Source organism: Lepus europaeus, chromosome 16 (genome assembly GCF_033115175.1).
Source record: "Lepus europaeus isolate LE1 chromosome 16, mLepTim1.pri, whole genome shotgun sequence".
NCBI lineage: Eukaryota > Metazoa > Chordata > Mammalia > Lagomorpha > Leporidae > Lepus > Lepus europaeus.
The window spans coordinates 60,518,430-60,806,787 of NC_084842.1; the positions used below are offsets into that span (position 1 = coordinate 60,518,430).

General features: G+C 39.9%; 1 protein-coding gene across 2 annotated transcripts; it reads right to left on the reverse strand.

Moving 5' to 3' along the window:
- Positions 1–2,533: 2,533 nt before the first annotated feature.
- On the reverse strand, positions 2,534–165,568 carry NWD2 (NACHT and WD repeat domain containing 2). 2 transcript variants are annotated; one of them, XM_062213546.1, is made up of 7 exons: positions 165,418–165,568; positions 101,993–102,081; positions 70,796–70,912; positions 21,420–21,623; positions 18,748–18,892; positions 12,509–13,098; positions 2,534–8,561 (listed from the first exon to the last, which is right to left on the reverse strand). In XM_062213546.1, exons 1-7 carry the CDS (start codon positions 165,566–165,568, stop codon positions 4,629–4,631), a joined length of 5,229 nt encoding a protein of 1,742 aa, XP_062069530.1. In that variant the 3' UTR covers positions 2,534–4,628. The 2 variants fall into 2 exon arrangements, with proteins under 2 accessions (XP_062069530.1, XP_062069532.1); XM_062213548.1 differs by lacking the exons at positions 101,993–102,081; positions 165,418–165,568 and having other exon boundaries at positions 70,810–70,863.
- Between the last annotated feature and the right edge of the window lie 122,790 nt (positions 165,569–288,358).

Consider the following 288,358-nt stretch of genomic DNA (forward strand, 5'->3'; position numbering starts at 1 on the left):
ACAGTTTCAAATGTGTGAAATTGTTCTACAAAGAATAAAAGTTAAGTTTATGGTAATGGCTTACATGATATCCAAAGAGAATTCCACACCACATTAGGCCTTGTGATTAAGGGCTCCTGAAAGAGATAGCTTTTTGGATTCTTTATCATATTCCTCTATGGGATCGAGAGCATAATTCCAGTTGCCTGCATGGATATCTTGCCTTTAAACTCTTTAGGTCAGAGTTTGTCATGGTTTCTGACACCTTGACCTTCTATTCACTTGACGTTTGTGACTCTGCCATCTACCCAATTTTAACGGGAACTGGATTTGGGTTTTCCTTCTCCTTCATCTGCCTCCACCAGTAAGCCCTGAACGCCCCTCTCCTCCAGTGTCTTTCCTCTTCCATTCTCATTGTTAACGTCCCAACATCAAGTTCAAATACTTCTGCCTCTGATCACTGCAATAATGTGTAGTGGTCTCCCAGCTTCAGGTCTCTTCCATGTCGAATCTATTTGATAAAGTACTGCCTGAGCCATTCTAAAATGCCATTCCAACCAGACCATTTCCCTTCCCAAAACTCTTTTCATAGCTCCTATTGACTTCTTAATAAAGCCCAAATTCCCAACATAGCATTATGTCATCTAAAATGTGCTTCAACTCTCCATTTCTGCTCATGTGGCTGCTTTTACCTGAAATGCCTTTCTGACATTGATGCCTGTTCCCACTTATTCTTCAAGCTCTCTTACTCTTGTTCTTTTTGATGCCCACGTGGAGTAAATTGCTCCTCAGCAGTGTATCCTCGGCTTCTGGCTTCTGCTTTTACTAACAGCCTTTTATCAATCTTCGAATTGGCTTAGTGTGTCTCCTTTAGACTGTAGGATTCTAGACAGGAGTCACGTGTGACTGATTTTCAAATCACCTTAGGGCATAACAAAACACCTTGATACACAATCATGCCTTGTGTGCTTGACCCTAGGAGAGAAGGCATTTAAATAGTAAACTGCACATACATGAAATACTGTTTTGCAAAAACGGATCAGCAATTTGTTTTTTAGTCTGAGGTGGAAAGGAGATTTAATCTTTATGCTATAGGGCATAAATTTCTGAGAAAGAATTCTCTGACGTGAATTACTAGGTTTTCATGGAGGTAAATCTTGAACACACAGTCTCAGCCATATGAAGACAAGGGTGAGAAACCTGGCAGATGATTTATTCAAGTTTTTCTTAACCTCTTGATTCTAAATTTCCCTCAGGATGACTGTTTCATGTCAGCTGGATACTAGGTATCATCTGGTTATTTCCTACTGAAGCTCTCCAATGCTGCCCTACTTACAGTGTGTGTGTTTGTGTGTGTGTGTTTATTTTTGGTCTACGTGTGTGTTCCCAGGTCCAAGGTTAAAGGGGCGGGGGGCATTTGGGAAGAGTTTTCTTCATCCTGCTCTCACTAGAGATATTCATGAGTAGGCCTGCTACTACCTGGCCATCATCCTCTCCTTTTGCATTCACAACCCCAGAGGGAAGCACAATGCCTTGCACTTGCAAAAAGCTTGTTTCCTGTTTTCCTATTAAGATTGAGATCCTAAAAGGCATGAGCTATTTTGTTTACCTTTTTATTCCTGGCAAAATGCATGACCAAATAAATATTTGTTGAATGAACCTGTCAGCCATTCCTGAAAAGCCTCAGAGTTTGCAGTAATCTCTAGTGATCTTCAAGAGACCCACCAGGTTTCATTTGCAAGGTGGAAAATGGCTTATGGGTCATTACTTGTGAGTACCTACTAGATACTCGATGTACTATATATTAATATCTACATGTAACACACTAATATATATATGTATTATTTTGAGAGGGAAAGAGAGTGAGAGAGATTTTCTATTGCTGATTCACTCTTCAAATGCCCACAACAGCCAGGGCTGGGCCAAAAAAAACCAAATCTGGGAGTTTGGAACTCAATTCGGGCCTCCCACATGGTGGTGGGGACAAACAACTTGAACCATTACCTTCTGCGTCTTAGGGTCTGCATTAGCAGGAAGCTGGAACTGGGAGAGGAGTCAGGACTTCAACCCGGGCATTCTAATATGGGATACAAGTGCCTTGACTTGAATTTTGGGCAAACAAATCTCTAGGCCTAATACCTCCAGGCTCAACACCTATTCCTGAATGCCATATTTTGATGTACTTTGAGAAGGCTAGCAAAAAAGACATTGATTATGAATGGAAGTCTTGTTTAGCCATTTTTTCCCTAGACCTGTCTCCAGGTTTCCATGTCTAGAAATCAAGAATACTAACAGTATTCACCTAATAAGGCTGTTGTGAAGACTACATGACTTATCCCATGAAAATCTCCAATAACGTGCCTAGTGCACCATGACCACTCAGTAAGCACAAGCAATTATTATTATTACTCCAAGTCTCTATCTACATCTGCCAAAGAGAAAAACAAAGAGTACCCAAATCTAAGTGGTTTGTCTTTTATTCATACAAACAATACATACACAAGACTGTATATTGTTTAAAGACTGAAAGGATTTTCTAGTGTAACAACTCTGTAACAAAATTTAACTAAATGTAACATTTATGAAAAATATAAATCTCTGAGTGGGTTGTTCTCCCCAACAATACAAAGTTTACATAAAAACATTCAATATGAGCTATCAGTTGCAAACATGTTAGGAAAAAAATCATTCAAGTCACTTGTTATACTCTATTGGCTTTTACACTGAACATTCACACACTACATTAATCCATTTAGGGGTTTAATTGTTAGAAATGTATAGCATGGAGGTCTAGCTGATAATGACAGGACTAAGAATGTGTTGTCTGAAGAGTTAAACAGCACTGATTCACCCAGTCAACTCCAGGTGATCTATACGTGGCTCTGAGCCTTCTCTGGGTTGCTACCTATGTCTGGAAGCTAAATTGGGAGAGGGAGGATCTTAATAAAAGTCTTTCATTATGGTGTGGCGTGTTTATATCTGAATTACATGTTTGAATGCTTAAGTGTCAAAGTGATTTCCAAAGTGAATCATAATAGACTTGGGTTTTCTAGTGGGCAGAACACTTGGTTTTCTCATTTACATCAGCTCTCAAGATGTTGCTGTATTTTTTTTCTCACATGACTTACCAACACTCTCTGAGGGCCATAGCAGAAGCTTCCAGTAACTTTACCTATGGTTAAGAAAAAATAATACACTGGGGAGGTTAAACATCTGGCTAGGGATACAATGAGTTCATGGCAAAGTTGGACCACTCTGTTCTTTGTTCATTATTCTGCTTACTAAAGTCATTGCCACTTTCAAAGAAAACCAAACCAACCATCATGACTGACATGCCCTGTGGTGGATAGGAAAGGTAGAAAATCACTTTACTCTTTCGAGATGTGATATTTTCTTTTCAGTAAGTGTAGCTGCTGCTGTTTTAAAAACACTGAAGACCATTGCACAGCTTCTACTTTGAAATGGTTAAGACAATAAGAGGTCCAAGAGCATCATCCATCAGGAAGTATAACAGGTAAAGAAGCATACATGTGGTGTGCAGCAGTAAGGAAGTCATTACAAATAAGGACAAGAAAGAACCTTTGGACACTCCTAAGATATAAGGGATATTTTAGCACACAGACGGGCATATTCAATTTGTCCCAGAGTAGTTTGTCATCTATCTGCATTTTAAATAGAGAGGGGGAATAAGAATAAGGCAAATGTCATCAGTGTTTCAGAGATGGTCTATTGAGAACACTTGCTTTCTATTGATATACTGCAGGGATGTAGGAAAAAACTGATACCTCCGTACAATGGACTGAATAGTACGGACTTGCTAGTACGATGATAGAACTGATCACATGTGTAATGCCCTTTCTGTGGTTCCTTACATACAGCACAAATATATGTTTCAAAAAGATGTGAAAAGATTGTGTTTTCTTATTAAATGTGTTCTTTTGTAACCAAGGAAGTAAATAGTTTAAAAATCATATACTCCATACAGAAACCCTTGCATGCAGTTGCTGCAATTGTATTGTAATGAAGACCAACTCGCCATGTTGAGTAGCCCTATGGTAGCGACGGTTAGTTCTCGTCCCAGTCCAGTTCATGGTCACATAGATCATGTCGTGTCTCTTGGGAGACTGGGAATGCATCTGGGCATGTTTGTTACATGATTTTGCACCTTTAGACCTTTCATCTGCAGACTAGGTTTACACAGTTTTCAGGACTGTAAAATGGAAAGGAGATTAAGGCTGTGTTTACTTATCACACAATCATTTGAAGTCAAACAGCTCTTTGTCTTTAGGATTTCAACTGAATTTTTAGAACTAATTCCTTTCCAAATGGTTTATTGGTAACTCTAGCCTCTCTGATCTGAACCAATGGCATGAATTATGCTACTTCTTACAACACAACTAATTGTAAGTACTACTTCTAGACACTTTCTGTCATTCCTTCATTCCTGGATACACTTTGACAAAAGGACTTCACCTCAGACCAGTCTCACATCTCCATACATTTCATGAGCACAACAGCACAACACTGGGATTTCAGATCTCTCCTGTCTTTTAAGAAACGAGTGGTTGATCATTTGGGATACAGAAGACACATTGTTTTTGGTGTCTTTTGTACATGGATCATGTATGTTGAACAAGATAAACATTTTTTCAGTTATCAGGGGCATAGCTATGTCCTCTGGACTCTAGGGCAGAGCACACCCGGTCATAACAAGAGTTGTGTTTCTTGGATGGCGTGGCTTCATTGGACTCAGAAGAGTCGCTCACTGTGATGGGGCTGTCTCTTGCAAAGACCTCGGTAGACTCTCTCCATAAGCAATCCACAGATACTTTAAAACAGTAACTGTTAGACTTTGGCCTTGATACCTGTGTTGCATTGTTGAAAATTTGTCTGCTATTTGAAGTAGCAATTTTAATTTTTAGTGCAGCATCTACACGGTCCACTACCGTGTATATCCCTATACTCCCATCATCAAAGCCCACAATGATGTGCAGGTGCCGCTGAGAGAGTGCGAGAAAAGTGGGCGTTTTGTAAAGAGAACAAGCACCGATATTTTTGCCATCAGCCAGCCTCATTACGATTAGACTGGATATTGCACCATTTTCATCCTCCTCCTCCCCATTCCGGAAACAAATGTATACCAGGTAGCGACCATCTCGTGACAACCTCTGGCGCCAGATGACCCCAGAGGCGTGAACCACCCGTAATTTACCACTGTGTAAATCCAATACATTGATATTTTCATCTCCCCTAGATATAATGCCTAGCTTTCCATTGGGAGAAATTTCAAAATCCTCTAGATTTTTCAGGAAGTTGTTTGGCAGCTGCACGCGTCGACAGATCACTTCATCTGCCAGACTCCAAATGTTCACAGTCTCAGCTGATGTGATGAACACAATGATGTCAGGACAGTCAGGGATCAGTTTAAAATTCACAATGCTGGTCCCATCTTCACAGCAAAATTTCTTGGTGATACTTCCCGTCCAAAGACTGACAGCCAGCACTTTGCTTTTCGTCATCCCCACCACGAAGGTGTTTGCAGAAGTAATAAAGGCATTCTGCAAGGTGGTCAGAATGTTGCAGACCCTGTGGCCTGTGGCCAGTCTCCACACCCTGGAGGCATTTTCTTCACACAGTGAGACCACAAACTGGTCATTGTGTGTAATCAGCAGCTGAGATATTCTCTGCCCATTAATTCGGAAGAGGTTTTCCCCACTGCTGGTGTGCCAAACATACTGGCTGCTTTTGTCATCTGATGTCACCATGATGTCCCCAGCGGATGTTAACACACAGTGCTCAACTGTTCCTTCATGCTTGAATACTGCCTCAATGAACCCGTTGCTGAAATTCCATTTATGAACACAGTCAGAGCCATCCAGGGAGTAAATGATTTCCCCTCTCGCAGGCAACACCAGACTTTGGATTGGTTTCCCAGTCTTATCAATATTGGACATAGCTGTGATTATATCTATATCCCAAATAGATAGAATGCCGCTGGTTGATAAAGAGAGCAGCATGTTGTGGTGACTGGATTTTACCAACTTCACTATGGTACCTGAGATCTCCTGTAAGCTTGCCATGCATTGTCCCGTGTCCCGCCTCCAAAAGAACACGGCTGAGGTATTTTCCATGGTTGCAATGATGCAGTCTCCGTTTTTGGACAGCACAGCTGATATAAAGCGCTCATTGTGCTTGGCTCTGAACTTCTCAGCCACCTTCCACACGCCAGTGTCTAAGAGCTCAATGCTGAGAGCTTTACAGATCAGAATGGCACTCTGGTCCTCCGAAAGTTCAATGCTGACCACCTCGCTGTCTTCTCTACGGCAGTCAAAGTCATCAGTCAGCTGGGGGTTGGAAATATCCTCAGTATTCCAAACAGAAAGACTTCCTTCACTATCTACCATTACCATCTCTTGAGCTGTGTCCAAGATAAGAAGAAACTTCACAAAACCTCCTGAAAATTCAGAGGTCACCGTACATAACTTTTCTCCACTCCCTAAGTGAAATATGGTGGTCGTGTTCAGGTACTGTCCACAGAAAGCATACACCCCGTCCAGAGAGCACTGGACACACGTTACTTCATACCAGCAGTGGAACTGGTAAAGGGGCCATCCGTAGAGCAGATCAATGACAGTGACATCTTTACTGGCTTCAAGCCATGCAAGGGCATGGTTGACTGACAGTGTAAATCCATTGATGTAGGTGGAGCTGCTTCCATGCTTGGTCCCTTTGATTTCCACTTCAGACAGGAGACAAGAGTTGACGTTGTCATAAACCAACAAGGTGTTATTTGTCGTAGCCACCACAAGGTACTTTTCATCAGTAGTGAGTTTCATGCCCAGGATGACAGACTGGGCTGTCGTGATTTGCCTGAGTAGCTGGCGGCTCTCTACATCCCAGGTGCTGATGGAACCATTTTCTAAAGCTGTGAGGACAGTGCTGGGGTTACAGGTAGGCAGAATCTCTGTGACATGCAGGTGACTGGATGATAAAGGGAGACGCTCTGGGCTGTATGTCACATCCATGGATGAATGCAAGGGCACAATGGAGCAGTACTTGGGCCCATCTTTGTCACACTCTAAAAGAAGGTGTCTTAATTTAGGCAGGGAACTCACAACAGGCAGAAGCCTTTGCTGCAGCTCAGCTGAAAGGGAGCCAGGAAACGCAACGACCTTGTTTCTGATGCTGCGGAGGGTGCTAGCCAGGAACTTCAGCTCCTTCTCTTGTGAGTAGTTGTACGCCAGCTCGATGTCTGAAAGCACTTTATCAAACTGGCCAATTTTGATCATGGTATAAAGCCAGCTGAAGTTCATGATGATACCATAAAGCAGGTCATCGGTTTTTCCACATCTTGTCAGGTGGTGCAGAAGCTCAGTCATCTTCCGATGGTTGACGAAGAAAATGTCAGGCTCCAGGGGATTGCACTGGAAAACCCAGGGCTGGTCTGGGGCCTGTCTGTCAAAGGAAGCCTGTTCCATGAAGTGTTTTTCTTCCTCAAGCAGGCTTCTGCTGTCCAAGTCAAGGCAGCCATTAAGGTAGGGGTCTTCCAGGCAGAACGCTTTCCTCCTTCCCCCCGACCAGACCCCTAGAAAATAATCTGCCAGGATGGTGTGCATTTCACGCAGGTCCCTGTCATCCTGCAGATACAGCTTCTGGGCTATGAGATGTAGGTGTCTGTTGGCCCAGACCAGGAGTGTGACATTCTTCACATGTCTTTCTATTAAGTATCCGCTGAGCCCTTCCTTGAGCCTTGCAATGTACAAATAAGGTACTCTCAGGGGATTGTTGGGCCTGGCATTCTCGTTGAGCTCATTCATAACACTGTTGTCCAGGGCTAATACGTCCTCCAGTTCCATCTCACTCAGACCCATCTTGGCCATGGTGATGTAACCAAGAGCCCTGGAGACCAGTTTCTGACCACACATCTTCTCCAAGGACCAGAATAACTGCTCTATACTCTCATGAACATTGATGCAGAGGGAGGTTTCATCGACGTCTTTGTGAGATCTCCAGTGTCTCACCTCCCTGAAGGTCAGGTTCACAAACATTGGCAGCGTGCACTTGGAGAAGGCATTGTTCACATAAATCTGCTGGCCGGACGTGACCTTCCTTTTAACTCGTAGCAGCTGGTGTTTGAGTACCTGGCTGCACATCTTCCTGTCCCGGGGAATCAGCTCAATGTAGTTGTCGTCTTCGTGGATAAGGCACCGTAGTTTCTGCAGGATCCCGTGTTTATTGGGCAGTGTGGAGAGGACTATCCGTACGAAGCGGGGAAGGTGAGCTGGGAGCCACCAGAGCTTTCTGGCATCGTCATTCTCCGAGAGCTGCTCTAGGGCATCGAATATTATTACTAGAGGCCTCTGCAAGGAAGATTCATTCAAGAGGTTTATAAATAAGTCACGGAGGTCATGGATCTTCTTAGGGTAGCTTTGAACCAGACACTGGTAGTTAATTGCCAATTGTTCACAAATACTTAGGAGGAGAGTCCTTAGGTCAGTGCTCATGTCTGTTGTTCCCAGAAACCTCACAACGATGACAGGGTCAGAGTCTGGTCCTGTGTCATCATGAAGCCAGGCATAGGCCTGAAATACAAAAGTGCTTGAGTTTAGAAGGATAACATGGGTTCACATGGTCATAGGCAACAATACTTCCTCCCTGTAGAGCTCTGACTTCCAGGAACCCCCACCATGTGGAAAGCGGCCGAGAACCAAGAAATGGACAAACCTTCTGGAAAGACCAAAGAACTGTCACAAAGATCATGCATGGAAATCTACACATAAGACCCCTCAGGGTCTCAAGATTACCCTTGCCAAAGGCAGGAAAACAGTGAAAATAGTATTATTCAATTATAGGGCAACATGTAAGTATTTCAAAAGTTGGTAAATCTGGTATACAGCGTGGCCAGCTTTCATCACTGAAGCTGCATTTTCCTGGTATAGCTGCTGGCTCACGGTAGGTGCTTAGTGAGTGTTTGTTTAATGAATGGCTTATGTAATGATTTATACATTATATTAATCAGAGGCCTACCAAATTTCTAATTACAATGTAATAAAATATTCAGCAACCACATTATATTGGATATAATCTTTAATGATTGAGAGACATTTTTGTGGTGCTATAGGGTCATTATTGTGATTATTTATCTTTGTCATAAAGGCTACATAATGCTGTGAGAATTTTATTAAATGTTGAGCTTTATAATAGATGGTTCATATATAAACATGCAGACATGGCACTCATTTTTCTCTGGCGAGCAGATGGGATTACAGCATCATTTAGTAGAAGAGGAAACAGAGGCCCAGGCTGTATACATGACAAGCTCAGAGTTAATCAGTCACTGAGAGATGCAGTCAGAGTAAAAGTCAATATGACTTTCATTTTAGCGCCTTTCAAAGAAAACTATAGAGCTAAAGAGAGAAAATATGTGACGATACTACTGAGTTTGTTATTTTTCTGTTTGATTATATCCGTTCTCATTCTTTGCTTTTTCAAAGTATTAAATAACTAAAAGAGTATGTTTAGGGGCTTGCGCTGTGGTGTAGAGGGTGGAGCTGCTTCTTGTAGTGCCAGCATCCCTAAATACCAGTTTAGGTCCCGGCTGCTCCACTTCTGATCCAGCTCTGCTGTGGCCTGGGAAAGCAGTAAATGGCCCAGGTGCTTGGGTCCCTGCACCCATGTGGGAGACCCGGAAGAAGCTCCTGGCTCCTGGCTTTGGATCAGCACACCTCTGGCTGCTGCCGACAACTGGGGAGTGAACCAGCGGATGGAAGCCCCCATCCCCTGCCTCTCCTTCTCTCTCTGTGTAACTCTTTCAAATAAAATTAAATCTTGGCCGGCGCCCCGGCTCAATAGGCTAATCCTCCGCCTAGTGGCGCCGGCACACCGGGTTCTAGTCCCGGTCAGGGCACCGATCCTGTCCCGGTTGACCCTCTTCCAGGCCAGCTCTCTGCTGTGGCCAGGGAGTGCAGTGGAGGATGGCCCAAGTGCTTGGGCCCTGCACCCCATGGGAGACCAGGATAAACACCTGGCTCCTGCCATCGGATCAGCGCGGTGCGCCGGCCGCAGCGCGCTACCGCGGCGGCCATTGGAGGGTGAACCAATGGCAAAAGGAAGACCTTTCTCTCTGTCTCTGTCTCTCACTGTCCACTCTGCCTGTCAAAAAAAAAAAAATTTTTTAAAAAAAAGAAGAGTATGTTTAGTGCGATGAATTCCTTTAGTAATACCAAGGACACTTCTTAGAAAGGGAGGTGCTAATTTATACTTGAGACAGCAATTTTATAGAACTTGGTTCCTCAAGAGAGAGAGTTCAGATTCGGGCCTGAATAAGATGAGAAAAGGTTTATGGATGTCAGTTTCGTAATGAGCCCTTAAGATAAGTAAACATTACATTGTTGTTTAGCCCCGACCTTTGAAGCTGGATTCAAGAAGGAGAATCTGGCCACTCTACAACTGCCTCTCAGTGGCCAATCAGAGCCAAAACACAGTTCGTTGGCTCCCACATGGATGCTTACGATAATCATGGACAACTTCAACCCTGCTGCCACATGTGGCTGAATGTGTGATGTCAGTAGATGGTGTCCCTACAGTCACGAGCTTGTGTCTGCGACAGCAGTGGGAGGTCAACAAAAGATGTCTGTCTGCATTCTCATGAGACGTGAGGTCACAGGGAAGGGAGTGCGGGTGGTGAAGGGAGTGCGGATCAGCCGTTCCCCAGGAGACAGGGAAGTGGAGAGTGCATAGGACAGACCACAGGGATGTTCAGGCAATTAAGGCAAGTTCTGTTTTTGATACAGCAACCACAGGAAGACCAACATAGGGATTCTGAATCAACACTAAGTGAACAGGCGGTTAAATGGAACTAGTTTGGTGCAGCTTAGGTGAGGATGCAAGACAACAGATGGCACATTCCAGAGAAACGTCCTGTATCCTCATGCAAGATACGAAGTGTACGTTCTGAAAACCAGTTTTGATACCTTAGTGGGTTACCCACATCCTGCTTGGAAATAAAGACTGGAGGGGGTGAGAACAACATTGGAGATGAGGGTGCCATGGGTCTTATCTCTTATTGTCTCATCCCCAAAAGGCAGGTCAGAGAGCTGCTAACTCTACCTTTAGTCACAGGGCAGGGGCTTCCGTGGACTGCTTACTGAGTGCCCCTTAAATCTTGGGCCACATTGTCATGTAGAGTCTGAAGACATCTGAGAGATGGGGGGGTTGAGTGACCAAGGCTGACCTGCTGCTCCAGTGGAGGAGTGGTGGACAGCTACTGTCCTGGAGGACCCCTGAGTGCATCCATATACCAGATGTTGGCCACCAGCAAGTGGGAGCTGACAAGCTTTCTGTTTGCTTTTCCCAGGTTCTGTGCACAGCATCTTGGCAGAAAGATCCTCAAGTGTGCCTGGATATTAGGAGCTGAGGAAGTAGCATTCCCTGTGTGTCCAGCAGCGTGCAAGTGAGAGACGCTCAGTGAGGACAGGGTGGGAGGGGCATAGGGGAAGGAAATCATGGAAAGGCCTCCGGTGACAGGAGAGGCAGCTTTTTTGAAAAAAAATATTAAAAGTCAGAGAAAGGAGATACATACACACACACACACACACAGAGAGAGAGAGAGAGAGAAAGAGAGAGAGAGAGTTCTTCCATCCGCTGGTTCACTCCCCAGATGGCCACAATAGCCAGTGCTGGACTAGACCAAAGCCAGGAGCCTGGCGCTCCATCCAGGTTTCCCACATGGGTGGCAGGGGCCTAAAAGCTTGGGTGATCTTCCACTGTTTTCCACACCATTAGCAGGGAGCGGGATGAGAGCAGCAAGGACTCGAGCCTGCACCAAATGTAATGCTGGTGTCACAGGTGACAACCCCACCCACTATGGCCACTTCAGCCCTGAGAAGTGGCTTTTAACACTTGCTAAGAACAGGGAGTTTAGAGCCTGGTTCTGAACAGCACTGGTCACGTAGGAACTTTCTGTCCTACATGTGCACCTCACCTTTCCTATGTCCTCTAAACCACAACCCCATGGGGGTCACAGGTGTCGTTGGAATGAAGAAAATATGGACAATGCTGCATGGAGAGAGAGAAAGAAGATGGCCCATTTCCTACTGTAGATGCCTTCTCTACCGTGGGCTTCAGCCGGGGGACACAAAGGTAACTGAAGTCTGTATTAGTACCTTGGTTTAGACATACTAATTCTGAACTGAGACTGACTTAGTGACCAGAAGTGACTTGAAGGACTTTTTTTTGAGAGGAATGAGAAAAATTGTTGAGATCTGTCCTAGTTTTTATCCAAATGGGATGGAGAGGACTAACCCCACAACATGAGTTTGAACAGCAAGAAAAAAAGTTTTGTAGTCATATCCTATGAGTCTTGTTCTCTCAAGATAACACAAGCAAAAAAAAAAAAAAATATCCATTCCAAAAGGATTGATTACAATTCAGATAGTCAAAACTGGAAATGAAAATGAATTTGACCAGTTTAGCTTTTTCTGAAACTCAAAGTTTTCATTACTAGGCAGAGGCAAGAATAGGCTTTTACCTTCTTTGCTACTTCAGCTAGCAGAAGGGTCTTCCCAGTGCATGGTCCACCGTATACAATGAGAGGGCTGATGTGCCCAGTTTTGCTTGGGAGAAGGTATTTATGCACGATGTTTAGAGATTCACATTTGTACTCGTAGAAGGAGGCATATGTTTTACACAGGGAGGAATGCTGAAGGATTTCATCATACAGTGTATCTGTTTCAGTGTCAAAATTCTGTTGCACTGTGGCCTGGATTATGTCAATCATGTCCTCGTAAAATTGTTTACCAAGGCCTTCTATGTAGTGATTTTCTATTTCTTGGGAATAGCCTAGTTTCATGTCACAATGAGTAACAGACGTGTATACTCTCAGATTAGATGATGCAACAATAGTTGGAATAAATTCATCCCTGAGTTTTATCAGCTTCTCTTGAGCTTCTGGGTCGCGAATAATCCTGGGATCTGTTCCAGTGATATCCATGTATTTTCCCATCTCTGGGATTTTCACAAAGCGCTCGATGTTAGCAATTTTCCTAATGTAGCAAACACACTTCTTTAGGAATGCTGGAGTTTGCTTTCCTAGAGCGAAGTCAAATTCATCCTCAATGGCTGAAAGAAAATAACACCAGGAATTTATTGCCTAGAATAAACGAGCCAAGTGCCCACATGCCAATACTCAACGCTTAGTTACTAGTGATAAGTTGTGCTTATAATTTGTAGTGCAGTAGTCTACAGAAAAATCACTTATTTTCCTATTGGTCTTTTACTAAGCATCCTGGGACTCATATAAATGAATTTTAAATAAAATTATTTAACTTCTTCCCCAGTGTCAGGGAGAGGTTGGACATAAGCATGATAAAAAAAGCACATTAAGTTTAGAGTTGATTCTTCTACTGTTGTTCAGTGTCTCTGTATGATTTTAGCTGTTGGTAAGACTAAAGTAAGGGCAGGGACCAGTTTGGGCCAGGTTCTTTATCAGTATGTCCTTTACAATGTGGCTTGACCATTTTGCATACAGAATATTGTACTCCAGACAGATATGCTCAATACAAACACAAAAGTTTTTAAAACAAAATACAATCATGTTCTGATTACTGAAGAATCTGAATTATCTGTGTCACTGTGAAATTTCATTGTATCTATCAGAAAGGTACCAAGAAGTGATTTTGTATTCTTCTAAGTTAAAGCAAATTATGGCTTATAATTTACACATTTATATACAACTCAGTCTGCATTATTTAATCATTTTAGTCTCTAAAAGCACATTTAAAACTGGATCAATTGTAATAAAAATAAAAGTGTTCATAGAAGAAATTAAAAATATATAAAATAATTAAAGCAGGGGAAATGAATTTTAAGGCAAGGCTTTACTCCTTCTTGCCTTCCCTCCCTTCCTGCCTTTCTTTTTTCCTCTTCCCTCCCTTCATCTAATTCATCTTTACTGAGCTGTACTATGTTCTGTGCATGTTACTAGTTACAAAGAATATAATGTGGAGAGAAAACATAACACGGAGAGAAAAGGCCATTTTGGAGTGTTATAGACTGAATGTTTGTGTCTCTTCAAAACTCCGATGTGGAAAGCTGAACTCCAATGCGAATGCATTTAGAGACTGGAGGCCCCTGGGGGCTGATGAGGTCATGAGGGTGGAGCCCTCATGAATGAGATTAGTGCCCTTATAAAGAGGCCCAGAGAAGTCTCTTGGCCATCCCACTGCAGGAAGACACAGTGGAGATGCCATCAGTGAACCTGGAAGCAGCTCTCACTGGACACCAAATCTGGACGCACCTTGATGTTGAACATTCCCAGCCTCCCAAACTGTGAGGAATAAATTTCTGTGGCTGATACCTAGTCTATGGCATTCTGTTAGAGCAGCCAAACAGACTGAGACATGGAGCTAACACTCCAGTAGAAGATAACAGAAATTAATTCTGGAGTCTCTAAAATAAACGTGTTATGATTATTTCAGTCCTGTTACTGGAGAGCATGACCCAGTGAGAAGAGTCAGGGATCAGGTCCACTTGGAGAAATCATGGAAGGCTTTCCTAAGCAGGTGACTACTTTATTGGGCTGGCACCTGACAGAAGTGTGGTGGAGGGAGGGCTGGTCTGGCCATAATTGAGCACATTTAAATGTGCTGGGCACAACTTGAACATCAACTGAAGTCTAGTGCACGTGCACACATATGCACGCACACACGCACATGCACACACACACACACTTTCTCTCTCTCTCTCTGTAAAGTATTATGGAAGATAGGATTTTGTTTTTAAAAGTCATCCTTTTAGTATAACTTTTTAACACTGCAAGCATCAGTAGTTCATTGTTTTGGTTTAGCCCAAAACACATTCAACATGGAAACTCAAAGAATATTCTTCACCTGAAACAAACTAGATTCTATAGCATATAATGCTTAAATATTGCAGCAATAAAGATGGTAATCCCCTGTCTTCTATACCTACTAAAGCCAAGATGGTTTTTCTTAGTAATGATAGCAATTGGCCAAAATTTTTATTCAAGAGAAAAAGATATTTTATAGTCATCGGTGTTCAACAAGCTGTGCCATTACCAACAGTCTGTTTTACAGAGGGTTATACTTGGCAAGTTGGGTAAGGAGGCCAGTTAAAAGGGTTTACAGGGCATATGGATGTCATATAACAAGAAAGCACATTTTATAATGGAGGTAGGGGGAGATGTGAGAAATCTCAGCTTCATGAGCTACTATAGTAAGCAGCCCCAGTTTGTTTCTTTTCAAGCCGCCTGAGTAAAATGACAGAGCACATACTGGATAAGCAGGGTGCTGATTCTGACAGCATCACAAAGAGACAGGAAGTGGTCCAGCTGTGGCATGTAGACACAATACCTGATCATCAGATACATGCTGCCACTCTCCCTCCTAGGTAACGACTCCACTGACATTGCTATCACATCTATGGAAAGAAGACTGTGCCAATCAGGAGTGTTGAACATAAATGGGATATGAAAAGAGATGCAGATAAACCAAGGTGGTAAAGTCTAGCAAAGCTTCAGTCTATGTGCAGGGTTCCTGATAGGGTAGGGTACAGACTTCAGAAATGAATCTGGGTCAGTGCTCCAGCTCACTAGGCTAATCCTCCACCTGTGGCGCCGGCACCCCGGGTTCTAGTCCCGGTCGAGGCGCCAGTTGCTCCTGTTCTAGTCCAGCTCTCTGCTGTGGCCTGGGAGTGCAGTGGAGGATGGCCCAAGTGCTTGGGCCCTGCACCTGCATGGGAGACCAGGAGGAAGCACGTGGCTTTGGATTGGCGCAGTGCGCTGGCTGCAACACGCTGGCCATAGCGGCCACTTGGGGGGTGAACCAATGGAAAAAGGAAGACCTGTCTCTCTGTTTCTCTCTCTCTCACTGTCTAACTGCCTGTCAAAAAAAAAAAAAAAAAAGAAATGAATGAGTAAATGAGTGATGTGATCAGAGACCAGCTGTGTAAAGTTATTGCCAGAGGTAAAACACAACCCCATGATTTTTGGAGACTTAATTATAATTTCTGATACTTTCTGTAAATATTATAAGCTTTCTCTTACTTTACTAGAACACTGTAATTACTTTTATGTCTTTGTATTTTCCTTAATATCTTAAGTTTGTCAAGTCTCAGTGCCCAATGAAGGTAATATGAGGATTGGATTCTCAGACCTGGTAACTGTCACCCATGAGATCATTAATCTCTTTACTATCCCTGGGGGCACTCAGTTTTGATGTTCACAAAAAGGTATCATTTTGAGTACTCTCCCTCTTTTGTTTAAAAAGGTGGAGCCAAAGCTATAAAACATTACACCCAAATGCAAATACATACACCTTTAGAAGCTTAAATTCTTGAATTATTACTTTCAAGATTTCTGAAAATACTAACATAGTGTACTATCTGCACTGAAAGAGGTGGCTCTTTTGCAGCAATTTTGACAGTGCACATGTGATCTTAAAATGAGTTTGAAAGGCCAAGTAAATAAAATTTCACAAGCAGGTTTATCTTCAGGAGATGCAACCTGAAGCAGAAAACAGTCCCCTTGTGGCACTTCATATGAAATGAATCACGTCACCATGGCTGTTCATGTAACAGAGTTCCGAAGGACAGAGAAAATTAGGAGGAAGTGTTTGCCAATAGAATATCTGAACACTCGAGCTCTATCAGTATAAGTAAAAGGATGCCAAACTGGTGTCTTTTACATAAAGTATAGAAAAGCCTTGCTCTGGGAATTTTCTCTTCTACAGTGCATTTTTATGAACAGAATTGTTATGTTCTTGTTAAAGATGGAGATTTAGAGCCTCAAAAATGGATCAAAAAGTCCCAGAGGAAGAAGGATAAGTGTTAATCTGTGTTTTTTAAAAACAGTGCTTATTCTTGACAATTTTATTGTTTTTAAGAGGACTTAAAATAAAACCGATTTTTTGATTCCTTCTTTATGGGATTTTTCAAAATGATTTATAACTTTTCTAAGTTTCAAAGACATGCATCTAGTGAGAATGGTATCAAGAGTATGATTTTGGTTTTTGCAAATGCTTGGACACACCACTCAAAAAATATAAAACCACTACTATTGCTTCCTTCTCAATTGTTCTTTTTTAAAGAACATTGTAGTTTTGGCTGGCGCCGTGGCTCACTAGGCTAATCCTCCGCCTTGTGGCGCCGGCACACCAGGTTCTAGTCCCAGCTGGGGCACCAGATACTGTCCCAGTTGCCCCTCTTCCAGGCCAGCTCTCTGCTGTGGCCCGGGAAGGCAGTGGAGGATGGCCCAACTCCTTGGGCCCTGCACCTGCATGGGAGACCAGGAGAAGCACCTGGCTCCTGGCTTTGGATCAGCATGGTGCGCCGGCCGCAGCGGCCATTGGAGGGTGAACCAACGGCAAAGGAAGACCTTTGTCTCTGTCTCTCTCTCTCTCTCCACTCTGCCTGTCAAAAATAAAAAAAAAATTGTATTTTTTATTTAATTTTTACTTATTTTATTTAATTGAAAAGCAGAAGGAAAAAGAGACAGACAGCTACAGATAGATCTCCCATCCACTGATTCACTCCTCCAAATGCCTGTAATAGTTGGGGCCAGGTCAGCCTGAAGCCAGGAGTCAACAACTCCATCCAGGTCTCCCATGTGGGTAGCAGACACCCAAGTATTTGAGTCATTACCTGCTGCCTGCCAGGGTGCACATTAGTAGGAATCTGGAGTTGGGAATGGAGTCAGGACGCAGACTCAGGCACCCTGATATGTGATGTGGGCATCCCAGCAGCATCTTAACCATTGTGCCAAACACTCCCTCCTCAATGATTCATCACTATGACTTTTCTAAACAAATGCTGTACTGTGTGTGTGTGTACCCTAGACTGACATTCCTATAGATCTGTAGTTTGCTGTATAGCAGCCTTCCCACCACTGAGAAAGACTGACGTGTGCGCCGCTGCTCAGCAGCTGGGGAGCTTGCGATACCAATTCTACCTTAAGTCCTGACACTCTTGTTTCACACCTCCCATGGCTTCCCACCACTGCCAGGATGAAACACTGGGTTCTTCCTACAGCTTGGGCTCACCCTGTGACCTTGTCTCTTCCTCCCGGAGCCTGACTACCTTTACTTTCTGCCTCTCTTGGAATTTACTAAAGCCCATTCCTGTCTCAAGGATCTTGAGCCTGTTAATCCTCCTCCTGGAATTCGCTACCTCAGACACAGGTGGCACTCCTGGTTTGTTCTGATTTCTTGTCATTCAGCTCACAGGTCATCTCCTCATGGTCAACTCTATCTAACAAAGCTGACCTCACCCTTCATCAACCATACTGTTATCTTGTCACTGGGCAGTATCCCATTCATACTACCTAAATCAGAGATGATCCTGTTTGTCAGACTCCTTTCTCATATTTCCCCCACTCAAAAATAAACACCAGGATAGAGCCCTTGCCTCCTGATTCACTGGTGTTTGCCTAGTGCTTGCCACAAAAGAGGCCAACAGGTCAAGAAGTGCTGGCTGGATGACTGATCCAGAGAATGAATGAACAGCTCAACTGATGGGAGTGTCTGGTCTGTTACATCCACCTGACTTCTTTTAAAATCACATTTTCTAGAGAAGCCCTCAAGTTAAGTAGAGAATCAACACAAAAGAACTCTTGCCTTTCCAGGTCACTGAAACATTCAGAACAATTAAATTTTACTATGCCTTAAACTAGATTCAATGCACAGGACCACAGAAGGGAGGCAGTGGATGCATCTTTACTTATAATTGAGCTTACTGAGGATAGAGGGGAATTACCTGAGAACAGGTACCTCTTAGCTTGGCTGTGTTTCATTTTACCCTTCTCGTGTAACAGTTTTACAGCAGCCTTAAATATCTTCTTGATCTCATCTGATATCTCTTTCCAGGTCATCTCATTGTCCGCAGGGGTAGCAGGCTGCATCTGTGGAAATGCACAAGTGAAAAGTTCAAGTCATCAAAGGAAAACCATTATTTAAGAGCAAGGCAACTGGTGTTATCTGAAGGCCTGCTCTGTGACAAGGTTATGACAGGTGTTTTACACACAGTGTCTAGTTTAATCAGTTAAGAAACGGGCAAAGGACACGAACAGGTGTTTTTCAAAGGATGAAATACAAATGGCCAGCATTCTGATATGATTTCATACTGCATGATAAAATGCTTTATGCTGAATATTAGGACAACACATACAAAAAGTCCTGAAATGTGGTTCTCTTCCTGTAGCTGCCTGACTGCTGACCATACCACAGAGGTTCTCATTGGAAGAGGGATGCATATCCACACCTGGTTTTGAATCTGTCTAAATGCTACATGCAATGAATAGGCTCATCCTTCCCCCCAACCTGTGTTATACAGTTTTAGAATATACACAGTGTATATACTTGGGACAATGATGATGTTCTTGTTATACTCAAGGATGAATTAACGTCACACCATGAGTCTACATAAGATACAATAGTACAAACTGAAGTGTTAAAGGGAAAACGTAAATGAAAAAAGACAGTAAAAACAGGCAGACAGATTTGAAGAAGGACCTTCTCACTGAAACAAAATCACACATGCTAATCCTTCAGAAAATAAATATCAACTATTGAACTTGAAATTTCAATGTATAGAGAGAATAGATACAGTTTAAGAAAAACTCAAAGACAAAAGAGTCTTAAAGTAATATTCTGGAAAACATCACAGATAAGGAAGTTGATAATGTGAAAGAGAATTAAGAAACATGGAGGACAGAATGTGATGTTCTAATGGCCAACTATGCATGACATAATGACATTTTGGTCAATGATGCACTGTATATATAGTCCCTTTCCTTTTAATCACATGTACCAGTATGCAATTAAAAGGAAAAAGGAAAGAACATAGGGAAAAGAAGAGAGATATCATTTAATGAGATGATGGCTGAGAATTTTATATAGAACCGAAAAATATATGAATTCACAGATATAGATATTCTCCAATTAAAATCAATGTTATAGAAAGTGGGAACAATAATAATTTTTTCAGGTAAACATACACTAATAAGATTCATCACTAGTGGACTTTTGGTATGGAAATTTCAAAAGTTACTTTAGGAAGAAAGAAAATGACACAGGAAGAAAGGTCAGAGATGCTAAAAGGAAAGGAGAGATTTGAAAGTTTAGTAGTTTTGGATTTAGGCTTTCTTTTATTAAGGTCCACATATTAATGCTTGTTCATTTTGAAAGGCAGACACGCAGACAGACACACACACACACATCTTCATTAGTTCACTCCCCCTAAATACCCACAAGAGTCAGGGCTGGACCAGGCAAAAGCCAGAAGCCAGGAGCTCCAAACAGGTTTATCATATGGTTATCAGGAACCCAATTATGTGAGCCATCTCCTGCTGCATGTCAGGGTGCACTTTAACAGGAAGTTAGAATTGAAAGTGGAGCTTCCAGGTGTACTTGAACCAAGGCAGTTAGATACGGGATGCAGATATTCCAACAGGGATCTCAACTGCTGTGCCAAATTCCTACTCTGCAATGTTTTGATAAAGGCATTCACTGAGTAATGATTACCACAATCAATCTAACATACTCACCCCCTCCATTTGTATTTGTGATGAAAGCACTTGAAGTCCACTCTTAGTAAATTTCAACCATACAATACATTATCATTCAATATAGCTATAATGTTCATAGGTTTCCAGAATTTATTCACCTTGGAACTGAAAGTTTGCATCCTTTGATCAACATCTTCCACATTCTAACCCACGGTAAACTTCCTTATACTGTTACCCTGAGTTCAACTTCAGCTTCCTCATATGAGTGACATTACACAGTATTGTCTTTCTGTGTGCTTCTTTCCCTTAGCATGACATTCTCTAGGTTTGTTCCTGTTGTTGTAAATGGAGGGAATTCCTTCTTTTTGAAGGCTGAATAATATTTCTCCCCCCACCCTATATATATGTATAAATAATAAGTAGCACATTTTAAATCTACTCAACAAGTGATGGACATTTAGGTTGTTCCTGTGTCTTGGCCATTGTGAATAATGTGATAAACATAGGAGTGCAATGACTTTATTTCCTTTGGATATATACCCAGAAGTAGGTTTGCTAGATCATAGGGGAGTTCTGTTTTACACGTTTTGAGGGCATGCCATACTGTTATCTATAGTGGCTGCACTAATTCCCAGTCCTACCAACTCTATACCAGGGCTCCCTTTTCTCCACATCCAACAGTTATCTTTTGGCTTTTTGATAATGGCCATCCTCACAGGTGTGAGGCGATCTCTCATTGTGGTTTTGATTTGTATTCCCCTAAGGATTAGTGTGAATTTACTTGGACAAAGGAAATTTAGGACATAGGGCAGTATGTCTGTCTGTCTGCTGTGCTTTTTCCATGGAGAAACCTACTCCTGGATGTCATGAACAATTATAAAGCAATGGGAAGATAAACACATTGCAGAGGAGGGCAACTTACTGCATTTTTGTTGCTCCTCAGCACTTCTGACTTGGGTCTGAGGTAATAAGCTGCGGGCACAGAGTTCTCATCTCGACAATACCACTCTTCCATTAACTTGGTCTCCAACTTGGCCTCCACAGCAGCATCCAGGATCATTTCAAACTCTGAGGCTTCAACTTCTCCAGGGATTCGGATGTTCCCATATTTTTCACCTAACAGTCCCTGTGTATCAACAGGAACGTTCAGTTTAGTGGATCACCAAGAAACACATTTGAGCATTCACGTCATAGGATCACTTAAGAAATATTAAAAAGTAGACAATATGACATTTGTTTTGTTACTTTCTCTTTTAATGACAAAGGTTTGATTTCATAAATACAATTCAATTGATCATATTATAATAAATCATCAAACTTGCTGAGAAATCAGATTGCCTATCATATCAGGCAAATTGAAAATACAGAATTTTGCTACAAATTTACTTTCTCAAACTTTACATAAAAAAAGCTGTTCTATTTTGATTATTTTTTACAAACAAAAATGACATGAGGGACCTTAGAAATGTCAAATATGTAAAGCCTCAAACAAGAGAGTTGTTTTATCAAGTGTTGATACCTGATTCCATAGCAAGGTCATTAGTGGTTGTCTCTGAGTGGGTGCTATTAAACTTAAAAGTTTTGTGAATTTACTGCTTTTTTGATTTTATTATTTTATTTTTTAATATTACATATTTTTAAAGGCCTTCCATAACAAATAGAAATTGAAAGAATTTGTCGCCAATCATTCAGTCTTACAAAAGATGTTCAGAAACACAGAAAGATAGCCTTCACTGTGAAAGAATGAGAAGGCAGAAAACCCCCCAGTAGAAGTACAAACGAAATCCAAAGTAAACAAAAGAAATATTTACGGAAAAATGGCAGGGCCAAATCATTACTTATTAATATTAACCTTGAATATAAATGGCCTCAACTCTCCAGCTAAAAGATGCAGACTGACTATATGGATTTATAAGCAAGACACATCTATTTGCTGTTTACAAGAAACACATCTCACCAAAAAAGATACATGCAGACTGAAAGTGAAAGGATGGAAAAAGATATTCCATGCTAACATAAACCAAAAAGGAGCTGGTGTTACCATTCTAATATTGGACAACACAAAAACTGTTAAAAGAGACAAAGAAAGGCACTATGTAATGGTTAAAGGATCATTTCAACAGGAAGATATAACTATAATAAATGTATATGCACCCAATTATAGGGCACCTGGCTATTTAAAAGAAATGTTAATGGACCTAAAAGGAGACACAGACTCCAATACAATAGTAATGGGGGACTTCAATACCCCACTCTCAGCAATGGACAGATCAACCAGACAGAAAATTAGCAAGGAAACTGCAGAGTTAATCGACGCGATAGACCAAATGAACCTAATGAATATTTAGAGAGCTTTTCATTCTACAGCTGCAGAATGCCCATTCTCCCCAGTGCATGGAACTTTCTCAAGGATAGACCATAATCTCAGCAAATTAAAAAAAATCAAAATCATACCATGCATCTTCTCTGGCTACAATGGAATAAAGCTGGAAATAAACAACTCATGAATATCTAGATCATATACAAATATATGGAGAACAAAAAACATACTCCTGAACAGTGGGTCATAGAAGAAATAAAAAAGAGAAGTAAAAAAATTTCTGGAAACAAATGATGGTGACAATACATCATATCAAAACTTATGGAATACAGCAAAAGCAGTATTAAAAGGGAAGTTTATAGCATTTGGTGCCTTCATGAAGAAATTGGAAAGGTACCAAATAAATGAGCTATCAGGGCATCTCAAGGACCTAGAAAAACAACAACAACAAAAACAAAATTAGTAGGAGGAAAGAAATAATTAAAATTAGAGAAGAAATAAACAAAGTTGAAACAAAATACAAAAAAAATCAGTGAAATGTAGAGCTTTTTTTGGAAAGCTAAGCAAAATTGATATACCACTGGTACAAATAACCAAGAAAAGAAAAAGATCAAAATCAGAGATGAAAAAGGAAATGTCACAACAGATAATACTCAGAAATAAAAAGAATCATCAGAAATTACTTAAAAGAACTGTATGCCAAAAAATTGGGAAATCTAGAAGAAAGATTCCTAGAAACATACAGTCTACCAAAGTTGAGTCATGAAGATATAGAAAACCTGAACAGACCAATAACCAAGACAGAAATTGAATCAGTAATAAAGACTCTCCCAACAAAGAAAAGCCTAGAAGCAGATGGCTTCACCGCTAAATTCTAGCAGATATTTAAAGGAAAACTAATTCCAATTCTTCTCAAGCTGTTCAAAACTACTGAAAGGGAGGGAATCCTCCCAAACTCCTTCTACCAAGCCTGCATCACCCCTTGTTCACTGCAGCACAATTCTAAATAGCAAAGATATGGAGTCAGCCCAGTTTTCCATCAACTGTTGACTGGATAAAGAAATTATGGTATATATATACACACACACTATGGAGCGCTATTCAGCTGTAAAAAAAAAAGAAAAAAAGAAAAAGAAATCCTGTCTTTTGCAACAAGACGGTCACAACTGTAAACCATTTTACTTAGTGAAATAAGCCAGTCCCAAAAAGACAGAATCATATGTTTTCCCTGATCTGATGTAACTAATACCTGAAATGTAACAGAGTGAAACAGATATTTTGAGACTAGATGATTGTTTATAGCCCTTGCCTCTTCCATTGAGGAATGGTGTTTTTTGTTTTCTTTCTCTTCATACTATTTGTTGAACTCCTTTACTTAGAGTAGGGCTAACTACATGATAATTAAGTATATTGAAAATAGATTATTGTAAAAATTAAGAATAGGAATCTGCGAAGGAAGGGGGAGGAAGAGTTGGAGCATGGGTGGGAGGGAGGATATGGGGGGAATCCCACTATGTTCCTAAATCTGTATATATGAAATACATGAAACTTGTCTAACAAATAAAATTTTAAAAAACTATATATTTTAAATTTAGTTTCTAGTCAAAGGCTTAACAGTGCACTAAATAAAGAGCTCAACAGCAGGTAAAAAGACCATAGTTTATCAGGAAAATAGGCAGGGGCTATGCATAACAGTCAAATGAAAAGATGGTCAACTTCACTCAGGCAAATTTTAAAATAGTCACAAAATGTTAAAACTTATTCAGCTATAAAAAATGAAATGCTATCATTTGCCTCAAGATGCTTGGAAGTAGAAGACATTACATTGAGTGAAATAAGCCTGACACAGCAAGACAAATACTGCAGTTCTCCTTTACATTTGGAAGATAAAATAAAAAAAAAAAATCAAAAAAGCCAAAGCAAGAAAAGCTGCCTGTCTCAGTTTTGTTGTAAATACAGTGTTTTGTTGAAATTTATTTTTAAATTTATTGTTTTAATTAAAAAGATTTTTGAAGTACAAACATATTACTTTGTAATGAGGAAAAGGAGGAATCTGAAGACTTTTCTTTTTCATTATTTTGGTTTTTCTTTGAAAAGTTTTATTTATTTGACAGAGAGACAGAAAGCAAGCTCCTATCCACTGGTCCACTCCCCAAATGCCTGCAACCACAGGGGCTGGGTGGGACTGGGTTGATGCTGGGAACCAGGAACTAAATCAAGGTCTCCAACATGGGTGGCAGAAATCCAGTTACTTGAGCTATCACCTATCTGGAAGCACTGAATCTGAATCAGGCACCAGCCTGAGCCAAGTGCTGGAACTGGGAATTGAACCCTGACACTCTGATATGGGATGTGGGTGTCTTAAACATTAGGCCAAATGCCTGCCTCTTTTAATCATTGTAAGTGTACATATTTACGGGGTACAGTGTGATAAATCAACAAATACATGCAATTTGTACTGATCAGATCAGGGTGATTACTAGCATTTCTCTTTGTCATTACTTTATGATTAGAGCCTTTGAGCTCCTTCTGTTTTCTCAGAAAATACGCAATCACTTATTGTGAACTACAGTCACCCTACTGTGCTGTTACTCTGGGAACTTACTCCTTCCAGATGACTGATTTTGTAACTTGGTCCTGCCTCCCCCATCCTTCACGCATCTCTACCCTTCCCAGACTCTAGTAATTGCTACTCTGCATACAGATGCCTTTAAAAAAAAAATCTTCCACATATGAAGGGAAATGTGGTTTTTGACTTTCTTGTTTGAAAGCAAGTGATGCTGTCTGTACTTCCTTGTGAAGCAACACTTTTAAAGGTGCTCTAAATGGCTGTTTAAGCCACTGATTCTCAAAGTGTGGTCCAGGAGACCAGCATCATCATCCTCTACACTTCAGCATTGCTAGACTTGCAAATTCTCAGGCCCCATCCCAAATCTGGTAAGTCAGAAATTGTGCTTACAAAGCTCAGCATTCCTACGGTTCATCAAACCCCTCAGATGACTGAACTTCTGGCTTAAACTAATAAAATCTTTAGCTTATATAGAAACTAGTCTTTCAATTAATTTTCAGTATCTTATATACTAGAAACCAGGAGGGGACACAAGTGAATTCTTACACAAATTGGTAGCATCAAAGGCAATTTTGTCTGCGTTATAGTACATATGGGAAGCTTTCTATTGAATCCATAGGCATCTACACTCATTATTCCTTTTGAAAATTTATTCTAGAGCAAGAGAAAAAGAGAGGACACTGGGATAGCTAAAGCCAGGAGTCAGGAACTCAATCCAGGTCTCCCTTGTAGGTGACAGGGACTGAACTACTTGAGCCATCTAAGGTCTGCAGTAGCAGAAAGCTGGGCTCAAACCCAAGTACTGCGTTATGGGACATGCACATCTTAATGCCTAGGCCAATTACCCACTGCCATTCTTCTCTCTTTTTTTAAAAATTTGACAGGTAGAGTTATAGACAGTGAGAGAGAGTGACAGAGAGAAAGGACTTCCTTCCGTTGGTTCACTCCCCAAATGGCTGCCACGGCCGGCACTGCGCTGATCCGAAGCCAGGAGCCAGGCGCTTCCTCCTGGTCTCCCATGCGGGTGCAGGGCCCAAGCACCCGGGCCATCCTCCACTGCACTCTTGGGCCACAGCAGAGAACTGGACTGGAAGAGGAGCAACTAGGACTAGAACCCAGTGCCCATATGGGATGCCAGTGCCGCAGGCAGAGGATTAACCTAGTGCACCACAGTGCCGGCCCCATCTTTCTTCTCTTTGTCTAGCATCTTTAACATAAACATCAAGTCTTATTTATCTAATGAAACTGGAATTCCCTAGGGGTCCTTTTTCCTACTTCTACTGCCCATAACTACAATTTCAGTGTTCTTTTCATCTGATATTGGGCAAGTGGGGGAATAAGAAAAATCCTTGGTAAATCTCTGTCTAGAGCTGTTTACTCCTAGCACATAGAAACCATTAATAAATCTATTTGTTGAATAAATAAATGAACCAAGACAGAGAAAGACACCATTAAGGTATGTTTGAAGCTTCTTTTTGCATTCAAAGGTAATAGCTCAGATGTCAAAGGGCGGAGGAACGATTGGAAAGGTATCATTTTGTCAGCAACATTCATTTCAGCCTGTGTTCTTTAAGCAGGCACTATACAAACATAACTCTGGCCAGACTCTGCCCTCTATCTCCTCAGAACACAATCCATCTAGTACAACTGGTTAACTGAAGGGGACTGTGGTTAACAGGATTCCGTTTCAATATCAGTTCTCAGCAGTAGCCTCAGTGACTAGACAGGAAGGGGACATGACTTATCTGTTCTATTTGGCTGCAAAAGTCCCTTTCGAAGGGACTTATTTAGGAACTCCACAATATTGGTATCCATTATTACAGCATGGTATACAAGGTATTTTTAAAAGCTTGTTTATTTTTATTTATTTGAAAGGCAAAGTGATAGAGATCCTCCATCTGCTGGTTCACTCCCTAAACACCTGTAACAGCTAGATCAAGCAAAAGCCAGGAGCCAGGAACGCCATCTAGGTTTCCCACATGGGTAGCAGGGATTCAAGTCCTTGAGTCATGATCTGCTGCCTCCCAGGCAGATTAGTAGGAATGTGAATTGGCAGTAGAGTGGAACATGATTCCAGTCACTCTGATATGAAATACAGGCATCCCAAGTGCTAGTTTAATCCACTACACTACAGTGCCTGCCCCATGCAAGGGTTTTTAGTACCTTCTTTTGAGATAAGTTGTTCTGATCCCAACTGTATCTATCATAAGGCCAGTTAAGCGCACTTTTATTTTAATGTGTATTGGTTTGGGACCATCCTTAATAATATACTGTATGTAAGAAAAATCGTGTACTTCAAGTTGTTTCTCAACTTCTAATGGTCCAATTCCTATTTTAAAATCTCTTGCACTGCACAAGAATGCATGATCTCATTCTTTAAAAAAATATTTATCTACTTGAAAGGTAGAGTTACAGACAGAGGGAGAAACAGAGAGACATCTTCCATGTGCTGGTTCACTCTTCAAGTGGCCGCAATGGTTGGAGCTGGACTGATCTGAAGCCAGGAGTCAAGACCTTTCTTTGGGCCTCCCATGTGGGTGCAGGCACCCAAGCACTTGGGCCAGCTTCTACTGATTTCCCAGACCATCTGCAGGGAGCTGGTTTGAAAGCAGAGCAGCCAGGATTTGATCTGGTGCCCATATGGGATGCTAGCACTGCAGGTGGATGCTTAACCTACTACCCACAGCGCCGGCCCTAGCATGATCTCATTTTATCAGACATAGAAGGTGATGATATCTTTAGGGAAGGCAGCCTAATGCTTATCTTACTTATCTCGGTTAATTCTAAGTCAGGCTGTATGTCATGAAGAGTGAGGTTTTAGTGATGATGTGAGATCCAGCAATCCCATAATAGGATGTATAAATGGCAGGCATGAGAAGAATCCAAAGAGGGCATAGAGGTGGGGTTTGGTCATGAGTGGAGGACCAGGTAGACAATCAGAACTTTAAATGTGGGATTTAGTAATTTCAAAGCATCCATAGATCAGTCATGAAATCCAGAAACAACATGGATCTAACTGCCACAATCTAAGGCAAGACCAGTTGGATTTGAGGCACGAAGCTGAGAAGAGAGGACAAAGTGATGACTGGTGAAATGAGATCTGATCCTGGAGCAAGGCCATAAATGCACTAGCAACACTAACACTTCGTTCTTCATCTTCTTTCTGCTGTAATAAAGGGTGGTCCTAGAGTTGATGGGAGGGTCAAGTCTACGGATCAATTTATAAAATGTGCTCTGTGGATGACCTGCACTTGGATCATACACTGTGCTTGTTAAAATTCAGGTTCTTTGGCCGGTGCCATGGCTCACTAGGGTAATCCTCCGCCTGCGGCGCCGGTACTCTGGGTTCTAGCCCCAGTTGGGGCGCCAGTTCTGTCCTGGTTGCTCCTCTTCCAGTCCAGCTCTCTGCTGTGGCCCGGGAGGGCAGTGCAGGATGGCCCAAGTGCTTGGGCCCTGCACCTGCATGGGAGACCAGGAGGAAGCACCTGGCTCCTGGCTTTGGATCAGCACAGTGCGCTGGCCATAGGGGCCATTTGGGGGTAGGGAATCAACGGAAGGAAGACCTTTCTCTCTGTCTTTCTCTCTCACTGTCTAACTCTGCCTGTCAAAAAAATAAAATAAAAAATCAGGTTCTTAGGTTGCTTCTGAGATCTCAAGAATATTGTGGGTGGGGAGGAACCTATATTTAAAAATGAGGCCCAAAATGAATCTAGAATTTGAGAACCACTGCAATAGGCAAAGCTTACATGGTTTCACGAATAATGGTTAGCAAGCACTGAAAGGGCAGAATTGGGGACACAGCAGGTCATTATAAAAATCGAAAGCTATTTACAAGTAATTATTTCACTGAGTACCTGGCACCAAATACTATAATTATTTGATCAATGTAGTAAGGCAAAATGTTTCTTAAAGATTACTAAAGAAGAAAAATATTCTCCTTCAATTCAAATATTGAGCACATACTATATATAAAGTGGTAATATAGAACTTCAAAAAATAATAATGTGCTCTATAGACTTCAAGTTACTTATTGGATTGTTCTTCCCCAGCATTTTTCTTCCTTCTATTGATTCTTCTGTTAGGTGGAATACTCATAAATCATGAATCAGTTATTTTTCGGGAGCCCAAGACAGACTAATACTTTAGTGTTATGCTGCTATTTGAGAAACGGCTCAAGAGAAATTTGCTACCACATTTTTCAGGAAGACATTTTGGAATTCTTTATGTAACAGCACTAAGGTAACACACCAATTGTTGGTAATACAGTTATTTATAAATAAGATAATCTACATATATCTACCAGGGATGTGGACAGTCAAATTAAACAGTCAGTCAACTCAGTCGCCAAGCCCAGGCTACAAGTTCAGTGCCTCTGAGCAGGGTAGGGATGTGAGATCTAGTCCAAGACACAGCAGGAAGACAACCAGGTGGTGAGAAAGAGCCCTCTGTTCTATTTCCTATTTAGATCATTCCTGAGCTCTACATTCTGTTCATGAGCAGAACGAGGACTACTCACAAGTGGCCTTAGTGCAGTTACCCAGGAGCAGGAAGGCATCTGTCTGTGTTCACTGGCAATAGAATTCACTCCCACCACCATTTTCCACTTCTTCCTCAACACGTAAGAGCCCAAGAAGCTCTTATTCTGTACTTATACTTTGCTGGTTGGTAGGAGGTAGGAGAAAATTTGGTGGGGATTTGAGGGGCTTCACTCAGTTTTTCATTGATGTCCTTTTTTTTATTTTTAACTTTTTTTTATTTTTTTGACAGGCAGAGTGGACAGTGAGAGAGAGAGAGAGAAAGGTCTTCCTTTGTCCGTTGGTTCACTCCCCAATGGCCGCTGTGGCCAGCGCACCACGCTGATCTGAAGCCAGGAGCCAGGTGCTTCTCCTGGTCTCCCATGCAGGTGCAGGGCCCAAGGAGTTGGGCCATCCTCTACTGCCTTCCCGGGCCATAGCCGAGAGCTGGCCTAGGAGAGGGGCAACCAGGACAGAATCCGGCACCCTGACCGGGACTAGAACCCAATGTGCCGGCACCGCAGGTGGAGGATTAGCCTATTGAGCCTCGGCACCGGCCTCATTGATGTCCTTTTTTCTTAGTTACTTCACTGATAATTCTACCTATGACCTCAGACAGAAGAAATTCATGTAACTGAAATACTTTGCAATTTCTTACTGAATTGTTTAGACACTGTTAATACATATATGACTATATACATCTGGGCTTTTACCTGCCTACAGAAATCCATGATCACTTCTCCCACTTCCTTTATCAAAGTAGAAATATATTTAAATTGGGCCATTCTCAAATACTAAAGATACATAATGTCAGTTAGTCAGGAAGCAATAATCCAACTAAGTGCTCAAATACAATATGGGGAGTTAAACCCAAAAGGCCAAAAAGTCTAAACAATTCTAGCATAAGAAATACCACCTGTTAGGTTGGAACTAGATAGAAGTAGTGGCTCACAACATTGAAAATGTACTAACTGCCACTAAATTGTTCACTCTAAAAATGGTTAATTTTACATTAATTTGAATGTAATTTAAAAAAAGAAAAGCAGTACTTTCTGACCAAATGAGCTCTTTATAACTAGGAACTTCAATATAAAAGACTACTTCTTCCATCTCCCTTTGCTTCATTATCTGCAAATACAGACACATCTAAGCTATAGTTTCAAAGGCTGGGAGCTAACATTTCGCTTCTGCTCAATTGCGTTTTCTTTTCCATTGAGCAAATATTGATTTTTTTCTTCTTCTGGTTTTCATGTGCAGTCAGCTCTGCCTGGACTTGCCATTGAGAGTCTTTGGGATCTGAGTCTGATGGTATGCAAGCAGTTTTTCTGGTAGCCAACAGAACAGAGCAATTGAACTGTTCTCGAATGTATGTGTGAGCACAGTACGCCCTTGCTTTTACTCTGTTGTGAGACGCTAGGAAATCTATGTGGGGATACCAGACTTTGTAGGGAGGTGGGCAGATGCTCCCTGGGCTGCTATTAATGGGCTATCACTCATAGGAGCAGCTGAAAGGGAAAAGACAGATCTCTACTCCACCCCCAAGTGGTATTGTAACAAGTGGAAGCACATACCCTGTAAATGCCTTTATTATCCCAACACACCCACCTGAGTAAGGCAGGTAGGACTGTTTGTCCCTTCTCTTTCATTTATTAAAATTGAGTCCCCATTATATACATATACATATATATATATATAAAAATACACACACATACACATAATGTTTTATATATACATATATATATATAAAACATATCATTTTTTTCTTACTTATACATGATCTCACCTGAAACTTAAGAGTATGTGAGGTAGAGAGAGTCGATGAGGAGGACCCTAGGACCACAGAATACAACTGACTGGGCCAAGACCATTTCTCTATGAAGATATGATAGTCCTCCCAGCACTTGGATATGGGACTTGTAATGCAATAGCCTTGTTCTCTCTGCTTAATCAAGTTATTGTGCTGTTATTCAGACTTGGGCTGGAATTTATGCCAACAGTTTCTACGGTTTCCAGTTCCAAGATGGTAGATCATGAGACTTAGCCTCCAAAATTATGGCAGCCAATTTCCTACAATCAATTACATACCACAAACATACACACGTGCATTTGTGGAAAATGGAACCAAAAGACGTTTATTTTGGTGCAAAAAATTTTGAAATCCATGTATACAAGATATTCTCAAAAGGTTTATAGATAATATTATGGAAAACCTATGCATGGATATCTATCCACCTACCTATCTACCTACCTATGGTTCTATACCTATAGGTCAGTAGGTACTGACCTATCCTATTGGTTCTGTTACTCTGGAGAATTCTTATTATACAGGGGTGATGAGAAAAATAATAACTTGAGAAATATTGATGACAAGTATCTAAAACATTATATCTTGGAACTAAATAATGTCTACATTAAAAATGATCTAGATAAGATCTTTAGAAAAGGTGCTTTTTTGGGAAATAACAGATGTAATGGTAATAGAATTAGAAAATTGCTTATCTCTCAATTATTAGTTATTATTTATGTTAACTCATACATTTAGTACATACAGTTAAGTATTTTTCATTTGAAAGCTTTCAGTCAACCAAATACCCTTTATGGACTTGACATCCTATAATGATTAGGTATCGACTGGCATCTGTCTATGGGAAAAAATATCCATTTCCACAATTAGCACATATATAACCTGTGTTTCACACACCAAAAAAATGAGTCTCTGAAACAGGAGATATAAACCAAGAGATACTCTCATGTACAAAATACTTAACCTACAGTGTTCAGAATATTATGAGGTCAGGAGGAGGCAAAGCATTAGCAGCAGCCTTAGGCGTCTGCTCCACTTCTGAGTCTCAGCTTTCATCTTGGTTAATGGGGATAAAACCACCTTTGTATACTTATCTGGCCACACATCTGTTCTGTTTATTGTGCGAAGCAAACAGTTACCATGGATGAAAGCACTCTGTGAAACATAGACCTGGAAATATAGATGGTACCAGTACTTAAACATACTTTATAGAGAAACAGACATACTTGGTCTACTCAAATATACACCTGCAGAGTGTGGAAATAAATACTGAGAAGTACAGTTGGATGGACAGAGAAAGGAATGAAATATTTCTTGATTAAAAAGACAAAGAAGATAGGAGGAACATGGAAGATGGCTCATTGTTCACAGGTGGTAGTAAGCAAGGAAATGTGTGGTCTGAGAGAGTCATGTATTCTCCAGGGGTGGAGAAAAAGAGGCTTAAAAGAATTGTACCAGGCTAACCATGCTAGCTAGTTGGAACCAAAACAGATTACAGTATCACCTTTACAGAGAACGCAGGCAGAACTTTAGGGACGGCTGATGGTGGACATAAAAAAACAGAAACTTACAAAATGAAGAATTTACACTATCGCTGGTGTGATAACAACTATGTCTATAAGAATTGTAAATTCAACTCCTCTAGGAAGGAAGACCAGTCTTACTATGGACTGAATTGTGTCCCCCCCATCGAAATTCGTATGTTAAAGCCCTACGCCCCCATGTGACTGAACTGGAAGGTAGGCCCTTTAAAGAGATGACTGAGGTTAAAGAGGTAATAAGAGTACAGCCTTGATCTGACCTAGTGCCCTTACAAGCAAAGGAAGAGGAAGAGACACTATAGCTCTCTCTCCATGTGAGGTCACAGTGAAAAGTTGGCCACCTGCCAGCCAGGAGGACAGCACTCACCAGAACCCAATCATGCTCCCAGTAGAAGGCAGCACTATAATAAAAAAAATGTCTCAAATGAGTACACGGTGGTGCGTGTCATTGTTTTGAAATGGAACAGAGGGGAAGGTTTCACAACAAGGACAAGCATTTCAGAACGCACAGATAAAACTCTGCAGAGAGGGAACTGGCCAAGGTAGAATGCAGAGGTCTCAAGGGGAGCACAGATGCCCAAGGAGCCAAAGAGGATCACACAGATGGTCAGTCAGGGAACAAAAGAAGATGGTCTAAGGGTAGATGGTGAAGGATCTTGAATTTCATATTCAGAATTTTTTTTCTAACTCTGTTTGGATACCACCGAAGTTTTGGAGAAGGGGACTAACATCATCAGATTTTAACATGTAATTCTGGCATAAAATTCTGGGAAAAAAGCAGCTGCAGTTGGAGCGACCAGTGAAGAGTCCATTGAGAGGAAGGTGAGGATGTGATACATAAAAGAGGCTGCATGAGTTTAGAAACCACATGGAGACATCAGTAGCCAGGGGGCATAGAAAGTACAAGAGATGTGTAGATAACTGGAAGACGAGACCTTGGGGTGCTGGGGTCAGAGGTGGAATATTTGGAGAGTTTTCCTTGCTGTGACAGGTGACAACCTGGGCCGGATGGAGGGGAGGGTTCTTCTGAAACAGTGAAGAGGAGGAACAGTCAGGTTTAACAGAGAGAAGTAATTTCTGATTGCTATGGACTCAACATGATCTGTCCCCACCAAAACGCCTGCTGAGGCTTTGCCCTCAGGAGAATGGTGTTGACAGGTGGCGGGGCCTTTAAGGGCAATTAGGGTCATGAGAGTGTCAACCTTGAAAGGGATTAATGCTTGACTCTAGAGTCTAGGTGAGATCTCACAGAACTGGATCAGTTATGACAGTAGGTTGTTACAAAGCAAGGTGACCCCGTGTGCCTCTGCATATGCTGGCTTGTGAAGCAGCCAGGAGGCCTTTCCAGAGGCTGGTTCCATGCTGTTTGGACTCCTCAGCTACTTGGAATGTGAGCCACATAAATCTAGTTTCTTTATACACTACCCAGCATCAGGTACTCTGTTATACCAACACAAAATGGAATAAAACACTGGCCAAGGATTACAGAGGGAACAGCTAAGTTTAGGGATTGGATAAGATAAAATAATGCTGTACAAAATAAACATTATGACCAGGTCCAGGAGACACGGCTTCTATTTAATGAATAGTTTATTGACATTCACATTACCTGTGTCCTTTTTTTTAAAAAAATGAGTGCTATTCCCATTTGTTCTACTTCACAAATATCAGTGCTTTGTATGAAATGACTAGACAACAACAATTAATGATAGCATAAGTTGCTGAATCCTTTGTGGTCCTCTTGGCCAAGCAGAACCTGGTTAAAGCAATGTTAAGCAGAACTGTAGAAACTTTAACAACTGAGTGTGTGTGTGTATGTGTGTGTTTGTGTGTATAAGTAAGTATTGTTCTTTAGGGAAAAGCTACCTAGTTCTTCCAATTCTCATTTCAAGAAATACAGATTGATTGAGATTAAAATGTATGCATTTCCCATTTTGCTTATAATGCATTAAGACTTACAATCAAAGCAGAACACTCCATCATGGCTTCCATAAAATGCCCATTTGTCAGCTGCTTGTCAAGAGCAGGTACACAAAGGCATCAGTCACAAAGCTGAGTCCTTTAACTGGCTTTCTAAATCTTGGCAAGAATCAAGAATATTTTTATTTTAAAAATGGTCCATCAAAGTGAATGGATAAAGACTAGGAACTGTGTACCATCTGAGGGAGAAAATATATGCCACCACTTTAATTTTTTAACTACAGATGACAATTCCTCCCTATGGCAGTGTGGTTAACAGCCATAGGCAAATGGAAAAATCTGTGCTGAATGAGCCTGATGTCCCCAAACACAACTTAGGAAAACAATTTCTCTTTATTTTCCCACCAGAAGGACTGCTGGGGAAATCAAGCTGTTAGCTCTGGACTTCTTCATTACTTAGGATATATGGGACAGCTATCAGCACATTTGGAGACTAATACCAGGGATATTAGGGTGGATGGGAAGGTAAACTAACGATAAGGGATGGGTATCTGCTTAGATTCCATTAATTTTCAAGACTGCTGAGGCTTCACATTTTGAGATGGTAGATGGTACAGTCTGCACCCTGGTTTAGCTCCAGCTGGTTGGTACTTCCTGACTATAGGAGACAGAAAAGAAGTGCCCAGACACTCCAGAAAGCAAAATCTGGTGCAGTGGCGCTCACACTTGAGCAGGCAGTAGAGTCACTTGTAGAGCTTGTTGAAGCGCAGAACCCTGGGCCCAGCCCAGAGTCTGTGATTCTTTATTCCTGGAGTGGGGCCAGGGAATATGTGTTTCTAAGCAGGTCAAGCTACAATCCTAAGTAAAAGCTTGGCGTCTGGGCCTTAAGAAAAGACTAAAGGAACTAAGTTTATTCTAGAGGGGGAGGATGGAGAGGCAATCCTTGCTCCTACCCTGAAGGACAAGCTTAGACACAATTTCCTATCAACAGACATCAAAGGGAATAAGTGATCTCAAGTGGCAAGGAGAGCCATTTCCAGGTTAAGTATTGGGGGAAATATTTGGCCAACGGAGTTTTTAAATGATGGATCTATAAGGAAAATCCTCTGTCAATTTAACTCAAAACTATACAATGAATGTAAGATTTGTAGTTAATAAGTGCCTTTGAAGGAAACAGTAACCACTAAACCAATAGTTCAAAAAATACTTATGTTAACCAAGACATTTGGCATTAAAACAACTGGAAGATGGCACGAAGGAGTTTATTCTATCCAAATCCAGCTCTCTTCCTACTGCCTTCCTGAAGGCAGAGCATGGCGGAGAAGGCCTAAGCAATGGTCCCTGGCCATAGTCGCCCATGTGATAACCATGTGACTGGCCCTGCTTGTGTGACAAGCTCTTTGAAGTTTCCTTGGAAGGGTTGGGTCGGAAAATTACACAGACATAAGCTTCTCATTGACCTTCCTATGTGGAGTCCATCTGAACCGATTCTAAAAGAGTCATTGTTTTTAAATAACAGGAAAAACTTCTTTCACAATCCCACATTACTGAATTTGCAACTTTCTTGATGAATGGCCATGCTTCCTTCTTATCACATGCTGTAAACTTCACTATGCTCTTTTTGTCATGGCTTCCAGGGAATCCCAAGTTCAATTTTCTGTTTAAATGTGGCAACTTCCCATGAATGCGTTTCTGGTATAACTGCTACCTCTAGCTCCTTATTTCTTAGCCTATAATTTTTTGTTTCTTTCAATGTAAAAACAAAACAAATCTTACTGTTGTTTTTAATAATCATGTAAGTTCCTGTCAAATGCTTTTTGTAGATATATAGATATTACTGCATATAAAGAATGAAAAATACATAATCCTATTTATGTCTGATTTTTAGGATAAGGCTAACTGGGGCCGTTGCTGTGGCGTAGCGGGTGGGGCCACTGCCTGCAACACTGGCATCCCATGTGGGTGCGAGTTCGAGTCCTGGCTGTTCCGCTTCCGATCCAGCTCTCTGCTGTGGCCTGGGAAAGCAGTGGAAGATGGCCCAAGTCTTTGGGGCCCTGCACCCGCGTGGGAGACCCAAAGGAAGCTCCTGGCTCCTGGCTTCAGATTGGCACAGCTATGGTCATTGTGGCCAATTGGAGAATGAACCAGCAGATGAAAGACCTCTCTCTCTCTCTGCCTCTCCTTCTCTCTCTGTGTAACTTTGACTTTCAAATAAATAAATAAATCTTTTTATTTATTTTTATTTTTTTGAAAGGCAGAGTGGACAGTGAGAGAGACAGACAGAAAGGTCTTCCTTTACCGTTGGTTCACCCTCCAATGGCTGCTGCGGCCGGTGCGCTACGGCCGGAGCACTGTGCTGATCCGAAGCCAGGAGCCAGGTGCTTCTCCTGGTCTCCCACGTGGGTGCAGGGCCCAAGGACTTGGGCCATGCTCCACTGCACTCCTGGGCCACAGCAGAGAGCTGGACTGGAAGAGGAGCAGCCGGGACAGAATCTGGCGCCCCGCCTGGGACTAGAACCCAATGTGCTGGCGCCGCAGGCAGAGGATTAGCCTATTGAACCACGGCGCTGGCCTAAATAAATAAATCTTAAAAAAAGATAAAGCTAACCTTCAAGCAGATTATTCTTTTTGTTGTTTGTTTTTGTTATTTGAAACACAGAATCACACACATACACACTCACACAGACACACACACACACACAGAGAGAGACCCTGCATCTGTTGGTTCACTCCTCAAATGGCTGAAACAGCCAGCACTTGGCCAGGCTGAAGCAAAAATTCTGTTCTATCACCAAGGTCTCCCACATGGGTGGCAGGGGTCCACCCAGGTATATTAGTAGGGAGCTGGATCAGAAGCAGAGCAGCCAGGAGTTGAACTGATACTTCCATATAGGATGCGCACATTGCAAGTGGCAACTTAGCTCTCTGTGCTGCAATGCTGGCCACAGGAAATTCTTTCTAGAGAAAGAAAGGTTGTGGTAAAGAATATGAGCTTTCATATCTGTCCCTGCCCTATTGTGTGTGTGATCCTGGATAAGTTATTTAAACTCTCTGGACTTCTGGTCCCATCTGTAAAATGGCCTTAAATATAGTACCAACTTACCAAGATTCTCATGAGGATTATTTATTGCTTTGAGTGGAGTGTTGCAATATCTGGCCCATGCTAAGTAGTAATGTTAGCTATTTTAATTAGAAACACTGGTCATGGAATAATTTGACTCATTGAACTGTGAAGTTACAAGGTGCCTCTTTAATCCCAGGTGTGTTTCTGGGCAAGAGGAGATCTGTTTCCAATTTGGGATTACCTTGGAAGATACATTTTCACCAAATGAGAGTTTGGGATGAGACCTTTACATAGCCATCATTTGCCCTATACAGTGAACAGAGAGCAACAGGACAGGTGCTGTGCTACAGCAAGTTAAGCTGTCACTAAGGATGCTGCACCCCACATGAGTGCCTAGTTCAAGTTCTTGCTATTCCACTTCCAATTCAGCTTCCTGCTAACCTAGCTGGGAGGCAGCAGGTGACAGCTCAAGTGCTTGAGTCCCTGCCACCCATGTAGGAGACCTGCATGGAATTCCTGGCTTCTGGGTGGCCCAGCCCTGGCTATTATGGACATTGAGTAGTGAATCATTGAATAGAAGATTTCTCTGTTACTACATTTTTTTAAAAAAAAATTTAACGGAGAGAGAGAAGCAGAGAGAGAACAAGCAGACTGTTCCCAGGGTAACCGGTTGTTAGTGGCAGGCATTTAGCAAAGGGTGCCAGAGAAACTCAATGTCCTAAGAACCTCTAACGGAAACGCTCTGTACTTCAAACTTCAATCAAAGGTGAAAAGAATCTGAAAATTTTAGGGAATTAGTAATAAGGGACCTGAAATTGCCCTCACTATAGCATAGGCTACTTTATGGTAAGAACAGTGTGGGCACGCAAGAGAAGCCAGAGAAGCCTGGATGACCCAAGAGGAAACCTTGATAGGCGAGTGTTTAACCTAATGGTTGACACTGCCGTGTCCCTCACTGGAGTACCTGGGCTTGGTACCCTGCTCCAGCTCCAGCTTCTGGCCCCAGTTTCCTGCCAGTGCAGACCCTGGGAGGCAGCAGTGATAGCTCAAGTTATCCAGGTTCCTGTCACTGTTGTGGACAGACTGTGTTCCTGACTCCTAACCTGGGCCATAGTCCAAGCTCCGGCTGTCACAGTACTTGGGGAGTGAGTCAGTGATGGGATCTCTCTCTTTCAAATAAGTTTGGAATTTTTTTAAAAAAAGGAAATCTTGAGGATAAATTTGTTATTTTGGGAAGGAAAATTTGGAAACTTACAACACAATCAGTACATGTGGCTGTGTATAATTGTGCCCCAGATAATTATATACAGTTCTCATTTCATTATATGTGTAATTCTCAGATTTATTCATAAAGTTCTGGGGTAAAGAACAGTTCCAGGTACTGATAAACTATCAATGGAATCCACTGATTACTGGACGTAAAGCAAACAGAGCAAACAAGGCTACACATGGATTTTTGTAGAGATGATGTAAATATTACATAGGACTATATTAGGGTCTCCATAGAAACAAACAAACAGAACGTGGGTATTTGTGCATTTTTTCTGACTTTTCATTTCTATGAAAGGAATTGGCTTGTGTGATCATTGGGTTGTGGAGCCTGACAAGCCCAAGTCCAAAGGGCAGGTGGGGAGCTGTAAGTTCAGGAAGAGCTGATGTTGCAGCTGGAGTCTGACGGCATCTTCAGACAAATATCCACCAATCAGAACAGCTCCCACCTCTTCTAGTCCTGAGCATTTCAGACAAGAGTCATCCTGTGACACCAGTGCTATGGCTTAGATGCAGCCTCTCATGCTGTATCCTAACTTGGGAGTATGACCGATAAGTATTCAAATGCCCATTTCTGGGAATCCCTGTCATTTGTTGTGCTCGACACTGTACAAATCATTGGTTGACTTCTCAGTTTTGTGAATCAGTAACTCCATTATTATATCTAACATCTCTTTTGAGCCATCCTAATGTGAACTAGTCTTACTGTCTTCTCCTTGCAAAATCTTGGCTTCACCTGTTGCGACTTGTTTAAATATGTGAATATAACACAGAGGAATATGTAAAGGAAAAATTGATAAGGAAGGATTTCACAATGAAAGCAGGTGCTAAACAGGTAACAATGATGTAAGGTTATACATTTATTTAAGTGCTTACTGAGGTTATGTGAAGAGTTGGAAAATCTTAGGCATATCAGAACTGCACAGGGTTCTGCATTCACATCACACATTCTTCTTTCCCATTTCTCTTCTTTTCTGGGATGTTTGAAATGAATAACTTTTGTGTTCATAGGACTGTTCTTTGCCATCAGTGGGCTTTCTTTTCCCAATTCTTTACCAAACAATGACTTACTTTTGCTCTCAGCCTAGAGACTAAAGGTATCAGAACAACTCAAGTGGCCCAAGACATAGAACTGAATCATAGGAAATGGAGATTCTGAGGAAAGGGCTGTTGATGAAGAGGAAAAATCACAGGAGAAGGCACTGGTAAAGTCCATGTTACACCAGAAGCTGTGAAAAGCGTAGGCAGAGGGAAGTTAGGAAGCCAGTGACCCCAAATTCAAGTCAGCAGATGCTGAAGATAATTCAGCTTTCTAATGCATTTTGCAAGAAAGCCTAAAATAGTGGTCTCTACTAAGTGATGCAAGCATTGGCTAAGGGTCTGTGATGCTGTTTCTATCCATTCTGCATTTTTTATAAGTGGAGACTGTCTTTTCTGGAAATCTTCAAGTTATATCAAGTAATTTTGGATTTTCTCTACTCTTATCACATGTTCAGACATTTCTTCTCATGATAACACAGAGGCCAGAAAATAATGAAAGGCATTGATTAAAACAAAATAAAATTCACTAAAATTCCCAGGGGAACCTCTTCCAAAAATTTGCTTTGAGGATCCATCATTTCTCTTGTACAATTTCTGACGCAGAAAAACAATAAAAAGGCCAACAGAACGATCATTCATAGCAGGAAAGACAGTTTTCTCTGAATCCAATCTATTATTTGATCATAAGAAAGGTCAACGTTTTTTTCCAGATGCTTCCTGCCAGCCTAAAGTACATCCTTTGTTTTCTTAGAAAAGGGCCTGGCATTCTTGGCTTGGCCTTACCGCTCCACTCCTTCTTACTTCCTAAAGCTCAGTGGATCACAGCCAATGCATTCAGAGAGGAGAATCAAGTGACAGCTTGCTCCCATCTGCTATTCACTTGGGAGGATGGCTGAACATGATTTTATGCCGGGCTAAGATTGGGGTCAAGAGAATTCTGAAGTATTCACAGGGTTTGCAGACTTCCCAGAGTGAATGACAGATTTCCCTGGTACTCAGAAATTCTCATTCTCCAAAGAGGGAGGCCAGCTCATCTTGTTAAGATGATTCTGGAAGGTTCTGACCATTCCTGCTGTGGAGACAATGTAAGGTGAATCCATTGCCAATGGCCAAGTCTGTCTTTATTCAGAGACATTCCCCAAGTGCTCTGCTGACTGCAGAGCTCTGAGACAGCAATTGTGAAGGCTGAGTTCTAGCTGCACAAATCTCAGATCATGGCTCAGGAGGTCCACTGCTGGCTAGGTCCTGCCCACTTCTGATCATCTCAGCCTGGCTCATCTTACTGTATTCCAAACACACTTATGCCATCTTCAACCGTGACTCACAATGGGTTGGTGGAATTCTACTCCCCAGGAGAAAAGTTTGGCTGCCACAACCTAGGGGAGGGAAGGCCTCAGCACCATGTATCCCAACCTGCTGTCCCTTCGGGTTCTCCATTTTTGATGTTTGTGCTTTCAAAAAGCCACCTCACCTCTCCAAGTCTGTGGGGGACAAGTGCTCAAACACTTGGGCCATCTTCTGCTGCTTTCCCAGGTGCATCATCAGAGAGATGGATAGGAAATGGAGCAGTCAGGACTGGAACTGGTACTCATATGGGATGCAAGCAGGTGAGGGGTTGCTACTGGTGTCTACTGGTAGAGACCCAGGGATGCTGCAAACAACCAACAGTCTGCACAACAAAGGCTTACCCAGCCAGGGTATCAGCAGAGCTGAGACTGGGAATCCCTGACCCCAGTGATCTGGTTTAAGCTAATATTTAATGATCATGTTTTCTCATCCATACTACAGACCTTAGTTTTTTATGGGAGATTATTATTAGGCTCATATGTAAATAATGGATTCTCAGACCTATGGATTTAAAGACTGCTTGTGCTTTATATTTATTAACATTTTAATTATCAAATTAAAAATCTTTGAGGGGCTGGCATTGTAGCACAGCAGGTTAAGCCACCACTTGTGATGTTGGCATCCCATATTGGAGCAACCTGTTCTAGCCCCAGCTCCTCTGCACCTGATGCAGCTTTCTGAGAATGCAACTGGAAGACAGCAGAAGACTGGGTTCCTCGTTACCTATGTGAGAGACAGGCATGGACTTTTTGGCTCCTGGCTTTTGCCTGGTCCAGCTGGGGATGGTGTGGCCATTTGGGGGAGTGAACCACTGGGTGGAAGGTCCCTTTCTCTGTTAAGCTGATGAAGGTATGCACAGAATATGGTGATTCTTAATTATCTGAAAGATAATCACAAGCAGCAGAAAATGTGAACTCACGGGGATAACGGATTGGGAGACATGGTGCTGAGACCTCTCTGCCTCTTCTTCCTTGTCAGATGATGTCTTCCATGTGGGTGGCAGGGGCCCAAACACTTGGGTCATCTTTGGATGCTTTCCCCAGGCTGTTAGCAGGCAGCTGGATCGGAAGTGGAGCAGCTGGGACTCGAACAGGCACCGATATGGTCAGCATTGCAGGTGGTGATCTTTACCTGCTCTGCCACTGCATTGGCCCCTTGTCATAAACTTTCTGAAGCCCCCTCTTATTTATGTATTTTAATTTCACTACTCAAGGATGGACAGACAGTGCTTTAGCCATTGGCCACATTCTACAACATGGCCACTAGATGGAACCCTCGCATTTCAAGAATAGAAGCCTTAAGTTCAGATTCTGAACTCTCCAGAGGAAAGTAAAACTAAATATGCATAGGATTTAATTTTAATTTTTCCTCCAGACAAAAGTTATTTTATAAGAAAAGGAGCATGAGAGTTGGGAAAATGAAAGTTAAGTGAACGGTGTCCACAGTGTTTGTGGGGGGTGTCATTTCTGCCCCTCCCTGACCACGTGAGGAGGTGGCCATTCTGTCCTTTTTTTTTTTTTTTAAGATTTGATTTATTTGACAGAGTTACAGACAGCGGGAGAGAGACAGAGAGAAAGGTCTTCCTTCCGTTGGTTCACTCCCCGAATGGCCACAATGGCCAGAACTGCGCCAATCCGAAGATAGGAGCCAGGTGCTTCCTCCTGGTTTCCCATGTGGGTGCAGGGCCCAAGCACTTAGGCCATCCTCCACTGCCCTACTGGGCCACAGCAGAGAGCTGGACTGGAAGAGGAGCAACCGGGACTAGAACCCGGCGCCCACATGAGATCCTGGCGCCGCAGGCGGATGATTAACCTAGTGCACCAGGGCTCCGGCCCCCTGTCCCTTTCTTAACCAAGGAAACAAATCCAGGCTCAGAAAGATGAAGCACCACAAAAAGCACTCAGGAAATGCAGCCATTGTCACTGTGGATCCACCAGAGGGGAGAGTGGGTTTGAAATCTGTTACAAAGAGGCTGAGGCAGAACTAAAGTTCAAATGTATTTGGCCCTTGCTTCCAGCTATGATAAAATAGAACAGATTTTGTAATATTAATACCCATTAAATCCAGAGAAAGAGAAGCACATTGGATTTCTTTTTTTTTTCTCCATGAAGCTAAGGCTTCAAAGCACTTACATTTAAGGAAAAAACAGAATCAACAGCACTGTAGGGAGAAACAGGGCAGCCTAAGGCAGGGGCTCTGATGAGAGGCCTCTTGGGCCAAGGAATGAGTTTTGGTTTCACTCAAAGTGATGGGGCTCCCATGGAGGGGGTTTTCAACACAGAACCGACCTGGTGGGGTTGTTGCGTGGCTCCCTCCCTCACTTAATTCATCTCTTTGGGTGGAGGAGTTTCCTTCCGAGAGACAGAAGGGTGTCTTTCTTGGTCATCTGTAATAATTCTCCTGCCCTCTCCTCCTTATGTGGTTTTATTTTTCCAGTGAAAATAGCAGACATTGTGTTAAATACTTCCATATTTATTGTGTAGATGCAGACACTGTAATTAACCAGAAAACATCAGTAACCTGTGTCCAGGGCTGGATGAGGGGCAAACAGGAAGTTACTGCTTACTGAGTACCTGGCTTCTGCTTGGGGTGAGGACAAACTCAAATTGTCAAGGTAATGAATTGGACAATAATTAAAATGATAAATTTTATGATTTTATATATATATATCTACAATAAAGAAGCCAAAAGCAATAAAAAAGTCAGTAACCTAAAATGAAAACCCACAGAGTGATTTAAAAATACAGCTCTCATTTACCAAGTGCTTATTGTATAGCAAGCACTTCACATCTACTAAGTAAATCCTCATGGCCAAACCTATAAGGCAGATACTGTTATTGTTATCATTTTAGAGAGGGAAACTAAAGCATAAATCGGTTTAGCAACTTGCCCAAGTTCATTCTATTAAGCAGCAGAGGCAAGATTTGAACATAGCATATAATCACTTAATAACTACTGATAGCCCCAACTAAGATGGTCAAGTTAAGATACTCTTGACTGTTCATCGATGGAAAGTGATATGCATTCATGAGAAACCATACTTGAAATCTGAACTTTGGTCTCTTCCTGGGTGGGTGATGTGCATGATGCTCCCCTCCCCTGATGCTGGGCAGCTGTAGGAGCCATGGCTCGCAGTCAGTCCTGTGGTCACCAGGGAGGGATGATCCACACTCTGCAGCGTGCTGTGTAGCTAAGCTATGGTATTCATTAGGTTAGGTGTATTCAATGCACTTTCTTTTTTTGACAGGCAGAGTGGACAGTGAGAGAGAGAGAGAGAGACAGAGAGAAAGGTCTTCCTTTGCCATTGGTTCACCCTCCAATGGCCGCCGCGGCCGGTGTGCTGCAGCCGGCGCGCTGTGGCCGGCGCACTGCGCTGATCCGAAGCCAGGAGCCAGGTGCTTCTCCTGGTCTCCCATGGGGTGCAGGGCCAAGCACTTAGGCCATCCTCCACTGCACTCTTGGGCCGCAGCAGAGAGCTGGCCTGGAAGAGGGGCAACCGGGACAGAATCTGGCGCTCCAACCAAAACTAGAACCCGGTGTGCCGGTGCCGCAAGGCAGAGGATTAGCCTATTGAGCCGCGGCGCCAGCCACCAATGCACTTTCACTTTATATTTTCAACTCGTGATGGGTTTACTGAGATGTAAGCCCACTGGAAGTTGAGGGACATCTGTATGCATTACGGTAAATATTTCAAAATGGGTACTCAGGCTTCTGGGTGGAGCATTAACCAGAGGGGTTGAGAAGAGCTTTGGGGTCAGCAAGAAGGGCTGAAGCAGAGATAAGAGCAGACAGAGGCAGTGGAGGTGCAGGCAAGCAGGAGGTTTACACACACTTCAGAGGCAGACACAACAGGCCATGCTGAGTGGAGGAAAGAGATAAAGCTTAGATAGAAGACTGCACTGGCCAACATGGTGGCCCTCTGTCCCACATGACTGCTGAGCACTTGAATCGTGGCTACTAAGAAATAAGTTTGTTCTGCTGAGTGTAAAATACATTCCAGATTTCAGAGATTTATTATACACAAAAGCAAAATATATTTATTTTTATGTTGATGTAGCACTATTTGGGGTATACTGGGTTAAACACAGTATGCAGTCACTCCTCTGTAACCTTGGGTTCTGCATCTGTGGATTCAAGCAGTCGGGGATAAAAAATATTTGGAAAAAAACTCTTCTGCTCTACTGAACTTGTAGACTTTCTCCCATGGCACCATCCCCTAAAAATATAATAAAATGACTATTTGTATAGAATTTTTATTGTGTTAGGTATCATAGGTACTCTAAAGGTATCTTTGGGCACCCATGGGGAATCCTGAAACCAGCCCCCAGTGGGTATCTAGAGATGACTGTAAGCTTCAAAGTATTCACGGAAACTGTGTATTATGAAAACCGTGAGGACTTCAAATAGGCTGAGAAGAAACAGGAGGCCACATGACATTCCTGTGCTTAATTTTCTAGCTGAGAGAACACCTACAGGTTCATGATGACTTCCTGTCAACATTTTTGCTCGAAATTCATTTTTTTGTGAACTGCAGCTTATTTCAATCCACACTTGGGATTGCCTTTTTATTCTTCTAGACAACACTAGCCCAGTTAAAGCTGCAGAAATCTCTGGAAAGCTTTCTTTATACAGAAATAACAAAACTCGGTACGATGAACAAGTGCTGTAGATAAATCTCACAAAACCCTACATATCCAACATCAAGGGAAGAAATAAACTCTGAGACCTCATGTGACAACAACTGTGGCAACTGCCTTGGTAGGGCAGTGAGCTAAGAGAGGTGCAGGTTTTTCAGGGCTTTTAAAATTTCATTTAATATCCCAATTAAGTATTTCTTTGCAGAAATCAGTTTTGTAGACAACAATGAACAGTAACGTAGTTTAAGATCTCAAACTCTGTGGTGCATCAGAGTTAATGAATGTCCTTAAAATTCTCTGCATGTGGTAAGCACTTGGTAAAATTATTATTGTGGCTTCTGTTAGTAAAACCAGAAATCTCTGCCCACCCCTCCACTGCTTTGTTAATTTCCATCACAAGAACAGGGGTGCATATGTCATTTGTAACTTCTTGTCAAACCCATTTCTGTGTTTTCCGCCCTTATTCTCATGATGTAGCTCATGATTTTTAAGTGGATGTGTTCCCTGGTTAGGTGTTAAGGCGGAACTTTCTTAGTAATCCTGATGTGTCCACACAGAAGGGTCACCAGTACAGTAACACTTCTGGTTTCTTGCTCTTATCAATCACTCCTCTCTAGGCTACAGGAATGACTCTCTGGAGACTTTTTAGAGTTGGAACCAGCTGTGCATCTCTTTTTGAAAACCTGTCGGCAGAGAGAAAGCACTCCACTCTGCTCCCCTGAGCAGCAGGTGTCATGGAGACATGATGCTTTGAGGAAGGCCTGTGGCTGTCAGCCAGCTATGGTAGGTGAGTGAAATTTCAACAAACTCCTTGCTTGAAGATTTCCAAAAGCAAGATGAACAGAAAAGGTGAGTTTTTAAATTGTCATCTGCTTGTTTTCTGTGTGTTTTTCTCAGTCAGTTCAGAATTCAAGCAAGCAAAACATGGTGTTATTTACTGTTTCCCTTAAATCCTCAACCTCTGGTGCAATCAGCTGGGTACTTCAAGAAACAGAGTGAGGAAGCCCCTAAAGGGGCCAGCGCACAAGATTTTGGGTCTCCAGTGCTGGTAGTGACAGGTCTTAGGTTGTAAACTTGGAGGTGGCAGGTGTCTACATCATGCCACACAGCTGGGTTTGATCGTAGGCTTTTAACTAGTGTGGCTGAGTGAAAGGATGGCTTCATGCGCAAGCAAATGGCTGCTTTTACACAGGCAAGAAGATGTTTATAAACAGGTACGGTCGTAGGTGCCTGCCTAGGAGGCAGTCAGGGTGAGGTCAAAATGCCAGGAGTGTTCTTTACAGCACAGGAGTTGTAGACAGTAGGGAGCTGAGTGCATGTTCGTGCTGCTTCTCAGCTCTGCCGGTCGGTCAGGGCTCACAAGAGCAGATGTGGCTGAGCTCCATGTGCCCTGCAGTACTCCTGTAGGTTTCAGCTTTAAATTATTAGTTCCAGGTCCATGAAAACAATATTAATTTGACTGCCTCAGAATCTACAAGCTGCTTTCCAGGCCCAAAGAGGGAATTAATAGGCCTAGCTTCTTGTAAATCAGATGGCTTGCCCAAGGCTCTCAAGACTCACCTGTGAAAAGTAGTACATTAAAAAAAATTAAATAGACTATGTCATCTTGTCTTGGGTTGAAGTAGAGAAAACCCAATGCAATTACTGCAAACCTGAAGGTCTATCGTGAGGAATCAGAGAATGAAGGAAGAATCTGAGGGCTTTGAAGCATGTGCTTCTGTTTGCCAACCACAACAGGAGCAGGGGAAGATTGAAAACAAAGATTTCCTCGAGGGAAAGGCTAGCATTTTAGAAGACAGGCTGGACCAGGATGAAGTCTTTGAAGTCCAGAAGAGATAGCAATAAGTTAAAGGAGATGTGTCTTAGTTTGCCTGCCTAAAAAAGCCTACTAGAAAAGTGGAGAGGCCCCTAAGCTGTTGTTAGAACAGAAAGGGGAATCCGGACTCCGTGAAACCCAGGAATGATTCCATTCCTCTCAGAGCATCTGAACACAGAAACTTCTGGAAACACTTAAACTTTCAGAGTTCACAGTAAGAACCACTGGAGAACCCATATGGGTTAGAGTACCAAGTACTGTACTTGTATGTGTAGACAGATTAATACAAAGAGCCTGGTGCAAGCAGCATAAAACACTAACAAACAGTTACGAGGTGGCCTTTCAGCTGATAGAGGCATCAGGGAACATGCAGGTGTTTCCTAGGCCCTGGGGGACTTGCTCAGAAATACAAGGTTAGAACTCTAACAGAGGCAGAGACAAGATGAGACAATCCTGTGTGTGGACTGGCAGCGCAAGAATGGAGCAACTCAAAGTCCAAGTTTCACCCTGATCTGATGGAAGAATTGCACCTAGGCAGGATTCTCCAACTTAGAGACAGGTGCATCTCTGGCATATCAAGAACTCATAATTTCATATTCTTCATCGAGAGAGATGCCATATGATGAAATATAAAAAGATATTTTAGGAAATTGTTTTGGCTATTTCTTAAAGGGAGAGGGAGAAAAAAGCTCTCATATTTAGTAAACAGCACTAGTCTATGTGTTTATGTGTTTGAAAAGAGAAAACAATCAGGTTGAGCACAGTGTGATACAGTGGATAAGGCTGCCTGCTACGCTGCTGGTGTCCCATATAAGCACCAGTTCGTTTATCAGTTGCTCCACCTCTGATCCAGCTCCCTGATGATGGCTTGGGAAAAGCGGTGGAGAATGGCCTAAATGTTTGAGCCCCTGCCACCCATGTGGGAGACTTGGATGAAGCTCCTGGCTTTAGCCTGGCGCAACCCTAGCTGTTAAAGCCATATGGGGATGGAAAGGTATCTCTCTCTCTCTCTGTATGTATGTATGGAGATATATATATATATATATATATATATATATATATATATATATATCTCATCTCCTCTATCTTTCTCTCCCTCTCCCTGTCCCTCTCCTTCTAGAACTCTTTCAAATAATTAAGTCCTAAAAAAAAAGGGAAAACATTAAGAAACAGCCAGAAACTGCTGTGAATTTCTTAAAAAACTGAGAATGCACGGAAAGATTATACAGAGAAATGGTCCTCAGACTTTAAACAGTCAAAACCTGAGGGAAGACAGTGTTTTAAGGAGAATGTGGCAGAAAAAATGATTTAGCAGGCTCCAGGGACATCAACAACACTTGCAATTGAGGAGTCTTCTACATGCAATTCTCCAGTTGGAACAATTTGGAAATTCAGTGAAAATCCTTCCTTGATGTGGCCCTAGGGTTCCAGAAACATGGGCTCAGAGGAGGGGGGAAGCAGATGGGAAGGTGGGCAACTCCTAAAATTTGATGACTGAGGTTGCTACCATCCTAATTACTTAAATTGGCACAGCAAGAATGTCTCAATATCCAGTCCTATTGCAGGTGACAGGACACCTAAGAAGAGACACCCTCCTTCATAAGGCATACAGAGTGCCAAATTAATATCTTGGTGGGGTGTCCGTCCATAGGAATTGAAGTTGCCAGCTCCTAGTCCTTAGAGCGCATGCCTAGACCAATGGCCTCCTGGCTTGGTGGAAACTGAGACTTGTGCTGTGGATTAATTGTCTCACTTGCTACCACTGAAATCTCTAACTGTTTTTGGTAACATGAAGTATGGGTCTGGGGAACATAAAGATGCCTGGGCTTGTCTTGTCTTCTCAATTTCATGGATGTGTGGCCAGCACTATAATCAGTATGTTTTACTAATGTGTTGGAAACATTCATTTGTGAGATGCTATAGTGATCACAGCCATGCAGAGAGAGAAAACCCAAGCTTGTCTGAAGAATTAAGGATGTTTCCGAATAGATAGATGATTTTAATGTCAATTTTTAAATAAAAAAAGTCTAATATGACAAAAAATTTTCAACTTCTGTTATTATAAAATTTGACTTAACTACTTTGTACTTTTCTTAGAAATAATTTTTAAGTATTTCTGCCTGTGTAATAATGTGATTTATATTCTAACAGAGAAGGCTTGAAGTATTGCACTAGATATGCTGTCATTTAATCTTGTTACAGAACCACTGAAGGGCTATGTTTTTTGTTTTTTTTTTTTTTTTTTTTTGACAGGCAGAGTTAGACAGTGAGAGAGAGAGACAGAGAGAAAGGTCTTCCTTCCGTTGGTTTACCCCCCAAATGGCTGCTATGGCCGTCGCGCTGTGCTGATCCGAAGCCAGGAGCAAGGTGCCTCCCCCTGGTCTCTCATGCAGGTACAGGGCCCAAGCACTTGGGCCATCCTCCACTTCCTTCCCAGGCCACAGCAGAGAGCTGGACTGGAAGAGGAACAACCGGGACAGAATCCAGTGTCCTGACTGGGACTAGAACCCAGGGTGCCGGTGCTGCAGGCGGAGGATTAGCCTAGTGAGCCGTGGCACCTGCCAAGGTCTATGTTGGACAATGTGGCTGCACATAATGTGGAATGGGAAACAGGATACAAACGGAATTTCAGATCTAGGACCTGACTAGACTAGCTATTAATTTAATTCTTGTCTATTTCTGTCCTGTTTGGAGTTTCCTGGGGACAAAGTGAGTGCTGCCTACCCATAGTGCAGAGAGGAGGGGGTAGCCGATGAATCAGTAGGCCCTCAGTCCTGCCTGACAGAAGTTAATTTCTGATGAGAGGGGCAATCGCCTGTATAACCCATTGTCTTAATGGGTGAACCCAGTGAGGCTGGGAAAACGCAAAGCAGGGGATGATGAATGGGATTCCTTTTCCTGCTCAGGGGCCTTCTGCGGGAGGAGCTCCATTACACACAGCCCCATTGCTCTGTCTGAACTCCTCCAGCCAGGGGAGGAATCAGCACTTACAGAAAGGATGGGCTATGAGCCACTTAGCTTTTCCTTCTCTTTCTCGAATCTGTTTGCAGAAAGTGCTCACTCAGCTCATCCCTTCCACAGGGCACATTTCAGGATTCTTCAGGGTGGACTGAGAGGGTGGGAGATCAGGATGATGGCTGTGAGTGGATCATTCTGTCTCTTGAAACATTTAATAATTTTGCTTAGCACTGGATTGAAGTTATTGTTTTTTTCAGCAGCTTTATCACTAAGGAAGTGACATTTTAATCTGCATCTACTTTTCCTGCAGCCACCTCCTCTCAACGGGTTCTGAATTTAAGCAGGGAAAAGAAGGTCAGTTCCTGATTTGCCAAGGCCCTCACTCTCGGGCTCCATTTGGGAGGAATGTCTACCTTAACTGGTTTGTCAGAATCCAGGCAGAATGTCAATGAAGGCTCTGAATTCTACCTGCCTGGGTTCACCTAGCAGCTCCATTACTTACCAGCTATGAACACTGGAGAAATTAAAAAAAAAAAAAAGCAACCTCTCAAAATAGCAGTTGTAAAATGAAAATAATGTAGTACCTACAGCACAAAGGCTTTTGGTGAAACAAAATGAGAGATAATGTATGCTACTTATAAAATCCACTTTTTTGGTCTCCTGCGCGTGGTTGCTCAGCATATAGTTCCTAAGAAAATCACGGCCAGTATGTTTAGTGCCAACTATAAGAAAGGCCCTGTGCTAAGCCACTTAAACACAGTAACTCATTTGAATATCACAAAACCTGTATAGAAGGTAGTAATATTATTCCAATTTTATAAATGAGGTAATTGAAGCCTGGAGGTTTTAAAAATTTTTGTAAGGTCATAATTCCATGAATAGAACAGCAGATATTTGAACCTGAACAGTCTGAATTCAGAGTCCACATTCTTAAAGAGCGTGTAGTGCTCTCAAATCAACACTTGTCATTCACTGACTACCTCTTGTGTGCCTGGCACATGTTAAGAGCTTTGCCTCATATAATTTCCCGAATCCTTGGACTTCATAGTCAAACAAGCCTAGCAATCTTAAGAATTTTGCTAATCTCTCTGAGTCCCAATTTTTCATGTGTAAATTAGGATAACAATAACTGCACTGGTACTTCAAAAGGCTGTGGAAAATGGAACTGAAAGATAAATTTATTTGGGTGCAAAAAGTACTTTGAAATCAGCACACAAGGAGTCTTCAAAAAGCTCAGGGAAAATGCATATTATGAAAAAACATGCATAAATTTAAAGTTTACTTGAGAAACAGAGAGCCTCAGAGTGAGAGTGCAAGGCAGGCACCCACATGCTGGTTCACTCCCCAGATGCCTGCACTGGCCAGGGACTGGAGCCAACAGCTGGGAATGCAATTCAGGTCTCCCTCATTGGTGGTGGGGAATCAAGGGCATCGTATCAACCAGGGTCTGCATTAGCAGGAAGATGGAGTCGGGATCTAGTGCTGGGAGTCAAATCCCGGCACTCTGAAGTGGGGCAAAGGTGTCTTCCCCAGTGTCTTCCCCACCAGGCCAATGACCATCTTTATGAATGGATTTCACTTTTTTGCACCAAAGTAAACTTATTTTAAGTTCCATTTTATCCAGGAACCTCATATACCTCAGAGGTTTGAGAGGGTAAGGTTTAATGAGAATGTTTTGTACTTGGCCTTCAAGAAACTCAGTAAAATACATCAATTCTTATTTCTACTTTATAGAGGAACAACAGAGTGAAGCTCATTTAGTTTAGAATTAACAAAGCTAAGTTGAAATTCTGATTTATACAATTAACAAAGCTTGCTTTTTTTCCTTTGTGCCATTTCTGTTTCCAGTAATTTCTGGTTTCTCCAGTGCTAATTTTCCCTTATACCACTCATTTCTTCCTGAGGAGAACAAAACCATTCTTGATTTCTTTGAAAGATACCATGGGGAAAGCAATGGATTCCCAGTTGTGTTTCACGGAGGTGTTTAAGGGCCCTTGGGAGTGGAACAGAAACCGGTGCACAGAGAGAGACATCTAAGTTTCTCCATCTACTCTGCTTCAACTAGGACAGTTCTGTTTTCATCTGTATCATAAACAAGGAACCCTAGGAGGTTCTCATTTTATGGAAGTGTTCTTTGGCAAACAAACCCCCCAGAGAGCCATAGGCTTGCAGTCGGAAGCCCTGGGCTTGAGACTCAGCATTTACTAGTACAGCCATAGTTGGTCCTGCTTCATGATTCTATGTCCAAGTTTACACAAATGAATAGGATAATAAAACCGTAGTATCTCCTGGGGATATTAAGAGGATTAAGCATAAATGAATATGAAATGTGCTTTGTGAAGCACAAATACATAGGATAAAGTGAACATACCCTGGAATTAAATGGTCTGGGCTCCTCCAGTTGCTGTATGATTTCTGAGCATGTTATTTAGTTTCTCTGTGACTTAGATTGTTCTGTGAAGTGACGAATATAATATCATGCTCACAATGATGTTGGAAGGACCAACTAGTTTAAAACATATAAATGGTGCTCTGTGTTGGTTACACTTATTCTTAGGTTTGCCTGACTACATAACCCTGTCTATCACAAGTGATCCTGTGAAAAACCTCCAACCTTAAATACAAGAAAATGCTGAGAAAATTCATGAATCCTGTGTCTTCATCCATTTGTGTTGCAATGACAAAATACCTGAGACTAGGTACATTACAAAGAAAAGAGGTTTGTTCAACTTACAGTTTTAGGGAATGAAAGTCCAAGAGCAGGCAGCCCCATCTGATCAGCATCTGATAAGTACCTTCTGGCTGTGTGATAAGTGGGGCAGGTGATATCACATGGCAGGAGCACATGTGACAGAGATCACATGGGGAGAAAAGAAGCAAGAGACCAAGGAAGGGCTATGCTCACTCCTGGGCTCTCATGGGCTGGGTACCACCTTCTGAGGGTGACGCTCTCCTGATTTAATCTCTTTCCACACTTACAGGTCCACCACTTATCACTACAGATAATCAGGGTAGTTAAACCTCAACATGAACTTTGGCAGGGAAAAATCACAAACCATAGACCTTGTCACATGGTTTTCCACTAAATTACCCAAGCAACTAGAATCAAAGAGGTCTGAAGGGTAAAGGTTGGAGAGGAGAACCCCAAAGAACCCAAATTATCAAGCATTTGCCAAACATTGACTTTCCTTTTAATTAGCTTGAAAGTAGGGTTCTAAAATGTGGGCTGAAGTTTTGGTAGGCATTTTTATATAAGCTAAATGCAAATGAAACGGAACTGTTAGTTTTATAGTTTCTAATGGTAAAACCATAAAAACAAATGCTCATTCCCCGAGCAGCTGTAAAACAACAAATAAGTCCCTGTGAGTTTCAGGAAAATGCTCAATTCTTTCAGAAACCTCCATTTAAAGGAAATCAGCTGCTGGGCCCAGCATTACAGAGAAAGCCCAGTTTTTATTTTTATTATTTATAAAATTACATTTAGAGTGGACACATGGGGGGTGTATTGAAATAAACATTTTTGTAAGAGTCACCAAATTATACATCCCTCTGACTCAAAGGTCACTAAAAAAAAAAAAAAGAAAAAGCTGCCATGTTCTGGGAAATAAGGCAAAACACAAGAGCCAGCACAAAGGTAATTGCATAACAGGCCAAGGGAGTGACCTAAAATCACAGTAAAAATAGGTTAGAACGTGACTGGTAGAAGCCATGGCTGCATGGGAAGATGAGTTCCCTCTTAGCTTTCCTGAAACTGTGGGCAATTATCCTAAAGGAATGACAATTAAAGGACACTTTCTCCTGTTGCTCCTTTCCTTTTTGACTATGTTTCAATATTTCTATTTGAGGAAGCTTAGATGATAAAACTGCTGTGTATGTCCCTTATTTCAACTCAGATACCAGCATAGAAAAGGCATAATGATAAAACACTTAAAGTTCTCCATACCAAAATTACTGTTGATAGTATTTTCTCAAAGTGGTAGCTATCAGGGACATGGAGCAAACACAGGTCCACATAGTGGGGAAGGTTGTTTGAGGGTAGATGAAGAGCAGAGAGATCCATGTGGAATTCATTTGATTAATCATCGTAACCAAACCAGGCTTAGCAATACACACAACACACACACACACACACACAATTTATTTATGTGAAAGGTAGAGAGAGAGACAGATAGGGTGAGAAAACTCTCATCTGTTGGCTTGTTCCCCAAATGCCTGTGATGGCCCCAGGCTGAGGCCAAAGCTGGGAGCTGGGAACTCAATCCAGGTCTACCATGTGGGTGACGGATGCCCAATCACTTGAACTTTTGCTGTTGCCTGTGGAGTCTGCACTGGCAGAAGCTGGAGCAGAGCTGATTATGGAACCCAGTTACTCTGATATGGGAAACAGGAATCTTAACTAGCGTCTTAACCGTTAGGCTAAATGCCCACCCCAGCAATTGATATTGTTATTGTAAAAATGTTCTGACCTAAATTGTCTTAAATTTATTCTAAAGTTGTTTTTTCTCTTAAACTTGTTAATCACTTTGGATTGACAATGAAAATAATTTTAAAAATTGTTTATAGCCCCTGTCTCTACTGTTTAGGGACAGTGGCTTTTTTCTTCTTACATTTGTTGAATTCTTCACCTAGTGGAGGGTTAAGCTTATGGTTACAAAATAAACTGAAAGTATACCACTGTAAAAATTAAAAGAATAAGAAAAGGAGGAGGGAAGGAGGGTGGGAGGGAGAAATTTTTTTGTGCTTTAGTACAAAAAGCATTGAGTTGTATTTTTGAAGACATTTCTCTTCTGTTTCAGTAAGAGAAAGAAAGAGGTAAGCACTTATGCACTAGCTGAGGCCCATACTGTGGGTGCTACACCCCTGTTCATACAATCACACGCTAACTGGGGTAGCCACTACTCTTGCATGGTCCTTGACTCTGGCCTAGCTAGCACTGGCCTGGAATTGAGTTGATCCTAAAGAAAGTGATTATAAAAGTCAAAAATTTAAAAATTGCTTTAGAGGACCTACATTTTTGAGTATTTCTATTTTAAAATATCCTGCAATAGGAAAATAGGCAAAACTTTGCCATATTAAAATGACAAAATGTTTTCAAGGCTAAGTAGAAGGAAACAATGGTTCTAATATCTAATATCGTGAAATGCCCTTTGGGACTTATTTTATATTGAGTTCCATAGAGTAGAAATGCATTCCTAACATATATCAAGCCTTATTCTAGATACTGCAGACCGAAGACAAAGATAAACAAATCCCTTTTGAGAGATCAGACTGTTTTGGGGAATTATATACAACACTCTACTGGATGTCCACATAGAACTCCAACTAAGTGAAGGAAACCATGAACTTAACATTTGGGGTCTGTGATTGTGCACTAATTCTCTCATATTACCTTATTTAATATTGATAATAAACAAGTGAAATAGTATCAATACACCCACTTTAAAGATGAAGTTGAGGTTCAGTAAAATGAAGGTTTGTGGGATCAGAATTAATTTGGTTTCTATGAGTAACTGGATAACTTCCCACCTCAGCCTTCATGTGAGAATGTATCTATTACAGTGATGTTCTACCTCCTAAAAGATGAATGCATTCAACTTATTCCAGAGTCTCTGGCCAGAAAAAAGGAAGAATGTCTTCTTAACCATTAGCTATGCTATTTTCTCTGAGGCAAATTACAAAACAAAATAAACACATGAAAATACTTTTTTGTAGGTTATTGGTAGCCAAATCCCACATAGGTGACTTAGATGTCAGTGTTATATGATTTTGCGTCCTTGTTTTTTCTATACATGTGGCAAAATAACCTTTTTGATCCCTAATTTTGCATCTATGTCTTTCCCTTATTTTGTAAGATTTATCAAATATTTGTTTTTACTGCAGTAAAAATCATTTGTCTCAGACTTTTTTCTCCAAGTACATTGGATTATGGCCTCTGACCCTAGTGTTTTCTGGTTCTCCTGGGAAATATCTGGAACTGTAGGTGGATTTTCATTTCCAGTTCTCTATCCATTTTTTCATTTATTTTTCATTTCCTTTGGCATACTGACCCTTTTAGAAAGCTGTCTATATGCAGCAGTGAAAGGCTGCCCAGTTCAGTTCATGATACTAACCAGAATGTTCAAAGCAAGGGTAAGTAGGGAGGTTAGAATGAAGCGTCCCCTATCAACTAATAAGGGAAATCTTTACTGTTATTTATTTCGTTATCTTTAAAGATTTATTTATATGAAAACCATTGTGACAGAGAAGGAGAGACAAATATTCTGTTCTCTGGCTTACTCCCCAGATGTCTGAAACAACGAGCATTGAGCCAGGCTGAAGCCAGGAGCCAGAAACTCCACTGTGGTCCCCCATGTCGATGGCAGGAATCCAAGTACTTGGGCCATCACTTGCTGTCTGCCAGATGCATTTGCACCGAGCTGGACGGGAAGTGTGGAGGAAAAGGGACTCAAACCAGCACTCTGATATGGGGTGTAGGTGTCCCAGTCAGCAGCTTAACCCACTGCACTACAATGCCTGTCTCAGGGGAAATGTTTAGAGTGTTAAGATCCTGAACCTCTGAGTGAATCTGCCTGGTTTCAAATCCCAGCTGTGTGCCTGTTTCTTTATCTGTATAACGGGCATAATAATAGTACCTACATGTGAATAGTGCTGTTATGATGTTATATAAGTTACTATGTGTACAATGCAGAACAGTGCTTGGTACATAAATAATGCCCAGTGAATGTTTGCCATTATCCCTGTTTATTGTCCACAGTTTGCGAATCTTAATTTAACTCCTCATGTCTTATTATTGGTTAAATGTCCTTCTTGATCTAGGGCCAGTTTAAGCATTATTAATTTTCTTTGCTTCGTACCTTCACAGTTCATTATGAAGCTGGCGGAGACAATACTGAGTAGTCAGAGGGTGTTTACAATATAAATCTGTCTTCTTTAATTCACTTTCTCCCCAGGGATCAGCAGGACTATGACTTTTATAGGAGATAGAGAGGAACAAATCATTCCTATCAATGGATAGAGCTTTCGGTGCTGCCACAGTGCACTGGTATGTAGAAGATAGTGCAAGATTTAGGAACCCAAGGGAAAGAAGGAAAGACACAGATTACAATCAGGGGGAGGGTGAAAGTCAGGAGTGCTACACTCTGAGCTTTCCTATACTGGCGATGAATACGTAACTCTATAGGTGAGTTACTAGTAGATTGCCTATGCTCCAAAAGGAATTTGAGACCTATTGATTAAGATGGCTTTGTAGGTCCAAATGAACACATCTTGATGCAGGGGAAGCAAAAGCTGACTGGAGACAAACTGACAAGCAACATCAGACTAGCCCAACATCAGACTAGCTGGCTTCATGTCTTCTATTGCTTCTCACTAGCCGAGCCCCCTGCCAAAAACCCAGACTCTAACTCCTCAGTTACCTCATCTGTACAATGGTTATAACAACAGTCACCTCCTCATTAGTTACTGGGAATGGTAAATGAATCCACAAGTATGCAGAATACAGCTTAAGTGTTCCATTAATGTTTTATATGTCTATACAGACCATTAAGTCTGTATAAGTTAGGCATTCTTTTTAGTGAATAGTCAAGCAAGGGTGTTTAGTTTTAATATGGTGTTGAAGAAAATAAATAAATAAAAGACAAAACAGTAAGCATTTATATGTGTAATTGTTCAGACAAAACATTTTAATTTCATCTAACAATGAAGACTTCAGAGAAGCATATATTCAATATACTCAGTACAAGGATGCTATCACTAACTTCTTTGTTAAAATATATCTCAAGAAACAGAAACAGTTTCTTGATTTTCTAAAATGTACTTTCATATTTCATGAATGTTATTAGCCTGAATTCAGCTCTGCTTCTCTCTTTGCTGAAATACAAAAAGTTTGCCATTGCAAGAATTCATTTCTTTAGAAAAAAACTTTTAAGTATTAATTATTCTGTGGTGCAGAGCAAAATTAGCATCTGGATACATATTTTAACATTTTCTCCAGGGGAATAAAAAATAGAAGACATTAAACTCGGTCAATTGGTTTGTGGTGGCAAAAAGAGAATTGGGTGAGACACTTGTCAACCATAATTATCAATTATAACTGATAAAGCCAGGAAAGGGAAGCCTCTTGCCTTCTTAATCTCCTGAGAAAATTCAACAGATTTTCTTAGAATAAGAGCAAAAGTCATCATTATATCATTGATAAAAATGAACAGGAACAGCTGTTTTTAAGCTTTACTAAAGAAACAGTGTAGTAGTCAATTTTGACCATATATTAAGAAAAAATTAGAAAACATTGATTAAGAAGAAAAATGTACTTACTAAAACATTACACAGTTTTGGGTTAATTAACTTGCCTTCTTTAAATTTCAGTTTCTGAGTTACTGCAGAGCAGTTTTATGTGTGGGTCTGTATAGGCCACTGTGGGGGGGTCTATGTGGCTGTACCAAGACCCTTGGTGTGGCATGCATTGAATAAGTTCCCATGCTGAAGGTAGTAAACTAAAAAGCAAACATTGCCTCAATTTAATCTGTGGGCATGCTCATTCCAGGTAATAGTTATAAAACCAAATGCTAAGGCTAGGCTGAACATTTTATAATCAAGCATTAACCTCATTATTCTTCCTGTCTTAAAGCAATGAGGTACTTAGATAGATATGATGACTAATCTAGATTCTTTTAAAGCATAGATTATCTGCTACATTTTGGGAAAAGTTGAGCCCAGTACTTCACTGAGACTGGGACAGGCAATTAAGATACAATTGCTTCCCCACTGTTGGTTAATCAGGGACACCTCTATATTTATAACTGATTCAAGCTGGAGACCAATTAACATCCATTTTCACAGGGACATAATTCAAAGTCTCTTCCAAAAGCTTACTCAGCTGCCTCTTTCAAGGCTGGGTAAAAATCTACAAGCCTGTTCTCGTTTTGGACAAGAAAAAATATTTTTTTTTGACAGGCAGAGTGGACAGAGAGAGAGAGACAGAGAGAAAGGTCTTCAACCGGGACAGAATCTGGCACCCCAACCGGGACTAGAACCCGGGGTGCCGGCGCTGCAGGTGGAGGATTAGCCTGGTGAGCCGTGGTGCTGGCCAAGAAAAATAATTTTATAGATAAGGAAAAGTACCATGGTCAATCCATTTGTGTGAAGGACTCTAAGAAATGTATAATAGCATTGCTGGTGGTAAGATGAGTATTCAATTCTAGTACAGAAACATTCATCTTAAGCATAGATTTGGAAAACCTGGAGCATGCATGAATAAAAACACAAGTTTTTGTATAAGATTAGACAATGTGAAAAAATGCTGAACTAAGAAACCAGCAAGGGGCTGGGGCTGTGGCACAGTGGGCTAAAGCCCTGGCCTGAAGCGCCGGCATCCCATATGGGCACTGGATCTAGTCCAGGCTGCTCCTCTTCGGATCCAGCTCTCTGCTGTGGCCTGGGATAGCAGTAGAGGATGGCCCAAGTCCCTGGACTCCTGCACCACATGAGAGACCTGGAAGAGACTCCTGACTTCGGATTGGCGCAGCTCCAGCTGTTGCGGCCATCTGAGGAGTGAACTGGTAGATGGAAGACCTCTCTCTGTCTCTGCCTCTCTTTGTAACTCTTTCAAATAAATAAAATAAACCTTAAAAAAAAAAAAAGAAACCAGCAAAGATTCTCTCTCCCTAAGGAAAAATCAGTTAAAACAATTACCTCTTCATAATAAGAGGTATCAGGAATAAAAACAAATACAGACACCAAACTATTTAAAGTTGCCTCATATCATTCAGTTCAGGTCTGTAGAACGGCCAAACGATGGCTTCAACACTTGTCATGCAAACCGTAAGGAGTGAGAGGCAATGATATTCCTACAACTGGATCTACACATCCAATGCAGATGCTGAATGGGGAACTGGAAGAGCAGGAAGGAGAGAGGCCCTCCTGCACTCCAGGGCCCCCTGGATGGGTGAGAATGCAGAAGGGCAGTCCCACAGGCCTTCCCACACCTGCGATATCTTTAAACTGGAAGGCATCATCCCTGACATCCTCCTCCAGCATTTCTTTGCATTTGACCTTGGCACACATTTTCAAAAGTTTCCTTCCACCAGGCTTTCCAGAAGGAAACTAAATACCAGCAGGAAAAGTGTTCACAGAGTTTTGCTGTTTCACACCGATTTTGTGATTCAATTTGCTCCTTATTCGCTGTTGGTTACTGATTTCTCTCCCCTCCCATGCTGCCCCAAGACAGAAGATTATAGAGCAGGTCACGAGTAATGAGGAAGAATATATACATTCCTGCTGGTTAATTCAGATTTTATTTTCAGGAAAAAAAATCACCTTTTGTAAATTCTGGGTTGTAAATTACTCCATAGCATGTTTTGGTGTGTGTATTTAAACATCTACGATGGTGTGATGAAAAGCTAATTGCTCTGGGTGTCTGCACAGTCACTTTGGATTTGCTGTTTCTCCTAGTTCCCACACTTCCATAGCTGACAACTCCTCACCAATTCAATCTCTCTCTGAAACATGTCTCATCCATGCATACCTTCCTACTGTACCCCTCATGACACCAGGTTATCTTCCACTTGGATCATGACTTTAGCTCAGCTCCTTGATCAGCCACCTCTGCCTCCGCAGTTCCTGCCTGCCTCCTCACAGCTCACAAGTCTGTACAGGTTCTTACTTAGAAGGTCTGCATGCAAACTAGATTTCTTGCTTCATGTTCCACAAAGACCTGTCACTAACCCTATGCTTAACCTGTATTCTGGTTAAGCACTGCTGGGTTAAAAACTGCTGGGGTCTGCAAAATCAAGGCACCCCATCTCCTCTCCTGCCTCAGATCCAGAGACGGAGAGCTCTTAGTTCTTCTAGCCTCAGTGTAAGCTTCACTTCCTCTGGAAGTATTTTCTGATTCAAAAATCAGAACAAACCATTTCTCCATTTGGCTTCCATAATGCTTTTTCTAATCCATTATTCCACTTATTAAGTTGTATTATATTTTACTGCACACATTTCTTTTTCCTTGGTTAGGTGGGTGTTTAAGAGGAAAGACATATTACATTATTTAGCTTAGAGAACCTAGCACACTCTATAATAGATTTTTGCTTGTTGTATTTTATTGAGCAGCAATGTGAAATAAAACTGTCTGGAACTATACTGAGACTTTAGGTTGGTTGGATGTAGCAGACTTAGGCCTTACATCATGAGTAGATACTAGGAAAGTACAAATATTTATTTGGGGCCAGCGCTGTGGCGTAGTGGGTTAAACCGTTGCCTTCAGTTCCAGCATCCCATATGGGTACCAGTTCTAGTCCTGGCTGCTCCACTTCAGATCCAGCTCTCTGCTATGGCCTGGGAAAGCAGTAGAAGATGGCCCAAGTCCTTGGGCCCCTGCACTTGCATGGGAGCCCCAGAAGAAGCTCCTGGCTCCTGGCTTCGGATCTGCGCAGCTATGGCTATTGTGGCTAATTGGGGAGTGAACTAGTGGATGGAAGACCCCTCTCTCTCTCTCTCTGCCTCTCCTTCTCTCTGTGTAACTCTTTCAAATAAAATAAATCCATCTAAAAAAAAAAGTACATACAAAGGGAAAATAATCAAGAGATCTTTATGTCTTGAAGTAGGAAGAGTAGAATAGGCTTTATAATTAGAGATCTTGGTTGGAATCCCAGCTCTCTCTCTCTCTTTTTTTTTTTTTTTTTGGACAGGCAGAGTTAGACAGTGAGAGAGAGAGAGACAGAGAGAAAGGTCTTCCTTTCCGTTGGTTCAACCCCCCCAAATGGCCGCCACGGCGGATGCGCTGCGCCGATCGGAAGCCAGGAGCCAGGTGCTTCCTCCCAGTCTCCTATGAGGTGCAGGGCCCAAGCACTTGGGCCATCCTTCACTGCCTTCCCGGGCCACAGCAGAGAGCTGGACTGGAAGAGGAGCAACCGGGACAGAACCTGTGCCCCAATCAGGACTAGAACCCAGGGTGCCGGCGCCACAGGCGGAGGATTAGCCAAGTGAGCCACGGAGCTGGCCAGCAGCTATCTCTCTTATCAGTTGTAACTGCAAAGAGAAACCAGGCCAACGCCGTGGCTCACTAGGCTAATCATCTGCCTGTGGCACCAGCACGCTGGGTTCTAGTCCCGGTTGCTCCTCTTCCAGTCCAGCTCTCTGCTGTGGCCTGGGAGGGCAGTGGAGGATGGCCCAAGTGCTTGGGCCCCTGCACCCGCATGGGAGACCAGGAGAAGCACCTGGCTCCTGGCTTCAGATTGGTGCAGCGTGCTGGCCGTAGCGGCCACTTGGGGGGTGACCAACGGAAAAAGGAAGACCTTTCTCTCTGTCTCTCTCTCTCAATGTCTAACTCTGCCTGTCAAAAAAATTAAAATATATATATATATGAAGAGAAACCAGCACATCTCATTGTCCTCATTGGTAGATTTGGAAGAATGATTTGACATGAAAAATATGTGTAAGTGCTAGCACAGTACCCAGCACACTTTAGCATTTCAGGAAATGCCGATTTCCGCCATTTCATAAGCTTTCAGTGCTTACCAGTGTAAAAAATCAGGATTTTAAACTACGCAGCTGCTAGATGATCTTAAAACTCTTTCTAGCTCTAAAATATTACCAGTTTTTATCCTCAGAGGTACTGATAAGTATTGAGAATTTTTGGAAGTGTTATACAAGCTGTTGCATTGTGATGAATGCTACTGTTTTTCTTCTAATTTCCTTAGGTTTTGTTTTTTTTCCTAACCTCTTCAGACTTCAACCTTTAATTTCCAAATTCTTTTCTAATATATGAACTTAAAATTACAGATCCCTTTCTCACAATACTTTTAGCTAAATCTGACAAGTTTTAATATGTTGTATTTCATGCTGACATTCAAGATAATTTTAAATTTCACTTATTTTTTTCTTTGATCCATGATTTATTTAGAGACTTTGTAGTTATTGTTCATTTTTTTTTTTTTTGCCTTTAATTCCATTGAGGGCAGAGCAGAAATTTACTTTCTTAACTATTTAAAATTTGTTGAGACTTTATTACCCTCAATATAGATGGATCATATTTATACTTTAGGAAGTGTTATGTATGTAATTGAAAAAATAGTGCATTCTGAAGTTACTGGATGTAGTATTCTATAAGTGTTAATTAGGTCACTGTCAGTAACTTGTTACTCAACTCTTCCACATACTTACTAACTTTCATTTTCTGTTTGTTCCCTCAGATACTTAGAGAGGTTTGTCAACAGCCCACTATGTAAATTTTTGTTTTTCTCTTTTTAGTCAGCCAAGCTTTGCTTTATATTATTTTGAACTTATGTCATTAGGTATATATAACCACAGTAGTCTTACATTTTCCTGAATTCAACCTCCTATAATGAAGTACCCCATTTTATCTTTGTAATTAAAACCCACTGTATGATATTGATGTAACTTTCTTTTGGTTAGTCTCTGTGTGTTGTGTATGTTTCTATCACTTTATTCTCACCCTTCACTTTAAGAGGGATTCTTGAAAACAACATATGGTTGAATCTGAATTTTAATTGAATGATTTAGTCTGTTTATGTTGAATGGTTTTACATCTTGTGGCCTTAAGTTTCTGAAATTATTTTCCCTAAGATAGAAAAGCATTTCCTAAAATTTTTCCTTAAATGTGGGTTAGTTGATGACAACAGTCTATTTTTTTCTTTTTGTCTTTTAGTTCCTTAACGATGTCATTCCTGTGTGTTTTGATTTCTATATCAGCCATCTTATTGTTTCCGTGAAGGTAATGATTTTTTTCCTCTGCTTAGTTTTAGGGCTTACTTTCTCTAATTTTGGTTTTCAGTAATTTTACTATAAGGTACTCAGATGCAACTTTCTTGTTAGGAGTTACTTTCTTGGACTTGTGGGATGCTGTCCTTCAACAGTTTTGAACTTTTCTTTCTCTTTCTGTGTAACTCTACATATATGTGTGTGATACTGTTTGACTATGCCTTATTGTCTCTCTTGCTTGTTCTGTTTTTATTATTTTCTTATTAAAAATCTCTGCATGGATTTGATATTTTCTATTGAATTCTGTGCTCACTAACCTGATCTTATGCTGTGTTCAATCTGTTATTAAGCCAATCAAATGAGTTGTTAATCTTAGATAATGCATCTTTTAACTCAAAAACATTTGATAGTTCTTTTATAGATTCCACTTTGTTGAAATTAACCATTTCTCATTCATTTTACCCATCTTTTCTTCTGATCTTATTAACACACTTGCAATAATTCTTTTAAAGTTTTTGACTGCTAATCTCATCAGATAGATCATTTGGAGATTGTCTTCTATAATCTAGTTTTTCTTTGTTTACTTGCCATATCTTCTTGTCTTTTGGTACTTTGTAATTTTCTTTCTTTCTTTCTTTCTTTTTTTTTTTTTTTGTATTCTGAGCATTGTGTTGAGCAAAAACCTTTTGAATTAGGAGTTCCTAAATAGTCTGATAGAGAGGCAGATCATAACAATCTCATCAACAGCTGAATGGGGCTGGATTTACATTCCATTTTAATTGGATTAAGTTTACTTTTAATTAAAATGTTTCACAGGCAAGACTTGCTGACTGTTCACATTAGGGTCTATAAGAATTTGTTCTCAAGTACTGATTGACCATGGAAGACATTACTCTCTTTCCATCCCAGTTGCCTATCCTTCCATGTTGCCCAGGGATAAGCAAATGTCTTATGGAAAAAAGTGTTCTGTAAAGCTAGTTCACCAAGAAAGAACTCTTTCATCTTTGGAAATTAAGCATGCTTAATCATATTTGTCTCTACCTCTCTACTATCTTTAAAAATAGGATATTTATGTTTATCTTTTTTTTGTTTTAAAAAAGTTCTTGTTCTACTCAGAAGCAGATGTCCTTTGGCCTATAGCTTTAACAGAACATTTTTCTTTCCAATTAGATTTGTAAAGAGATTGTGTGTTCTCCCACTTTCTTTTCTCCATAATCCTTTTTACTTCACAGAAATATGCTGTCTTACATAAACTGTGAAACAGTGTCCTAAACTGTGGAAACAGCTTATATAGTAGTAAAGATTTACTATGGAAATATTTTATATGTTAGTAACAGTTAAGTAAATGGCCCTTTCTTGGCTTCTACCTGAAAGAGTTAAATATTGCTAAGTAGAAAGCTGACTTTCAACGTTTGTCTATTCTAAAATTTCTTTGGCAATAGTCAGGTTACTTATTACTGAAACTTCTGAGTATACTGGAAATAATTTTTTATTGGAACTTATTTCAGAACTATCACAGCTGACTTAAACTGAACAAGCTTAATACAATATGTGAAGACATCTTTGTTTCTCTTGATTCTAGAAGCAAAACATAGCTGGAAAATCTGAAGCTTAAGATACCTTTTTTAAAATACTTATTTATTTACTTGAGAGGTAGAGTTACAAAGAAAAGGACAAACAGAGGGAGAGAAGCCTTCCATCCTCTGGTTCACTCCCCAAATGGCCACAACAGCTGGAGCTTTTGCTGATCTGAAACCAGGAGCCAAGAGCTTCTTCTGGATCTCCCATGTGAGTTCAGGAGCCCAAGTACTTGGACCATCTTCTGCTACTTCCCCAGGCCATAGCAGAGAGCTGGATCGAAAGAGGATCAGCTGGGACTAGAAATGGCACCAATATGGGATGCTGGTGCTGCTGGCAGAGGCTTTGCCCACTAAGCCACAGCGCCGGCACTGTAGATTCATTTTTATTTAAATTTTGTAAGAAAGGACTTAAAAAACGAAAATATTTAATTTACATGACTTTCTAGTTCAAAACAATGACCATTTTTCTCATTTTTTTAGTATATTTTGGGCAGTAAAACTGTACTTATAATAAGAAGTAATTCATATAAAAAACAGTATTTTTAAACCAATATTAATTTGCTCTTGTTTTAATTTTTCACATATACATTTTATTTAGTATAAATCAATCATATAGAATATGGATAAAATGAAATATTTTCAAAGTTAAAAATGCATTATAAACACTGATATGCTTCCTTTCTAATAATCTACAAAATCTTACTGTTTGTTTTTAACTGAAAATTAGTTAAAGGAAGAAAGTAAACTGGATCTAAACTTTTTTTAAGAGTTATTTATTTAATTGAAAGGCAGAGTTATAGAGAGGGAGAGGGACAGGCAGAGGCAGAGGCAGAGAGAGAGAGAGATCTTCTATCCATTGGTTCACTCCCCCAAATGGACACAATGGCTAGGCCAGGGCTGGGCCAGACTGAAACCAGGAGCCAGAAGCTTGTCTCTCATGTGGCTGCAGGGGCCCAAACACCTGGGCCATCTTCTGCTGTTTTACCAGGCACATTAGCAGGGAGCTGATTGAGAAGTGGAACAGCCAGGACTCTAACTGGCTCCCACATGAGATGCTGGCACTACAGGCAGCAGCTTTACCCACTATGCCACAGGCCAGCCCTGAGTTTAAACTTTTAAGGAGGCCTAATTTAACTCTCAAGGAGAGTGTTGACAAGGTCAGAGAGAACAAGTTTATGTAGGTTGTGCAGTGTTGTTTAGCTATGTACACATAAGGAATGGCTCAGTTTTCTATCTTTAACAGCTACTGTTATGGTTTAAACAGGATTTGATTCCCCAAAGATTTTAAACTCCAAACTCTTATGTCCATGATTAATGGATTGAGTGATCTAATTAGGCTTCTAGGAGGGGGCCCAGTGGAAGGTCATGAACTCATTGGTAGTTCTTGTCAGAGGGTTGGTTATTTAAGCTGAGTTTGGCTTGGCATCTCTATCAGCTTTCTGGCCATGTACACCCTGTCATCCTCTAGACTCAACAGATAGACAAACTGATGAGGCCTTCCCAGTCGTGGACTGTGGCTCTCCGAAACTGTAAGCCAAAATAAACCTTCTTCCTTCCTAAATAGTTTCTCCCAAGTATTTTAGTTAAAGTAATGAAAAGCCAACTGTAGTCTGCTCTGTCTGATCTTACTCTTCCACTAGTGGAAAAACAAAGATACCAAAGCCCCAGGACACAGCCCACATTCCCATCTGTCCCCCCACACGCACCTACCCATTACTTGTACCATGCCCTGAGCATACCATGCACGTGCCCAGCCCTTCTCCATGGAATACTTCAACCTTGAGCATGTGCCGGGTTCTTTCTTGCCTTGCTTCCTGAAATCCCCTCTAAAGTCATTGCATCAGTGAGGTTTTCTTCAACTACACTTGTTAACTTACTATTTTCTTTCCTTTTTTTATTTTGATTTTCATTTTCCCCCTTCCACCCACATGATAAATGCAAGATCCACAGAGGCAGGGATATCATCCCCCCCCCCCCCTTTTTTTGACAGGCAGAGTGGACAGTGAGAGAGAGAGACAGAGACAAAGGTCTTCCTTTGCCATTGGTTCACCCTCCAATGGCCGCCGCGGCTGATGCATCGCGCTGATCTGAAGGCAGGAGCCAGGTGCTTCTCCTGGTCTCCCATGCGGGTACAGGGCCCAAGGACTTGGGCCATCCTCCACTGCCCTCCCGGGCCACAGCAGAGAGCTGGCCTGGAAGAGGGGCAACCGGGACAGAATCCGGCGCCCCAACCGGGACTAGAACCTGGTGTGCCGGCACCGCAGACAGAGGATTAGCCTATTGAGCCATGGCACCGGCCAGGGATATCATCTTCTTAGTTCAACTCTAAGGTTGAATCATAAGAAGATGACTCAACAGATGATAATTTTATATGTGTCAGCCAACTACACTCCATCATGATTAGCAGATCCGGGTACAGAGTAGTTCTTAATAAGTATGTGATGAACAAATAATTTACCCCATACAGCACAGTAAAAGCATTGTTTCAGAGATCCTTAGGCACTTTAGTGTTCTTGCTAAGAACCTGACCATCAGCTGGCTAATTTCTGACTTTATCTCTGTAGGTCGGTTTTTTTTTTGTTTGTTTGTTTTGTTTTTTTAAAGATTTTAAGGATTTTTATTCAGTGAGAGAAACGTGCAGGAGAGTGAGGGCTTTATTTAGCGGAGAAAGAGAAGTCTAGAAGTTAAGTGGGGTCCATACCAGGCAGAGAGCAGGCCAGGAACAAGCCACATGGAACATGGTGCAGGCAGGAAAGTAGGGAGCAGGTGGCCCGAACCTGAAGGTGTGGGGCAACAAGGGTGGGGCACACCATGTTCCAGGCCTTTTATCCACTTCCAAATGGGAGTGGTTACATAACCTGATTGGCAGGTAGGTGGGCGTACAGGTGGGGTCAGGTAGGGGCATGAGATCACCGGGGAGCATGGTCTTTCAGCTCACAAATCTAATTGAATTTATCCTATCTGTCTGCGTGCATCATTCCCCCTCATCTCTGTAGGTCTTACTAACACTATGTGGAGTTGAATATAGATATGCACATTTAAAGCTTTGTTTATTTATTTGAAAGTCAGAGTTACAGAGAGAGAGGATGGGAAAGACAGATCTTTCATCTGCTGGTTCACTCCCTAAATGGCTGCAATGGCCAGGGTGGAGCCAGACCAAAGCCAGGAGTCAGGAGCTTCTTTCAGTTCTCCCACATAGTACCAGGGGCCCAAGCACTTGGTCCATCTTTTACTGCTCTCCCAGGCACATTATCAGGGAGCTGAATCGGAAGTGGAGCAGCCTGAACTCAAACCAGTGCCCATATGGGATGCTGGCATCGCAGACAGCAGCTTAACCCATTATGAGACAATGCTGGCCCCACAAATAAATTTGTAAAACACTCTTTAAGCACACCAGACTTGAGCTTCAGTGGTATGATACGATTTGTTTTTCAGAGCACTCATTGGCAACTTCAATGCTCACGTGCAAGCCCCAGAGCTTCCCCTGTTGAAAGGGCCAGCTTCTCTATTGATTGTTGGGAGCTGTTTCAATTCAAGATAAAGCTATCTTAAGCTAAATTAAAGCAGTGATTTCACACAATTACCAGCCACAGAATGGCCTACTTATCTTATTACCACAGCATTTACATAGAGGAGTGGGTATTCTTTAGAAAACAATAATGAACGAATAATAATGTTCCACTTGAGAAACCTCTGTCAATTTGTAGCTTGTAATGAGCATCTAGCTGATCACCACAGAAACAACTCTCTTACAGGGCACTGGCTGATTTGATGCATTGTTGTGTTTGCTTTGGCTTAACAATGTTTCAGCCATTCTGTTTAAAAAATGCCAGAAATTCTAAAGTTGAGAAATTAGAATACTGTTATGGAATATATTATGCAACAGGACAAGGAAAGCTAGGATAATCACTGTGGGACTGTGATAGTAATTCTTGTTGCTGATCATAAGGTGTTGTTGAGATTGCTGTCCAACCAAGTCATCCTTCACCATTTCAAATTAGTAGCCGTTAATTTGCAGAGCTTCTTATGAAGAGCTGATGAAGTTTTTGTTCTCAGGTATGGAGGGGAAAGAGAGTTTAGAATTAATTAGATATAAAAAAAGAAAGACTCCCTTTCTCTTTAAAATCCCTAAAGTATCATCAGTCAGCAAGAATTCTCACATTCATCTACAATTTAATATAGAGCATGAGTTTTTTTATACCCACAACAAAACATGGACCTGCAGAAGTTTTCAGGCAATCTTCCAGCAGCTTCATGCGTGTCTTCTGGAGCTCTGGGCTGTCCCATTCGTCTTCATCAACTCCCCAGTACAGATCTATGACCTGGGAACAAAGGGATGAGGCAGCATTAATGCACCTGTGGGAACATTAAATTTACCTGTAGGCTTTATTCCTGTGCCCAATGTCAAGAGAATGTGACTTTCACCTCTTTCTTGAGGCATGCTTTTTCCTTACAAAGGGAAAATGATTTTTAAAAGATGCACCTAAAGAGACATTTTAAAACAGTATGATGGGCTGGGAATGAACATTAGTCCTTATGTTGTTTCTGCTTCCACTTCTGACATGGGCCCAGAGAAAATGAAATGCTAAATGTCAGAGGCTTTGTAGCACAGCCTTTCATTAGACTGAAATGCTAAAAGGATTTTTTAAAAAAAATGTTTGAGAGCAGCTGGGATAAGGTTACCATATTATTTGAGACAATTAAATCACAGTGTATAATGTCTTTCTTATTATGAAAAGGGCAAGCTACCATGGTCATGAACATACACTGATCTGAAGTTAAACATCTATATCTTAAGAAAAAAAAAGAAACCCCAAATCTTGGCTATTATCATGTTTTATCCCTCAGGAACAGGTTACTTTGGTTCTATCTGTTTTATCTATAGTAGTTTGGCTTTCATCAATACATACCTGAAGAACATAAACTGGAAAAGAGTAAAGGGTATGCCTGTCTGGGGAGTGAGGATAATGGGATCCTCCGTCTCCCCACTTCAAAGCCTACGTGGGAAGATGCTCCTGTGGTCTGCAAAAACGTCTATAAGCACACTCTTTGAAAAGAGTGAAGGAGAGCAGCACAGGTTTTATTCCCTTTATTCAACTGTTATCTGCATAAAATAAATGTTTCCAACTGTCCCTTTGAAGATTTCTTCTTCCCCTCTCCTGTCTGCCACAAGCAGAGAGAGCATCTCCTGTCCTTGTGGTCTGTGAGAGGGAAGCACTGAGGATGTCCTCCTGTGTGGCCTGGGCAGACCCAAGGTACTTTCCTTCTAATTTCTTGGCTGTGGCCCCCACACAAGTGGATTTGCACCAGCTCTTTGTCTCTATTTGAGCTTCTAGAAGGCTGACAGATACCTGTTAGCTTCTTTAAAAAATTTTCCATGGCCCACTGCATGAATTTTATCATCTATGAAAATTTTGGCACTGATTTGAGGGTTCTTCCCTTTAATCTATATCACAAGGTTTAATCGTTCAATATTATGGAAGAGGATATCAGAAATGGTAATTCCTCTGTCCAGTCTCAGAGCCTCTTGAGGGAACTACATAATATTAGGTTTAAATGATTGAAGATTAAACAATTCAGTTCCTCAAGGGCTTATCAGTCCCAAATGACTACTGGCTCCATACTGGACATGGAGACAGAATATTTCACCATCACAGTAAGTTCTGCTAGAAACAGCTATGAACTACTAAGCTTTAGGGGCACAGAAGTCATCTAGTAATAGAACAAGACCAGAATAAGGATATAAAAATCTAATTTGATAAATAATGGATAGCCTGTGACTTGCAAGGTGCATGTGCTCAACAAAATGAAAAGGTAAATAAATAGCATTTATGGCTTATCTGTTATGAATCTTTCCGGGTACTTTAGATGTCGCACAGTGTGGTTTATTGAATTAATATCCCACTATGTGTCTCTCTGTCTTAACTCAGAGGTGGTCCTAATTTTCCCACTTGGGATGTTAGTGATGCTTGATGATTCTTTCAATGATAAGAGCAACTTGATAAACTAAAAGGCAAGGAAGGGACAGGGTGGACACATGGAGCATGGCTCTTGCTGGCTGTCCCTGGAGTTCAAACTCTAGATGCCATGACTACATGTGCCAATCTTACCTCAAAGATACACATAGAGTAAGCATTGGCCTGGGAAAGCAGTGGAGGATGGCTCAAGTCCTTGGGCTCCTGCACCCGCATGGGAGACCCAGAAGAAGCTCCTGGATCCTGGCTTCAGATTGGTACAGTTCTGGCTGTTGCAGCCAACTGGGATGGAAGACCCTCCCCTGCCCCATCTCTCTGTCTCTCCTTCTTTCTCTGTGTAGCTCTTACTTTCAAATAAATAAATATACCTTTAAAAAATCAATGGATATAAAAGTTTTTGAACCAAAATAAACATATTTTAATCTCGATTTCCACACAAACTTTTGAAACACACTTGCATACTTAAAATAATAAGTAAAAATATAGCAAAAACATTAATAATTAAAGGAATTAAAATGTTCACTTAATGCAAAAACAATATAGAATAGGAACAGATAAACACATGAGACACAGAAAAATGTAAAATTACTGATGTAAATCCAATTGCATCAATAATGCCATTAAATGTGAATGGATTAATTCTAATTTTAAATAAAGATAGAGATTTTCAGATTAGATAAAAACAAGACTGAGCCATATGTTTGGGGCCGGTGCTGTGGCTCACTTGATTAATCCTCCGCCTGTGGCATATATAGGTTGTCTACAGGTGACTATTTTAGATTCAAATATATAAATAGGGTGAAAATAAAAGGATGGGTAAAGTATGGATTATGCAAACAAAGCAGTAATTACTAAGGTCACACAAAATAGATTATAGTATAAAATGTAACTACAGCTAAAGAAGGTATTTTATGATAAAAGGATCACTCTTTCAAGAACATAAAACATTTACAAATGTACATGCAACTAACCACAGAGCCCCAAAAGACATGATGCACAGACAGAAATAAAGCAAGAAATAAATAATTAAACCCTAATAACTGCAGATTTGAATATTAACATTAAGTAAAGGGAGGAACAACTGGGTAGAAACTCAACAAAATACTGGAAGACTTAGAAGATACTATCAACCAATTAGACCTAATTTATATCTGGACTAATCTACCAAACAGCAGAATATCTGGTTCAATAAAGTACACAAAAGATGGAATATGTATTAGTTCATAAAGGATGCCTCAATAAACTTCAGAAAATTCTTTTTTTTAATTTATTTTTTATTTAGTAAATATAAATTTCCAAAGTACAGTTTATGGATTACAGTGGCTTCCCCCCACCATAATTTCCCTCCCACTCACACCCCTCCCATCTCCTGCTCCCTCTCCCATTCCATTCACATCAAGATTCATTTTCAATTCTCTTTATATACAGAAGATCGATTTCGTATATACTAAGTAAAGATTTCATCAGTTTACACCCACACAGAAACACAAAGTGTAAAATACTGTTTCAGTACTAGTTATAGCATTACTTCACATTGGACAACACATTAAGGACAGATCCCACATGAGAAGTAAGTACATAGTGACTCCTGTTGTTGACTTAACAATTTGACACTCTTGTTTATGGCATCAGTAATCTCCCTAGACTCTAGTCATGAGTTGCCAAGGCTATGGAAGCCTTTTGAGTTCGCTGACTTCGATCTTATTCCGACAGGGTCATAGTCAAAGTGGAAGTTCTCTCCTCCCTTCAGAGAAAGGTACCTCCTTCTTTGATGGCCCCGTTCTTTCCACTGGGATCTTTTTTTTTTTTTAAATATTTTATTTTTATTTTTTTGACAGGCAGAGTGGACAGTGAGAGAGAGAGACAGAGAGAAAGGTCTTCCTTTGCCGTTGGTTCACCCTCCAATGGCCGCCGTGGCTGGCGCACTGAGGCCAGCGCACCGCACTGAGTCGAAGGCAGGAGCCAGGTGCTTCTCCTGGTCTCCTATGGGGTGCAGGGCCTAAGCACTTGGGCCATCCTCCACTGCACTCCCGGGCCACAGCAGAGAGCTGGCCTGGAAGAGGGGCAACCGGGACAGAATCCGGCACCCCGACCGGGACTAGAACTCAGTGTGCCGGCACCACTAGGCGGAGGATTAGCCTGTTGCGCCACGGCTCTGGCCTCCACTGGGATCTTACTCGCAGAGATCTTTCCTTTAGGCCAGGGGATTCCAATACAATCCCATCAGGGTGGCATGTACCAATGCCATCTCACTAGTCCAAGTGATCAATTTCAGTTCACAATTGATCACACTGATAGGTCTAAGAGTCAAAGGGATCACACAAACAAGACTAGTTTCTGCTAATACTAAATGATAGAATCAAAAAGGGAGAGAACAATCCAACATGGGAAGTGGGATACACAGCAGACTCATAGAATGGCAGATGTCCTAAATAGCACTCTGGCCTCAGAATCAGCTCTTAAGGCATTCGGATATGGCTGAAGAGCCCATGAGAGTATTATTGTAGGCATGGAAAGCCAAGACACTGTGGCAAAAAAAAAAAAAAAAAAAAAAAAAAGAACTTCAGAAAATCCTAAATCACATAAAGTATGTTCAGTGAACACAGTGTAATGGAATTAAATACTACAAACAAATTTGGAATATTCACAAATTTGTGCAAACTATCATACTTCCAAATAATGAATTAGTAAAGGAAGAAATCACGAAAAAATAAAAAAAAATACTTTTAGAGGAATGAAAATGAAGACCCAACATACCAAAACTTGTAATGATGCAGCTAGAACTGTGATGAAAGCTAGAGTTTTAAATATCTAGATTTAGAAAGAAGATCACAAATCAATAATATAACTTTTCACCTTACAATACTAGAAGAAGGAGAGCAGTGAAGATCAAGCTATGCAAGTGAAAGCAAGGATGTAATAATTACAATGGAAATTAATGAAACAGAATAGAGAAATAAATACAGAAACTTAGTGAAACCAAAAAGTGTTTATTCCAAATGATTAATAAAATGGACAAAACTTTAGCAGGATTAACAATCACAATAGAGAAGACTTAAATCACTAAAATCAGAGGTGAAAGAAGGGCCATTATAACTGACCTTATCAAAATAATTGTAAAACACTATGAACAACTGTATGCTGATGTATTAGAAAACTTAGATGAAATGAACAAATTCCTAGAGAGACAAAAATGACAAGAACTGACTCAATATGAAATAGTCACTGATAATGAATCTTTTATAAAAGATTCAAAAGTAATTTAAAAAAAAACAGCACTACACAAAAAGAAAAGCCCAGGTTCAGAGCGATGCCCTGATAATTTCCATCAAATGTTTAAGGAAAAATTAATCCTAATTCTCTACAAATTCTGAAAAATCAGAAAAAGGCATTCTTCCAAACTTAGACTATGAGACAAAAACAGCTCAAGAAAACTATGGACCAATATTTATTGAGAACATAAAACAAATTTTCTCAACAAAGTACTAGGAAACCTAAGACCTCAGCATATATAAAAGACTTTACAATGCAACCAAGTCCAATTTATCCAGAACACAATGTTTGTTAATCCCCAGAAAAATGAACCATGTAACATCCTATATTAACAGAATAAAAATCCATAAAACATATGATCATCTCAAAATACACAGGAAAAATTGAACACCCTTTCATGATTAAGAATTAATGAATTAGTAATAGAAACAAATTTTCTCAATCTGATAAATGGCACTTATGAAATAACCACAGCTTATATCATATTTAATGGGGAAGGTTGGAAGTTTTTTCTCTAATAGTAGAAATAAAGGAATGATAGCCCCTATCATTTCTATTGAACACTGTGCTATAGATTCTAGCCAGGTCAATTAGGCAAGAAAAAGAAATAAAATGCTTCTAGATGACACTATTTTGTATGTTAAAATCCTAAGAAATCCACTAAAATTCTTTATAATGAGTTGCATAATACAAAGAAGATTGATAGACAAAAATGAATTGCAATTTATATATAGTAGCAATGAACTAAGGAAACACTTGTATTTAAATGAGCATCAGAAATAATAAAAATCTTTGGAGTAAATACAACAAAACAAAATAAATGTAAAATTTATACTCTTAAAATGATAAAACATTGTTGAAAGGAAATTAAAAAGAGGTCTAAATAAATGAAGACATTCCTTGTTCATGTATTGGGAGGCAATATTGTTAAGATGGCAAAACTCCCCAAATTAATCTACAGATTCAACACAATCACTACAAAACACCCAGAATGTTTATTTTCTGAAGTTGAGAAGCTTACTTTAAAATTCATATTGAAATTGAAAAGATTCAACATAATCAAAAGAATCAAAAGAACAAAGTTGGATGACTCAAACTTCCAGATTTTAAATGTTCTACAGAGCTACAATAAATAAGACAGTGTAGTATGGCATGGGATAAACCTATCAATCAACAGTGGAAATCAAAGAATCTAGAAATGAATCCTAATACTTAAGGCCAACTGATTTTCAACTAGGGTGCCATAACAATTCAATGGAAAATATATAACCTTTTCAGCAAATGGTATTGGGACAATTGGATATCCACATGCAAAAGAATAGAGCTTAACCCCTACCCCATATCATATAAAATAGTTAACCTGGAATTGATCACATGTATAAACTTAAGAACTGAAAGCATGAAAATTCTTAGAATAAAAATAGTAGTAAATCTACATAATCTTGAATTTAACAATGGATTTTGGGGGCTTGTGTTGTGTGTTGTGATATGTGCAGGTTAGGCACCATTTGGAACTCCAGTATCCTATGTGGCCACTGGTTTGAGTCCCACCTGCTCCACTTCTGATTCAGCTTCCTGTTAATATGTCTGGGAAGGTAGCAGAGCATTGCCCAAGGTGCCCAAGTACTCAATACTCTGCACCCATGTGAGAGACCTGGATGAATCTCCTGCCTTTGGCCTTGTCCAGTCCTGGGCATTCTAGACATTTGGGAAGTGAACCAGTGGATGGAAGACTGATCTTTGTCTCTGTCTCTTCTTTTATCCCTCCCTCTCTCTGTGTAACTCCACCTTTCAAATACATAAAGCTTAAAAATATATTCTCGGATATGACACCAAAATACAAGCTACTGGAGAAAAAAAATGGGTTGGACTAAACCAAAATTTCTTTTGAAAAGTACTGTAAAGGATGCTATCAAGAAAGTGAAATTAGTAAGCACAAAAATGGAAGAAAATATTTGCAAATCATATATTCGGATAAATTTCTGTGTTGTATGTGTTAGGAACTTCTACACCTCAATAATAAAAAGACAAATAACTCAATTAAAATGGGCAAAAGGATCTAAATAGTCATTCTGCCAGAGAATAGATATAAATTTCCAACCAGGGTAAAAAAGGATGCTCACATCAGTAGTTATCAGGAAAATACAAGTTAAAACCACACTGTGATGATACTTCACACCCAGTATTGTAACTAAACCAAAAGGACTGCTAATAAAAAGCAGTGGCAAGGATAAAGAGAAATTTGAATCCTCATACATTGCTGATGAGAACATAAAACAGTTCAGCCACTTTGGAAACAGTTTGGCAGTTCTTCAAAAGGTTAAGCAGAGTCACTACAATTCAACTCCTAGGGATATCCACAAGAGAAATGAAAACATATGCTGACATAAAAATTAGTATATGAATGCTCATTGAAGCATTATTCATAATATCCAAAAGTAGAAAAAATTCAAATGTCCTCAAGTGATCAGTGCATAAATAAATACAGGGCACTGATGCAATAGAATACCAGAAATAACAAGTGATGTAATAAAATGCTGGTATATGCTACAATATGCATCAACCTTTAAAACATTATGTTGGCCGGCGCTGCAGCTCACTAGACTAATCCTCCGCCTTGCGGTGCCAGCACACCGGGTTCTAGTCCTGGTTGGGGTGCCGGATTCTGTCCCGGTTGCCCCTCTTCCAGGCCAGCTCTCTGTTGTGGCCAGGGAGTGCAGTGGAGGATGGCCCAAGTCCTTGGGCCCTGCACCCCATGGGAGACCAGGATAGGCACCTGGCTCCTGCCTTCAGATCAGTGCAGTGCGCCTAATGCGGCGGCCATTGGAGGGTGAACCAAAGGCAAAAGGAAGACCTTTCTCTCTGTCTCTCTCTCTCACTGTCTAACTCTGCCTGTCAAAAAAAAAAAGAAAATTATGTAAAGTGAAGGCAATTGTAAACAACCATATATTGCATAATTCCTTTTATACATGATGTCCAGCATAGGCAAACCTAGGAGAAAAAGTAGATAGTGGTTACTTAAGGCCAGTGAGGAGGGACAAAGGATGACTTTGGAAAAATGACTAAAGGGAAAAGGATTTCTAAAATTTTGGGGTGATGAAGACATTCTAAAATTGGTTTTACAGTTACATATTGTGAATATATGAAATAGTGTTGAATTGCACTTTTTAAAGGGTGAGTTTTAGGGTATGTAAATTGATTATATTTCAATAAGGCTGGGAAAAATGATACTTTATATAACTATTGTACTTTTTTCAGTCTTATATTCTTGCTCAATGAAGTGTAGTTGAGTATACATTTAAATCTAATGGCTAGTATGAAGTGACTTCACAAAGTCTGTGGAAAAATGGAGTCAAACATATGATTTTAAATAAATAAATTTTGAAATCCATGTGTAGTTTTTTCATAATACACATTTATATGAACATTTTGAAGTTCTCCCATATGCATGGTTTAAAACATTTTTTCATCAAAATAAAATTATCAATTTTGTTTTCCATGAACTTTTGGAAGTACCCTTATATATTAAGAGCTAAACAACAAGCTTTTACACTGTGTGAACAAATGACCAGGGCAAAAATGTCAAAATAGAACTTAAATAGAACTTATTTTATTTATTTTTCCTCATCTTACTTTTTTTCACAAGACAAAGTTATCCTATGCTTTGCCTCCTAGGGGGGCTCTTATAGGCAGTTTTGCATGTCATTTCTTTCAGTTTGGCCACTATCACCCTTACACAGGCCTTTGTACCTCCATGCCTTCCTACTTTATTTAGTAGCTTTGTTTCAATATTCTCCTGCCTCCAGCTTTTCTCCATTAAATTACTCTTCCTTGTGTGTTTCATGGGCAGTAAATGATGAAAAAAGATAAAATCAAACAACCATAAAGACAGGGAGGAAATAAATAATTGGAACTTATACAATACTAAAAAATCATTTTGGGCAAATCAATATGCTATATATCCACATGATCAATAATTGGCAAAAAATGAAAAAAAATCCATTTGGAACCTGAAGTGCTCAACAAGACAAGATTTATTATATACTTAAAAAAATTAAGTTTAGCTTTTAGCCTAATGTCCAGGCACTCCAGACGCTAGAATCTAATTTACTATTTATTGGAATACTAACTTGTTGACAGCACATTTTATGTGTCTTTATTTATTTAATCATTTAAAAGCTCAGGAAAGTAATTTGAATATCTCTCTCTCTCTCTCTTTTTTTTTTTTTTTTTTTTTTTTGCTTAAAACCATTCCACTTGTTTTAAACATTTGGTAGAGAAGCAAATTTATCAGGATTATTATAATGTACTGCATTGGTCTAAGAACAAAAAGTAAGCAAGCAAAGCAAACAATTTTAATATGTAAATGACTGGGTCTTATTTCAAGGGATAAGAAATAAGACCCAATCATTTAAATACCAAGATTATGCAACAATAAAGCAACTGGTAAGAAACAATAGCAATGCTTTACACCCTCCCAAATGTCAAACTTAAACTCATAATAGCATCCCACTATCATTTCTTCAGAAAGAGCCTTTGAACTTAAAACTATTTCCCAAATGCTTGATTTTCCCACACCATAGGACAATATCTGATTGCAAAACAGAAATGTAACTACAGAGATAATACGACCATTTTTTAAAACAAACCCAGTACTGAAATGAAAGCTGCTCTTCAAAGTTATTACAATGAGAGTCTGTTGCTTAGGGCATTTCCTCTTCGGGGTAATTTCATTTCATATCAAAAAAATTTATCACTTTATCATTGAAGTCTGCTTTGATTAAAAATGGTATTTCTTCAGCCTTATAGGTCTTTACATTTATAATACACGGCTTTTGAAAGACTGTTAGGTCTTCTATAAAAATAAAATCTACTCTTAAAGGATTAACACTTGCTACCACTAAATATATTCAAAAGAACACAGAGTAGACTCAGAAAATTTTAAACAGCCAGAAGCCATGGTATTGTGCTAAGGACATAGCTTTTGGGGCTGGCTCTGTGGCATAAAGGTTAAGCTTCCACCTGCAGTGCCAGAGCATCCCATATGGGTGCCAGTTCAAGTGCCAGCTGCTCTACTTCCAAACCAGCTCCCTGCTAATGTGTCTGGGGAAGCAGCAGAAGATGGTCCAAGTGCTTGTGCCCCTGCATTTACGTGGGAGACCTGGAGGAAGCTCCTGGCTTCTGGCTTCTGGCTTCAGCCTGGCCCAGCCCCGGCCATTGTGGCCACTTGGGGAGTAAAGCAGTGGATGGAAGAATCTTTCTCTTTTCTTCTATCTCTTTGAAATAGATACTCAGACAGACAGACATAGCTTTTTAAGGTCAGCACTGCGGTGGGCACAGCTTTCTAAGATCAGCACTGTGTGAAGATAGAACCCACTTGAATGTGTTTAGTATTTGTGCCTTGTTTCTAGAATGTTTATTTCACAGAAGAAGGTAAGCTGAAAAGAGTCTTAAAACTCAGACTAGCTTTACTAGATGGTGTTTACTCATGGTGAGTTTTGGTTTGTGCATGCGGTAATGCTCTCTCTGGTTAGAGTGATTTGCCCCAGGTACATCAGTCAAAGAAGACTCCAGAGGCACATTATCAATGACTACACATTTACAAAAACTATTGAGAATATCTACCATAGATTACCACAATTATTGCTTGGTTGTGAGATATATGAATAAGAATTATGTAGAGACATGATTAAAATAGGCAATTCTGAGAAATCTTATTCTCAATCAAGTTCCTTATGACTGCTGGTTGGCCCAATAGATCATAGAAGGAAACAGTCCCATAAGAAGAGGTCATCCAAAGTCATCCAGAGTCCCAAGAAGACACCTAACTGCTCAGACCTGATCCCCTGCATCTTGAGAGATTGGGCCACTGGACCAGCCTAACAATTATAATGTGATCATAATGAAAAATTCCATCATGAACTGAGCCAGGACCTCTGCCAATCATGGTTTACCAAACATGGAGACAGAGAAAAGAGACCATATCGTCTCTGACAGTTGAAAACTAGAGCACAGAGAAGTAACTTGCCCAAAGTCACAGATAGCAAGTGATTAGAGATGAGATTTGAATCTAGCTTCTTAAGCTTTTTGTACTGTGCCTTCCATGGTCAACTTCCTACCACCCTGCAGATAGTATATAGAACCCATCCAAATTCATTCCATACCATGTTCTCCCATATTGTTTATGTGTTAGCCATATACCATTATGTTCTCATATCTATGCATGTATGCACATGTATATATTTAAGATACATCTATGTACACAGGCACATATATATACATATATTTACATATATATACACATATCTTCATTATTACTTTATAATGATAAAACCAAATTTATTTTTAAAGGTTCTAAATCTAATTATTGACAAAGCAGACATATTAAATAAAGACTTTTTCTTACTGTGTAAAGTCTTGCTAAAGGGTCTCCTTCCTATAAGAAATAAATTAATAAGAATGGTAAGAGCTGCCATGGGCAAGTGTTTAAGCCTAGAAGTTTAGATGCAAGTCGATACCTTCGTCCTACGTGGAAGTGCCTGGATTATATTGTTGACTACTGACTCCAGCTATTTGCTAATGTAGACCCTGGAGGCAACTGGTGATGGATCAAGTAATTTGGTTTCTACCACCCAAAGGGAGATCTGGATTGAGTTCCTAGCTCCTGGCTTTTTCCTTGACCCAGACCCAGACCCAGCTATTGCAAGCATTTGAAGAGTGAACCAGCAAGTGGGAGTTCTCTCTCCCTCTGCCTCTCCAATAAATAAATAAAAATAGTAATAAAAAAAGAAATGGCTACCATGTGTTCAGAATTTGAGAAAGCCACGATTATGACTATACTCTCCATTGGGACATTTAAGTGTCACCAAAACTAGAGGCCTATTTCATTATGTATTTATTTTTATTTTGTTGATTTGAAATGTAGAGAGACAGGCAGAGAGAGAGAGAGAGAGAGAGAGAGAGAGAGAGAGAGAGAGAGAAAGAAAGAGAGATCTCCTATCTGCTGGTGTATTCTCCAAATGCCTGTAACAGCTACTGCTGTGCCAAGCTGAATCCAGGAGCCAGGAACTCCAGCAGGGTGTCTCATATGGGTGACAGGGACCCAGTGAACTGAGTTATCACCTGATCTCTCCTAAGGTATACAATAACAGGAAGCTAGAATTAGGAGCAGAACCACAATTTGAACTCAGGCGCTCCCATACGGGATGCAGGTATTCCAAGTGGTGTCCTCCCTACCCCCCCCCCCCAGCCAAAGAAACCTTTTATTTAAAGAATACAAACTTTATACCATGGTATCTTAGTTGGAATGCCAAATGCCCATTCCTTTCTGATTACTGAAGGACTAATCTTGGGTGATTTCCAATGTCAGGGTAATTAGCCACAATTTAGCAGAAATAAGTGCTTAAGAAACTATAGCTCCTCTGCTAAATTCTCAAGCTCCCCACAGCACCACTACTCCATGTTTAATAGAAATGGCAAGCGGAAGATTGTGAGTCTAAAGTCAAGGAGAAATTGTTCACACTGCCTTGGGAAGTGAGGCAGAATTCCTGAAGAGCTGCTCCATGCTGCAGAAATGTGGAGCTGATATTTACAGTTCACCTGCAGCAATAAAGGCACTATGACAGCATATTCCCTTCCCTTTTGCCTCTTTATTTTATCCTCCTTTCCCCTTTTTATAAACTGGCCCACTCGCATGGACAGAACAAGGATGATACATGCTTATAATGCATTTAGAGAATATCAACTCGAGTTTATCCATGCTGTGGTGGATAACACTGAAATGTGAAGCAACCTAAACAGATTGGAGCTCTGGCCTGCATGGAAGGATGTTCAATTCAATGATAAGATATGCATTTCATGGCAGAAAGAAGCATCAATTTGGTTAACACAAAAGGAAAGGGGAGCATGATTAGTAAGACCATATGGAGAAAAGATCAAGGCCATTACCAATAATTGTCAATTCTAAAGCTGGCGATGCATTTGGGTAACTCGATGAAAAATGCATTTTGAGATCTGAGCAGGGACACAGTTGTGAGAGCCAAAACTGTGTACAGCGAAAGACACGGGGCTTGATGGAACAGGAGGGCTGTGGCGAGATGTTAGGAATTGTAGGAAAAAATAGGCTCAGCTGAAGGTGGGCCTGCAGTGAGAGACGGACAGCTCAATTCAGTAATCACCAGTAAGGCCCAGCTAATATGAGACACACAAAATTTAATTAACCTACAACTTTCATGTGTATAGAGAATGTACCTTCTTTACTTTGTCTAAAACAAGTTTGGGTTTCCTGCCCAAGTCTTCATCCTCTGGTTGGCAGGATAAAGTGAACTTTTAGTTCTATCCCATTTAAGCCTTAGTTCAAACTGGCGTTTCCAAGGGCTTTATTCTCTCCTGAATCAAGATGCCAAGTGTTTTGAGATGTACGGCTTCCCCATTCCCTTGATTTTTCTTTTCAAAAATATTTTTAAAATATTTATTTATTTATTTGGAAGGCAGAATTGCATACAGAGGCAGAGGCAGAGGCAGAGTGAGAGTGAGAAATTGAGAGATCAAGATTTCTTTCATCTACTCGTTCGCTCCCCAAATGGCCACAATGGCTGGATCTGGGCTCCATATGTCTCTCATATGGGTGCAGGGGCCCAAGGACTTGAACCAACTTCTGTTGCTTTCCTCGGTGCGTTATCAGAGAGTTGAACTGGAAGTGGAGCTCCTGGGACTCGAACCAGTGCTCATATGTGATCCCAGTGTCAAAGGCAGTGTCTTAACCCATGGTGGCTTAACAACACTAATCCTCATCTCTTATTTTTTTTAAAATTATATCCAGGTGACCTCATATCCTTAAGGGGAAAAATGGAGTTCTGGGGCACGGTCCCTAGGTGATACCCACTGTCTGCCTGGGGGTTGGCAGTCACAGTTGGATTTCGGGTAGATGTAACCCATGGACTGGCCTTTCTTTCTCAGCTTGTTCAGAAGCTGGTGTTGTCCTGCAGCCAATATGGGCCAACCTCCCTAGCGCTGAATGAAGATTTCCAAGCCTACAGGCCAAGCTCCACACAGCTTATTCACCTTCAGCCTTTTGTGTGTTCATCTCTCTTCATCATGGAAGCTTGCAGTGGCTCTCAGCTTAGTTATGGGCACTAGTAACGAGGGCAGCTTTGAAAGTTAAACTTCATAGTCTCTTGTGTCTGTGCTCCTGCCCAGGAAGGCAGAAGGTAATGCAAGGTGATCTCTTTCCAGCATCCTAAGAAGATAGACTGTCCAAGCTGTTCTCAGTGCTACATACATCCCCACTTGTTTTCACATATCTAATCTACTTCTGTTCTTCTGAAGCAAATCTCAGAGAAAGGAAAAGGGAAAGAAAGTCTGCTGAACTCTGCTTTTCTCTATCTCCTTCCATCATTTTCCCAGAGAGCACACTGCATAGGTCCTGGAACTGCCTTATTATTAAAAAAAAACTATACCTTTCTTTGTATACTAGTTTCCAGAGACAGAGTCCTACAGGATAGGTCAATGTACCAAAGAAGTGATTAAAAGAATTTAGAGTAATCTCTTAAGCTAATATCCAAATATTATAGTCTGAACATGTATTGGAAACTTAATCTCCAAGGCAACAGTGTTGGCAGCTGGGGCCTTTTGGTACTGTTTGGTCATGAGGATTCTGCTGTCGTGAATGGATTCCTGCCACTTTATGGAGGAACTGATGGAGGGGCATGTGCCTCCCTCTCTGTGTTAGTCACAACATTTCTCCCCTCTGGAGGATGCGGTGGGCAAGGCTCCATATTGGAGGCAGAGCCCCAGCTTGCTGGTGGGTGACTTGATTTCGGACTCCGCAGCCTCCAAGACTCGGAGAAAATAAAATTACTCTTCTGTAAATGACCCAGTCTCAGGAATTCTGTAATAGCAGCACATATGGACTATGACACCTAATCTGCCAATTTCCACATTCTGCATAATCAATTCTTATACATGAGACAATGTATATTTCCAGAAGATTCTTCATATTCATCATTCCTCTATATCACACTCTACATACAGCCTCAGTTAGACAGAAATCATGAAATGAGCAAAGATCTTTTTAGTATACTCAGACAGCAGAAACAAAAAACATGCACAAGTAACTTCATTATACTAGGTATTCGATGAAGAAACAGAATTAAAAGGTGAAAGCCTAAGAAATTCACATTAGTTGAATGTCTTTCATGTACCAAGAACTTTATTATTTTCAAAATTTTATTTATATATTTGTGTAAAGGGAAATTTCATTTATATAGTTTTAAGAACATGATTCTTCCTCTTCCCCTACTCCCTTCTTCCTTTTAACTTTTGTGATGACAGACTTTCAGTTTACTTTATAATCACAAGCTTAATCCTCCACTAAATAAAGAATCCAACAAGTAATAACTAGAAAAACCACTGTTCCTCAGGAGTTTAGACAAGGGATATAAACAATAACCAAATCTTGAGATGTCAATTTCACTCATATACATTACTTTTTTCTCTGTATTAGTTACCACAAACCATTATTCCTGTAAGATTTAATTCTTACAACAATACTGGAAGATGATCCCTCTCCCATTCACTTTACCGAGGAATCATCTACGTACCAAAGAGATCAAGTATCGAGCTACAAGACTGGATCTGCAGATTTAGGATTTGAGCCAGTCTTTTTAAAACAATTTTTTAAAATATTTTTCCCCAAATAAACCATTTATTTAATGAATAGAAATTTAATAAGTAGAACTTTAGGAATACAGTGATTCTTCCCATCATACCCACCCTCTCACCCTGACTCCCACCCCACCTCCTCCTCCCTCTGCCATTCCCAGTACATTCTCCATTAAGAAAAAAAAAAAAAAAAAAAAACCTGTTCATTTCCTTTTAGGTGCTCTATTCGTTCTCACAGCTTAGGGAGAACATATGGTATTTGTCCCTTTTGGACTGGCTTATTTCACTAAGTTTGATATTTTTCAGATTCATCCATTTTGTTGCAAATGACTGGATTTCATTTTTTACTGCTATATAGTATTCCATATTGTACATATCCCATAATTTTTTTTATCCAGTCTTCAGTTGATGGGCACATAGGTTGATTCCATATCTTAGCTACTGTGAATTGAGCTGCAATAAACATGGAGGTGCAGATAAGTCTTTTATTTACTGATGGCATTTCCCTACCAAGGAGTGGGATGGCTGAGTCATATGGTAGGACTATATTCAGATTTCTGAGGTATCTCCAAATTGTCTTCCACAGTGACTTTACCAGTTTGCATTCCCACCAACATTGGATTAGGGTACCATTTTCCCCAAATCCTCATCAGCATTTGTTATTTGTTGATTTCTGTATGAAAACCATTCTAACTGGGGTGAAATGAAACCTCATTGTAGTTTTGATTTGCATTTCCCTGACAGCTAATGATCCTGAACATTTTTTCATGTGTCTGTTGGTTATCTGGATTCCCACTTTTGAAAAATGTCTGTTTAAGTCCTTGGCCCATCTCTTAACTGGGTGTTTGTTTTGTTATTGTGGGGTTTCTTAATTTCCTTATATATTCTGGTTATTAATTCTTTATCAGTTGCATAGTTTGCAAATAATTTCTCCCATTCTGTCACTTGCTTCTTCACTTACCTGAGTGCTTTTTTTGCAGTGCAGAAGCTTCTCAATTTGATGTAATCCCTTCTGTTGATTTTGGCTTTGACTGCCTGTGCCTCTGGGGTCTTTTCCAGGAACTCTTTGCCTGTACTAATGTCTTGCAACGTTTCCCCAATGTTCTCTAGTAATTTGATGGTATCAGGTTGTAGTTCTTTTCTCTTAAGATTTGGACTATATCGCCATTCTCTCCTAGCCTGTATGGTTTCTGATGAGAAGTTCCCTGTGAGTTTAATTGGAGATCTCTGAAATAATTTGGCATTTCTCTTGTGCACATTTTTGAATCTTTTCTTTATGTTTTACTGTAGAGAGTCTAACCACAATGTGTTGTGGTGATGTCTATTAGAAGTTCCATGTGCTTCCTGTACTTGGATGCCCCTTTCTCCAAATTTGGGAACTTTTCTGTTATTATTTCACTAAAAAGGCCTTCTAATCCTTTCTCTCCCTGCCTTCATGAACTCCTAGAACGCATATGTTGGGTCATTTGATAGTATCCTGTAGATTACCGACAGTGTTTTTTAGTTTTCTAATTTCTTCTTGTGTTTGATCTTACTGTATATTTTCCTGTGCTTTGTCTTCTAAGTCAGATATTCTTTCTTCTGCTTCAATGATTCTGTTGTTAAGCCTTTCCAGTGTTCTTTTTATTTGTTAATATTGAGTTATTCATTTCCAATATTTCATTTTGATTTCTCTTTAAGATCTCAATTTCATGGGAGATATTTTCTTTCATGTCATGTATGAATTTCATTAGTTCATGTATTTGCTTCTGATAACTTCTAAGTAATTCTATGATCAATTTTTTGAATTCCATTTCAGGCATTTCTTCAATATCATTATCTTCAAAATCTAGTATTGAGGTGTTGTGTTCTTTTGGGGATGTAATGTTGTCTTCCTTGTTCTTGTTTCTTGGATTGGTGTGTTTGTTATTCGACATTTGTGGGGATACTGGTTGGTCTTAGATTTTTCACTGTGGAGGCTTGTATCTTTGGACTATGTCTGAATTTGCGGGGTGTCTGCTTTCAGAGAATACCTAAAGGCGTGTGGTGGGAGTGGCCAGAAAGCTCTGTTTAGTGCTCCTTGGTGAAGGGCGTGTTTGAGGTGACACATCCAGGTTTGGTGTGGTAAATTTTTTTTCTTAATCAAATGGAGGTTTCTTCTTGTCTGTTGGTGTAGACTCAGCTGAGCTCTTCTCCTCAAAGGAGACCAGTGCCTGGAAGCCAGTCCCAGTGAGTATATTATTCATCTGCTCTGTCACAAGGACTACACAAAGGATCTGTGTAATCCTCAGTGTATATTCAGATTCCTCAGCGATGTCTCTTGCCAGGTTACCAGGGAGCCCTGCTTGTGTGGAGCCTCCCACAGTGTCCGTCCAGTGTCCCAATCACAACCTGAGTCCTCCCACACAGTCTTGGTGTTTTCACAGTCCCAGCACACAAGCCCACCATGGTCACAGGCACCCACCCCACTGTCTGTTCTCTCCACCAGACTCAAGAGTCTCCGCTTGGCTGGTTACTGGATGTGGACAGGAGCTGGCGCAGCTGTTATGTATGTCCAAAATGGTGCCTGCTATCAGCTTGTTACAGGACACCTTTTCAGGATGATCAAAGAGAGAGAAAACGTGTCCCCTCTTTGTTTTTTCCCCTCTAGTTTGGTGGGTACACTATAATCCATGGGGTTCCAAGATGGATTCCCTCTAGGCTCTTCCTGCAGCATTTTCGCCAGTGGCTTAGGCTACTGTAGTCTGGTCTCACCTTGTCCTCCAACGCTGGTGCAGAGGCTCTGGGCTGGTGGAATCCTAAGTTGTGTGAGTCTTTGCCCTCCTTGTAGGTCCACTGTGGTCCTCCAATTTACATGGAGTTTTCTCTGCTGTTTTCTCCCTCTTTCCTGAGACTACAGTCTTTCTTTTTTAAACTATCTTCTCCTAGACTTGAGCAGTAAGCTCCCTCCCTACTCCACTATCTTAGTCCACTCCTCTGAACCAGTCTTCTTAGCAGGAAATTGCATAGTGTTCCCATTATACTCTATCAATGATATAACAGGCTGCATTTTATGAATCTGAAATGTTACCAATTGCAGACTGCTTCAATGTATACATAACTAAAATGAAACACATGCCAATTACATTGCAATACACCATTTATCTGTAAGGTACACTGATTTTATGGATATAAAAATGTGAAAAACCATTTATCTTAGAATAATGAATCCTGGTATATACTACTACAAGGAAGATTGTTTAAGCTGTATATAGTCTACACCAAAACAAATTACGCCAAGGATATGGACATATCTTTAAAAAGGTTACCATTGTTGCCTAGTTATTAAGAAACAGAAGTACCAGACTTGTGAAATGGAAAGAAAATGATAGCTTCTGAGAAACACTCTGGCAGATGAATCAGTGAGAATGGTGGCAACTTGGATCTAGTTTTTACAGGGTAAGAGAATAGACTGTACGCCAAGAGTTTGAAGTCTCAAATATTTGGAAACAGTAACAATTGGAAACTATGGAAGGGAGAAGAAGGATGAGCTCCATTTCAAACACATCAACACTTAAAACATAATTATCTTCATGCAATTATGGAGGGGAGAGAGCTAGAGATGCTGAAATGGGATGACCCATGTATAGGCTACAGCTTAAGGAGAAAATAAAGCTTAGGGCAAGTCTGGACCAAAGGAAATGTGGAGAGATGGAACTTCACTGCAGAAGAGAAGGACCAACCCCAACTGAAGGACCAAAAGGCAGGTACCTTCCCCTGGATGGGAGTCCATTTCTTTGGTGCTTTCAGGTGACAAGAAAGTGTCATCCTGAGACAGAAATCAGGTACTTGCAAGATCTTCCTGCTGTTAGGAGCAATAGAAATAAAATACAACACAAACCCAACATATGCCTGTCAGAGTGGAGAAGGGCTGAGGCAACACACCACGGGGAGTTCCTGCTGGGAGACCAAGGTGTTACACTTAATTGCAAGAGGATTCATAAGAATTCACTTTTGAAAGCTATATTTGAAAACCTGAAAAAGATAACAAATGGCACCTCTCAAGACAAGGGCTGTTATATAAGATTTAGGAATAAGAGGGGTTAGTTTCCATCACGTGCATCTTCTAATTTGAAATCAAGTATTAATATAGTAGGCAAATAAACTCCCGGTCATGAAGTTTTATTCTGCTGCCTCATATATTAAAGTCACTTCATCCTGATTACACTGTGCTTATGAAAATTACATTAATTATTTTGGTAAAACATCCTATACATGCAATGTACAATACTGATCAAATGAAAAAAGTTATTATTTTGACCAGTGGAAAAATTATATTCTTAATCATTATCTGGATTTATTTTTTAGATGTACAATTAAATTTCATTCCCCCAGTAGCTTATCTAAGTAAGGCCTCTGTTGTTCTCAGCTGAACACCTGTCATCAGGAAGTCAGTCCCTCATCTGCACTGGAATGATCCTACCAGGACTTCACTCCCATCTAAAGCTGTGCTGCCCAGCCTGGAGCTACTGGCCACAAGTGACTGTTGATGTTCTGAAACATGGTCAGTACAAATTTGGATGTCCTGTGAGTATATTATATTATACAATGGACTTTGAAAATTTAGGAAGCAAAAATAATGTAAATTTGCTCATGAATAGTTTAAATTAATAATTTAAATGGGTTACATGTTTTGGGTATATTGACATAAATTATTATTATTTTTTTGACAGATAGAGTTATAGACAGTGAGAGAGAGACAGAGAGAAAGGTCTTCCTTCCGTTGGTTCACTCCCCTAGTGGCCGCTACAGCCGGCACTGCGCCTATCCAAAGCCAGGAGCCAGGTGCTTCCTCCTGGTCACCCATGCAGGTGCAGGAACCCAAGCACTTGGGCCATCCTCCACTGCCCTCCCGGGCCACAGCAGAGAGCTGGACTGGAAGAGGAGCAACCGGGACAAGTACCTGGTGCCCCAAACGGGACTAGAACCTGGGGTGCTGGCACTGCAGGCAGAGGATTAGCCAAGTGAGCCATGGCGCCAGCCTGCCATAAATTATTAAAATAAATTTTACCTCTTTTCATTTTTTAAACTGTTTCCTTTTACTTATTAAAATGCAGTTAGTAGATAATCTAAAAGTACATATATAGTTTCCTTCTGGGACTCAAATTTTATTATTTTGCAGAACACTGCTCTAGGCTCTCAGTTTCTGTGTCATATTCACTTGGTCAATAAATTCAGTTCAATCCACCAGCATCTATTATGTGTCTGGTATGATCTGGTATTATAAAAGTGAGTGAAGGAGGAAAATTTAAGAAGTGATTAAAACAAGATGACATTTTACTAAGGATAAAGTACTATAGAATCTTGAAGAAGGTTGTTCATTGCTTCTTTAAGAATTAATATGTATTTTTCTACTTATTTGCCTGGGTGGAGGAAATTGAAAGGCACCATGGGTGTGAAGACTCAGGGGCAAGAAGGGACACGTTTGGGGCACCCAGTATAATTCAGAAAGACCAGAACAGGCTGAAAGCAGGACCTCAATGGATCTCAGGAGGGAAAAGAGAACGTTGATGGTGTGTGAAGAAGTGCAGACTATCGCCGGTGCTTGAAAGTCAGAACGGAAATGTCTTGCACAACACTGTGCAGGGTGGACTGGGAGAGGTGGGCAGAAGAACGGAGGAAGATGAAGAGATGAAGGTAAACAGGGTATCTCTGGCAACAGTCCACATGGCAATAATACGAACAAAGCAGACACTGCAGAAACACTTAGGGAGGTGGGACTGGTAAGTCTTTACGATTTATTGGATGACAGAGGCCAAAAAATAAAAAAGTGGTTTAGGTACTTCAGTGACCACGATGAGGTAAGATAAATACAAAGTGAGCACTAAAGAAGTTGGTTATCCGAAGATATTCTTAGTACATGATACTAAGAAAGTGGCTGGACTCAAACGAAAATTATACTAAGAAAATAGCTGAACTCAAATGAAAAATTACTTTTAAAATGGAGATGCTTGCCCAAGTCCATAGATCAGTTAAAAATACCTATAAAATTCTCATGCTCTAATTACGTTTATTCTTGGCTTGGTGGATCAGCAAGGCTACATTGGACAGATTTATCAGAGTTCAGAGAGTAGAAAGGATACACTTGGCAACCTGAAAAGACATTTTGGGAAAGCTATGCCTTGAGCTGGATTTATGACAGACATGGAGATTGCTGGGGGTGCAGAAAGGGTATTCCCATCCGAAGTGAAGAACTCAAATAGAAATAGATACACGGAATGAGGTTTTCTGGTCCAGAATGAAGCATCAGCAAGCTGAGCACTGAGAACATGCCAAGAATGACTTAGTTAGCAAGGCCTGCTTATGTTTCAAAGAGAGAAAGCTGAAGAGACAGTGGAGCTTATATTAAGGAAAGACCCTGGGGCTGGCTCTGTGGTGCAGGGGGTTAACGCCCTGGCCTGCAGCACCGGCATTCCATATGGGCACTGCTGCTCCTCTTCAGATCCAGCTCTCTGCTATAGTCTGGGATAGCAGTAGAAGATGGCCCAGGTCCTTGGGCCCCTGCACCCACATGGGAGACCGGGAGAAAGCTCCTGGCTCCTGGCTTTGTATCGGTGCAGCACCGGCCATTTCGGTCAATTGCGGAGTGAGACGGAAGACCTCTCTATCTCTCTCTCTGCCTCTCCTCTCTCTGTGTAACTCTGCTTTCAAATAAAAATAAATAAATCTTTAAAAAAAAAAAAGAAAGACCCTGTAGTCAGCAGGGAGCAATGAAAGCCTTATAAGCAAAGGAACTGTCAACATGACATTTAAAAAAGACACACTGGTGGTGGCATACAGAAAACCTGAAGTAGAGACATGATGCAGACTCTTTGCTGAACACAATTTTACTATCCCTCCCATTCCCAAATGCCCAACTCTATTTCAAACCATGAGGACTTAAAAATAACCAAGAAGGGGGGCCGGTGCTGTGGCACAGTGGGTTAAAGCCGCAGCCTGCAGCTCCACCATCCCATGTGGATACCAGTTCAAGTCCCGCCTGCTCCTCTTTCGATCCAGCTCTCTGCTATGGCCTGGGAAAGCAGTGGAAGATGGCCCAACTCCCTAGGTCCCTGCACCCATGTGGAAGACTGGGAAAAACTCCTGGCTCCTGGCTTTGGGTTGGCTCAGCTCTGGTCATTGTGGTCTTTTGGGGAGTGAACCAGCAGAAAGTAAGATCTCTCTCTCTCTCTCTCCCTCTCTCTCTCTCGCTCTACTTCTCTCTGTAACTCTGTATTTCAAATAAATAAAATAAATCTTTAAAAATATAACCAAGAAGGGCAGGTGTCTGGCACAGTGGTTAAGATGCCACTTGGAATGCCTACATCCCATATCAGAGTGCTGGGTTCAAGTTCTTACTCCTCTTCCAATTTCAGCTTCCTGCTAATGCACCCTGGGAGGCAATAGGTGATGGCTCAAGTGCTTGGGTTCTGGCCACTCACATGGAGTTATCGGCTCTTGGTTTTAGCCTGGTCCAGCCCTGGCTATTGTAGGCAAGTATTTGGGGAGTCAATCAATGAACGAAAGTTGTCTCTCTGTATCCCTCCGTCTTGCCACTGTTCAAATAAACAAAAATAATTAGAAACAAAAACAACAAGCAAGAACCAAATGTCTTTCTTGAAGATTTGCAACCAGCCATGATAAGCAGACAAAGAGACTAATTAAGATGCTCTGTATTCGTCCACTTTTCAGGGCAATGAAGGCCAGCACAGGCTGTGGGCAGTGGGAATGGAGGACAGACCTGAAAGCCAGAGAGATGGCATCTGTGGGCATAAGCACAGGCCCTTTCCTCATTGGGTCTTGCACTGCCTGCATTCTGCCAAGTCTGTCTCTGTTTCTCCATATTCATTCCGCTCATTCTTTTTTTAAAATTTAATTTTTTAAAATTTTATTTAAGTTATACAAATATCAAGTATTTCATATATATAGATTTAGGAACATAGTGATACTCCCCCACTACCATCTCTCCCATCCATGCTCCAACCCTTCTCCCTGCTCTCTCCCACATTCCCACTCTTAACTTTTACCAAGTTCTATTTTCAGTTTACTTTATGATTGTATAGTTAATGCTACACTAAGTAAAAGTTCAACAAATAGTATTAAGAAAAAAAAAAAACACTGTTTCTCACAGAACAGAAATGGGCTGTAAAAAAATCATTGAATCTCAAAATGTCCATTTTATTCCTAAACATTGCATCTTAGGTACTCTATTAGTTACCTCTGATCAGGGTAAAATATGATATCTGTTTTTTTGGGACTGGCTTATTTCACCAATTATAATGGTTTCCAGTTGTGTCCATCTTGCTGGAAAAAACAAGATTTCAGCTTTTCTTTTTTTTCAGTTGAGTAGTACTCCATAGTGTATGTATATATATATGTATATATGTATATATATATATATATATATACCATAATTTCTTTACCCAGGCAACAGTTGATGGACATCTGTGTTGATTCCATATCTTCGCTATTGTGAACTGAACTGCAGTGAACATGGAGGGTACAGATAACTCTTTCAGATGCTGATTTGGTTTGAGGAAATTCTCAGGAGTGGGATGATTGGGTCATATGGTAGTTCTATATTTGGATTTCTGAGGTGTCTCCGTACTGTCTTCCACAGTGGCTGCACCCGTTTACATTCCCACCAACAGGGGATTAGGGTACTTTTTGCCTCACATGTTCACCAGCATGTTTTTTGTTGATTTCTGTATGAAAGCCATTTTAAATGGAGTGAGGTAAAACCTTATTGTGGTTTTGACTTGCATTTCACTGATGGCTAGTGATCCTGAGCATTTTTTCAAGTGTCTTTTGGTCATTTTAATTTCGTCTCTTGAAAAATACCTGTTGGTACTTGCTTGCTGCCCATTTCTTAATTGGATTATTTGTTTTGTTGTTATTGAGTTTATTGAGCTCTTTATAGATTCTGGATGTTAACCCTTTATCAGTTGCATAGTTTGCAAATATTTTCTCCCATTCTCTAGGATGCTTCTTTCTTTGCTCAGTGTTTCTTTTGTTGCGCAGAAGCAGCTTGCTATAATCCCATTTGTCAATTTTGGCTTTGATTGCCTGTGCTTCTGGGGTCTTTTCCAAGAAGTCTTTGCCTATACCAATGGCCTGCAGAGATTCCCCCATGTTCTCTAATGATTTAGTGGTATTGGGCCGTAGATTTAGGTCTGTGACCCATTTTGAGTGGATTTTTATGTAAGGTGTAAGGTAGGGGTCTGATTTCATACTTCTGAAAGTGGAGATCCAGTTTCCCCAGCACTATTTGTTGATGAGACTGTCCTTGCTCTGGGGATTGCTTTTAGCTCCTTGTCAAATACAAGTTGCTGTAGATGTGTAGATGGATTTCTGGAGCTTCTATTCTGTTCCATTGGTCTACAAGTCTGTTTTTGTCCTAGCATCAGGTAATTTTGATTATGTACCAGGCTGTTTTGATTATAACTGCCCTGCAGTATTCTTGAAATCAAATATTTTGATGCTACCAGTTTGGTTTTTGTTCTATAAGATGGCCTTAGCTATTTGGGATCTCTTATATTTCCATATGCATTTTAGCATCAGTTTTTCTGGATCTGCAAAGAATGTCATTGGTATTTTGATTGAGGTGGCACTGAATTTGTAAATTGTTTTTGGTAGTATGGACATTTCGATGATTTTGATTTTTCCAATCCATGAATACAGAAGATTTTTCCTTTTTTAATGTCTTCTTCCATTGCATTTTTTGTTTGTTTGTTTTCTAATTTTTATTGTAGATATCTTTGACATCATTGATTAAATTTATTCCGAGGTATTTAAATTCCGGGTGGCTATTGTGAATGTTACAGATCTTAAAAGTTCTTTCTCAGCCATGGCATTGTCTGTGTATACAAAGACTATTGATTTTTCTGTGTTGATTTTGTATATCCTGCCACTTTAACAAACTCTTTTATGAGTTCCAATAGTTTCTCAGTGGAGTCTTTTAGATCCCCTAAGTATAGAAGCATGTCATCTGCAAATAGGGATAGTTTGATTTCCTCCTTTCCAATTTGTATCCTTTTGATTTCTTTTTCTTGCCTAATGGCTCTAAAAAAGACCTTCACCATGACACATTGTAGTCAAACTCTCCACAGTAAAACATAAACAAAAGATTCTAAAATGTGCATGAGAAAACACCAGATTACTTTCAGAGAGTCTCCAATTAGACTCACAGCTGACTTTATAATCAGAAATCCTACAGGCTAGAAGAGAATGGTGAGACATGGTCCAAGTCTTAAGGAAACAAATTGTCAACCCACAATACTGTATCCTGAAAAGCTTTCATTTATGATTGAAGGTGAAATAAAGACCTTCCATAACAAACTGAAATTGAAAGAATTTATCACCACTCATCCAGTCTCACAAAAGATGCTTAAGGATGTGCTACACACAGAAACATAGAAAGATAGCCTTCATTATGTAAGAATCTGAAGGCAGAAAATCCCCAGTAAAAGTACAAAAGAAATCCAAAGGAAACAATAGGAATATTTATGGAAAAATGGCAGAGCCAAGCTGTTACTTATCAATAGTCACCTTAAATGTAAACAGCCTCAACTCACTGGCCGAATGGATTAAAAAACAAGATTCATCTATTTCCTGCCTAAAAGAAACACATTTCACCAACATACACGCAGATTGAAAATGAAAGTATGGAAAAAGATATTCCATGCTAATGGAAAGCCAAAAAGGGCAGGTGTTGCCATCCTAATATCAGACAAAATAAACTTTAACACCAAAACTGTTAAAAAAGTCAAAGAAAGGCACTATGGAATGATTATGGGATCAATTCAAGAGAAAGATGTAACTATAATAAATGTATACTCACCCAATTACAGAGTGCTCAGCTATTGAAAAGAAATGTTAATGGCGCTAAAGGGAGACATAGACTTCAATATAATAGTAATGGGGAACTTCAACACCCCACTTTCATCAATCTACAGATCAACTAGACAGAAAATCAACAAACAACAGAGCTAATCAGCACTACAGACCAAACGAACCTAACTCATATCTACAGAACTTTTCACCCACAGTAGCAGAATACACATTCTTCTCATCAGTACATAGAACTTGCCCTAAGATAGACCATATGCTAAGCCAAAAAGCAAGTCTCAGCAAATTAAAAGCTGAAATCATACCATGCACCATCTCTAACCACAATGGAATGAACCTGGAAATCGACAACTCAAAAATTTCTTTCCACTTAGCTGTTTCTATCTTTGAGCAATCTACATGTACATGCACATGTTGAATGAACACATACACCCTGCAAAGAATTAACTGAAGTTCAGATAATCAATCTGGTACATTTTCATTAAATATCAAAGTTTAAGTGGAAAAAAACCCACAGAATTATTACAAAATAGCTTGCCAGACAGACATTAAGATAGAGTGTATATAACTCCATATTCTATCAAAGTGACTTAAATATGTGTAAAATTTACATTTTGAGACTTGATTATTGTTTACAGTCCTGGTCTCTACTGTTGAGGAACAGTGTTTTTTCTTCTTACCATTTGTGGAATTCTTTACTTAGTGGAGGGTTAAACTTGATTATAAAATAAACTGAAAGTATGTCATTGTAAAAATTGTAAGAAAGGGTAAGAAAGGAAAGAGGAGGGAGGGTGGGAGCATGGGCAGGAAGGAGAGTAGGGTGGGAAGTAACATTATGCTCCTACATCTGTATATCTGAGATATATGACATTTGTTCACCTTATATAAATTAACAAAAATTAGGAAAAAAAAAAGAAATCTGACAAAATGGCGTATTATTTGTCAGCTACTTCCCAGACCATTGGGCTTATCTGAGCAGCAGACAATTCCAGGACTTACAGACATGTTATGAAAAACTTACTTAACCAGATGATTCTCATCTCTCCACTGCTCAATTTTAGGTCCCATGACGATCACTTCCTTGCTTCACTATCTTTCCCTCCCCCTTCTATTCTACTCATAGCACCTGAGCAAATCTCTACAGGGAAGTCAAATCATATCATGTCCCTTTATAGCTTTCTTAGTGAAATTCTAAGTTCTTAACCTCAGCCTGTAAGGCCCCATATGATCTGACTTTGATGTCATCTATAATTATTCCTCTTACTTGTTCCACTAAATTCACACTTGGATTATTTACTGCTTCTAGAATATTTTAAACAAATTTTCACCTCAGATCTTTTTTGTCCTTGCACCCTGTGCCTGGACTTCTTCTTCCTTAGACTTCTGCATGACTTCCTGCAACACTGTCTGCAGATCACTGCTCAAAGGTTGTCCCATCACTGAGTCTTCTCTGACTGCTTAGCATGCCTTAGGCTCCCTTATCTTACTGTATTTCAATAAAGACATTTATCCAATAAATGCATTTAGACCCATAGACCTTATCTGTTAATTGTCTGCCTCCTTCAATATTACTAGAAGGTCCACAGAAAAGTGTCTGTCTGGTTTGCTCTTGTGTTCCCAGCATTTAGAATGTTGACTGGCATGTGGTCAGTGCACAACAAATACTTCTTGAATGGACTGGATGAATGACTGAGAGTTACGCATAGGAAAATAGGGAAACAAAGAGGAGGGTACAGAGTACATCCTGGGAAGGAGGGATGTCAGAGAAAGGTTTCTTAAACAATTAATCTTTGGGCTTCTTCATTTATTAATATTTCATGTGGTCGTTCATTCACATTCATTCAAATTTTACAGAGCTTTTCTTGGTGTTGGGCACTATTCTAGGACCAGGAATACATACAGCTACCATGAAGAAAGAAAAGCATCTATTCTTATGGAACTAATCATTTGATTCAAGAAAGGCAACAAGCAAGCCAACACACAATTAAACAGAAAAAATACCTGATATTGACATATGCTATGTAAGAGCTAAAATAACACAATGTGAAAGACAGCTTCTAGGCCGGCGTCATGGCTCAACAGGCTAATCCTCTGCCTTGCGGTGCTGGCACACCGGGTTCTAGTCCCAGTTGGGGTTACTCATCTTCCAGGCCAGCTCTCTGCTATGGCCCGGGAGTGCAGTGGAGGATGGCCCAAGTGCTTGGGCCCTGCACCCCATGGGAGACCAGGAGAAGCACCTGGCTCCTGGCTTCAGATCAGCTCCATGCGCTGGCCGCAGCGGCCATTGGAAGGTGAAACAATGGCAAAAAAAGGACGACCTTTCTCTCTGTCTCTCTCTCTATCCACTCTGCCGGTCAAAAAGAAAAAAAAAAAAAAGAAAGACAGCTTCTAGGTGGTGATTTAAGATTAGGTTATTAAGAGACCAGGTATCTCTAGGAAGTGACACTTGAGTGGTAATGATCAGAAAGCAGCAGGTGAAGATGAAGGGGTGGGTATTCCTGGCCGAACAGCCACAGCAAAATTCTAAAGTAGGAAAGCCTTGGAATGTTCAGGCAACCCAAAACCGCATACTTCACTGCAGAAACCCATGCACAACATGCCACTGCAAGGCAGACAAAGATGCAATGTGTAATCAGACAGGAGGATTCTTAAGAATGAGTAGGATCTAGGAGGTCAGATGAGGAAGGATCAGACTGGAAAGCACACTAGGTGCACAAGATGGCTAAGAAAAGGTAAGCAGGCAGAAATAGGTCAGTATTTTTCAGTAACTTGGGGAAATTCATTTCTACTGTGCTCAACACACAACCAAAGATGGAATCTGGAATACTGTGTGGGTATATTGGCTTTTTATGGAGCTTCTGGCACCATATTTTGTTGCAGTTGAGGAAAGAGAATTCTCTCTAGAAAACTCATCCTTAGGGAGAACAGCTATAATTACTCTACCATAAAGGACTACAGTAAAAAGCATATTCTTAGAAGACTCAGACATTATGTATTTGAGCTCCTATGAACTTACAGCTGAGAGGCAACTGCAACTTTGCATGTGCTACTTAATTTTTGATATAACCTCAGACCTGCAAGCTGCTACCATTCCTAAATTAGACATTGCACTGAGGGATAAGGCAGGTAAAGTCACTTGTGGTGGAGAGCCGGGCCTTAGCCCCACATCTTCTGGACCCAGTGCTGTTTCCACCATTGTCCAGCATCTCTTTCGCTAACTCATTCACCTGCCTAGAATGATCTGTGCCACAGGTTTATCCTGTGGGCTTTGACTTCTGTAGTTTTCCTTTGGCTGCATTTGGCTTCTCTGTGCCTCCTCTGACTGAGAAGCTACACCTTTCTCTTTTTCCCCTCTGCAATTCCTAGTCAATGCCAGGTGTCATGCAGGCTGCTCTGGTTGAACAGCATCCTTCCTCTACTGGCAGAAATGATGCAAAACAGTAAACTCAAAGATGGGATTAATGTGCTCAGACGCATTTCTTTTTCTATAGTAACCGAGTCCACAGGATGTGTCCAAGTGTGTGGGAATCTTGACAGACTGGAAGTTTTGTAACAGTTGGGACTCTGTTATCAGTAGAACCAGATTCCACAGAGAAGGTAATGCTGAATTCATGACAAAGAATTTAATTTAGGCTCACAATTTATCAAGTAAATGGTAACTTATGAGCAACTATTCAATATGTACGTCATAAAGGCCTGCTGCTGACTGATTTTATGCATTGAGATGGAAGCCATTTAGAAACTATTACTTTATACATCGTGTTAGAAGGCTTCGGGAGATGTACCAAGATAAAATATTTATCCAGGAGGAAACAAAAAGAAAGGTGAAGGTTTATTCCACAAACAATGGTACATTTTACAGTCTTGCACCACAAATCCCTACTACATAGCCATCACTAGACAGTGTAAATGTGTAGTTGAGACAGGACCAAACAGTTAAAACTTCCATTGTAAATAAAGTTGAAAAAATATGAATAAATAATAGCTGTTGCAAGAACCATTCAGTTTCTCAGTTTTGGGATGTTTATGACACATCCAACGTTTTCAAGTACTTTGGCATTAGTGGCAAAATCAACAGTGAATAAAATTCTGAGATGTCAAGAACTTTAGCAATAACAAATGCAGTTACTGTCCCTTGAAAGGGAGATAGATTTTTTTTTTTTTTGATTAATGACAAGGCCCTGAAATAGGAAAAAGGATTTTTACACAATATTAGAATATCTGGAACATTAGCATATCTAGAAGGCAAGAGAGAAAGTAAGCACTGGCCAAGCCACTGAAAGAAAATATTTTTTAAAAGCTGGTCCTGATTTTGAGGCGTAAAAACATTTCTAGTGATGATAACTTAAACACATGTGTTCAGCAACATTCACCTTTTGGATAATGGAGCCTGCTAAAAAAGCAAATAAAAATGGTTCAAAGAAAAAGATGAACCAGTACTAGGAGGGAATCAAGAGTATTAAGGTTCAAACACCAAAACTGACTCAATATTTTATTTCTATATCCCAGGATTTCTTTTTACCTATGCTTAAATAAATGAAAAAATTCATATATTAACACTTGTCATTATACGACTCAAGTTGTGACAGAAACAAACACTAGTTATTCAGCTGACATAATTAAAAATGAGATTAGTATTGGCAGTACCTGAAATTCCAATCCATAGTTTTCTCTGCAGAATTCTCTCAGCTTAGGATACACATTTTCTCGTAGTGCCTGTCTTTCTGCTCCTGTGTCTGTAGTAGAAAAACAAACACACAGAATGTGAATATATCATAAATATTTTCCCCCAAAAAAGGAAAACTTAAATATTGACCTTAATATAATCAAGTTGGAGTGCTAAATTGGGACATGATGGGATGTCTGGCTGTTGGGATAATTCCACAGAGATCCATCCACCAGGTGTGCACACACAAAGCCTGTTGGAAGGAGGGAGCCCCATAGTGACTATTGTGTGTGCTGGCAGAGCTGAGATTTCACAGTTGAGTCTTATGTTCATTCAGGCCTTAAAGAGCCTTAAAGAGTATTCTTAAATAGCCAGGATCATGCTCCCTTTGGAAGAGATAGAAGGAAACACTGCAAGGCTATCAAATGTTCTAGACTCACAGAATATAAAAGTTCCCACACACACACACACACACACACATTATTTACTGATTGAAAAAAAGACTGTATCACCGTTGCCTAAAGGATCTAGAAATAATCCATCTTATACAAAATTCAGTACAGCATCCATGCAATCAACACAATAATTAAGAGAGATAAATTGTGAGAGCAAACATTTGAAAGCAACAGATTCTATCCACCATGGATTCAAGTGACCAGTGGTTTAACATAGTACTATCGCCCTCTCCAGGCTTAGGGGAGATGGGAAATGTTTTAGATGTGCAACATATAACATTTCTGAATAAAGTATTTTTATTGTCTCGTCATTAAAAATACACGAAGAAATAGAGAACCTAAAACCAGAAGGATCACAGAGCACATGTGTATTTAATGTTGCATGTCTTGCAGGAAAAGGACTCCAGAGCCACCTGTGCTAAATGAGAAGCTTCTCCTGCATCAATGATGACACCATCAGCAGAAGAGAGGCTGTTCCATGCCTAACTAATTTCAGAGAAACACGGTTTTCAAAAATTAGGCTAATATGTTATCTCATGAAAAGTAGCATTTGCTAAATGTGCCTCCATCCCAGCCATAACCATGAAACATTTGCACACATTATAACAAAGATACCAATTTACAAGAATTTCCTTGTTATTTTCAACCACATCTGTCCATGGAAAGTCAGTCATATGCTGTGTTGACCTAATCTGTTTTCCTACTGTTCCCAAGCCTATTTTGAGCAGCAAATAACCAATCATGAGAGTCTGAAATGCAGCTGCAGGCTGGCAGAGTGTCAGTAACCAGTGTTTACATGGAACTCAAAGAGTCAGAGAAATACAAGATCTTCTAGATTGCTCTGAGGTTCACATGAACAGGGTCCTTTCCCACTTAAGATCCAAGGTGGGCCTAAGCCCAGCAGAAAAGCAGGGGGAGGGGAACTGAGCAGAGCCCATGGTATTACAGCACTGTGGGAGGCAGCAATTTAAACCTTTACATAAATTATATAATCTTGGGGTAAGGTGCCCATTGTCTTTTTCCTCATTTAAAAGTCAAAAACACTATTTTCACAGGAAAGCTGAAGGGCCTTAGACTTTAAAAATCCACATAAGGAAAATCATTTTAAAGGTAAATAAGTACTACTCCATGTGGAATTTAGGAATATATTAAACAAGGATTATTGTTACAAATTATTTAAAAAATACCTACATCCAAGAATTATGGATAAGAGAAACAAAATTTTTGTTTAAAAATGTTACTTTTACATCTTATTGCTAGCTTCTGAGATCTGAAGGTACAATAGTAAGAAGGAAAAGAGAAATATGGTACCCAATTACTAACATTTACTGAGTGCTTATTACATTCCAGTTGTGTTGTAAGTATTTGTATGTATTTCCTTAGTCATTTCTGATGACCATTCTATAAAATAGTTCGAACTATTGCTCTGTTCTTTTAGCAGAGAAAATTGAAAGGTACGGGGTTAAAAACTTGCCCCAGATCATATGGCTGCTACGTCAGAGAACTGAGATTTGGTTCCAGGCAGCTGTATATCATAGTCAGCTTTAACCACGGAAATAAGCAACTGGGAAAAGAATGAATCTTTAAAAATGGCCAATGTAATAACCAATGAAATGGGTAAGGGAGGCAGAAGTTCTAGGTTTGTGAAATAAAAATGTCTGAGTTATCCTTACTGGATTCTTCTCTTTCTGTAATACATCCTTCAACAACCAACCCAGCATATGTTCTCTCACTCTACCTCTAAACAAATCCTGAATTAATCTACTTCTCTCACCTCTGCTCCGTAGGTAAAAATTCAGCCCTTATTTGGACTCTTATCTCCAGATTTCCATACTTATCTCCTTCAAACCATTCACCACAGAGCAGCCAGAGCCCTTCCACAGCTCTTCGTGAACTTGGAATGAAGTCTATACTCTGCACTAACCATGCTCTCTTTCTCCCTGTTCATGTCACTCCAGCATCACTGGCCTCCGCTTGGTTCCTGAATTCCACTCCAACTCCTGAGCGATTGCTTTAGCTGTGACCTCCTGCAGTACTGGCCAGTTCTGTGGCCACTGCATGGCCTTTTTAGCCATTCCAGTGTTAGCATTAGTGCCATCTCCTCAGAGACCTTTGAGTACTTCACCTACAGAGGCCACTGAACCCCCTTCTCCTAACTCATTTTAATTCCTTGCACATTACTCATCACCATTACTGCTTTTTTGTTTACTGTCTATCTCCGCCACTGAAATATGAGCTCAAAGGGAGATGGAACCCTCTTTTGTCTCATTCACTGCTGCATCCCAGTGATTAGAATCATGCTGATGAATGCATGAAAACCCACACATGCACCAGCAACAAGAGTGAGCTCACAGGCAACACTGCTCTGTGATTTCCTCTGGAAATGGTAGGCTTCCTACATTACCATGTGTCACTGGACAGCTATAAAACAAAGACGATGTCAAATTCTGGGGAACAAACAACAGGGTTAGAAAGTTGGTGTCATGAAGTAAATGAATGAACTGAAATATTTCTTTTTTGGTTTCTGGCAGAATATGAACATATTTTTACTAAGTTATTTTGAATCTTTCTAAATATATGAAGAAAGCATATGAAGATATCTGATAGGCATTCTGTGCCCTTACTTACATTACAAAAATGACTCAGACTTTCCTATTTTTGTATTAATTTATGATGATTGGCTCTGAAAATGGGAAAGTAATTAAGATAGAATGGATTAATTATTCTGGGTGACAGATAAACTGGCTTAATTAAATTCATACCAATGGCAAACTTGGGTGTTTTGCAATGAAAATCATTTGAATGTCACAGAAAATAATGACTCACAGAATCTCACACATTATAAGGAAACTCTTAAAAAGGTACAGATGAAAGTACATCATTATTTAATTTTTATACATAGTCATTATATCCATTTGTATCTGCTCAGTTCTTTAATGCTTTGAAAAGATGCATTAAGACTTTGGCTGAACTATTAGTTTTGAAGGAGTTGCTTTCTAAATTATTCCTTGGTGATTTCAGAGGCAATGAAGGTCTCTATGCAGTGTCTGCTACCCACAGGAAGCACATTCACTGGGGGACAATTATTAGTCAATCCCATTATCCTTGAAACATTTTGATTTTACTTCAAGAAGGGTTTGGAAGTATTGCCAAATTTTTATTAAAAATAAAAAGGTGCCCAAAGGATCATACTAGATTAGAACCTCCTACAGCTCCTCCATCCCCTAAACTTAAGACATGAATATTAGATGAAGTTTAGTTGTTTCTACTGATCTGGCAACTAAGAAAGTTGAGAATCCACCACACATCCTCTGCTGCAGCTGTTACTCACGCTTCATCTCCCAGCTGTCTGTATATCCGCTCTTGCCTGCATTGTCTCCCTCTACTCATCCATTCACCAAACTTCTTCTGTTGTTATGTAGGTTAATTTCTGACTTGCCCATTTCCCAAGATGGTATCTTCTCTCCAAAGCCCTCTGATAAACCCTTTGTACCAAACTAGCCATGTTCATTCTTCCTTATTTCTAAAGATTTATTTATTTCAAAGAGTTACAGACAAAAAGGGAGAGAGGGAGAGGGAGAAGGAAAGAAAGGGAAGGGGAGAGGAAAGGGGGGAAAGGGAGAGAGAGAGAAAGGGGAGGGGAGCATAGAGAGGGGAGAAAGTAGAGAGGGGAGTGGGGGGAGGGATATCTTCCTTCCACTGGTTTATTCCCTAGATGGCCACAATGGTCAGGGCTGGGCCAGACTGAAGCCAGGAGCTTCATCTGGGTCTCGAATGTGGGTTGCAGGGGCCCAAACACTTGGGCCATCTTCCACTGCTTTTCCCAGGCTATCAGCAGGGAGCTAAATTAGAAGTGGAGCAGCAGAGACAAGAATCAGGGCCCATATCCGATGCCTGGATCCCAGTCAGCAGCTTTACTCTCTAAACCACAATGGGGGCCCCTCATTCTTTGTTATTTTAATACTAGCAAATCTTGTGAGTTTTATGTCATAAACATCTTTTCAATTTGATCACTATATTTTTTAGAAACAAATTATGGGAATTTCATTTTCAACTCACAACCTGGTATTTTTACATAAGAGTGGGAGATCATGTTTGAGACTCAATGCATTTTTAAAATTAAAAAAATTAGTTTATTTACTGGAAAGTCAGAGAAGGAGGGAGTAAGGAAAGTAGGGAGAGAGATGTGGTAGAAGAGAAGGAGAATGAGGGGAAGAGGAGATTTTGATTATTTTCCTTTCTGTTGGCTCACTCCCCAAATGCCTGCAATAGCCAAAGCCAAAAGCAGGGAACTCAAGTCTCCCATATGGTTGACAGGCACTCAAGTCATCACTTTTTGTCTCCCAGGGTGCCATCAACAGAGATCTGGAATTGCACAGAGCCAGGATTCAAATCCTGGCACTCCACTATGGGATGTAGGCATCCCAATCAGTGTCATGATGAAATGAAAATGAATACAGCTATTATGTAGAACAGTATGGAGGTCTTCAAAAAACTAAAAATAGATCTACCACATGACCCAACTATCCCACTTTTGCAAATATAGCTAAATGAAATGCAGTCATCCTACGATATACTTCACTCCCACATTTATTGCAGCAGTATTCACAACAGCAAAGATATGGAATCAACCTAGCTATCCATCAATGGATTTATGGAGAATGAAAATATGGTCTACATATACAATGAAATATTACTCAGAAGTAAAAAAAATAATCAAATACAAGCACTTACAACAAAAAGGATACAGTTGGCAAACATCATGCTAAGTGAAATAAGCCAAACACAGAAAGACAAAAACTACTTGTTTTCTCTCATATTCTGAATTTAGAATTATATATTTATATACATACAGTAAAAAATGAGAATGGAGTATTTTTTGTATGCAAATGTCTATAAGTGCTGTCTTTGTGGAGTTATGCTCCTTCCTTTCCCCATTTTATGATATCTACCTGTGCTCATATTTCCCAAACTTTCCAAATCTTTTTGTTTGTCTGTATCTCTTACGTGCAACATACAGTTGGCTTTGGTGTATGACCCATTCTGAAAACCATTTTATCTTAAAAAGATTCACTTTCGTTAAAGTAAAAAATAATAAACTAAGCACACTATTTTCATACCTGCTGTTTACTTGAAGAGAACAAAATCTTCTATTTGATTGATCTGCTACCTGTCCCTCCCTCACTACAGTCTGATGTTTCACAGAGCTCCACGAATAAATTCTAAGGTAAAAGAGAAGCAAAAACCAACTTGATTATTGAATACCTTGGCCAGCATCTGCCAGTCTAAAGGATGCCCAGCAGAATGCTCAGTGGGAATAGATGCATCTTCTAGCTAAGTTCCACCTTCTATTGCTGTTCCTCATGTGCCCCCTAGAGTCTGAGTTTCCAGATGTCATTGATGCTGAGCCTTGTCTTCCCACAGATTTCACTGCTCCAAGGCTAAATTTATGCAACCTCTTAGTTTTCCTGACTCATACCCTTTCGAATCCCAGTGAAAATCAGTACACTTAGTAAACTCTTGCTAGAGATAGCATGCCTCCGTGGGTCACTCCACAGCTCTCTGTTCACCCCTATATAATACTGCATTGAGGACATTATATTTATAATTAATTTTATTTCATATCTTCCTCTTGACTGTGAATGCATGGAAGACAGGAATTTTCTCATATAACTTACCATTGTAGAAATTACAGTTGATTCCAGAATATAATTAGTACTCAACAAATCAGTGAGCAATGAAAATATTAATTAAACCAAACTAAAAATAACTTGTCTCCATAAAGCAAACATAAATCAAAATCAAGTATCATTTTTAAGTAATAGTTGATTATGTTGACAGCATTAATAGCCGTTTGTGACTCTGGAGTGATGTGACAATATATATGAAGGAGTACAGCATACTGAAAAGTTCAGTGGATCCTCTTCTAATAAGCAATAAACAAACTTGACAAAATTGTAAAAATAACTGTCATTAAGCTTTATAAATCAACTAGACACCAAAGCAGCAAACAAATGGGAAGTGATTATTATCCATGAAAAATAACTGAACTTTGGGTAACAGCAGTATGAGTCTATGGGATTCTTGCCTGGAGCTTCACCTATCCTTCCTTATTCCAAACTCCCCACTTCCAGCATCCAGATCAGAGAAAGTCAAGCTAAAGGCCTCAAACCCCCCACCCCCCAAGGCTCACAGATTGTGAGCCTCCATAACAATAGTGCTCATCACTATTGCTAATAGCAACAGTGATCTCTGAGGCAGACAAATGCATAAACCACCGCCTCCACTAGCCTGAGGCTTTATCCAAATTTAACAAGAATATCAAAGAAATAAACAGCCACAGGGAGCCTTAACAAGTCCTCTGCAAATTCCTGGCTGTTGGGAATGTTACACTCAAAAGCAAGAGGAATTGAAAGAGATCCATACTTGGATTACTGAGCCTGTTTACACGGGTAGCAGTAATGTGAGAAGGCCTGATGGAAGCCAGCTTAAAATGGAAATTAACACTGCTAATAAAGTAACTACTTAGATATAATGGCAGTATACACTATGGAGAGCAGTCCACGGATTGAATGTGGGCAAATTTCTACACACACAGCTAACATACAGAACAAGAAATTAAAAAATAGTATTCAGAGGTGAAAAATCAGACTTCAGAGCTATTTAAAAATAGTACCTAAAATGTTCAGGTTTTGGAAACCAGTGTTTTGGTGTAGTGGGTTAAGCTGCTGCCTGCGACACGGGCATCCCAAATCTGGGCACCGGTTCTAGTCCCTGCTGTTCTGCTTCAGATCCAGAGTCCTGCTAATGTGTATGGGGAGGCAGCAGTGGAGAATGGTTCAAGTACTTGGTCCCCTGCTGCCCACGTGGGAGACCCAGATGGAGCTCTGGGCTCCTGGTTTTGGCTGTGGCGGCCATCTGGGGAGTACACCAGTGGATGGGAGATTTTCTCTCTCTCACTCTGGCTTTCACATAAACACGTTTTTTAAAAGTTTTTGTTTTTAAACTGTCCATTAAAAAAAGATTATGAGGCACACAAAGAAACAGAAAGTGACAGATTTTCAGGAAAAGTAAATCAACAGAAATAGTCTCTCAGTAGATTCAGATGTTGTATTTAGCTGATAAGGGCTTTAAATCAGCTATTTGAAATATATTCAAATAAATTACTATATTTAAAGAATGAAGGAAAATTGAACAGATCCCCAAAATACATGTGTACAACATCAACCATATTGATGTATATGTAAAGGAGGTCTCAGAAAGGCAGTAGAGAGAGAAAGAGAGAAAAAAATTTTAAGAAATAATAGGTCCCAAGTTTAAATGAATATATTAGTTTATACATCCAAGAAGTTTAAAAGTCAACTAGGAGAAACACAAGACATACACTCCAGTAAATTATGGTAAACTTTTTTTTAAATTTAAAATCTATTTATTTGAAAGGAGGCAGTGGGCAGGGGTGGGGCTGGCAATATGAGACTGTAATCATCCACTGATTCATTCCCAAATGAATGCAACTGCTACCCAGGGCTAGGCCAGAAGCCCAGAACTCAATCTTGTTTTCCCATGTGGGTGGCAGGGACCCAACTACTTGAGCAGTTGTCTATTGCCTCCTGGAATGCACATTAACAGGAAACTGGAATCAGGTACTAATCTGGGACTCAGACCCAAGCACTCTGATACTAGATAAGGATGTTCCAAGCAGCATTTTCACTGCTGTAGCAAATGCATACTACACATTATAGTCAATAACTTGAAACCAAAGGTAAAGAGAAAATCTTGACTGCAAGAGGGAAGTGAGGCCGGCGCCACGGCTCAATAGGCTGATCCTTGGCCTGCGGCGCTGGCACATCGGGTTCTAGGGGTTCTAGTCCTGGTCGGGGCGCCAGATTCTGTCCTGGTTGCTCCTCTTCCTGTCCAGCTCTCTGCTGTGGCCCGGGAGTGCAGTGGAGGATGGCCCAAGTCTATGGGCCCTTCACCCGCATAGGAGACCAGGAAAAGCACCTGGCTCCTGGCCTTGGATCAGCGCCGTGCGCCGGCCGCAGCGGCCATTGGGGGGGTGAACTAACAGCAAAAGGAAGACCTTTCTCTCTGTCTCTTTCTCACTGTCCACCCTGCCTATCCAAAAAAAAAAAAAAAAGAGGGAAGTGAACAATTCCACACAGGGAAACAACAATACATTTAATGGCTGACTACTTGTCAGAAAGAATGGAGGCCAGAAGGCAAATGAAACAATACAGTCAAAGTGTTAAAAAAAATCCACTAATAATTCTGTATCCAACAAAACTATCTACTCAAAAAGAAGCAAAAAGACGAAAACGTGTAATCACAAGTTAGGTCTCTAGTAGGTTTGTAGCATGAACTCATTGACTTGTAAGGTCTGACAAATCTCAAGCTTACAATTTATTTTAAAATGGGCCTGCCTTCTTTTTGGTAGTGGTCGCTGATACTGAAGTAGGCAGGCATACAGGTTAAATTGATTATGTTTGTGAGCTGGAAGATTATGCCTTCGCCATGCCCCTGTGTGACCTCATTCCCCCTACCTGGCCACACCTGAGTGCCCACCAGCCAATCAGGTTAATTAACCACTCCACTTTGGAAGTGGGTTAAAAGCCTGGGACACGGTGTGTCTAGCTCCCTTCTCTTCTTTGCCCTGGCCTCTTGCCAGGAGGGGACTGGCTGTAGCCCTGCGCCTCCAGAGTGCGTAGCCTTCGTGCCACATGCCCTGGGCTTCCTGGCCTAGGTGCTCCTCCACCTGGCTGGTTCCTGGTGCTCAGTATAAACCCAGATTTACCTTTTTCTCTTAGATAAAGTTTTCACTCTCCTACGTTTCTTTCTCACTAAATAAAATCCTAAAATGTACCATGCTGCCTTGTTTATGGATGCTGGTATTTAGAATTCTTCTCTAAATATTAGGCAAGAACCCTCTTGGGCTTATTAATATTGGGGATTTATTAATAAGCATATGGTGATATTGTATGGCACCCCAAATTCCAGTAACAAATGTGGCACCCCAGATGGCGCTCCTGGGGGACTTTCAGAGGCCACATTTTCATATATATTTTAGGGGGCCAATTCCCGATATCAATACCTGAATAGTACATTTTCTAACAATGACCTTGTGGAGAATCCCACAGGAATCTAAAAAAGAGTCACGGATCACCGCTTACCTGGAAAGGAGATGAACTGTGGAAGCACAGTAAAACATTGAGTGAAGAAGTTATCACTAGCCACAAAATAAAAGTAAAGTGGAGCTATAAGTCAGGAGCTGAGGCAATGTCTAACGGCTGTTAGGGAGACACTCCTAATCATACCAAGCAGACATCTCTGGTCAGTCAGATAACAGTGTGCTATGGACAATACCCTCCTACCCACGCTGACTGGACAGTTCAAACATAAGTAAGGCGGGAACAGTATTGACTGGACTGTTCAGCTATAAGCAAGGAGGAACCAGCATTGATTGGACATGTTGGAGGATGGCAAGCTGGAGAACTGCCGAAAATGAGGATAAAAAGGGAGCCCTTGCACCACTCTCCATCCTCTCGGGGATCATGGCTGGGTGTGTGTGAACCTCTGGATCTCCACACATCCGGAGCTGAAGAGGCAGCCCGCTACTCTGCATGGAGCAGGTAGCGGCACAAGCCGACCTGCAGAGCTGTCCCTGAGCTGTAACCCCACTGTCTGTGTATGAGTGTGTGTGTGTGTGTGTGTCCCAGTGCGAGCGAACCTCTGGATCTCCTCGTGCTTGGAGCTGAAGCGCCAGCTCGCCGGTCCCCTTGCTAAGCGACACAAGGCAACTACGGGATCAAAACTCCAGCTGAGATGCCATCTTACCACCTTGCCTGTAGTCCTTATCAGCCTGCTGCCAGATCTGACCACAAAGCCGGACCAGGCCTCTCAGCAGGGGACCTCTCCAACTTCTCCGCCTGGCTGTCTGCCTGGTAACTTTGAGCCTACTGCCCAGAGTGACAGCCTTCCCACAACTTCCTGCCTGTAAATGACTGATCCGAGATCCGTCTCTGCCGAGACATGGAGCTCTGGACCTTGAACACTGACACTCTTTTTCGTGACCATGATATGAGCCTTGAAAACGCAGCTTTTACAAATAATGTTAGTCATGTGTAATATAACTATGCTTTGACCCTATGCAAGGTATCTGTAAATAATGCTAGAGACCTTGATGTACATATACTATTATAATTAGATAGCCCTCAAAATTACTTTAACACTGTATACTGTGATCTATGGATTAATGAATAATTTCAAGTAGTATTGTTGATATTGATATTAATGGTGTTGGTTCCAGTAGTCCTCTAGTCATTAAGAAAGTAGTGTTACTCTGATAGTTAAGTATTATATTAAGTAAGTTAAGTAGATAAGTAGTTTTGTTAAACTAAGTAATTCAGTAAGTGTGTTAAGTTAGTTATAAGTTATGATAAGTGATATTATTGATAGTGATATTAGTGATATTGATAAGCATGTTAAGTAATTAAGTTAGGCGATTAAGCTAAGTAGTTAAGCTAAGTAGTTACGCTAAGTTAAATAGCTATGTTAAGTAGTTAAGTCATGATTAGGTAGTGGTGTTAAGTTTATTGATAAGTGTATTAAATAGTATAGATTGATAAGAACATTGGTACTGATAAGTGTATTGACCTCAATGAGCATGCTGATGAGAAAGGGGAAAGGGAGCGGGAAAGGGGAGGGTTGCGGGCAGGAGGGAAGTTATGGGAGGGGGGAAGCCATTGTAACCCATAAGCTGTACTTTGGAAATTTATATTCATTAAATAAAAGTAATATCTTGTGTTTAAAAAAAAAAAGAAGAAGAAGAAAGAATCTTAGAATAGGAATAAAGGATCCCAGCCAGGGGACCCCCACCGAGCAGCACTGCTGTAGAAAATATCAACATGTCATTAGGAAAGGTGTCTGAACAGGCACTGTGGATCACTTGACTCAGTTCACAGAAAAACTGGGGGATTCCCAGATGTGTGCAGAAGGACAGCCGCAGCACCAGGAGGCTGTGTGACAGGGCATTTAGGGAATTGATGACCCAGGACACCAGGACCAGCTGCACACAGAGCTGGGGGTTCATGATGACCATGTAGTGCAGGGGGTGACAGATGGCCACGAAAAAAAACAAAAAACAAAAAACAAAACCCTGGTGTGTAAGCAATAAAATCTCTCGTTGGAAAGACAGTCTTGTGTCCTGGTGTTCCTTTCTTCCCCGTGACTGACAAGTCGTACATTGTACTTGCTACTGTCGAGCTGTGTGACGGTAGGCGCTTGTGGCAGACCTAATGAGTTTCAGCAAGCTAACAGTCCCAAGGAATATTAAACACACACACACACACATACACTCAATAAAGAAGAACACAAGACACTAAGAGTAAAAGCCAGCCAAAACAATTAAAAAAAAAAAAAAAACAGCTGAATCAGATGAATACAGCACTAAAACTCGTGGAATTATCTGGAACACCAAACAAGTACTAAATTTATTTCAGGGAATAAAAGTAGACATTGAATAAAACAATAAAAAGAAGAAACTTTGAAAAGCATTTTTTTTTTAAGATTTATTTTTGTTTATTTGACAGATGGAGTTACAGAGAGACAGAGAGAGGTCTTCCATCCGCTGGTTCACTCTCCAGATGGCTGCAACGACCAGAGCTGCACCGATTTGAAGCCAGGAGCCAGGAGCTTCTTCTGGGTCTCCCATGTGGGTGCAGGGGCACAAGGACTTGGGCCATCTTCTACTGCTATCCCAGGCCATAGCAGAGAGCTGGATTAGAAGAGGAGCAGCCGAAACTAGAATAGGATGCCGGTGCTTCAGGCCAGGGCGTTAACCCACTGCGCCACAGTGCCAGCCCCGAAAAACCATATTTGAAATAGAAACTAAAACCATTTCTAGAAATGAGAGCAATTAAAATTCAGTGAAATTTTTAAAGAGCTGAAAAAGTAAGTAAATAGCAAGACAGATCTCAGTAAATTATCCAGAATTCATCACAGCAAGACAAAGAAACAAAAAATATATAAAAGACTAGGAGACAGATATCTAGTATATGGAGAGAAATTAATATGCTTCTTTTCGCCGGTGCCACGGCTCAATAGGCTAATCCTCCGCCTTGCGGCGCTGGCACACCGGGTTCTAGTCCCAGTTGGGGCACCAGATTCTGTCCTGGTTGCCCCTCTTCCAGGCCAGCTCTCTGCTGTGGCCCAGGAGTACAGTGGAGGATGGCCCAAGTGCTTGGGCCCTGCACCCCATGGGAGACCAGGAGAAGCACCTGGCTCCTGGCTTTGGATCAGCGTGGTGCGCCGGCCGCAGCAGCCATTGGAGGGTGAACCATCGGAAAAAGGAAGACCTTTTTCTCTGTCTCTCTCTCTCACTGTCCACTCTGCCTGTCAAAAAAAAAAAAAAAAGCTTCTTTTCGCAGTATGGATATGAGCTTTTCAGAAGTATGAATGTGAGGGACTGGACAGAGGTGGAATTTGAAGAAAGAATGGCTGAGTATTTTCCATATTTGCTGATATTTATCAGTCCTCAGATTCAGGAAAGCTTACAAATTGCAGGCAAAATAAATATAAAGAATTCCATTTTGTGAAAATGAAGACCGCTAAGAATGCTAGAAAGCCTTCAGAACAGCCAGAGAAAAAAGGCAGACTGCACGCAACATGGGACAATCATATTTTCACCGAATTCACATGAGCAATAGAAGGCCAGTGACTGTGGGATATTTCCTTCACTTTGCTGAGAGAAAAATCAGCTGTCAGTCTCAGTCCAGAACTAGGAGCCAACCAAACTATTTTTCAAGGAAAACGTCAAAAGAGGACAGTTTTAGAAAAACAAAATGTGAATTCACTGCCACCTTCTTTCTAAAGGTAAAATTTGAGATGCAAGAAGTGCCAGTGTCAGAGAAACTGGTAAATATATAGCCTAAGCCTGAATAAATATTTCATGCATAAAAAAGTGATGTCTAATTTATGGAGTTAAAAAACATAGAACTAAAATCCTAAAATAAAATTAGTATGCTAATCAGGGCAACAAGAATGCAAATCTCCCAAGTTCTTTCTGTTTTCAGAATAATGAGATTTTGAGCACATCTTTATTCTTTGTTCAGTCTTCTTGTTAAAATTTCTAGGGTAGCCATAAAATTAGAAATTAGTGTTACAACCACGCCTGCTTTTGAAGAAGCAAGTAGTTCTTTGTGTTTTATGATAACAGGACTTTTCAAAATTATTCCTTTTTTAACAATATAATTTGAAGTAAATGAAATTATTGCAAAATTGGTGACTTTAGGGTTTTCAATTTCATTGTAATTTTGAGAAGAAAAAAGTCTCTTCAAATTAGCATAATGCATCTCTAATTTTTCTCTACCTGTCATATTAAATTTTAATAAAGGGCATCTGGTAGGATCAACTTGTTCAAATAATATATAATTTGAATTTCACATTCCACTAGTTATGACTTCACGCACATGTAGTTCTCAACGATGGTCTTTCACATTGAACTTTGACTGTTTCAGTCTTGCTTTCAAAATAATAGTCAAATAAGGCACATTCTTCCCTCCACACTCAATATATTGGGGCCAGACAGTAGTCAGCCAACACCAGGGTTCTGAATAACACATAGTAAGGTGTGAAACAGAGGTATGGGCAAGATGTTACTGAGCCTTGAGACAGAGCAGCCGCGAGAATCAGGAAGACTTTCTCAGAGAGGATGACTACTTAATTTGGAAGTGAAACAAACAAGATTTTCCCAGGCGGAATGGAATAGAGATTTTCTAGAAGAAGTAGTAGCATGAACACATGAGGAAGGCTTAAAAATTGCACGATGTGCCATAGACAGACTAGTACCATGTGATCTTACTTATATGTGGAATCTGAGAAACTGGATCTTACACAAGAGTAGTAAGATGGTTATCACAGGCTGGGGAGGGAGAACTGTGGAAAGGTTAATGAACAGGTATAAAGTTAGAGTTAGATAGGAGTAAGAAATTCTGATGCTTTATTGAACAGTGAGATGACTATAAATAAAGACTACAGAGTCTTCTAAACAAGCTTAGAGGAGAGAATTTTGAATGTTTTTACCATAAAAATGTTGAATGTTTGAGGAGGGAGATATATTTACCCAAGTGTATAGATGTGTACTCCATGAATATGTAGATTTATATGTCAGATATAAAATAATAAATTATAAAAAACACAAGAAAAAAGTGTGTGATGTGTCTGGGAGATAGGAACTACAGAAACATCCCTTGGCTGGCACCGCGGCTCACTAGGCTAATCCTAGTGATTAGCGGCACCGGCACATGGGGTTCTAGTCCCGGTCGGGGCGCCAGATTCTGTCCCGGTTGCCCCTCTTCCAGGCCAGCTCTCTGCTATGGCCCGGGAAGGCAGTGGAGGATGGCCCAGGTCCTTGGGCCCTGTACCCACATGGGAGACCAGGAGAAGCATCTGGCTCCTGGCTTTGGATCAGTGCTGTGTGCCAGCCGCAGTGGCCATTGGGGGGTGAACCATCGGAAAAGGAAGACCTTTCTCTCTGTCTCTCACTGTCCACTCTGCTTGTCAAAAAAAAAAAAAAAAAAAAAGAGTAAAATATATGTGTGGAGTGGAGTTCTACTGTAATTAGTACAACAGTTACAAGTCTTTTGATGTTCTGCAGTGTGCGGAGGATTTGGTGGTTTAACAGTAATTTTTTTCTCATAAACTCAAAGAACACAAAGAATGAAATCAACCATTATTTCAGTTACCTACAAAAAAACCTCTTTCATACCATGTCCAAAGTGCAGCTGTTTCTTCACTGACAGGGCCCTACTTATAATCTACTTGCACCTGGCTCACCTGTCAGTTTCAGGGTAATTCATCGATCAGCAAGTTCTGCAATTGCCAGGGCTCCACCATGTACCCAGCACTCTGCTGGGTGGCAGAGAATCAAATGGAATATTGAAAAGTCCCTGATGTAAGGGAACTTGTATTTTAGACAGATGTTAAAACGGAAACACTTGTAGAAAGCTGAAAAGTATCCATTATTAAATAGAGTTCATTCTATGTCCAAGACTGGTTTTGAGACCCAAGTTGGGAAAGGTTTTTAGGAAAATTATGACTTAAAAACTGAGTACAGTAAAAAGAGTGGCTTTCCAATGGAGAAAAAGGTAGGGATTTTATTACAGAAGTGAGCATGGGTAAGCAAACAAAATATCCTTGGAAAAGAGAAAAAATAAATTATGGAATTAGGTCCAAATTACCAAGGATTATGATACTCAAGAGCAAAAAAAAAAATCCTCTTAGAATATTAGAATCATGCAAATTTTAAAAGATCACCCAATCAAAGTATTTCTTGGTTGCTTTGATCCCTTTCAGTGATCCTTTGTCTTGTATTTCCCACCTCCAACAGCAGCAAATACACCTCTTAAAGGAGTCCACTCCATCTAGAAAACTCTTATCAAGTCAAAGTTTTCTCATTTTTAGTTGAAACTACCTTAGTGGAAACTGTCTGATGCTGTCCCTTAGCTCAGTGTATCTTTATATCTATGTCCAAACTCAGGCAGGTTTCAGTGTGGCCAGTTCCCCATTCATTAGTCTTGATTCTGCTTTTCTTTACAAAGATTTATCATTATTTGTGTTATAGGTTATGGAGAAAACCTGGCTCTTTTCTTTCCTTTGTTCCTGAAATCAATTATCTACTATGGTACCAGTGATTCCTGTAACTTCTCCTACCATGACTTGGCTTTCATGAACTCCTAAATCCAGATGTCTCTAACACATTTATGGGACAAGTTTTCAAACCTATACTATCATGAATTAAGCCATATTTTCCCTCCCAGGACAACCGTCCTGCTTAATGACCACACTTCATTTTATTGTACTACCATTTTCATGGTCTTTAAGGTTGAAAGTCTAGTCTCTTAACTTTTAATTTGGATATCTTAAGTATTCAAGTGTCCCAAATCGTGAATTGAATTTACCCACTTGCCAAAATGTATTTGTAACTCCATAATCAATACTTGGTTGCACTTTAAGGTTTACTCATGGACATGCACCAAACAGTGAAAAATCTGAATCGCTTGTGCGCTCATTCTCAGCTGAGGTAGAACAAGGCAAGCCCCCAGGCCCCTGCTGGCTGCAGTTTCATAGTGCAAACAGGGGTCCTCTGCTTGGCTTCTTAGTGGCATGCTTTTTGTTTCTTTTCTTTTCTTTTTCTTTCTTTCTTTTTTTTTTTTTTTTTTGCTGGAGAGTTTAGTATACTAAACTAAGAAGCAGCACTATACAGGTTTTACTGAGTTTCACCTGAAAATCAGAGAAAAATTTGATCAAAGAGCCTTGTGGGTTTGACAGTTCCGATTTGCCTCTATTGAAATATTCATGCAAAGGATACTGGAGCAAGTAAAAGAATTGAAGCATCTAAGCAGTACTTTGATTGGATGATCTTTTAAACTTGCTTGATTACAATATTCTAGTTTTTCTCTTTTTTGGTGTTTCAACAAATAATTTCTAAGTAGAGGTTGAATATCCTTAACCTGAAAACCCAGAATTTTTGGGGCTGGCGCAGTGGCGCGCTAGGTTAATCCTCCGCCTGCGGTGTTGGCATCCCATTTGTGCGCCGGTTCTAGTCCCAGCTGTTCCTCTTCCAGGCCAGCTCTCTGCTATGGCCTGGGGAAGCAGTGGAAGATGGCTCAGGTCCTTGGGCCCCTGCACCCATGTGGAAGCTGGAAGAAGCTCCTGGGTTCGGATCGGCACAACTCCAGCTGTTGTGGCCATTTGGGGAGTGTACCAACAGAAGGAAGACTTATCTCTCTGTCTCTCCCTCTCACTGTTTGTAACTCTACCTCTCAAATAAATAATTTTTTTTTGACAGGCAGAGTGGACAGTGAGAGAGAGACAGAGAGAAAGGTCTTCCTTTACCATTGGTTCACTCTCCAATGGCTGCTGCGGCCGGTGCACCGTGCTGATTTGAAGCCAGGAGCCAGGTGCTTCTCCTGGTCTCCCATGTGGGTGCAGGGCCCAAGGACCTGGGCCATCCTCCACTGCACTCCTGGGCCACAGCAGAGAGCTGGCCTGGAAGAGGGGCAACCGGGACAGAATCAGGCACCGCAATCGGGACTAGAACCCGGTATGCCGGCACCACAGGCAGAGGATTAACCTATTGAGAAACGGCATCGGCCATAAATAAAATCTTAAAAAAAGAAAAAGAAAATCCAGAATTTGAATTGTTCTAAAACCTGATACTTTTTAAGTATCAACATGCAAAAAGTGGGAAATTCCACTTTAAGCTCACAGGACAGGTTGCTGCTAAAATGCAGGTGCACTAAAAGCATCATATAAAATTACCTTCAGGGGCTGGTATTGTGGCATAGCAGGTTAAGCCTCTACCTATGACTCCAGCATCCCTTATGGATGCTGGTTCAAGACCTGGTTGCTCCACTTCTGATCCACCTCCCCACTAATACACCTTGGAAAGCACCAGAAGGTGGCTCAAGTCCTTGGGCCCCTGTACCCACATGGGAGACTGGAAGAAGCTCAGAGATAGGGATCCTGGCTTTGGCCTGGCCCGGCCTTGGATAGTGGATAGTGGATAGTGACAGTGGATGGAAGATCTCTCTCCCTTTCTCTCTCTCTGTCTCTTCTCTCTGTGTAACACTGCCTTTCACATAAATAAAAAAAACTTCAAAAAAATTACCTTCAGGCTGTGTATAAGGTATATAGAAACCTAAATAAATTTTAAGACCTGGGTTCTATCCCTAAAGAGATCTCATTATGAATGAGGGTACATCAAAAAGATCATAGAAATGGAATTAAAAGATACATTTTGATGCAAAAATTTGAAATACATGCATACTTGTAACATGCAAACATTCCAAAATCTTAAAAAAAAAATCTGAAATCCAAAACACTTCTAGTCCTAAGCATTTCAGATAAGGGATACTGAACCTGTAGATACTGAACCTGTACTTCATCAGTCATGAAGCAGAGGTGATCTTATCCTTAAAAATATTCAATCACAGACAAAATCAGAGCCCATTTCACTGCAAGATCTAGAACCCAGAGAAAAAGAAGCTACGCTATATCTGTCAGTGTTTTCCATCTTCTCCCTTAGTTTTTTGCTTTTCTCTCTCTGTTCTGTAGAGATTTATTTATTTGAAAGGCAGAATACAGAGAAAGAGGAAGAGACAGAGATAGACAGACTTTCTTTCCATTGGTTCGGCCACAACAGCCACAGATAGGCCAGACCGGAGCCAGAGGCCAGTAATTCCACCAGGATCCTCCATGTGAGTGGCAGAGGCCCAAAGACTTAGGTCATCTTCTGCTTACCCAGGCATATTAGCAGGGAACTGGATCAGAAACAGAGGAGCAGGTGATCTGATATGGGATATCTGCTATTTGATGTGGCTTCACAAGTAGCTGATAAATCCTCTGCACAATAAAGAAGGTGATCTAATGTGGGATGTGGTTTTACAAGTGGCTAATAAACCCTCTGCACAATGCTGGCCCCAGCTTTCCTCTTAATAATAAGCAATAGATGAGGCAGCATTTGGGGCCCATGATACACCCTTAGTTGGTTCTATGGCAACTCAGCAAGTACTCCCACCAAGGCAGGAAATGGGTAACTGGGACAAGGATATGGGGTTTATCAAAGCAAATAGTCTTGGGTATTCCATACTAGGCTGTGGCCTTTGGTATTCATAATTTCTATTAATTGCAGATTAGTGGCACACTAAGGTAAAAAACATGAGAATATCACTAATTTTCAAGCTGGTGTGTGCATATACTACCAGAACTGTAAGGAAGCCAGTGGGGGCAACAAAACTGAAAGTTCCACACTGGTGCTGTGGCATAGCAGGATAGCTGCTGCAGCGCCAGCATCCCAAATGGGCACCAGTTTGAGTCCCGGCTACTCCATTTCCATTCTAGCTCACTGCTAATACACCTGGAAGAGTAGCAGAGGTGGCCCAAGTGCTTTGTCTCCCACATGGAAGAAGCTCCTATCTCCTGGTTTCTTCCTGGCTCAGCCCTGCCATCGTAGGCTTTTGGGGAATGAACCAGTAGATGGAAGACTTCTCTCTCTGCCTCTGCCTCTCCCTCTCTGACTTTCAAATAAATAAATAAATCTTAAAAAAAAAACTGAAAGATCCCACATATCATTTTTTAAAAGGATTTATTTATCTATTTATTTGAAAGGCAGAGTTACAGAGAGGCAGAGAGAGAGAGAGAGAGAGAGAGAGAGAGAGAGAGAAAGTATTCTATCTGCTGGTTCACTCCCCAGATGGCTGCAACAGCCTGAGCTGTGTTGATCCGAAGCCAGGAGTTTCTTTCGGTCTCTCATTCAGATGCAGGGGCCAAGGACTTGGGCCATCTTCCACTGCTTTCCCAGGCCATAGCAGAGAGCTGGATTGGAAATGCGGCAGCCTGGATTCAAGCCAGCGCCCACAGCGCCGGTCCCATCCCCTTGTCTTTCTGCATCTACTGTACCCACTCTTTGGTTCCCTTTCATTGCTTTCCCTCACCTGACAACACAGAAAGCCTTCCTCTCCACAAGTGCGTGTGTCGGGGATGGGAGGTGGAGCCTTCCTGTGATTTATGGAACACCCTGAACTGCCTTCTGTCCTTTATCTAAAACCCTTTAACTGTGCTGTGGACCGTTTGGAGCCGGGAAGAATGCTTAGTGATAGGCCTCTTCACAGCGTCCTGGGCTTACCATCGGTTAAGCAGTACTAACCAATACTACATGGTTTGCCGGGTTGGTAGAAATAACAAGAGCTGAAGGCTTATTCCACACTAATAAGAAAGCACCTTAAATCCTTAACATTGTTAGTAAAAGCAAATATTCATTTTCAATTAAATTCCTTTCATTATATACTGTCATACTGTCAACACAATTTTCCAAATAATACAACTCATCATCCATCTGCAAACAAAACTCACTAAATATACCAATTGCTTATAATAGAAATATACTTTAAAATGGGTTTATTATAATGTACTGTATGCAACTAGAAAGAAAGGTAATGAATCTATTTTGGTAACATAAGAAATGTCAATTAGTAAAAATCCATTTAATTGTTTATCAGAATTGACAAATTAGATATTTAAATTGATATTCTTAAAAAAATGTCCTGATGAAGATACAGAGTAGCTATTCAAATAGTTTACATAAAAAGTGCTTTGGGAAAAAACATGGTTTTGATTTGTTAGACTTCACTAATGGATTACATTATTAGCAAGTGTATACTGCATACTTACCATGTACAAAGCACTGTCCTAGGAGGTGTGGAGAATATGAGAAATCTGCCTTCACCTATGTGTTTGGGCATTAAAAAAAAAATACTTTGAAAGGTACAATTAAGAAATAGAGGGCCAGCGCCGTGGCTTAACAGTCTAATCCTCCGCCTTGCGGTGCCGGCACACCGGGTTCTAGTCCCGGTTGGGGCGCCGGATTCTATTCCGGTCGCCCCTCTTCCAGGCCAGCTCTCTGCTATGGCCCGGGAAGGCAGTGGAGGATGGCCCAAGTCCTTGGGCCCTGCACCCGCATGGGAGACGGGGAGAAGCGCCTGGCTCCTGGCTTCGGATCAGCACGATGCGCCAGCTGCAGCGGCCACTGGAGGGTGAACCAACGGCAAAAAGGAAGACCTTTCTCTCTGTCTCTCTCTCACTATCCACTCTGCCTGTCAAAAAAAAAAAAAGATAGAAGGACACACACACCCCCTCCCCAAAGTGTCACAATGGCTAGAGCTGGGCCAGTCCAAAGCTAGGAGCCAGGAACTTTATCTAGGTCTCCCATGTGGGTGTAGGGGTCCAAGAACTTGGGCCATCTTGCAAGGATTTCCCAGGCAATTAGTAGGGAGCTAGATTAGAGATGGAGCTGCTGAGACTCAAACTGGCACCCATAGAGGATGTCTGTATCACAGACAACAGGTTTACATGCTATGCCATAATGCTGGCCTCTGTTTGGGCATTTAGCATCTGATGGGCAAATACATGATGTCACAAATATCTCTAAAGACTGAAAAGTTGATATTGGTTTTGACTGGTGGGTTCCAAGTGGAAATTGAGGGGAAACAAACAGTGAATATTTATTTGTCCAAATGTTTTATTAAAAATGAAGTATTAACATTAGTCCTAACCCACTGACAACTGACTGGACATTAACCAGTTGGTATCTTCAAAAAGTAGCTTTAGGGGCTGGTGCTGTGGCGCAGTAGGTTAATCCTCTGCCTGTGGTGCGGGCATCCCATAAGGGCAACAGTTCTATTCCCGGCTGCTCCAATTCCAGTCCAGCTCTCTGCTATGGCCTGGGAGAGCAGTAGAAGATGGCCCAAGTCCTTTGGCCCCTGCACCCACGTGGGACACCTGGAAGAAGCGCCTGGCTACTGGCTTGGGATCGGCGCAGCTCTGGCCCTTGGCCATTTGGGGAGTGAACCAACGGAAGGAAGACCTTTCTCTCTATCTCTTCCTCTCACTGTCTGTAACTCTAACTCTCAAATAAAATAAATAAAATCTTTTTTTTAAAGTAACTTTAATCTGTTCAATAAGTGCAGTTATTTTAGAATGCAGTTTGAATCTCCATATGTGTCAGGATACCTCAGTGTCTTGATACCTGTTTGAATAGCAGACTGGGTCAGAGATGAGCTGGTTAAAACTTTTGGTCCTTTTGGGCTGCTATAATAAAATACTTTAGACTAATTTCTAAGTAGTAGAAATTTATTTCTCACAGTTCTGGAGGTTGGGAAGCCCAAGATCTGGGTACCTGCAGGTTTAGTGTTTTCTGAAGTCTCACTGCCTGCTTTGCAGATGGAGCTGCTGGCTATATCCTCACACAAGAGAGGGGTTAGGGTATTCCCTTCAACCTTTTATCAGGTTGTTCATCCCATTTTCTTAGGTCTTAATCTACTTACCAGAAGTCCTACCTCTCAATATTATCACATTGGTGATTTTAGGAATTTGGGGGCAATGTACCCAGATGCAGCAGCCTTCTTGGCCCTAGCTCCCTACATGGATCTTAGAAGCAGCTGGGAATTTGCCCTGGTGATATCCTTCCTAAGGGAATGTGCCACACAGGTGGGGCTAAGGGGAGAAGACACCAAACGTAAGGTAAGGTCATTTGCAATACCTGAGGCTCATCAAATCTGGTTTAGCAACTCTTTGTAAAAAATCTGATACTGCACAATTCCGTGCAAAAAAGACAAAGTGAACTTCACTGTGGGGTGCTACCACATCTAAGGAGTCAATTCACATTCAGACAGTGTTCTACATTTCCAAGAAATGGCAGAAATCGTAATAAAGAGTTTCAGATATGACCTTATATCAAAGGTGTTTGTGTATGATGGATGATACCTTAATTTTAGCCTTCTGATATAAGTTTAAATATCTTGATCATTATGTATTTATGGATGACTCTCATTTAAAGAGTGAGCTATCTTAGTCACATCATACTATCTATAGAGAAGATTGATCCAGTTTTACAAAAAACAGCAGAGACACATTTTAGTAAGTTATTCTTTCACTCCGATGCATGTATGAATAATATATTATTACTAGTGTAAGCTTCTAAATCCTACTCACAACTAAGATTATGAAGGCTTCCTTTTAGTCCATTAAAAGGTATTTTCACTTAACTTTCTCCCAAAGTATCAATATTGAATGTTATAAAAATACTTTCAGCATTGCTTTCAAATAAAATATTCAATGCTCAATGCTTTCATGGAACATTTTCCCTTAAAAATCCATTATGCTGAAAGTAAATATCTGCACAGAGTCCAACAGACTGATGTAATTAAAATTAAATTTACAAAAAGGTAATGGAGATTATATCAGCAATAGTATGTGATTCAATGCAGCAGCTAGATCATTTTGAATTTTTTCCTATATAATTGTATCAGGGATGAACAACACATTGAATTTAAGGTATTTATTCAAGTCCTACAGCATCCCTTAGTTTGGGCTATTTTTGTGACAGCTACTTGATCATCTTATTACCAAGTATTAAACAATGCAGGAAAATCAATGAGATACAAAGAACTTGGCCACACTTACTTTTTAATCACTGAAATCAGCACTCAGGGATGACCTGCTGACCCGCGTGGTTATTACCACATCCTGTCCAGAGCTGATTTCAGGCCTCCGTTAGGATTCTTAATCTACCCTTCAGAATTGCTTTCCTGAAGCAACAGCACAATCAGTTCCAGACTAAACTCAAAAGCTAATCCAAACAGTCAGTCATTTATCTGGGGAGTGAAGAGTGAAAATGATGATGGGTCAACCTGTGAAATTCCCTTGACTTCCCACGAACATTGTGACAGGAACCTACCAGGTGGAGTCCATCTTCTTCCCCAGCCTTCTACTTCTGTCCCTTGCCTCCTTGTTCTCTGCACCCCGCTTCCGTCTGTTCAACATGCCTTACGTGTTCTCACGCTGTTTCCACGTCTGTAATCCAAGCCCTACACACCCCCTTTCTCCCAGCTCACTCCTACCTGTCCTTTAATCAGCTGAAAGCCAAGTTCTTCTAGGAAGCTTTTTCTAATTGCCCGCATACCACCTTCTAGGAGGCCAAAATTTTAGTTGCCCACATAGCCCAGCAAACTCTCCACTTCTAACTTGTAACGCTCAGCACGCGGGCACCTGCTGAGCACTGCCTTCATCCCTAAACTGTAGCAGCCACCATGCTGATCTTACTCAGAGCTGTACCTGTTCTTGGTAAGGGCTAGCCAGATGTTAGTGGCTTAACAAATATTTTTTGGGACCATAACGAATAGTGGTTTATGTGTCAATCTTCCTTCCCACCTGGTATGCAGTGAGCCCTTAATAAACACTGGCTGGATTTATTTCTGAAATGGTGAGCCTACTTCCCAAGTGTCTGCGTGACGACACTTGAGGGCCTCCCATGCCCTTTCTTACCTGCAGCTATCAGAAAATACCTGTTAGGCAAAGGGCAAGTGAGCCATCAAAGAGAAGCGGAAATAGCCTCAGAAAGTTATCTCAGTGTGAAAATGGAAACCGGATTGTTCATTCAACCTTCAGGCAGAGTACCTATGTCTGTGGTTAGATCTGACCAGTCACACACCAAAAAGCATTACTTGCCACTGGCTGTTGGAAATTAATCTATGTTGCGTGGAAAAAAAAAAAAATCAGAACAGTGGTTGCCTCTGGGGTGAGGATTAGGAGTCTGTGGGAAGGGACATGGGGGAACTTTCTGGGTGGTGAACACATTTTATATTTAACTGAAGATGTGGGGTATGCTGACACAGGCCTTTGGCAAAACTCATCCAGGGAGATTAGGATTTGTACATTTCACTGTCTGTAAATTGGTTTACTACAAAGACAAATGAAAACAACCACAACCAAACCCTAAACTCTATTTAATGGATTGCACGCTGAAGTGTCAAAGGCAGAGTGTACTGCTGATTGCAATGTACTGTGAAATGTAAGAAAAAAAATTGAAAAGTTCATGGAATTAAAAATTTTGGTGTAAAATATTTTGAAGTCCATGCATATGAGATTTCAGGCATAGATTTCAAAATGTTTTATACTAAATTTATCTTTTAAGTGCATTTCCCCACAAACAATCTGAAACTCTCTTGTATCTAATAAAACTAAACGATGGATGGAGAGATAAACCTAATATAAAATGTTAATTGTGGAATCTAGGTGGAGGGCATATAAGTGTTTTCTGTACATCTTCATCAATATTTCACCAGTATGTTTGGAAAATTTCATCATAAAATGTTTTGAAGAAAGGGTTGCTTGCCTCATTTAGACAAAGGCTTACTAGCATTCAAAAGCTAAGTACTGAGTAGGCCCAAATGAATCTTTGAGGACCTTCTAAAAATCTCAGGAAAATGGGAAATGTTCTCATGTTACCGATCATGGATTGATTGGTTCACTCACTAAACAGTACTTACAGAATTCTTAGTATGTCCATAAATCGTTTTAGACATACTGAGGAAAATAGAACCATGGCTAGATCTTTTTGGAATTTAGATTTTCATACTGATTTCAAGGACATTCCTCCAAAGAGAAGAAGAAAGGTGGTGAGGGGAGGGGTTAGCAGCAGACAGTATGGCAGCTTTGTACTTGTCCCAGGCCTGGGACTACCCTTTGAGGAATTTATAATATCATGTGTTGAAATAAAATGGATCAAGGCATTGTGAACCATAATTGTGCAGACGATACACCTTCAGCTGGGACCACTTTTAGTTCTTTATGGTAAATTAATATGCCTCCCAAAGTAGAAGGAATCAGCATCTTTTCTGTTTTCTTAACTCATGCTACAGTCTTTTCTGGCAAAATGCATCATGTACAGAGTATGTGTTAAAAACTAGACATAACTACACCAAAAACATCAAATCTTCTGCTCCCATTAGGAAAGAAGAAAGAGTGTTGGTTCGAATTTTAACTGCAGAACAATGACTTCTTTCTTCAAAAATAAATTATCTGAATCGTAGATGATAAACCATTTGTGAAATTTGGGTGGTGTGTTTTCTGCATATTTAGAACAATTAAAGAAAAAAGTTAATCTGTTATGGGAGTACTAATACATCAATTAGCAGCAGACTATAGAGGGTTTTCTAGGATGCACTAAAGGGGAAAGGTGGAAAAATGAAAGGAAAATGCAACTATCAAAATAACAGTATCCTTACTAAATAAGAATACTCTTAATAGACTTATTTACAAAAATATTCTTCCACACAAAACACCAGGGAAAATAAGCGAAATGATCTTATTTAATCCTGAACCAATATTCATTCAAATTGCAATTCTCACCATGTAATACTTTGATTTAATTAATTTATTAAACAGTCAGCGACCCACCTACTTTTGAAAAATGTTGGTTCTGTGTAAATATGTGGTATAAGTACATTTCATAGAACTCCTACTAATGACTTAGGGGAAAATATGGAAATTACATGGAAATTTCGAATTTATATCATACAAACTAGATTATCATCCCTGGTAACAAAATCTCAACACTATGACCATTTTGGAGGAATCTATCCAAGACCTGAACAAGGTTTAGGCACCAGCTTGAATTCTAGGTTAACAGATTCTTTGCAACACGTCACTACCAACCCCAGGCATTGAAAAGAAAATAAAGTGAAACTAGAATACTGGATGCAAACTGAATGTGGTATTAACATAAACATAAAATAAAAAATAAATTACTAATATTTCAGATTAGGTATATAACTGTTTTCCTAGAGTTCAGGATTATGTAAATAAGTTTAACCATGCCTATCCCTTCTTGTTCCTAAAACAATTTCAGTTCTACTAATCTGTTGAAAACCAACCAACCAACTCCAACTCTGTTCTACTGTTAAACAGGATATAAGAAATATATAGAATGGCAACTCACAACAATTTCCACTTTTCTAAAAATCCTGCCACTGTGCACATGGACCCAGCCAGAAGAGATTCTCCAGCCAGAATTCTACCCCAGCATGTAACCACTAAACCTCCATGGAAATAATAGCTGGCTGATTAAATTTCCATACACGCTATCCTGAAATATTAATATATAAATTAGGTTGACAATTAGACACACTATAAATAACATGTTTAATTCGACAGCTTGGCTACTGTAATAATGTAACAACTGCTTCTCCCCCTTGTCATATTCATTTGCACCTTGGGGTTAAGTGATACTGGTTAAAGTGATCTTGGAACAAGAGGCATTTGCAGAAGGTTAAAGTGAGAAATTAATTTTCCTTGCACTGGCTTTACTCCTATTGACATAAAGGATCCACACAAAACATTTCACACTAGAAAATATCTTCTTCCTATTGCTTTTTTTTTCTTTCAATGTCATTCAACTAAAGTTAAGCTTTGTGAGACTATAAGCAGTAAAGATTTGTATTCAGCATTTATTACGACCAACACAGAAGCCACAACAGGTACCTTCAAATACCTTGTTATTATGAATCTCACAATGATAATATACAAGAGGTATTGTGTCCTCTATCTTATACTCTAAGTTGTTAATAAGCATGCTCAAGTACAAAAAGTTGCTGTCGGCCAACCCGTGGCTTATTTTAAGGATATATACTCCAGAGTCCGTGTTCCTTCTACTGGCCTCCCACTGCGCCCCAAAACTAATTCTAATTCTGTGCCTTTCCTTCCCTATGTAATTTTCTTCATACAAGTATGTTTCAAAACAAATTGGACTGTGGTCTTAATATCTAAGTTAGTGTCTTATGAAGGTACTTTCATGTTGCAGGAATACAAGGGCCTCATTCACCATAAGGTAGCATAGCAAGCAATAGTGAATGTACTTCTCCAGACTAACTCAGGCATTAGGCGAACCTGACCCATTAAACACCAGTATAATTTGGAGGACATTTCAACTCTAGGACAGCTTCGGAATTCATCATTGCTACTGTAATTGCAAACAAAGTGCAAAGTAAAGATGAGTCTACAGATGTTCCTAAATAAAACTCAACACTACATAAAAATGATTAACTTACCCAATCAAACTAGAAAGTGAATTTTACAGATGGCAATAAAAGTTTATTTGAAAACAACCAATATCTACTTTAAGTGATACTCCGTGATGTTATATCTTATTTTGTTCAGTCAACTAAACAAAGAAAATTGTTCTTTAGATTTCTGTTGGCAACACCTTTAAATGACTCGCCTCCCCACACATGGCCTAGGGCCAGTTGATGTTACCATTCTAACACTAAGCTGTTTCAAAATCCTCACATGTACCTGATGAGTCTTTAAAAAATCAGAGTGAAATTCTTTTCAATATGTTTTCCCTCAAAGTATTTAAAACAACCACAACCACTTGAATAGTATAAATGGTAACATTGTTACATACCATATCCTATAGTATGAGCATTATAGAGAATTTTCTGCATAAACATTTTTTGGGGAGAAAAAAATCTAGTTACTGTAAACTTTTGCAAAAGTTTTTAACATAATTATGTCAAGATAAATTAGACAATTTTAGAATCCCAAATAATGTCAAAGTATTTTATTCATTAAAAATAATTCAGAAAATATTATCCAGCTCAAATGAAACCAATGTGTATACCTTCTCAAAGAAAGCGAATTATATATTAGGGAAGATCCTCTTTCATGTGGAGAGTAATCATTTAACACAAAAATAAAATTTGTGAAATTAGCCCTTAATTTTTTTTCATCTGACTCTTTGGATATTTACAAAATTATAAACGAGAATCACCTTACTATTACTTCCTTTGTCACTACAAATAAATTATTAAATTATGTATGACTAGAAGGACTTAGGACTAGCCGGTTTCAAAATACAGGAGAGGTGCTGGCACTGTGGCATAAGGGGATAAAGCCCCTGCCTGCAGTGTGGGTATCCCATATGGGTGTTGGTTCAAGTCCTGGCTACTCCACTTTCAATCCAGCTCTCTGCTATCGCCTGGGAAAGCAGTAGAAGGTGGCCCAAGTCTTTGGGCCCCTGCACCTGTGTGGGAGACCCATAAGAAGCTCCTGGCTCCTGGCTTTGGATTGGTGCAGCTCCAGCCATTGCGGCCAATTGGGAAGTGAACCCACCAAAGGAAGACTTCTCCCTCTCTCCCTCCCTCCATCCCTCTCTCTGCCTCTCCTTCTCTCTGTGTAACTCTGATTTTCAAGTAAAAATAAATAAATCTTTTTAAAAAAGGAGAAAATTTTAGGATAATTATTTAGGATATTTAGGATAAAAATATTTAGGATAATAATTTACAAATATGTTTGGGCAAACTTCATGGTATTTCTAACAACCCCTGAGCAATGGAAAAATAAACATATATTACTGAATTACAGAGAGCATGCATCAGAGATAATAATTTAGGAAAAAAATGAAAGAAAAAGATCTATTTGCTTCAAAGTTACCAAGTGCTGCTGGAAGTGGGCTCATATGAACTGGAATGGGCGTCATAGAAATGAAATTCAAATTCTGCCAGTAACTCCTGTGGCCTGAGGTAGGCTTTGGCTATCTCTGGTAAAAGAGCAAATAGGGTGTGATAGAGGGTGCAGGGTTAAAATTATATTATATACAACGCCACTGATGGTTTAGATTTTTTTTTCTCCTCAGAAATAACTGGAGGGTGGCTGGGAGAGGCACTTCAATGGCCCAAGTCCTGCACTTGCTCTTCCTGAAGACAAAGAGACCAAGTGTCCTAGAGATTCATCCCAGTACTTCTGTCCACAACCCTGACATCCCCCACTGAAATCGGACAAGACCCCCTAAAATTTACACTGAAATGTGGCCCCTTAAAGTTCCCTAGAAATGCTATCTGGGGTGCCACACATGCTACTGGAATTTGGGGTGCCTTACAATTTCACCACGGGCTTATTACTAAATCCCAGATATTAATAAGCCCAAGAGGGTTATTGCCTAATATTTAGAGAATAATTCTAAATACCGGCACAGATAAACGAGGCAGCATGGTACGTTTTAAGCTTTTATTTAGTGAGAAAGATGCATAGGAGAGTGAGAGCTTTATTTAAGAGAGAGGTAAATAGGGGTTCATACCAAGCACCAGGAACCAGCCACGTGGATGAGCATCTGGGCCAGGATGTCTAGAGCACATGGCCCAAAGGCCATGCGCCCTGGAGGCATGGGGCTACAGCAAGCCCCCTCCTGACAAGAGGCCAGGGAAGAAGAGCCGGCCAGTGTAGCCTGGCTTTTAACCCACTTCCAAAGGGGAGTGGTTAATTAACCTGATTGGCTGGTGGGCACCCAGGTGTGGCCAGGTAGGGGAATGAGGCTACACAGGGGTGTGGCAAAGGCATCAGGTAGGGGCATGAGGTCACACAGGGGCGTGGCAAAGGTGTGGTCTTCCAGTTCACAAATCTGATCAATTTTAACCTGTATACCTGCCTACTTCACCACCACAGGCTCCCGCCATTGAAGGGACCTGCAAAGGTGCAGACGCACAGCCCTGGTTCTGGGGGACATTCATCCTCAGGGTGGTCCCAGCACTGTCAGAACCCATTGTTTCCAGTTAGGCAGACAGAGGAGGTGCACTCTCCTCTTCTATACTCCATTCTTCCAAACTAAAAAAGTCTTCCCTTCACTCCCTAATTCCAAAGGATCCATTCTAAACAGAAAGTTTCCTTCAAATTGGCTTTGTAGACGTCAGGTAAATTATGTCAAAAAAGCTGGGTGGTCCACAGTAATTTTTTTTCCTAAAACCACATGTATGGAACTTAATATACCTCCATATAGTTGTATAAAATAGATTGTTCCATATTAAAATATTACTATTATGATATAACCTGTCCTACCCAATGTGTCTCCCAGTGTTACCACAAACCGGCTCCATGACCTCAGGCAAGCTTTTACCCTTCTTTGAGTTTTGGTTTCCTCATCAGTACAAGGGAGATGATAATTGTAGCTTCCTAATTTTCTGTAGACATTTTAATAAATCCAAGGTCTAGGGTAGGTGCTACAATATTTACATATATCAATTACTTTGTTTCTAAAAGCAGCCTTAAAGGAGGAGCTATTGTACAGCTTTGGAAATGGTAGAGACTGGAGCATTCAGAGGTTAAATAACTTCCTCAAGGATACTCATGGTGTAACTTAGCCTACCATCTACAGTGAATGCCATGGAAGCAGAACCCAGGGAATGAGATGCTAACTTTCCAAAACCTAAAATAGAATTATGTTATGTGAATATGCCTAACGTAAGAGCTGGAGCCAAATACCAACCCAATAAATTGTGAATATAACAGATGGAACTGCACTTGAATAGTTTTGCAACTCAAACTGTGCAAGGAGTCAGATTGACTGGAAGTATTTACTGAATTAGTTATGTTTAACAGAGAAAGGATTTACTATTTTGCAGACATAAACTCCATTCCCCTTGCAAGAAGCAGTATCAGAACAGACTAACAGTCTTAACATGCTTTTCTAAGAATCAAATTTTTTCAAAGCTGAAAGCAAGGCAGGATTAAGGGAGGAAAACTCATTATTCTGCAGTGTTTTCCTACTTCCAAAATAAAACAGATAATGAAATCAGTTTATAAGTAGCACTTTTTTTTTTAAAGATTTATTTTATTTATTTGAAAGACAGCATTACATAGAGAGGTAGAGACAGAGAGAGAGGTCTTCCATTTGCTGGTTCTCTTCCCAGATGGCCGCAATGGCCAGAGCTGCACTGATCAGAAGGCAGGAGCCAGGATCTTCTTCCGGGTCTCCCATGTGAGTGCAGGGGCCTAAGGACTTGGGCCATCTTCTATTACTTTCCCAGGCCACAGCAGAGAGCTGGATTGGAAGAGGAGCAGCCAGGACTAGAACTAGTGCTCATATGGGATGCCGGTGCTTCAGGCCAGGGCTTTAACCTGCTGCGCCACAGCACTGGTCCAGTAGCACATTTTTTAATCTAAGCAGAACATATATCCTATACTTAAGGTCTTTAAGTGTTTTGATTTTTGTTTGATTTTTCCCTTTTAACAGATTTGCATTGAAATGACTAATGCTTTATTAAGAAGTATGGTAGTGACTTAAAATTGAGAGGCGATTATATTATTGGACACTGAATGCCTATGCATTCAGCGGTATGTGGTGGTATGTGCAGTGCTTAAGATGTTTCTTGGGGACACTCATATCACATACTGGAGTGCCTGGTTTGAGTATAGACTCCACTTCTGACCCAGCTTTTTAAGAATATACAATCTAGGAGACAAAGGATGATGTCAAAGTCCATGGGTCCCTCCCATTCATGTGGGAGACCTGAATGGAATCACTGACTACTGGTTTTGGCCTGTCGCAGCCCCACCTGCTGCAGGCATTTGGGGTTTGAACTAGATCTCTATCTCTGTCTTTCAAATAAAATAAATAGAAATAAAAATAAAATAAAATACTATTGGCTTAGATGAGCAAAATTATACTCACTATAACATATAAAAGACAGATCTATTTTTTCCTATTTCTTCATACATATTGTAGAGGCCTTCCAAAGCTGTGTTTAGCTAGATGGATGTCCCATCCTCTCCACCTCCTCTCTCTCCTACACAGCAGGCTGATCCATACAAACCACATCAGTGGGTCTGCTGTGATATGTGTACCCTGCAAGCCACAGCACAGGCAGATGTAAGGTCTTTTTCCCATCTTTGTCTTGTAGATTTGCTATGGTAGACCCCCAGGGGACAGGGGAACCTTCTCTTTAGAGTTCAGTAAATGTTCCTTCTCCAAAGTCCTTTGAACTCTAAGCAGCAATCGCTCTGTTAATATTAACCATTTGCCCCAGGGTGCTGCCCCAGCCTATGCACTATTACTATGTAGTTTATTTCCATTCCTCATCCTTTCATAGTTTTGCTGACAGTACCCTTTGTTAGGAAAATGGCAGTTTTATCTATGGCACTATCTACACCATGATTTACATCCTAGGCTCTGGCTCCCGCTGCCATTGCTGGAAGCCAGGTGGCTACAAGGCCCAACCACCGGTGTCAAGCTCTAGCCCCATCCTAATGGGAGTCCATGCTCCTGCTTCCCTGCCCCCCTCCGGCAAAGTTTTAAAAAGGCCTGTTTCTGAACACGTGGCTCTCTTGGCTCCTCTCCTCCTCTGGTCTCTCTCCTCTCTGTCTCTCTTACAGTCTCCTTCTCTCTCTTTTCCCTTCTTCACCCCTTTCCTCCAGCCTGCTGGCTTTTCCTTACTAAACCCTTGCCCTTACTCTGGTTTTTGGTGTGCTTTGTGATGGTATCACACCTTTTTTTTTTTTTTTTTTTTAAGATTTATTTATTTTACTTGAAAGACAGAGTTACAGAGAAGGAGAGGGAGAGAGAAACACAGAGAGATAACTTCCATTTGCTGGTTTACTTCCCAAATGGCAGTGACTGGAGCTGGGCCAGTCCAAAGCCAGGAGCTTCTTATGGGTCTCTCACATGAGTGCAGGAACCCAAAGTCTCGGGCCATCTTCCACTGCTTTCCCAAGCACATTAACAGGATCACAAGTGGAGCAGTTAGGCCTGAAACCAGCACCCATATTGGATGCCAGTGCTGCAGATGGTAGCTTAACCCGCTGCACCATAGTACTGGCCCAGACAGTGCCTTTTTAAAAAAATTTTGTTTAAGAAATACAAACTTCATGTATTTCATATATATATAAATTTGGGAACGTGGTGATTGTTCCACCCTACCTCTCTCCCACCCATACTGTCACCCTTCTTCCTCCTCCCTCTTCCACTCCCATTCTTATTTTTTACAAAGCCTCTAGAATTAACATCAGTTTGAACATACCATCTGTATCCTGCTGTAAATCTGATTGATGCCATACTCTGCATATATAAAGGGGAAACTATCAAAATGATTGTCATGTTTCCTGGGGTTCTGCTGCCCGCTTAGAAACTACTTTTTCTCTGTTATGCCAAGTGGGAACCCAAATGCTCACCTTTTGCTCCTACAGATCTTCCTATGAATTCTGAAATGATCAAAGCTTCTCTACTGAGTCTCCTCCTCCAGGAATTCTTTTAAAAGAAAAGGTCTCTGCCTTAACTTAGGGTTAATTGACTGCTTTTTGTTGGTTTTGTTTTGTAATTTTTACAGGCACCACTTCACTCTATTGTATTCTGGTGTCCATGTTTAAATTTAGCTAAGGTGATAGTATACACAATTATCTGTGGGTTTCCTTTTTCATGGTTAGAGTTAACTGTGGCCAAGCACAGACTGAAATACTCATAGTACTACACAGCAATGAGGAATTTGTGTTTAGGGAGGGAGAGAGGGAGAGGGAGAAAAGGGAGAGGGAAGAGGAGGAAAAGAGGAAGAGAGGGAAGGAAGGAGGGGGAGAGGGAGGAAGAGAGAAGGCAAGAGAGTGAGAGAGTGCACTAGCTCATATCTTCATTACAGTATATTGTTATAATTGTTCTATTATTAGTTATTATTATTAGTTTATTGTTAATATTATTGTTTAGTTTATAAATCAAACTTTATGATAGGCATGTATGTCAGGAAAAATACAGTATATATAGGATTTGGCACTATCCATGGTTTAGGAGATGTTGGAATGTATCCTGTAATCTGTAAGGCAGTACCTTTTCAAAAGAAATTCTACTGTGTAATAACATTTTTTATTGAACAAATGAACAAACTTGACAACATGAAATTGACAAGAAATACATAGTAAATTTACAAAAGAAATGATATTATTCTCAAGATAATGTAGCTAAATAGAGATGCTTCTAATTCTGAGTTATCTTTCATTCTATTTTCCTGAGGTCAACTCCAGATGTTACAGTAACTTCAGAACACATGTGGGAATAAGCAACTCATTTACAGTGCACTTCTGTCTCCATGTATGGTTGCTGGAGATCCCACTATGGAATAATGACAATGAACAGAAAATTGCTATGTTAATTTTGCTTTGTTCTGTAGATCTAGTTCTGTTACACAACTCTCTTTTATTGTTCATAATTCAACCCTTCCAATTAGTGAGGCAGACTTTCCAACAAAGGCTTTGTTCTCTGTTTATTTTGGCTCCCAAATGAACTGACATTGAAAAGGAAGTCAGACAATAGAAACATGGAGCTACAAATCTCCAAAGCAAAGTAGTAATGAAACTTCTTGCCCTCAAGTGGACCAAAAACCCACAAAAGCCTAGCAGTACACCCTACATATTCTCCATTTAAAAATATGGTTTGTTATAAGACACATGTTGTTCCATCTTATACTTATTTTCATCTTCTGTGGTCATCATTGTTGATGATGTGCAAAACAGGCAAATGGAAAGGGAAGGTGGGAGTGAATGTCTGCGCTAAGTCAGCTTTGCCCTGTCTCGATCTAACACCTGGCAGAACCTACAGATTTCCTGCAGGCAGTTGAGTAAGCTGAACTTAATGAAACTACGTGCCCTTCTTTTTTTGAGAGAATGGGCTGTAAAAGAAGCTTCACACAATGGAACTGGTAAAGATGACAGTCAAGTCAGAAAATGGACTAAATGTTTATCCTGTAGGTGCATGTGTTTCAAGAAACAGTCAATTTCTCTTTTATCAGGGTTTGGCCCAGTTCACTATACTTTTGAACAATCAAGGAAGTCAGTGCTGGTTTCTAAGAAGGATTCAGGGATAGCAGAATGACCAAGCCACAACAAAGGCAGCACTGCATTTCAAGACTCACTGAAGTACTGCATCCCTAATATATCATGTTTCATTCATTTCTAGCTGTACACTTGCTCACATTTGGAGAAAAATGTTACTTATCACTAATGGTATCTCATATAGCTATTGGCTAGCATAGCTGAGAAGGAGGTTCTGCCAAGGCAGGACAGGCCAGCCATAGGGCTAACATTTTATCTGTTGTAGGTAAAGGGCTCACATAATTTGGAGTAGTAGTTGAGGCCTATTTCCAGTGATATGTTTTGATGGAAATGATGATCTCAACCGCAGGTAAGCAGGATGGGTCAATGCATTGTTCTTCTGGCCTGAGGTTGTACTCATGGCTGGGAAAAACGTAATTATGACTAGGAGCACATGCAGAGAACAGCAGAATGTAGACTTCAGTTATTCACACACTTCTAACTATACCTAAGGATAGGGAAACAGACATAAGAGGCTTTAGAAACTCAGGTAAAGATTGACATAGGATTTAAACGAGGTTAAGCTTGCTGTTTACTGGTTTTTAGCTGTCTGGTTTACTGAGAACGCATTACTCAGCACATATCCAGAGTCACTGTCAGAGGACTTACTGGCAAGATGGTTGAGTATGACCTTTCACTGGCAAGCTACACAGACTATGAGAAGATCCTAAGACCCAGACATAAAAATCGAAAGAGGGAAATGCCCATATGTGTGTCTCTGGGTACATACAAACTAAGCAGAGATATCAGTGCAATAATACTATAGAGAAGACAGATTTCACAGAATTAGCCTAAGCAAAAGACTACATATGAATAATAATCTTCAGGAAAGGTATCAAAATATTGAACTGCTACAATATATTATGTAGACTGTCCAGTTTTCAACAAGAACATATGAGACAAGCATAAGGGAATGAAAGGAAATAAGTAACCAGTAGAAATTGTCTCTAATATCTCTGATATTAAAGATGTCAAAGAAGCTGTTATAATTCAAAACTATTAATTTCAAAGAAGTAAAGTAAAACATACTTAAAGAGTTACAAAAAAGATAAACAAAAGAACAGATAGAGATCAAAAATGAATTTTCAAAAAAGTTCCAGCATTTAAAATTATAATAATCAAAAGAAAAATTCATTAGAAATCACAACAGCAGATTTGAGATGGTAGAATATTTTTTGAAATAAGAACAGTGAAAATTACTCAATCTTAAGAACCAAGTATAAAAACAAATGCATAGAGCCTCTGATTCTGGTCAGATATCAAATATAGAAACAAATGTGGGGGGGCCGGCGCTGGGACGCCCTAGCCTGAAATGCCAGCATCCCATATGGGCGCTGATTTGAGACCCGGCTGCTCCACTTCCGATCCAGCTCTCTGCTATGGCCTGAGAAAGCAGAAGATGGCCCAAATCCTTGGGCCCCTGCACCCACGTGGGAGATCCAGAAGAAGCTCCTGGCTCCTGGCATCGGATCGGTGCAGCAATGGCCATTGCAGCCAATTGGAGAGTGAGACATCAGATGAAAGACCCCCTTCCACCCACCCCCCTCCCCATCTCTCCTCTCTCTATGTAACTCTGACTTTGAAATTAAATAAATAAATCTTAAAAAAAAAAAAGAAAGAAACAAATGTGGGAATCCCAGAAGAGAAAGGCAGGGATGAAATTTTTTTTGGAACAAATAATGGCCAAACTTCCCAAATTTGATAATAATATTAATTTATGCATCCAAGAAACTCAGTAAGATAAAGAGAAATTCAAAGAAATCCACACCTGGACATACTACAGTAAAATTCTAGAAAGCCAAATATAGAAATTCCTAAACACAGAAAGAAAAACAAGTTGTCCCATACAACAGAGAATAAATACAATTAGTAGCTGACTTATCATCAGAAACAATGGAGGTTAGAAAGCAGTGTAATGACAATGTAAGAGCTGAGAGCATGGGGCTGGCTTTATGGCTTAGTGGGTTACACGCCACTTATGATGCGGCATCCCATACTGGCAGCTCCACTTCTAATCAAGCTTCCTGCTAATGAACTTGGGAAAGCAAGGGGAGATGGTCCAAGTACCTGGGTCCTTGGCCACCATTGTGGGAGATGCTAATGAAGCTCCAGGCTCCTGGCTTCAGCCTGGCCCAGTCCACTGGATCAGCTGATAGAAGATCTCTCTCTCTATCCTCCCCCAGTCTATTGCTTTCCTCCTCTAAAATTCTGCCTTTCAATAAATAAATCTTTAAAAAATGCTGAAAGCAATAAAGTCTTGTGTAAATCCATATCTATATCCATATCCATTTAAATTATCCTATATAAGTGACAGCAAAATTCACTGAATTTGTTGGCAGTAGACCAGCTTTATAAGAACCACTAAAGAGAGTCCTTCAAGTTAAAAGAAACTGACTCAACAGTGGCTCTAGACTACTGGATGAAATGAAAACCACTACCAGGGCCGGCACCATGGCTCACTTGGTTAATCCTCCACCTGCGGCGCCAGTATCCCATATGGGCGCCACTTCTAGTCCTGGCTGCTCCTCTTCCAGTCCAGCTCTCTGCTGTGGCCCAGGAAGGCAGTGGAGGATGGCCCAAGTGCTTGGGCCCCTGCACCTGCATGGGAGGCTAGGAAGAGGCACCTGGCTCCTGGCTTCAGATTGGTGCAGCGCCGGCCATAGTTGCCATTTGGGGAGTGAACCAATGGAAGGAAGACCTTTCTCTCTGTCTCTCTCTCTCTCTGTCTATAATAAATACCTGTCAAATAATAAATAATAAAAAAAAAGAAAACCACTACCCAACCAAGTCAACCTGACACACAAATAACATTTCACACAGTGCATGCAGAACATACAATCTTCTTAAGTTTACAGGGAGCATTCTCCATTCAAACTCACTCAAGGTAAAAGCTTTCAAAAAATTAGGAAGACAGAGCGGCATTCTCAATCAATAAAGAGAAACTTCCAAAACCATACAGCTAACATAATTCTTTAGTATGAAATACTGAACACTTTCTCCTTAAGACTGGAAATAACTCATAATATTTTTGTTCTCTAACTTGTTTTGGAAGTAAAATAAGCTAGTGAAATAAGGCAAAAATGGAAACAAATTGTGTAAAGACTTAAAACAATTACAGCCTTTAGTTTCAGACAACATGGTTGGATATCTAGAAATGCAGAAATAAACTCATAAGTGAATTTAGCAAATTCAGAGGTATTTAAGGTCAATATAAAGATCAATTATATTTCTATATGTTAGAGATAAATAACTAGGAATGATATGAATATTTTCACTTAAAATTAGCATGCAGAATTTAAAATACTTAGGAAATAATTTAATAAAAACCATGCCAGACCTGTTTACTAAAATCTACAATAGTTTATTGAAATATCAAAGTTCATGTTTAGAAGAGTCAACATTGTTAGGATATCAATTACCTCTAAATTTAATCTTCAGATTCAGTGGAATACCAATCAAAATCCTTGTGGCTGCTTTATTGAAACTGATAGATTTTAATATTTACATGGAAATTTAAAAATAAATGGCCAAAACAAGTTCAAAATAAACAGTGGGGAGATTTATAATACTTCTTTGAAGACTTAATAGAAAGCTACAGTAATCAGGGTAGTTTTGTACTAAGGTAAGGCTCAACAAAGTAACCAATAGAACAGGGCAGAGGCCCAAAGTAGATCCACAGATACACAGCGAACTGACTTTCAACAAAGCTGCCAAAGCAAATCAATGCAGGAACAGAGTCTTCTTGGAAATGGCAGGGGCAGCTGGATAAATGTGAACAACGTGAATCCCAACGCTTCTCTCACACCATATAGAGAAGTAAGATACAATTGGATCATAGCCTTAAACTATAAGAGCTAAAATTATGTTTCTGGAAGGAAACATGAGAATAATTGCCATTTTAGAATAGAAAAATATTTGTTTGATACAAAGCATGAAAAATTTAAAAATTGGTAAATTAAAAAATTTAAAAATTGGTAAACTACACTTCAAAATTCAAAATTTAGCCACACACACACACAAAAAAACCACTAAGGCAAGGAAAGCAGTGTGCTCCAGACTATGAGGAAACAGTAGTACATATCTGAGACAAGACTTTTACCCAAAATATATAACTGATTTTACCAGTTAATAGAAAGACAAATGGCACACCTAAAAATGAGCTAGTACTTGACTATGTACCTCAAAAAAATAACATATGAATGGCCAACAAGCACAAGAAAAGACGCTTAAATTCAGTCCCCCTCAGAGATGTTAAAACCTCAATGAGATACCTCCTCTCACTACAAGACTGACAACACCAGAAGACTGGTAGCACCTAAATCCCTTAAATCACTGATGGAAGCATAAAATAGAATAACCAGTTTTGGAAATTCACAATTTATGAAGTTAAGCTTCTACCTAACACTAATTTGGCCAGTAATTCCACTCCTAGATATTAATTAACAAATGAGAAAACACTTTTTAAAAATGTTGACATTTAATGAGACCCCAAAATGGAAATCATATAAATCTCCATTTAAAAAGATAATGTGCTAACAATTTGTGGTGTGTTCATAAAATAGAACAGTACTCAACAACAACAAAAATGAGTGAACACAATATGGATACGACGGTGCATCTCCAAAACCTATCTCCAAGACTATCAACATCCTATCACTAGGATGAGATTACTCAAATGAATATATTGCCAAACTCATCAGATTGTACGCTTGTGATGTATGTATTTCTTTATATATGAATTTTATCTCATAAAAAGATTAATTATAACAGTGTGGATGGACCTTTTTACTTTAATATTTTAGACATCAGTCATGCATTACTTCCTAATTAAGAGAACAGCCAACCACTGAGAAGCCTGAGAAGAGACAAGCAGCTGAATCAAGTCATTTTCATTAATTTTTATTAAAAAACTTATCTGTAATTGTAGCATAATCATATTTGACAAAAAATATTAACAACTCACTTGCACTACAGAGGGTTCAAATTACTTAAAAAGGATTTTGCTCTTTAAAGTGCTTGCCTGCAAAAACGTCAGATCACAAGTCTCCAGCAACCACTTCTCATTTATATTCAGTGTGTACAATATAGAAACATGAGATTATTCTAATAAAAGCCACTAACATGACATTCAATAGACAGTAGTCTAAATACTCCCAAATGAACAGACCTCAATGTGTCATGTGATTTTTGAATAACAGTGTATCTCATCTTATGTCCTCCACTGTCACTCACTCTCCATTGAAGTCTCATACTCCTGTGCCTGCTCATACCTTTTTGTTGTCATGAACTGCACTCAGAAGATTTTTGTTTTATTTGTCTTCTATAAGGTCTTTCCCTACTGCCTCCCATATATCCTCTGTGGAGAAACAGATTTTCACCAAGTATAATTTCATGTCTACTGCTATATTCCAATATAAGATACTCAATTTTATACACCTTTTACCTTTTGGGTGATATGTTCTTTATTGTAGATAAAGAGTCATACGATTTAATTCTTACAAAGCTATTATTGCACAATTTACATAACACTTATAGAGATAAAATTCATGATGATCAAGAAATTCCTTAGCGACTAGCATTACTAGAATTAAAAAAAAAATACCACTGGTCTGAGAAATCTTGAATTCCCTCTATTGACCTTAACTTGGTTAAAATGGACTTTTATCAGTTAATAGAAATAAAGCTTGATGATATATTTTCATTTGTCAAATGAGTTTTAGCAATATTTAAATAAATGCTTGCTGTTTGGAGAATCCTGGCCGAGGTACTCACTCACCTCTTTTACTTGATAACTGCCTAGTATTTTGTCTACCTTCATCCAGCATTCCCCTCCTCATCAACCCACCAAATAGATGGATGCCAGAGTAATTTTCTTAAACCACTGATTTCCTCATGCCAAGGTTCTGCTCTTTACTTCCATGTGCTGTATTGTAAAACAGCTTTTTAAAGGGTCTTAGTGGTTCCAGGATATATCACTAATGCCAGTGAATGATCTTAATGCATAAAAAACTGTACTTCAATCTACATTTATAATGATCTCATCAACATTCAAGTTGTGCACTGTAATACCGTCCTGCATATTCATAGAATGCTGGCTGATAAGGCGCTCTCCATGGTGCTTAGAGTCCACAAATGGACATGACTAAGCCCTAGTTCATTCTTTATTCATTATCAGTTAATGTGGAAACAAGGCATAGACATTTGTTACAGAGAAAGAATAAAGTAAAAGGTCTATGATTAAACATCAACATTTGAGTAGTTTTCATAGCTCATTAAGATGTCTTCTGGCAGAAGGTAGACCTTAAACTGAAACCTGAAAGTTTCACAGGTTTTGGTGAGTAGCAAAGAGAAGATCAGTCCAGGAGAGGAAGAAGCATGAAGGACTCATCTGGGAGAGGACACAAAGGCAGGACACAAAAAGTCAGCCAGCTGATATGGTGGTGTCAACTTATGAAAGTCTTGGCAACTTGGGCTCTTAAGCCGTCTTTATAGGGTATGTAGGTATTTCTGAGTTGAGAAAGATCATGCAGAATTTTTCCCTCAAGTATAAAGCTATCTTCTCTGTAGAGAGGATTCCTTGGGTTGGAGCTGTGGCTCATTTGGTTAATCCTCCACCTGCAGCGCCGGCATCCCATGTGGGCGCCGGTTCTAGTCCTGGCTGCTCCTCTTCCAGTCCAGCTCTCTGCTGTGGCCCGGGAGTGCAGTGGAGGATGGCCCAAGTGCTTGGGCCCTGCACCTGCATGGAGACCAGGAGGAAGCACCTGGCTCCTGGCTTTGGATCAGCATAGCTCCGGCCATAGTGGCCATTTGGGGGGTGAACCAACGGAAGGAAGACCTTTCTCTCTGTCTCTCTCTCTCTCACTGTCCAACTCTGTCAAATAAATAGAGAGGATTCCTCTGGGAAATAAGATGGCCATAGAAGCAGGTGGGAGTAGAAGAAGAGGTGTGGATAATGTTTGAGGAATTTGAACTGAAGGCAAGAACACAGTAATTCCAAATACCGGGGGACAAATGTTTTCACAACTGCTTTCACAATTCTAAGCCCATCCAATTTAAATTTTCAGTTGCTGGTTTGTCTCCTTAACCAAAAATGAAGTCTCTGGAGACATATTTCATTTAATATTAATTGTTGTAGCTAAACCAATTACTGCAATGATGTAATAATATTAATTCTTGGCACATGACAAGTACTAGATGTTTTTCTTGCTTTAAATACATCAAAGGCAAGAGGTAGTTCTGGACCTTTATCATGGACTTTTTATTATTTCAAATTTATAACCCATAGCTTTAGTAGATCTATAGGTTCTGGCTAGGAACATCCTTGGGCGAAGTTCTCAATTCAAAGGACACAGGTTTGTCATCAGAGATGTTACTTTCCATCAAAAATGTTTAGAATCCTTCAAGGTCTGCATTAGAGATGGCTGCTCCTTTCTTCCTGACAGATAGGTTCTTATGAATTGCTACAAACTGTGCATTCTGATGGTGCTGATTTGTTCAGGAGTAGTGCTGCTTCCCTTCAATCCCCTCAGTACCCTCTTTCTTCAGCACTTTGCCTCTCTCTTTGAAACAGCAGGTTCACTGTTAAGAATCAATGCCCTTAGCTTGCACAAATCATCACAGTAAACCCACAATAAGTAACTAAATGGATGAATCATTGTAAGATATGGAGAAACTGCTATATCCTACAATGACAATTTTTAAATAATGTGAACATGAAATATTTCTGGTTTCTAGTAGAGTTACAGAAGAGGTACCAGAAATAAGAGACCAATTCAACCTACAGGTTTCCATTTCTTCTTATTTCTTTCACAGCCATATGAGTTTTGTAAAACTCCATTATCTTTGCTGTATGTCTTTTTCTTCTTAAATCCTATTCATCTCTCAAGTCCCAGTTTAAACTATAACATTTTCTCAAGTCATTAAACTCCACAGTGCACTTAATTTCTCTGAATTTTAGCACTTACTTTAATTAACCTTGAGCTGCCCTGAAGTATCTTTTGTGCTAAAGTACTATTTTCAACCCAATTTAACACAGTTACTGTACGTTTTATCAGCATTGCATAGTGCTAGATGCTGATGGGAGTGCTCAGGTAAAAATGAGAAAGACACATGCATTTTCTTTAAGATCTCAAATGTCAGCCTAATGATATAGGTAAAATATAATCAATGCAAAGGAAGAAAAACAGAGAAAATAAAGATGGTAAAATTTACAGAAATATAAATTCAGAAAAATATGAATAAAATATAATAGCATAGGAGAAGTCTCACCAGGTCATAGCTTTATTCTTTTGTCTCAAATCTATGCCTTCCCTATTAAAAGGTTATTTCTCACCCCTACTCTTCGATTTCCCAACTCTAGCTTTAAAATGTGGCCCTTTGGCCACAGTGATTGGTCCAAGGGTTGCATGCATGACTTCATCCAAAGTCAAAGAGAATATTTCTCTCAGAAGTTTTTTCAAACTCTAGCTGAGGGAAAGAGCTTCTTTTTCTTTCTGGTAAAACTGTGAACTTGTGGTAATCTGTGGCCATGTCCACTTTGGGCAAACACAGCCGGCTGGTCTGACAGCGTTTGGTAAGCACGCAGCGAACAGAGAAGACAGAGAAGCTGATCTCGTCCAAGGGCCTGGCCACAGCTGTTTCTGGTGCCAAGGCTACCACTTGCCCTGCCCAGACACAATTCAATCACTGGAGTTAACAGTGTCTCCTACTCGTACTTAACTGAGTTTGGGTGGGTTTTGTGTCAGCTACATCGGGAGTAGCTAGTTTGGGAAAACCAGAAATACTGAAGGAAGAACACAGCAGTGAGTGAGACTGGCCTGGAAGCATGAGTAGGCTTCAGAACGTGTAGAGGATGCATCATGAATGAGGGCAGAGTGGAGAAGGGACAGCATCATAGCCAGGGAGAAGGGACCCAGCGATGTGGTGAGAATGAAGGAAGAGGGAGGTTGTGCATTAGTATAGAGTCTTGAGATTGAAGCTGCTAAGGCTTTTTTTTTTCTTCCCTTAAAAGCTCCAATGCTGTGGTAAGTTAAATAATGGCCCCTCAAAGATGTCTACATCCTAGTATTTGGAATCTGGGAATGTTACCTTACTTGACAAAAGAGACTGTGCTGATGTGACTAAGCTGAAGATCTTGAGATGGGGAAAATATTCTGGATTATCTGTGGGGATAAGAGATCCTTAAATATGAGCAGCTTTAATTTAATGTATAAAAAGGTAATGCATGTGTACTTGAGCATGAGCTCCTCTTTTGCACAAATATTTGCAATTATATTCTTTGTTGGTCATTAGGCAAAAACAATAAAAGAGGACATAGGGCAAAAGTAATAGGGAGTGTTTTAAAAACTTATGAAAGGGGCCGGCACTGTGAGGCAGAGGGTTAACGCCCTGGCCTGAAGTGCCGGCATCCCATATGGGCACCGGTTCTAGTCCCAGCTGTTTCTCTTCCGATCCAGCTCTCTGCTATGGCCTGGGAAAGCAGTAAAAGATGGCCCAGGTCCTTGGGTCCCTGCACCCACGTGGGAGACCTGGAAGAGGCTCCTGGCTTTGGATTGGCACAGCTCCGGCTGTTGAAGCCAATTCGGGAGTGAACCATCAGATGGAAGACCTCTCTCTCTCTGCATCTCCTCTCTCTGTGTAACTCTTTCAAATAAATAAATCTTTCAAAAGATTATGAAAAATTAATGTATTTTGATGTGAAAAATGTTGGCGTCCATAGTTTTTCATAATATGCATTTTCCATGAATTTTTGGAAGATCCTCTCAGATAATCACAAAGGTCCTTGTAAAAGGGTTGTGGAAGAGTCAGAGGAAGGATTATGACCAAGAGAGCAGAATCAGAGGAATGTTAGTGGGAGAAGGGGCCGCAGGGATGTGAAGGATGCCACACCCCTGGGCCTGAAGATGGAGTCAAGAAATGCAAGTGGAGTCCGGAAGATGGAAAAGTCACAGAAACCATTCTCTCCAAAGCCTCCATGGAGAGTGAAGGCCCAGCATCACCTTGACGTTACCACAGGGAGACTGACTCCAGAACTGTAAGACAATCATTAGCGTTGTTTTGAGCCACTAAGTCTGCTATAACTTATTACCGAAGCAATGGATGACTAATACAAATGTTTTCTTCATTAATTTCCTTTACACATTTTCAGATATCAGGATCAGTAGCCACACTGTAAACTCCCAGGTACAAATGCTACGGCTCATACTTCTGTGTGTCTTCACAGAGATCACGCAGAGTCGAGTCAATGAAGACTGGGTTGTATAATTCACTGCAGGTCACCCTACTAAAAATACAGTCATGAGCCACGTATTGACATATTGGTCGATGATGGAACACATGTGTGAAGGTGATCCCAAAATATTATATTGGCTAGTGATGCTGTAGCCATCCTAGTTTAAGTATACTATGTTGTTTGCACAACAACACTGTCTAATGACACATTTCTCAGAACACATCTCTGCCTTTATATGACACATGTATATCATTTCATATCTGGAGCTTGAGGTCCTTATATTTTGAGGCATTATTAGTACAGTCATTGTGCCCACAAAGTATTCTTGCTTTTTATTTCTCCCTTTTTAGGGGGAGGGGTAGAAAATTTTGCAATGAAGTCACGGAATAGGCTGCATTTGGACAGAAGACAGTTTGATGTAATTTTAACATTGCTAAAATATATGACAATTTAAGCATTAAATGGTTATGTGACCTATCTTGTGATTTATTCTATCCTACAGGTTCTGCACATTCCAGCATATTCTGCTAACATGATTGTTATAACAGAAAACTTAGGCCAAAGGCAAAAACTCTACATTTTTTTTCTTGTTGATGTTATTTTGATTGGAAAATGGTATTATGTTGGTGAAATATTAAAAAAAGGAAGGTACATACAGATACGATCAGTCTTTTATACAATTTAAGTGGAAAATTAAATATTTACAAATGCACACAAAACATAACTGAATTAAAAAGAGCTAGATCCTGTTTACTCATGATTTCTTATAGAATAAAGCCCACATTTCATATTTTACTTTTGAAATTTTGAAAAAGTCTGGTTATGTTGAGAGTGTTGTTTTGTTTAATCTTATGAGGCAGGGAATGTTATACTGCTATGTAGCCTTAACAGCTTTCAAATACAGATGGAAATATCTGTTTGACATATGGACACATCCAGATATAAATATATTCAACCTTGGGCAAAAATCTCCAGAACACCAAGTTTACTGGCTATACAACAAAATGACCTATTTAAGAGAATTGTTAGCTGGTTATATAAAAAAAATCAAAATGATAAACAAAACAACTTCAGGAAGAATGGTATAGAGAAATAGCATTTTACTTAAGGGAGAGGAATTATCAAAATTGCACATTCATTAAAAAAGAGCAAGCTCTTCTGAGATGCTAGAGACATGGGGGTTTATCCCAGGCATAACCTTCAGCAAGCCTATCAAATTTTTCATGTCTTCCTATCATGCAGGAAGGGAATGATATCAAAAATTTCACACAATAATCTGAAGTCAGCCAGGCATTGACTTAATATAACCAGTATTTGTGCATATTAGGGAAGGTTAAATAGATTAAATTGTATAGGGTTCCAAACTGCCTTTGGTTTGAATGGTATGCTTGGTCCAGTCTGCTCCTCTCTGGAAACTCCATTCTAATAATTATCAGATGCAATATCAGTACTCTCTTTCACTACTTCCTTTTTTCATGAAGCCAAGGAAGTATTATTCATCATTACAGGTACTCAGTAAATGGTCAGGAATAAAGGCAATAGTTAATTGCTTCCAAACTCCTACTGCTAGTTCGAACTCCTGCTACTCGTTCAGGACCATTTCTAGTACATCATCCTTTTGTCTTTAAATAAATAGTTTGTCTGACTTCAGGACTAAATATCCATCTCCATCCTCCTAGCAACACACACATGCACTCATACGTTCTACTTCCATTTGATTCACCCTAACAACTAGTATTATTCTGTCCATTATGAACCAGACACATACATACATTCATCATTTCACTAATCATTGGAACCCTTAAAAGTCAAATACTATCATTAGCCCCATTTATCCAAGACTTGGAGAAGCTATGGAAGAAGTCACACTGCATGAAGTAGTAGAGCCCAAGTGACTGGCCTAGCACTTTCTGATCCGGAGCCAAGACCCACACAATCTTTTTCAATGCTGATGTCTTCAACACCCTAGGCATCTTCTAACACAGGTATTCGCATGTGCTCATTCCTTCATGGAAATATTTGTCTCTCCATCAGAGACATGCTCTTATCATGAGGGTAGGGTCTGTATGTATGTTTATTTATTTAATAGTACAGCTATTTATGCATATTTTAAATAATCACAGCTATTTAATATAGTTAGTTCTATTTTTTTTTTCATATTTTTTTTTTAATAGAGAGAAAGGTCTTCCTTTTCCGTTGGTTCACCCCACAATGGCCGCTGCGGCCAGTGCACCGTGCTGATCCGAAGCCAAGAGCCAGGTGCCTCTCTTGGTCTCCCATGTGGGTGCAGGGCCCAAGGACCTGGGCCATCCTCCACTGCACTCCCAGGCCATAGCAGAGAGCTGGACGGGAAGAGGAGCAACCGGGACAGAATCCGGCACCCCGATCAGGACTAGAACCTGGGGTGCTGGCGCCGCAGGCAGAGGATTAGCCTATTGAGCCGTGGCACCAGCCATTAGTTCTATTTTTAAAGGAGATTTATTCATTTATTTGAAAGGTAGATGTAGAAAGAGAGAGATAAGGAGAGGCACAGAGAATCTTCCAGTTCTGGTTCACTCCCCAAATGGCTACAATGGCCAAGACTGGGACAGGCTGAAGCTAGGAGCCAGGGGCACCATTGGGGTCTCCCATGGGGGTGGTAGAGACCCAAGCAACTGGGCCATTACCTGCTGCCTTCCCAGGCACAGTAGCAGGAAGCTGGATGAGAAGTGGAACAGCTGGGACTTGAACTACTGCTCACATGGGTTGCTGGTGTCCCAGTTAGCTTAACCTGCTGCATCAAAATGCTGGCCCCAATGCAGATTAGTTCTATATAACCAGGGCTTAAAACAGTATCTTGCACATAGAAAGCTCTCAACAAATATTTGTTAAATGACTCTTGTGAATTTCTGACTAAAATGGGGTTTGCCTATAAAGCAAGAGGGCAAGCCAACTTGCAGGGCTTACACATTTACTTCTGAGGGTAATTCTTAAAAAGCATTTTTAAAAAATGTTTTTAATAAACATGGTCTCTGAAGATGCCAACCTTGACAGACATTTGGAAATGCACATTCTGGTGTAATATAAACAAACAATATAAATGTTTCCTAACTCTATCATCATGTCACACATCTTTCCCTCTCCTACTGAGTGGGCCACAAAGATACCGCTAGCAGATGAGTGATGTGTTTTTTAAGTCATTGCCAGTTGGTTGAGCCAGACTTGATGTCTTTTCCTTACTGAGCTGTCAGCATCTCTGAGGTGGGGAGATAGTGGAGATGATTACAATAATGGTAATAATTCTGGTAAATATTTAATGAGAGACGACTGTGCCAAGAATATCTTAAAACATCTCACAACCATTAGGTCATTGAGCATCAAAAGAATCCTATGACATTGTCAATTTTAGGGATAAGAAAACTGAGGATTCACGAATTCAATTAACTCCCTTAAGGCCACCAAGTCAGAAAAAGGCACATGACAAGGTTTCAAATCTCAGAGTCTGTACTTTTAATCTCTGTTATTCTCTAGTCTGTATATGTGTTATATGCTGTACTTGCACAATGGATTTCATTACACAATTTAGGACAGAGACCCAATCCTTTCTCCCCAGAAGTTCATACCCAACTGCCTCACCCCAAATCCCAATAACTTATCAATCTAAACCTTTCATTTGTAAACCTAAAGAAGGAGACTTCCCTGCTTATATTTTATTCTCATACTTTCCAGTTTTAAGAAGGAAAATTTGGGAAGATGTTTCTTAATCCTGGTGATGCTTCCCACTAACTTTGTCATACTCTTTGTTAATACACATTGCCCACATTCAAATAAAAGAGTTACATTTTTTTTTATATGCCACACTACAGTTTTTTAGAATGCCTTCTCATTCATTGTCATGAAGACAGTGATATTATTACTTTTTAGACAATACAGTAGACATGTTCATAAAGTTGGAAAAATCAGGGAGATCTTATTATTCCTCTCTATGAAAAGAAAACAGGGGGCTGGCACTGAGGCATAACAGGTAAAAATGCCACCTGTGATGATGGAACCCCATATGGGCACCTGTTCACGTCCTGGTTGCTCCACTTCTGATCTAACTCCCTGCTAATGGAGTTAGCCTGGGAAATGGCCTGGGAAAAGCAATGGAAGATGGCCCAAGTGCTTGGGCCTCTGCTACCATTGTGAGACACCTGGAATAAGCTCCTGGCTCCTAGCTTTGGTTGGCCCAGTCTTAACTGTTGTGGCCATCTGGGGAGTGAACCAGTGGATGGAAGATCTCTCTTTCAGTCTCTCCCTCTCTCTCTGTAACTGATTTTCAAACAGATAAATAAATTTTTTTTGTTGATGAACTTCATAGAAATAGTACAATGTGATATTGCAGTTAGAAGAGGCCTCAGAAATCTTGTTTTTCACTAACTTATTTTACTTATTTGAGAGAAAACACACTAGAGAAAGAAAGGGGGTGGTGGAAAGGAAGAGAGAGTCACATATGATGGTTCACCCCACAAAAGCTTACAATGGCTCAGGGGCCAAAGCCGAAAGCCAAGAGCTCAATCCAGTTCTCTCACATGGATGGCAGGGATCCAATAAGTTGAGCCATCTAGGGTCTGTGTTAGCAGGAAGCTGGAGTTAGGATCTGGAGGTAGGAATGGAATTTAGGCACTCTAATGTGGATGTGGGCATATTAACCACTAGGCAAAATGCCTGCTCTAGATCTTGTGCTTAAATTACCTCATTCTAAAAATGGAGAAGTCCTAGAGAGAATTCCCATGATCACGAAGCTACTGCCCAAGTCAGGCATAGAAGCCAAGATGTTCCCACCCATTTTATGCCTCCTTACCCCTCAAGACACCTTGAGGAGATGGGTACATAAGACCAGTACACAAAATGCTATTAGAAAATGTGGAGAATACTTCCTAATGAACACGCTCAAATCTCTCCAACTTCTAAATGGCTATTATCTGAGCCTGACTATACATGAATTAAACAGAACAAAAACAACCTTCCATAAAAATGTTACAGACAGTGGCAAGTTTCTAATTGTTCCGCCAAATCATAACACAGCTAGCTCCTAACACTGGTGGTATTTCTCATTGTGTTTGTGTAAAATGCATGGGAATTTAAAACTTCAGTGTTGTTGTCTAGTTTCATGAAGGAAATGTCTTCTTACCTCACTCTTCAGGCCCTGTTTCCCTAGAGGTTACTGAGGCACCCTTACCTCCTATTCTCCCCCCTTCTGGGGACAACAGTAACACCTGGGGGAGCAATACTTATAGGAAGTGTCTGGCTGGGAACTCTGGACTCTAGAGTTGGGGACTCTTAGGCTGGGTCTCCACACCAACCCACTGGGGAATCCATCTGTCATCTGGGTGAGGCCCTGAAAATATGGGGCAAAGGACAGGAGAACCATACGAGCATGGAGGATTTGGCATATTGACATAGGATTAAATACACTGGTGGTAGGAGTGACAAAAACAAGGACAGGGGCATGAGGAGGATGAGGCTTGCTAACTAGAGCTGGCCTTGGTGGTACTCAGGGCCTACAGGAATGCCTGAAATCCATGTCAAGAGGACAGTCCTCTACCCCATCACTTCCTCTTAAACTTTTTAACAATTCTACAAATATTTCTTGAGCCCATGTTTTATATAAATACTAACTGCCAATTATACAATAACTTAATTACAAAATGTTGGTTTTCAAGGCAGTTTAAATCCTATGAATGTGGAAAAGTATTTTAAGGAAAAAAATCCCAATGCTTTGCTTTTTACGTAGGGTTCATGGTATACAATACGAGAATTTAACCCTTGGCACTTTTTTTTTTTGACAGGCAGAGTTAGAGAGAGAGACAGAGAGAAAGGTCTTCCTTCCATTGGTTCACCCCCACAGTGGCCGCTACGGCTGGCGCACTGCACTGATCCAAAGCCAGGAGCCAAGTGCTTCCTCCTGGTCTCCCATGTGGGTGCAGGGCCCAAGGACTTGGTCCATCCTCCACTGCCTTGGCACTCTCTAAGGCATGCATTATTGGCTTGTTTTTGACATATGGGAAGACTGAGATTCAATGTTCTAGAACACACTCCAGGACACAAAACTGATCAACAACGGGCGGTGTTGACTCCATTATTCTGTTATGATTCTAGAATGCTCTGGTATGGAATGAAACTTGAAATGTTCACCACCATCCCCCTTGCAGGTGCAGTCCCTGGCAGAGAGGAAATGTACACACACCTTTTGAGGTTTGCAGAGCATTAGCAGGGGGATCTTTGTGTTGACACACCCACTGCAGCTGCCTCCAGAGCATGGATGGCTTTCGTCCTGCTCATGAGAGCAGCAAAAGCCAAATCCTTTTATCCCTTTGACGCAGTTGAGGTGGACTAATTTTCCAAAAAAAAAAAAAAAAAAAGGCAAGGAAAAACTAAGAGAAACTATCTTAAGTATAAAAGCCAAAGAATGAATGCCAAATATTTTAAAAAGCTCAGTAAAATAATCAAAGTATTTAGCCAAGTCTTATTTATCCTTTTCCTTAGGTGAACATACTACTGGATAGATGTAGGAGGGCAGTTTTATGGCCTCCCTCACCAACACACCTGCTAATATTCAGTACTCAGTCTCTGCCCCCTGAAGGGCTTGCCTACCTCAATTTCCAGTCATTTAAAGAAAAAAACACTTCTGTTTCAAAATTTATGAATATATGGTCCTTCTCCCTCATTTCACTCTACTCATAGATGTGCAAGACAGAATCAATGAATAAATGAATGGCTGACCCTTCCACATAAAAGTACCATCCATCTTTCAAGAGATCCACCTCCTCTGCCCCCTTTCATTCCCAAACACCCCCATCTGTAAGAACACCTGTGCTTTTTTCTCACCATCATATGGGCTTACAATAACCATTTTAGGTCCCCAGTATGGATGGCCCACTTACCATTAACTGTATTGGGTCCTTCTGCAGTAGTATATATTCCAAAAAGCAGAATTAGATTCTCCTGGAATTAAATAGTTTTTCAGTCATGCATGACATTTATATTGAAATCCTTCCTAGACACTGGTAGTTGCTCATTTTTTTTTTTAATCAAGAATGGTGGTTCCCACATAAATGCAGGTACAACAGGCTCTTTGGAACATCTGTGGCAAGAAAACTGTGTACCAGAGTCTAAAAGATTAACAGAAGCCAGAAAATCTGCACATGGACCTTTATGTAGATTTAAAGCAACATGAAAGGGGTTTTTGCGTGTGAAAGAACTTATGATTTTTAGAGTAAGTTTAACACATCCTACATTAAAAGGCTGAAGAGCTAACTTTTTATTCTTTGTTGTTTCATTGAACTCCGCTTGATACCTATCATTTCAAAGAGTTGTGTTTTCTGCTAGATAATTTTTTTAAAAATGAATACATCTGCTTTATTAGACTTATTGAAAACTATATTGCTTTGCTGAGTTCATATATTTGTATTAAGCCAATATTTTAAAATTTTGTGTTTTATGTAGTCCCCTCTAGCTAAACACATACATGATAATATAGATGGAAAAATTTGGGAATAATGACCCATTTCATGCCATGATGTAAAAAACAGAAGTTATTCAGTTGGTTCTCATTCCTTTATATCCTTTATCATTCATTATCTTATAGAGCTTCCAAGAAATGCTGGCCTGTAATTACTGAGCCATTGTTATCTCCTAGGCATTGTACTAGGGGCTTGCAGGTAGTATTGCATTCCTTTCTCACAACAATTTTTCAAGGTAATTATCATTATTATCTCCAGTTTTCAGTTAAGAAATGATACCCAAGATTCAACACCTTACCCAAGTTCATAACAAATCTTGGGATTCAAATCCAGATCTAACCTTCAAATTTTCTATTCTTAGCCAGTATACACTAACACTATTTGTTTTATTTTACTAGTTTTACTCATCTATTAATGTATACAAAATTCAATGTCTTAACACAAGTTATTTCTCCCTTGAATCTATAATTTGGGCAGGGTTCAATGGGAAGGCTCATCTCCACACCCTATAGCATCCATCAGGGGGACGACTCACAAGGATGTAGATCCACTTCCATCATAGCTTATTCCCTGTGCAGACAAGCTGGTGCTGGTCCTGGTCTCTTCTCCACAGGCTCTCTCCATGTGGTGGCCATATACTAGTGACAGGTGTATCAAGAGATAAAAAGTGGAAATAGCCAAATGAAAAGGCCCTAGCCCATTTCTATAATCCACTGTCCAGCCATAGATCCAAAATTCAAAAGAAGTCATAGACCCTGACTCTTAATGGGAGGACAAAAATTTAAGGGTGATGTAGAAATCCCCAACACCTTGTAAAACTTCCAGTCCAGCAGTAATTTCATTAAATTGCTAAATTTGTTAATTTAGGAAGACTCTCATCCCTCATGGCTTTGCAGGTAACACCTCTAAATGGTAGTTTGTCAAAGAGAAGGTTTAGATCTTTTAATGATTTTCCTACACATCCTCTCTGTTATTGCAATTACTTCTGTATATAGACGCTATGGTTTGGTTACATTGTGAGGGTGTTTCCCATAGGTTCCTATGTTTCTGGCTTGGTCCTAACTGGGGCAGTGTTGAGGTGGTGGAACTTTAAAGAAGTGGGGCTTACTAGTAGGTAATTAGGCCACTAGAAGCATCACCGTGGAAGAGATTAATGTAGTTCTCACAGCATACTGGTTAGAACCCACAACAGTGGGTTAAAAGTAGAATGTGCCTGGTCTCTGACTTTTTCTGGCTTCCTATCTCACCATGTGAAATGCTTCTGCCATGGGGCCATCTGCCATAGTGGGGTGCAGCCAGAAGGCCCTCACCAGAGCTGAGCAGAAAGGACACCATGACCTTGGCCCTTCAGAATTGAGCAAAAATAAACCTGTTTCCATTACAAATTATGTACTTTGAGGTATTTTGTAATAGCAACAGAAAATGATCTAAATCAACAGATTATTTAGGCTACTGAATAGAGAATCTGGGCACAAAAAACTTTCTATTTTCATGTCTTCTCTCCAAGGCTCTTAGCAGATTTTTTTTTCCTCCCAGCATGTGATCTATTTGGTTAACTTTCCTTATCAGTGATCTCAGGAGTTTCTGAATTGTTTTAATTAGTTTTTTATTTTTTTAGAATATCATCAACTGAGTGTGATCTTTTGCTGAAACTACTCTTTGCTCAGCAATGAATTAGTATGCAGGCTCCACTTCACACAAGTATATTTTCAGTCTATTTAACAGATTCAACATTTTCCTCCATTTTGAAAGCTGTGATTCTACTAGTTTTGTCATTTGGGCAAGAAAATTTCTCACTAGTTATTTTTTGAGAAAAGTGTTCCTAGTTCACTCTGGTTTTTCCTCTGTGCTATGGCCAAATGAAACAAAACAAAGCCTTCTTTCTCTTTGTTGCTTACATCATTCCATTCCTCTATCTTACAGTATTTGAGGTCACAAATATTCTGCATAAATGAGGATATATATATATATATATATATATATACCATAGTGAGCCTAATTACATTCCCACAGCGTTCTGTACAAAACATTCCGAGCAGCTATTACTGATTCAGAAATGAGACTTTCCTAATAGCATTATATAGGGGGATACCTTAAAAATTTCATGGAAAATGTAATACATTTCGGTGTGAACATTTTTGAAATTCATGCATAGTGTTTTTATAATATGCATTTTACATGAACTTTCTGAAGATCCTCCATATGTTAACCCCCTTCTCTGGAAATCTCATCTTCGAATATGGCAACCAAGTCTTTCTCATTTAACAAATAGTACTCTAAGTTCCTTATTCTGACTAAACAACTCTTCCTGCCGCCCAACCCCTGCATTCATCCTCTGACATACCTGGAACCACATCTCATATCACCAGTAATGACAGCTGTTCCTACTCCATGGCCTGGTAAGAGCCTTAACCAGGAAACGTTTAGTAATATTTTTCTTTTTTTTTTTCTTTTTTTTTTTTGACAGAGTTAGACAATGAGAGGGAGAGAGAGAAAGAAAGATCTTCCTCCTGTTGTTCACCCTCCCAAATGGCCGCTACGATCGGAGCTATGCCGATCCAAAGCCAGGAGCCAGGTGCTTTCTCCCGGTCTCCCATGCGGGTGCAGGGGCCCAAGTACTTGGGCCATCCTCCACTGCCCTCCCAGGTGAGCCACGGCACTGGCCCCATTTAGCAGTATTTCTATTAAGGTTCTATTACTTGGGCAGAAGTTCTAGCCTTAGCCTTGAGCAACAGTCCTGACAGCAGACTTGTACACGGCCCCTCAGTCTTCCCATACGGCCAGGGTCTGAGAGCTTACTGCTTTTGCCAGATGCTGTCTGCTACCCTCTGTCCTTCCACATTTCCCCATCTCTGAATGGGAATCTTGTTCCCCCACCTTTACATTCTGCATTTGCCCATACTATCCCAGGTATTATCTGAGCAAACTCTGGAGTTATTCTCCCAACGTTCAAGGCAATTAAACAATTTCAGTCTCTGCTTTGTTCACTTGCTGGGAAGCTCTTTAGGTTCCATCAGACTTTCCGGTACCAAATGATTTCTCTTCAAAACCATGCCCTCTCTTGGAGCTGGACTTGCTGTCATTGCACACAGCTGGACTAGTTTCCCTGCTGGCCTCCCCTAGGTAGCAGAGAGATTGTTTCTTAGATCTGATCTAAATTTGAACAGCTCATGCCTGACTAAAACATCACAGGCAACTAGTTGATTTCAATCATTCCAATCGGCCTTTGCAAGTAAACATCCCTTTCAAAATTGCAAAATTGCAATGTTTATGCTTTTTGACAGTTGTGCTTGTCCTTAGTTGTGTGAATTCAAAGAATAAAGACAGCAGTATATATCTTTTAAGTTCCTTTATAACTCTCCACACCAACCAATTAGGAATCTGTTTGTAGATGATGGCATTTACTAACACTGCAGTTGATGCTTAGAATAAAATTTGAAGGAAATATATTCAGTGGCAAGAATCTCTCTGAATGACACTACATGTAATAGATCAGATTAAGCATTCTGAAGGATAACCTTTCAAACTGGTGGTTTCATTTCTGAGTTAACTTCCATAATCACTCCAGGAATGAGACATCTGACATCTATGCTTTGCTCTTTATTGTGTGTGTGCCTAAGTCAGTCTTTGAAATATTCTGAATTTAAAATGAGATTTCAAGGAAGCATTTCATTAGAAGCGGGTATTATTCCCTTTGAATTGCATCCACAGCTGCAGTCTTTCATCTTTTTGTTAACTTTCCATCATATAACTCCTTATTCTAATTATTTATTAATGAACACATTTTAACTTGCAGAATGAATCCTGTTTGGTTTCCACAGAAAATGCTGTAGAAGTTAAAGTTCTGAATAGGTGATACAAGAAGTCTTTAACGTCACCACACTGTCTTCTAGACCGATGTACACTTGTGGACCATTGCCATAAGTTTTACATTTACTTAACACATGTGATTGGTCGGAGCAAAAGAAAAGAAAAATTTGAGTTGAAAATACCTCTAAACTGTCTGTTTTATTATGGTTATTGTTTGTAAACACGGAAATCTTTATTGTGTGAATACATGTGCAGTGCCTCGGATTTGAACCCATGAAATGTTTAGAGTGTGAAGTTGGCTACTTCTTGATGTTGTTTTATTGTATCAGTGAAACATTTATTGTTACATCAGGTCCTGCTGAGAAATTCTCCACAAAATGACCTATCTTTGGAGAAATTCAATGAATACTGATATAGCCAGCTTGATTAGAAAGAAAAAAAGAAAAAACTTAGAGTTAATTTATCAAGTCCAGTTATTACCTGTCACTCTGTAGGAGTTACATCATTTATCATTTTTAGAGTTACTTGTGAAGTTTATTTTTCAGTAACCTAGTATTGTATGTCTATGCACTCTACAACTTAGTGGTTCTAAAAAACTTATTTCTAGAGAGCTGAAATGACTTTTCCCAAGGCTATGCCATGGCATAAACTTTACAAGTCTTCAGATACTGACATTTGTATACAGTTCCTTTTATCATCTTTCATATCTTGTAGCTGTCTTTTTGACATTAGATATCTAGTTATAATTTGGATTATTTAAAACTGGAAATCTACTTTAAGTGACAACATGTCTTGGGAAAGACAGGAAATACTTTCATTATGTACAAATGTTAAAAATTGAAGTAGATAAATATTCCAGTGAGTAGAAGAGATCTTCTTCCCCCATCTGGAGTTTTCTTCTGGGTCATACAACTCCTGGATACTCTTTAGTTCTTCACTTACCCTTCCCCAGACTGGAGAGCTGGGAAGAATGAACCAGAAGCTCAGCCTACCTGCTCACACTTTCCCCATGGAAGTGCCAGATGCCCACAGAACAAGGGGCCCTCTGTCTCCTTCGGGTTCATTGCTCCAAAAGGCAGGACTACTACTGCATGGGAGGGGCTGGAAGAATGTCTCACTCCGCTATTCAGTACTAGGAAGTACAAAACCCTTCTCTGTTACCATGGTCAGGAAAAAAGGGCAATATTTTCATTTGCTATCTGCAAACTCTGTGGCCTTTTTTTTTTTTCCCCCCAGAAATTTTCAACCAGTTCAGGACATTGGAGGGGAAGTGGGTTCTATTTACTTAGTCATATTCAATCGTTGACACCACATAGTAACCCTAACAACAACTAATGATGAATACTTGCAGCACTGAAGTGCCAAACATGTGATGAAATTTCTTGGACCTTCCAGACCAAGTCTAGGCTTACCTGAACGCAGTTGAGGGGGTGGCGCTATTCAATACCTGGAAGCAGAAGAACCACACAGCGAAGCTTTGCCCATATTACTAACCATAGAATTGTGAGAAGTGACACATGATTGTGTTTAGCCAGTAAATTCTGGGGTGTGTTGATACACAGCATTAGATAATTGAAAGAAATAAAATACAAACTTGCAGGTACCTTTTTATCTTCCCTTTTTTAATTTTCTTGAGATAACATTTTTAAATTACATTATAGTCAAAGGCTTAGTGGATCAATTAAATGAAGAGTTCAACAACTGAAAAATAAAAAGACCAGAGTCCAGCAGGGAAATAGGCAAAGAATATAAACAATAATCCCATGAGGAGATGTTCAACTACACTCACATAAATTTTAAGTTATGAAATCATTAATACTAGAGTAGCATAAAATTCCTATCAATTTATGTGACAAACATTTAAAACAAAAAATCACCCAAATTGATACACATGGACATTTTAAAATGGCAAATGCTATCTTTCCTATGGTGTAAAAAGAATTTTAAGAGATCTGTTGATGATTTATTTAACCATGATGTCTTGGTCTTTTTTGTATATAGTGTACCTCTAACAGTTGGTGAAAGCTATGCTTTCTTTTAAATGTCATTCTAAATGAGTCCCCTTCAAGGTACAAATGACAACATCAACTCAATACATCAATTCTGCTCTTATTCAAAGGGATAAAAGCTCTTTGGTGAATAACAAAGACTATTTCTTACAATTCCATATGGACATTTCATCATCACCAGATCTCTTATCTCATTATCCTGTAGAAGAGTTTTCACACTTGTCTCTACTTGTTCTTCTGGGGTCCCCACATAACCCTACGTAACCCCACATAAGCCTGTATAACCCTTCTTGGCACCCCTTTAATGCTCTGCTCACAGCTTTAACACAGCTCTCATCACATGTATTATTTATGTAAACCTCGTAACAGCAGAGACCTGACTACCTAACCTTGGGTTACTGTTGTATTCTAAGCACAGAACACCATTCCATGTGGAGTAGGTGTTGCATGAATGCGTGAATGTCTGCTCCTTTCTGTGCTAGACACCCTTTCTTCATGTTGACTATCTATTACCCCATCCTTCCATACTCTCCCTTGTAGCATAGGGGGTGGAAACCTAGAAGTTCACAGACTTGCTTGCTTTTGGGGTTCAGATGCTATTTGGATGCACCTGAATGAGATCTGGAATGCACATGGAATGGAGCTCCTCTGTCACCAAAAATTGCTGGTGGCTGACACACAGAGCTTAGCAGATGTGTTTTTTGCAGTGGTTGGCCAGCTATGATACTGGTAGTGACTTACACAGGTTCCTGTTCTGAATGGTAGCTTTGGAGTTGTGACTAATTACCTGGTGGGAATCCTAACTGATATGTCTCTACAGATTACTTTCTTTGAGGGGAAGAAATGTCTTAATTAAAATATTTGCACAAACATACTTGTATCATAGTGGAAAATAATATAATGGAAAAAGTACAAACATTTACTAATGTTTACTGTGTGTTCAGAATTGCTCTAAGTATTTTCCATCTATTAGCTTATTTAATCTACTCAATAAACATGTGAGGCAGATGCTGTTATTGTTCTCTTTTATAAATTAGGAAATGGAGAATAAAGAGGTTAAGAAATTTGCTCAAGAAATCACAGAATTAAATAGCTGCAATTTATGGCTCAAACCCAGGAAGCCTGGCTCTCAAGTCTATACTTGTATCTAACACTTTCTCCTGCCTGAATAATGTCTGCTTAAGACACAGTCACTGAATTTTAACTGTTTTTAGTATTTTTAAGTTATTTTTTTTGAAAGGCAGAGTGACATGTTAGGGAGAGAGTTCTTTTTATTTATTTATTTATTTTTTATTTAGTAAATATAAATTTCCAGTTTATGGATTACAATGGCTCCCCCCCCCATAATTTCCCTCCCATTCGCACCCCTCCCATCTGCACCCCTCCCATCTGCCACTCCCACTCCCATTCCATTCACATCAAGATTCATTTTCAATTATCTTTATATACAGAAGATCTATTTAGTATACATTAAGTAAAGATTGCATCAGTTTGCACCCACACAGAAACACAAAGTGTAAAATACTGTTTCAGTACTAGTTATAGCATTACTTCACACTGGACAACACATTAAGGACATATCCCACCTGAGAAGTAAGTACACAGTGACTCCTGTTGTTGACTTAACAATTTGACACTCTTGTTTATGGCGTCAGTAATCTCCCTAGGCTCTAATCATGAGTTGCCAAGGCTATGGAAGCCTTTTGAGCTCCCTGACTTCGATCTTATTCCGACAGGGTCATAGTCAAAGTGGAAGTTCTGTGCAGTAGGGACTGCTCAGTCCAGCATGTTCTAAAATTTCCTGGAATGTCCCTAAGTCTGCTCTCCAGGGAAGTGAAGTGAGTTAGGAAAGTCCTGTTCCCTCCCAGCTCTGTATTCTCTTGAATCCTGGGATCCAGAAGATACCAGATAGTACTGATCTGCCTGATCTGGCTTATTCTCTTGTCCCTGTGGCTGTAAAGTATTTCACTGAGATCAGTCATGAGCTTCGGCTGGCCAAAGAGTACGAAGAAAGGTGTTCTGAGTGTCCTACAGGCTTCTTCCTGTTTCACTCTGCTGTATGAATTCAGGCAAGTAGCCTGATATGGTTTTCTCATCTGTAGAACAGGGAGCATCCTCTGTGGTCCACTGCTCTCAGAGGGTTGCTTGAGGACAGAAACCTAAATTAAACTACTGAATGAACTAATAATGGCAAAGTAATCTTTCATTCTAAAGCCATGTATTATCTTCATTACCCAGGGGGAAATTCCCCACACAAGCCTTGTAAAGCAATGTCTATTATAAACAATAATCTAAGCAAGGAGCCTAGCTAGATTCTTGAAGTACTGCCTGAGTTCAACACAAAACATCTCTTATTCAGAACATTAATTGGATTTCCGTTTCTCAAGGAAGGCATGAGCTAATGTTCTTTGTCTTAATTTGACAAAGGAGAGGCTCTTCATCATTGGCCAAGAATCTAATATTGGATACCAAATCAAACATTTGCTTTCTAAATCACATCCCTGAAGATCCCACAGTAAAGTGCAGTCTCTACAGGGCACTTAGCAAGATTTTAAGGCTTCACATTCAGGTCATTAGAAATACCCACACCATCTGTATGGTTTACTATGACATCAGCTCTCTGATATGGATAAGATTTGAGGCCCTGCTCCCATAGTAAGCTTCACATTGCTTTTCAAAGATCTGTGTGGAAAGCAGCCCAACTTCAACCATGACCAAAGGCACAAATGGCTCCACCCTCATGCTGGCTTTCCCAGGATTAATGGCTTTCCTAAAAAATATTTCAAGAAATGAGGAGATGTGAAGAATCAACCATACGAACAGTTTTAATAAAAATGACACTAATCTTGATTATTAGTTAGGCTGGCTCAATATAAACTTTTTATCCTAGAAATAAGATATTTAAGAAAAAACTACTGATAACAGAATTTTCACTATTTTTGAAGAAAGTTGTTTAGTGGAAAAGATTTAGTTGGCTTTATATCAGCAGATTTCAACACTTTTCATGAGACTTTTTATACTTGAGAGAATTGAAAATGTCAAGACTAAACATTTTCTAACATAATTCTCTCCAACACTTTAAAAATATTGCTAAAACATGTTAAAAATACCACCAAAAATGTAAGTTGCAGATTTCCTTAAATGGGCTGCATATCTCCATGTGTTTTTAAAAGCAGATTTAGATAAAAATCCTAGAAGACATGTGAGAGAACTATTTTGTAAAATCCTGCTTACGTTTTGTGAGTTGTAAACTGATAAAAGAATGGTCTCCCTCAAGAGTGCTTTGTAACACTAGTGTGTGTTCACTTCATTCTTTCCAATTCCCTTGTCATAATGTGAGATTTACCTTAAACTTCTGCTAAGTGCCAAGCTTGGGGGACATAATCTTTTAGAAAGTTACTTTTGTTGGTGGTCTTTGAAGTCTCCCCAGTGATTGTTTTCTTTCTTAAAAATTAGACCCAAGGCTTGCTGGAGCGCAGGAAAAGTTAAAGTTTCCAGTCTCCCATGGCAATTTCAGTCTCCTATAAACACCTCTTATGGAAGAACATTTTTTCGCCTAGACAAAAGCAATTTCTGTAGTTTCATCCAGCCCCAGTGAAATGCATCCCCCCCACCTCTTTTGGCTCCACTTACTGGGAACGAAAGCTAACACTTCGGACTGAGAAGTGAAAGGCAGTGATGTGTAAGGACTTACTACCCGGTGCTTAGCCGCTGCGACCGCACAAGTAAATACATCAAGTTTTCACCCAAGTGTCGGTCGGTCCCTGGGCAGGAACGTGACGGAGGTGGCCGCCTTCTAGAGTCAAGAGGTCACGCCGGCCGACCCCACTCGGGAGGGCAGCTGGACCTGGGGCCGCACCGCGCGCTGCCCCTGCACCCCTCTCGGCCTTCGCTGCCCGGGGGCTGTTCAGCCCCTCAAGGCTAGGAGTTCCCTGGCACTCGCGAGAGACGAGGCTCCCGGAACCCCAGGCTCTCCTCGCCCAGGACTGGCGGCCAAGGAAGAAGCCCCATTTAGGAACCCGCCGCGCCGCCAGAGCCGGAGGAGCCACTCGGCGTTGGGGATGACCTCGGGGAAAGGAAACTGTTAACAAGAAACAGAAATGAGCGCGGCTGGCGGCGGCGGAGCGGGCAGCGTGAAGCTTCCAGAAACGCCCGCTTGTGCCGCGCGTGTTTCTAAGCTCGACCTGGGGAAGAGACACGCGTGCCCCCAGGAGAAGTCGGCAGGCAGAGTGGACGCCCGAGGAGAAAGAAAAGTGATGCGAGCGAACTCCCCAGGCCCTCGCAGGAGGAAGGAAGCGCGGGGCGCGCGGGACGCACCCGCGGGGCCGCCGCACGCTCGTCGGCTCCCGTAGCGCGGACGGAGGGAAGGACAGGCGGACGCGCGAGCCGGCGCGGCGGACTCACCTTCGGGGTTGGCGCTGATGAAGACCCGCACACTGCGGCCCGCGGGCACGAGGTGAGAAGGCAGGGCCGTGAGGTTCCCGCTGAATGCCGCCCGGCGGAGCGCGGAGTCCCGGGGGCAGGGCAGCTTGGAGCCCGCGCCGGCCGGCCACATCGCCCTCTGCGAACAGCCGCCGCCGCCTCCTGCTCCTCAGGTTCCTGCCCGCGGCTCCGCGGCTCAGCTGGGTCGATCCCCGCAGGCGGCGCGGCTCAGAGCCAATGCGAGCCCCGGGCGCTGGCGGCGAGCTCCGCGGTGCACGCCCTTGGCCGGCGGGGCGCAGCCATAGGGACCCTCGGGCCCGGGTCCCCGCCGCCTGCTGTCCCTCTGGGCGTCTGCTTTTGCTCGCTCTCTCGGGTTCAGTGCAACAGCCGGAGGCGGCTGGAGGTTAGCGTGGCTGCGGCTACGCGCGTGGCGCCCATTCGCGCCGGGAGGCGCCCGCGCCGGCCGCCCAGCCCGCGGCCACCTCCCCACCCGCGCCCGCTGAGGGAGGCGGGGGCCGCCAGGCGGCGGGCACGGAGCGGGCGCGGATCAAACTTTATGTGCGCGAAGGCGTCCGGGAGTGATCTGAACGCGCCCACCGCGCGGCGCACGAATGACCGCGGCTTAAATGGGGCTGGGGCTTCAGTGCGGGGGGCTTCGGGGCGGACGAGCCGGGAGTGCGGGCGGCTGCCTTCTTGGGCGAGGACGAGACCCCAGTCAGCCCGACATCCCCGCGGCCACCCCTCCCACTCTCCTAAAGGTCAAACGCCCTGAGCATTTGAGGGAAATCCGCGCGGGTGTCTGCGCGCCTTTGCCCAAGTGCAGAGAATTTGCCCTCAAAGTTCGACGCACGCACCCGAGACCGGACCCCCAGGGCCTGAGGCCTCAAATGTCCAGACGGAGCAAGGGCCACCGTCGCCCGGCCTCTCGTGGCTCCGGTGACCGCGTCCTGCGGCTGCTCGCGCTCTGCACGCGCGTCCGAGCAGGGGTTTTTATAGCCGCGCCGCGCCGCTCACGTGCTCCTCGCCGCGTGGTCGCGGGACCTTTCCGGGAGTGGATCTCGGCGGGGAGCTCTCCTCAGGCTTCTGAGGCTCGGGGGGGTTCCTCCCTGCTCCTGCTGAGGCACTTTCCCCGTCGGCCACGAGGATGCCTGGAGCCCCGCGAGGCCTGGTGCGCGCCCCCGCGCCGAAGCGTCCCACAAAATGCAAGTGGCTGCGGATTGGGGGAGGGGGTGTCCTTGGGTCCTGTCGTCTTGTTAGCGCTTTAGCCGCATTTCCAAGTCCACGCAAGGCGGCCAGTCTGGACGCGGGACCATGCTCCTGGGGGTCCAGTCCTCCGAGGTGACTCGAGCTTCAGAGCAAGCCAGACATCAAAATGCCGCCTCGGGCTACACTCCACTACTCCCCCATGAAACACCGCGTAAACCACGACTAGAAGGGAACAGATGTAGGGTTGTGTTGTGGAGTGGGAGGGGGTGGCGAGGAGAAGGGAGCGTTTGGATCCTGAATTGGGGTTTGGGCTCCAGATCGTGCATCCTGAGCTTTGGGGTTAGAAACACCTGCTTGTTAGAGAGGAACAGCTCAGCCCCATCTTTGAGTTTGGGAAGAGAAGGGGCGGGGCCGCGGGTGCCGCTGTTGACAGCTGCCAGGTTTGTCAGCACCCGGGGGCGCCTACTCTAGGCAGTCCCAGGCCTTCTCCGCGCGCCTGCACTTCCTCTGGGCCCTGCTGGTGGCAGTGAAGGCCCGTGCTCTGAGGTTTATTTTATCATCCCACCCCCAACACAAGGTTCTGGGGCAACCTCTTTGGAAGAAACGGGTCTCTAGGTTTTTAAGGCTGGCTCTCCACCTTTGAGAGCAGGAGGCACACAGCAGTCTTACCTTGTGGTGATGTTAATGAAAGGTGTCACGAAGCCCTGCGCATACCCAGATATTTCTTCAGTTGATTCCATTTAAGCAAATTGTCTTCTTGCCTTGGGAGAGACTCATTATTCCCAGGTGAGAACATTGTCTTGCGAGAAGAGGATTTCTGAAGGATCCCATGATGTCCCAAGAGCTATGGACTGAACTCTGGACAGGCTACGAATATACAGGGGCTATGCCGGTGTCGTCCTTTATGAATGCACAGTATGTTACTGGGGAGAGGAGCCAGGAGTATTTTATAAGCCTGATTTCAACTTTGCTTATAAAGACTGATAAATTGCCAGATTGTGAAGGACCTGCTTACCTTCCCACCCCCAATTTGTTTCCGTCTTCTTAAAAGGGAGATTGGTGTTTGCCTCTTCTGACCTTTATTTCAGAATTTAAAGTGTTGCATTTTCTTCGGATGACATTGGGATTTTTGGCAGCCTCTGTAACCTAATTAACTGTTCTACACAAGCTGAAGTTTAGCATCTGCCAGTGTCACTGCAGACCCAGGCAGCAGAGGAGAGTGCATTTTGCTCTGTGTGGCCTTGCTTTAAAGGGCTCTGTGCCCAACCAGCGTGGCCTCAGGTAGACCAGGCTGCTGTCTTTGGGGGCACCAGGGAGGTTGCTCCCTAAGGAGACCTGATGACACGCCTAACCCTACACATTCACATACGCAATAATCTCCCCACTCTTCTTCCCTGTCTTTTGTTGGCATCTGCTGTCCTAAACCAGACATTCATTCCTAACAGGCAGAGGTAACAATTTGTTATGAACTAAACTTCCAACTTGAAAAACTACATACACACCCTCAGGAGGGTCTTTAAAACGTTTCTAGAAAATATGTGTTATAAAAACTATGAATAGATTTCAGTTTTTTTCACCAAAATGAACTTGACTATAATTCCATTTTCCATGAACTTTTTGGAATACTCTTGGCGTGTGTGTTAGAGAGAGAGGGAGTTGGAAAGGACAAAGGGGCATAAATGTGGAAGACAGGATCTGGTTTTGGACCTGCTTTGTTTTTTATATGATTAACATGCTTTATAAGCATTTTCTTCCCTCCAGTACATGTGGCATGTGTTGTTACATTTTTCAGAGGAGAAGATCAAGATTCAAAGAAGTGAATGGCATATCTAAGGTCTTAGAATAGGTCATGGTGGAGCCAGGAGGCAGATAACACCCTGTCCTTGTATGCTTTGCAGTATATCACCTCTATTTTCTAATTTTCCTGAGTCTGGTCCTGGCTTCTTCAGTAGCCTAGACAATGGCTTTCCAGAGCTGTGTGGAAGGCTGATAATCACTCTAGTTTTCTAGATAGAAAAGTCAGAGTCCACATGACTGGCCTCTTCCAACTTCTAGGATTTTGATGGGATGGCAGAGACTTTCAGACCCTTGGTTTTCTCCCAGCCCTATTCTTTCCTCGTGAGATCACAGAGAAATCACTACCATACAGGAATTGGGGTGAGAATTTAAAGATTCTAGAAATGGAAAGTAGGTGAAATCAGTAGCAGGCATTCTCACTCTATTCTCTTCACTCCTAGCTGGCCTGCCTAAGGGCCACAGAGGGATGTACTATCTTTGTAGAACAGTAGTCCCAGCCCTTTATAAGGCCCTTGATAAAATTACTGCTGGTTGCATTGTGTTTAACAGGCAGGAAAGCATCTTATTGTGGCCTCCAGCCCCTATTGATATATAGATGATGCCTCTATACAAATTGTAATTTTATTAAGCAAGAGGAAAGATAACTAAGACCTAATGATAATAATGTACTGAGAATGTCCCGTGTGCTAGATACCATATTGGACCTTACATAAGTATCTCATTGAATTCTGCATTGTATGTCTATCCCCAGCACCCGCTATTTCCCTGTCTGATGTCTTCTCCTGGACAGTGCTCCCCCTTGTATACCTTTTGTTACATGTATACATGACCATTTATGTTGTTGGTACATTTTTCTTGTTGTAAAGTCTGTGGCACACAAATATACCTTAGCTACTTCCCTTTGCTGTGAGGGCAGGTGATTTCCCCCCAACTGCATGACTGTGTCACATGCCTGGTCCATCCTTCGGCAGTGGAAGTGCTGATCAACACGTATGCAGCTGGAGTCTCTGAATTACTCTGACCCAGCAGAAGGAAGGCAGATCTCTCAACCGGTTTTTGCCTCCATGTCCACTCATATTTGAGTACATCAAACATCCTGGCTGGGAAATTTTTGGATCACTGTTCTATATTTTGTTTTATTATGGTTAAAAGTAGAGAAAGACCAAGACACAGCACCAGGGGCCAGCATTATGGCGCAGTGCATTAAGCCATGCTTGTAATGCTAGCATCCTTATCAAAGTGCTGATTCAAGTCTTGGCTCTACCACTTCTAATCCCACTCTGTCTGAATGTTCCTGGGAAGGCAGAAGATGATTGCCCAAGGACTCAGGATCCTTCCACCCATGTGGGAGACCAGAATGAAGTTCTTGGCTCCTTACTTTGGCCTGGCCCAGCCCTCGCTGTTGCAACCATGTTGGGAGTGAACCAGAAGATGGATGATGTCTCTGTCACCCTGCCTTTCAAAAAAGTAAGTCTTAAAAAGAAAAGACATGACAGCGCTGCATCTCAAAGAATCAAATCAACAAAGCTAATGATGTGCTGTTTGAAATTCCCAAACTTGAAGGGTATCAAAGTTAATAGTACCTTCATTCTTACAGTGCCTCTCTGGTTTGGCTGGTGAATAGTTGTATTTGCTTTGCTAATGTGAGAAATGGATTATATAGGGTCACTCAAGCCAGGATTCCCCTTCCTAAAGCTCTAGCTCAGGATATAAACTAGACCATCAGGAACCCACTTACTTGTTTACAAAATAGAAATTTCCAGTCTATGTGAGAATTTGTCAGCATAACAATTTACCAACAGAGATTGTTGATTCAGAGGTGTCTGCAGCATGATAGAATTCACAGCAGCTTGGTTTTAAATAAAGTTACACCTTTCTGAAAGTGCTATCTGATGTTTTCATGACTCAGAAATTCTAACTTTATATCCACCCTCTTCTAAATCTGTTTAATGTATTTTTTGATCAGTCTCCCTCTTACAACCTCCTCAACATTTTGCTGAGTGCACTGTGCATACCACACAAGGAAGAAAATGATTTTTAAAATGAAAATATAGTTCTGAATTAAATGTTTTATTTTCTTTTTAAAAAGTTTTTAAAATTTATTTGAAAGGCAGGGTTACAAAGAGAGACAAGGAGAGACAGACAGATCATCTAACCATTGGTTCACTCCCTAAATGGCCACAATGGCTGGGGCTGGGCCAGGTCAAAGCTAAGAACCAGAAGCTTCTTCTGGGTCTCCCACATGGATGCAGGGGCCCGAGGACTTGCAGTTTTCCCAGGTGCATTAGCAGGGAGCTAGATTGGAAGAGGAGCAGCTGGTATTCAGAGCGACATCCATATGGGATGCCGACACTGCAGAAAGTGGCTTAATGAGCTGGGCTACAGCGCAGGCCCCAAATGTTTTATTTTAACTTTGTGATTGCCAAGTGTTTTCTGATTGCAGATGGTTTCTTTCCTTCATGACAGTCTCAAATACAATACCTTAAATTTTTTTCTATTTTTTAAAAAAATTTTATTCATTTTATTTTATTTTAAAGGTAGAGAGAGGTGGACAGAGAAATCATCCTCTGTGAGTTCACGCCCCAAAGGTCTACAAAAGCTGAGCAGAATGAGGCCAATGGGAAGAGCTCAGAACTCAAATCTAAGTCCTCAAATCCAAGTCTACCATGTAGGTGACAGGGAAGAAAGTATTAGTCAATGCCTGCTGCCTCCCAGGGTGGGCATTACCAGGAAGCTGGAATGGGATGTGACCTAGGACTTGAACCTAGGTACTTTGATACAGAGTGTGGGCATCCCAAGCTGCATCTCAACCACTGTGCGAAATGTCTCTTCCCTCTTCTCTCTCACTGCATCATTTGGCACTCTGGAGAATTGCTTTTTTGCAAACTATTTTCATACATATTATTTCATTTTGATTATAACCCTGTGAGGTAGGTTCTGCATTATTTCTTACCCCTATTATGTATATATCATTTTCTCAAGAGATTTTAGTGGCATGTCCAAGTTCACTCAGTTGTTTGACTGAGACAATATCAGGACTAGATCTCTGAACATGAAGCCATAGGTCAATTATAATGTACCACATGGCCACCAGTGTGTAACAAAATCCATTTGGCCAAATTGATAAATATAGTTTGACCCTCTTAAAGTGTAAGAAGCTGAGAAAAATGAAATGACTTGTTTAGAGGCAAACAGCTTGTATGTCGCAAAGCTAAAATATGAATGAAGGTCATCTCACTACCATCCTAGGTAAAGTCTATATCATGAAGACTTAAATCTTAAACAAATAAAACAAGAAAATTGCCCCTTTACAATATGCCAAACCAACATTGCCAGATATCATAAACAGATTGCCCAGGTCAGTTACTGTATTTTTCTTATTGTTCACATGTTTTTACTTAGCTAGGATGGTGTTAATGCATATTGAATTCACTTTTATTTCCAAAGTGCTTTAAAGGGAAAAAAGTGTTTTAGTAGTATATTTTACCAGCAAAATTAAATATAGATGATATATCTATGAATTCTGTTTTCTAAAATAAAATGCCATAGCTTTGCCATTTTCCTTTTTCTCTCAACTCACAATCTTGCTTTATCTCTGTTACTTAATAGGATTTATTTCTTCACGAACAATGGTCCTCATCACAGTCCTTTAACTTGAATTATTTGTAGAGTTGCACTATGCATCTTCTTGGGTCACCTTTCATAAATATAATTTATTTTGTTGCCTAAATTTAGAAAACTATATGCATAAAATGACAGGTCATTTGCATCCAATTCGAAGAATAGAATAGGTAGCCCTTTATTATAACTTTTGAATTGTTGAGAAACATTTATAAATCAAATGATTTGTTAACAAGTTTTTCAGTTTTCAACTCCTGTTACTTCTTGGTAAATATGGGAGATCATTCTATCATCCTACTGTTATTTGAAGCAAACTCAAAATTTAGGAGACCTAAGGGAGGGGGGCAGGGAATACACACACACACACACACACAGTGGTCATTGTGGTGGTGCAGCAGGTTAAGCCTCTGCTTGTGATGCTGGCATTCCATATGAGTGCTGGTCTGAGTCCTGGCTGTTTCACTTCCTACCCAGATCCCTGCAAATGTGCCTGGAAAAACAGAAGAAGATGGCCCAAGTACTTGGACCCCTGGAATCCATTTGGAAGACTGAGATGGAGTTCTGGGATCTTGGTTTCAGTCTGACCCAGCCTTGACCTTAGTAGCCGTTTGTGTTGTGAATCAGTGGATGGAAGATCTCTCTCTCTCTCTCTCTCACTCTCGTTATCTCTACCTTTTAAATAAATAATCTTAAAATGTATACATATAAAATTATGGACAGATGGTTTTTTTCCCCCTAAAATAAGTGTAGTGCCACTTTTTGTCCTAAAAGTACATATTAGCATCTATATATTATAAAACATTGTATACAAAAATTTTAAAGATACTAAGTGCATATCTGCGTTAGTCAAGAATCTAGCGGTAAATAACCAGAGCTACAACATGATTTCTTTTCAGAATATAGGAGTTTATACAAAACACCTAGACAGAAATGAAATTGAACTTAAAGGAAAACTGGAACTAGGAATAGGACATGTCTTTGGGGAAAAGAACAATGTTGTATTTCAATGTCTTATTTCTGACTCTGAGCATTATGGACATTGTGTGTCTGTGTGCATGCACATTTCTGCTTCCACACAACTTTTATGTTTGATACTCTTAATGAAGTTATAGCCAACCCATGGCTCAGGCCACATGGAAAGACTGACCAATTTTTCTTGAAATATTTATATGAGTTAGCAGACAGAACAAGTAATTGAAAAATAAGTACAGTTTGTGTTGATTTTGAGCTGGAATATACTTTGCATTAGCAAGAACCTCATAGTGTTTACTCATCCAAACTGATATTTCTTTGGAAATATTTCTGTAATTCTTTCCTTGCACTTAAGCAACTTGCCATATTATAAGATAGTTAAGGGGAGTAGAGCTAAGTAGGAAGGAGTACATCAAAATAGAATTTTTCTGCTTTCTCTGATTTTGTTAATATGGATAAGACAATAAAATTTACTACACATGCATTGTTTGGCTAAATTTCCCTTTGAAGTTGTGTGTCTCTGTGTGTGTGTTACATAGAAAAATAAGGCATAGTCCCCATTTTTCCTACCCAGAGTTCTTGGCTGAAGGCATCCAAACTGGTGCTTATTAACTTAAGCCTACAAGCAATTTACTGGAACATTATTGGCTGGAGCAGTATTATTGAGAAAGCTGGGGATCTCCTCTTGGAAAATTGGAGGGGACCAAAAGGGCTAAGCTGATAGGATTCACAGTCGAAATTGAATAGCAGAAACAGACAGGACAGCCTTGATGCTGGTGCTGCTAAATCCTAACAATGTAGTTTGCTCAACCAACTCTAGTACCATGTGCCACTGGGTGCTAGATGTCACCATCATTATTGCTTCATAGTTCATTATGGTATCTTGGGCCAGTAGATTCGGGCTGCATAAAATTCTCTAAACACTACAAGTAGTTTCAGAGGTTAGACTGTCAAACCATCACATACCTCCTTCCTTGCCACCCCCACCCCAGCAAATGTACTGTAGACTTCCTGCACTCTTATGTGGCCTAGAGCATTTTGATGCTGTGAACAAAAGATGAATGTAATGTCTTTTACATTTCTAATAATGCAATTAGAATAATCATGCACCACCTCTCCCAGGCTTAGAAGGCTGGCAAGGCTCACCTCTCCTGGATTACAACCAAGAGCACAAATGTGAGCTCAGGAGAAAAATCAGGACTCTATGCTTCTGTGTTCACACACTGATGTTTACCCACTTGACTCCTGGAGGATCCCTAGAAGCTATCTGTCCAGCTCTCTCAACACTTATTATATATGCAATTCAAAGATGCTGTGTTTTCTTGGTTGGCATAAACCATAGCAGATTAGTCACACTGAGTTAGAAGATGAGAGGCTACTTTTTTTTTTTTTTTTTTTTTTTTTGACAGGCCGAGTGGACAGTGAGAGAGAGAGACATAGAGAAAGGTCTTCCTTTGCCGTTGGTTCACTCTTCAATGGCTGCCACGGCTGGCGCACTGCACTGATCCGAAGGCAGGAGCCAGGTGCTTCTCCTGGTCTCCCCTGGGGTGCAGGGCCCAAGCACTTGGGCCATCCTCCACTGCATTCCCGGGCCACAGCAGAAGGCTAGCCTGGAAGAGGGGCAACTGGAACAGAATCCAGCGCCCTGACCGGGACTAGAACCCGGTGTGCCAGCGCCGCAGGAGGAGGATTAGCCTATTGAGCCACGGTGCCGGTTGAGAGGCTACTTCTAATAAGATGCTACGAAGGAGAAAAGACTGCTCATGACCAAGGGTCAGGACACATGACAGCAGAAGTGATTCATTCTTTTTCTCTTACTCTCTTACACACACACACACACACAACTCAGCAATCTAGACACCATTTAATTTGGGAACAACAGTACTCTGTATATCTTAAAGTGGGAAAGATCAAGAGTGAGTAGATCCCAGTGGATGAAGAGAAACTGAACATGTTGCAAGTACTTGAGGCCAATGTTTACCAGCAAACAACCCAGAGAGTTGATACAGGAATGAATGGCACCTCTGATGTCCACTAGCAAATACTTGGCATGTAGATGGAAGTCAACATCAAAAGTGGGGGAGATTCAGGTAGAACACTTCCTTCAAAAGAACATTGTAGGGATATTTTATTTAAGGCCCTGAGGTAGTGGAGGTCATACTAGTGGTAGTAGTACTAGTAATAAGAGTAAACATTTACTGGATTCCTCTCATTGGGAGAGATGTGGTTCTATGACCTTTAGAGACATTGATTCTTTTAAATTTTCATCCCATCTATAATAATTATCTCTGTTTTATAGATGAGATAGAGGCAAGGTGATATCAAAATACCTATATCTTGTAGTTAGGATGTGGTGTATATAGCTCCAGAATCTGGCTTTTGATCATTATGATCTACTCCAGATATGTAGGCAGCACACCCATACCAATACCCAGGTAAAGGACAACTAGCTCAAAAAGGACACACAGGTTGCAACTTTTGTCTTAATGAGAAGGAAACAATATTCAGTGAAATTTTAATTAGTGCCACATTCATATGAAGTTCCATGTGCTGAAATAATTATTACTCATGCTTAAAAATGAACAGCATGAGCCTAAAAGAAGTTAAATAATATGTTTATCCTTACAGAGCTTCTAAGAGATGAAACTGATTCCACATTATTTCTTCAACAGGGTGACATTGCCTCTGAACAGTGCAGATGCATTTTCAAGAATGAACTGTTAGAACATTGTCCTTTCATGTATTCATCTACTTCTCTTGTTAATTTATTCATCAAACAGTTGTTAAATTTCTTTTTATTCGCCCAGCACAAGCCCTGTTCCCAGAAAATCCAATCCATGGGACTCCAAAGTGTAGAAATTGACCAGCTGGCCCTAAAATTCATTTGGAAGTTCAATAATCTAGAATGACCAAATAAGACCTGGATAAAGAATGACAATGTTGGAAGGATTATATCATAAGATTTCAAAACCTATTACAAAGCTAGTCTCCTATCTTTCCTGGTTTTTAATTCCTGAGAGTCATGACTCTGTAGTTCCTCAGAGTAATAATCAAGTTTTGTTAAATTTTTTGGTCTTTTTTTTTAAAAAAATAAGATGGAGAAACTTCGGTGAATGAAACTTAAAACAGCACATACCCATCTTAAATAGTGCTTTCTTCGCAGTAAGTGCTTTGCAGTTGTGAGCCAGTTGAACCAATAAGCAATACGTGAGTGAGAGATAGTGCTGAGTATTGAAAAGACTGAGAAAGTCCAAGGGGGGAATCAAGGGCAAGTACTGCAGGAGTTCAGAAAAGAGGAAATCAAGGTGAGCCGACAGCAGTTGGTGTTCCCCAGCCCTATCTCTGGTATCAGTGCAGTTGGATCACTAGGAGCTGTTGAGGTGACCCAGATGGATGGTGTTATCTGTGTCACGGTTTGTTTTCTTCCCAGATATGGCTTGGGCAGAGCCCTGCAAGCTTAATGAGGGCAGAAAAGAATAGGATTCAGAATCACTTAACCTTTCAGAATTTCTGTTTGCAAATCAAGATTATCAAGTATAGCTGTACAATACCTTAAAGCCTTGTGATAAAAGGTGCTGTTCGTATTGTGTGTGGAATCTATTAGAGAGCACAGTAGTCCTACATGATGTGGAGTGGCTGAATACATCAAAGTATTCACAGCCAGTCTGGAGATAAATCCAGTTTTCTGCTGAATTTGGGGTTTTCACAGAAATACTTTCATGGAGGCCCCATCTTTTCAGTAACTCATTAGGCAGTAGACTTATGTGTATACCTGAGTCATTTTTAAATTATGCAGAAGTTGTCAAATTAAAAGGAGGGCTTGCGGTGCTTTCAAGACATGGCTAATTCTTTAGTATAAGTGGACTTTCAAGTGGAAGTTCACTGCTGTACTAGCTGGAAGTAATGACAATCTGTTTCCTTCACATTTCTATTAGACATATATCTTCACTAACTTCAGTTCTTCAGAAAAGTGACTTTCCCCTTAGGAAGCATTTTCACATGTCCTTTATCAGTATTGGTTGCTATAGTGATCAGATTAACCAGATGGTGGCCACTACTGTGCTACCTGGTATGCAGGCAACTGCAAACACCAACAAACAGTTAACAAATTCTCATAAAATATTCCTCAATATTTTAATCTTTAGATTTTGAAAAACTTTTAGTTAAAGACATTTCTTTCCTTCTACCACCAGAAGGGAATGCTAGGAATTTCAGTTAAAAAGTTGGGGAGGAAAAAAAAAAAATCCTTACCACTAGTACATGTAAATCTTAGTTTATTTTAAAACAAGAGAAAAATAACAAAAAGATATGGGAGCAGACTTCATTTTTGAACACTACGCTTATGATTATGGAAAGAATAGGGGACTATGAATCATTTGGAAACAGGAACAGTGAACAGATCATAGATTAAACTTTACATACATTACCTTAATATCATTATGGGTTCCAAAAATATAGAATGTCTACTAGAAGAAGAAATCACAATCATTTCCTCACCATAACCACTTATCTTAGCTTTTTTTTTTTTTTTTTTTTTTTTTTTTTGACAGGCAGAGTTAGACAGTGATAGAGACAGAGAGAAATGTCTTCCTTCCAGTGGTTCACCCCACAAATGGCCGCTATGGCCGGTGTGCTGTGATCTGAAGCCAGGAGCCAGGTGCCACCTCCTGGTCTCCCATGCGGGCACAGGGCCCAAGTACTTGGGCCATCCTCCACTGCCCTCCCGGGCCACAGCAGAGAGCTGGACTGGAAGAGGAGCAACCAGGACAGAATCTGGCGCCCCGACCGGGACTAGAACCCAGGGCGCCGGTGCCGCAGGCGGTGGATCAGCCAAGTGAGCCATGGTGCTGGCCAAATCTTAGCTTTTTATTTATTGAAATTACACAGTGCCTGGTGCTTAAGAAATGCTTTAGAATGAATTTCCCATAACCTGGCTAATAATCCTGAAATCTTCAAAATGGCAGATAAGCCATCACATCTAGCAAAGACACAGGTATCTGCAGTAATCCCAAGAAAGCCATATGTGGAGCAGAACATTTTTAGTACTTCCCTAAGGGAACCACACTTACTGCTAATTCAGTAAAAGGAAAAAAAGCTCCCAGTCTAAGGTTGCAAAGACAATAATGAATAATACTCTAGAACTATCCAAAACCAAACTTCTGATGCATATTGATATATGCTTAAACACTTACCTCTTCCATGTATGTTTCATTAGAAAAGAAAAGATTAAAAACCAGCCTGTGACATTTTGCACCTGTTAGATACATATACCATTTATTTCAGCAACAATTCATTGAACACCTACTGTCTTCTTTGTACTGTGAAGTACATACTTATTACCATAGGATATAGCATATTTAAGTAGAACCATGAAGAAATATAGAGGAAAAGATTACAATTTTAGTCTAAGAATAACCCAAAAAGCAGGACCAACAATTGATATTTAGTTTCTGCATCATTATTTTCTAATTCCCTTATTCCCATCTGGCTCAATGACATGAGAATCAGAGTAAGTGAAGAGAGCTTTCCATCTGTTAAAAATGTAGAATAAAGCACTTAATTTTGTGGGCAAGCACATAGAGTACTTAGAAATTTCTCATAATTGAAATGATGAGATTCTCTGTTTTGTTAAGTATAGCTGAGTTTTGAAAGGTCACTATTATACGGATAGATGGGTTTGCAAATGTGTCTGTGAGTTTGGTGCTATTCTCTGTTCTCAAGTGAGATGAACCCCTCCTAGTGCAATGGGTATGAGAATCACAAATTTACTAAGAAGACAATTTGCCACACATTATAAATACATAAGTTATACAATGGATATCAACTGTATGTGCTGCTCATCTTTAATCCCTAGCTCTCCTATTCCATGACTTCCTTTCACATGATTGCAGAACGGGCTTTGGTTGTTATCTTCGTAGAATGTTAACGCAGCACTACCACCACTGCTCAGTTCAAGGGTGGACTTCTTAGTCATTTATCTGGGCATTTGGGTAGTTGGGCCTGTAATGGTTAAGTACGGGAGGTGTCAGTGGTCATGATTCTTCCATGTGTACCGGAAGAAGCAAAGCAAGCTGGTCGAGGCATACCATCAGAGTAGGCTCATGAGCTACAGGAAGCACCAGAAGTGGAGAAAGAGCTGGAAGGCAGGAGATATGAGTGGGAGTATGGCAGAGGAAACGTGATTCAACAGACACAAAAGGCAAGAGATGAGCGGCAGAAAATGGATCCAGACAGTTTAAATCCCTAGGTCACAGATACATCTGCTCACACCAAAGTATAAATAATAATTCAAAGAAGTATTCTGCCCAAGTGGCAGGTAAAAGATCACACCTGGAGGCTAATTGGATAATTCTGTCCCTGGAGGAGAGGGAGGGATGCCAGAAGGTACCTAGTAATCAATAGGAGAGAGAGGATGGTTTGGAGATGATAATGGAGGGAGAAATCCCATACTGGATCAAATGAGAGAGAAGGGGGGATAAATACCCAGAAACAAACGACCTATTGCCTGAAAATAAAGGGTAAAAATCTGTGCAAGAGTACAAAAGAGCAGAGTAGAAGAATTGGGAGACTGAGTACCTCCCTGCCTTCTCCCTCATGACCTGCCATTAAACATTTCTGGGTCCTCGTAAGTCCTATGATTAGATCAGAGGCTAGGAGGTGGTTTTTTTCTTAATCTCTTTATGGAGCTGAGACATAAAGAGCCGTTTTGGTCCTCATTAAGCTGGATACAAGCATGACCAGAGGGCAGTGGAGGATCCCACCTCACTTCACAAGTCTACAAAAGGGTAATAACAAACCGCAGTTTGAAACATCATGACTGTATCTCCATCCGCAGAGTGAAATGTAAGTGATTATCTGGATATTTCAGATAATGAAGTTGAAAGTAGATAATCCCCAAAACTTCATAACATCACCGTATTCAGGTCAAGGTCTGTGATTAGGGTGTCTCAGCGAATGCTGTTTTCTGTTTGAGGGCAGGCTCCCTTACTGCCTGTTTTCTGTATGAGGGCAATGCTCATTTAGACTGACTGGAGTCAGTTTAGCTAAATGTCAAGAGGCAACTCAATTAAAATAGGACTTTACTTGAGGGAAAGGATGCCATCCTCCTCTCAAAGCTGTCACTGAGAAAGCAAAGATTACTCAGACATCACTGAGATAATTCAAGCCCATGTGTGCCCCTTTTCCATTTGGATTAGCCTCTCAGGGCCCTTTATTAACAAGATGCATTAGCAAGCATATGGGTGTTTTAGTTAATCCTGCTGTCTTTGTGTCTCTCAGAAACAGATCTTTGATGAGACACATGGGTTGTGTGCCTGGCCCTGTCTGTTTCTCTCTGCTGCACTCATACAGGAAGAAATGACAGCTGAGGCAAAGCTCTGGCCAGACAGCAAGTCAACAGACTTTCTTTGTCAGCCTGTAACCACCTTTGTCACATCTTTGCTCATTTGATTTCTGGCCTACCTGACATTTCTAATCATTCTTATGCATTTTCCCACTCAGTTTCTTTCCAAATTCCACAGCCCCATATTCTCTGATAATGCACTCAGCTCCTAGGCTACTGTTACCCTGCCTACACTAGCCATTGAGGACGCCATCTGCTTCAGGGGGAGTGGGAGGTCCCATCTGCTCAAACACACGACAGGGAACTCAGTTAGGTCGAGAGGAAGTGGGGCAAAGGGAAGCCTAGAATTCGGTGAGGGTGGAAGAAATCAAGGCAGAAGCTCGGGAACTGGCACACAGTGGGAAAGCCTTATTGATTGCCTAGGGGCTTGTTTATAGGCACTGATGATACAGGAACCAAGGTGAACCTCGCTATTTTAGTCTAGCAGACAGAAAATAAACAGTTTGATAAATAAATTGATAAAAACATTTTGATATTGATAAGAACTATAATTTTAAAAAGCAGTTATATAAGGTTTTTCTAAGAGTTGTCCAAATTAGATAAGACAGGGAAGATCTCTGTGAAGAGGTAGCAGTACTGATATCCCTACTGAAATCATTATGCATCTCTGCAGTGATTTGGGGGAAGGACAGTCAAGGGGTGAACAAACAGCTAGTGCATGAACTTGGCTATGTTGGAGTGTCTGAGCAACAACCAATGAGAATTATGATCCTAGATGCCTTAAAGGGAATCCAGGCAGTGACAGGCTCCTACAGGTTCCTACAGGCTGTGGCAGTGTATTTAGGCAGTCATTGAAGGGTCGTAAGCTCAGAAATTGCATCATCAGATTTATGTTATAAAATTTGGAATCTGGCTACTGAGTGGAAATGAGATGCTGGCAGGCAGGTGTGGAACCAGAGAGACTCCAGGCAGATTGATGGCTTAGACTGGAAATTTGCTCAAAGACATTCAGCTAATAAATCAAGAGCAAGCGTCAAAGGGTCAGTAAGAGTAAGAGGAGTTGAACAGAAACGTATCATTTCCCAATGATCCTCTTATTTCCCCTGACCTAGAATGTCAGCCAGTATTCCAATCCAGCCAGCATTCTAGCACCCCACCCCTACAGAAAAACCAAGCAAGTGGGCATTTGCCACTCTTTTTGGCAATCTGGTTTCTTTGAACATGTTTACATAGGGAGAATTTTCTATTTAAGACTGAATACTCCAGTGGAAGCTATTAGAAACTATTTTCTCTAATTGAAAATGAATCTTGATGTGAATGGAAGGGGAGAGGAAGCGGGAGAGGGGAGGGTTGCGGGTGGAAGGGAAGTTATGGGAGGGGGAAGCCATTGTAATCCATAAGCTATACATTGGAAATTTATATTCATTAAATAAAAATAAAAAAGAAAAAAAGAAACTATTTAACCATTTGGAAGCATGGCATAAGCCTGTGATCTAGGTACTGCCAACAAGAGATGTTCATATATAATTACTGCTTTAGAAGGTAGTGACGTGGACAAGAAGCTCCTGGAAAGAACTCATTGTGGTGAAGGCAGCCCCAGAGATGTGTGGTGTCCAGAACCAGAAAAGGAGGTGGCTTTGATGGTGCATCCAATGAACAGTGTTACCAATGCCAGATATTATGCAGGGTATCTGTTGGGGCCATGCTCCTGGGTAACTGAACATTATATTTGGCCTCCAAGACTGATTCCCCATTCTTCCAGAGATGTCCAAACTATCTAGTTTCTTTCATACCTTTCTTTTCTGCTTAAATCAGTTGTTTCTTTTTGTTGACCACTTAACTTTTGTCAACCTGTTAGCTCTGTCTTCAGATGAAATGCACATGCAAAGTTTAAGATGTCAGAGGAAAGAATATCCTCACCAAGTGTAAAGGGTGTGATTTCAGAAGACTTTTGTCCTCCTCAGCTTTCCTGCACATTCTGCAGAATTTGTCTGTTTCCATTTAAAATAGAGCTTGAGCACTGAATAACATGACTGTTGTTCTTATAAGAAAAGGCACAGTGCAATTGGTCAGAGGGCTACAAGCTGGATAGGCAAGCACTGCCTATTACGCAAAGTGATTTCTCATCAAATGCATCAGGCAAAGTGAAAGCCAGGGACTCCTTCACAGAAATCACATTTGCAAATGGTTATGTTCACTCAGGACTTGGCTTCTTACTGATGTTTCCAGAGAATATGCAGCGTCTGACTCATTGGCAATATTTGTAGGCCTTTTTCCCACTACAATTGGAAATCATAAAAAAAATGAGTGGGAAAAGCTCCTACCAATGAACCCTGTGAGGAATTCTAGCAGACAATGAAAGCTTAAAATATTCCAGAAGCTCCCAATTCCCAGGGCCCAGTACCCTGCACACTGTACATTACAGTGAAATAATAGGGAGGAACCTGGAGCAAAACTTTCCACAAGATTTAAGAATATGCCTTTTAATATTAAATTTTTTTTTTTTGACAGGCAGAGTGGACAGTGAGCGCGAGAGAGAGAGAGAGAGAGAGAGAGAGAAAGGTCTTCCTTTGCCATTGGTTCACCTTCCAATGGCCGCCGCGGCCAGTGTGCTGCGGCTGGTGCACCGCGCTGATCCGAAGGCAGGAGCCAGGTGCTTCTCCTGGTCTCCCATGGGGTGCAGGGCCCAAGTACTTGGGCCATCCTCCACTGCACTCCCGGGCCATAGCAGAGAGCTGGCCTGGAAGAGGGGCAACCGGGACAGAATCTGGCGCCCCGACCGGGACTAGAACCCGGTGTGCTGGTGCCGCTAAGTGGAGGATTAGCCTGTTGAGCCACGGTGCTGGCCTGTATTAATTTTAATCATTCATTATTTCTAAGTAGATATCTCTCAAGATAAAATTGAAAATGCATAATATGGATCTCAAATGCAAGCTCTTTTTGTCTTTTTAGTGAGTTGGTTTCTCACTGGTATCTAAGCTTTCCTCTGATGATTAGCTAAGGGTACAAGATGTGACCAAAAGGGAATGGAAATGCACTCACTGTTCAACACTGGCCGACTCATTCTCCGGGCCTATTTCCAAGAAGCAGCATATATTGTAATAAAAGTGCTTTCTGTGTGAGTTCTTTGAGGAACTTTGGTCCATTTATCAATGACAAGTATTTATTTTACAAGTTTGGTTTCATGGCTGGATTGTAACTTAAGAACTAACTTTCATCAGGTTGTCTTCACTCTTCTGATTTCTCTACCTCAGTTGTCAGCAGTGCTGTGGACACCAGCCTTGGTGGCTCAACTTCCACTAGGAGAAATCATGGCACAGTCTCCCTGGAAGGAAAAGGCAGAAGGAAAGAAAGAAGGCATTTTGTAAGTAAGAGAACACCTTCATGTGGGATCCTCTGTGTGTCTCCAATGTGTGTACTTTTCCTCCTTTAGTGACATGCTTCCCAAATGATTCATTTATTTATTTGTGATTGATTTTTTTGATTATGGAGACGTAATCAAAGTGCTTTGGAGGTTTGTTTTGTGCATTAACAAAGGCTCTGCAAAGGCAGCGCCTTGAAGGAAAACCTGGAATGGTGAGATGCATTGCACGAGAAAGAGAAGGCCATTCTCAGGTAAGAAGAAAGGAGAGAGATTAGTGGGTTGTTGTAGAACATTAGATGTATGGGATTTTCATATAGGGCAAGATGTGGGAAAGGTGTAAGGCACCGAGCAGAAGCTGCAAGTTCTCTATGTCCCTTCTGTCCAGCCCAGAGAGTTCCATGATTCTGGCTTTGAGCAAGGGCTTGAACCTTATTGTGAGAGCAAGGAGGAGTCACTGAAGGTTTTACAAAACATTTTTGGAAGTTTGTTTAACATGAACTGTGTTGTAGGTGTCTTTTCTCTCTTCACAAACTTCATTTTCACCTTTAGCCACCTGCGTCACCCCACTATTTCAAATACTGCTAAGACTTCTGATTTTGTAATCTGCCTTTCAAAAATGATGTTTGACTTTGCACTTGAACTGTGTGCTGCCATTTACTTTTGTTGATATGCAGCTATTCCAAAATATTCTTTATCAAAACATTGTACAGTCCTTAAAGATGAATTCGGGAGAAACTCTTCAGGATACCTCTACACAGCAAATGTACTCTAATGCTTTTGACAAATGTCTGGGCTTACGCATGGTGACAGCCCTGAGCTGGACACTTTCAGCACAGAAAGATAGGACAGCAGGAAGCAGAACATAATTTCTCTTTGTGCTCCGAGGTCAGTCAGATAAGACACAGAAAGATAAGAACACCCAGTGTGGCTTGGAGCACTGATGAGATGGGATATCCTAGAGTGCTATAAATTTTAGTTGAAGTTTGGATAGGATTGGATGGAAGATAAACTTTACAAACACAATTTACACTTGGACCCATTTTTCCCAATCTTCACTTTGATTTTCCAAGTAGATCTTCTTTCCAAACGAGTGACAGCTTTGTGTCAAACGAATCAGCAGAGATAGGAATTGAGTTGCATGCTGCATTGATTTACTTTATTGATATATAGTGCAAATGTTAAATACTAAAATCATTTCTCAAGTTACTTTGGCTGAAATTTCCTATCTTCAGTTTTTTTTTTTTTTGACAGGTAGAGTGGACAGTGAGAGAGAGAGAGACAGAGAGAAAGGTCTTCCTTTTGCCGTTGGTTCACCCTCCAATGGCCGCCGTGGCCAGCGCTCTGCAGCCGGCGCACCGTGCTGATCCAAAGGCAGGAGCCAGGTGCTTCTCCTGGTCTCCCATGGGATGCAGGGCCCAAGCATTTGGGCCATCCTCCACTGCACTCCTGGGCCATAGCAGAGAGCTTGCCTGTAAGAGGGGCAACCGGGACAGAATCCGGCGCTCGACCGGGACTAGAACCCTGTGTGCCGGTGCCGCTAGGCGGAGGATTAGCCTGTTGAGCCACGGCGCCGGCTCCTATCTTAAGCTTTACTGTTGCAGAATTTCGAATTTATAAACCTTGTGGTTACTAGATAGAAGTATAGTCATTGACTTTACCTTGTCTTATGAAACATGGTTGGAAAACTAAAATCAGATAGTGAGTAATGGTCAAATGAGTAACATTTATGTGGAACTTCCCAATTTACTAAGACCTTTTTTATATAGTTTCCTTTTGCTATATTGTGATTACTCTAGTTGCTGGCATTAATTTCACAGATGAGTAAATAGGTTCAAAGAGATTAAGTGACTTACCTGAGGTAACCCAGCTTGTGCTTATTTTGGACAGAACCAGGACTCACACTCAGGTCTATGTACCCATATCCTCCGGTTTGTCAATCTGTAGCTCATCTCACCAGCAGGAAATTGTTCATTAAGGCAACACAATGAGCTCCTTTTTTAGAACAAATGGATTTTGGGTAAAGGAAATGAATAGTCGTAAAAGATAAAATATGAAAGCAAAGATGGATAAAAGAAGGGAGAAAGGAAGAGAACAACTTGGAACACAGATGGTACCTTTTAAATAGATTGTCTGCTCTCTCCCACTTGACTTCTCTGTGTGACACAGAGGTCAGGGACCAACCTCCCTCCAGCCACTCTCATTTTGCATGTATCAACTAAACTGAAACATGGATGAGTTTCATCCATAGGCTGATGTGTTGAAAATCATAAATGTTTTCTTTGATTGTGTTACTGGATAGAAATGGGATACTGTGATTGGTCAAACTGAAAGTTAATTAGAGTGGTTCTAGAACTATTCTTCTATAAGCATAGGGTCCCAGCATTTCTCTGAGACCTCCAGGGAGACAGTTGGCAGGATAACTAGAAGAGGTTTCCAGACTCAAGGCTCTGTTCGTTACTTTAAATCCTTATCTTATCCTGTCTGAAGGCAAACCCAGTCATTGTTACAGGTACACCAGATAAGAAAAGGACTTTTTGTTCTGAATAAAAGAAGAGAAATGGAACTGAATACCAGACACTTAGGAACACTAATACAGCTTGCTTTTGAATGTTAGTTAGGTGTCAGTCAGCCTGGGCACCAGTCCCTACTCTGCTTTTAACCTACTTGGTGATCAGCATAACCGACTTAACTTTTGTAATTTTAGTTCCTCAACTGAAATATGAGGGGGAACACAGGCAGGATTTCAAAGGATATCTATACTCTGTTTCACCTCACATTTGAACCAGAATAGAATTGTAAACAAATTGAAACAAAGAGTTAAGAAATTAAAATAACTCATGGTGAGAGCAAGGGTCCAAGAGGAACTCTGACCTCTTGGATAATAATTTTCTGAGTTATGCCCTCCTCACTTACCTAATGAAGACATGGGTCTAGATTGCTCTTAGCAGTGACTCCAGTTTTAAAAATTAGGCTTTAAGACACTCTTATTACACTGGATTTGTGTACAATGACAGTCTTTTAGAATCCCTTGAAAAGTGTGAGCTGACATGATAGGTTGGGAGATACTCTGGGGTATAAAATTTTTTCAACATATAGATACATACACCTATCAATGGATTTATTTGACTATTCATCTTTTTCATGTATACAAGTCATAAGAATTTAAATTTTTCACTGTTCACTAAAAATTTGTGCCAAACATGAACTACTTAGATAATTCAGTGTACCAGGACTCTGAAATTATTAGCATATCTGAGAATTTGTGTCTGGGTAGTTATTTTTTTTAAACACTTACCTTAATTTAGTATCTATTGATAGTTTCAGTATTGCGTGCCTGTGGTATATAGATCTACAGCTCCAGCATAATATGCTTCTTCTCACAATTTCAGCAGGAATTGCCCATGACAAGATAACATGTTCATTTCAGTTTTCTCCTATTTATCAGAGAGACAAGACATTCTATTTTTGGTAGTAAGCATCCCTCCCTTCCCCACTGCCAGAGTACAATGACAAGAAAATGATTAATGAGTGAGCTCCACATTATTGTCAGCAGGAATCCAGTCCGCACATGGGGGAAGCCTAAATAATTGAAGGGAAGAGGTAACAGTGGTAACATTAGTTAGAACAGGTCATGGAGGCTTTATTCCTGGGCATTCTGCCCAGTTTAAAGGATCATTTACACATTTAGGAGTGTGGTTTGGTTTGATAATTGGTAAGCAACCCTTCTGGCTCAGAATTAGAACAGGGTTCCCCGTAAGCTTAGAGAGTGAGGCTGGATAGAAAGACACGTTCTCATTATGGAACACTTTGGGTGATAGCAATTGCAATACAGGTTTACCTAATAGGTGATAAATGACCACATACTGGATGGGTACTCCATCTCATTTATCATTGGCTCCAGATTGAAGAGTCACTTGAATCACAATCAGACTCACAACTATTGAATGGGTCTGTACCTTTGGTATGCCTGGGAATTCTGCACGTCTAGTTTTTCCCTTTTTTTCATTTAGATAAGAAGATATTGTTTGGTTGGCTAATTAGGGCAGTTGTGAAAGACTTTACGAGCCTGTATATGCTATTCAGTGAAACTAAAACCAGATTTTACCATAGCCTTAAAGGAGTAAGTAGAGATTAATCAGTCCAAACACAGAGTGAGAGGGAGAGGCAGAGTTGTAATGATTGACAATTGGGAGGTAGGCACTGGATAGCATTAATGAAAGACTTGCCTTAAAACAGTCTGTGTGTAGCCCTGCACCAGATTTGGGGTCTTGTCAGCTCCTTGGATATTTGCATATTGTGGATATGTGCACAATGACCCTGTATTGAACAGTGACTTAAAATACAAAAGAGATGGCTTATATTCATCAATACATACACACACACACACAAACATGTACATACTTGCACATGTACACACACATACATACACATGAATATTAGGTGAAAAGAGATGTTGTGGGTATTTAAATGTAGTTAATGCAGGGTTAAAGCAAGATGAAGCCAAGTGATGGATGTCATTTAAAGCAAAACAAATGCAACCCAGGACAAAATCCATTACTGCCTGAACATCAAGGCAACATGACACCATAAAGGTCAGCATAATTAGGGCTGCTGCTTTTGAAAGAGATCCATAAATACTAGCTCTCTGTCAGGTATTAACTTTTAAGGAGATATTTGTAGGGGAATATTATTGTTTTTGTAGTATAAAATATTGACATGCTTTGTTTTACAATTTTAGGGAGAAAATAAATAGTCATCCTACTTATAATAGATGATTAAAAATAGAAACTTTCAAATAAGAATTCTAGGGTATTTTATAAAAATCAAATTCTAATGTAAACTTGAATTGTAGTAAAGATGAAAAAGAAATTAAATAAATCCAGTAGGATAACAGATTTTTAAAATAATTTTTATTTATATAAGCTGAAAAAGTTTCATGTATTTAATATATACAGATATAGGAACATAGTGATGCTTATCACCCTACCCTCCCTCACACTCTCCCATCTTCTCTCCTCCTTCCTTTCTTATTCTTCCTTTTAATTTTTACAATGACATACTTTCTGTTCATTTTATAATCATAAACTTAACCCTCCACTAAGTAAAGAATTCAACAAATAGTAAGATGAAAAAAACACTGCCCCTGAATAGTTGCTTTAAGGTTGAAAATAGCAGAGTCTGGCTATCTCATTACAAAACATAGAATTCATTTTAAGATGCAAGAATTAATTAATGTATTTGAGAAGGGAATTCATGTTTTTGTGTCTTATATGTTACAAAATTAAAAACTCACATGAACACAAAAGGAGCAACTTATAAAATGTTGCATGTACTGAGTGATTTGGAAAAAGTTTGCTTTTAATTTTTATTCCGTTGTGTGAATCAGGTGTACCAAGAACCAATCTCAAGGGAAGACTCCTACTGTGAGAGGGAGGGATGGCAGAGACCATCACTATGCCAACTACCAGGAATAGGAGTTCCAACACTTCCACCCACTGCATCCTGGGCTACAGTTTTAACAATTGCCTGAGTCTGATGACACAGAACATGCTCACATGCAACAGGTTACATGAAGTGGGTTTATTACAGATAGGCAACAAGGAACTTAAGAAGCTAAGGACCCCATTGCAAGCTAATCCGGCAAAGGATTACTAAAAGCACCCTGCCCTGAATTATATACATTAGGATGCCTGGGTTATATGTCTCAAGGGCAATGTGACTTACTAGGTGAAAGTTAAAAAGGCCATCGTGCTCCCAGGGGAGGGAGGAAGAAAGCCCAGGCTATCCCAGGCAGTTCCTCTCTATGCCAAAATGTTAAATTCTGTAGAAAGGACAGTAACAAGCCCCAGGCTGTTTCAGACTACTCTTGTCTATCTCAGGATATTGTGTTCCCAGCACATTGTATAGTTAGTCTGAGAACTATAGGCAAGAAGAGGGAGGAGATCCTGGGCTGGTCAAGGCCATCCAGGGACCATTGAGCACAATGTAAAAGGAGATTTTGCAGTCCTGATTCAATTTTACCATGTGGAAGTAGATATCTACACATGTAAGGTATAAAAGAGAATAAATTAATTTAACCTATAGCCTCCTATTTTTGTCTTAATGTTTCAAGAAAAACATTTTTAGGGGTTCTCACCCCATTGTTTGTTGAAGACCTACCTGAAATGAAAATCTTAGCTAATATACATAAAAATATACAGTCCATCTCTAGGACCAAACCAATCAGTATCTCCCCAAAAGGAGAACAGTTCTTCACCCAGTCCATGGAGAGAATGCTCATGCATTTCATCCATGCTGTGAGATGTAAGAAGGGCAGATAATGTGCATGTTTTCTTCCTCCAATCCTACATATACGTGGCGTGCATCTCTTGGCAGTGATGTCTTTGACAATCTTGGCAGTCTTCCTACTGAGTCCAAGTTTAGCTTCCCCCAAATTTTTGAACTCAGTCATTACTAATCAATTAGAATCTTGAAAAGACACTTTTTTTTTGCCACCTGGGCCTGAAGATAGTTTCATTAGGGGGCAGTGTACTTGGCAGTTCACTTAGAATGATTTTGAATGGAAGCAATGATAAATAGATTTCCAAAGACTCACTTCCTCCTTTTATGTCATTTCATCCTGAAAAACAAGCGGATTCCATTGAAACTTGCTAGTTGTAATTTCTTTTAGCCATTTGAACTAGGTTAAATAATGATTTTAGGGTGAAAAATTAGGTTCTCATCTCCTGATGTTTTTTAGTTCTTGTCAAACTGCTCAGATTTATTTTGCTGTTATAAATCATATAGACCCATTACATAATTCAGCTAATTTTCAACGGTCTTTCAATTATTTTCTGATATTTTCTTTTAGATTATTGAAATTGCCTTTCTGAAAATTGCTTTTGCCTCTGTTGTATACAGCCATCAATGGAAAATAAAAGTCTAATAAGATATTGGGGTGAGTTATATTAACATTTCATAGATCTATAAAGGATTCAAAAAATGAGAGGGGATTGCCAAATATATCACTTCCTCCTTCTCAAATATTGATTCATTATCTTGAGCCATAACATCTATTGCAGTTGCAGTCCTTTCCAGCAAATAGGTTTAGGTGCAGAAGCACTGAGTCGCTGAACAATAATTTTAAATTACTAGGGCAAGGGAACAAGAAAAAAAATATAGCTGCATATATAAAATGAGAATTTTCTGTGTTTCCTGTGGTTGATGGTCTAGGCTTTTTATATTTCAGATGTAAGAAACCTTGGTTAATAAGGGATTACTATAGAAACAGTGTGGGTGGCAAAGTGTCGGATTAGTTAGAAGATACTTTCCTGAAGAAGGAAAGAAAATCCCCCACACCTTTAGATTAACTTTGTCACTGAGTCCAAGTCCTTCAGTAGATTTTCTTTCAATTAAAGGAAGCAAGTTTAGGGCTTGGTAGACAAATGGAATTAAATTGATGCTCTTGGAGGCAGAGGCCATCTATGTTTCAGTCCCAGAATAATTCATGGGCTGCCTGTTTGTTTCCAAGAAGATCCAGACCCAAGCCCTGTACTGAATGAACTAAGGCAGCAGGCAAAGATGCCAATTAGGAAGAACTTTTCCTTGAGATGCCTGCCTTTGCTTTTAGAAACCTGCCCAATACTGCCCGGAAGCTCCTGCTTTTTTAGCTTGTATAGAGTACTTGACAATGTAGTTCACAAAGTTTGAGTTGTTCTCTAGTATGTCTAGAAGCCGGGAGAGGAAGCAAAACAGATTCGGTATCTGTGGGGACATTTCACAGGTTTCTCACAATGCAGAGCTCATGGGCTCTGGAAATTAAGCTCTTCCACCCATTTCAAGAAAGAATGATATTTAAAATGTTTTCAATAATGGCAAATTTCTCTCATTCTTTGCTAGACATGCATAGTCTTTGATAGTCTGGTGATGCAGGTTCTTCATCCACAACATGGGGCTAATAAAAGTACTTATTTCTACAGATATATGGCTCTTAAGTGTTATGCTTTCTGCTTTCTGACTGTGTGTGGGAACCATGGTCTAGGCCAGTGCTTTTAGAATGTTAGTATACTCATAAAAAAGAATGAATGTGACTGGAAACCATTATGCAGAGTTCAATAAGCCTGTCTCAAAAAGACAAATATCGTATGTTTTCTCTGACATGTGGCAGTTAATATACATTACAAAAAATGTATAGTAATGAAATGAACATCTTGTGATATGATGTACTTATTTGTATTCTAGTGGAACTGTGATCTTCCTACTTTTTACTTGTTGAATATTATGGTTAGTGGTGAATTAAGCCTGTGATTAGAGTGGATTAAAATTATGTCCTTGCCAAAAAAAAAAAAAAAAGAATGTATAGTATGTTTTAGTAAAACTAAACTTTTGCAAATGAGATCACTCTCAATTTTCTTAAAATTTCAAATGTTAAAAACAGGAATATTTCTTGCATGAAACATACATGTCAAGAGCTTTTTGAAGGTTGAGAAAATTGACATGAATGAACACATTGGAAATCATAAATAATACAAATATGTGTATATATACACACAGATGTGGATATGCACAAGGGTATTAAAAAAGTTTGTGGAAAATGGAATTAAAAAATAAGTTTAATGTGATACAAAAGGTTTTGAAACCCGTGCTTTTTTTTCATAATACATATTTTACATGAATTTTGTGAAGGCCCCTTACCTTTTACATGGATTTGTCCTAACTTTCTATATACCTCATCTCCTAAACTAGACTATTCAGTCCATTAAAGATAGAAATCACAGTGGTCACCCACTAAGGGAAACCTAGTGGTGCTGAGCCCTTTTATGTACAGATGAGACCACCTGGAGAGTTCGGGTTTTTATTCAATTCTTGGCTTCTGTACCTTTTTGACTGTGTGACCAAGGGCAGGTACTCATGTTATTTTACCTACCTAAGTCTCAGTTTCCTTATCTAATAAAGTGAATACAAATATACCAAACTCAGGATTTTCATAAAGATTAAATGTGAGAAGGTACCTGTCAGATGGAAGTCACTCAGTAAATATTAGATTTCTTCTTTCTTAAATTTGTTGGAAAAGCTCACCTAAAAACTTCTATTCATCTGGATTTACTGTACTCGAATAAACTGCAAAGTATATTCACTCTCTTCCAGTGACGATAACTTCTTAGCATACGTTGCACTACTGAATTGCTGCTTTATATTGAACCCATATTAAATGAACTATGGTTGACTTTACTCTTTGGTTTCATGGAACCTTATGATTAATAATGTGTGGTCATTACCTAACGCATACACCAATTGAGGTCTTGCTTGTAAATGTTACAGGTGGAAGCTCTTGAACTGGTTCCAAATTTCATGATTCATTTGGTTAATTCCTTCATTGGTAATGCTAAATTACCCTGCACAACAAGGCAGACATCTGTTCAGAATAAGAATATGATTCTAACAGTCTGAACAGTTGACTAGCTCTCTATGTGGAGACAGGTTCTGCTAGGAGCACTACCATCCAGGTGGTGAGCCAGAGCTTTCCTCACATTTACTTCATCATTTGTCAGTTTTGCTTGTTATCTGTCAGTATTTAGTTTTCTTTTATTTGGTGTTGTCTTTCTATTCAGGTCTCTGACTCCATCTTTTTCTCCTTTAATTACTTCAAGTCTGAAAATGGATGTAGAATATTTTAGACGTAATTCTTGGCATGGCAGAGTGTGACTGAAAATCCTGCTGCTTCCCAATTTTCATGTCACCTGAGTTTGAAATTACTGACATTCAAGGCTTACCTTTGGATTAGCATTTATGAAATTGCTGGTACATGTTCTGTTGCCATTCTCTGGAAATACCATCATGATACTGGTGAAGTTTGGTGTGCTGGGGCAGCAGGAACAGGGAAAGCCCTGTTGATTAAATTTTAAGACTGAAGACTCATATTTGACAATTTGAGTTTGACTTTTCAAAATTTTTAATAAAGCTTTCTAATATTTCCTTACCCTGGTTTTCTTCTAAATCTACCAGAATATAAGGTCCTGTAGAATGTTGGACTCACAAGAGCAGAGATGGTATTTTGTTCACGTGTGCAGAGCAATAAATTGTTGAAAGAACAGAGTCTAAAAATAATTTTTAAAGAGGAGGGTGAAGGTTCTTTAACAGGGTGTTTATTCCACTCTAATGCAATGTCTCATTGCATTTCTCTTAACACAAGGAATAGAATGGAAAATACCACACAAAGAAGAGCGCAGTGTGGGGAACAGGACCTCTTTCTCCTGCTCATGGCTAGAAGGGTTGATCTCCCTCTGCCAGGGGTGAGGCAGGTTAGTGTAGCTAATGGAGGTTCACAGGCAGGAGGAAGTCAGTAATCTGCTTCATTTTGAGGAAGCCTTTGGGAGATTCTTATTCCTCCAAGGCAGGTATAGTCTAGTGTATGAATTGATTATGAGTCCCCGGCTGTGGTCTTTTCTCTTCTTTATCTGTCTGGAGCTCTCTGCACACCCCTGGTCTCTGGACTTCCTTACGTTGACAGACAGCTTCTATCTAGGAATATAGGTAATTTTCTCTCTAGGGATTTTCTTATCTCTCACAACTTCACATATATTGATCTAAAACTAAAAGTTTTCTATTAGAGAAGACGTAGTAGCATACAAAGACAAATGTAATATGGTCAGTGTTTTCAAGGCATTTATACAATACAAATCATATTCGGTTTTCTCTTGCCTAAACTTACCTAAATTTGTATATGTGCATATATGTGATCAATCTCACACTGAGTGGTCATCTCCCACATACCTCTGAGCTGAAAGTGGAGTAACTTTAAATATTACATAGAGAAAATATGAGGTTTCCAGTAAGTGAAAGCATTTCTCCTAAAAACCTGTGTACCTCATGAAGTAACATTAGTAAGAAACATCTTTGAGGCAGTTTCCCATCTATGTAAAGAAATCCATAATAATCCTTCTGAAAGGAGTAGTTGAATGAGTGAAGTGTTTACTGTATGAATGGGAATGAACGTTAAGGTATTAGTGACTCATCCAACAACCTTTTGTTCTGGGAAGAGGGTTTCAGAGTGCAGTGAGGGCTCATTAATCTGAGACAGAAGATGTGGGTTCAATCTTTGTGATGTTACTTATAAAGCAAACATCATGGGCACTTTTTGGCTTCTACCCAAGCATCTATTATTGGGAAATTAAATTTTCCCTTGGAAATTCAAAGTAAACTTATCTTCATACATATAGTTAGGTTCATAAAGCCCAGCACCAAAGTCACTTCTATGGGGTTGCTGGGGAGACTAAATGAGTTAGCACATGCAAAGGACTTAGAGCAATACCTGCTTGGCATTAGTAAGTGTTGCCATTGCTATTATCCATACACTTATACTTTCTTTGTTTATGGATAACTAATACAAAATATTGCCACAATGCAGAACATTTGGATAAATGCCATTTTGACCACTTAGCATAAACTCTACAATCTCTTCATATTTAGTGAACTCATTCAACCAACTAACCAGTCAGTTTTTATGAACCAGCAGGTGCATCCACGACTATAGGTGCAGCAGCATATGAAAACATGGCGAACATGGCTTATAAAAATTTCATGGTGCCTACAAGGCACCTGTCTTACTGAGGATTTTCACTGACTTAAAGGGTAGGAAGTTAAGAGTATTGTACTTGGTGCAAATGAATTAAACATGTATAGTTGTAGGAAGATTGCTCATTTTTATCCATTCATGATTTAATTGAATATAGCTAGATCATTTGATAAGTCATTCTACAGGAATTTTTACCTCTGTATTTCAGTAATTAGTAAAGAGGGAGGTGAGAAGGAGTAGGAGGGGTCTTGTATATGAATTTAATTGTTGGAGGAGACTTTCTAATTTGAGGCACATAAGAAACAGCAAATCTGGCTGTTTTCAGTTACATCACATGCTTTACAAAAACATTCCTCAGCCTCTGTGGAAAAATCTGTGGTTTCTCATTTTGTTTTATGGGATCATATATAAAAGTATGAACATTTGGCTTTCCTCATCATGGTTGCATGTTGGAGAGGGCAGCCTTTTGTAAGTATCTCATGAGCAAACCCTTATCTATTCTTATATCCCAATTTCTCTTTTCCCTTCATTTTTTCTGTGTGTAGCTTATTAGGGGAAAATCTATGGATAATAGGCATATTTATATAATTTCCCCATGATATTGTTGAAATACTTTTAAAATGTATAAAATTTGAGTTAGGAAACATAATGCTTGAAGATTCTTTATGATTCTGCTATTCTAGAAATAAACACTGAGTATTTTTGTTCTCTGTTTGGGAGGATCTCTACCCCCCACCCAACTCTTTTTTCACTTACCACAGTTTTAGATATGGTACATTGTAAACTGCCTTTATAGAGTATGGTCTTAATAAACATTTGTGGAATGAATAAGTACATATAACCCTTCTATTACATGGTCAGGGTTTGGATGTATTTCTTTATAGAAATTAGACAATGTGTTTCTGAAAACACAGATTATGAAGACTGGAATTGGCAGCTTGGTGGATGGGTTAAATTCTGCTCATTTATTCCGATCAATATATATATACATATATATATATATACATATATATAATATATGTATATGTCTTCCCATAAATAATTTTTTATTTTATAAAATGTCCTACTTAATGCTGCATTTGAAATTGGGTTTTGTGAGCTCTTAGGTTTTTGGACACAATATGCATTTAGGTGTTACTTGAAAAGGCCCAAGTTTCTTTACAGTTACAAAGTGAGAGAAACCATTGATTGGTTTCTCTTTACTTTATCTTCTTAGATATCCTCTTTCCTTTATCTTCTTAGAGAGTAGGGGATTGACACGTGTCCCCACATCTTCTTGCAGCTTGTGTTGGCCATAGTAAACATTTTTAGAAATGAGACAAAGGCACATTTCTTCAAGAAAGAACTTTGTTGTTGACTGGATGTTTGTGTCCTGCCAAAATTGGTATGTTGAAATTTTAACTTCAAATATGATTAGGAAGCATTCGGGCACCTGTAGGACGTAATTGGAGGATAAGAATGGAACCCACATGAAGAATATTTGAGACGTTATTCGAGGAAATGTGAGAGAGATAACTTCTCTATCAGCTGTGTGAGATTGCAAAGAGAAAGCAACTGTCTACAAACCAGAAAGAATGCCCTCCTAAGACATTAGATCAGCTGAGTCTTTGATCTGGCACTCCTCCAGAACTGTGAGAAGTACATTGTTCTTTAAGCTACTCAGTCTGTGGTGTTGTACTATAGCAGGCTGAATTGACCAAGACAGCTTCTCTTCTCAAAGTAAAAAGATAAGACCTTTTCTTTTTTTCCTTCTTGGAACATGGACGCAATGATTGCAGGAGTAGGAACTGTTTCATACCATGAGGAGTGCCTCAACCAGAGATGGCGGAGTGGGAAGTTGGACGGAATCTGGAACATAAAAGATACTGCTGAGCCACCTTGCCAGCCCTGAATTGCTTTCCTTGGATCTTCTTGTGATGTGAGCCAAATAGGCCTTTTACTTGTATAAGCCATTGCGGTGAAATTTTCTGGTTTTTTTTGGCCAAACATAAAAGAGCTAACACAAAGTACAGCAGCAGTGTGGGTTGGTTTATGATGCAGTAAATGAACACTGGAAGTCTTAGTGGTTACATCTAAAAGCAGTTTCTTTCTTTCTTATGGTAGGCTTTAGGTCACTCTCTAGAGAGATGATATTAACATGTTAGTTCAGTATTTCAAGCTGCTGAGCTCCTGTGACAGCTTCATGTCAACACTTGCTCTCATGAACACCACAGCAAAGGCGAAAAACAGAACTGGATATCTGAATATACACAGCAATTAAATACTCTGGCCAGAAGTGACACGCCTCCAATGTATATATTTAATTGGCCAAACCAAATCACCTGGCCAAGACTAATTTCCAAAATGTAGAGAAAGACAATATCCATATACACTTTGCAAGAGGAGCCTGGAAACACTGGTGAGCCCTGCTAATGTTCACTGTTTACATCTGAAGTCCACCGAAAACTCAAGTAATGATGTAATTGAGAAAATGACCAGGCAAAAATGCTAGGATGGTGGATAAAATAAGTGTAGAAAGGAAAACTCTTCTGGTTCTAGTACAATAAGCCAGTCCCCTTGTTTTTCCTACATGGTATTGGTTCAAGGTAGAGTTTTGCTGGTGGTTGGCATGGAAGCAGGTGTGGTGCACACCAGAGAACAGGTCAGAGTAGAACTTTGCGTCATTCACACTCACACACTGGTTATTTTCTGAGAGTACACTAATTTTTCTCCTCAAAACTTTGAATCTGCTATGATTCTAAAGATAAGGTAGGAAGAAACACTGCTGATCTGTAATTGCTCAGACACTTTCCAGCTGCCCTCTCAGCATGTCCTTCTGTATAACTTGTTTTCCCGTGATTGGAGCTCCAGCAAAGTGATTTTGAAAAAAGTCTGTGGGAGTTTGCTTAGCAGAATTTAGTTGAACCACGATGCAGAGCTTTCACGTGGACTCAGGCAAAAGTTATCAGCTCACTAGAGGGTAAATGGCTCCAAATATGGAAATACTAGCAAAGAAAACCTTTCTTTCTCTGAATACTGTTCCATAGGGTTATCATGGACATTCAGTGAGTGAAACAAGGACTTGAGGAAGAGTGTAGATGAAAATTACTCTATCATAGCATTAGGTCTGCTGCTGGGTATGATGTTTTCTATTATAAAGATCCTCAAGGTCAGACAGCTGGGGATTCTATTTCTTTTCTTTTTTTTTTTAACTTTTATTTAACAAATATAACTTTCCAAAGTACAACTTTTGGATTATAGTGGCTTTTTCCTCCCATAACCTCCCTCTCACTTGCAACCTTCCCATCTCCCGCTCCCTCTCCCATCCCACTCACATCAAAATTCATTTTCAATTATTTTTATATACGGAAGATCAACTTAGTATATACTAAGTAAAGATTTCAACAGTTTGCACCCACACAGAAACACAAAGTGTAAAGTACTGTTTGAGTACTAGTTATACTGTTAATTCATATAGTACAACACATTAAGGACAGAGATCCTACATGGGGAGTAAGTGTACAGTGACTTCTGCTGTTCATTTAACAATTGACACTCTCATTTAATCACTTGAGGCTCTTGTCATGAACTGCCAAGGCTATGGAAGCCTCTTGAGTTTGCCAACTCTGATCTTATTTAGACAAGGTCATAGTCAAAGTAGAAGTTCTCTCCTCCCTTCAGAGAAAGGTACCTCCTTCTTTGATGGCCCCGTTCTTTCCACTGGGATCTCACTCACAGAGATCTTTCATTTAGTTTTTTTTTTTTTTTTTTTTTTTTTGCCAGAATGCCTTGGCTTTCCATGCCTGAAATACTCTCATGGGCTTCTTAGCCAGATCCGAATGCCTTAAGGGCTGATTCTGAGGCTAGGACATCTGTCATTCTATGAGTTTGCTGTGTATCCCGCTTCCCATGTTGGATCGTTTTCTCCTTTTTAATTCTGTCAGTTAGTATTAGCAGACACTAGTTTTGTTTATCTGATCCCTTTGACTCTTTTTTTTTTTTTTTTTTTTTGACAGGCAGAGTGGACAGTGAGAGAGAGACAGAGAGAAAGGTCTTCCTTTGCCATTGGTTCACCCTCCAATGGCCGCTGCGGCCGGTGCGCTGTGGCCAGCGCATCGCGCTGATCCGAAGCCAGGAGCCAGGTGCTTCTCCTGGTCTCCCATGCGGGTGCAGGGTCCAAGCACTTGGGCCATCCTCCACTGCACTCCCGGGCCATAGCAGAGAGCTGGCCTGGAAGAGGGGCAACCCGGATAGAATCCGGCGCCCCGACCGGGACTAGAACCTAGTGTGCCGGCGCCGCAAGCGGAGGATTAGCCTATTGAGCCACAGCGCTGGCCCCCTTTGACTCTTAATCCTTTCGTTATGATCAATTATGAACTGAAACTGATCACTTTGACTAGTGAGATGGCCTTGGTACATGCCACCTTGATGGGATTGAATTGGAATCCGCTGGCACTGGGGCTTCTGTTTCAATCCTGAATCTTTCTGATCAGCCTGACCCAACCCTCTCCTTAAGATTCAGTTTCTTCATTTGTGAAGTGGAATGGAGGATGACATCTTCTATCGCGTAAGGTTTTTAGAATTGGAAGGAGCTCAAGATTTCTTACCATGCACTCCTGTTTCTTGTGGGTGTTTTCTTTCTCTGCAGCGAGAAACATGGTGGAAAATTTGTCTTAGATTTTTTCAGGATCAGAGTACTTCTTTCAGAGTTCCTCTTTAGGTAGTGCATTAGTTCAGGCCGGACCAAGATAGCAGTGAGATCAGGTGAGAAACTGTTGGTTTGAAAGGATGGACACTAGCCAGGGTTACTTTCTTGACATCTTCTGATGTGGTTGTGATGGGTTTTAGCCACAAGAAAATGCACTAGCAGAGACTGAGTCAGGGAGATTAGGTTCCAGATGTGGCTATGAAGTAGGCCAGGGTGCAAGGATATAGAGAGAAAGAGTTGGAGGGTGAGATCAGATGGCAAGAATGATAATTACAGCTAAGAAATACTGAGCTACAATAATTCACTAATGGTAATAAAATAGTTTTTTTCTTATTTGGGAGTCACTGTGAATTAGGAACCATGCTAAGTGCTTTATCATTGCTGTCTCATTCAATTTTCTAGATAACCCTGTGTAGCAGTTCTATCAGTTTCCCCTATGTAGACAAGGAAACTGCAGCTTCTTTGTTGAAGTTCCTCAAGGAGATAAGTTGTCAAGTGAAGACCAGAACCCAGCTCTGTTTGATCATAAATGGTGTTCATCTCTTGTCTGTTTATATTATCTCCATGTTAACAAAGCTGCAAGAGATTTTTTACTTCAATAAAGAGCTTCAAAGATCAGACATAAGACAACAAAGAAGCTGCAGCAGTTGAGGGAGTTTTTTTTTTTTTCCTCTCTAATGTTTATTTTGGCATGTATGAGAGTACTTCAAAAAGTTTATGGAAAATGCTATTAAATGGTGTTTACTTTGGTGTAAAGAATTTTTGAAATAATACACACTTTTCATGATACCTATTTTCTATGAATGTTTTGAAACCCTCTCATAAAGTTGTCCTTTGGAGTCCGTGGGGGATTTGTTTTAGAAACCCTGTGAATACCAAAATCCACAGGGGCTCAAGTTGCTTCTGTAAAATGATGTATTTTTTGCATGAAATCTATGCATATCCTCCTGTATACTTTAAATCATCTCTAGATTACTTGTAATACCTGATGCCATATAAATGCTGTGTAAGTAGTGTTGGAATACTGTATTGCTCAGGAGATGGTGACAGGATAAAACCTACACATATTTAATTTGGAAATACTTAGAGGGAAAGAGAGCTCTTTTTGGAGGTATAATTGATATAAAAATAACATGCACTTAATATGTACATCTGTGTGAATTTGGACATATATATTCATCTGTTTTAGCATTCCCACAATAAGTTATTAAAAATATTAATCCCCTCCCAAAATTTCCTTGTGTTGTTTTTTTGACACATAATATTTGTACATATTTATGGGGGTAGTATGATAATTTAATACATGAACATAATGTATAATGGACAAATCTGGGTAATTAACTGATACATTTCTTTTCTTTTCTTTTTTTTTTTTTACTTTTTGACAGGCAGAGTGGACAGTGAGAGGTGAGAGAGAGAGACAGAGAGAAAGGTCTTCCTTTTGCCATTGGTTCACCCTCCAGTGGCCGCCGCAGCTGGCACGCTGCGGCCGGCGCACCACGCTGTTCCGAAGGCAGGAGCCAGGTGCTTCTCCTGGTCTCCCCTGGGGTGCAGGGCCCAAGCACTTGGGCCATCCTCCACTGTACTCCTGGGCCACAGCAGAGAGCTGGCCTGGAATTGGGGCAACCGGTACAGAATCCAGCGCCCCGACCGGGACTAGAACCCAGTGTGCCAGCGCCGCTAGGCGGAGGATTAGCCTGTTGAGCCACGGCGCTGGCCATAACTGATACATTTCTAAATAAATCATAGATTGGCATAGACCATAGTTACTCTACTAGGCTGGAGAACACAAGAAGTGGTTCCTCCTATCTAACTGTTTCAGTGCCTCTATGTACTCCATCTGCTTCCTCTTCCCTTTGCAGTTCTTACTGAATACCAGTCCACTCTCTTCTTTTATGAAATTTATTTTCTTAAATTTCCACATATAAATGAGAACTTACAGTATTTGTTTTTCTGAGTCTGGCTTAACATGATGCTGTTTTTCATGACTGATTAACATTCCATGGGTACATTTCCATTTTTGTTTCCATTCATCTGTTGATGATGATGGTTGGGCAGAAGCTTCTTGGGTTTTATATACTATCATTTGTCTGATTTTAATTCTGTTGCCTATACTTTTGCAGTCTTATCCAAAAATTCTTTGCTCTCAACAATGTGTCAAAGTATTTTCCCTGTTTTCTTCTAGTAGTTTCACTGTTGCAGTTCTTATTTCTTTGATCCATTTGAGTTGATGGTTGTAAATGCTGGGAGACATAAAAAAGGTAAATTCACCTGGTCTGTGGTTTAACCTATCAGCATGCAGGCTTCTCCAATACTTTCTGATCCACACTCCTTTGCCTCTGGTTTGTTGACTCTGGTTGACCATGGATTTCACTGTGACACAAAATATAGCCAAATCTGTTGGTTATAAGACTCTGTTGTCTTGGTTGTCTGTAACTGTGATTTAAAAGTGATGAATACTGGTATATGGAGTTGGTTATAGCTGAGACATTTAATGCCCAAACTGTCCTCTTTTTCTCTTCCTGAAATACAGTATGCTGAGGAGAAATGGGTACCCTGCCTTTAGGCTAGTTGTCACTTTATTCAATCCCAGAACAATTATATAGTCCACAGGCAAAATTCCAGCAACCAAAAATAATTTCAAAGAAATTTAAGTCCTTTACTTGTATTCTTGTATTTCCTAACATCACGATTCCTGGAATCCTTGCTTGATACTAAGCATCTCCAATTTCCTGTCCCGTTCTCTGCCTTCACACACTGCAGCTGTTCCCATGTAACTACTTGACAACTCCTTCTAAGATTTCTTCTTTTCCTCTTAACACCTTTGCTACACCACAAAGCTCCTCTTCTGATGGTGTAAGATCCAAAGAGACTGAAAGGGCCAAGGTGAGATCATTATTAGCTGGCTGCATGAAGAAGAAGTGTGGAAACATTGTTGCTTTGAAAACATTTGCCCTATTACACAAATATTTGCTGATCACAGATACTGGAAATGGGAGTTGGGAGCAAGAGGTAGGGGTGAGTGAAGCAATTGCTTTCATATGTGGCATGGGAAGCTTTATGGCCACACTAGTAGACCATTCTGCCTTCGTTGACATGCAGGCCCTCAGTTTCTGAATGCCCTAAGAGTCACTGAAGACTATTAGTTTAAATTTAATTTTGCCCTGAAGTGTATTCTTAATGTAGGCAGACTCACCAAGCCAGCTCTCAATCATGATCAAATGCTTATTCAGAGGCATGTTTGGTCTCTAAAAGTAATCCATACTCAGTAGTCTAGAAAGGCAAAGCGCCAACAGGATAAATAACTATCTTTCTCCTATACAAAAAAAATATATTATTGCTTCAAGCCAAATATCTACAGTTCACAATCGTAATTCATTATGGTCCTCTAACCCTAGCACAATTGCAGTCTTATTTGATGTAGAGGAAAATGTTTATTAATTTGATGTCATATGGAAAACTTGATGGGTTTCACTACTATGCCCAAGAGAGCACTGTTTGTGGAATATGATTGATGCTTAGCCATCTTTGCCTTAATCATAATACTATACAACTGAGCTTCAGTGCATTGTGTTTTGAACTGTAGTCAAGTTGCAAAAGCTGATTCATCTATACATTTTAAGGTAACAACACACAGGTACTTCTAGAGATATACACTCATTTTTTTCAACAATATTTTATTCATTTTTGAGAAAACTTTTTTTTCATTTACATTATAATCAAAGGCTTAATATTAGCTCTACTAAATAAAAAGTAAAAAGACCATAGTCCCACAGGAAAATAGGCAAGGGCCTATTTTAAACAATAATCAAATGAAAAAATAATTTCACTCATATAAAGTAAATTTTGAAAATAGTCACACCACTGCAGCTGAGGGGATGGTCAAGTAGGGTCAGGAACATTGCAGGCAGAACTGTAAATTTCTTGTTAGAGATGCCCCCTGCCTTTACCTGGCCAGCTCTCCTCCCAGGCCAGCCAAGTAATGAAAGTCAACAGAGTGCCTTCCCCTAGGAGGTTCACACCTCCCTTAGGATATACCCCATGTGAAGAGATAGATAGGTCTGGGCCTCTTAACTTACAAGGCCTAAAGCCCACCAGATTATTATCAAGCCCCTTCTATCAGGTTCTATTTGCCTCTCAATCAGAAAAATTACTTGTAGCTTAGACAGCACCTTTCTTAGCTCCTCTAATAATGACTCTGTCCTTTGTTCTAGACCCTGTCTAGTGCACTTGGGCCTCATTCCTTTGTAATCATAACCTCTACTCTACCACCAATGGCTCTACTCCCAACTTGTGTGTACTGATGGTCCTCTTCCCCACTTAATGCTGTATAATTGTTCAGACCTGGTTAAGGCCACTCTTAGGATCATTGGTTACTATCCTCACCCTGTCTTTTATGACCTTGTCTAAATATGATCAGAGTCGGGGAACTTGGAAGGCTTCCATAGCCTTGGCAACTCATGACGACAGCCTAGGGTTGTTACTGGCGCCATAAACTAGAGTGTCAATTTGTTGGGTCAACAACAGGAGCCACTGTGCGCTTGCTCCTGATGTGGGATCTCTGTCCTTAAGGTACTGTACATTTTGATTTAATGCTATAACTAGTACTCAAACAGTATGTTTCACTTTGTCTTTCTATGTGGGTGCAAACTGTTGAAGTATTTATACTAAATTGATCTTCTGTATATAAATAGAATTGAAAATGAATCTTGATGTGAATGGAAAGGGAGAGGGAGCGGGAGAGGGGAGGGTTGCGGGTGGGAGGGAAATTATGGGAAGGGGAAGCCATTGTAATCCATAAGCTGTATACTGGAAATTTATATTCATTAAATAAAAGTTAAAAAAAAAAGAAAATAGTCACAAAGTAATTCAAACTATAGTAGTATATAATATCTATCAATTTGCTTGACAAAGATGTAAAACAAAGTTTGTCAAAACACTGAGCTTGCAGCAAAACTGATATACACAGCATTTAATTTTTAAATTTTAGCCAACAATCTTAAAAAAGGATATGACAAATGTATTTTTGGAAGAGGGGCTTATTTGTAGAAAGCAAGCTTTATACCATTGGAATGGAAAACTTTCAAAAAGTTGACTTAATTGCTCCCCCAACTACATATAAAAGGATGCACACAAGCTTACCCAGAATTAGGTGGTCCCATAAAATAGCAAGATTTACATGGTGCCTGAGATGTTATGATCACATATACTTGGCTTTTATAGAATATACAACAGGAATAATAATGGCAATAAAGGAGACCATAGTGGACTACCATACTAGGGGAAGCAGAAATCTCACTGTGATCCAGTTCAGCAATTTTTACATAAGCCTTTGATCTTCGTGCCTAACGTGTATATGAAAAAGAGAAATCAGTGTTTCATTTTGAGGCATCATCTGATAGCTGATGCCCACTATCCATTTCTCCCCGTTTCCCTGTTGTAAGTAGCATTGCTGGCGTGTAAAGACTAAATTTCTGAACTTCTGTGATTAGACAGGGCCATCTCACCAAGTTCTGAGAAATGGTATGTGAGCAAATGTGATATGTATAACTTCAGAAAAAGGCCCTATAAATGAAGACTCATTCCTGCCTCTCTCCTGCTGGCTGGATGTGGACATTTTGGCCACCTTTGAAGCAAATCTGGAGACCTTGTGTTGGGGATGGTGGAGTGTCCCTTTTTAACCAGGGTTACTCATTCCGATTCTTTGAATGGGGTGTCAAAGAACAATAATATCCTCAGTAAAGGCAGTTGAAATGGTGACATAAAAATAGTGCGACAGAAGCAAAGCAAAGCACCATGAATTCTGTGTAAAACACTGGGAAGAGCCTCACGGAAAAGTGACATCGTGCTGAGGTTTGAGAGGTCAGTTCACATTTGCCAGCTAGGGAACATCTGAACAAAGACATGGAAGGATGCAGCTGCAAGGGGAGATCCTCTCGTGAGATTTCAAAAGAGTTTTTGTGAGGCCATACTTGCAAAATCTCTGTATTGTTTGTTGATGAGTATGGGATTTACTCCATTTGCTTTGGAGAAATGTCAAAGAATTTAAATTATGGAATTTAGAAAAAAAATACTCTGACAGAAATGGAAGATACAATTTGGGATAAAGGGAAGTGAAATGAGAGGAAAATATTTTCCAAGCTCTTTTCATTCACCTAGTTTGTGCCAAAAATTCTACTATCTCATTTTTTGTCTCTGTATCTCTGTCTCTGTCTCTTTCTATATAAATAATATATGTAAAAAAAATCTATCATCTATCTTTCTATCTACTTTCTACCAAGTATATTTCAAAATTTGGCCCCAGTGCATTAGACTTTTAACATAATACCTATCTTCTTTTTTTATTTTTTATTTTTTTGACAGGTAGAGTGGACAGTGAGAGAGAGAGACAGAGAGAAAGGTCTTCCTTTGTCATTGGTTCACCCCTCAATGGCTGCTGCGGCCAGCACACCGCGCTGATCCGAAGCCTGGTCTCCCATGTGGGTGCAGGGTCCTAGGACTTGGGCCATCCTCCACTGCCTTCCCGGGCCACAGCAGAGAGCTGGCCTGGAAGAGGGGCAACCGGGAAAGAATCCAGTGCCCTAACCAGGACTAGAACCTGGTGTGCCGGCACCGCAAGGCGGAGGATTAGCCTATTGAGCCACGGTGCCGGCCTATACCTATCTTCTTTTAAAAATTTGTATATGTCACTCTTTTTCAGCCTATCTTATTTGTAACTCCATAGTACATATGTCATATTCAAGACCAGTATTCAACTGCTGTACACCAGTGTGGCTTTTCAGTTGTTAAAATACTGAAAGATTGAAGTTGTTAAAAAACTACTATACTGAGCTACTGAATTTTATCCACCCCACAGCTCTGGCTGCCTGGGGCATCTTTAGAACCCAAGGCATCCTCTGGATTTAGCAACCAGAGTGTCTTCAGAGTCCTGACCTATTCTACAGCTGGCTTCTGCTCTGAATGGTCAAGCCTAGTGATAATTAGGTTTTTTTTTTTTTTTAACTTTTATTTAATGAATATAAATTTCCAAAGTACAGCTTATGGATTACAATGGTTCCTCCCACCTCCCCCCCCCCCCCCATAACTTCCCTCCCACCCGCAACCCTCCCCTTTACCACTCCCTTAATGATTTAGAATATCAATTCTGGAAGTACATGTAGAGATTACATGGTTGTGGCAGTAGTAGGAAGAAGGAAAAAGAGGGAAAAAATTTAAGACACATTTTAAACATGTAGTAGACTTAGTAATGGACTAAATGTGGGAGTGAAGAAGAAGAAGAGTTAATATTTCTGGGGTTTTTTATTTGTATGAGTAGATGGTTGGTGGTGCCATTATCTAGAAAAGAGAAATGGGTACACAAACTTGGAAAAGGGAATAGTTAAGTTTAATTTGATTTTATTTATATTGAAATTGAAATGCTATTACCACATCCATATAGAAATGATTAAGAATTGATTGGATATGATGTGCTGGTATTTAACAACTCCCTCTAAAACTTTTCTTTTTTTTTATATCTTTTGCTAATTTCCATGTTGAAAATTCTCCCACTGTGTCCAATTTGAAGCTACCAGTGTGATGTTGATGTAGGCATGCACATAGAATAAAATTGATTAGGTTTGTGAGCTGGAAGACCACTCCTTCACCATGCCCCTGCATGACCTCATGCCCCTACCTGGTCACACCTGTGTGCCCACTGGCCAATCAGATTAATTAACTATTCCCCTTTGGAAGTGGATTAAAAGCCCAGCCTTTTCCTTTCTTTGGCCTTTCTGCCAGTATGGGCCTGTGTTGTCCTGTGCCTCCAGGGTACATGGCCTTTGGGCCACCCACCTCATGCTTCCTAGCCTACCTGCTCCTCCACGTGGCTGGATCCTGATACTTGGTATGAATCCAGATTTCCGTCTCTCTTTTAGATAGGGCCCTCACTCTCCTATACATGTCTCTCACTGAATAAAAAGCTTGAAACTTATCACACTGCCTCATTCATTTATGCCGGTATTCAGAATTCTTCTCTGAATATTAGGCAAGAACCCACATGGGCTTATTAATGTTGGGAATTTATTAATAAGCAGGTGATGTTTCATATGGCACCCCATATTCTGATATTCAGTATTACTGATGCATATATGATTTTTTGTCTAAACAATCAACGCTTAATTTTGTATATTTCGCATAAATAAATAGGACCTTGCTGCATACAGGATACTGTGAGGTCTATTTTCTTTCAGCATTGTGTTTGGAGACTGCCATTTTTACTTCTGAAGCTGTGGTTCAGTCATGGCACGGTTCAAGCATTTGAAAATATACTGATCTATCTTCATGATATTTATTATTCATGTGTATGCTTCCTAGTTTCTTGGTCTCAATTTCCATTTTGACTCCACATTTCACCGTTCCTCCTTCACCTAGATCTCTTATTTAATGCATTTGACACGTGGTTTAGAATACTTTTCAAAATCGTCCTTGGATATTTTGATATATCATGTTCCATCCCAGCCTTCATCTTCTTGCAAATTTCCCCAACACCATACCTCCTGGCTTCTTTTTTTTCATGTATTTAACTCAACACTCATTCCCTCCCCCCCCCCCCCATTGTTATAGCCATATAATGTTATTTAGCCAAAAACAAGACTTAAAAATATAAAGTAATTTTTTCTTCCCTTTTTAAGGGGGATTACTATGCTTTTCATTTATAAATGTAGATTTTTTTTTTAAAGTAAAGCAGGATTTATTCAAGTTGGAAACATCCTCTGTGAGTGGCAAAGAGGGGGTTTCCAAGACAGGAAGACCTGAAGGGCTGGTGGTAATGAGGTTGTTAAGTACAATCTTGAGGACCAAACTGTCAGTAAGGTAGGGACAAACCCAACAAAAGACCTGATTTGCAGTTCTTTATCCTGTCTGGCTTGACAGACAGAAGGGTGGGGTAGGTAACTTGTTTTCACAATTAACTGTGAGCTCAGGAGGAATCACCACTCCCTTGTTATTCTCAAGGTATATTTGTAAATTTGGAGATTCCTAGGGAAGGAGGTGGACACTTTGATCTTGCTAAAGATAACTTTTTGGGGAAGCAAGCACCTTGCAATTCCAAATTTCTACCAGGAGACCACCACAATTGCCTGTTACCCATTGACTCCTCACAGTCCCCCTCCAAAAGAGAGGACTGGATGATGACTGCTCTGGCTGCTTTATGCAGTAAAAGGGTGTCTTTGGGGAAACAGAAGCAGGGTATTCTAGAGGTCGATCTAAGGGTCCTGGTAGAATATGGGCTTCTTTAGAGGCGATGTCTAAAGTAACTCTTGGAGTTTGATGGCTTCTAGTCATTTAAGCCTGGGTAACACAAAGTGTGTAAGACAGTTTAATATACATGGTTCTAGTAAGAGTTCAAGAAAGATGATACATATTGGTCTTAGGAAGGGCAATAACCAAGATGACCACTTCCAGATTTCAAAGAAGTTTCCCCAATTTCCAAAGAAACTTTTGGTCCACATATATATTTTATTTACTTCCTCATGCAGCCTGTCAGTCTCCCTTTGAACTAGGTTTGAGTTATCAGATTAAAAGAGCATATTCCAGGCAATTGCTCACATCCAATTTATTTTTTTAGTAATAAGTAATCAATGGCTGCACAATTTTGCAAAACACCTTCTCCAACCTGGCTCAGTTCATCATTGAGATATGTTAAGGCAGTAGCAGTGGCGTTAGCTGCCTTTTCTAATATACAAGCCGGCTCATTGATCTCTTTATGTACCCGTGCAGCTAGTCCAGGAGTTGGTATAATGAAAACAGCTGCCATCAGTGCCTCAGTTAAGTGCAGTGTTAAGGAGTCATCACAGTCTGAGGGTAACAATAGTCTGGCACGTACAGCATGTGCAGAGGCTGTCACGGCACAGATGAGAAGAGCAAAGGTCAGAATATGACTTAGGAATTGTGAAAAGAGAAACGTTACCACAGAGAAGACCCCAGCCTGTTGGCGTAGTCACATCATTTGAATAATCTGCATGAGTTATAGAGGAGCATTTATGCTTTTGAGTTAGATCACAGGAGACACAGACACTGTCATTATATATAGTAAATAGTAATGGCAGGCCGGCGCCGTGGCTTAACAGGCTAACCCTCCGCCTTGCGGCGCTGGCACACCGGGTTCTAGTCCCGGTTGGGGCACCGGATTCTATCCTAGTTGCCCCTCTTCCAGGCCAGCTCTCTGCTATGGCCCAGGAAGGCAGTGGAGGATGGCCCAAGTGCTTGGGCCCTGTACCCGCATGGGAGACCAGGAGAAGCACCTGGCTCCTGGCTTCGGATCAGCATGGTGCGCCGGCCGCAGCGGCCATTGGAGGGTGAACCAACGGCAAAAAGGAAGACCTTTCTCTCTGTCTCTCTCTCTCTCTCACTATCCACTCTGCCTGTCAAAAAAAAAAAAAAAAAAAAAAAAAAAGTAATGGCATGTAGTGTCGTGGTGAGTCCTTAGCTATAGGTGAAGAAGATACGTTTTGGTTAGTTATCTTTGAAAAGTATTTGAGGAAGATGCCTAGACTTAACAAATTCTTTTGTAATATATCCATAGGTGAGGCACCTTCACGCATACAAAAGGATGTTTGGTTTAACACATTAGAAGCTAGATGAGCCCACAGATTTCCAGTAGGTGTGAAAGAACCTTTTGGTAAGGACTGTTGCAGGTTTGCCTGTTATTAACTCACTGCCTGCAAAACCTGGGGCATTTTGGATAACCTTTCTGTTATCATTAACACTCAGGGTTGAGTATGGGGTCCTTAATATGACTGTGTCTGAGCTGGTTAGTAGGACTGTCAAGAAAAGGAGTGACAGTAGAGTTTTAATGAGTGGCATAGTGGAGACAGGTTGTGAAACACAAGTGGTCAGCAGGAGCTGAGTTGAATTGTAGTAATTAAGAAGTTACTTATCTGAAGGTGGGGTTTTCTTAAACAGCAGCTTGAGTTCTTGAGTGGCTGCACAGGAGTAATTGTCTTCTTTGTGTTAGACCCACAGTCGTCTTCTGGTGTTGAGTCTGTTGTGTCTTCAGAAGTCCAGACCCTTATTCTTGTGTGATGGACCTAGGCCCCATATCCTGAGATCTTTATTGCAGAGGGAGTAGACAAAAATAACAGTGAAAGGACCCTCCCTGGACTCAGAGAGTAAGGGAGAATGGCTGGGGAGGGCTTTTATTAACACTGTCTGCAGGCTTGAATTTAGGAATTCCTATAGTCCTGGGCAGTTTTTCAGGTAATTGCCGAAGAGCTTGTTGGAATTTAGCCAACTCAGTTACTGATTTAGTAAGGTTAATAATTTCTTGGTCTGTCACTAGGGCATTAATAAGTAAAGATCTCCCATATAATGTTTCAAAAGAGCTGAAGAGGCCCGTGCTGTGGTGTAGCGGGTAAAGCCGCCACCTGCAGTGCATGCCATATGAGTGCCAGTTCGAGTCCCAGCTGCTCCACTTCCAGTCCAGCTCTCTGCTATGGCCTGGGAGAGCAGTGGAGGATGGCCCAAGTCCTTGGGCCCCTGCAGTTGAGGAAGCTCCTGGATCCTGGCTTTGGATTGGCTGAACTCTGGCCATTGCAGCATTTGGGGAGTGATCCAGTGGATGGAAGACTTTTCTCTCTCTCTGCATCTGCCTCTCTATAACTCTGCCTTTCAAATAAATAAATAAAAATTTTTTTTAAAAGGGCTGATGCCTAAATCCGAAGGACTGTTTCTAATGTGCATTAAAGCTATATGTAACAGGTTTACCCAAGGGAGATGAGTCTCCTGTGATAACTTCCTTAGATGTCATTTCAGAATATCATTAGTTTTTTCCACCTTTCCTAAGGACTGAGGTTTCCATGCACATAAATGTAAACTTTTATATAAGAGGAACACACTAATTTAGTTGTAGATTATCTAGATATTTGAAATTTCACATATTTTTTAAAAATTTAAGAAAAATTGATGGATTCAATATGTGATAAATTTAAATCAATGAGCTTCTTAAATAATTTAATATATAAATAGATTTTCAAAAATTTAATTCTACCACTGGTCAGCAGTTAATCTGTAAAGTAAAGTAGGTACATATGATATTATATTTAGAAGTACAGTCACTTTTTCCATAGATTGCTGTGTATTGAATAAATAACACAAAACTGTTTCCCATCTGAGGGAACATTGAAATACATTGTTATGACTTTTAGATTGGAAGCATATTTTACTGAAAAGCAAAGATATACAGAATTGAGAGCATTCAGAAAAACACAATGAAAACATTAAATAATTTCTAAAAATAAACTGTTAGGAAAGAAAGAAGTCATGTAGGTGTACAGAGATTTAAACTCTTGAATGGACCGACATATAACACCCTGACTGTTCCTGTGTTGGTCCTGAGGTTTTCCTTTTTATCTTTTGCATTCACATGGCCCAAGGACTGCCTCATAAACCATCAGTCATGTGGCACCCCAACTCCCTCAACCCCCGATCCTGGTAGGCAGTTCTGACTTGTGTGTGTCAATGAGACAAAAATGACAAAGCATTAGATTTAAAAAACATATAAATTCAGTGTGAAGGAATCATACTTTAAAAACAGAAAATATCTGGGTTAGGCATTGAAGTGCAGTGGGTTAAGCCATCAGCTGACACACTTACATCCCACATCAGAGTGCTGGTTTGACCACCACTTCCTCTGCTTCTAATCCATTGGCTTTTTGTCAGTGCTCCTCCTGGGAGGCAGCAGATGATGACTGAAGTACTTGGGCCCCTGCCACCCACATGGGAGACTCACTTGGAGTTCCTGGCTCCTGCCTGCAGCCTGGCCCAGTGGGGATTTGGGGAGTGGACCAGCACATGGAAAATGTCTCCCTCTCTCTCTTACTCTTTTTTTTATTTTTGACAGGCAGAGTGGACAGTGAGAGAGAGAGAGAGAGAGAGACAGAGAGAAAGGTCTTCCTTTGCAGTTGGTTCACCCTCCAATAGCCGCCATGGCCTGCGCGCTGCGGCTGGTGCACCGTGCTGATCCAAAGGCAGGAGCCAGGTGCTTCTCCTGGTCTCCCATGGGGTGCAGGGCCCAAGCACTTGGGCCATCCTCCACTGCACTCCCGGGCCATAGCAGAGAGCTGGCCTGGAAGAGGGGCAACCAGGACAGAATCCAGCGCCCCGACCGGGACTAGAACCCGCTGTGCCGGCGCTGCTAAGTGGAGGATTAGCCTGTTGAGCCACGGCGCCGTCCCTCTCTTACTCTTACTCTCTCTCTCTCTTTCTGTCATTCTGCCTTTCAAGTTGATCAAATAAAATTTTTACTACATAGGCAAATAGATTTAAATAGAATGCTAATGGGAATTATTGTAAAAAGCTATTTAATTTACTAATAATCATGCTCATATATAAATATATATAAGCAAGTTACACATTTTATTTATCAAACTGGCAAAGAGTCAAAGATGGTACTATTCAGTGCTGACAGGGGTTTGTAGAAACTTATACTATTCTGTGTTGATTGCAACATTAACTGGCACATAGTTTTTGAAATGCAGTTGTCCATTTGAATTAAGAAGAGTACAGTTTTTATTCTTTGATCCAATAACTTCACTTCTGGTAAATCTACTAGAAAGAAATAGAGATGCAAACAAAGGTCAATATATATAAATACATTAATTTTAACCTTAATTTTATAGAAAAATTGGAAATGGACTTAATTTTTAAAAAATTATGAGAATGCTGCATACAATTTATGGAATAGTATGTGAACGATCATACATAATTAGGTCACTAAAATTATGATTCAAAATAATATTTTGCTGTAATGAAAAGAGCTCAATCCTGTTTTAAAGATTTATTTATTGATTTGAATGATTGACTTATAGAGGGGGAGAGAGAGAAAGAGATAATGAGAGATTTTCAATCTCCTAGTTCACTATCAAAATAGCTGTAAAGGCTAAGACTGGGTCAGGCTAAAGGCAGGAGCCTGAAACTCCATGACATTTGGAACTCCATCAATTTTGGGTCTTGCACATGGGTGGCAGGGGCCCAAGTACTTGGGCCATATTCTGTGTCTTCCCAGATGTGTCAGCAGAATACTCGATTGAAAGTAGAAAAACTGTGACTCAGACAGTCACCCATATGGGATCACAGGTGGAGGCTTATCTCGCTGCTCAAAAACACCAGTCCCAGGAGCCCAATCTTTCTGCTGAGTTTTCTTTAATATCTCTGGATATTTGTTATCCCTTGGATATAATTCTCAAAATGTCTTCAATGATCATATATTACTTTCACAATTATGCAAATGTTTATACTAAGAATGTGCAGTAACTTCTGGGAAGGCTCTTGTGTCTGTTCACTCAAGTGACAGCCCCCAAAGAGTGGAAAGGTGGGCATCTTCATGATGCACAGCCTTCCCATTCTACCTTGTCCAGTGTGGACACTGACTTAGGTCACTGCATTCCTGATGTTTCTATGGTTGTGCCCACTGATGTCAGGAGCAGTAACTGGAGAAAGCACCATCATCAGGAGCGAGCAAGAGCCAGATCTGTCCAATTATTTTCAATCAACGCATTCCATTTCCCTTCCCAACCTGGCAGATATCAAAGCTTTGAGACAATATGCTGAGTTGTACATTTAGGACGGTTTCTGTTTGCCATAATTCTGAAATCCTTATGATTCTTCATTGTAGCTCTTTCAGGTATTTTTGAGGTTATGAAGAAATAGCAAACTAATTATTCTGATGATGTAAATCAAAGGAGTCAACAGTGGTAAAAGGCAGAGCTTCTGGCATGGGGCGAGCAGGTCGAGTGTCTACCTTTCCACTTGGGTAGCTCATCTGTTGGGAGTTTTGGAATACTCTGCAAAATCCTCTTGAAAGGGGAATTCCATCAAAAATATATCAAATATCCAATGTAATGCATTCAGTCACAGTGAAAAATTTGTGTTTAAATATTTTTCCTTCAATATCACTTTCATTGGTTAGGTGATGCCTAATGATCAGTTAGAATATTTTCCAAATTCTGATCACATAGTTGAAAAAAATTACTTAATTGAAAGGCAGAGAAGTTCATTCCCCAAAAGCCCACAAGAACCAGGGCTGGGTCCTGCTGAAGCCAGGAACTAGGAACTTAATCCTAATCTCCCTCATGGATGGTTGGAACCCAAGGATTTGATCCATCGCTGGCTGTATCCCACTGTGTGCATTAGCAGGAAACGGGTCAGAAGCTGGAAGTACTGTTGAATCCAGGAACACTATGTGAGATGTGGGATTTTAAACCTGCAAGCCTAATGCCTCCCCTCAATTATAAAATTTTATTATGGGAAAATTATCCTTCAACTTTAGTGACAAAAATGTTTTCCTTCTCCTTCCTTCCTTCCATCCACTCTTTATTTTCTTTTTGAATTTGAGTTTGAGAATGACTATCTCATTGCTTGGCAAAATTGTCTGTTATGCAAGGCAAGAAGCTTTCCTGTTTTATTGCTTCTCAATCTCCTGGGAAAATAAGAGCATCTGAGCACCTACGGGAAGCTGGAAATGATGCTGGCCCATACCTTACATTGCGTCAGAGCTGACATGAGTCCGTTTCACTAGATCACGATCTGGGACATTGTCATACTCAGTTTCATATTTCCATACTTCACTCCAGTGTTGGCACAAAGCTGGTGCTTCATAAATTCAAAGGAGTTTGGTTTTCTAGGTGATGTCTTCCTTTTCAAAAAATTGAATTTCTTCCAGTTATTTCACTTGTTGGGAAAATTTCTTTTTTGATAAAAATTTCTTTAAAAAGTATTTGGGAAGAAGACAGACTCACACATACACACACACACGCACACAGAGCGCTCCTATCTGCTGATTCACTCCCCAGATGCCCAGGGTGGCTGGTGCTGGGTCTAGGATGAAGCCAGAAGCCAGTAATTGAATCCAGGGCTCCCACATGCATAGTAGGAGCCACATTGCGTGGGTCATCACTGCTGCTTTCCTGGGTGTGCGTTAGCAAGAAGCTGGAGTCGAGAGCAAATGGAAGATATTGAATCCAGGGGCTCTGATACGGGATGTGGGTATTTTATCTTTTAAACCAAATGTCGGCTTCAGTGGGAAACTTTAGAAAATTGGAAGCTTTTCATTCTATTCATTCTTATTTAATAAGAACTGCCAATGTCCCTAACAGAAGGAAACCAACAATAATTAAGTTGACAAAACAAATATTGATTTAAAACTATGTGTGGATTTCTTTATTAGATTTACTCCTTACTTTTATCAATAAAGTTTTAAAAATAACTTGAGCTCTTTGGTAAACTTTAAATGATAGCAGAGCTCCTGATATAGTCTCTCTTTTAGAAAATGTTTTTTCCTTACTTGGGTGTTGAATTTCCCTTAGGGAGAGTAAAAGTATCAAGATGCTTATACCTTTCTTCCATTAATAGGAATAAATAAGTACAAAAATATTCTACATGCATTTATTACTAGCCTGCAAAGGACATTCATTGTTGGGAAATCCTCTACATATAGTTGGCTATGATTTTTAAAGGATTTGTATTTGCATATCTGATAAAATAACTCAATAGAAGACTTTTGAAAAAAGCCTGATTCTGTTATTTATCTACTCAATAGATCTTGTGGTAGGATCAGGTGATGGAGGGGGAAGGGATAGAGTTTAGTGACTAAGCCTGAAAATTCCTCTTAGCCAGGCAGCCTGCTGACAGCCTGCCAGTTGGTTAGCACAGACATTTAAGGAGTCTACTTTAGGGAAGAGAGCAGCAGAAGTTACTGTGAGCTGAACAATACAAAGCATTGTGGTTCAATCTCTCATAAGCTGCTGAGTAGGGAATGCTATTTTGGTGGAGACGTTAAGGGAGTATTGCCTAAAAGACAGTTCCTTTAGGGGTGAGGTTATTTAATCCATCTATCATTGTATTGTAAAACAGATCCTTTATTTGATTAGGTATATCTTAGTGCTGCCTAAGAATCAGGTTCTATTATCTTAGCAATCAAAGAGCAGAAACAGGACATAGTGGGAGATAATAGCAACATTCTTTTGAATGAGCTCTTCTACATACAGGGAAGAAGGATGAGAAACTAATCAGATCATGTGGTGAAAGACCTTTTTTTCCCAAAGTCTTTGACTATTTTTTAACATTTGTGAAAGCTCCAAATGATTTTTCAAGTTTTTCATATATTCAAAATGATCACAGTTCAACATGTCATTAGGCAGCAATCCATATTAATTTTTTCCCACCACAAGTTATCTATTTAGCCCTTTATTTTAAAGTATTCTTTAATAACAAAAAGGTAAATAACTTTGTCTTTATCTACTTCTCTTAACCTGCTAAAAAGCAAAGAGTTTTCTAATAACTATGTGACATAGGGTATCTTTCTAAACCTGGTAATGATGATATCATTCTCCTCCTGGGACTAACTCTATGGCAGATCTACAGCTTAATGAGATGAAATGCATGGAGTTTGTATACCTTAAATGAAAGACCTTTTATTTAGAAAATTGTTCTATTTGAGGCAAATGATTTTTTTCATTCCCTCCAAATTTCTAGATAATTACCTCAATTCCCACTTTGCAGTATGTTTACAGGTAATTTTTCTTTGAGTAATATTTGTCATAACAACAACATAATAGTTTCTGTGTTTGGATGCTCTCTGTCCCTTAGAAGTCTGAACTAAATTGATAAGGAACTAGCAGACTGTTTGTACCAAGTACCTTGGGTTGCTGTAATTTGTTGGATTCAAGATCAAATTTTCACCTTAAAAGATCTAGAAACTTGATGGGCAAGTTTTCCACAGCTGATTTGAACAAAGTGATATTTATAATGTTATTATCAATCAAATAACCAGTTGTTTATATTATTAAACAAATATTTATCAGGTCCACTGGCTTAACAGTGAATTCTACAAGATCTCTGTCTTCATGGAGCTCTTTATTCACGCACTGATAAATTGTCTATAGGAAGCAACAAGACAACAGAAATTACACAAGATTTTGAATATGTATTTGTGAGCTGATCTCAGCTACCTGTAAAATTAAATTTTTAGTTTTGTTGCATTTTGAATAGTGAGTTAGTATAGGATATTGTAAATATCCCATATAGCAAAAGCTATGGATTCACATTGCCAGAATCCAAATCCCAATTCACTTAACTATTAGCTGTGTGATCTTACATAGGTTACTTAATCTTTCTGTACATAAGTTTCTAATTGTAAAAGGGGATGAAAATAAATTTGTCTGTGTCATAGGGCCCTCATGACAGGGCTCAGTAAATATTAGCAGACATTATGGCCACTGATGTGAACACAAACGGATTTGTAAGGATCAAATGAAATTGGATGTGGATTTACAGGGAAGCAGCAAGCCCTAGACACATGCTACTCATTATACTCACTTATTTAAAGATACTTAATAAATGCCATGCACTGTACTAACAGCTAGGATAAAATGCATGTGAGACAGTATTTGCCCTAATACATTTGCAGTGTGTTGGAGGCTAAAAGGCACAGCATCAAAACTTTTTGTACAGTATGATGGTCTAAGAAGTGTTTCTTAATGTTACTGTTCAGGGAATAAGTTAAGACATTTTTGAATAATATAAGTTAAATTGACATTTAGAATCTTGTAGTATAGTAAAGAGAAACTAGACATTTATAGAACTGGCATGATAAAAACCATAAATTAAGGAGGTTCTGACAAAGTGCTTGTGTCATTCTGGGAGACATTTCTTGCAGTTGAGGGAGTCAGGAAAGTAGCTCTTATATACTCCTGTACTGAGACTATAGACTTGAGCTATGCCAGCAGAAGAGACCCAAAAGACAGCCCCCCTGACTTACGCAGATGAAGGTTGGTTCACAGACGGAAGCAGCTTTGTCCGAGACGGGACCAGCTTCTCAGGGTATGCAACAGTTATGGCATGGCACATTATTGAAGCTCATGCTCTGCCCCCAGGAACTTCTGCTCAGTTAGCAGAACTGATCACTTAACCAGAGCTCTAGAACTAGGTAAGGACAAGAGAAAATAACTCCTAGGGTGCTTGACTTCCACCTTTATTTAAACCTATGCAGTGAAAGGGAACTTACCCCAGGGAAGACTGGCAAATAGATCTTACAGATGCAACTCTGTCAAGGCTATAGGTCCCTGCTTGTACTTATAGACACCTTTACCGCATGGGTAGAAGCCTTCCCAACCAGAACTGAAAGAGCTCAGTGGCCAAAACTCCCCTGAAGGAAGTTATTCCACGCTTTGGTCTCCCAAAATCTTTACAAAGCGACAATGGGCCTTCCTTAATCTCCCAGATTACACAAGGGATTTGTAAGGCCCTAGGAATAACCCGGCCCCTTCATTCTGCATGGAGACCTCAGTCTTCTGGTAAGGTAGAAAGAGCCAACCAGACTTTGTGAAAAACATCACAAGTATAGAAATGTGTGCTTGGTAGGAAAGGTTAAGAAGGAAAGAGTTCTTTAAATAAAGAAAGGACATTGATAGTAAGAATGACTTTATCCTGATGGCTAGTTTACTCTAGACTGGAATGGAAATGATGGAATGTTTCAAGTAAGTTCAAGTGGAAGTCACAAAAGGTTATTAAAGAAAGATAATTGAAAATGAATCTTGATATGAATGGAATGGGAGAGGGAGCAGGAGATGGGAGGGGTGCGGGTGGGAGGGAAGTTATGGGGGGAAAAAGCCACTGTAATTTATAAGCTGTACTTTGAAAATTTATATTTATTAAATAAAAGTTAAAAAAAAGAAAAGACGAGATCAGGCGCGTTCATAGAATGGCAGATGTCCTAAACAACACTCTGGCCTCAGAATCAGCCCTCAAGGCATTCGGATCTGGCGGAAGAGCCCATGAGAGTATAGCAGGCATGGAAAGCCAAGACATCATGGAAAAAAAAAAAAGACCTAAATGAATGATCTCTGTGAGTGAGATCCCAGTGGAAAGAACGGGGCCATCAAAGAAGGAGGTACCCTTCTCCGAAGGGAGGAGAGAACCTCCACTTTGACTATGACCCTATCGGAATAAGATCAAAGTCAGCGAACCCTAAAGGCTTCCATAGCCCTGGCAACTCATGACTAGAGCCTAGGGAGATTACTGACGCCATGAACAGGAGTGTCAAATTGTTAAATCAGCAACAGGAGTCACTGTGTACTTACACCCCATGTGGGATCTGTCCCTAATGTGTCATCTAAAGCGAAGTGATGCTATAACTAGTACTGAAACAGTATTTTTATACTATGTGTTTCTGTGTGGGCACAAACTGATGAGGTCTTTACTAATTATATACCGAATTGATCTTCTGTACATAAAGAGAATTGGAAATGAAAAAAAAAAAAAAACCAACCTGGTGTTAAAATGGAAATGGCATAGAAAATTAATTAATTTGAAAAAAAAATTATGTAGGATCTCTGTCTTTAATGTGCTGTACATTGCTATTTAATGCTATAATTAGTAATCCAATAGTAGTTTATTCACTTTACGTTGCTATGTGGGCAAAATGTTGAAATCTTTACCTAATATATACTAAACTGATCTTCTGTATATAAAGAGAATTGAAAATGAATCTTTACATGAATGGAAGGGGAGAGGGAGCGGGAAAGGGGAGGGTTGCGGGCGGGAGGGAAGTTATGGGAGGGGGGAAGCCATTGTAACCCATAAGCTATACTTTGGAAATTTATATTCATTAAATAAAAGTTTAATAAAAAAAAAGAAAAGAAACATTTAAGTGCTGAATGTGATATAGTATTTTTTTAACTTTTATTTAGTAAATATAAATTTCCAAAGCACAGTTTATGGATTACAGTGGCTTCTCCCCACCATAACTTCCCTCCCACCCGCAACCCTCCCATCTCCTGCTCCCTCTCCCATTCCATTCACATCAAGATTCATTTTCAATTATCTTTATATACAGAAGATCGATTTAGTATATATTAAGTAAAGATTTCATCAGTGTATTTTTAAAATGTATTAATTCATTTTTTTCTAAGGATCATATTTGAAAAACTTGAAAAGCTATTTGGACATTGGATGCATGACCAGAGCTTGCTGCCTGGTGCGTTTCACTGGAGGGTGTTAGAGGGAGGAATGACCAGTTCACTGGAATCCTTAAGTTAGGTTCAGCTCTTCTGTACTGTGCCAGTTGGTTTCACCAGCGGGAAATCCTCCAGTATCTTGACTGGAAGGGGAAAGCCTGACTTCCAGGGTTCCTGGAGCTGAGTGGACCTAGGTGGCTGAGACCAACTAGGATTTCTTCCTCACCTTCCTTTCAGCCCCTTGCCATCTCCCTGCACTCTGCCAACCTTGGTTTCATGCACTTGCATCTGTATGGTTCAGTGTTTCTGAGAATAACAGTGGCTGGAAAGATTTAGAGGGGCCCCACCAACTTTCCCATCCTCTGGTTACCCCATCAACAGTGATCTAGGTTCTGCTGTCAGGGAGCTTTTCATACAGAATTAGAATACTAATCAGTTCAGTTTAAAACAGAGATTAGGGCTGGCATTGTGGCATAGTGGATAAAGCCACTGTCTGTGACACCAGCATCCCACTTGCATTCATATGTTGAAACTTACTCTAGAATGTGATGGTGTTAGGAAGCAGGACCTTTGGGAGGTGATTATGTCACGAGAGTGGCATGCTGCTTGATGATATTAGGGTGCTTATAATAGGTACCCCCTAGAGCTCCCTTTCCCTTCTGCCACGTGAGGATACAACACAAAGATAGCTTCCTATGAACCAGCAAGCAGGCCCTCTTCAAACAGTGAATTCTTCTGGTGCCTTGATCTTGGACTCTCCAGCCTTCAGAGCTGCTCCAAATAAATTGTTGTCTATGGCATTTTTGTTTTAGAAGCCTGAACAAACCAAGACACCACTTTTCCAATTTTGTCGTTAAGAATTTACTCCTTTAGAAATCCTGGGATGGTAGTCAGGATAAGTGTGTATGTTATTTATATAGAATTATAATGATCTTAATGTAAAATTATATGTTGAATAGCTATAATACAATTATAATAGAAAGATGTGGAAGAGGAGAAAGTTATTAAAAAGTTATATTAGGAAGTTAAAAAGAGGAAAGTAAAAGAAAAAAATAAGAGAGAAAGTGCAGCACATGAACAGGAAGATTGAGTAGTTGAATTTAATTACAGTTTCCTAGTAGAGTGGAAGGAAGTAGGTTGGAAATGTTGTAGGAAACAATTCACTGAGGACTATGAGGGCTAAAGGGTAAGAGGTTTGGAATTAATTCACGACACTGGAAAGCCTTCAAAATCTCTGAACAGAAATAATTGGAAATTTTCTCTTACATGATTCCAGATATAGATAAAAGGATTAGGGTAGCAAAGAATTGAGAGAAAGAGAGAAATGGGTTGGCAAACTTTGACAAAATCTGAAAGAGTCATGAATCTGAATTATGCTTTCTAATAACAGTATTAATTACCACATATAGTTATCAAGAATGTGAAATGTGACTAGTGTAACTGAGATGCTGACTTAAATTTAGTTAAGTTTAAACTTAAAAGCTGATACTTGGGGGCCAATGGTTAGCCTAGAGGTTAAGACATTGGTTAACACGTCTGTGCCTAGTATTGGAGTACCTGGCTTCAACACCTGGCTCTGTCTCCTGATTCTACTTTCTTGCTAATGCAGATCCTGGAAGGCAGCAGTGATAGCTCAAATTGAATTTGTCATCCTTGTATGAGACCTGGATTGAATTCCAAACTTCTGGCTTTAACCCTAGCCCAAACCTAGATCTTGCAGGAATATGGGGGAGTGAATCAGCAGATGCACACTTACTCTCTTCTCTAAGCAATGTATCAGAAACTGTTTCATAGTGACAGGTATTGGGTGGGTTCCAGTACCACAAGATAGGATCATTGGGAAGAGGGAAGTACTTTGACTTGACCAGTAGGTCACATGTGCACTGAGAGATTGGCATTGCATTATTGGATTCTTGGTGTGGTCCATAGGAAGCAAACCTGAACACTTAACTGTTATTCCTGGGTACTGGCTGTGGGTATGAAAAGGGCATGGATTTTAAGATCTGATGTATTATAGGAGGGGAGGTAGGTAGAGCTTTAAATATACTTCCAAACTGTTTTGAGATTGGCTATATAATTGATGACAGCAATTGCTATAGGTCTCAGCTGTGAGAACCTGGAAATGACAAAAGTAGGAAGTGGAATGTGGGGAAAGAGATAATTATTGTTTTTGAGAAGAGGAAACAAGGCAGGGAAAATGAGGGAAGTATTATTATCTAGTTGGTGACAAGATAGAAAAAGAAAAGAAAGGAGTAGGATTGCAAGAGAACTGGTTCCATTATCTTATATAGAAATTGCTTATATCCATTTTAGATGTTGACAAAACATCAACCATGATTAGCTTATGGAGAAGTTATCAGAATTGGAGACACAAATTTTCTTCAAATGATAAATTTTTAGTAGCAAGATTTCCAAGGTTGAAGATAGTGGAAGAGTAAAATCCAAGGGGAAATTCTTTTGGGAAACCACTAGTTAGAGGATGCTGGAGTGCAAAAACATGTAGTTTTTTTTTTTTTTTAAAAGAGACATTGTCTCCTACATGATCAGAATGGTAATAATTAATAACTAATCAGATGTGACTTCCAAGTGCTCAGAGTATTTCTTGATGGCTTTTCAATGTATTTTCTCTCTAATAATCATTAAGAGAGATAGGTATTAATTTGGAAAGTACAATAGGAAATATAACAGAGAAAATAGAATAAGATGATTTTAAGGATTATTCTCAGTGTATGGGGGGAAGTGAATCACAGTATCCCCTTTAAATGGAAAAATTTCCAGTATTGACATATGTTTCTTATCAGCCTGATAGAGAACTTTTTCCCAACTCCTGTTTTTGAGAGTACTAACAATATCTTCATTCAACCCTAGACGTTCTATATTCCAGGAATGTTGCTCAGCAGGACCATGTGACATCATCCATCATTTCAGCAGACTTTAATGGCATGTTATAATTCAATTCACATTGATTATAGCTTTAGTAGGCATATAGAGAAACCCTTAATTTTATCAGAACTAATCACATTATATGATGGCTGCTGCCATCATGTAATTTCATTCGTACTGGGAGAAGTGTTGGTCATTGTCAGTTTCATCACAGAGGAATGTTGATTTGTACAGGAGAAGCAATATTGTTCAGTTTAACAGATGCTACCAAAATCTTCCTGGCGTATGACAACAGTATCTCTTGTGAACAATGTTCTTCTGGACCCAGGCTGATAGTTCATCCTGTGCTTGTAACTTTGCCGATTATCATGGTGTAATGAAAAGAGTACGGAGGGGAGCCTACCCAAGGGCCGGATCTTGAAGTTTTCCATGGTAGAGTCCTAACTCAAATAGTATCATGTAAGTTAACTGGAGGGAGAATCTTCACAAGCAAGAGCAACCCATATTGGTGAATCTATCACAGATAGACATTAGACTTTTCTCACTCATCTGTGCTTACTGAATAAGTCTGCTGTTGTTCAAGATCTTAGTATACATTTTGTTGTTCATTTACAACAGCATTATATTGATGCATATTGCTTTTTTGTGGTAGTTATGATTCTCATTTTTTTTTTTCCTTCTCAGACAGGGTAAATGAGTGAGTGATACAGTCTCTTGGTGATGCCCAAGAACTTCCCCTATTGGACTCTGACTGTCTCCATATTCAAGGGAGCTTTGGCCCTCTAGAGGTGTTCTAGTAATTGGTATTTTGAGAAGGATAACCCATATATCTTACCATTTTCTACATTAAAATTTTGTTATATATCGCATTTTAAAAATAATGTTCCAGTCACTGAATAAGTTCCAAGATTAAGAAAATGAGCCAGAACAGAGTCTTTGAAGAAGATTGACAGTGAGAAATTCTCTGTGCAATTAATATTCATATTTGCTTCCTCACCCCAGCTTACCACTCCCTCCTCATAAGTCAGCTTGTCTAGGTATAGACTAGCAAAGATCAATTGTGACTTTCAGATGTTCAGCAAGCTGTCAGATGGTGCTTAGACGTTTCCAAGGAAACAGCTTTGCTTATCAGCAGTTGTCTCCACAGAAGGACCAACTTTAAATATACCACCTCCTGGATATAGAAGCAATCAGCGAGGGTACTTGTGCCACTGAAAAGCCCACAAATCTAATTTAAACTATACCATAGACAAAAATAAAAGAATCCCACAATCTTCCTCATTTGAGACATAGATACAATGAAATATTATATAATTTAGATATCCACATTTTTGATACAAATAACTTGTACATTAAATATTGAACAAGGTGATTTAGAATTGATATTTGAATCACTTTGATTTTTTTCTGCACCATGACACTACCTTAAGAAATAATATTTTAAGATTTTATGTTTGGAACTTTATCATAATATTTTGACCTGTAGAGCTGATTCCACATGTAATTTAATTGCAATACTATATCAAACTTGAGAGCGCCATGTACATTTAGATTATGATTCCTAGAATCTTAAATTTTAGTAAAACTTGAGAACCTATTCCATACAGTGTTTTGAATTGCCTGTATAGGGCTTGGTGTGCAATGGGTACATCATGGCTTAACGCCCACGTACCATATTGGAATGCCTGTCTGAGGTCCTGGTTACTGCTCTTCTGATCCAGCTTCCTGCTAAGGCACATCCTGGGTTCCAGCAGATGATGGCTTCAGTACATGAGTCCCTGCCCATGTGGGAGATCCAGATTGAGTTCTAGGACCCTGGCTTTGGCCTGGCCACTCCCTGGCTGTTGTTAGTGAGCCAGTGGATGGAAGATCTCCTTCTGTGTTTCTCTCTATCTCTCAGTCTGTCTCTATCTCTCCCTAAGTGTCTCTCTGCTTTCTAAATAAAATGTCAATTAAATAAGTAAAAATGTTAAATAAACAGTTTATGAATTAAAAAAATAAAATTGTAAGAACACGCAATATTTCAGGGAGTGATAACTGAATTAAATATCTAACTCTGAGAGCATGGGGATACCTTTATCACAGTTCCACAAGTCCGCAATAAACATAATCACATGGTGACAAACCAGGCCAACAGTTACAAGTTCTCCCCTACCAGGAAGCATGTGTGATCTGGTTCTTTCTAAATTGACTGGGCATGGGTATAGACCTCTCCCACAGAGCTGAGAATAAACTTTAGAGAATGCACTTCAGCCTGTTATTGATTAGTTAACCTTTAAAATAACCTCTTAAGGTTCGAAATCATCTTTACCTATTCTTTGTTGAGAAATTCACTAACAATAAGAAAGGTATAAAAGCAAACAAAAACAAAGAATTTGAAATCCTTGCATTTATTTTATGATATGTATTTTCCACAAGCTTTTCGAAGACTCCATTTTTGAGTGGATTTCAAAATCTTTTCTCATCAAAATAAACTTAATTTAAAAATCTATTTCCATGAACTTTTAAAAGTCTCCTGGTATGTGTATAATAATGAGAAGTATAAAAAATGCAAGAGGTACAAGACTGATCCTAATGCCTCTTTAATAATAGATGTTTCTTCTAGAAATCTATTCAAAGAAGTAGCTGAAGGGTGAACAAAGATGTATGTATATGTTTATTCATTACACTTTTTAAAAATGAGGATCAATGGGATATTTATAATAATTAGAATACGATGTCATTCAACTAGGATACTATGCCAAAGATAAAAGAATAAAAAAGACCTTTTTCCTCATGAATTGAGTGAAAATAACAGATTACAGAATGTTAATGTATCTTCACTAGTGTTTTATAGTGTTTACTCTGACATTATGAATAACTTTTCTTTATAGTTGTAATATCTGCTACTACTGTTACTGCTACCATCGTTCTAAGTCTCCCAAATACAAGCTCTATGCATCTGATTTTAACTATACTATTTTTATTAGTCTCACAACACACTCTGAGGTATTATTTTACAGATGAGTAATTTGAGAAGCTAACCATCTTGTTCAAGTTTTTTCAGGTATTTGCTGAGCTGAGATTCAAATTCAGTACATTAAGATCAATGTATGTCACATCTTACTATTCTTTTTCAAAGATGTCTTTAAAACTACTATCCTCTCAGTTTTCATCACAACAATTCTGTTAGACAGACTGAGCAAGCATATCTACTCATTGATGGATACATATGATCTATTTTTACATTTACAGCCCTTCTATGTAGATGTTAACAATTTTGTCTTTTTTTCTTGATCACTTCTCTCTGTGGAGATGGAATAAGACTTGATTTTTTAGTTTGAAAGGGGACCTGGGTGGGAATAAATTCACCTCTTAATCTTTCTCCTTTTAGGAGCTCAAATTCCTGTAAAAAGATGAATTTAACTCCGTTACTTTGTGCTGTAAGTTTTACAAGGCCAGGCTCCTTAGAAGAGAGATTACTCATTGCCTAGTGCTGCCTGTAATAGAACAGCCAAGTCTATGTCATTCTGTGATTCATTGTTGGAATGCATTATTGTTGCTTTATGCTTAAGCCACATATGCAATATATTATCAGAACAAAGTGCCATTTTCATTTCCCACTGGGATAATATTTGGTTTAACTCGGTTGAAACACAACCAAAGGAGAGTAAATAAGGGTGCATATATGCTGTCCTATTTAATGCTATCAATCATAAATACTCTAAGAAAACTTGGTAATTTGGTATTGGTGCAACAGTAGGCCAGGAATTTAAGAGTTGTGAACACAAAATTGTACTTAGAGGCTAAACATATGATTAGGGATATACAGGAGGATGAGATCCAGCTTGGTAATAGTTTGTATGAAAAAGACTATGAGGTATTTTATCATACAGGCCGTGATTGGAGACTACTACTGGATCGTGAGGGTATGTGAACCAGGGTGCTGAGTGGCTTGTAAGCAATGTTAATCAAAAAATACTTCTGGAGTGCATTTTATGTGCCAGAATTAGCTTAATGTTTGTGGGTTTTGGTTTTGGACCAACACTGTCTGTGTTTGAATTCCCACTCTATGACTTTGATCAATCTACAAAACCAATGTTTCTGAACCTCACATTCCTCATCTGTAAATTGGGAATAATCACATACACAGCATAGAATTTTATGAGGATTTTTGAATTAGTGTCTCCCAGGTCATTAAAAACACTGACAGGCATGTAGTAAAGTCTTGATAAGTGTTATCTATCATTAAATTTATTTTCATATTCTAAAGTTATTACATCAATCAATTTAGTTATGTTCCATATACTGGTTCTGACAGTAATGTATTTAACTTTGACATTACTATGCTTGACCTTCAGTTTTGCTTACTTAACATCATCTCTCTCATCTTAAAAGTATTAGAAAATACTTCATCAGTCAGAGTTGTGGTGCAGCAGGTTAAGCTACTACTTGCAACCCTCCTGTATCAGAGTTCCAGTTGGAGTCCCAGCTACTCTGATTCCAATCCAGCTTCTTGCTAATGTTCCTGAGAAATCAGTGGAAGATGGCCCAAGTTCTTGGTCCCCTGCTACCTATGTGAAAGACCAGGAAGGAGTAACAGCAGTTGCTGCAATTTGGGGATTGAGCTAGTGAATGAAAGATATCTCTGTCTCTCCCTCTCTTTCTGTCACTATGCTTTGCAAATAAACCAATAAAATCTCTTAAAAATTCTGTAGTGACTTTACCCTGAAACTTGCTGTACTTTCAGTATTCCTTAAGTCACTGGATGGCAAGGTGGTCTATAGGGTGGTACAAGCTAGAAATATAGACAATGTAATATGTTCTCCCCTTAACACTGTATAAGTTCTTCATCAAGTCCTATTGGTTTTAATTTCCAAACAACTTACTGATGTGTCTTCTCTCTACATACAACATCATCGATTTTGCATAAGCTCAACATTACATCTTATTAAACTGTTGCAGTATGTTGTTCTACTTTTCTAAAAGCTCTTCCCGCTCTTCTCTTTCTATCCATTCTTTCACAACCTCTATTCACAGCCATTCTGTGAATAAAAGAGTGATAAATTGCATATTAAATCATGTGACTTGCCTGCCTGAAAGCCATGGGTGCTAGTTGTTCATAGGATGAACCGTCATTGACACGATTCTGAAATCTCAGTATATTCTGGCCCTTTCCAATGTCTCTGAGATCAGCTCGTGTCATCCTATGTTTTGCATTCTGTGTCAATGCCATGCTACCCCTCTTTCACTTACTCTAATACAACACAAATGTTTTTGCTTCAAGACCTCTGCACAATGCACAACTGTTCCCATTATGTGGAACCTACTCCCCCCTCCTTCACTCAGGAACACCCACAGATCTTCACTTAAATGTGATTTCCACAGGTCTTCCTTTGTATCCTAACCTCTATCAGGGCCATATTAATATTCTCAGCTTACTTTGTATTTGCTAAGTCCTACAAGGACAGGATTCATCTGTCTTATTTATACTATGTCTCAGCATCTGCATGATCTTTAGCAAAGAGATTGCACTACATAAATATTTGTCCAGTGAATGAATAAAGGAATTACTAATGTGATATCAATGCCAAGTTGTGAAGAATATGTGAGAGTCAGCAATTTGTCTGGAATAGAAGGGTGGGGGGAAATGTCGGAGGAGGGAGTAGCAGATGGGGCCTGCAGAAGGTAGGAAGGTAAGAATGGCCAGAGCTGAGCAGGACATGCAAGCCAAGGCAATAAAGAACATTGTATGCTAACCTAAGAGGTATGGATTTTATTCTGAAAGCAATCAGAAACTTAGAAGTAATAGCTTAGGGTCTGGATCAGATTTGCACTTTAGTATACAATGTTTATCAGGATTCAGAGAATGGATAAGGGAGGAGTAAATTTTGGGAGAAAGATCATTTAGGAATTTGTTAGATGACTGAGTTCTTAAATGATGGCATCTTGAATTAAGGCAGTTGTGAATGAATGAAGAGGGAACCAAAAATTCTGAAATTGTTTAAGGAGCTTGATTGAGAGGTCTTCTTTACCAATTGGATTTGGAGAGTGTGTGGGGCAGAGGTTATGGTTTCTATTTTGGACAACTGGCTGAATAGTGATGGAGCATAGAAGTGGCGTTTACTGTATGAGAGACAAGTTGGGCGGTGGGAGTGAATACTGATTTACCTCTGCACTGCTGTGTTTGAGGTGGTTGAGGAGTGTCAGTGGAGCTGCCTGGTGATACAGAAGGTTGCTGAAAGCATGGAGGGGGGGGGGGTTGTTTGAGAAGCCTTTGAGTACTCAGTCAATGCTCTTAGTTCTGGGAATATGCACATACACATATACATACAAAACTTTGGATATATTTTTGTGGAGCTCACAGATATACTGAATGTATTTTATTTTATTTTATTGTTAGAAGTGAGAAGAAAATGGAGGAGAGAACTTGGGTAAGTCCCAAAGACTGAACAAATCAGATTTTGTTTCCAAAAAGGATATTTCAATGGATTGGCTAGAGATATGGATAAGAAATAACTAAAAATTGTGTCAGAAAGCAAGAGTGAAAGGAATTTCTAAAAGGAAAGAGTGCTTGCATGTTTCAGAGAAGTGGAGTGATAAGACTGAGAGCAGCAGTTCCAGTGGTGGTGTTGGGATGGAAGCTCAGTTCCTTCCAGAATTAATGGAAAGTGAGAAACTAGGAACAAGTGTACAGTGCACTCTACAGAAATTTGATGTTACGGAAGAAGAGCTAAGGCAATAGCTGGAGAAAGCATAAGTTAAAGAAAAGGAGTTTTGGGGGTTACTTTTAATTTTAATATTTTATTGCTGCATAATGAATATTTCTTTATTGAAGGCAAAGGAGCCATTACAAGTTATTAGAAAGATATTTAGAGATTTTTTTTTAATTCAGAAGAAGAGAAGACACAAGTGGTTCTAAAACTTGAGTTCAGGTATTTGATTTATAATTTGTAGGAGAGTCAGTAGCTTAATGCTGTCCTAGAATGCTGATAGGACCAATGGGATCTGCCCAGGCAGCAAGTAGGTCTTTATGGGAAGTGTGCAAGCAAAGACTGCTGCTTGTTAGGCATAGTGGAAAGGGGATTTCCATTTAATAGGTGATTAAACCATATGAATACCAATGTCCCTTCTACCTTAGGGATGCTTTGGTTCTTTTTCAGGCATTCCCAGGAATAATCAGAAAGTCTTTTATCCTTGTCAGAGAAAATTTGTACCCTAAATTCAGAAAGGCGAGTTGTACTGCACTGAGTATTTGAATAGTTTTGGGTTGATATGTCATGGGAACTGTGTGTCACATCCTGTTATGGAAAACATGTGATACATTAGATTTAATCAAGAATGATATGTTGGAGTTTATGCCTGGGGAGTTTTCTAATGATTATATGTTATTTTTTTCTTTGAAGCCATCTGACAAAATTTGGGATGATACAGTGATATTTGCTACATATACCTTGATAAATGACTATTTTCACACTTGTCTTCCTTCATGTGTAAAATATGAGAACATTCAAAATATGAATAGCAGCAAGATATCAGATGATCCAATAGTTGTAACAATCCAAGATATGTTTACAAAAGAAATATTTAAGAATATACTGGAAAACTTTATAGTTTCATTATGAATAATTTTAGAACATGAAATTGCTAATGCAAGATTACAGTGAAATTTAAAGCATTGTTTTCTTTGAAATAATGCACCACACATGCTCATACTGGGCATGTTTCAATGAACATGATAAAATAAGGATTATTAAATATATCAAAATTTGAGTTCAATAATTGAATGACTTAAAAAAAGAGACTTAATTACATCAAAAAGAGAGAATTCATTGTCTTCCCACATTTCTTTTGTATGTTGTATGTCTTGGTATGTATGGATCTCACAGAATAGTTTGTAATGCCTGACGTTGTAGGAGGAAGGACCCCAAGCACAAAAAGACCCTCGTTAGCCCTATTTTGTAATGGAGCTGGCTTAGTCTGCTGAATTTAAGCATTCACATGATGACATCGAATATGAAATAGCAGACATGTATCTTCAAGATGTGTGTTGAGTGCTAGACCTCATAAGAATAGCAAATGGATTAGTTAGTAAAAACTAAACATCACATTAACTCAATAGATGGATTACATACCCAGCAGAAATTAGAATAGTTTCCTTCTCTTTCAAAAGATTGTTTCTGGTTCTCCCTTTTATCTTATTTTTATTACGTTTTTTTTGAAAGAGAAAGAAACTATTCTAATAGTTTGGGAGACCCGGTTTGAGTACCAGGTTCCTGGCTTTGGCTTGGCTCAAACATGACTGTTGCAGGAATTTGCAGAGTGAACCAGCAGATGAGAGCTCACTGGCCCTCTTAATTCAAATTCAAATGCAATTCAAATAGTAACAACTATTCAATAATAATTTAATATGTAAATTCAAATAAGTAAATATAAATGCTTTTCATAAGGGTAATAAATTAACCTTTATCAGTGATTTATTCATTGCTTGTTAAAATTTCCAGGAATTTTGAAATCCAGTTGTTAAAGATGGTCATTCTTGGGGCCGGTGCCCTGGCACAGTAGGTTAATCCTACACCTGTGGTGCCGGCATCCCATATGGGTGCTGGTTCTAGTCCCGGCTACTCCACTTCCAGTCCAGCTCTCTGCTGTGGCTTGCGAAAGCAGTGGAGAATGGCCCAAGTGCTTGGGCCCCTGCACCCATGTGGGAGACCAGTAAGAAGCACCTGGCTCCTGGCTTCAGATCAGCACAGCTCCAGTGGTTGTGGCCTTTTTTGGGGAGTGAACCAATGGAAGGAAGATCTTTCTGATTCTCTCTCTCACTGTCTGTAACTCTAACCTCTCAAATAAATAAGTAAATTTTTTTTAAATAAGGTCATACTTATAATTCACAATAATGATAATATTTGCATTACAGAAACTGGCAAATACTAGGGAATAGGACTTTTATTGCAGAGCCAGTTTCCAACCATCTACAAGGCATCACTGCCTGAAAGTAAATGAACTTATTAGATTGCTTCTCAAAAGATCTGGAAGGCAGAGGAATGCTAAGAGCATGAGATGACAGTAGGGGACTTCCTATAGCAATGAAGATATGAAATATATAGCTACAAACAACAGAATGTTTATGCCAATGACTTAAAAGAATATTATTTTAATTAATTCATAATCATTGTACATATGTTAAGAATGTACATATTTATGGAATGGTGCATTATACATCTGAACATTGTGTGATGATCAGACCAGCATATTTAGCATATCCATTATCTAACATTTATCATTTCTTTGTGCTTAGAACAAATGAATATTCTTATCACAAATGTATTTTGTATCTCAGGTATAAGTGGACAGGATAATTTGAACCACTTCTTCCATTTTTGAAATTATATATTTCCAAGTGTGCTAGTCTATGAAGTACTCATGTTATGCTTCAAATTCCCATTCACTTATAAATGACTTTTCTTTTCCGTTTGAGGCTCAAAATTCTCTGGGACTATGATTGTGTAAATGTTTATGCTTCCTGGAGCCTGACCTGTCCTAATTACCTTACCCTTGGTTGTGGAGATTCAATGAGATTGTGTACAAAGAGAGTTTTTACAAACTCTGTTGAGCTAATAAGCAAGTGCAAGTTCAAATAAATACCAGTTTATGGTTTGGGAGTTTTGGCTGGGGAAGTGGTGAAGAAAATTTAGGAGCAGGAATTTGCTTGGTTAATGTGAATGTTCTTGACCAATCTTTCTATCCAAGAAATCAAGAAATGAGTTTTGGAGGAGGGCTTCAAGATGGCGGAATAGGGACAGAGCTCACTGATAGTCCAGGAAAAGAGAGTTTAATAAAAGTGGAGATACTGTAGTGTCAGGGAAGAGTAGGGAAAAAAACTGCAAAGGAAACTCTTCCAGAATTAGTGGGACACAGTGGACTTACACGGAGGGCCTGGGCTCCCACAGCTCGAGATCCCAGCTGCTGAGTCTATGCACCAGCGCTGGAAAGGGAGGTGAGGTGAAACCACAGTAGCCCAAGACACTGGCAGAAAAGCAGCATTAAGAAGTTAAAGGGAACGAGGCGTGAAGCCCCATGGGGGAAAGTACATCAGCCTAACTAGAGGAGGGAAAAAAAAATAAAAGGGACCGGTATGGACATGATTCTCTCTCTCCACTCACCTTACAAAGGCGAGCAAGACAATAGAGCAGGCGCCATTTTGCACATATGTAACAGCTGAGCCAGCTCAGGGGTGCACCTGCCCTCAGCCATGCAGAAAAACCTGACTCTGGTGGGGAGAAATAACAGGAGACTAAGACCTAGTGAATGTGTGGAGCTTATAACTGGGACTGCGGGGAAAAAAAAAAACAAATGAGGGTGTGTGAGAGAACTCATGGTGTGGCTGAGAGGTGAGTAGTCTCGGTGGGAAACACCACAAATTCGGGCAGCTTTGGCTGTGTGGTGAGAGACATTGCAGGGGAATCTGAGCTTACACTGAGGACTGCACAGATCATTTGTGCGGTCCTTGGGACAGAGCAGACAAGTATTATACCCACTGGGGCTATCGTTCAGGCACTGATTGCCATCAAGGAGAAGAGCTAAGCTGAGTGGAATTACTTCCCTTCTGAATAAAAAAAAAAAAAAAGAGAGAAGATTTACCATGCAAAACCTGGGTGTGTCACCTTTGGCACACCCTTAACCCTGAAGAACTGAACAGAACTCTCTGGCCACACCTACCACAAGCCTCTAAAGATTCACCAAAAGCAGACAGTCCACTTAATCTAAAGTCATAGTATAACGAGAAAAGCCATCACAGTGAGAAAAAAAAGAAAAAGAAACCAAAGAATATCTCCACAATGCCAAACAACAAATGCAGAAACAGAGGAAACAAGAACAAGGAAGACATCATGATGCTACCAAATGAACATGACACTCCATACAAGGTTATTAATATGATGAGATAGAAGAAGTGCAAGATACGGATTTCAAAAAAATTATGATAAGAACATTTAGAAGTTATCAAAAACAAATGCATGAACTACAGAAATCCATACAGGACAGGACAGAAAATTCTCTCGTGAAATGAAATCTTAAGCAGGTATCAAAAAGAAATGAGGAATTTAGTAGAACATGAAATTGAGATATTGAAGAGAGATCAAAATGAAATGAAGAATTCAATAGAACAAATGAAAAACACATTTGAGAACCTTAAAAACAGAATCAGTGAGATAGAAGAGAGAATATTGGACTTAGAAGACAGAGCACAGGAAAGTATACAGTCAAACCAAAGAAAAGAAGAGGAAATTAGAAATCAAAAAATATTGTTGGGAATCTACAGGATACTACTAAAAAACCCAACATTCGGGTTCTATAAGTTCCTGAAGGCGTGGAGAGAGAGAAAGGATTAGAAGGCCTTTTTAGTGAGATACTAGCAGAAAACTTCCCGGGTTTGGAGAAGCAAAGAGACATCCAAGTACAGGAAGCACATAGAACCCCCAATAAACATGATTAGATAGAGATCCTCACTGCGACACATTGTAATCAAACTCACCACAGTGAAACAGAAAGAAAAGATTCTAAAATGTGCAAGAGAGAAACGTCAGATTACTCTCAGAGGATCTCCAATTAGACTCACAGCAGACTTCTCATCAGAAACCCTACAGACTATGAGGGAATGGCGATATATAGCCCAAGTACTAAGAGAAAAAACTACCAGCCCAGAATATTATATCCTGCAAAGCTCTCATTTGTGAATGAAGGTGAAATAAAGACCTTTCATAGCAAACAGAAATTGAAATAATTTGTCAGCACTCATCCAGCCCTGCAAAAGATGCTTAAAGATGTGTTACATACAAAAACACAGAAACACGGCCATCAATATGAAAGAAAGTAAAGGAAGAAAACCTCACAGCAAAAGATCACTGGAAGTTCAAAGCATATATTAGAAAATATCTTTGGGAAAATGGCAGGGCAAAGTCACTACTTATCAATAGTCACATTGAACGTTAATGGAATCAATTCTCCAGGTAAAAGGCACAGACTGGCTGAATGGATTAAAAAACAAAACCCATCTATTTGCTACTTACAAGAAACACATCTTTCCAACAAAGATGCATGCAGACTGAAAGTGAAAGGTTGGAAAAAGATATTCCATGCCAACAGAAACCAAAAAAGAGCTGGCATAGCCATCTTAATATCAGACAAAATAAACTTTAACACAAAAACTGTTAAGAGAGACAAAGAGGGGCACTATATAATGATTAAGGGATCAGTTCAACAGGAAGATATAACTATTACACATGTACATGCACCTAATTTCAGGGCACTGGTTTATTTAAAAGATATGTTAAGGAACTTAAAGGGAGACTTAGACTCTAATACAATAGTACTGGGGGACTTCAGTACTCCACTTTCAGAAATAGATCAACTGGACAGAAGATTAACAAGGAAACAGCAGATTTAATGGACACTATATACCAAATAGATCTAACAGATATCTACAGAACTTTTCATCCTACACTTGAAGAATTTACATTCTTCTCAGCAGTACACAGAACCTACTCTAGTATTGACCACATACTAGGCCATAAAGCAAGTCTCAGCAAATTCAAAAGAACTGAAATTATACCATGCATCTTCTCAGACCATAGTGGAATGAAGCTGGAAATTAGCAACTCAGGAATCTCTAGAGCATATAGAAACACGTGGAGACTGAACAACATGCTCCTGAATGAACAGTGGGTAGTAGAAGAAATTAAAAGAGAAATCAAAAACTTTCTGGAAGTAAATGAGGATAACAGCACAACATATCAAAACTATGGGATACAGCAAAAGCAGTGCTAAGAGGAAAGTTTATAGCAATAGGTACCTACATCAAGAAATTGGAAAGACACCAAATAAATGAGCTATCAATGCATCTCAAGGATCTAGAAAAACTGCAGCAAACCAGACCCAAAGCTAGTAGGAGAAGAGAAATAATTAAAATTGGAGAAGAAATCAACAGGATTGAATCCAAAAAATATTACAAAAGATTAGCAAAATGAAGGGCTGGTTTTTTGGAAAAAAAAATAAACAAAATTGACACCCTATTGGCCCAACTAACTAAAAAAAGAAAAGACCCAAATTAATAAAATCAGAGATGAAAAAGGGAATGTAAGAACAGACATCACAGAAATCAAGAGTCATCAGAAATTACTACAGAGAGTTGTATGCCAGCAAACAGGGGAATCTATCAGAAATGGATAGATTCCTGGACACATACAGCCTACTGAAATTAAGCCATGAAGACATAGAAAACCTAAACTGACCCAAACTGAGACAGAAATTGAAACAGTAATAAAGGCCCTCCCAACAAAGAAAAGCCCAGGACCAGATGGATTCACTGCTGAGTTCTACCAGACATTTAGAGAAGAACTAACTCCAATTCTTCTCAAACTATTCAAAACAATTGAAAAAGAGGGAATCCTCCCAAATTCTTTCTATGAAGCCAGCATCACCTTAATTCCTAAGCCGGAAAAAGATGCAGCAGAGAAAGAGAATTACAGACCAGTTTCCCTGATGAACATAGACGCAAAAATCCTCAATAAAATTCTGGCCAATAGGATGCAATAACACATCAGAAAGATCATCCACCCAGACCAAGTGGGATTTATCCCTGCTATGCAGGGATGGTTCAGCGTTCAGAAATCAATCAGTGTGGATCACATTCAAGATGAAGAACTGGACCTTTCAGTGGAGCAGGAAGGCTTAGGTGAAATTGAGAACTTTCAAATGACAGAAGCTAAAATAATATCTAGTGAACCAGAAGGTAAAAACTTTTGATCTGATTATTACAATACTTTATAGAAAAAAAATACTAGTCTAGATTGGCAGGCATTCAGCCTAGTGGTTAAGTTGCTCATGTCCCATGTTGGAATACTTGGGTTCAATTCCTAGCTCCATCTCTGACTCCAGATTGCGGTCAGTGCAGACCCTGGCAGGCAGTAAGTGATGGCTCAAGTACTTGGATTCCTGTCTCCAGTGTGGGAGACCTGAATTGAGTTCCTGATTCCCAACTTCTCTTTTTTTTTTTTAATTTTAAATTTTTTCTATTTGGTAAATATAAATTTCCAAAGTGCAGTTTATGGAATGCGATGGCTCCCCCCCAATAATTTCCCTCCCACTCACACCCCTCCCATCTCCCGCTCCCTCTCCCATTCCATTCACATCAAGATTCATTTTCAGTTATCTTTGTATACAGAAGATCGATTTAGTATATGTTAGGTGGGGATTTCATCGGTTTGCACCCACACAGAAACACAGGGTGTAGAATACTGTTTTAGTACTGGTTGTAGCATTGCTTCACGTTGGACAGCACATTAAGGACAGATCCCACATGAGGAGTAAGTGCACAGTGACTCCTGTTGTTGACTTGACAATTTGACAGTCTTGTTTATGGTGTCGGTAGTCTCCCTAGGCTTTAGTCATGAGTTGCCAAGGCTATGGAGGCCTTTTGAGTTCGCTGACTTTGATCTTGTTTAGACAGGGTCATGGTCGTGGTGGAGGTTCTCTCCTCCCTTCAGAGAAGGGTACCTCCTTCTTTGGTGGCCCTGTTCTTTCCACTGGGATCTCACTCACAGAGATCTTTCATTTGGGTCTTCTTTTTTTTTTTCCCCAGAATGTCTTGGCTTTCCATGCCTAAATACTCTTATGGGCTTCTTAGCCAGATCCAAATGCCTTGGGGGCTGATTCTGAGGCCAGAGTGCTGTTTAGGACGTCTGCCATTCTATGAGTCTGCTGTGTATCCCGCTTCCCATGATGAATCGTTCTCTCCCTTTTTGATTCTATCAGTTAGTATTAGCAGACACTAGTCTTGTGTGATCCCTTTGACTCTTAGACCTATCAGTGTGATCAATTGTGAACTGAAATTGATCACTTGGACTAGTGAGATGGCATTGGTCCATGCTGCCTTGATGGGATTGTATTGGAATCCCCTGGCACGTTTGTAACTCCACCATTTGGGGCAAGTCCGATTGAGCATGTCCCGAATTGTACATCTCCTCCCTCTCTTATTCCCACTCTTGTATTTAATGGGGATCACTTTTCAGTTGGAATTTAAACACCTAAGAATAATTGTGTGTTAATTACAGAGTTCTGTTTCCCAATTTCAACCTGACCCACCCCTTGCCATTGTAGGCATTTTTGGGAGTTGACCAGTGGATGGGGGAGCTTACATGTTTCTCCCTCCTGTAAATGAATGAATGAATAAGAAATAAATAAGAAATTTTTTTTTTAAATGCTAACATTAGCAACAGTTAGGAAAATCTGGTCTAGTTTAAGTATAAACTAATGGGAACAGTAACAGGAAGAAGTAATGTTTTCATCTTTCTGTCATTAAAAATCCTCTTCATATACCCAGGAAGAAGGTTATTTTATTCTTTTGTACATATATTCTGAAGGCTTTTAATTAAATTAAATGCTAAGTTCTGATTTAGGGAGGTCAATACTTTTTTAGACATTGATCAAATCGGCTGGCGCCGTGGCTCAACAGGCTAATCCTCCGCCTAGCGGCGCCGGCACACTGGGTTCTAGTCCCGGTCGGGGCACTGGATTCTGTCCCGGTTGCCACTCTTCCAGGCCAGCTCTCTGCTGTGGCCAGGGAGTGCAGTGGAGGATGGCCCAAGTGCTTGGGCCCTGCACCCCATGGGAGACCAGGAGAAGCCCTTGGCTCCTGCCTTTGGAACAGCGCGGTGCGCCGGCTGCAGTGCGCCAGCCGCGGCGGCCATTGGAGGGTGAACCAATGGCAAAAGGAAGACCTTTCTCTCTGTCTCTCTCTCACTGTCCACTCTGCATGTTAAAAAGTAAAAAAAAAAAAAAAAAAGACATTGATCAAATCATCAGAGATTTTATTGTGTTCAGTTGCCACTATATACTTCATGAATAGTGATAAGTAGCACAAGCTTCAGTGTCATAAACTTTGTATTTCCAACACTCTGAACTTTTTCTCTTGGCTTTTGCACACATACTTAAAACTCAATGTCTACCAATAGATTCATCATCGTCTCTTGCTTATGGAAATCTTTATTCTTGTCTTCTGTATCTTAGTGAATGGTACCATCATCAGGGGTTACCCAAGCCAGATACTTCTCTATCTTTTACTTTTACATCTCCTTGAAGACCAAGTCTTGATAATTGAATTCACCTCTTTTCCTACCATATTTCCTAAGGTATTTCCTTAGTTTAAAACCATATAGGGAGGCAAGTGTTGTGGTGTAGCAGGTAAAGCCGCTGCCTGCAGTGCTGGCATCCCATATGAGCACCAGTTCAAGACCTGGCTGCTTCACTTCCCATCCAGCTCTCTGCTATGGCCTGGGAAACCAGTAGAGGATGGCCCAAGCCCCTGCAGCCGTGTGGGAGAACTGGAGGAAGCTCCTGGCTCCTGGCTTTGGATCGGCACAGCTCGGGCCGTTGTAGCCAACTGGGGAGTGAATAAGTGGATGGAAGACTTCTCTGCCTCTCCTTCTCTCTCTGTGTAACTCTAACTTTCAAATAAATAAATAAAAATTAAAAAAAATAAAAAACCTTGTAATCTGAGGGCCGGTGCTGTGGTATAGCTGGTAAAGCCACCACCTGCAGAGCAGCGTCCCATATGGGCACCAGTTCATGTTCTGGCTGCTCCACTTCTGATCCAGCTCCCTGCTAATGGCATAGGAAATCAGTGGAAGATGACCCAAGAGCTTGAGCCCCTGTACCCATGTGGGAGACCTGGAAGAAGCTCCTGGCTCCTGACTTTGGATCAGCCCAGCTCCAGTCATTACGGCCATCTGGAGAGTGAACCAGCAGATGGAAGACCTTTCTATCTTTCCTCTGTTTGTAACTGCCTTTCAAATAAATAATCTTTAAAGAAAAAAAAAAGAAATCAATCAGTGTGATACACCACATTAACAGACTATAGAAGAAAAACCATATTATTATCTCAATAGATGCAGAGAAATCATTTGATAAAATACAACACCCTTTCATGATGAAAACTCTAAACAAATTTGGTATAAAAGGAACATTCCTCAATACAATCAAAGCAATTCATGAAAAACACAAGGCCAGCATCCTATTGAATGAGGAACTGTTGGAAGCATTTCCACTGAGATCTGGTACCAGACAGGGATGCCTACTCTCACCACTGCTATTCAATATAGTTCTGGAAGTTTTAGCCAGAGCTATTAGGCAAGAAAAAGAAATTAAAGGGATACAAATTGGGAAGGAAGAAGTCAAACTATCCCTTTTTGCAGATGATCTGATTCTTTATTTAGACGATCCAAAGAACTCTACTAAGAGACTATTGGAAGTCATAGAAGAGTTTGGCAAAGTAGCAGGATATAAAATCAATGCACAAAAATCAACAGCCTTTGTATACACAGGCAATGCCACAGCTGAGGAAGAACTTCTAAGATCAATCCCATTTACAATAGCTACAAAAACAATCAAATACCTTGGAATAAACTTAACCAAGGACGTGAAAGATCTCTACGATGAGAATTACAAAATCTTAAAGAAGGAAATAGAAGAGGATACCAAAAAATGGAAAAATCTTCCACGTTCATGGATTGGAAGAATCAATATCATGAGCTTCAGCCTGGCCCATCCCTGGCCATTGTGGCCATTTGAGGAGTGAACCAATGGATGGAAGATCTCTCTGTCTTTCCTCCTCTCTCTGTAACTTTGCCTTTCAAATAAATAAATAAATAAATCGTAAAAAAAGAGCAAATGGAAAATCTCTTTACTGAAAAATATAACTGAATTTTACTCTTGTTACAGATAGTGAAAAAAAAATCATAGTAATTTTCTGTAAAATAAAGATTTCAAAAGAATTTAGTCAAAGTAATTTGAACAATTGGATGGTTTTATTTTGAATAACAGAGTTTTAACATTGTGTAGCATCTTTGTTTAAAAGATTATTAGAACTGGGATGTTCAAATGCAACAGAATAGAATTAAAAATAAACATAAGTGAAATACTATAAATCAACAAAGGCAAAACTGGGGCCTGAATCTATGTCATTCTTGCTTTTTAATTGTTATATTTTGTGATGCTTTGGTATCTTGGGAGATCACTGACTGAGGCTAGAGAAGCCCCAAGAACCAGGAGATGACAGATGTTCAAGTTGAAGTAGTCAGATGGAAGTAATGCAAATCTAACCTTTCTCCACCTTTCTGTTCTATTTAGGATTCAACAGATAAAGTAATGCTCACCCTCATTGAGGAGGGCCATGTGCTTAAATTCACCAACTAAAATGCTGATCCTTTTTACAGACATACCAGGAATAATGTCTGCTATGCTATCTGGGCATCCTATGGCCCAGCCAAATTGGGAACTGTGAGGGAATTGACTATCTTTTCAAGGCGGTTGTCTTCTTGCTTGTTGGCCCCACCATACTTGAATACAAACAAAGCCTCAGGTACACTTGAAAGCAAACTCATCTGAGTATGTGCTCTCATGAAGAATCAGAAGTCTAAAAATAACTGAGTGATGAGTAGGGCAGGGCCAACTTAACAGCAGCTGTCTTTAACAGAATGACGATGACAGAGTCATGCAGTGATAAACAGTCATTGACATGAAAGGCGGGTCTATTCAGGCTCATATCTGCTTGCTACAACAATATTTAAGACACTTAATGCTCAATCAAATCTTTAGGAAAGATATTTTTTTTCAAACCAACTCTACTTAATCCTAAAGGAATTATCTGTATATAAAAATTTGATAACAGGCAGTAAGCACAATGTGCAACTGCCTTTGGGAATATAATGTTTTGGACAGCAGCCTGGCCCCCTGTGCTCTTCCATTAACCTGTCATATGACACGCACAGCATTGTTTGAATAGCATTCCCTGTGATAACTTTTTAAAATTTATAACTATACTATTAAGGAGATCCAATGATTGCTAGACTTCTTATCATACAAAAGAGGAAACTGAGGTAGAACAAGATTAAACTTGCCCCCATATGTACAAGTGTAAGTGCATTGCACAAACTAGTAAAAGCATATTGATTCTAATTTCTTCAGCCCTTAGATTGTACTGCCTTTTTTCCCACTTTTCTAGAGAATACTCAAATTTTAAATGCCAGTGTCTCTGGTGAAAAGTTCCCATTGCCCTCTCCTTTGTGTTTTATAGGACATGGGATATTATTCTGCCATAGCCTTAGACAGATCGCAGTTTATTTGTAATATTATTAAGTGCCCTTTTTCAATAAAGAATCTTCCATAATGCTAACCTTAGATAATGGGTTTTGTCCTCATGTTTGTTGTCTTGCATGTTGCACAATTATTGCTGCATTTCTTGACTCTTATCTACATTTTTGAGGCAATGATGTGGAGGACAAAAAGGCAAAGGATTATGGATTGTATCTCAGAGAGATTTTGACTCTTTTCAGAAAGCACTGATCTCTTTCAGAAAGCAATGCCTTTATCTCATTTATCTGTTACATACACCTGCAGGCACAGGTGTCCATGAAATCAAGCATTTTTAGCTGGGACATTGCTTCTGTAATTAAAGTGATAGTCTATTAATAAAATCGGTATGCACTCAGCAGTATCTAACATAATGCTTAACAGCGAATTCTGATTCTTGATGACGGAGTTTTGTGTCATGCGTATCCATTTCGCCTCTTTATGCTCTGCACAACAGCAATGCCTAGCACATTCTAGAAACAGTGAAAGTTCATTGAGTGAATGGCAGTGGTTAATGACCTTGGCATTAGGTTGTTGTTTTACCTAAAGCTTGCTTTTGCAATTCTCAACTCAAATTTCATGGTGAATCACTTTATACAGTCTTGAATGTCCTTTCAGAGACTGGAAATATATGCAATGCCTGAAAATATTTATGTGACCACTGAATTAGAACTGCCAGCAGCACAACTCGGATATTGTCATAAAATGAACACTGTATTGCTCTTTTAGGAAGGAGCTCAAAAGAAACAAATGCTGTAAGGGCTAAAACAGTTGGGAGGGTGGAAAGAGGTGTAGAAAATCATCAAGCAATTACTTGGGCTGATGGTTCTGTGCTTCATTAGAACATGGTTGCTAGGGTAGAGCGTGGGGATGGTGCATGCTTCCCTGGGAGCTAGGTTTCTGTAGACTTTGTCTGAAAGAAATAATAATTAGATCTCCAATTATTCTTTAACTATTGGAAGAAAATTTAGTTTCCTCTTTTGTTGATATTTTCCAAAAGGTGAATCACCTGAAGAAGAAAATTTAAAAGGCATTTTTCTTCGTATGTTTTCATTTTATTGAAAGACATACAGAGGGAGGAATCTGTCTTGGTTGGTTCACTCCTGCAATGCTTACCACAGCCAGGGCTGAATCAGGTCAAATCTGGGAGCCAAAAGCTATTCAGGTCTCTCACACGGGTGGTAGGGACTCAAGTATGTGAACTGCTACCCTCACAGGATCTGAATTAGCAAGAAGTTCTATTGGAAATGAAGCCGCCAAGACTCAAACTAGACACTCTAATATAGGATGTGGGCAGCCCAAGGGTCGACCTAATTTGCTGCACCAAATGTGTACTACTGGGGAAGAAAAATTTAAGTGTTGACCCAACAATGGCAGAAGTGTAGTTTCTAGCTAAACACTTGGGGATGGGGAAATGACAATATGGAACCAAATTTCTATGTTGACTTGACATTATTTTGGCAAAAAAACTGAGTTAGCTTTATGTGATATCAAATTTGGAAGAAAACTACAGGCGTTTAATAAGTGTGCTCTTCCTTTTTTCCTATTGGTACCAAAGGTACATTTTCACTCTAAAATCCTTACTTTTTTTTTCTTCAAATATTTATTTATTTATGTGAACGACAAGTGACAGGGCAGAACGGAGGGCGATGGAGAGGGTGGAGAGGGAGAGGGAGAGGGAGAGAGAGAGAGAGAGAGAGAGAGAGCGCTCCTGTTTGTGGGTTCACTCTCCAAATCTGGGTTTGCTTCAGGCTGAAGTCAGGAGCACAGATCTCCCATGTGGGTGCAGGGACCCAAGTACTTGGGCTACCCTCCTCTGCTTTCCCAGGCACATCTGCAGGGTGTTGCAACAGACTACATTGTGCCTTGAGAGACTGACTTCTTTGGACTGCATCAACCAAGTTCTCCTTGGAGTTGTGGTGATTGTGGGTGGACTGCTCTAGCAGGAAAAGCAAAGACTAGCAAAGAAAGTTGGGTTAGACTACACGTTCCCATGGTTCCTTTCCCTTGTGGCTATGATCTTGCAGTTTCTTCCTTCCACTCTCCTATAGCCACAGCTTTTGCCATGTTCTGGTAACAACTTTGCTTTTTCTTCTTTTTGCCTTGTAGACCTGAGAGAGAAATGTCAACCACACAATGCTCTTGTTAGCTCTCCTCTGCATGACAATTATTTATCACTCACCTGTAGTACTGCTGATACTGAGGTGAGCAGGCTATCCCTTTAATTCCCCCAGTTACCTATTTGAGGTGTGGCTTTGATCTCTTGTTATGACTCCAGCTGATAAACGGAGTGTCTCTGAACTTCTGCTTCCATGAGGGGGTTTTTGGTTTTATTTATTTGTGGCAAGAAATGAATTAGGCATGTCTCCTTATTTACTTCCCCATATAACATTTCATCCTTAAAAGTTTTGAATCCAACACCATCTCCTCCTGTAGTTTTTGAACAAATTGTTAATTACATGCAGGAAATAGATGGGAATCAAAAGATCAACTTGATTGCTAATAAAGCTGGACCATAGAAGGCATTTGGATGGAAGACTTTAAACTATGCCTCATAAAATGTACCCCTGCTTAGTCACAGGTATCAGTGTGGTACAAAAGGTAACTCCAGTGAGCTTCCCCACAGCAGCCAGGAACAGAACACAAAGAGTATAGTAGGTGGGTTGACTACAGAGCAACAGCAAGCAAGACAACAGGTGATAGTCATGTACTGATGCATCTCCCACTCTTCCTCTGTTTGGATTCAGAATAAAAAGCCTAGGGGGAGGGAGTAGGAGTTACCTAGTGGTTAAGATGCCACTTAGGGAGTGCCTGGCTTAGAGAGAGAGAATGTGTATGTACCCATCTGTATTCCAAGATGCTCCCAGTGGCCCCAGCTTGGGTTCAGAGCCAGGAGCAAGGCACTCAATTCAGATGTCCCATATGAATGGCACTTGCCCATCTACTTAAGCCATTACCTACTGCTCTCCACCCCAGTCTGCATTAGCAAGATGCTGGGGTCAGGATCTGGAGCTGGAACTCTAGTCCAGACACTCTGCTATGAGATGTGGGCATCTCAAATGGCATTTTACCTGGAATCTTAACAGCTAGGCCTGCTCAGTGCTAAGGTTATTAGTAAGAATATTAATATAATGGGAAGACTTTAAGAAACATTGATATCCCATAACATTTTTTAATGTTTTTATTCCATCTAGCAACTTGATTTGACAAATTACCTCTGTGATCTTGGGCAAACCAAGTAACCTCTTTGGACCTGGGTTTGCTAGTCTGTTAAGCAAGAAGCTAAATAGTGGAAGATATTATTTCAAATTAAATTTATTAGAAGCCTAAGTATATGAAAGAGATTCAGCTAGATTTATATTAGTATAAATGTAAATTCAGTATTGAACTTCAGCACATTATCTGTTTGATTAGAAAACAAACATTTTAAAACCTTGTTAGAAATGACAACTGAAGTTTGTAAGCCTTTCCTTACAATTTATTTTAATATTATTGTTGTAGGCTAACAGTATCTAGAAAGCTCTTATTTCTTCAGATCAACACTTGCAAATGGAAGCAGTTTTTTTTTTCATGTTTTCCTTACAATCTCATTATATTTTTAAATTGAATTAATTAAGAAGCTCAAGAAAGGAGTAGCAAGATGTTTTTTCATTCAAGATTGAGTTACTAATAATGACTACTGACTGTTTCAATTTTCAGCCTGACTTGTTTTATTTAGCATAATGTCCTCTAGTTTCATCCATGTTGTAAAAATGGTAGCATCGCATCTTTTTTTTCCCTAAAGCTGAATAATATACATATATATTTTATCTATGTTTATCTGATCATAGCCACTTTGGTTACTTTCACATGTTATCTATTATGAACAGTGCTGGAAAGAATTCATTTATATGTGGACCCTAATAAGGTTGACTATATTGAAGCAGAAAGTGGAATGATAGTTAACAGTGACTTGGGTGGGAAATGTTGGTTAAAGGGTGTAAGCATGGGCCGGCGCCGCAGCTCACTAGGCTAATCCTCCGCCTTGCAGCACCGGCACACTAGGTTCTAGTCCCGGTCGGGGCACCGATCCTGTCCCGGTTGCCCCTCTTCCAGGCCAGCTCTCTGCTGTGGCCAGGGAGTGCAGTGGAGGATGGCCCAAGTGCTTGGGCCCTGCACCCCATGGGAGACCAGAAGAAGCACCTGGCTCCTGCCATCGGATCAGCGCAGTGCGCCGGCTGCAGCGTGCCTACCGCGGCAGCCATTGGAGGGTGAACCAACGGCAAAAAAGGAAGACCTTTCTCTCTGTCTCTCTCTCACTGTCCACTCTGCCTGTCAAAAAAAATAAATAAATAAAATAAAATAAAGGTGTAAGCTTGTAATTATAAGACTAGTAAGTACTAAAGATCTAATGTACAACATAGTGATTATAATAATATATTCTTAAAATTTACAAAAAGAATAGATCATAAATACTATCATCATACAAACATTTAACTATGTGTGGTGATGGATGTTAATTATTGAGATACTCATATGTGTGCATGTATATCTGTATCTCAAAATATCACATTGTATACACTGGATATATCTAGTTTTGATCCATCAATTACATATCTATAAATTATAGCTGAAAAATGAACAAATTTACAGCTTGTCTACTATCTTTGTTTATAGTGTTTTTATGAAGAGTTTCTACAGTATAATAAGATTACATATTACACAAATAGCAAAATGGACATTAAATAAAAGGGATCTTGTTTGACCAACAAACACGTGAGAACATCCTCAATCTCACTATTATTCAGGAAGATGGTTAGCAGAATTTAAACATTTTTTTTTGACAGGCAGAGTTAGAGAGAGACAGAGAGAAAGGTCCTCCTTTTCCATTGGTTCACCCCCCAAATGGCTGCTACGGCCGGCGCGCTGCGCCGATCCAAAGCCAGGAGCCAAGTGCCTCCTCCTGGTCTCCCATGCGGGTGCAGGGCCCAGGCACTTGGGCCATCCTCCACTGCCCTCCCAGGCAACAGCAGAGAGCTGGACTGGAAGAGGAGCAACTGGGACAGACTCTGGCGCCCCAACCAGGACTATAACCTGGGGTGCCGGTGCCGCAGGTGGAGGATTAGCCAGGTGAGCCGTGGCGCTGGCCAGAATTTAAACATTAAAACATTAAATACTATAGATTTAGAACTCTGTTTTTACATAAATTTTCTTGAGAAATGATTTGACTGAGACACTCTGGAGATATGATCAAGAATATTCATTTCATAGTTAATTGTTAACAGCTACAAATTTGAGTGACCCCAATGTTCTCAGAGGAAAGAAGCTATCTGTATAATGGAGTACTGTAGGGACCTTTAGGAGAGTGATCTAGGGTCATGCGTAGTTCATGGAAAGGTAGTACTGGAAGAAAAAGTTGTCTATTTAAAATGGCGAGGTATGGGAGTGTTCACAAAAATTGTAGAACATGGAAAACAATGCTTTTCATTGTTCATGGTTTTTGGAATACAGCTGTATTTGCAATGGTTTATTTTATCTTAACATTTGTTTATTTTGGGCCATGGAATTGTCTTTTGCATTATTTGGTTCACTCATTTATTCTTTTTTTCAAACTTAGAAACTTCTTCTAAAAATTTATATATGTGAACAAATTTCATGGATTTCATATATACAGATTTAGGAGCATAGTGATGCTTCCCACCCTACCTCCCTTCTGCCCACAGTTCCACCTTCCCTCCTCCTTCCTTTCTTATTATTTCTTTTAATTTTTACAATGAGATCCTTTCAGTTCATTTTATAATCAAAGCTTTAAAAACAAAAACCAAAGCTAGCAAGCAGTTACTGACTATATTCATAAATGTTCTCTTTAATGTCTCTACAGTTCTCCATCATACAGATAGTGCTTCCTTTCCCTTTGAGGGAGTACAGGTTATTCAAGATTGTAACTGTTAACAGCTGGTTCTGAAGTGAACGTTCTAGAACATGTCTCCTGGTGCCCATGTGCAATAATTTAAGGTTTATCAACTGTGAAGAAACTGAAACTTACACAGTTGTGTTGAGAGGCAGTGCCTGGGACTTGTTGCCATGTAAATAAGCTGGGGAAATGGGATTTAAGAATGTACTTGTAAAAATTTTAAAAGATTAAAAAAAAAGGAAGGAGGAGGGCGTGGGGGAGGGAGGGTAGATTGTGAAGTATTATTATGCTCTTAAAACTGTAAATACAAAATACATGAAATTTGTTCCCCTTATATAAGTAAAAAACGAAAAAAACAATAAAAAACAAAACAGAAGAAAATAAAAAGTGTATGTGTGTATAAGGAAGCACCTGGCTCCTGGCTTTGGATCCTTGCAGCGCGCCAGCCGCAGCACACTGGCCATAGCGGCCATTTGGGGGGTGAACCAACAGAAGGTCTCTCTCTCTCTCTCTCACTGTCTAACTCTGCCTGTCCAAAAAAAAAAAAAAAAAAAAAAAAAAAAAAAAAAAAGAAATACGTGAAACCATTACAGAACAGAGTCATGCTAACCAATGAACTGTGTATAAGAAGTTCCAATATATGAACAGACATGCCTTGTTCTGAAGTCTGCTAAAAATGTGTTAACTGGCACAATACATTAATTCATTGACAATAATTTTTGAAAATTTTCATTTTAGGGTTTAAAATGCAAGCTTTCCAAGTTTAATGTTTCCAAAATCAGGACATTTCATAACTTTATACATAATGCTTTTTTTTCCTGTAAAGCTCTCTTATTAAATTGTGCGTTGGCAGGGTAACCAAACACCTTAATATTAAAATGTCCTGACCTTGAAGTCTAGATTTCCTCTTTTTTGACCTGTTTCTCCTCCAATATTCCATTTCAGGAAATGGCAGCAACATCTACTTGGATGCTCAATCCAAACACTTGGAGTCATTCTTCTGTTTTCTCTTTTCAACTCGCTGCACATCTAATCCAGCTATTAGCTCTCCTGGCACATTAAAACCGTACTCCTGCCACATCTCTACATCTGTTCTGCTCTCACTCTTGCTCCTAGTGATTTGCAGGAGTTCTTCATATGTTCAAGTTTCTAATCCTATATTACAAATTTCCATTTCCTTTTGTGGGTACTTCTTTTCATTTTTACGATGTCATTTGCTGAGAAAACTTCTAATTTCAATGTAAAAAGCTTACCAATATTTTGTTTACAGTTTGTGCTTCTTAAGCATTCTTTACGAAATTCTTTTAACTAAGGTCTTACAGGTTGTAAAGTTGTTTTCTTTTACAAGTTCTAAAGTTTGCTTTATTTATATTTCCTTTAATTTCACGTATTTTTCTATCTGAAGACTCCAAGTTTGTTTTAACATAGGTACAATGGTCTTGCCATCAATTTGCTGTAACCTTTTTTTGTCCAGCGATCTTACAGTCATAATCTTCATATATGAAAGTGTATACATCCCAGCATGCTTCTAGGCTTTCTGTTCTGTTTCCTCATTGCCTGTATCTTGTCCTGTGCCTGGAGCACTCTGGTTTAGTTGCTGTAGTTTTTGAATTTGTCTTGATGTTTAGTAGGTCAGTGATTCTCAAACTTTGCTGGATTCAGGCATCACTGGGAACTCGGCAGGAGTCAACCTACTTCAAGAAACTCAAGCTTCTGTGATCTCTTCTGATGAATGTTTGGGAACCACTCTCCTAGGGCAAATTTCTCCCAACCCCCAACACACAGAGACAGGTTTTGGGCTTCATTTTATAAAATCTGTTTCCTAGATTTACATGATTTCTTTGGGACTAGATGAAGATAATATTATATCAATGGGTGATTTTGTAAAAAAATTACTTCTTCCTTACATGACCCATGCAAATCGATTTCTTACCACTGCACTAGAAAAGACGTCATTCATAGCTTCTGTTAACCACCATGGTATACATTTTTTTTTAAAAGATTTATTCATTTATTTGAAAGGCAGAATTACAGAGAGGCAGAGGCAGAGAGAGAGACAAAGGTCTTCCATCTGCTGGTTTACTCTGCAGATGGCTGCAATGGCCAGAGATGTGCCAATCAGAAGCCAGAAGCCAGGAATTTCTTCTGGATCTCCCATGCGGGTGCAGGGGCCCAAGCCTCTGGGCCTTCTTCCACTGTTTTCTCAGAATATAGCAGAGAGCTGGATCAGAAGTGAAACAGCCTAGACTTGAACTGGCGCCCATATGGGATGCTGGCACTGCAGGTGGTGGCTTTACCTGCTATGTCACTGCACTAGTCCTGGTATACATTTTTGTGTTAAAACTCATATTTGATGAATAGAAGAAAAGAAAAAAAAATACACGGGGAAGATGTTATATGGGCAGGTTTGCATCAATGTGTTGGTTATTAGAATTCTGTTGTTAAAGCTATTGTAAACTGATTAAGGGAAATCTAGGGTCCCAAATTCATCTTTTTCAGCAGTGCTAATGAACACTAAAACTTGTGCATGCTCAAAGATTATATCACAATACACTCCAATTTATTGGTAGAACTCTAGGGTGAATAGAATGCTTCAGTTACATCAGGGGAAATGTTCTATCTTTATTGATTTCTAGAAAAAAGCCAATAGGCGTATTGATTGACTTGACTTCTCAAGAAGCAAAAGATCTAGTACCTAACGGTGGAATGATTAAAAAAAATGAAAACATCCTTACCTCGATGTCCTGCTTCTTAGAGATTAGAAAACTCATTAAGTGAATAAGAAACAAGTTTTCTTGAGCTGTATGCTGAATTTCACAGCTTCTCATATGCTTGGTGATCACCCTTTGCCCCCATTTATTGGCTTTGCATTTAGTTTAGGGTGATTGTCTCACCGTAGAGTGTTTCCTAGAGCCCATAGGGAAGTTGGTCTGAGACAGAAGAAAATAGAGAGAACACTTCTATTTCTTCTTTCTCCCTCTGTCACTTCATCTTTTTAAGCATTTCATAAAAGTTGAAACCTATAAAATGATTTAGTAGTTTAATCTGTCATTTATGTGTTTTGAGATTACAGGCTAATGTTAAGTATGTACCTCATTAGAGAAAAATATAGAGGGACTCTGTTGTGACACAGTGGATTAAGCTGCTGCCTGCAATAGCAGCATCCAGCGCTAGAATGCTGGTTTGAGTCCCAGCTATATCACAGCTCTCTGCTAATGCTCCTGGAAGGTGGCAGAAGATGGCCCAAGTACATGGGTCCTAGCTACCCATGTAGGAGCTCTAGATGGAGTTCCACGCTCCTGGGTTTGGAATGGACTAACCTCAGTCATTGTGGTCATTTGGAAAGTGAATCAGCAGATGGAAGTTCTCTTTTTTCCTCTCCCTTTTCACTTGTCTCTGCCACTCTGCTTTTCAAATAAATAAAATAAATCTTAAAAAAGAATAATTATAGAGTGATAAGTATAGCATCAGCTGTTTTGGAAAGTTGTTGCAAATGGTAAGTTAGCAAATACATAAAAAGTGTTGACATTGGGAAATGATTTTCAAACTGTTCTTCATTGACCATTTAGTATGATATCTACACAGTGGGTAGCAACCATCCTAAAGATATACAAATGGAAAAGAAAATATCCAAGTACATTATATTAGTGGGAATATGGATTGGGTGATAAAACTTTTGCCTCAGTTTCCTCAAATACACACATACATGCATTCCAGGAAACTATGAAAAACATATTTCTTATTATGGGTTGAGGTACATGGTGTAGGATAAACATTAGAATAGAGCAATCAATAAATGGTAACATTTATTTTCCTTATTTTATCTTTCACCATTCATGCATACTGAAATTTGGTTATAAAAAGTATAGTGAACCATTGAAATTAATTAAGGAGCAGCCTTCAACCTTAAAAAAATGCATGCTGTTCTGTCTTAAGTAGAGGCTTGGTTCTGATGACCATTAAATAAAATACTTTACATCTTCCCCAATATATTCAACCTACATCATTGTATGCAAACTGGTGTAAAGATGGAAGTGGTGATTCTTATCTTTCATCTAACACTCATTGTTGCTTGTAGGGTGAATGGAAGCATAGTGTTCTATTTTATTTTTCATTCTTCCCTTTAGCTGAAAGCAAATACTTACATTTCAGTAGTTGAATGTATTACATGATAATGTTCTACATTACCACAATAGCTTACAAGAAAGGATGGAGACAAATAATGTTCCCTGGAAATGGGACCTGAATTGTCTCCTGGGCACCGTTACTAGTAGTTTCAGAGGTGTATCTTTTCTGACCACATGGAATGAAGCTAGAAATTAACAACATAAGAAACTCTAGAAAATATACAAACATATGGAGGCTGAGTAACATACTGCTGAATGAACAGTGGATCATAGAAGAAATTAAAAAAAATTCCTAGAAATGAATGAAGATGATAGCACAACATAGCAAAACTTAGGGTACAGAGCAAAAGCAGTGTTAAGGAGAAAGTTTAGAGCAATTATTGACTACATAAAAAATATAAAGGCATCAAATAAATGCAAACAAAATTACAAATATAGACTTTTTGTGGTTTTTTTCTCCATCTTCTAGAGGATTATTAGCTGATTATTAATTTTTCCCCAAAATTGTGCTTAAAAAACACCACTTCCATTAGCTTCTTGGGTCTGCCTCCCTTAGAGCCCTTCTCCAGCCTGCTTCAGCCGCAGGAGGAGGTTTCTGACATAATAAATCTTGTTTTCCTGTCTGCAAAAAATAAAAAAATGGAATTAAAAACACAAGTAAATGATCTAACTGTGTATCAAGGATCTAGGCAAACAAGAACAAATCCCAAATAAGTAGAAGGCATTATAATAGAGAAGAAATAAACAAGATTTAGTTAAAAACATATAAAATATCAGTGAAATAAAAAACTAGTTTGTTGAAAAAATAACCAAAATTGACAAACCATTGGTTCAACTAACCATAAAAGGTAGATGACCCAAATCAATATAATCAGAGATGAAAAGGGATATGTTACAATGGATAGCACAAAAATTAAAAGAATCATCAGGCATTGCTGATGATGACTGTATGTCAACAAATTGGAAAATATGGAAGAAATGCACAGATTTCTGGACACATACATTCTACCAAAGTTGAATCATAAAGATACAGAAAACCTAAATAGACCAATAACTCCATACTCTCTTTAGGGCATTTCTTTGTTATTTTTATAAAGAGAACAGATTTCATGTATTTCATATATATAATTTTAAATATATAATGCTGTTTCCCACCCTCCTTTGTCCCTCCTTCCTTCCTTTTAATTTCTGCAATAACATACTTTCTCTTTTCTGTTTTTATAAAGAGAACAGATTTCATATATACAATTTTAAGCACATAATGAAACTTTCCACCTTCTTTTTTCTTCCTTCCTCCCTTTTTTTCCTTCTAATTTTTGCAATAACATACTTTCAGTTTACTTTATAATCACAGGCTCAATCCTCCACTAAATAAGGAATTCAGCAAGTAAAAAGTAGAAATACCACTGTACCACAGGAGGATAGAAAAAAGCTATAAAAATGATCAAATCTGAAGATTTCAATTTCACTCATATGCATTACCCTTGCCCCTTTTTTTCGTAAAGTTACAAATGATTTTATATCAAGCTGATTTAAAAATTGTGGAAACTTTTGACATTTTTAAAATCCAAAATTAATGGGACATTTTGAATACTTTTTTGTGAGGGCTTTACAATGATCTCACAATGAGCAAGGATATTTTATGCATATAATGTGTGTTGACTATTTTCTGAGATTTCAGGCCGAAGAATCAAAGATCAGCACTTCTTGATGTTCTTGGGATATTATTCACCTCTAAATTCTCTCTGTCACAGTGCTGCTGTCAATCAGTGTCATTGAAGGGAATTTACACATAGTACAAATACATTGTGGATAATATTCTCAGTGCAGCAGAAGGCATCTGGATGACAGTGAATGAAAATGACAACCTTGATGTTTCCAGGTAGATCACAATTGTAGGCCCGATATCCGTTGTTCTGGACTATGTGGAATTTGTTTTTCAGAAATTGTTGGACTACAAAGGAAATCATTAGAGAAATTTGAGCAAGCTTCCCAGGAAGGAGGTGTGCAGTCTAAATGACAGTGTCCATGGAAAAACAGCAAACTGTCTTCCACATTCAGGGAAGTCTATTTAGGATGAATTTGAGAGGGAATTATCCTTGGTTCATAGTGATTCTTATAGTCACTTGGTGGCCACCTTTCTTTTTTGAAGCCACACAAACAAGTAGGGTAAGAGTGTCTCTCAAAAATAAAATTACATTTTAGGAAATTTAAAATTTTAAACACAACAAAATAGATGCAACTGGAGGCCATTATGGTTAGTGAAATAAGCTAGTCCCAAGAAGACAGATAATCATATGCTTTCCCTGATTTGAGATAACTAATATACAGAATATAAAATTTAAAAAAGTAATGCATATCAGTGGAATTGACTTTTCAGATCTGATTATTTTTTATAACCCTTATCTATACTCTAGAGGAACAGTGGTTTTTCTACTTAATATTTATTGAATTCTTTATTTAGTGGAGGGTTCAGCTTGTGATTATAAAGAAAGTTGAAAGCATGTCATTGTAAATTTAAAAGAAAAATGGCAAGAAGAAGGTGGAAAGATGAGAGTGAGGGAGAGAAGGAAAAGGGGTAGGAAGTATCTTAAATCTATATATAGGAAATACAATAAAATTTGTTCCCTTTATATAAATTAAAAGTTTATTGTGCATACAAAACAACAGTTAATTAGCTGGGAAGCCTTGAATAGAAAGTGGTAATATCTCATTTGAACACAATTGTCGTAAATTTTGACCTTTCTATGATTGCTATTATACATGAATACTTGTTTATAGGCAAGAAGAGTTGCTTGAGCTGATTTGTCAATGGCTGATTGGTTTAATTTTATATTTTCATGTATTGTTTTATGATCAGAGCTAGTGTTTTACGGAAATCAATATAAATCAAGATTTGACGATATTGTTCTGGTGGGTGGCCTTGGGTATATCCAAACTGTGAACTGATTGCGTTCAGTTGTTTAGATAGCACCTAGCTAGTGTCACTCCAATACATTGCAGTTAGCCAATAATGAAAAAGATTTCTTGGGGCCTATCCTTCCATGTCAGCTTCATTTGTGTTTCTCTTATATGTATGCATGCATGTGCACATGCACACACAGACACACACACACACCTGTAGACACTCACAGAGGGTTTTGATCTTTCTCTGCATACTTAACTAAATAGGATAATGTTTAGCAGTATTTTCTCTTCTTTCCTCTAAATACAGAATGACATCCATGCCAGTAATTATACCAAGTCTATTTTTAAAATTCTAATTCTGATATGCATGCACACTCACACAGACATGATTTTTATGTGAAAAACATTATTTCATACTTACTTTTGTAATATTTTCCTTTTTTAAGATATATTTATTTATATGAAAGGCAGAACTACAGAGGGGCAGAGGCAAAAAAGAAAGCGGTCTTCCATCCATCCACTGGTTCACTCCCCAGATGGCTGCAACAGCTGGAGCTGAGCCTATGAGAAGCCAGGAGATTCTTCTGGGTCTCCCATGTGGGTGCAGGGGCCTAAGGACTTGAGCCATCTTCTCCTGCTTTCCCAGGCCATAGCAGAGAGCTGGATCAGAAGTGGAGCAGCTGGGACCTGAACCAGTGTCCATGTCAATGATGTCAACACGTCAGGCAGCGGCTTTACCCACTAAGCCACAGTGCTGTGCCCATAATATTTTTCTTGACTTAAGTTTCTGTGATAGTCATTATAATCATCATAGCATTATAGTGTAATAGCCACAGCTGCCTCAGGCCCTTCCAGCCTGGTCTCCCCTAACTTGATAAATGTTGAGGGTCTCTGACTCGGAGTCTTTGCCCTTGAGCTCATGACATCATGTTAGACCCCTTTGTGTGGGTTTTGAGATTCAGGTACTTTCTTCAAAGCACTTCCCTTAATGTAGTCCCTGATAATCACAGACAATTTCATTTCTTATATTAAATTCCCTGTATGCCAGTTTCTAATTGTATGTGCAAGGTTATTTTTAAAGATTCTTCTAAGCCCTTGATTGAAAGTATTTCAAGAACTTTCTAGGGACAGTGTAAGCTCAAGGCAAAATAAACCAGCAGAGTCCTTCATTCTGAGTTCTGTATTCATATCTGGTCTAGGTCAAGAATGAGTGACAGCAACAACTTTAGCACCCCTGGGGAGAGGGACTAATTCCATTTCTGGGCCTGCCCAATTTAATCTTATCTTTTGAGACTCAGGAATAAATCTTAGAGATACCTAAAATTTGGCTTGGGAAGTGCCATGGACTCGTGGAATGGGACCATATTTTAGATACAGAGCCATCTAGGGCTCTTTCTGGGTACTGCCGCATCCTGTGCTGAGAGAGGATTCTTTACCTCTATTTGATTTTGTTCCCTTGTCTGTAAAATTTGAGTAACAGTACAGGCTCTGCAGGTATTAAATGAGACCATGAATATGTGACATTTCTTACAGAGTAGGAACTTTGCACATATCAAACCCACAATGTGCCAAGCACTGTTTAAAATACTCTGCAGATACCAAAATCTTTTATAAGGAGGCTGAGAACAATTAGGTAATTTATGCGATGTCACACAGAGCATTAGTTGTAGAACAGGTTCAGGCAATTTAGTTCCAGAGTCTGTCACCCCTTTAGAGGAACTGAGATACAAATTAGTGAACGAACAAAAGAGTTTAGTGAGACTTGTTTATAGTGGCAACCTGTGAAAACTCAAAACTTGGGGCCAGCATTGTGGCTCACTTGGTTAATCCTCCGCCTGCAGCTCCGGCATCCCATATGGGCACCTGGTTCTAGTCCTGGTTGCTCCTCTTCCAGTCCAGCTCTCTGCTGTGGCCCAGGAGGGCAGTGGAGGATGGCCCAAGTGCTTGTGTTCCTGCACCTGCATGGGAGACCAGGAGGAAGCACCTGGCTCCTGGCTTTGGATTGGCACAGTGCCAGCCGTGGTGGCCATTTGGGGAGTGAACCAACAGAAGGAAGACTTTGTCTCTGTCTCTGTCTCTCTCACTGTCTAACTCTGCCTATCAAATAAATAAATTAATTAACCTTTAAAAAAAACCTCAAAACTTAAGAATTCTTGAATTTGTGCTCTGAAGTCTTACAGATTTCAGACAGCTCTTAAAGGCAAAGACTACACTGAGGACTGCATAGATCCTTTTTGTGGTCCTTGTGGTAGAGCAGATTAAAAAAAAAAAAAAAAATCCACTGGGACTAGCGACCAGGCACTGTTCTTCTTTGAGGAGAGAGGCTCAGCTGAATCTACACCAACAGACAAGAACAAACTGCCCCTCTGATAAAATAAATAAATAAAAAAGGAGATTTACCATGCCAAACATGAGTGTGCCATCACAGACATGCCCTTCACCCTGGAGCACTGAACAGAGCTCCCTGGCCACACCCACCACATGCCTCTAGGCATTCCCTGAAAGCAGACGCTGCTCCACTAATCCACACAGAATTAGTCCAAAGATAGAAGCCCACAGTGAAAAAACAAAGAAACCAACAAGTATCTCCACCAATGCTGAATAACAAAAACACCAACTCAAGAAAAAGAATAAGGAAGACACCCCCAAAAGAACACAACACTTCATTGTGAAAATGCTGAGATTGAAGAAATGCCAGAAATGGAATTAAAAAAATTGATAATAGGATTACTTAAAAGTAATCAGAAGCAAATACGTGAACTAATGAAATCCATACACAACATGAAAGGAAATTTCTCTCACAAAATTGAGATGTTAAAGAAAAATAAAATGAAATCTTGGAAATGAGGAATTCAGTAGAGCAAATAAAAAAATGCAGCGGAGGGGCCGGTGCTGTGGCGCAGTGGGTTAAAGTCCTGACCTGAAGCGCTGGCATCCCATATGGGCACCAGTTCTAGTCCCGGGCTGCTCCTCTTCCAATCCAGTCCAGCTCCTTGCTATGGCCTGGGATAGCAGTGGAAGATGGACTAGGTCCCTGGGCCCCTGCACCCACGTGGGAGACCCAGAAGAATCTCCTGGCTCCTGGTTTTGGATCAGCACAGCTCCGGCCATTGTGGCCATCTGGGGAGTGAACCAACAGATGGAAGACCTCTCTCTCTCTCTCTCTCTCTCTGTCTATCTGCCTCTCCTCTCTCTGTGTAACTCTTTCAAATAAATAAAATAAATCTTTAAAAAGAAAATGCAGTGTAAAGCCTTAACAACAGAATCAGTTAAAGCAGAAGAAAGAATATCTGACTTAGAAGACAAAGCACAGGAAATTATACAGTCAGACCAAACACAAGAAGAAGAAATTAGAAAACTAAAAAACATTGTTGGTAATCTACAGGAAACCAACAAATAACCCAACATGTGGGTTCCTGAATGCATGGAAAAAGAGAAAGTATTAGAAGGCATTTTTAGTGATATAATGCAAAAAATTTTCCTAGTTTGGAGAAATGGACATCCATGTACAGGAAACACATGGAATTCCTAATAGACATGACTAGAAAAGATCATCACCACAACACATTGTAATCAAACTCTTTACAGTAAAACATAATGAAAAGATTCTAAAATGTGCCTGAGAGAAATGCCAGATTACTTTCAAAGGATCTCCAATTAGACTCACAGCAGACTTCTCATGAGAAACCCTACTGGCCAGGAGAGAATGATGAGATATATTCTAAGTCTTAAGAGAAAGAACTGTTAACCCAGAATACTGTACCCTGCGGAGCTCTCATTTATGAATGAAGGTGAATTAAAGACCTTCCATGACAAAAAGAAATTGAAAGATTTTGTCACCACTCATCCAGCCCTGCAAAAGATGCTTAAAGATGTGCTGCACAAAGAAACAGAGAAACATGATCATCTCTACAACAGAAGGTAAAGGAAGGAAATCTCCCAGTAAAAGTACAAAGGGAATCCAAAGTAAAAATAGGAATATTTTTGGAAAAATGGCAGGGCAAATTTTGTACTTATCAATAGTCACTTTGAATGTAAATGGCTTCAACTCTCCAGTTCAAAGACACAGACTGGCTGAATGAATTAAAAAAGAAAACCCATCTATTTGTTGCCTACATGAAACACATTTCACCAGCAAAGATGTATGCTGACTGAAAGTGAAAGGATTGAAAAAGATATTCCATGCTAAAAGAAACCAAAAAAAAAAGAGCTGGTGTATCCATCGTAATATCAGATAAAATAGACTTTAGCACAAAAACTGTTAAAGGAGACAAAGAAGGGCACTATGTAATGATTAAGGAATCAATTCAACAGGAAGATGTAACTATTAAAACATATATGCACCTAATTACAGGGCACTTGGCTATTTAAAAGAAATGTTAATGGATCTAAAGGGAGACGTAGATTCAAATACGGTAGTAATGGGAGATTTCAATACTTCACTTTCAGCAATGGACAGATCAACCAGACAGAAAATCAGCAAGCGTATAACAGAGTTTATTAATACTATAGACCAAAAGTACTTAACCAATATCTATAGACCTTTACATCCTACAGTTGCAGAAAACACATTATTCTCACCAATGCACGGAACTTTCCCTAGGATTGACCACGTGATAGGCCATAAAGCAAGTCTCAGCAAACTCAAAAAAATTGAAATCATGCATTTTCAATGCATTTTATTAGACCACAATGTAATGAAGTTGGAAATCAGCAGCTAAGGAATCTCTAGGACATATGCAAACACATGGAGACTGAACCACATGCTCTTGAATGAACAGTGGCTCATAGAAGAAATCAAAAGAAAGATCAAAAAATGTCTGGAAGCAAATGAAGATGACAACACAATATATAAAAATGTATGGGATACAGCGAAACAGTGCTAAAAGAAAAGCTTATAGCAGTTAGTTCCCACATGAAGAAAATGGAAAGGTACCAAATAAATGAACTATCATTGCTTCTCAGGGATCTAGAAAAACAACAGCAAACCATAGCCAAAACTAGTAGAGAAAAGAAATAATTGAAATCAGAGAATAAGTCAACAAAATTTAAACAAAAAAATAGAAAAGATCAGCAAAATGAAAAGCTGTTTTTTATTTTTTTTAATTTTTATTTATTTATTTATTTTTTTTTTTTTGACAGGCAGAGTGGACAGTGAGAGAGAGAGACAGAGAGAAAGGTCTTCCTTTGCCATTGGTTCACCCTCCAATGGCCGCCGTGGTTGGTGCGCTGCAGCTGGCGCACCGCGCAGATCCGATGGCAGGAGCCAGGTGCTTCTCCTGGTCTCCCATGGGGTGCAGGGCCCAAGCACTTGGGCCATCCTCCACTGCACTCCCTGGCCACAGCAGAGAGCTGGCCTGGAAGAGGGGCAACCGGGACAGAATCCGGCGCCCCGACCGGGACTAGAACCTGGTGTGCCGGCGCCGCAAGGCGGAGGATTAGCCTAGTGAGCCGCGGCACCGGCTGTTTTTTTGAAAAAATAAAGTGACATACTATTTTCCCAACTAACCAACAAAAGCAGAGAGAATACCCCAATCAATAAAATTAGAGATGAGAAGAAAAATGTAACAACAGACACCATAGAAATAAAAAGAATCCTCAGAAATTATTACAAAGAGCTATATGCCAACAAACTGGGAAATCTAGCAGAAATGGATAGATTCCTGGGCACATGCAACCTACCTAAATTGAGCCATGAACACATAGAAAACCTAGACAGACCCATTACAAAGACCAAAAAAGAATCAGTAATAAAGGTCCTCCCAACAAAGAAAAGCCCAGAAGCAGATGGGTTCACTGCTGAATTCTACAAGATATTTAAAGAACTAACTCCACTTCTTCTCAAGTTATTGAAAACAACTGAAGGGGAGGGGACCTTCCCAAATTCCTTCTTTGAAGCTAGCATCACTTTAATTCCTAAACCCAGAAAAGAAAAAACAGAGAAAGAGAGCCATAGACCAATTTCCTTAATGAACATAGACATAGAAATCCTCAACAATATTCCTGTCAATTGAATCAAAAAACACATCAGAAAAATCACTCACCCAGACCAAGTGGGATTTATCCCAAGTATGCACGCATGGTTCAACATGCCCACATCAGTCAATGTGATACATCACATTAATAAGCTGAATAAAAAAAACCATGATTATCTCAATAGATGCAGAGAAAGCCTTTGATAAAACACAACATGATGAAAACTCTAAGCAAATTGTGTATAGAAGGAACATTTCCCAGCACAATCAATGCAGTTTATGAGAAACCCACGGCCAGTGTCCCATTGAATGGGGAAAAGTATAAAGCATTGCCACTGAGATCTGGAACCAGACAAGGATACCCACTCTCACCTTTGCTACTCAATGTAGTACTGAAAGTTTTAGCCAGAGCTATTAGACAAGAAAAATAAATCAAAGGGGTACAAATTGGGAAAGATGAAGTCAAACTACTCTATCTGCAGATGACATAATTCTATATTTAGGATATATATATATATATCCAAAAGACTCCACTTAAGAGACTATTGGAACTCGTAGAAGAATTTGTAAAGAAACAGGCTATAAAATGAATACCCAAAAATCATCAGCCTTTGTATACACAGACAATGCCATGGATGAAAAAGAACTTCTAAGATCAATCCCATTCACAATAGTTATAAAAAAATTAAATGCATTGGAATAAATTTAACCAAGGATGTCAAAGATATCTATGATGAGAATTAAAAAACATTAAAGAAACAGAAGATACAAAAAAATGGAAAAATTTAAAATCTTTCATGTTCATGGATTGGAAGGATCAATACTTTCAAAATGTCCATTCTTCTGAAAGCAATTTACAGATTCAGTGAGATACCAATCAAAATACCAAAGATGTTCTTATCAGATCTAGAAAAATGATGCTGAATTCATAGGTAAACACAGGATACATCGAATAGCTAGAACAACAAAACAACAAAACACAAAGCTGGAGGTATCACAATATCAGATTTCAAGACTTACTACAAGCAGTTATAATCAAAATACAGCCTGGTAGTGATACAAAAACAGATGGATAGACCAATGGAAGAGAATAGAACTGCCAGAAATCAATCAAAGCATCTATATTTGACCAAGGTGCTAAAGCCAATCCCTGGAGCAAGGACATTCTCTTCAACATATGGTCCTGGGACAACTGGATTTCTACATGCAGAAGTATGAAGCTGGACCCCACCTTACACCTTACATAAAAATCCATTCAAAATGGATTAAAGACTTAAATCTACAAACTGATACCATCAAATCATTAGAGAACATTGGGGAAACCTTGCAAGACATTGGCACAAAGAGTTCTTGGAAAAGACCCCAGAGACACAGATAATCAAAGCCAAAATTAATAAAATGAGATTACATCAAATTGAGGAGCTTCTGCACTGCAAAAGAAAACACTCAGGAAAGTGAAGAGGTAACTGACAGAATGGGAGAAATTATTTGCAAACAATCCAAATGATAAAGGATTAATAACCAGACTATATAGAGAGATCAAGAAATTCCACAACAACAAAACATACAACTGACTTAAGGAATTGATGAAGGACTTAAAGAGATATTTTTCAAAAGTGGAAATCCAAATAACCAATGGACACATGAAAAAATGCTCAGGATCACTAGCTATCATGGAAATGCAAATCAAAACCACATGAGGTTTCACCTCACCACAGTTTGAAAGATATTCATACAGAAATCAACAAACAACAAATGCTGGCCAGGATGTGGGGGAAAAAGGTACCCTAATCCACGGTTGGTGGAAATGTAAACTGGTAAAACCTCTATAAAAGACAGTGTGGAGATCTGAATATAGACCTCCCATGTGACCCAGCCATTCCTCCCACTCCTGGAATTTACCCAAGGAAAATGAAATTGGCCAATAAAAGAGTTATCTGCACCCCCAAGTTTGTTGCAGCTCAATTCCCAATAGCTAAGATATGGAATCAACCTTAATGCCCATCAGCTGAAGAGCAGATAAAGATCTGATGGGATATGTACAATGTGGAATACTACACAGCAGTAAAAAATGAAATTCAATGATCTGCAAAACAATGGATGAATCTGGAAAACATCATACTTAGTGAAATAAGCCAGTCCCAGTGGGACAAATAACCCTATGTTCTCCCTGATCTGTGAGAACTAATAGAGCACCTAAGAGGAAATCTATAGAAGTGAAATTGACACTTTCAGAAGCAATGACTTTAACAGCCCTTGTCTTCACTGTTAAGGGACTTTTTTTTTTCTTCTTCATACTATTTATTGGACTCAATATAGAGTTAATCATATGTATATAAAGTCAATTTAAAATAGCTCTCAGTAAAAATAAGATGGGAATAAGAGAGGGAGGAGGAAGTTTGTAACTGTAAAGCTGTATAATTCTGCATACATTCCTATGGACTTACTTCTAAAGTTACAGTTTAAAAACTTGCCATGGGATCCCAAATCCTATTAAGCTAGATGGTCAAAATGGTGTTAAAGTGGTCCTATTAAGTATTAAAGTGATCATATAGATAGGATTAAGTGTTAAAGGGATCATGTAAATAAGAACAAGTATCTGGTAATAATAATAGAATTAAGAAGGAGAGAACATTCCACCATGGGAAGCGGTCCACACAAAATAGAATGACAATTGCTTTAAGCAGCACTCTGACCTCAGAATCAGCCCTTAACGAATCTTGGTCTGGCTGAAAAGCCATGAGAGCATTTCAGGCATGGAGAGCCAAGACACTGTGGCAAAAAAATGTCCTACATAAAGGATGTCTGTGAGACCCTAGTGGAAAGAAGTGGCATCAAAAAACTTTTCTCTCAAGGGAGGAGAGAACTTCTACTTTGCTTATGGCCTTTTATGAATACTGATGGAGATTACAGATTCAAAAGGCTTCCTTAGCTTAGGCGGCTCATGTCAAGTGCCTTGGGTGATCAGTGACGTCGTACATGAGTGTTAATCATTAAATTAACAACAGGAGTCATTGTGTAATTACTTCCCATGCAGGCCCTCTGTCCTCAATGAGTTATATTATGAGAAATAACCGTAAAACTTGTTCTCAAGCAATTTGTGTGTGTGTGTGTGTATGTGTGCAAATTGTTGAAATCTTTACTTAGTATAGAGTTGTTCTGTGTATAAAGTTACTTGAAAATGAATATTAATGGAGAATGGGACTGGGAATGGGAGAGGGAGGAGGAGGTGGGGTGGGACTGTGGGTGGGAGGGCAGGTAGGGTGGGGAGAATCACATATTCCTAAAGTTGTACATATGAAATTTGTACTCCTTAAATTAAATGTTTCTTTTGGGGAAAAAGGCAAAGACTGTAATTGAGGGTGAGAAGGTCACATCATTTGTTTTTCATGAGTTTGGACTGGTGCATACCGTCTTGTACATAATGGATTGTTTAACTAAGGGATGCATGTAAAGCAGTGCTAAGTAAGTGTATGTAGAAAGAAATAAGAGCAAAGAAATCCCTGGGAAAGGAAGAGGCAGAGGATTCGATGACCCTGATGGTCATCTAGAGGTTGAAAATAATTCTGCCTTAATGAACAACTATAGCTCTCAGCATGTGAACAATAGGATGTAGGCTTTGAGGCTTGGCAGTGCCTGAACATACATTGGGAAAGGAATGTGCCTTTATATATGGTCAAAAGCTCTCTGAAGTATGGACGACCTGAGTCAGGTCTCCTACGCCCTCTGGCCTAAAGTTTTGGGGATGACTCAGTCTGTTTTGTCTTTTGATTTTTAATGATTTTACACATTCATGATATTTACAGTTACTTTATGTCCCCAAATGGTAGCAATTTTTATAATCTAATTTTAAAATGTTTAATACAATGACTACAAGTTGTAAGACATGTGTGTGTTATGTGTGTTACTCCTGTAGGAGGTGTTATTATAGTCACTTTAAAATAAGACATCAAATGTGAGCTTATTATAAGCATTTAGTGAAAGTTACATAGAGCCATGACATTTAAAATGGCTTACTTCAGGATGATTTGAGAAGTTCTAAATTTTTCTGGACTATTCTATAAGTATATCTTTCATTAAAATTAAGAGTGATTGCACAGATTGATTAGGAATTTGATGAAATCCTTCTCTACTTACTACCTAGCGCTAGCACTGACATTACAAGCAAAGGCAGCATCTCCAGAGGAGGACATAAGATGCTACTAGGGAGACCTGCATGCCATATCAGAGTGATGGCTTCCAGTCCCAGCTTCCTGCCTCTGTTCCAGCTCCCTTCTAACACACATCCTGGGAAGCAGAGGATGATTACTGAATTGTTTGGGTCCTTTCAACCAACATGGAAAGCTCAGATGGAGTTCCAGGCTCCTGACTTTGGCATGGCTGAGCACTAGCTATTGTACACATTTGGATAGTGAACTACAGGATGGAATATCTCTTTCTGTCTTACTCTGTGGTTCTATCTTTCCAATAAAGTAAAAACAAATACTTTTTTTTTAAATGCAGCATCTTACTATATAATTTTTTTCTGAGATTTACTCATAAAACTACAAAATAAGACATTCTACCCATAAATAATCACTGAATTTTATGATAAATTAATAATCAGAATCTCCAAAGTCAGTGTTTCTAATAATTGTGGGAAACTGTAGATCAAACCAGAACAGTATCTTTATTTTTACACTCAAGAACTTAAGTCTTTGGTACATGAATGAGCCTGTGGGTATCTCAGAGAGTGATATGCATGTAATGGCTCCTTAATTTGGTGACCTCGGAGCCTACGGTGGCTTTGTAAAGGGTTAGCATGACAGGGCTGAGCTACTTTTCCCAGAATTCCTGTATGTTTTGTGTTAGGGGCAGCCGTAAGAGACGTTCAGTGGAAGATCTGGAAGGCAGAAATGAAGCAGCAGTCATTCTGGAACCTTCACACATTGTTGGCTCTCCGCTGCCCTCCACCTTTCCCTGAAGCCTCCTTCATCTTCTCTAATTTCTGGGCCAGTTTGTGTTTGATTTCATGAAGAAACGCACCAGCTTTTCCTCCAGCTTGCCAAGGCCAGCAAAATGAGTGACAGGAAGAACTGAGATGAGTTCCAGCTGTGCTTCTGTGTTCTCACCACTTTTTATCCTCCCCTACTTTATGTCCATCTGCCCTTCCTGGATGTCTGTTCTGTCGACTTAAAGCTCAAGAAAAACATGAGAACAGTTTTACAGGGATTGCTTAAACAGTTCCCACAATCCATAAGTTAAGATACCATAAAATATATATGATGTATAATATATAACACACATATAATATGTAACTGATTCTGCTTCTCCCACTGGGACCCTATTAGTTGCATAACCCTTGAGTCATATCACAGCTGGTCATATCTTCAGAAACAGTATTCAGCACAACATTAATTAGAAAATGCTAATATATTTGAGTAATGATTTAGATGGAATTTCCCCAGTGGTAGAGTAAAAAAATATTATGTGTAAGTTATCACATGGCAATATCTAATTTGCACTTCAATGAAGGCTGTGGTAATAAATAAGATTTGGGGTTCTGTGGTTGGTTGAATTACGATCCTGCAAAAGATGCATTCAAGACCTAATCTCTGCTCTCCGTGAATGTGTCTTATTTGAAAATGGAATCTTTGTTTATATAATTAAAATACAAGTTAAGATGAGATCTTACTGGATAGGGTAGGCCTAATTCCAATCATAGGTGTCCTTGAACTCATTAGGTTCTAAGTTTTAAATGCAATGAACATTTTAGTAATATAATATTTATTTCAAAGTACCATAAGTAGTACATTTATTGCTCAGCTTTAAAGGTTTCCTATATGTAGGACAATTGGACGTAAAAGACATGAAATAGACAGGTGTACAGAAGTAAGAGGCCTTCTGAAGATGGAGGCAGAGATAGGAGTTATGTTGCTACCATCACAGAACTCTAATGGCCAGATACCACCCAAACTGATGAAGCAAGAAGCATTCTTCCTTTAAATTCCAAAGGGGGCATGGACCTACTTCACCTTGATTTTTGTCGTTTAGAACTGTGCTATAAATTTCTGACTTTTTATGTCATCCAGTTTGTGGCAGTTAGTTTTGGGAGTACTAGGGAGGTACGATGGCATCCAAATTAATTTGCTCCATAGCTGTTTTGGTTATCATAGGTCTGACCTCCCATATTTCCTCAAGTCCACTGCATAATGAAGCTAAAGGGGAACTTAATGATCATCCAGGAAGTCTCACTAATTGTGGTCCTTTCAAGAAGTACTTTGAATTCAGCCAAGACAGACGGTTACCCATGATTCCATACCACTCTTAAGCCATTAGTATCCATGTCCCTCATACAAGATTTCTGGATTGCTAAGTTCAGGCCAATCAAGTGAGTGGAAACCAGGGCAGCATCTTTAGTGCCCTGTCCAGTTATCTCCAAACTGTTGCTCTCTGGGAAGGAGATTAACTCTGGGCAATTAGTCCTTATATGTAAGGAAGACTGATTTTTTGTGTGTAACTTTTACTTAATGAATAAATTTCCAAAGTACAGCTTATGGATTACAATGGCTTCCCCCCCCCCATAACTTCCCTCCCACCCACCACCCTCCCCTCTCCCACTCCCTCTCCCCTCTCATTCACATCAAGATTCATTTTCAATTCTCTTTATATACAGGAGATCAATTTAGCATATATTAAGTAAAGATTTCAACAGTTTGCACCCGCACAGAAACACGAAGTGAAAAATACTGTTTGAGTACTAGTTATAGCATTAAATCACAATGTACAGCACATTTAGGACAGAGATCCTACATGAGGAGTAAGTGCACAGTGACTCCTGTTGTTGACTTAACAATTGCCACTCTTGTTTATGGAGTCAGAAATCTCCCTAGGCTCTTGTCATGAGTTGCCAGGGCTATGGAGGCCTTTTGAGTTCTCCTACTCTGGTCTTATTTAGACAAGGTCATAGTCAAAGTGGAAGTTCTCTCCTCCCTTCAGAGAAAGGTACCTCCTTCTTTGATGACCCGTTCAGGAAGACTGATTTCTTACAACCAAGTTAACCTAGGTATCCACAGGGAAATGTCCTTCCTTATGCTCCTATCCTAACCATCATCATGCTAGTTTGAGACTTATGTTCATCTTCTCTGTCTGGGGAAAATGTCTTTTACATTCTTTTTCAGGGCTATGGACTAAATTGTCTTCCATCACAATTCATGTATTGAAGCCCTTACCCTCAATGTGACTGTATTTGGAAACAGTGTCCCTGTGGACATAATAAGGTTAAATGAGGCTGTGAGGGTTGATTCTAATCTGTGAAGACTGGTTCCTATCAGGGGAAGAGAAATCAGTACTCTTTCTGCCTTGCAAGGACACATTGAGAAGGCAGCTGGCCTAATGTGAGCAGGATGAGGGTCTTTGCCAGGAGCAGAATCAATCAGAACTTGACCTTGGATTTCTTCGCCTCCAGAACTGTGAGAAAATAAATTTCTGTTAAACAGCTCAGTCTTTGATACTGTGCTGAGCTTACTAAAGGACTCAACTAATATCATTTATCTATTACCTGCTATATAGAAATTCACTTTGTAGGTTTGTTTCTGAATCTCCCTGACTCCATCAGATTTTATTTTCAGTTTCTGTAGTGTGTTACAAGCTGGAGGTAGAGATAGGGGTGGCTGGAATTTGCATGGATTGGGAACAGATCTTTAGGAGAGAAACACAGTTAAGAATTAGCTTATCGCACTACTTGAGACTCCCTTCTCTTTCTCTCTCCTTCCTTCCTCTCTTCTTTTCTACCTACCCTCCCTCCATCCTTTTCTTATTTCCTTCTTTTTTATATTAAACACCACACATATATCTCATAATAGAATCGTTTACTACCCACTAGACCACAAAGATGTTCCAGATTCCTGCTTTCCCAGAGTCAACCAGGAATGTTGATGTATGAACCTAGAAATATGTGGCACTGGTGTTTGGCCTGGTGATTAAGACACTGCTGGGGATGCCCACATCCCATATCAGAATGCCTGGGTTTGAGTTCTGGCTGCGTCCGAATTATAATTTCCTGGTAATATATGTCCTGGTAGGTAGCAGGTGATAGCCCAAGTATTTGGGAGACTTGAATCGCATTCCAGACTCTCAGCTTTGGCCTGGGCCAGCTCCAGATATTGTAGGCCTTTAAGGAGTGAACCAGAGGGTGGGAGCTGTTTGTCTGTCTCTCTTTTACTCTCAAATAAATAAATGACCTCCTGCCCCCAAACTAGAAATGCACCTGTTACTTGACCTGCTCTACTCTCTGGGGTTTAGTGATTAGGGGGTGGGAGTGCATTCCAAACAGAGGAAAGAGCAAAGCCAAAGAAATCACAGATGCAATAATGTCTTTTACAAAGGTTTGTTTAGGGAATGATGTGTTTTGGGGGGCATATGAGGAAACAGTTGAGAAATGAGATCAGAAAAGAGTATAAGATATTTGTAGGGACTTGAATGACATTCTTAGGAATTTAGAATTGATTATCTCTTTTTATATTATTCTTTAAGTGTCTAAAAGTTTTATTTTTAACAGAAGATAGAGTAGCATTCTGATTTTATAGTAAAAAGTTGTAACTGAAGCGGTTTATAAGTGTAGCCAAATCTGAATGACTCTCACCTCTTCTGGATCCAAAGGTCTTCTGTGATATCCATATTTGACTGAAATAAGAGTAATGACTATGTGCTTGTAGGCTTAAAAATGAAAATGTGTACTCACTAGAAATTCTAGGAAAGGAATCATCAACTGAATTTACCATGAAACCACCGCTCCCTAGGTTTACTGCATTCACAAATACCAGCTTGCAGCAACTTCCAATTCACAGTAAAACAATTTCTTTGCTGTAAGCAGCAGAGTTCTTTAATTTTACTTCCAGGAAAATAATATGTCACTCTTTTTAAAAATTACCAAATATGCATAGTAATCCTAATTTTAGTAGTAGCCAAAAGCAGAGTAAAGGAGATAAAGGGAAAAAGCACAACAGTAAAAAAATGTTTATTTTTTGATTATAGTGCTCTAGGTCCTTCTTCATAGACCCTGTGCATGATGTGTATGCTAGCTGAACTATGGTGTCACAAAGGTGGGGGTTATGCTTATGAGCTTCTTGTACCCCAAAGTTTGACACAATTCTGGGCACAAAGACAGGCTTTCCAGTTTTGCCTTGAGTGAATGAATGAAATCTACAGAAGCAAATACACATAGCTCATGCCTGACATTTGAATCCTGAGTCTGGGAGATTTATAAAGGATAATGGAAAATAAATTCATGAAATTTGTCAATTTTGTTCTTGTCAACATCCTTCTTATACTTATTCTAAACCCCCCATGTTGTGATTAGGTCCAGAGCCCCTTGACCTTTGTGGAAGTAGAGGGTCAGTGAGTGACCCTTTGATTGTAGCCCAAACATTATTGTGCTGAAAATCATGAATGAATTGTCATCAAGTGTCTCCAAAATAAACAATTACTATTCTTAAAAATTTGTTCACAAATTGTGGCCTCGACCCGTGAGGTCCATACAGCCAGCTGAGATGTTAGAGTGACGGCATTCTTTGACAAGAAGTACCGGAGACAAGTTTTGGTGCCACCTGCCAGAAGTCAGGGCCCTTTAACGGTGTGTGTGTGTGTTTGTATGTGTGTCTCCTACCACCAGATGTGGGGTCCTTCCAGGGAGGCATGGTGTGCCACGCCCTCTCAATCTCCTGCATAGGCAGGGCAAACAGATTCCCCACCAGGTGCAGGATCACCCAGATCAAATCTCATTTTTCCACTATTTAATCTTCCTTGCAGCTGATCTAGATTTTCTGTCATTTCCAAACCTCTCAGGAATGTCCTTATCTTGCCTGGAAAAGAAGCACCTAGAACTTGATGGTCTATAAGGGAACAAATTCTGAAAAAATATCTTTTGGACTGATAATGGCTGGACATCCATTTGTAAGAAGTGCTCTGTAGCTAGTCTTTGAAGAATATTTTATTCCACTCAATGAATTAATGTGCAATCACTGAATTACTATATTACTGATTTAAGAGGAATGAGAATTCACTGAAATATACTTAATGTCATGATGATGTTGAAGATGATGAATTACTTTTATAGGTTGTTGATAAAACAATATAATTTGGCTTTCATATGAGAGGAAAAAATGTATGTTGAGTAATTACTATGTATCAGGAACTTTGCATACTTCATCTCTTCTCATTCTTAAAACAACTCAAGAAGTTGTCATTTGTTCCTATCTCACACATGTGAAGATAGGAGTTAGAGGGCTCAAGAAACTTGCTGAACATACATAGCTAGTGACTAGCAGAGTCAGGATTTGAACTCAGGTCTGTTCATATAAAAAGTCAAGGTTCTTTGCCCAATCTCCTAAAATTGATCAGGAAATAAAAGGGATAGTTCAGGGTGCTAGGCTGTTTACAGATATTGCCATCATCATTTATCGAACGCCTCTCAGGCATCAGACTTGAGGATAGACATTTTCCTATACAGTATCACAGAAAACATAATCTGCTCTTTGCTATAAAGCTGTTTCTGGAGAAGTAATACCCCCATTTCATTAATAACCAAAATAAGGCCAAGGGAATTTAAATGGTTCACCAGTTTTGCATAGTTAGTACAGGTCATGGGTATTGTCTTTAAAATCTTGGGCTGTTTTTTTCCCCCAATAAGGTATATTACATGTGGAATTTTTACCTTCATAAAAATATCTTTTAAAGCTTTTGGTATTTATTGACAAATCGATTCTATGAGTTTGGCTTGGCTGATCTTGGCTGGGCTTGCTCATGTTTCTGGAGATGATTTAGCCATTGGTTTGTGTGAGTTAGCTGTTGGCACAGGTGACTAGGCCTACTCCGTTTTGTCAAGTATCAGTTGCCTTCTAGCAGACTAGCTGGGCATGTTCTCTGTGATAAAGCCAAATGTGCAAAAGGACAGTCATAAAGGTTCAAGAATTTTTTAACTTTTGCTTTCACTACATCTGCCAATATCTCATTGTCTAAAACATTGTCACATTCCTCCATCCATAATAAGATACATACTGTAAGTTCAGATGGCAAAAGACTCGATGACAGTGAACTTTGAAAAATTAGAGCTATTAATCAATCTGTTATATCCTGTGAGGCATATTAAGTGCTCAATGAATTTTAACATTCTTCTTATCTTATTAGGTTTTATCATTCTCAGGATTCCATTAGTATTCAGCGGTATTCATTAGTTGTTGTCACTTATTAACATAAACATTCACATTTATGAAAGAATTTAATCTTTTATCTAAAGCTGTATTCATGTTATTTTATGGATACGTAATACAAAAGACTACAAAATATTGCTGTATAACTGCCAGGACAATACTAAATTGATCCCATTTACGTGGCTCACTTCTTATGTATGTGTGGAATAACCTTTTTTTCTCTCTCTGACTCTGTAAATCCTGTTTTCTTAATGGCTTCTCTCATTCCAAATTGCACCTGAAGCATTCTCAGGGCCTCTTTTTTTTTTTTTTTTTGACAGGCAGAGTTAGACAGTGAGAGAGAGACAAAGAGAAAGGTCTTCCGCTGGTTCACCCCCCAAATGGCCGCCATGGCCGGCACGCTGTGCCGATACGAAGTCAGGAGCCAGGTGCTTCCTCCTGGTCTCCCATGCAGGTGCAGGGCCCAAGGACTTGGGCCATCCTTCACTGCCTTCCAGGGCCACAGCAGAGAGCTGGACTGGAAGAGGAGCAACTGGGACAGAATTCGGCACCCTAACCGGGACTAGAACCCGGTGTGCCGGTGCTGCAGGTGGAGGATTAGCCTAGTGAGCCACGGCACCAGCCAGGCCATCTTTCATAAGGGCATTAATCCATTCATGCAAGAGGAACCCTCTAGATCTAAACACATCCCTTTAATCTCTGCCTTCCAGTGCTGTTTTCCTGGGGTTAAGTTTCATCATGAGTTTGGGAGGTGACAAAAACATTCAAACTATGACAGGATTTCTAATTTTTCTCTTGAATATTTAATTCAGTAAACTAGCATTTTAAGGAATTCACTTGGGATACACTAATACACAGATGCAATTTAGTATGTGCATTCTCATCAACTCCAATATAGTGCATTTTTATTTGCTTATGCCTGATTTTCCAACAATAATATCACGCTGCATATTGGGATTGAAGATTTACAAGAACATTTTTCATGAATTAATTAATTTGATCATCACAAGAATATTCTCAGTATTATGAGCTGATGATATATATATTTTAAAAAGGTTTATTTTATTTATTTGAAAGGAAGAGTTACAGATGGGCAGAGGCAGAGAGAGGGAGAGAATGGTCTTCCATCCGCTGGTACACTCCCCAGATGCCTAAAATGGCCAGAGCTATACTGATCTGAAGCCAGGAGTCAGGAGCTTTTTCTGGGTCTCCCACATGGGTGCAGGGACCTAAGGGCTTGGGTTATCTCCTACTGCTTTCTCAGGCCATAGCAGAGAGCTGGATCAGAAGTGGAGCAGCCAGGACTCGAACCAGCACCCATTAGAGTTGCTGGCATTGCAGGCGAAGGCTTTACCAGCTATGCCACAGCACCAACCCGGAGCTGATCATATTTAAAAAGAAATCCGGAGGCCTTCTTCAAGTTTTTAACCATTATTAGTTGAGAAGAGATTGAACAAGTACCATGCTAGGCCCTGTGGATATAGTAATGACCCAGGGAAGAGCTCATGGCAGGGAACAGTTCATGCAGGGACTTGTCATGTAAAACAAAATGTAGCCTTCAGGAGATTAGTGGTGAGGATGGTTGCACAACAATGTATACTTAATGCTCCTGAATTATACATTTAAAAACAGTTAAAATGGCATTGGATATTTGGTGTAGCAATTAAAACACTACTTAGAATGTCAACAACTCATATCAGACTGCCTGGGTTTAAGTCCTGTCTATGCTTCTGATTTTAGCTTCCTTCTAATGTGCATCTGGAGGCAGCAGGTGATGGCTCAAGTACTTGGGTGTTCCTGCCACCCATGTAGCAGACTTGGATTGAGTTCTAAGCACTTGATTTCCATATGGTTGAGCCCCAGCTGTTGAGGGCATTTGGGGAATGAATCACCAGATGGCAGGTTGCTCTCTCTCTCTCTCTCTCTTTTTTCCCCAAGTCCTTTTCCCCCTTCTCTCTGCCTTTGAACTTAAAGTGAAAACAAAATTAAAAACACTTAGAATGGCAAATTGTGTTATGTATATTTTACCATATGAAAAATTAAGCAAAGAGAAAATAGATTAGGAGTTATGGTAAAATGATAATACACATTAAGGCTAAGTGATAAATATAGGGAACTTTACATTCTTTTTATTTCATTCATTGATGGAAGACATTATTTTAAAAAATTATATATATTGACTCATTTACTATTAACAGTATTCTTATGAGAGAGGAAATATTGTTGTCTTTATTCAGCGAATAAAGAACAGAGACACAGAACTGTCAAGAAATGTGTGCAAAAGTTACATTTATGCAAGTTGCTGGGAGCTGGATAAATCCAGACAATTTCCATCTAGAGCCCACAGTCTTAACTACAAGTTATGTTTAACGCCATCCACTAATGGAGAAGGGGACATGGAAGGGTTTAGCCATCTAAGGAGTGTGAAAGGCAGAATAATTGGAAGAATGTGATAAGATCATAAAGGATGTCAAGAGCTCACTTGACATCCGGAATTATAAATTGAAAGTGCTATCAATCAACCTGGTGCTGTGATTTTTCTCCTGAGGATCTCAGCTGCTTCAGTGAAGTGATGGGAAGAGACTGCTGGGTTTATCTAAGGTTAGGATTTATAGGGTGTGGCAGGACGGCAAAGTGACAATGGAAGAATGAGGTTGGTAGTGATATTCCATACAGAAAAGAGGCTTTGGGGAATATAGCTTGCTTATTAAAAAGCTTTTTCTGTTTTGGTAGCATATTTTTCTTTCACTGGTCACTCCTGGTAAAGAATTTCGGTAAGTAGAGAAGAGCTTTGCAGTCCAGCTAATTTTAACATACTGGAGTAAGTGTATGCTTAAATACAGTATATTTAAGTGTTTGTTAAAATACCCAAAGCCATTTTAACCGTTTTCAAATAGTTCAGGAGCATTAAGTATACATTGTTGTGTAACCATCCTCACCACTAATCTCCTGAAGATTATAATTTTTTTACATGACAAGTTCCTGCATGAACTGTTCTCTGCCATGAACTCTTCCCTGGGTCATTACTGTATCCACAGAGCCTAGCATGGTGCCTGTTCAATTTCTGCTCGATTAAGTGTATGCTATATGCTTGTACTAGGTATATTTTGAACTTGGATTTTGCTGTTTATCTACTGTTTATGCCATTAGTTCCAGATATTTTGTCTAAACGCAGTGTATCAGATATTTTTGTGCCTTTCACTCTGGTCTACCTAGTTATATCATCTTGCTTACAAAATCATCTTGTTTACAAGGTCATATTAAGGTTTACTTTCAGATTTTTTTATGTCACTTATATCACTGCATATAAAAAATGTTAATGTTGTAATAATATGAACAGTCCTAGATTTACACCTCAAATTTTATTTTACAATTCAAAAAATCAAAATTTGCATCTGAGGAAAATCAAGAACAAAATGTCCAATAAAACACTCCAACATAAAAGTCTGTAAATATCATAATTAGCTATTCCAGAACTTTTAAAATGTATTTATTTGAGCAGCATACACACACACACACACACACTACAGGGCTCCAACTGATGATCTCTTCAAATGCCTAAAATGGGAATAGGAAAAGGGAGAATAAGGGAGGGAGTAAGAGAGGCGACTAAACTGGGAGCCTAGATCTCAATCCATATCTCCTATATTGATGGCAGGAACAGCAGTTACTTGAGTAGTCACTGCTACCTCTCAGGGTTCTCACTATCAGGAAGCTGGAATCAGAACGTGGAACTAGAACCCAGGGATGCCAAAGTGGAATTGGGCATTGTAAGTAGCATCTCATCCATTAGATTGACCTCCCATGCTCCAGACATGGGTGATTGGATAGCTGAATAATCTTCATAGTAGATTTAACATTAGCTGATCAACAATATAAAGTCAAAATTTATTTTTATGATTGTCCTGATGAGCTGAAATTGTGGACTGGATTCTGAATCATAAATTTTTGCCATAGATTAGATGGTAATGAGATGGGTCATTGGAAGTAATTTTACTTTGAGCCTATCAATGCAATTTATGGCTCTCAAGTCCAAAGGCAATAGAATTAGTTGTTAGAAATCATAATCTTGAGCCCCATTCAAAATCTGCTGAATCTGTGAATCAGAATCTGTAGTTTAGTAGAATGCCCAGAGAGTTGTATGCATTTAAAAATCTGAAAAGCATTTGTTGGTGTCATCACTATAGTCACTAAGTTTTGTGTTGGGTTTGAAATTTAAGATCATGTAAAATACCCATCACATAAAGCAACCACTAATAAGTTAATTAGTGAATTAAATTATATATACATTTATATATATATACACTATATATGTTCTAGCAATGAGCAGAGCCCATGTGAGTCCAGTTTTTTAGGTAAAAATCTAGCTAGAAGGGAAAAGGGGGAGAGAAAAACCTACTTTTTCATTTTGTTTTAGACTTAAGTGATTGGTTGGCAAGAGCATCCTCACAATTCAGATTTCATTTTCTTAAGTATTCTTTATAATCATACTCTGGTTTACCTCTTAATTCTGAATTTTCCATGCTGCTCATTTAAAATCACTGATTCACAAAATCAGTAGTTTCTAGATTTTTAGCAGCTGCATATTTGTTGCATACAAAAGAGTTAACCCAAAAGACATCTACAAAGTTGGTAGAATTTTTGAAAAATTTCACATGGAGCTCTAATTATTGAAATGGTTTGGAAGTTCTTTTTTTCATGACATAGTAGAATGTTGAACCACAGGAACTAATGCAATTAGTTTGTAGCTGAGGCATGTTCAAGGCAAAGGGGTGACTCTTTTTTGTCTCAGAGTGATGAAGGAACATGGCATTTGCCCTGTCCATTTCCTTCTGCACACTAGATCAGCCCAATTATAATATATTGCTTCTGAGTTTATCTTTTCCATGTTTCTTTTTCAAAAGCATAAAATGTCAAGGTGAGTAACAAAAGAGTGGCTATTCAATGTATGGCAAAGCAACCAAGCTAAGGTTTTCTTTTTGTCAAGTATTTCCATTGAGAGCACTTTTATGTCTTTCTCTCTGTGATTTATTTTCAGAAGATAATGAATGAGAGGTCAAGGCATCAGAACAGACAATAGAAGACTTCCAAACAAAAAGGCAGATAGTTTTTCTCTCTTCTTGTATGATTTTTACACATCTTTAGTATTTAGGTTGATGTCTTTAGGTAGAACATGCCCTATGAAACAGAAAGGAAACTGCTTTATTACTCAGTTATTCTAGATACATCCAGTATCCATGACTTTGAATTGAAGTTAGATATTCAAGAAAATGAACCAAATCTAGGAGCATGTGCTTTCTTGGTGTCTAGAGGGCTTTATGAGATGTGTGAGAAATATAAGTGGAGATAATGAAGAAGTCATGGATAAAGGTTTTCACGCTGTTTGGTAACCTATAGAGTAGCTTCTGGGAGGGAGATGGAGTGCTGGGAGTGGATCACAGCTATGGCACAGAAAAGTTACATGAACTTGTGAAAGTTTTCTAATGTCTTTATGTTTGTTTCCTCATCTGAGAGGGGGAATTATACTAGTATGACATTCATGGGGGGTTATCATAAGGAATAAATGAAATAACTCATATAATAGTCCTCAAGAAATGCTACTAGTAGTGCGGAGGACTATTTGTTCTTACGAGATGAATGAAATGATCTATACACCAAGAAAACTTCCAGTGCTATGTTCCTCCTAATCACCAAATAAATTAGGAAATACCTTGGTAATTATGAACAGGAGTCACTGCTTCCTTGACTACAGACTACAGGTCAGGTGTTGATTTAGAACATATTATTCCTAAATCCACAAAGTAAGTAAATTAAGTTAGGAGTTGGCTGTGAAGAGAATCCTAAAAAAGAGACTTCTATTGTTCTTTAATAATCAGATAAAGAGAAAGCAAGAAAAACTCCCTCTGGCAAGGCAGTCACTTCTAATTCTCTAGGGACTCCACTCTGTCATCTATATCAACTGTCTTTAATCATGGAATATAAATAAATAAATGAGAACTGTTTGTTATGTGGGCTGTATCAGGACCTTAGATATTTTGGACCAGATAATTCTTGGTTGTGGTAAACTATTCTGTGAATGATAGAATGTTATTAGCATTTCTATACTCTACTCATTAGATGTCAGTAGCAAACCTCCCACTCACCCCCAAAGCTGTGACAAAGATAAATATCCCCAGACTTTACCAAACATTCACTGGGAAGCTTTAACAGTCCTAGTTGAAGATTACTGCTTTAGTCTTAGTCAGTATCATCTCTTTCACTGGTTAACACAGTAGACTCAATTCACCTAAATGATGCAGTATAAAAATCTAATTATGTCATCACTCTTTATAAACCTTATTAGCTTCTCAATGCCTTGAGAATAAAACCTATGATTCTTAAAAGCATTCCCAAGTTTTGACCTTTGATTACTCTTCAGTTTCTTCTTGGGCCATATTAGATTTCCTCACATTGGCATTTCCTTAAAATTTCAATTTTCCATTCTGGGGCTTCCTCCAGCTTTTTTCTCTTCTCGGAATGCTTCCTTGCCCCTCTCCCTTCCTCTTTCAGGTCTCAGCTGACATGTTGCTTCCTTAAAGAGCTCCTTCTTGTTATGGTTGCCTATGGTTTGTCTTTCAAAGCTTTGTGTGCTTGAAACTTAGTCCCTAGTGTGACAGTTGGTAAATTCTCTCTAAGGAAGGTAATTGGGTCATGGGGGCTGCACCCTCATGAATGAATTAATGTGTGCTCATGGAATTGTCTAGGATTTCTGTGACTGCATTAGTTATAAAGTGATGTCACTCCATGCTTTGGTCCCTTTTGCATGTGTTTCAGTTTCCACTCTTGTCTCATGATATGAGGTAGCCAGGAATCCTTTGCTAACATGCTGGTGCCATGCTTTCTCAGACTCCCCAAACAGCAGAATTCCCCTTTACTTTATAAAGTACCCTGCCTCAGATATTTTGTTATAGCAACACAGGATGGACTAAGACCCTCCTTAGCCAGCAACACATTCTTTCTCTAACAGACTAGGATAATGAACTGTTCTACCCAAATTATGTGCTTCCCTAGTGAATTGTATTTTCATTATCATCATTGGCTTTTCTGATGTAATTATCTATTCAATTATTCTCTTTCCTGTCCACTGATAGATTAATGGGGATAGTTATTATGTCCATTTTGTACTCTGTTATATACTTGGGATGTTCCGCAGTGCTATGCACATAGTACATATTTGTGAAATGAATTCTTTTAGATCAATTTAAGAGTTAGCTGTCCCCCCACATTCATTGCTGCTCAACTCACAATGGCTAAGATATAAAATCAATACAGATGTCTATTGACCGATAACTGGATAAAGAAAATGTGGTATAATATATATACACAGTCACGTACTACTCAGCCATAGAGAATGAAATCCTTTCACAACAAATGGATGAAATTGGAGACAATTATACTTAGTGAAATATCCAATCCTGGCCAGCGCCGCGGCTCAATAGGCTAATCCTCCGCCTGCAGAGCCTGCACCCTGGGTTCTAGTCCCGGTCAGGGCGCCGGATTCTGTCACAGTTGCTCCTCTTCCAGTCCAGCTCTCTGCTGTGGCCCGGGAAGGCAGTGGAGGATGGCCCAAGTCCTTGGGCCCTGCACCTGCATGGAAGACCAGGAGAAGCACATGGCTCCTGGCTTCGGATCAGCGTGGTGCGCCGGCCGTAGCGGCCATTGGGTGGTGAACCAATGGAAAAAGGAAGACCTTTCTCTCTGTCTCTCTCTCACTGTCCACTCTGCCTGTCAAAAAAAAAATATCCAATCCCAAAGAGGAAAATACCATATGTATTCTTTGATTTGTGGTAACTAATATATATATATATAACAAAATATATATATATATAACAAAATAATATATATATTTATATAACAAATATAAATATATATAACAAAATGTGATATATGTGGTGAAATTGACATCTTATGATTTGAAGGCTTGATTATTGTTTATAACCCTTGTCTAGACTCCTAAGGAATAGTGATTTTTTTTTACTTACAACTTGTTGAATTCTTTTTTTAGTGGAGGATTAAGCTTGTGATTATGAAGTAAATTCAAAATATGTCATTGCAAAAATTAAAAGAAAACTAAGAAAGGAAGGAGAAGGGAGAATGGAAAGTATCATCAAGTTCTTAAAACTGTATATATGAAATACATGAAATCTGTTCACTCTATATATATATAAATAAATAAATAAAAGAGTCTCAAAGTAATCAGTGGAAAACAGAAGAAGCTAATGGAAGGGAGCAGTGGTAGCTCTTAGACTATCAGGATAGGAAATACAGAGAAATGTCCATTAGCTACTAAAAGTAGGAACTAGAAAGTCAGGGACCAAAGATACATTCTTCATTTGCTGGAGGCGAATCGTCACTTGTCTGTGTTCTTGTACATTTGCTTTACCTTCTTGTCTCTGTCATAAACTCTCCCTTCTTAGTGGTGTGTCATTCTTCTTTGCATCCACATGACCTCTGTCCTGGTTTGACAAATACCAAGTGACCCTGCTGTGAAGTTGTTCTACTTAGTGTTACTAAGTTGTAAATTTCCTATAGTAAGAAAAGAACATTAGAGGAAAATAGTGCTCCCTTGTCCAGAAATATATAGGGAAGAACAGTATAATGCATCCCCTGTTTCTATAGCTGCTTCTTAGGTTTTTCAGAGAACAGTAGAAGGAGTTGTAACATTCAAATGAAATGTGAGGTCATTTCTGTTTCTAAGTTCCCTTTAAGGATCACTGGCATCATTAACATGCCTGGTAGCATAATCCTTGGAATGGCCTTGGCTGCAAAATTTTATTTATGGTTAAGACACTGTTACTGCACATATTTTTTGGGGTACAATGTGATGTGTCTATATACCTATGCATTTTGTAATAATCAAATCAGAGAAATTAGCATATCTGAACTTTACACATTTATCAGTTCTTTATACTGTTTCAAAAGAGTTTCTAAGAATGTTTTATTTCACTGTGAAAAATTATTACCAGACACAGGGCTTGTTGATGATGAAGAGTATGGGTGCGGGAGCAGACATGTATATGCAAAGTCACACTCAAAGAGAGAAAAGTGGGCAAATTATGTGGGGCATATGGGCTTTGGCATCACACTTAGCCAATTGTCCACACATCTTAGTAGACACAGTTTACATTTTGGGACAACTGAAATCATACTTCTTTTTTGTGAGTATAGATGAACACTAAAAAATATGATACACCACTCAGCAGAGGCTGCTGCTTGGAGCAATACTGATTTATTTTTGGAAAGTGAAGCCAAGGGAAACCCATCATTTTCTAAGGAAGAGATTTTGCAATCATCTTTAAACTTTCAAATGCTAATTCTTTTCTTATTTCTATAACCCACCCGCTTTAGAGCATGTTTAATGAAAATAAGGGATGATGGCTGTCATAGTGAGCTAAATTTTATCTGCTCTGAAAATCACTGTGAAATAATTTCTAATTATAAATCTGGGAAACAGAACATTTCAGCACATGAGTGTTGAAGGAGTAAGCCCCAGTTCCTATTGCTAGAGCTGTCTTGAAAATTACTCACTTTTGCTAATAGGGGAAAAGATCAAGCTCTCACCAGTGTTTTTCTTTTTAAAATCTAAATATTTAGCAACTATGCCAGAGCTTGGCTTGAAGACTTATTTTTCTAAGTTGGCAATTAGTGATATTTTATTATACCTGAGTGCAGAAATTATATAGGATATCATTAACAATGTTTTCAAAGCTCCATGACATGTGCTCTGTGCTAGGTGTCATGTTAAATGCTTCCCATGTTATCTGCCATAAATTGACTTCCAGACTAAGATAATGATACAGTGGCAAAAAGCCAAATGGGATTATTTCAATGAAGAAATTTCCAGACAGTTCAGAAAGCCACTTCAAGTCTTTAGGCACCAATGGTAAAAGGACAGAAAAAAAGAACATAAAAGGTCTTTTATCTTTCATATAGCTACTTTAATATTTTTAAAGGATTGAACTTTTATGGATTGGCGGTTATGGAAATATCATCTATCCTTTATTTGTACTAAATCAAGTCATTAGTCTGTGCATTTTGTACACTGTCATGTGCTGAGACACAGAAGAGAGGTGTTCACACGTGTTTAAACTCATGTATTCATTCGTTTGACTTCTTGTCCTTTTCAGCACTTTAGTCCACTTTCAAAATTGTAGATAAGAAAGAAAGAGGCAATGTAAAGCAGAAACAAGAGGATTCCTGAAATACTACAGACAACTATGCTATATAACAGTTAATAATCTTTTTCTGGATTTCAACTTACATTTTCAAAACTGCATTTATTTCCCCTTAATATCCAAAGGTATCAGTGGGGTGGATGGTGGGGTAGGTGATTTCTGTGGGAATTCCAGGGTCCCTTAAAGCTTGATGGACAGTTTCTCACCTTTACCATGTGGGTAGTCCTTTCCAGATTAGCAGTCATATTAGAGTTGGGGCTATGGCTCAAACACAAGCACACATATGCGGTATTCCAAGCAGTAGTTTAACCTCTGCATCAAATACAGACTCCATTATACACTTCAATGTCTTGTGGCTCATACCTCTTAACTAGGCTGTCTACATTATATTAAAATCCTAAATGTACTATTAAGCAGAGGCACTGCAAGGAATGGAAAAGAAATCCACACAGCATTCCAACCCATAGCTGCATTTAAGATGTTACCTTGACTGACAGTCGCATTGTACTATGTATTTTCACAAAGCCCCTTGGTTAGTAATATGTCTCATCCTTCTCCTGTCTCTTCAACTTGTCTTTCCAGTATGAACTGTAGGCCACTCAAGTGTGAGCAACATTTAATTATATTATCATTTCTTTATTGAAAATGACAAGATCTTATACACACACACACATATATATGTCAAATTTACTATTACATGAAAATGAATATTGAATAATTTATAAATTATTAATATTTATTTTTATGAGTTATAAATTATGAAGATTGAATAAATTATAAATCTGAAAGCTCTGTTGCAGTTACCTAATGGTAAGTGCCCATTCTTTCCACTGGATTTGTAGGACCTCAAGAATCCTAAGACATGGATTCTATGGCATTTTCCAATGTTAGTCAATTATTTATTAAGTGCCCATGGTATGATACATTTATTGTATATTTTAATAATTTCATCTTTTGGGGAAACAGAATCCCAGGGGATTTTTATAATCACTTTTTTAAAAACAAGAGTGCTAAGAATAGGGCTTAAATATTTGAACTCCCAAATTATTTGTTTTGCATGGATATTGTTCTCAGGGTTTTGCTGTAGTCCCTGGATGCTCAAAACTGGATTTTAGCCTTGTGGAGCTTTTGTCATAAATGCACTACCTCAGGCTTCACCCAGACCTGTAGAATCAGAATCTGTACTTTAACATGATCTTGAGCTTTTTTTTTTTAAGTTTGAAAAGCACTGATATGTGCTGAAACAAGAAATAAACAATTTAAAATAAAATTTCAAAGTTGGAGAGAAGAGTTGTTAACTATTATGACAATTAAGCAATTAAACTGTTAACCGAGAATTATTTGTTACTAGAATTATTGGTTTGCTAATGGATTGAAGTTTTAATTTTACCTGCTGATAAACAATATTTATGACAGAAAATTAACAAAAGCTTGAGAAATCGAAATTTAAGATATTTTTCATATCATTAAATAATAAGTTTGCGGCCGGCGCCGAGGCTTAACAGGCTAATCCTCCGCCTTGCGGTGCTGGCACACCGGGTTCTAGACCCGGTTGGGGTGCCGGATTCTGTCCCGGTTGCCCCTCTTCCAGGCCAGCTCTCTGCTATGGCCCGGGAAGGCAGTGGAGGATGGCCCAAGTGCTTGGGCCCTGCACCCGCATGGGAGACCGGGAGAAGCGCCTGGCTCCTGGCTTCGGATCAGCATGATGCGCCGGCCGCAGTGGCCATTGGAGGGTGAACCAACGGCAAAAAGGAAGACCTTTCTCTCTGTCTCTCTCTCTCTCACTATCCACTCTGCCTGTCAAAAAAAAATAATAATAATAAGTTTGCATTACTATCTTTGAAATAACTATTTATCCTATAGGGATGTCTATGAATTTGTCATTGCACACCCTATTATTAGATAATAAATTCTTTGCATCTAAAATGTAAGATCTCATCACCATTTTTCTGGTGCACAGCAGGCATGATGGATGTCATTATCCAAATGTTACAGGTGAAGAAAGTAAGCCACAGAGTGGCAGCAATTAACCAACATAATGTGATGTATTAGTTGAACTTTTTCATTTGCTGGTGATCAAAACTCATTTGAAACCAGTATAAGCATAACGAAAAGTTCTCGAATGTTGTGTGCAAGGGATGTGTCTCTCAGACTGAATGTGGTGGTTACGGGGCTGCTCAGCTCAAAATATATCTTACCTGTTTGACATCCTTAGTGGAAAAGAGTGAGACTGGCTCTCTTCAGAGCGCTGCCAGAAAGGCCTGGCAAGCACTGCCACTGGCTGACTTTGAGTTTATGACGAGTGGGATAGGATAAGCTGATTGGACAGGACTGGGGCACATGACTACTCGTGTGGCCAAAGGGAGAAGCTTAAAGGTCAGGACTCAGCCTCCGCAAAGCACTGGGAAGAGATGGTCTCTGTGTTCTGCCTTTGAGGTGAAAACATTTTTGAAGTAAGTCAGAGCATAGACTGAGACATTTTAACTTCTCTTTTCAGTTACACTTTATGGAAGCATGGAAGCAGGAGTTTTCCCTTGGTTTTAGTGATGTTGCGCATTTATCTTGAAATCACCTGGAAGAACACGTAAGTGTCCATGTACCTGCATGAAACTCCAGACTAAAAATAAAAAGCTTGGGTGGAACAACCTAAAGGTGAAATCCAGTGTTTCAAAATATCTATCTGTACTTAGGCATTTTAATTTATTCAAAATGCTTTCTAAATTGAATCCAAATTAGATAGTAATTCATGATTAGTAAGTTTAAAGCTTATTGGTTTTCATAACATCACTTTTTATTTTACTTTTTTTATTTTTTAGACAGGCAGACTGGGCAGTGAGAGAGAGACAGAGAGAAAGGTCTTCCTTTGCCGTTGGTTTACCCTCCAATGGCTGCCGCAGCCGGCGCATCGCACTGATCCGAAGGCAGGAGCCAGGCGCTTCTCCTGGTCTCCCATGGGGTGCAGGGCCCAAGCACTTGAGCCATCCTCCACTGCACTCCCGGGCCATAGCAGAGAGCTGGCCTGAAAGAGGGGCAACCGGGATAGAATCCGGCGCCCCGACCGGGACTAGAACCCAGTGTGCCGGTGCCACAAGGCAGAGGATTAGCCTATTGAGCCATGGCACCGACCTATTTATTTTAAAGAAAATAAATGTATATCACATTCCGTCTTTAGGTAATCACACCTGTGGAAAACCCATCTGTTTAGATTGAGAGTTCCTATTAGTATAGCATGCGGCAGGTGGGGTCTTACTTGGGAAGAAAGAAATAGCCCCTGAGCATTTGCCGTGTAAAATGTTGCAAGCAACAATCCTGAAAGCTCAAATCAATGTTTTGCCACATTTTTAAAAGAGATTTATTTATTTATTTGGAAGTCATAGTTACAGAGAGAGAGGAGAAACAGAGAGCGAGCCTCCATTCACTGGTTCACTTCCCAGATGGCTGTAACAGCTATAGTTGGGTCAGGCCAGAGCTAGGAGCCAGGAACTTCTTCCAGGTCTCCCACGTGGGTGGCAGGGGCCCAAGCGCTTGGGCCATCTTCCACTAATTTTCTCAGGCCATTAGCAGTTGCCCCATTTTTTAAATGCTTCTGGCATATATGAGGATAAACATTAATAATTATAATAAGAATTATCAATCTTGGAAGTTTCAATTACCCAGGTTTTTCTAATCATGTTTATGAAAATGAATGAGAAAAAAAGTCAAAGAATGATATCTTGATTAAATAATTTTTTTCAGTGCATCTGAGGGTTAGGTGACATAAAACTTCAAGGCCTAATAAAAAGATATCAGTTTCTTCAACCATTCATTAAACATGCACTAATGCATATAATGACAATTTTTAGTGGCCCTTAAGTGCTAAAATAGTTTTTTTCTAATCTCTACAGGTTATGATCATCTTTAAATCAATCAACTGTTGGTTCTTTTGATGTCACATAATTGGTATCAACTCCAGTTATTTGGTGTGTACCATGTCTGTAATAATAGGATAGTTCTAATCCATGTCTTAAATCCCCCTGCTCATTCTATTACCTGCCCTTTTATAACCTTTCCTTTTTTCAACAAAGTGCTTGACAAGACATCAACCTCTCATCATGTAATTCATAGAAAGATCCCCTAAAGTCTTTTCAACCTGAGTTTCTTTTTAAACTTGAGCACAGCAATCCTCTCTTGTGTGATACACATCTTTCTTCATCTTTTGAAAGTCACTTCAAAAGGTATTTCATTTTTTTCAGAAAACTAGTAAACTTCATTATGCTCAGATGCCACCTTGTTCAAAGCTTTGAGTACTTTGTTTAAGGCATGTTACTAAAGTGCTAGGATAAGACTTACCACATGTAAAGATATTTACAGCATATGAGTAGGCTGTGAAAACCAGTCACCTTGGGCATCATAGCTAGAATGTGAAAAATAAGAATACTAAAATTAAGATGCCTGTCCTCTTTCTGTTCCTTGACTGTAGCTTCTTTCAATTTCACATCTTTTGAGCATCAAAGTCTACTATTTAAATAAGCTCATAAATAAATGAGTCCTTCTTTTAAAGTACCTAACAATTGAAAGATAATGTGATGACCCTCAAATTAAGTTTTCTGTGGTTTCATTTTTAACATTAGTAATAAAAATACAATTTAAAGTGGATTCAAGATTCAAAATCTTGTACTTAATCTTGCACTGCTAAATTTAAGAAGCTTTGTGTGACATGGACATGAAATATGCCTATATATTCATAAGATATTTTAAGTATAAAGGCAGCCATCTGCCTGTCTTTGTGTTCTCCACTCTTCATGCTATTCTCCTTCTTACTCTGAGTAGCTTTTCCTTTTAGTTTTCAAGCAATAAATGGTTTAAGAAAAATATACATGAGTTAATTTATTACCGAAAACTATGTGTATATTGTTTGCAAAAGTCCATCTCTGTATGCAAATATATATATATATATACAGAAAAAGGGCTAGAAGAATATTTTATATCTAATTAATAATAATTATTGCTAAGAAGGAGTGGGATAGGTAGGGTAGGCAGCCAGATATGAAGACAAAAT

What these genes read in the sequence shown, in the direction of transcription:
- NWD2 (XM_062213546.1), bottom strand. Translation starts at nt 165,568, where the DNA reads ATGTGGCCGGCCGGCGCGGGCTCCAAGCTGCCCTGCCCCCGGGACTCC. An exon ending in TAAGAGGTACCTGTTCTCAG is followed by an intron (nt 13,099 to 18,747) that starts GTAATTCCCCTC and finishes ATTTTCTTTCAG; the next exon opens with CCATTGAGGATGAATTTGAC. An exon ending in TAGCTGAAGTAGCAAAGAAG is followed by an intron (nt 8,562 to 12,508) that starts GTAAAAGCCTAT and finishes TTTGTATTTCAG; the next exon opens with GCCTATGCCTGGCTTCATGA.